This window comes from Rhinoderma darwinii, chromosome 1, assembly GCF_050947455.1.
Source record: "Rhinoderma darwinii isolate aRhiDar2 chromosome 1, aRhiDar2.hap1, whole genome shotgun sequence".
Classification (NCBI taxonomy): Eukaryota; Metazoa; Chordata; class Amphibia; order Anura; family Rhinodermatidae; genus Rhinoderma; species Rhinoderma darwinii.
Genome location: NC_134687.1, coordinates 527,908,346 through 528,196,703, shown reverse-complemented (window position 1 = coordinate 528,196,703; position 288,358 = coordinate 527,908,346). Strand labels below are relative to the sequence as shown.

Sequence of the window (288,358 nt, the reverse complement as noted above, 5' to 3'; positions counted from 1 at the left end):
TAGATACATGACCCATGTGTGATCCTGTCTATTGGACCCTGTATCTAAGCCTAGCTCGTGTTAGGCTTAAACACAGAATCCAACAGACGTGGGCCCTGTATCTAAGCCTACAATGTGTGTTACTAATGTTTTTTTTTGTTTGCTTGTGTTTTTTTGCAGGTTCGGTCATTGGACTACGTCGGATTCGAGGACTACTTCGAGGACAGCTTTTTTTATTTTGAATAAAATGGTTAATGAGGGTTGTGTGGGGGCGACAATTACGAAGGCGGTAGTAATAAAGTTTTAAAAAAATATAAATATGCAGAAAAAATATTTTATTGAAATTAAAAAAAACACAGAACCCTCATTAACTATTTTATTGAGAATAAAAAAACGGTGCCATCAAAGTAGTCCAACATCTGAAGTAGTCCAACATCCGAACCTGTAAAAAAACACAAACCCAAAAAGAATTTCTAACACATAAAAAAAGCAAAACAATTCTTATACTTACGTTTCCGGGGTCGAGCGCTGGAGCCGCAATGTCAGCGAATGGGCCCTGTATCTAAGCCTATCATGTGTGATACTGTCTGCTGAGCCAATGTATCTAATCCTATCAATATCAATAGGGTCATAGTGCTATAGATATGCTGTCTCATATATATATATATATATATATATATATTGCCCCTGATATTTTAAGACCTTAGTGACGCCCCTGGCTGCTAGTGTTGCATCATTAAGTCACTTAGGAGACCCATTGATGCAGCTGAAAGCTGCGGACCGCCGACCATGAGAAGAAATTTGGGGGGGGCCCAAGAAGAACTTTTGCACCAGGGCCCATGAGCCTTTAGCTACGCCCCTGAACACGTAAATTAACGGGCTGCAGCCACAAGGTCCAGTGCTGCAGGCCGTTAATTTACGTGGGGTGGTCAGGAAGCGGTTAAGGCCCTTTACACGGGCAATGATCGGGCAAACGAGCGTTAACCAAAGGCTCATTCCCGATCATTGACCTGTGTAAACAGGGCAATGATTAGCCGATGAACAAGCAAACACTCATTCATCGGCTGATCGTAATGTTTATGCTGCAAGAAATATTATCATTGTCGGCAGCACATCTCTTGTGTAAACAGGGAGATGTGTTGCCGACATGATAGAAATGTATAGGGAGAAATCGGAGTAACGTTTGCTCGTCCCCATGCAAAGCTCCATGTGAAAGGAGCAAACAAGCTCTGATTAATGGCATCTCGTTGATCAGCGCTTGTTTACACAGCCCATGTCAGCCTGTGTATAAGGGCCTAAGGGTGAGATGCCAGAGCCCACTCTTTTCTGCTATAAGAGATCTATTGCCCCACTTGGTACAGATGCTCTTCCATCCATTTATTAAGCTGCAGCAGTCTGTACTAGATGAAATCCAATGTAATCAGCCTGACAGGAAACCAGTCAACAGAGGAGTCTGACTAGACTTCAGCAGCAGAAAGGCCTAAACTGCCATGAGCGGGTCTAAGGGGGTGGCCTAGAAAGGGGATTCCACTGCGACTCACAGGTCAACATTAACCTTGAATAGAACCTTTCACCAGCTCATACATGTGCAGCTGAGTGCACCATGTGCACCAGGCACTGCTGCACAAACCTTGTGTCACTTTAACCCCTTCCCGACATCCGCCGTATATATACGGCGCCGCCGGGAAGGTGTTCCCGCAAAGCGCAGTACAGTTACGTCGCAGTGATGGTGCTGGCTCAGAAGCAGAGCCGGCACCATCACCGCGGGGTGACAGCTGTATTATACTGCTGGCACCCTCCTGTAACTGCCAGGACCGAAGCTATTCTCCGATCTAGCAGATTAACCCCTCAGATGCTGCGGCGTGTCCTCATAGGCTTGCTGTCAGTGAATAACGGACAGCGCTAATACATTGCACTACGTATGTAGTGCAATCTATTAGAGTAGCGATATGGGCATCAGGCCCTCAAGTCCCCTAGTGGGACAAGTCAAAAAAGTAAAAAAACGTTAATAAAAATGTGGTAAAACAATAAAAACACACACATTTCAAATAAAAATAAACCTAAACTGACTTTTTCCCATAGTAAGTCTTTTATTATGGGAAAAACCGTAAAAATTAAAAAAAGTATACATAATTGGTATCGCCGCGTCTGTAACGACACAAACTACAAAACTATTATGTAATTTATCCCGCACGGTGAACGCCATAAAAAAAAAACATGAAAAACAACGCCAGAATCTTTGTTTTTAGGTCACATCTCCTTCCAAAAAATGCTATAAAAAGTGATCAAAAAGTCACATTTACTCCAAAATAGTACTAATAAAAACGACAATCCGTCCCGCAAAAAATAATCCCCGACACCGCTTTGTGCACACAAAAATAAAAAAGTTATGGGTCTTAGAATATGGCGACACAGAAAACAAATGATTTTATAAAAAAAGTGATTTTATTGTGCAAAAGCTGCAATACATAAAAAAAACTATACATAATTGGTATCGCCGCGTACGAAACGACCCAAATTACAAAACAATTATGTAATTTATCCCGCACGGTGAACGCCGTAGAAAAAAACATGAAAAACAACGCCAGAATCTTTGTTTTCAGGTCAGATCTCCTTCCAAAAAATGCTATAAAAAGTGATCAAAAAGTCACATTTACTCCAAAATAGTACTAATAAAAAACGACAATCCGTCCCGGTGTGCTTTGTGCACGCAATAAAAAAAGAAGTTATGGGTCTTAGAATATGGCGACACAGAAAACAAATGATTTTATAAAAAAAGTGATTTTATTGTGCAAAAGCTGCAATACATAAAAAAAACTATATAAATTTGGTATCGCCGTAATCGTATCGACCCGCAGAATAAAGCTAACATGTAATTTAGGGCGCACTGTGGATGCCGAAAAAAAAACTATAAAAAACTATTCCAGAATTGCTTGTTTTTGGTAATTTCCTTTACCAAAAAATGAAATAAAAAGTGATCAAAAAGTCGTATGTGTTCTAAAATGGTACCAATAAAATCTACAGCTCGTCTCGCAAAAAACAAGCCCGCACACCGCTCAATCAACTGAAAAATAAAAAATTATGGCACTAGTAATGCGGTGATGAAAAAAATACCTAATGTGCAGGCCGGAGGGGAACATTCCTTCAGTTTCAGGGCCCTAGTATTTAGGAACTAGGAAAGGGAATGGACACAGCACATCCGCTGGAAGCGAGGGTGCCCGTATTATACTAGCGCAAAACTTTCCCAGTAATATTTCCGAAACTACGAAGGAGAAAAAGTCCCCAAAAGGTGCAGAGCGTTACAAAAGGGGGATAAGAAAGAAAACCACTTATCAGTGTGACACCGGCCTGTGCATAACGGATCGCTTCACAGCGTAACACACATCTATGGATAATTGTATTATTTACCCCATTATTATACCCTCTTATTATGCCCTGATGTACCCCGCACAGATTACATATACCCCTGATATACTCCGCACAGATTACATATGCCACCACATTATAAACTAAAAAATACCAGCAAAAACCCAAACAGAACTATTACCAAGCAAAATCCATGCTAAAAATGGCGGTCTTTCCCTTCTTAGCCCTACAGTGTGCCCAAACAGCAATTTATGGCCACAAGTAAGGCATTACCATACCCGGGAGAACCGGCTTAACAATTTATGGGGTAAGATTCTCCAGGGGCACAACATATTGTGCGGTGAATGGACAGATCAGTGGAGAAATTGCAATTTTCACTTTGCACCATCCACTGCGTATTCATTTCTGAAAAACACCTGTGGAGTCTAAATTCTCACTACACCCCTTGATAAATGCCTTTAGGGGTGTAGTTTCTAAAACTGGGTCACTTTTGTTTGGTACATCAGGGGTTTTGCAAATGCAACATGGCGTCCGCAAACCATTCCAGCAAAATCTACGCTCCAAAAGATAAATACCGCTCCTTTTCTTCTGAATGCTCCCATATATGTGAACAGCCGATTATAACCACATATGGGGTGTTACCGTACTCGGGAGAAATTTCTTTACAAATGTTGGGGTGCTTTTTGTTCTCTATTCCTTGTAAAAATGAAAAATGTTGATCTAAAACTACATCTTGTTGGAAAAAAAAATATTTTTCATTTTCATGGCTTAATTCTAATTAAGTCAACAAAAAACCTTTCGGATCAAAATTTTCACTATACCCCTAGATGATTCCTCAGGGGGTGCAGTTTCACAAATGGAGTCACTTTTGGGGTGTTTCCACTGTACTAGTACTACAGGGGCTCAGCAAATGTGACATGGCGCCCAGAAACCATTCCAAAATCCAAATGGTGCTAGTTCCATTCTGAGCCCTACCGTGTGTCCAAACAGATGTTTATGACCACATGTGGGGTATTGTTTTACTCGGGAGAAGTTACTTTACAAATGTTACAGTGCTTTTTCTCCTTCAGTCCTTGTGGAAATGAAACAAAAAATACCTAAAGATAAATTTTCTTTGAAAAAATGTAGATTTTCATTTTTACGGCCTACTTCCAATAAGTTCTGTAAAACACCTGTGAGGTCAAACTGCTCACTGTACCCCTAGATAATTTCTTCATGGGGTGTAGTTTCCAAAATGGGGTCACTTGTTGGGGGTTTCCACTGTTTTGTCCCCTCAGGGGCTTTGCAAATGCGACGTGGCCTCCGCAAACCATTCCTGCTAAATTTGAGCTCCAAGAGCAATGGCGCGCTTTCAATTCTAAGCCCTGCCGTGTGTCCAAACAACCGTTTATTACCACATGTGGGGTACTGTTTTACTCGCGAGAAATTTCTTTACAAATTTTATGGTGCTTTTTCTCCTTTAGTCCTTGTGGAAATGAAAAAAAATTAGCTAAACCTACATTTTATTTGAAAAAATGTAGATTTTCATTTTCATGGCCTAGTTCCAAAACTTTTTGCATAAAAACTGGCGGGCCTAAATAAATTCCTCGAGGGGTGTAGTTTCCCAAATGGGGTCACTTTTGGGGGGTTTCCACTGTTTTAGTTCCACAAGACCTGTTCAAAGCTGACATGCTGCCTAAAATATATTCTAATAAAAAGGAGGCCCAAAATCCTCTAGGTGGTACTTTGCTTCGGAGGCCGGTGCTTCAGTCCAGTAGCACACTAGAGCTACATGTGGGATATTTCCTAAAACTGCAGAAACTGGGCAATAAATATTGAGTTGCATTTCTTGGGTAAAACCTTCTGTGGTACAAAAAAAAATGGATTCAAAATGAATTTCTGGAAAAAAATAATGAACTTTGTAAATTTCACCTCTACTTTGCCATAATTCCTGCGCAATGTCTAATGGGTTAAGAAACTTTCTAAATGCTGTTTTGAATACTTTGAGGGGTGCCGTTTTTAAAATGGGATGACTTATTGGGGGTTTCTAATATCTAAGGACCTCAAAGCCACTTCACACCTGAACTGGCTCCTGTAAAAATAGCATTTTGAAATTTTCTTGAAAATGTGAGAAATTGCTGCTAAAGTTCTAAGCCTTGTAACGTCCTATAAAAATAAAATGATGTTCAAAAAACGATGCCAATCTAAAGTAGACATATGGGGGATATTAGTTAGCAACATTTTTGTGTGGTATAACTGCCTGTCTTACAAGCAGATACATTTAAATTGAGAAAAATTCTATTTTTTGCAATTTTTCGCTAAATTTTGGTGTTTTTCACAATTAAATACTGAATTTATCGGGCAAATTTTTCCAGTAACATAAAGTCCAATGTGTCACGAGAAAACAATCTCAGAATCGCTTGGATAGGTAAAAGCATTTCGGAGTTATTACCACACAAAGTGAAACATGTCAGATTTGAAAAATGGGGCTCTGTCAGGAAGGTCAAAAGTGGCCAAAGAGGGAAGGGGTTAAACTGTGTTTCTAGCCTCCTCCATTATTTAGATATCGGTGCCGTTATATTTGGCGCCCAATATGTAAATAACCCCCTGAACTGTCAATGGGGCGTTTCTTTTATTGTAAGGGGCAGGGGTGCATGAGACTTAGCGCTCTGACAATGACCAATCAGCTACGGACAGTATCAGAGCGGCTTGTGCTGTGTGATCTCTCTCGCGAGATCAAACAGTCTTGTCGTCCTTGTCTGCCGAGAGCTGAAGAGAGAATGAGAGCGCACGCCCGCACGCAAGGGGGGGGGGCTGTGTGGCACTATATACAAATGGGGGGCTGTGTGGCACTATCTACAAAGGAAGGGCTGTGTGGCAATATATACATGGGGAGCTGTGTGGCAATATATACAAGGGGGGCTGTGTGGCTATCTACTAAGGGGGAGCTATAGGGCACAATATACAAGGGGAAGGACTGTGTGGCGCTATCTACCAGGGGATTCTGTGGTGTTTTATACAGGGGCCATAAAGGGGGCACAATTACTGTGGGGGCACAAAGGGGGCATGGTTACTGAGGGGGCACTTTTATTGTGTCGAGCACTGAGGGATCATTATTACCATCTGGGGCACTGTGGATTACGAGTTTGTTTAGAGGATGGGGTATAGGTGTGGAGGATGCTGGAAAAGCGAGAAACTAAAATGTCTGTGTGTCAAATTCTGCACAGACGAGTTGTGGCTGGAATAACTCGTCACAGTGGTCTGGGCCGGATGGAGAAAAAAGCGAAAGTGAATGACTCTAATCAGAGAAAATAAATGTGCTGTAACATACTTATATGGTCTGCAGAGCTCCTGTGTATAACTGGCATCTACCGCTATATGGTCACTATATTGTGGTAATATTGGTCTTTTTATAGTGGTTTTTATTCAGTAACATTATGGGGGTATTATTCAGTCACTAGTCATGGTGTTGCGGTATTATTTATTCACAGTATGGGGGTATTATTCAGTCACTATGTGGTTAAGATGTGGCGACATTATTCAGTAACAGTATGGGGTATTCAGTCACTATGTGGTTATGGTATGGTGGTATTATTCAATAACAGTACATGGGTATTATTCAGTCACTATGTGGTTATGGTGTGGAGGTATTATTCAGTAACAGTATGGGGGTATTATTCAGTAACAGTATGTGGGTATTATTAAGTCATTATGTGGTTATGGTGTGGCGGTATTATTTAGTAACAGTATGGGGGTATTATTCAGTCACTATGTGGTTATGGTGTGGCGGTATTATTCAGTAACAGCATGGGGGTATTATTCAGTCACTGTGGTTATGGTGTGACTGTATTATTTAATAACAGTATGGGGTATTATTCAGTGACTACGTGGTTATGTTGTGGCAGTATTATTCAGTAACTGTACAGGGGTATTATTCAGTCACTGTGGTTATGGTGTAGAGGTATTATTCAGTCTGTGGTTATGGTGTGGCGGTATTATTCAGTAACAGTATTGGGGTATTATTCAGTCACTATGTGGTTAAGGTGTGGAGGTATTATTCAGTAACAGTATGGGGGTATTATTCAGTCACTATGTGCTTAAGGTGTGGAGATATTATTCAGTAACAGTACGGGGGTATTATTCAGTCACTATGTGGTTATGATGTGGCGGTATTATTCAGTAAAAGTATGGGGGTATAATTCAGTCACTATGAGGCGACCCCCTTAATCTGCCGCGCAGCCGTGATCTATTACTTAGGAAACTTATTAGGACGGGAGGGGCCTGGCGAGGTTTGCTCTCTCTGGTGGTCTTTGTCACCTAGTAACCAGCGTTACTGTGAGATGCAGTGCAACATCTGAGTGACGCTCACTAGGTGATCAAGACCACCAGGTAGAGTGCGCTGCACCTAGCAAGCAGCATCGCTATTTTCGGACCACATATCCACAGGATATACCATAAATGTCCACTAGATGCGGGTCCCACTTCTGAGAGCTGCGCCTGTCTCTAAACAATGGCCCCCTAAACCCTGTTCCGCCTTTCTCGGCTCCTGCTGCTTTTCGGCCACTTCCTGACTAGCTGTTCTGGAGTTACGAAAACAGCAAAGCTCGCTGAGCTACGCTGTTTCCATAACTCTAATAGAAGGTAATGGCAGTTACGGAAGCTGCGTAGCATGATAAAGTCATTATAAGTTAGTTACATGAGTGCTTTGCGTTATACTCATTTGTTAAATATGGAGATTATTTGCATTATATATGTTTGTTACTTGTGTTCTAAACTAATAATGAAATGTGCAATATAGATTTGTATAGTTTTATATGCACGCGGGCGGGGTTAGGATATGGGGGGCCAGACACATTCTTTGCACAGGGCACTCTGCGGTCTGTGTCCATCTCTGAGTAGTCGCATTGTAAATTTACAACCCCTTCATAGAAATAAACTAAGAAGAAATTTGATTCATATATGCTAAAATTTACTAAAGTACATTACCCTTGAAGAACCTCAAAAACATATTTTGTGACACATTTGAAGGTTTAACCCACAGTTGCAAATTTGTGTTAAATTAAACATAAACATTATGTCTTCCTTTTGTGGGTTGTCTATATGACAAAATGATCTTGACTTTACTAGGAAATATCTAAAAAAAAAAATAAAAAAAGGAAATACTTCCACCTAGTGGCTATTTGCATATCTGCACAAATATTGTGGATTTACTTTTGTGCAAAAATTACATTGTAACTTCTGCATATGTTATATGCACTTTGTTAATACCCCAGCTAATTTATGGATTAGACTATTCCTTCAAATTTCTGCCCTGTTAGGCCTTGTTCACACAGTGCGAATTTGCTGCAGCTTTTGCATGCATTTTGTAAGCCAAAAGCTGAATTGGATTTAGGCGAGCAGATTTATAAGGCCTTCCTTTTTATATTTCTTCTGTTTAGGTGCCACTAATGCTTTTGGCTTGAAAAATTCATCCAAAATCCTCAGCAAATCTGAGAGAATTGCGGCCCCATTCATTTCTATGGGCCCATGCACACGACCGTGCACATGGCTACGGTCATGTGCATGAGGCCATAGAGTTGCACCAATCAAGCTGTTATGATATGTTCACAAGTGGCAGAAATGTCTGTGACTGTTCCATTCATATTAACGTGGTTTGTACACATTCATGCACATAATGCAAAAATAACCCCATTCAGATGTATGGAAAGGCTTTTCAGTTATTAAAAAAAATATGCCACATGTGAACATACTCTTATTTTTAAAGTGGATATCTCAAGGAGCAGCAACAACCCTTTGCTATTGAGTCAGAACTCTTTGATTCTGGAAATCAGTGGTGGTGGTCTGCGAATTAAAAACATGTGATCTCCTCAGGTGTCTCTGACATATCAGAAGATCATTAAGGGCTTGTCCACATGTAACGGAATTGCTGCAGAAAATATTTTACGTCCGGAATGTGTGTCTTCGGAAAACAGCACGTAAAAAAAGTCCATACTTACCTGTAGCCATGGCGATGCATTCCTCTGTCCTGCAGCCTGGCATGGGATGATGTTTCATCCCATGTGACTACAGCAGCCTGTGATTGGCAGCAGCAGTCATATGGGATGAAACGTCATCCCTGGAGGCCGGGCTGGATTCAGGAACAGAGAAATCTGGGTAAGTATGATTTTTTTTTTCTTTTCTGAGTTGCGATCTTTGCAGGGGAATCACAGCTTTTCCTCCACAAAAATGCAACATCTGCTATTTGTTGCAGGTTTGACCTGCAAAAGAAAACCAGCGATTCCGCAACATAAATGCAATGCCGTTTTTTCAACGGCCGTCACACGGACGAGATAAACGCTCCTCTGACTTCAGCCTTAGGCCTGATTCAGACTATCGTGTCCATTTTGCGTTGGCAACTAACAGACATTATTTCATGCAGTTCAGATCCGTGTGGCATCAGTGTTCCTATTAGGTTCTATTTTAAATTTCTCATCATTTCTTCAGCAACTGATGTGTGAAAAACACGGACAGCACACAGATATCGCCTGTGTGCTGTCCGTGTTTTTCACGCACCCATTGACTTCAATGGGCGACATGGTCCACAAAAACGGACCAAAATAGGACATGCAGTGAGTTTGACGCAACGGACACACGCATACCTCCCAATTGTCCCAGATTCAGTGGGACAGTCCCGGATTCTGGGCGGTGTCCCGCTGTCCCGGGGTGGCTGGGGTTATGTCCCGCTGTCAACTGTATCTGCGTCCTCAGGATGCAGATCCCATTGAACCCAATACTGAAGCAGGGAACCATCAGCTCCCTGCTTCAGAATTAGTTCAGAGCGGAGGAGCAGAGGGAGCTTTTTCGCTCGCCGAGGTCTCCCCGGACACGGCGCTACTTTAAGCGCTGTGCTCGGGGAAGCCCTTGAGGTCACTGTCCATATATGGACATTGAAGTCAGGGGCTCCTGGAGCGGAATCCCCAGCAAGAGTCGGCAACGGGCAGGGGCGTAGCTAAAGGCTCATGGGCCCAGTTGCAAAAGTTCAGCTTGGGCCCCCCCCCGCCGCACGTATATTCTCTTTACAGATGCCGATTGCAACCCATTTTTAACTTTCAGCTGCATTGCTGTACCTCTAAAGTAACCAATCGATGCTGAAGCACTAGCAGCCAAAGATGTTGTTAGAGTCTTGGCGCAAGTTCCAACTCATATGTTTTTCCCCCCTCAAAACAAAAATATACAAAAGTATACTTTTATAACAAGGCAGGCTACGATAGAGCGGTGCAGCTCAATGTATGATAGTATACCTAAATAATGTATTCACCAAATAATGGGCATATACCCATTCTACACAGTGAAAAGTGAAAACACTATAACAGTTATATCCAGTGACTCACAGGTGACGTCTGCTCCTATTGTAGTCGTCCGCTTTCCCTTTTCTTCTCTATTCAGATCCAGACCCCCATGATGACTTCTTCCTGCCACGACTTGTCTCTGCACACAAACTGCGCATTAGGGCTTATTCAGACGAACGGGATATACGTCCGTGCAACGCGCGTGATTTTCACGCGCGTCGCACGGACCTATATTAGTCTATGGGGCAGTGCAGACATGTGCGTGATTTTTACGCAGCGTTAGTCCGCTGCGTAAAAGTGACGACATGTCCGTTCTTTGAGCGTTTTTCGCGCATCACGCACCCATTGAAGTCAATGGGTGCGTGAAAACCACGCATGCCCCACGGAAGCACTTCCGTGGGACAAGTGTGATTCGCGCAACAGCTGTGAAAAGGATGAATGAAAACAGAAAAGCACCACGTGCTTTTCTGTTTACAAACATCCAAATGCGAAAACCATGCAGCCGCGCATCATACGGGGCTGACACACGGAGCTGCTAAGTGCCTTTTGCGCAGGCAAAACGCCGCGTTTTTTGCGTGCGCAAAAAGCACATGCTTGTGTGAATCCAGCCTTATGCTGCTACCCCCAATGGCACTCTTAGTGCCCCTATACAGTAATAGTGGCTGTATTTGTTCCCCACACAGTAATAGTGCCCCCTTTGTTTCTCAGACAGTACTAGTGCCCCCTTTTGTGCCATACAAAGTAATATTGCCCCCACCACAAGTTTTCCCAGAATAATAAATGATCACTTCACAGGAATTATCCTTTCCACAGGATAGGTGATAATTTTCTGATCGCTGGGGTCCACACCGATCGTGAGAACAGGGTTCCCGAACCCCCAGATCCTCCTCACTGCAGTGTGAAGGAGCTTGAATGGATCAGCGGTTGAGCATGCGCCTCTATTCACTGTCTATGACCACGATGGAAGCAGCCAAGCGCTGTACTCGGCTGTATCTGTCTTTCCCATAGACGCTGAATGGAGCGGCATGCTCCACTGCCGCTTCATTCAATGTGCTGCTCACAGTGAGGAGGAATGGGGGGTTTGGGACAACCCTGTTCTCATGATCGGTGGGAGTTCCAGCGATCAGAAAATTATTATCTATTCTAAGAATAGCTGATAATTTAGGAAACTGGAAAGCAAAAATACCTTTAAGAAAATGCCTGTTACTATATATTGTCTAATAAACCTGTAGGAGCAGACTCTTTATAATCTATAGTTTATCAATGGACACTGGCATAGCAGAGCTGTGTGCTTCACATTACAGCACAGCTCCAGACCTCCAGTAATGTGAAATCATGACCCACAGTAACCTCTAGCCCCCTTATCAGTGTCTTCCCGATAACTGGAGGCTGGAGCTGTCCTGTGGTGAATTATGACACTCAGTAACCCTCCTGTCTGCGCTGCTTTTACAGCTGAATGCTCCTGTTATGTCCCTTATATACGAGTGACAGAACCAGGAGATAATTGTAGGATAGAATGTAAAGAGAGAAACAGCAAACGTTATGTAAAGAAAGTGAAAGAAAAAAAACAATGTCAGTGCATGAGAGGCCTGTCCTGTACTCACGTAGGTGTTGGTGGAAATAATCTGTGATAATGCAGAACCAGCTCCTTGCTTACTCGGCCTGCGTCAGCGAGTGTCTCCTCCAATCCAGTGCCTCAGAGCACAAGAGGGGAGGAGACGGGAGGATTCTCGATGCACACGCTGCTGCACATGCGCTGTGTAAGGAAGCTGTAATGTAAAAAATAATTATACGGTCAGTCTAAGCGTGGCGAGGGGGGTCTGAGGGCCCCTCTGGCTTAGGGGCCCGGTCGCAATTGCGACCGCTGCGACCCCTATAGCTACGCCACTGGCAACAGGGATTCCGCTCAAAGAGTAGCCACTGACGTTACAGTCCATATATGGACAGTGACATCAGGGCTTCCCTCTAGGAGCGGAATCCCTGCCCATGCTCTAGCTGCGGATTCCGCTCCTAGAGGAAGTCCCGATGGCGCTATCTACAGGGGGGTTGTGCTATCCACAGGGGGAGTGGCACTATCTTCAAGGGGGGTGTAGTCCTATCAACATGGACACTGTGGCACTATATAGGGGCACTATCTACATGGGCACTACCTACATGGAAACTGTGGAACTATCTACAAGGCCACAGGCACTTTATTTGTGGGCACTGGCACTAGGGGTAGCTAGGGGGCATTATACTGTATGGGGGCAGCTATGGGGGCATTATGCTGTAAGGGTGCATAACGCTGTATGGGGCATTATACTGTATGGGGCACTTGTAGGGCCATTATACTGTATGGGGTATCTGTGTAGGCATTATACTGTATGGGGGCACTATACTGTATGGGGCAGCTATGGGGGCATTATGCTGCATGGGAGCAGCTATGGGGCATTATGCTGTATGGGGGAATTGGTTTTGGTCATTATACTGTACGGTGGCATCTGTGTGAGCATTATACTGCATGGGAGAATCTGTGTGGGCAATATACTGCATGGGGCATCTGTTTTGGCTTTATACTGTATGGGTGGATCTATGGGGGCATTATAATTTATGGTGGCAGCTAGAGGGCATTATACTGTGTGGGGACAGCTATTTGGTATTATACTATGTGTGTGGGAGGCACTATGGGAGCATAATACTGTGTGGGCTGAACCGGGTGTGTATGGGCGGGGGTTGGGTGGGATTAGAGGTGTGGCTTAAAACGGAAAAAAATTGCACTGGTTGTCCCTCTTTGTGATACTTGAATGTTGGGAGGTATGGACACACCCTGCGTGAAAAATCACGGACGTGTGGATATCCCCATTGAATTGCATAGGTCCATATGCTGTGGAGAGGGGGACAGCTTCAAAATGTTCAGGGAAGGCAGATCACACAAGCTGTTAGTAACATAATGTAAATTGTTAACGCAATCATGGGCCAAAATATATTAGACTGAAATTTGTAATGGGTATGTCAACCGATACCCGCCCTCCAGTGATTTATCCAGTTTCCAAATCATAGGTAATAGATATATATATCTGAGAGAAAAAATGACACAAGAGACCATGCTTGTATGCTCAAAATCCTTCTCTGCGGTTTATTGATCCAAATAAGTATATATGTATAATGACAGGAAAGGTGTAGGCTTTGGTTTCAGCCAATCATCTACAATATGATAATGACTACACCCTCCAAGCCCCAGGTGGCCTGAACCTTGTCCCATGGAGAAGACACACATTTCAGATACACAAGTTAATGTGTCTACTTCTTATCTCACTAGAGAATGGAGACTGCAGATAAGTTGAAATCATTTAAACAGAGGGCTGAATCCCCTTCCCTCATGGTAAACAATGTCATTGTCCATTCGGCCAAGGCTATTTGATCTGCTCCTTACAAGAGTAATAAAACATTCAATTCAAGAACACATAACATAGAATTGCTTCAGGACATTTGCTGACATATTACTTTTTACTTATTAATCTCAAGATGGCTCCTTCAGGCCAAAAGATGGATTCCAATGATCCAAAATGGACGCCTACCATACAAGATGGAGTCCATGCAAAATGTTATCTTTTAAACATATTCTAATCACTTTCACATTTCCCACCTTTTGTTTATATGAGGACATTTTGCATCCACGCCAGGTACTTAAAGGAGGGCTGATCCCCAGTGGCGGATTAAGTAGACCATGGGCCCTGGGCTGTTACCCAAACTTGGGCCCCCCTTCCTCACCGTAACTATTTTTAACACTACCTTTTTGGGCAAGCATTAACAGTGTTACGATTCCCCTTGTCACAGCGCGGTGTCCCTACATACTGACAGGATCACACTGTGCAGGGACACAACCTTCTGACAAGGGGAATTGTCTATCAGTCCTGGACCGCAGAAAGACTTTTTGTGAAATACAAGGATTTCCTATAATAAACATGTCAGGAGAGGTGACAGATTCTCTATAAATCTAGTGACTCACAGGTGACGACGTCTCAGATTCTAGTAGTTTTTTTCCTCTTTTCTTCTCCATCCGGTCCAGCGCTCATGACGACTTCTCCCGGCCATGACTCATTTCTGCAGAATTTGCCACTTAGACGTCTCCTCACTTTTCCAACATTTCCACACCTATAAACGAAAATAAAGTTATCATGGTGCCACATAGTGTACCCCTAAATATAATAGCACCAAACACTGCGCGCCTGAATATAATACCACACACTGTAAAACACCATACACACAGCCCCCTGTACATAGTGCCACACACAGCCCCTGTAGATATTACACACCCCCATAGATATCGCCATACACAGCCTCCTCTATATATCACACATCCCCCTCGTAGAGAGCGTTACACACAGCCCCCTATAGATAGTGCCATACAGCCCCCCTGTAGAGAGCGCCACACAGCCCTCCCCCTCTTGTAAATAGCACCAAAAAGCCCCCCCTATAAAGAGCGCCACACACATACCACGGTGGATAGCACTACACAGCCCCCCCTTGCCTCACAGCGCTCCCCCTTGTATATAGTGCCTCACAGCGCTCCCCCTTGTATATAGTGCCTCACAGCGCTCCCCCTTGTATATAGTGCCTCACAGCGCTCCCCCTTGTATATAGTGCCTCACAGCGCTCCCCCTTGTATATAGTGCCTCACAGCGCTCCCCCTTGTATATAGTGCCTCACAGCGCTCACCCTTGTATATAGTGCCTCACAGCGCTCCCCCTTGTATATAGTGCCTCACAGCGCTCCCCCTTGTATATAGTGTCACACAGCGCTCCCCCTTGTATATAGTGCCACACAGAGCTCCCCCTTGTATATAGTGCCACACAGCGCTCCCCCTTGTATATAGTGCCAAGTGTATATTGGCGGGGGGGAACGTTTTTTTTGGGGTGGGTATTTTATGTGTATTTATTATTATTTATTTTTTTTGCACTTTACTATTTTTTATTACTATGTTCTGATCCTCAAAGGTCAAAAAAGACCTTTGGGGAACTTTATATCTACTTTCTCTTTGTTTTACACCATGTTTTTCCACTGTAACTGGAGCTGCACAGCAGCCCCAGTTACAGGGGAAATCAGCCCTCTCACAGTGACGATTGTCACTAATAGGGCTGTGCTGGGTCTAGTAAGACCCAGCAACAGTCTGCCACTAACGGCACCCGGCGATCATGTGACCTGTCACATGATCACCGGGAGGAATAGAGACAGCGCCGCTGCTGCTGTCTCTATTCCTGTCGGAGAAGACAGAAGCAGCGAAAGCTGCTTCTGTCTTCTCCTCAGGGTCCCCGGCAGTCACTGACAGCCGGAGACCCGACATTCAGCTGCCCGATCGCGCGGGCAGCAAGTTAAAACCCGAGCCGTAGAAAGTCTATGGCTCGGGTTTTAAGCACCCGTCCCTGACCGCTGGCCGTAAAAATACAGCCAGCGGTCGGGAACCAGTTGGGCAGGAGGATAATCCTGTACTGACCTCAGCGCCGGTGACCGCCCGCCGGCTCTTCTCTTGCTGCTTTGGAGTAACAGAACAGCCGTCCGTCGCTGTTCTGTTACTCAATGGCGGCGGCCCGCACTGTCAGGGAGGCGTGTCCTACCCCTGGATCCCGGCGAATTCCCTGCTCCTCCCCATCTTCGGCCGTTAGCAGCGCTAGCGCGCTGAATAGATTTACGAGATAATGTGCGTTTCGGGCTGCCATGGGCCCCCTGGAAGCCTCGGGCCCCGGGCGGCCGCCCGAAACGCCCATATGATAATCCGCCACTGCTGATCCCCCCTTGAGGACTTACCTAACCTTTTCACCTCATCCCCTGGGCATGTCAACAAAATTCCTTCCCATAATTGTTTCACTCATAGGGTACACTTAATCCAAAGATCCAGGATGGGGGGGTAATTATTTTAACCTTTGCTCCGAAGCATTGCCAAAGTTTTGTCAGGCCTCAAACTATGAGCCTCAGAAGCAAATATAATGCAATACATAATAAACCTGCAGGACACTTTAGAGCAGACCCATTACCCATCCCCTAACACCCTAAACCAGTTAGAGGGATTGAGCCACGACAACCAATACGGCCACTCCAGGTTCCAATCATCTTTAGAATTGGCTTTCCTGAACTCTTCCTTTATTTTCTCAGCTTTATTTACGGTCATACTTGTCCTGCATAATGCCAGTAAGGTCTATATAATGGCAACAGGCTGTATCAACTACTTGGCACATGCACATCCCCCCTTGGGCAGCATTCAAAACATCAAACACAATCTGTAACTGTGTCCAATCTGTCGGCCACTTTCTCTATATTATGAGCATTTTTCACTGTTAAACCTACTAATATTGGCAATAATCCAAACTTCTCCTCCACGGTACTTGTATTGGTCATAATTTTTGCACTGTCACTTACTGTCCTAATATGACTCTTACCCCTGCAGATATAACAGGTCATGGGCAGCATCTTCCTCAAACCTAAAGACACCCAGGTAACATAACCTCAGGGCTCTCATTGCTGCCATGTACTTCTTACTTATGAGTGACAACAACCAGTGACCTTCACCACACACCTCCACATATAACTCCTCAGATTGTAATTTACAGTACCGTGGCATATTTACACACATTATAATTATAAACCTCAGACAATATAAACAATAGGGCCTCAATTAATAATATAATGCTATCACCAATCTCATGCTATCACCCTCAGGTTTTGGGTCCGATCAGTTCATTGCAAGTCCTGTACATCATCGTCCTCTTCTTCTTCTGTCTTCTGCTACTGCTGACGGATTCACTCAGGTCTTTGCTTTACTTTGATCTTTGCTGATGTCATCAGGACTTGGTTTGGTCCTTCTCATCTGTCAGACACCGTCTCTTTTAGTATACGTCACCGGGCTGTACATAGCACCTCATGCTGTGAGCCTGGGGTGAGATCCCACGTAGACGGATTAGTGGAGTATTATTGTGACTACCACAAACCCTCCATATCTGTCTTCTTCCTCTGGCAAGTTACTTGTCTGGGCGGCTGCTTAGAATTGTGACACTGCCGTCAGTTCATGATAAACGCGTTGTACTGGCTCAGGCTGCGCCTGCCACATCTCAGTGATGGAGTTCATCATATTAAAAGTCTTCTAGTTCATGTTTACTGGCACTTGCCGGGGACCCAACCCTTGTCAATTGTTAAAATAAATGCTAATCTGGTGATAACCTCTTAAACGTTGTTCTAAGTACATACGATAACAATGACAGGCCCTTAAACTACATCAAACAAACACCTTTATGTAAGAAAAACTTCTCTGTTCCACTGGACAGTTACTGGATACATTTCATTTGCACTTGGTGTTTACACTTTTCAGCAGGATTTGTACCTTATTCTGAGCTGATTACCTTTTAACAGCTTCTACTCACAGAAATATTCACAGATACCATACGTTTTATCTGACAAGTGTCTCAAACCAATTTTTTCTTACTCTAATTTGTATTGCATGGGAAGGCCTCTCAAGGTCGGTTCTCTTTGTGGGAGGCGGGTATGATAAGGTTGGCACCGGTCTGCCAGGACTGTTCTGTAGGCAAATCAAACAGCTCTAACAGAATTTAGCAGCAACGGCTGTAAAGCCTGGGACATACCAATTAGATCTTACCAAATCGATCCCTGCAGTCTTGGGGCATATGTGAGGTCATGCCCCATCAATACAAGTGCCATCAAGAGTGCCTTGGGTGCTACCGGTTTACCTTTCTTTATCCGTCCACATTCTGTTAGAATCTGGTTTTCACGCCTTCCGCTCCCAGTTGGAGACTTCCCGTGGAGAACAATCTTTTTCATCGGATAATCATTAATTGATCTTAATCAGATAATTCAATTGAAGAAAAACATTAACAATTACATATTTATGTTAAATGTTCACACTGGGCAGTAACTAAAACTGATACATAGAAACTGATTCTTCTTCTTTTTATTTATATATCTGTATACTGCACAGAATTATCTGCTCTAAAATTTTCCTTTCACAACAAAAATATTTTCAAATGGGAATCTCCTTGCACTGAGAAGTTATCATCTACACAAATATAATACTGACACATACATCCAATAGTCCAATGCTAAGGCTGATCCAGAACTTTCCATAAAACTTAACCTCAGTTTTTAATATTCCCACAACACTTCTTGAATACAGTTATTAAACAAAAACACCGAAAAAGGCCATACTTACAAATGGACACAGCCAGGTCAGAAACGCTGATGAAGGCGAGTGAGCAAGTGCTTTAAATAATAGTAGCCACTCCCACTAGTCTTGAGGGGAGTGGTATGTGGTGCATGGGATGTGTAGTAAGAAATAATAAATGAATAGTGTATGTGCAAGTGTAATAATGTAAGTGAAATATAGGGGGCAGTAATGAGTAAAGTGCCTAAAAAATAAATGAATAATGGGATGCAAGTGTGTGAAACATGGAGGGACAGTGTGTAAGTCATGAGGCGCAACGTGTGTAGCCAGGTAGAAGCCTATTTGTGACGCCTTGATAATTCATAGAGCGGGCTACCCTTTTGGCCAAAATGATCACTAATACCCCAGGTATTTTTCATTATTACTTATATTCGCTTCTTTTGGACACAGCCGGGTCTTTGATGCTGGGAGAGCATGGTGTGTTGTTGTTTGGCCTAGCAAGCAGGGTAGCCCGCTCTATGAATTATCAAGGCGTCACAAATAGGCTTCTACCTGGCTACACACGCCAAGTTGGGTGATGATGCGAGGGTGTCAGTCTCAGAAATGGCAGCCCTAGTGGATACTGATCTCCCTAACAGCCGGAAGAACAGCCCAGCTAGTAGTCGGCGGGATGGTAATGCAGGTAAGCCAAGACAATTGATAGTCGTAGGGGATTCTATAATCAGGAAGACGGATAGAATAATTTGTCGCCAAGACCACCTCTACCGAATGGTTTGCTGTCTCCCTGGTGCCAGGGTTCAGCATGTGGTGGAACGGGTGGACAAATTGCTGGGAGGGGCTGGTGATGATCCAGCTGTCGTGGTCTATGTCGGTACCAACGACAGAATAAATGGTAGGTGGAGGAGCCTTAAGAATAATTTTAAAGAACTAGGCTACAAGCTGAAGGGAAGGACCTCCAAAGTAGTATTCTCAGGAATACTGCCTGTGCCATGCGCATCACAGGAAAGACAGCGGGAGCTCAGGGAGTTAAATGCATGGCTGAAGTCTTGGTGTAGAGGAGAAGGATTTGGGTTCCTAGAGCACTGGGCTGACTTTTCATTGGGGTACAAACTGTATTCTGCAGATGATTTGCACCTAAATGGAAGGGGGTCCGCTGTGCTGGGGGAGAGAATTCTAGCTGGGGTGGCGGAGTATTTAAACTAGTGCTGAGGAGGGAGGTCAATGTAGAAAAAAAAGGGGTAGCCAGGTTAGAGAGGGGTCAGACTATATTGGTGGGGGGAGAAACAGAATGTGGGGAGAGGACTAGACAACAAGATAAGGAGATCCTTTCGTTACAAAACATCAGTGTAAATAAAAAGGCCCGATTAATGTCAAATCACATTTCTGATAATAAAAGTGAAAAACTGACAGGCAAGTTAAAGTGTATGTTCACAAATGCCAGAAGTCTAGCAAGCAAAATGGGGGAGCTGGAGGCCTTGATACTGGAAGAAAATATAGATATAGTTGGTGTTGCTGAAACATGGCTGGACTCTTCACATGACTGGGCTGTAAATCTACAGGGTTTTACACTTTTTCGGAAAGACAGGACAAATAGGAAAGGTGGTGGTGTATGTCTGTATGTGAGAAATGATATGAAGGCGAGTGTGAAAGAGACAATAGTGGGTGAAGACTGTGAGGAGGTTGAAACCTTGTGGGTGGAACTAGAAAGGGAGGTAAACACTGAAAAAATTACTTTTGGTGTAATCTATAGACCCCCCAATATAACTGAGGAGATGGATGTTCAGCTATATAAACAGATGGAGTGGGCTGCACAGGCAGGTACTGTAGTGATAATGGGAGATTTTAATTTCCGGGATATTAATTGGTGTCATGGTTCAGCTTCAACTGCAAAGGGGAGACATTTCCTCAACCTGTTGCAGGAAAATTTTATGGGCCAGTTTGTGGAAGACCCGACTAGAGGTGAAGCTCTGTTGGATCTGGTCATTTCTAATAATGCAGATCTTGTTGGGAATGTCAATGTTCGTGAAAACCTCGGTAACAGTGATCATAATATAGTTACATTTTACCTATACTGTAAAAAACAAACGCAGGCTGGGAGGGCAAAAACATTTAATTTTAAGAAAGCCAATTTCCCCAGGATGAGGGCTGCAATTCAGGATATGGACTGGGAAGAACTAATGTCAAATAATGGAACAAATGATAAATGGGAGATTTTCAAATCTACTTTGAGTTATTATAGTGCAAAATTTATTCCTATAGGTAACAAGTATAAACGACTCAAATTAAACCCCACATGGCTTACACCTTCTGTGAAAGGGGCAATACATGACAAAAAAAGGGCATTTAAAAAATACAAATCTGAGGGTACAGCTGTAGCCTTTGTAAAATATAAAGAGCTTAATAAAATCTGTAAAAATGTAATAAAATTAGCAAAAATACAAAATGAAAGGCAGGTGGCCAGGGATAGTAAAACAAATCCCAAAAAATTCTTCAAGTATATAAATGCTAAAAAGCCAAGGTCTGAACATGTAGGACCCCTAGATAATGGTAATGGGGAGTTGATCACAGGGGATCAAGAGAAGGCAGAGTTACTAAATGGGTTCTTTAGCTCTGTATATACAACTGAAGAAAGAGCAGCTGATGTAGCCGCTGCCAGTGCTGTTAATATATCAGGTGATATACTGAATTGGATGAATGTAGAGATGGTCCAAGCTAAATTAAATAAAATAAATGTGCACAAGGCCCCGGGACCAGATGGGTTACACCCTAGAATTCTTAAAGAGCTTAGTTCAGTTATTTCTGTCCCCCTTTTCATAATATTCAGAGAATCTCTAGTGACTGGTATAGTGCCAAGGGACTGGCGCAGCGCAAATGTGGTGCCTATTTTCAAAAAGGGCTCTAGGTCTTCCCCAGGTAATTATAGACCAGTAAGCTTAACATCCATCGTGGGGAAAATGTTTGAGGGGCTATTGAGGGACTATATACAGGATTATGTGACAAAAAATTGCATTATAAGTGACAGCCAGCACGGTTTTACTAAGGACAGAAGAGGGGCCGCTGTGGATTTCGTGTTTTTGGACTTTGCAAAGGCATTTGACACTGTCCCCCATAGACGCCTAATGGGTAAATTAAGGACTATAGGTTTAGAAAATATAGTTTGTAATTGGATTGAGAATTGGCTCAAGGACCGTATCCAGAGAGTTGTGGTCAATGATTCCTACTCTGAATGGTCCCCAGTTATAAGTGGTGTACCCCAGGGTTCAGTGCTGGGACCACTATTATTCAACTTATTTATTAATGATATAGAGGATGGGATTAATAGCACTATTTCTATTTTTGCAGATGACACCAAGCTATGTAATATAGTTCAGTCTATGGAAGATGTTCATGAATTGCAGGCAGATTTAAACAAACTAAGTGTTTGGGCGTCCACTTGGCAGATGAAGTTTAATGTAGATAAATGTAAAGTTATGCATCTGGGTACCAACAACCTGCATGCATCATATGTCCTAGGGGAGCTACACTGGCGGATTCACTTGTTGAGAAGGATCTGGGTGTACTTGTAAATCATAAACTCAATAACAGCATGCAGTGTCAATCAGCTGCTTCAAAGGCCAGCAGGATATTGTCGTGTATTAAAAGAGGCATGGACTCGCGGGACAGGGATGTAATATTACCACTTTACAAAGCATTAGTGAGGCCTCATCTAGAATATGCAGTTTAGTTCTGGGCTCCAGTTCATAGAAAGGATGCCCTGGAGTTGGAAAAAATACAAAGAAGAGCAACGAAGCTAATTAGGGGCATGGAGAATTTAAGTTATGAGGAAAGATTGAAAGAATTAAACCTATTTAGCCTTGAAAAAAGACGACTAAGGGGGGACATGATTAACTTATATAAATATATTAATGGCACATACAAAAAATATGGTGAAATCCTGTTCCTTGTAAAACCCCCTCAAAAAACAAGGGGGCACTCCCTCCGTCTGGAGAAAAAAAGGTTCAAGCTGCAGAGGCGACAAGGCTTCTTTACAGTGAGAACTGTGAATCTATGGAATAGCCTACCGCAGGAGCTGGTCACAGCAGGGACAGTAGATGGCTTTAAAAAAGGGTTAGATAATTTCCTAGAACAAAAAAATATTAGCTCCTATGTGTAGAAATTTTTCCTTCCCTTTTCCCTTCCCTTGGTTGAACTTGATGGACATGTGTCTTTTTTCAGCCGTACTAACTATGTAACTATGTAACCACATACCACTCCCCTCAAGACTAGTGGGAGCGGCTATTATTATTTAAAGCACTTGCTCACTCGCCTTCATCAGCGTTTCTGACCTGGCTGTGTCCATTTGTAAGTATGGCCTTTTTCGGTGTTTTTGTATAAATGTCCTTGTTTTTATCTGTTTTGTCTGTACATCAGGAGCTTTTCGCTCCAGTTAGGGAGTTAGGGACTCGCAAGTCTGGGGATCCTTGTCGTGGATTGCGAGCTTGCGTCCTTTTGGCCAAAATGATCACTAATACCCCAGGTATTTTTCATTATTACTTATATTCGCTTCTTTTGGACACAGCCGGGTCTTTGATGCTGGGAGAGCATGGTGTGTTGTTGTTTGGCCTAGCAAGCAGGGTAGCCCGCTCTATGAATTATCAAGGCGTCACAAATAGGCTTCTACCTGGCTACACACGTTGCGCCTCATGACTTACACACTATCCCTCCATGTTTCACACACTTGCATCCCATTATTCATTTATTTTTTAGGCACTTTACTCATTACTGCCCCCTATATTTCACTTACATTATTACACTTGCACATACACTATTCATTTATTATTTCTTACTACACATCCCATGCACCACATACCACTCCCCTCAAGACTAGTGGGAGTGGCTATTATTATTTAAAGCACTTGCTCACTTGCCTTCATCAGCGTTTCTGACCTGGCTGTGTCCATTTGTAAGTATGGCCTTTTTCGGTGTTTTTGTATAAATGTCCTTGTTTTTATCTGTTTTGTCAGTTATTAAACAAACTAACTTTGGGATATCATCTGGAGAACTGCTGACATCTTATCAATTGTACAAATACCAGCTCAATACTTGGGATAAGCACTGTTCCCCTGTCACTACACACAACTTCTGCAGTGGGGAAGATACTGGCCGGGCTTCAGGGCCCCCTGAGAACAGGTCTACACATACGAGCACATTGTCATACACTTCTACTTCGGGTAGTTGTATGTTCTGCAGTCGCTGGGACGGGTAATCTGTCCGGGCTGCTCTTTTCACAGGTACCTTTGCTGTTTTACCTATGTCACGCCGTGCGCACATCATGCGGGCTGCTACAAACTTAGTGGTGGCATTATTGTATCCAGGGACAAGCCAATTTACTGACACCTGGCTGCACATACTTTTGTTGTCAGGTCTGTCTTCTCTTACGCTCTCAATTGGTTTACCCGATGATCCAATAAAGGTCCTACTACCAATGGGCCCATAATTGTGGGTGATTACAAAAGTGTACCTAGAGTCAGTGTAAATGTCGGCCGTCTTACCTCCTGCCAGGTTACAAGCCTCAGCGAGCACCTCCAGCTCTGCTCCTTGAAATGAACAAGAAGGTGAGAGTGGTTTCTGGGTAATTTACCTTGTGCCTCGTATCCTGTCTTGTACATACTGTATGGTATTTCTACATTACAAATTTACATTAAAAACCCATGGCACATATAGATAGAACATTTCAAAGGGGTGGCGTCTTCATTCTCAAAAATAAAAACAAATGCTATACACTTCTCCACACTCATCTGGAAATCCAGAACACTTTGAGAATCCCACCTCCATCAGATCCTATAGATACCTGATTAATACCACAATAAAAAATTATTTTTACTAAAAATCTCGCATAAAATTAACAATATTCAGATAATTTTCACCTCCTTCCCAACTAAATCTGTAAAGATTCATGGTCTCTTACACAATACCTCATATTGAGTGGAGACTACAGCACAGCATACCCAGTGCCATATTCACTGTTCTGGAAGGATCTACACGGAAAAAACTAAAAATGTAGGTGTCACGAAGCGGGTTAGTGGACCCACTAGGCCGTACCGCCGCAGCGGGGAGGCAGCTGGCCAAACAACAGGACACCCCATAAATCCAATGTCCCGCACAAGGGTACCTGAATAGTCCAGATGGTGGCCGCAGCTCTGGCACAGATGAGATGGGTGCAGCAGATGGCGCCAAACGTGGCGGATGACACAGGAGCCGCAAGTTGCGCCAGACGTGGCGGATTCCTCCGGATGTGGCAGATAACAGAGGACGTGGTGGATTCCTCCAGACGTGGCAGATGACACAGAAAGTAGCGGATTCCTCCGGATGTGGCAGGTGACACAGGACGTGGCAGATTCCTCTGGACGTGGAAGATGACACAGGACGTGGCACGACTAGATACTAGGGCAAAGCACGGGAAACAGGAACGGGGAACAAGGTATGGGTAACAACAGGAATGGGAAACACTAAGGGACCATTTGCAAGACAGACTGGGAAAACTAACAACGCTCAGGCATCGAACTAGGGGGCTGGACCCCTCTTATAGCCCAGGGTACTCACGGGTCAAAGGTCGTTCAAGATGTCCGGTGCGCGCGCTGCCCCTTTAAGAGCGGGGACGAGCGTGCGCGTGCACCCTGCGGGCTCCGGCGGAGGTGAGTGGATGCAAGCCCTGGCGTCTCCTGAGGAGGAGGCTGGGGCCAGCGCTTGCCGACTCGTGGCTGCGGCTGTCAGTGGGAGGCTGGAGCTGACAGCCCGCAGCCACGGACATTACAGTATCCCCCCTCTTACGCCCCCTCTTCTTGGGACTGGAGCGAGAGAGAAACTTCTATAGAAGAGTAGGGGCATTGAGGTTCTTCTCTGGCTCCCAGGACCTCTCTTCGGGACCAAACCCCCTCCAATCCACCAAATACAAGGTCTTTCCTCTCACTCTCTTGGTGTCCAAGATCTCCTTTACCTCAAAGATGTCCGAGGAGCCGCTGGGAGCAACCGCAGGGCTGGGAGTCTTGGAATAGCGGTTTAGGATCACAGGCTTCAGGAGGGAGACGTGGAAGGAGTTGGGAATCCTGAGGGTAGGAGGCAGCAGAAGCTTGTAGGCGACAGGGTTGATCTGCTGCAGGACCTCGAATGGTCCAAGGAACCTGGGAGCGAACTTGTATGAGGGCATCTTCAAGCGAATGTTCCGAGAGGACAGCCAGACTTTAGTCCCCGGAAGATACTGAGGCGGCTCTCTTCTCTTAGTATCTGCCTTTCGCTTCATGCGATCTACTGCCAGCAAAATAGAGGACCGGGTCTGTTGCCAGATTTGCAGGAAGTCCCCATATGCAGAGTCAGCAGCGGGAACCTGGGATGAAGTCGACACAGGAAGAGGGATTCTGGGATGTTGACTGTAGACGATGTGAAACGGAGAGGAAGTGGTGGACTCACTTGTGTGGTTGTTGTAAGAAAATTCGGCCCATGGTAGAAGCTGTACCCAGTTATCGTGCTGTGAAGAGATGAAATGGCGGAGATAATTTTCCATGATCTGGTTGATCCTCTCAACTTGCCCCTTGGACTGGGGGTGATAGGCAGAGGAAAAGTCCAATCTCACATCCAGGAGTTTACAGAGGGCTCTCCAGAACTTAGAGGTAAACTGAACCCCCCGGTCGGACACAATGTGAAGAGGCAAGCCATGCAAGCGGAAGATGTGCTGGATGAAGAGACTTGCCAGACGAGGAGCAGAAGGTAGGCCGGTCAGCGGGATAAAATGAGCCATCTTAGAGAACCGGTCCACCACCACCCAGACAGTGTTACATCCTGCTGAGGGGGGAAGGGCAGTTACGAAGTCCATTGCAATGTGCTGCCAGGGGGCATTGGGTACAGGCAGAGGTTGGAGCAGGCCGGCAGGCTTGCTGTGAGTCACTTTGTTAGAGGCACACACCGTGCAAGAAGAGACAAAGTCCAGAACATCCTTAGGTAGCGTGGGCCACCAGAAGTGACGAGCGATCAGGTCTCGGGTTTTACGGACACCAGCGTGCCCAGCAAGTTTAGAACTATGTCCCCAGCGGAGAATTCTTCTCCTGTCCGCCAACCGAACAAAAGTCTTCCCAGGAGGGATGTCTCTAACCTGCAGAGGATTAGCAGTGACGATGCAGGACGGGTCTATGATGGTCTGGAGGGACTCCACCGTGTCTTCCGTCTCAAACGATCTGGACAGGGCATCTGCCCTCACATTCTTGTCCGCGGGACGGTAGTGGAGCGCAAACAGAAAACGGGTGAAGAACAGCGACCACCTGGCTTGACGAGGATTAAGTCTTTGAGCGGACTGAAGGTAAGTGAGGTTCTTGTGGTCGGTAAAGATCAGGATGGGGTGAGCAGCGCCCTCCAGAAGATGTCTCCACTCCTCCAGAGCCAATTTGATGGCCAGCAGCTCCCGATCTCCAATGGAGTAATTGCGCTCAGTAGAGGAAAACAGTCTAGAGTAGTAGCCACATACTACAGCCTTTCCTTTGGAGCTCCTCTGGAACAGAAGTGCACCTGCACCGACAGAGGAAGCGTCCACTTCCAGTGAGAACTGCCGAGATACGTCAGGGTGATGGAGGATCAAGGCTGAAGTGAAGGCACTCTTCAGGCTATTAAATGCAGACTCTGCCTCTGGAGTCCACACTTTGGCGTTCACACCCTTCTTGGTAAGGGTCGAGATGGGAGACGTCAGAGAAGAGAAGTTAGGAATAAACTGCCGGTAGAAATTGGCGAATCCCAGGAACCGCTGTATGGCCCTTAAGCCTTGGGGACGTGGCCACTCCAGGACAGCCTTCACTTTCTCAGGATCCATCTTGAGGCCTTGATCCGAGATGATGTAGCCCAGGAATGGCAGAGAACTCTTCTCAAAGACGCACTTCTCCAGCTTGGCGTATAAATGATTCTCCCTCAATCGTAGTAGAACCTGACGAACATGCCTCCGATGAGTCGTCTGATCTGGGGAGAAAATCAAAATATCATCGAGATAAACAACAACACAGACATAGAGTAGATCTCGGAAGATGTCGTTAACGAACTCCTGAAACACTGCGGGAGCGTTACACAGTCCGAAGGGCATCACCAGGTATTCATAGTGCCCGTCCCGGGTGTTAAATGCCGTCTTCCATTCGTCACCCCAGCGAATCCGGACTAGATTGTAAGCCCCACGCAGGTCTAGCTTAGAAAAAATTTTGGCCCCACGTATGCGATCAAATAGCTCAGAAATGAGTGGCAACGGGTATTTGTTCTTGACTGTGATCAGGTTGAGGCCTCTGTAGTCAATGCAGGGACGAAGGGATCCATACTTCTTTTTAACGAAGAAGAATCCAGCCCCGGCCGGGGAGGAAGATTTTCGTATAAAAACCCCTCTCCAGATTCTCCTTTATATAGGCCGACATGCATAGAGACTCAGGCAAGGAGAGAGGATATACCCGTCCACGGGGAAGAGAGGCATTAGGAACCAGTTCAATGGGGCAGTCACAGGTACGATGTGGAGGCAGCGTCTCAGCCTCCTTTTTGCTGAAAACATCTGCATACTGAGCAAAATGGGGAGGCAGTCCTGACAGCGACTGAGGCAGAGAAGGCTTGACAGGATGGATCTGCAACAGACAACGACCATGGCACTTGGAGCCCCATTGGAGAACCTCTCCAGAATTCCAGTCCAGGACTGGGGCATGTAGTCGAAGCCAAGGCAGGCCCAGCAGAACAGGATTGATAGCCTTGGGCAAAACAAGGAACGAAATAAATTCAAAGTGAAGTACTCCAACCTGGAGCTTCAACGGCTTGGTTTTAGAGATAATGGGATCAGGCAGAGGCAGTCCATTAACTGAGGCCACAGCCAAAGATGTCACAAGGGGAACTGTAGGCAGCTGAAGATGATCCACAAGCTCTTTCTGGATGAAATTTCAGCAGAGCCAGAGTCAAGATAGGCAGAGACTTGATGCGTCCTGTCGCCGGATACAAGGGTCACAGGAATAGTCAGTTTGGAAGCGAATCCTCTTTTAGATTCTGTTCCACCTAGTGTTGTCTCTCCAACCAATCCTAGGCAATGGGGTCTCTCCGGCCTCTGGGGGCACAGACGCACAATATGGCCTCCATGGCCGCAATACAAACAAAGTCCAGATGTAATGGCAGGGGGTAGGGAGACGGACAAGTGAGCCCTAATCTACCCGCCACTCTGACCCTGCCTACTTGCAACGTCCCGCCCTAGTCGACGGGGTACAACTGGGCGGCGGTCCCTGCGCTCAGTAAGTGCACGACAAACACGACAAACATACAAAGGAACACAAGCAAGGAAAAGGGGCCGTTGCCCACGGCAACACCGTGAGCAACCAGAGTGGTGAACGAGCCGAGTCAAGCCAGGAGTGTGCGAGGTACAAAACGAAAAGCAGAAGAGTAGTCGGTAAGCCAGGGTCTGTATGGAGCAGGATCAAAAATAGCAGGAGCTGTAGCTGGGCCAGGAAACCACAAGGAGGGAAACACAAGCAATAACAAGCACCGAGGGACAGGAAGTGCAGGCTTAAATAGACCGAGGGCGGGAGCTAGCTGAGTCTGGCCAGGTTACGATAGGCTCTCCCACTCCTAAGCCTGCCAGCCTGAATGGTGGAAGCAGGAGTCAGTCTCAGGGATGTATTCTCAGGTGCTGACTGATTAGTTCTGGGAGTTAACCCCGAAGCTGTGCCTGGCAGATCCTTTACAGTACTCCCCCTTTTATGAGGGGCCACCGGACCCTTTCTAAGTGGACCTGGCTTACTGGGGAAACGCAGGTGGAACCTCCTGACCAATACCCCAGCGTGAACATCCCGGGCGGGTACCCAAGTCCTCTCCTCGGGCCCGTATCCTCTCCAATGGACCAGGTACTGGAGGGAGCCTTGGACCATCTTGCTGTCCACAATCCTGGCCACCTCGAATTCCACCCCCTCCGGGGTGAGGATGGGAACAGGAGGTCTCCTCGAGGGAGCCAAGGACGGGGAGCAGCGTTTGAGGAGGGAGGCATGAAACACGTCGTGTATCCGAAAATACGGGGGTAACTCCAGCCAGAAGGAGACAGGATTGAGGACCTCAATGACCTTATATGGCCCAATAAACCGGGGAGCAAACTTCTTGGACGGAACCTTGAGACGCAAGTTCCTAGACGACAACCACACCAGATCCCCGACCATAAACAGGGGGTTAGCAGAACGTTTTTTATCAGCCTGAGTTTTTTGTACGCTCTGGGACACCTCTAGGTTTTTCTGAACCTGGGCCCAGACTGTGCACAGTTCCCGATGAACGACCTCTACCTCGGGATTGTTGGAACTACCAGGTGAAACGGAGGAGAACCGTGGATTAAACCCAAAATTACAAAAAAAAGGAGAGACCCCTGACAAGTTACTGTCCCGGTTATTAAGGGAAAATTCGGCGAGGGGAATGAAAGAGACCCAATCAAATTGACAGTCAGAGACAAAACACCTTAAGTATTGTTCTAGAGATTGATTAGTCCTCTCCGTTTGGCCATTGGTTTCAGGATGGAAGGCAGAGGAGAAGGACAGATCAATCCCCAACTTCATACAGAAGGCTCTCCAAAACAATGAAACAAATTGTACCCCTCTGTCCGAAACAATATTGACAGGGACCCCATGGAGACGCAGGATGTGTTTGACAAACAAGGTAGCCAACGTTTTGGCGTTGGGTAGTTTCTTGAGGGGCACAAAGTGGCACATCTTACTGAAGCGGTCCACCACCACCCACACCACCGACTTGCCTTGGGATGGAGGCAAATCGGTGATAAAATCCATGGAGATATGTGTCCAAGGTCTCTGGGGAATGGGCAACGAATGCAGTAAGCCCGCTGGTCGGGACCTGGGAGTCTTGGACCTGGCACAAACCTCACAAGCGGCGACGTAGGCCTTAACGTCTTTAGGCAACCCAGGCCACCAATAATTTCTGGTAATGAGGTGTTTGGTACCCAGGGTGCCTGGATGGCCAGATAGTGCGGAGTCATGATTTTCCCTAAGTACCCTTAGCCGGAATTGCAGGGGAACATACAGCTTGTTCTCAGGAAGGTTCCCGGGAGCTGCACCTTGATCAGCAGCAATATCAGAGACTAAATCAGAATCGATCGAGGAAATGATTATACCTGGAGGCAAAATACAAGCAGGATCTTCCTCCGAAGGAGGGCTGGCCATGAAGCTACGCGACAGTGCATCAGCCTTAATATTTTTAGACCCAGCCCTATAGGTAACCAAAAAATTGAATCTGGTAAAAAATAACGCCCATCGAGCTTGTCTCGGGTATAGCCTCCGGGCAGATTCTAGGAAAACCAGATTCTTGTGGTCGGTAAGGACCGTTACCTGGTGCCTAGCCCCCTCCAGGAAGTGGCGCCACTCTTCAAATGCCCATTTAATGGCTAAGAGTTCGCGGTTGCCAATATCATAGTTACTTTCAGTTGGCGAAAACTTCCTGGAGAAGTAGGCACAGGGGCGGAGATGGGTGAGGGACCTGGTACCCTGGGACAAGACAGCCCCCACTCCCACCTCAGATGCGTCAACTTCCACGATAAATGGCTCCATTTGGTTGGGCTGAACCAGCACCGGGGCCGAGACAAAGCACTTCTTAAGGACCTCAAAAGCCTGGACAGCCTCAGGAGGCCAGTGGAGGAGATCAGCACCTTTGCGAGTGAGGTCCGTAAGGGGCTTAGCGATGACCGAGAAGTTAGCAATAAATCTCCTGTAATAATTAGCGAACCCCAAAAAACACTGTAACGCCTTCAGGGAGGCAGGTTGGACCCATTCCGCCACAGCCTGAACCTTGGTGGGGTCCATGCGAAATTCATGAGGAGTGAGGATTTGACCCAAAAATGGAATCTCCTGTACCCCAAACACACATTTTTCGGTTTTGGCAAACAGTTTATTTTCCCGAAGGACCTGGAGCACCTTCCTGACATGCTCAATGTGGGAGGACCAGTCCTTGGAAAACACCAGTATGTCATCAAGGTACACTACCAGAAAAATCCCCATGTAATTTCTCAAAATCTCATTTATGAAATTCTGGAAGACCGCAGGGGCATTACACAACCCAAAGGGCATGACGAGGTATTCGAAATGGCCTTCGGGCGTGTTAAACGCAGTCTTCCACTCATCCCCCTCTTTGATGCGAATAAGGTTATACGCCCCCCGTAGATCCAATTTAGAAAACCATTGGGCCCCCTGAACCTGATTAAAGAGATCAGGAATCAAAGGAAGGGGATACTGGTTCCTTACCGTGACCTTATTCAGGCTAGGGTAGTCAATGCATGGCCTAAGACCACCATCCTTCTTCCCCACGAAGAAGAAGCCAGCACCTACCGGAGAAGAAGAGGGACGAATGTAACCCTTGGCCAGGGATTCCTGGATATACACTCTCATAGCTTCACGTTCGGGACAAGAAAGATTAAATATCCTACCCTTAGGAAGCTTAGCTCCTGGTACCAATTCGATAGCGCAATCGTATTCTCTATGAGGAGGTAACACTTCGGAGGCCTCCCTAGAGAAAACATCAGCGAAGTCCTGAACGAACTCTGGTAGCGTATTCGCCTCCTTAGGGGGAGAAATAGAATTAACAGAAAAACATGACGTACAACATTCATTACCCCATTTGGTTAGCTCCCCAGTATTCCAGTCAAACGTAGGATTATGCAACTGCAACCAGGGAAGACCTAGAACCAAATCGTACGATAATCCCTGCATCAACGGTACAGAGCATTGCTCCAAATGCATGGAGCCAACAAGGAGTTCAAAAACAGGGGTATGCTGTGTAAAATAACCATTAGCAAGAGGAGTGGAGTCGATACCCACTACCGGGACAGGTTTAGGCAAATCAATCAGAGGCATAGCAAGGGACATAGCAAATTCCACAGACATGATATTAGTAGAGGACCCTGAATCCACGAAGGCACTGCCGGTAGCAGACCTACCACCAAAAGAGACCTGAAAGAGAAGCAAGATCTTAGTACGTTTCATATTTACGGGAAATACCTGTGCGCCCAAGTGACCTCCCCGATGATCACTTAGACGCGGAAGTTCTCTGGCTGCAATCTTACGCTTAGGACAGTTGTTCACTTGATGCTTGTCGTCCCCACAGTAGAAGCAGAGACCATTCTTCCTCCCGAATTCTCTACGTTGTTGGGGGGACACGGAGGCCCCGAGTTGCATAGGTATCTCTGAATCTTTCGGGGAGGAACGAAGCAATGGAGCTTCGGGAGGCATCATGGGGGAGTCGGAGGAGAAAACACATAAACGTTCACGTTGTCGTTCCCTGAGACGTCAGTCAAGTCGTATCGCTAAAGCCATAACCTGGTCTAGGGAGTCAGAAGAGGGATAGCTAACTAGCAGGTCTTTCAGGGCATTCGACAGACCCAACCTAAACTGGCACCTTAAGGCAGGGTCATTCCACCGAGAAGCTACGCACCATTTCCGAAAGTCAGAGCAATACTCCTCAACAGGTCTCTTACCCTGACAGAAGGTATATAGAGAAGAAGTCCTCCAGCTCACCTGACACTTGCTGTATGTGTCGCGGTCATCGCACGGGCTCTCGTGTCGGCACACGATGGGTATAGACAGGCAGAGGCAAAAAGGTTGAGTCCAGCGCTGAAGAGGATAAAAAGGAAACTAGTTCCAAGTTTACTAGATATTCGATTAAAAAGGTCCAATAGGTTGGAGTCCTGGTGTGCAAACGGGAGTAAATAACGATCCAGTCCTGAAGCCTACGCGTTTCAGACGTTAGGCACGTCCTTAATCATGGCTGTTAAAGTTTTGAATACTAGGGCCCCGGTTTTTATATGCATGAGTTCCGGTTTGTGCAGCTGATTGGACTTAATTGCGTGTCAGCTTACGATAAGTCATTGAAACGCAAGCCAGAGCGTTTTGAAGATTCTACATGTGAAATTGCTAAAAAATAGAACATAATTGTGAACTATACTTATGGAAGGATGAGGGGCACAGCCTGGGGAAACAGAGAACGAGTATTTCTAACTGCAGGTTTTTTAATTGCAATCAAGAAGTGTTAGGACATCGCTTCTGTGAGTTACGTAACATTGACTTCTTTGTTTACATGCTAGATCTTGTGTGTGTTATTGGCTGGCCGGATGAGCCAATAGGAAGCAAGGAAACCTGACGGGCCTCCTGGAATCAGCTGATGCTCCAAGTGCGATCTTATTCAAGGTAAGTAAGTATATCGGGCTGTCTACAATGATACTTGTTGAATTATTTCGGTTTTACGAAGACTAAATATGAAAAGAGAAAGTTTAGATTAGTTTTTTACTATGGAGCAACGTGGTATATGGATGTATATCGAAAACGACATGTAATTATAACGGGCGGCATCTTATTGAAAAATTGCATTATAGTTTCTCAGAATTTTTGGAGCATGCAATTTATTTGGTTTGCGTTACTAGGGGCCGGCATGAACTAGTGTGAACTAAGGATGAATAATATAGTGGGTAATGCAGAAGGTGCTACTGTTGGATGTCCCAGGCTGAAAAACCAATTGTATATTAAACGGGTTGGGTATATATGATGTTTTAGTTTGTGCAAGATACAAATAGTCTTGTAGTCAACTAATGAGGGAACTATGAATGTATTGCAGTTAATTAAATGGAAAAATAAATCAATAGGGGGGGGGGCCCTTGGTATCTATGCGCTGAATCGAAGTAAAGGTGTAGAGTGCAGGGAGTGTAGGGAAAAAAGAAAAATTGGCAAAAATTAAGAAAATAGGGTGAGCGTGAATGACTGGCTAAAAAAAGTCAAAATATTGTATCGATTGCATTACAAAAAGCACATGTTATGTATGCAAAAAATATTGATTGACTTTGGGACAGACGGAGAGAGATCATTGGCTTGAGACTGTTGCTCATAAAGTATTAGTTACTGTACAAATAATAGGATGTATCCTTTGGAATACAGACTAAAGTATTAATACTGGAACATAAGTTCTTTCTTGAGGTTGAGTCCCTGTGGGAACCTCGTTTTTAGTCTGTATATCCAAAAAGCCTCTCGGAGATGAGTTTTATGTTTTAAGTCGCCTCCTCTTTTGGGGAGATGGATTTTTTCTATGGCGAAACATCGGAACAATTTTACTGATCGATTATGGTGATGGATAAAATGTTTAGAGGCACTAGAAATGTTTAAGATATTTGCATTTCTTATATAGCTGAGGTGTTCAAGGATCCTAATTTTAAATTTGCGGTTTGTGCAGCCTATATATTTTAGTTGGCATTCTATGCATTCGATGATGTAGATAACGGATTCGGAATTGCAATTAATGTAATTTTGGATAGTATAGGTGTCTAATTGTGTAGAGTCACTGAAAGTTTTGGTAGGGTGAGCATATTGGCATACCTTACAAGGGTGCTGTCCACATTTGTAGAACCCTTTGGTTTCCAACCACGTTGATTTGGTCTCCTGTGATGTAAATAGGGATGGTGATAATGTGCTGCCTATTGATGGAGCTTTTCTTGCTATTATTCTACACCCTTCCTTCAGGATGGACCTCAAGTCGACGTCCTCCATGAGAACAGGTAAGTACCTATCCACTAGATTTTTTATTTCCTCAAACTGGTTGCTTTGCTGTAGAACCAAGGTTGGTTGATTGGATTCTGGTTTGGTCGTTTTGTGCTGTTCTAAAAGTAGGGTTCTTGGTTTTTTGGTAATAATGTTTCGGGCTCTGTTGAGGGACCACTGTGGATAGCCTCTCTTTCTCAATCTGGTTGTAATACATTCTTGTTCTATATTGAACTGGTTAGTTGATGTGCAATTTCTTTTAGCACGATGAAGTTCTCCTACTGGAATGGCTTTGATTGTGTGTCTAGAATGATTACTTGTAGCATGCAAAATTGAGTTGGCTGAGGTGGGTTTCCGGTGCGTTTGAGTTGTGATAATTTGACCTATTTTTCCCTCTAGTTCTAGGTCTAAAAAGACTATTGACGTTTTATCATGGTTGTGGGTGAACTTGAGATTGTAGGGGTTCTGGTTAAGATAGTCGACAAAGTTTGAAATATGATCAATGGGTCCCTTCCATATTAGCAAGAGGTCGTCGATATAACGTCCATACCACTCAATGTTTGTACCATGAGGGTTGTTGCTAGAAAAGATGTATAATTCCTCCCACCACGCCATTACCAGGTTTGCAATTGATGGGGAGAATTTGGCTCCCATAGAGACGCCTTTCAGTTGGAGAAAAAATTTTCCATCAAATTGGAAGAAATTGTGCTTCATTAGAAACATAAGTACATTTAGGATATAAGTTTGAAAATTTCTATCGTAAGTACTGTGTGTCTGAAGGTGATTTTCTAAAGCAGTGTATGCTACATGATGAGGAATTGATGTATAGAGTGAGACAACATCACAGGTTAACCAGGTATAGTTCTCGTTCCAAATTTTGTCTTTTAACGAGATAAGGACATTTTTGGTATCTTTTAGAAAACCTGGAGTTTGCTGAGCCAAAGGTAGTAATAAGGTGTCGAGCCATTCTGATAATTTTTCTAATATGGATCCTATCCCTGAGACTATAGGTCTCATTGGTGGGGGATTAATTAGTTTATGGGTTTTAGGTAAAGCGTGAATTATGGGAGTAATGGGTTGTTCAACATATAGATAATTAAATTGTTTCTGATTAATGAAACCCCCTTGGAGACCTTCATTTAGTAAACTTTTCATTAAGAACTTTATTTTCTCTGTTGGATTTGAGTCAAGTTTTTTATAGGTGTTGACATCAGATAGCATGTCGAGTATTGATTTTTGATAATCTGATTTATTCATGATGGCAATTCCTCCACCTTTGTCTGCCATTTTAATCGTAAGTTCTTTGTTGTCTTTCAAGGTTTTCATTGCTTTTTTCAGGCGGTTGGGCATGTTGGGTTTTGGATGGTTAGTTTTGAGTCTATCTGCTATACTTTGTAATTCTTGTTCAATGATAAATTGAAATCGGTCCATAGATTCGGTTCGTGCATTCACGGGATAGAATTTGGAATTGGAAGTTGTAAAGTTTGAAGCCATCATAACAGTTTGGTCCGTTCTCTCCGGTTGCAGACTTTCCAGGCATGCTAGGGTTCTGAGTTCTTGGAAAGAGAATTCGGACGTGAGTTGGTGTTTATGGTTCTTGGAATCCCTATTGGGTTGGCTTGTGAGAGTCGTGGTGGTATTGGGGTCTTCTGTTGTGATGGAATCTTTGAGGAAGTATTTTTTAACAGTTAAATTGCGAATAAATTTGTTTATATCTAGCAATGTATTGAATAGATTGAAGTTATTGTTGGGGGCGAAATTAAGGCCCAGAGTGAGGACTTCTTCTTGGTCTGCCGAGAGAGGGAAGGATGATAGATTCGTTATGTTGGAATTTAATAGTGCTGGAACTTTCGCGACCGGAGGTGACGGGTTTGTTCTTGATAGGGTCGATTTGTGCTTCCTCCCGCCCCTCCTGCCTCGTTTTTTGACATTTGTGCGGTAGCTTCTTGTCTATGGTGAGGACGGGAAGAAGTTCCAACAAGTTCTTCTTCTGATAGGCCTTCTGCAGAGTCGGGTTCCGTGGAACTGAAGCTTACCCTGCTCGGTATATCTCTATAACGTTTGTATTGTTGGTTGCGTTGTTTTAGAATGGGTCTGGGTCTAGAAAAATTGCGTTCCTTTCGATTCCAGTTATATACTTCATTGTTCATATAGTCTCATGCATATAAAAACCGGGGCCCTAGTATTCAAAACTTTAACAGCCATGATTAAGGACGTGCCTAACGTCTGAAACGCGTAGGCTTCAGGACTGGATCGTTATTTACTCCCGTTTGCACACCAGGACTCCAACCTATTGGACCTTTTTAATCGAATATCTAGTAAACTTGGAACTAGTTTCCTTTTTATCCTCTTCAGCGCTGGACTCAACCTTTTTGCCTCTGCCTCTCTTACCCTGACTTAAGGTCACCAGCTGACTCTCGGCAAAGGCAGTCCTGTAAGTCTCGTCATAAATAAGTCTGAGAGCAGAAAAGAAACAATCAACGGAGGAAAGTTCAGGGGCGTCAGGAGCCAAGGAGAAGGCCCACTCTTGGGGCCCTTCCTGGAGCCGGGACATAATTATACCCACCCGCTGGCTCTCAGAACCTGAGGAATGAGGCTTTAAACGAAAGTAAAGCCTACAACTCTCCCGAAAGGAGAGAAAAGCCCTCCGGTCCCCTGAGAACCGGTCGGGCAACTTGAGGTGGGGTTCAAGAGGTGCGGTGAGGGGAACTACCAGGGTAGCATCAGGCTGGTTGACCCTCTGAGCCAGGGCCTGGACCTGTAGGGAGAGACCCTGCATTTGCTGAGCCAGGGTCTCACGGGGATCCATAGTGGTGTCAGGGACCAGGGGTAGACTAGGTATGGGCTTGTTATTATGTAATGGTAGGGGGTAGGGAGACGGACAAGTGAGCCCTAATCTACCCGCCACTCTGACCCTGCCTACTTGCAACGACCCACCCTAGGCGACGGGGTACAACTGGGCGGCGGTCCCTGCGCTCAGTAAGTGCACGACAAACACGACAAACATACAAAGGAACACAAGCAAGGAAAAGGGGCCGTTGCCCACGGCAACACCGTGAGCAACCAGAGTGGTGAACGAGCCGAGTCAAGCCAGGAGTGTGCGAGGTACAAAACGAAAAGCAGAAGAGTAGTCGGTAAGCCAGGGTCTGTATGGAGCAGGATCAAAAATAGCAGGAGCTGTAGCTGGGCCAGGAAACCACAAGGAGGGAAACACAAGCAATAACAAGCACCGAGGGACAGGAAGTGCAGGCTTAAATAGACCGAGGGCGGGAGCTAACTGAGTCTGGCCAGGTTACGATAGGCTCTCCCACTCCTAAGCCTGCCAGCCTGAATGGTGGAAGCAGGAGTCAGTCTCAGGGATGTATTCTCAGGTGCTGACTGATTAGTTCTGGGAGTTAACCCCGAAGCTGTGCCTGGCAGATCCTTTACACCAGAAGTGCGTCTGTGTTGTTTCTCCTGGGTAGACAATTTAACATAATTACTCTGCATCGGGTACTCTGGTGGGACGACTGAGGAGGATTGCGGGACAGCAGAATCCAGCCTAGGAAGTTCTCTCTCCCGGAGAACCTCTTGGGAACGTTCCCGGATCCTCATGTCGACGCGGGAGGCGAGTAGGATAAGATCGTCCAGGGTAGATGGCAGATCGCGAGCAGCCAGCTCGTCCTTGATCCCTGAAGACAGTCCCTGCCAGAATGTAGCCACCAAAGCCTCGTTGTTCCAGGTCAATTCAGCAGCCAGGATACGGAACTGAATGGCATACTCGCCCACGGAGAGGTCTCCCTGGTGTAGGGTTAGCAGGGATGCAGCAGCCGAAGAAACTCTTCCGGGTTCCTCAAAGATCGAGCGGAAGGTCCGTAAGAAGCACTGCAAGTCCCGGGTCTCAGGTCCCTGATGTTCCCACAGAGGATTGGCCCATGCCAGGGCTTTGCCGGTAAGGAGAGAGATGATAAAGGCGATCTGGACGTCATCCGAGCAGAAGGACCTGGCATGTAGTCTGAAATGGATCAGGCACTGATTCAAGAATCCCCTGCAGGACCTCGGATCTCTGTCATAGCGTGGAGGTAGCGGCAAGAAACACAGGGGGTTGGTACCGGTACAGACAGGAGGTGTAGAAGGCGGAACCGCAGGAACGGGTGCGGTGATGACTGTGCACGGAGCAAGCAGCCGATGGGCTATGGCATTCACCGACAGGATGAGCTGGTCTTGTCGTGACTGGAGATCCTCCATCTCAGCCAGCATGGCTTGTGTAGTCAACGTCTCAGGTTGACCAGCGGGGTCCATGGCCTGAGCGTACTGTCATGAAGCGGGTTAGTGGACCCACTAGGCCGTACCGCAGCAGCGGGGAGGCAGCTGGCCAAACAACAGGACACCCCAGAAATCCAATGTCCCGCACAAGGGTACCTGAATAGTCCAGATGGTGGCCGCAGCTCTGGCACAGATGAGATGGGTGCAGCAGATGGCGCCAAACGTGGCGGATGACACAGGAGCCGCAAGTTGCGCCAGACATGGCGGATTCCTCCGGATGTGGCAGATAACACAGGACGTGGTGGATTCCTCCGGACGTGGCGGATTCCTCCGGACGTGGCAGATGAGACAGGACGTGGCGGATTCCTCCGGACGTGGCAGATGACACAGAAAGTAGCGGATTCCTCCGGACGTGGCAGGTGACACGGGACGTGGCAGATTCCTCTGGACGTGGCAGATGACACAAGACGTGGCACGACTAGATACTAGGGCAAAGCATGGGAAACAGGAACGGGGAACAAGGTACGGGTAACAACAGGAACGGGAAACACTAAGGGACCATTTGCAAGACAGACTGGGAAAACTAACAACGCTCAGGCATTGAACTAGGGGGCTGGACCCCTCTTATAGCCCAGGGTACTCACGGGTCAAAGGTCGTTCAAGATGTCCGGTGCGCGCGCTGCCCCTTTAAGAGCGGGGACGAGCGTGCGCGCGCACCCTGCGGGCTCCGGCGGAGGTGAGTGGATGCAAGCGCTGGCGTCTCCTGAGGAGGAGGCTGGGGCCAGCGCTTGCCGACCCGTGGCTGCGGCTGTCAGCGGGAGGCTGGAGCTGACAGCACGCAGCCACGGACATTACAGTAGGTTACTCTCATACACATTTAATGTGGATTACTCATTGGGGTCTCATACACATTTTGTAGATCTCCTGGAACCAAATTCATTAATTCCAAACAAAATAAAATTGTACCTGATCAGTCCCCTCACTACTCCCCCTTTTTGGACTCTGCTAAAGTAATGTAGTAGGGTTCAAAACTACATATCTCAACATAATAAGGTCGGGCACTCTATCTGTGCGGCACTCGTTTGGCCCCCTATAATACACCATAGCCTAAAACAAAAGTGACTTTCTCCTGGCAAAACAGCATGTTCTTTTAGATACCTTGCAACCATTTACTTTTAAAACCTCATACATTTTCAAAAATGACATTTAGTCAGTACTATAGCACTTCCTATGCATATGTAAAAACAAAAATAACAACTATAATTCTTTATCCAATAAAACAGAAAATAATATATCTGCTAATATTAATTACTGCAAACCAATAAACTATATGTGGGAGTAGGGAACAGTAGGGGTACATACATCTTCAAGAACCCGTGTCTCACAATATCTGTATTTTAATTCATTTGAATTAAGTTCAAAACATCCCAACGTTAAATCTTATCACATCGTAACATAAATATGCAGCGTAACTTTTATCTTTTATGCAGACAAATTCTGACATAATATTTTACACACTCGGTACTTACGGACAACAGCGCATGCGCAAAGATAAGAAACATTCCTAACCACTGCAACCAGCGAGCGGCCTTTTCCTGTCTCACACATATAACCCCCCTTTTCTTCAGGCCAATGCTTTTCTAAAATGACTCCAATTTAACCCTATACACAAAACACAAAAAATTTGACACAGTACTGCTATTAAAAATGAGAACATACAATATAGATCTAAAATCAGTGCAATATTGTAATCACTTGTCTCATCAGTCCATGCTCTATATATAAGCTTATATCAGTCTGCTTCTCAGACTTCACACTGCACACGTTATATCACACACATGTTATATCACACAGCCCCTCCCCGTCACAATCTATATTCGTCATCATCATCATCATCAATTCCTTATATGCAGCACTCCAGATTCATTTTCTGTCCCTATCTATTCACAAGCAGCCATTTATTAACATCCACCTATATTTTTGAACAATCAACTAATTTGATCACATTTCTCATCCTCCCCACTCAGCCATTCACTCTGTGGGCTGTAGTCTGGGGATTTGCTATGTATGTTGGTGATTATTTCTTTAAGGGCCTCGGGTGTGCGCCAATACCAATGTCTTTCACTGTAATTGTGTAGGTAGTTATACTACTACGACACATGTGGGTCATTCTTTGCTTTGAACACAGATTGTTATGTTACAACGATATTCATTTCCAGCGGTCTCATAATAATAGACTGACTGACTTGGATGTTATGCTACATCAAAAGTCCATGCCAGATTATCAAATGTGTGCTAGAAATCAGTCTGTACTGATTCCCACCTTATGCCAGTCTAACAATGCATACAACTGGTTGTTAAGGACCCTTACACATAATATTACAAGCTGGCAGTGTGTGCTAAAAGTGTATCAATGATTATTCAAAACAACATTCAAAGTTTTCCCTATTGCACTGGGTAATGGTACATACACCCTTATCACACATCTCACATGCACTTTCATATATATTCATTTGACTACTACAATCCTGACAAAGAACCTGATTATTACAGAACCCCTTTTAGTTATAGCGTTTTCATCCCCTGTTTGTCACAATAATCTTTGGCTGTACGTCATACTATGGAGCTTCCCCTGTTGCTCTGCTCTCCAAGTTCTCCATTATCAGGACTTAACCACAGAAGTCCTAATGATACTACTGGATATCACCTCTGAATATCCAACTTTTCTGTCCCAGACTCTCTGCTATAAACGCGCAGTCTGTCTATCCGCGACTCTCTGCTATACTCGTGCAGTCTGTCGATGTTTGCAACTCTCTGCTATACTCGCGCAGTCTGTCTATTCGGACAGTTGCCAAGTCAGGCGTCCCTGATACTCAGCTCCTTCAGAACAACCAGGCAACAGGAAAACATTCCCCTTTGATCCTTAACAGTTTCTACACAACAGCCAAATAATAAATACAATTTTCAACAGACCTATAACAATACACATTTCATTGCAGGTTCACTACACGGCATTCAGCTTCCTCATTTTACACAGACGTACGCCATGGATTCACACTACTTCTACACAAGTTTCTCTCTTTTTTTCTTTTTCTTCCATGTCATCACATTTCACAGGAGGGGGTCACACACTCACTCCTCACAGCTTCTGTTCTCAATCTTAACAATTTCAATGTTCAATGCCGGCAAAAATTCTCTCATAGATTCACACATCTGTACAACTCAAGATAACATACATATCTGCAATCATTCATCACGCTAAAAGCTTTCAACATACCTGCTGGATAAACACTGCGTATCAGGAGATGTGACGTCATGACCGCTAATTCCGGCCTCGGCAATGAATGAGTGAACCATGTTTGTAAGAATAAGCTTCTTACGTACCGGCCGGTTTTTGATATTCACTGATGCAAATGCCGTCAGGCCTCCAGCGACAGCGTGTCAGACGAGCAATCTCCCGGGTTTCGGCATCAAAAACTGTTAACGCAATCATGGGCCAAAATATATTAGACTGAAATTTGTAATGGGTATGTCAACCGATACCCGCCCTCTAGTGATTTATCCAGTTTCCAAATCATAGGTAATAGATATATATATATATATCTGAGAGAAAAGATGACACAAGAGACCATGCTTGTATGCTCAAAATCCTTCTCTGCGGTTTATTGATCCAAACAAGTATATAAGTATAATGACAGGAAAGGTGTAGCCTTTGGTTTCAGCCAATCATCTACAATATGATAATGACTCTGATTTAGCCAATGAGAATATTTCAATGCATTATAATAATTCTTCACCCTCCAAGCCCCAGGTGGCCTGAACCTTGTCCCATGGAGAAGACACACATTTCAGATACACAAGTTAATGTGTCTACTTCTTATCTCACTAGAGAATAGAGACTGCAGATAAGTTTAAATCATTTAAACAGAGGGCTGAATCCCCTTCCCTCATGGTAAACAATGTCATTGTCCATTAAAAGAGTAATAAAACATTCAATTCAAGAACACATAACATAGAATTGCTTCAGGACATCTGCTGATATATTACTTTTTACTTATTAATCTCAAGATGGCTCCTTCAGGCCAAAAGATGGATTCCAATGATCCAAAATGGACGCCTACCATACTAGATGGAGTCCATGCAAAATGTTATCTTTTAAACATATTCTAATCACTTTCACATAAATAGAGAGGAAAGCACACATGCTATCAAGATTCTATATACTCTGACCTGCTGTTTACAACCTCCCACTCCCTCCATGCTGCTATCTCTAAGGCCTTCTCCAAACAAACGTGTCCGTTTTGCGTCCGCAGCATTTTTCCTGCTTTGCAGTTCCGTGTGCCATCAATGTTTGTTCCTTGTGCCATCAGTTTTTGATGTCAGTGCTGGTGCACATTTTTTTTATAAAAAATGTTTCTTTGCCTTTCTTTATCAACTGGTGCGTGAGTCATGGACAGCACATAAAAGACGTCCGTGTGCTGTCCCTGATTTTCACCCACCCATTGACTTCAATAGGTGCGTGATCCACAAAAACGCACCAGAATAGTTCATGCAGTGAGTTTCACGCAACGGAAACACACTGCGTGAAAAATCACGCATGTCTGAATAGCCCCAGTGAGTTTCATAGTGAAAACAACGGACAGCACACGGACCTGACATCACATGGACATATACAACGTTCTTGTGAATAAGTCGTAACACTGAGATAAGAGGGGAGATAGCAGTGGAGTCAGCCATCACAAGCAGTGGACTGATGGATTGGAGTTAGGGTATGTTTCCACCCACAGGATACCCTGTAGATTTTCTGCAACAGAAAATATGCAGCAGAATTTCTAGAAAAATGTTGGTAAATCTTTCACAGAAATCTACACCAAATAGAGCTTTTTTCCTGCTCATATTGCTGAAGAAACGCTGCATATTTTACCTGCAAATTTAGGGTATGTTCACACACAGTGACCAAAAACGTCTGAAAATACGGAGCTGATTTCAGACGAAAACAGCTCCTGATTTTCAGACGTTTTTGTAGCAACTCGCGTTTTTCGCAGCGTATTTTACGAACGTTATTGGAGCTGTTTTTCAATGGAGTCAATTAAAAACGGCTCCAAAAACGTCCCAAGAAGTGACATGCACTTATTTTTCGCGGGCGTCTTTTTACACGCCGTATTTTGACAGCGACGCGTAAAATTACACCTCGTGAACAGAACACCGTAAAACCCATTGCAAGCAATGGGCAGATGTTTGTAGGCGTATTAGGGGCGTTTTTTCAGGTGTAATTCGAGGCGTAAAACGCCCAAATTACATCTGAAAACAGTGCATGTGAACATACCCCTAGCGTTAAACATTCGTTCTAGCAAAGTATACGTGCCCTTGCGGATTTCCAGCGGTTTTGTAAATGCTGTAAAAACTGGAACTTAAATCTGTTGCAGAATTTCTGCTCCCCATTGAAGTCTATCGGCAAAACACGCAGTATCTCCGCACAGGACACAAAGCATAAATTGACATGCTGCGGAATTGAAAAACTCACCGCAGTCCTAGAATCGCACTGGGCCACTACAGTTACCCACTGGGCAGGGTGGACTGACCCTCCCAAATTTATACCTCTACTTCCTTGCCAGCCAATTGGTGTATGTTTGGTGGTGGTTTACCCATAGTCATTTTAATCCCTGTACTGAGCTGGAAGATTCACTTCTCGGTTCCAATAAAGCACTGGTGAACTCTATATATAAACAGCCCCCCCCCCCTCTCTGGGACACGCACTCACAATCCCAATGAAAACCACTCTGAAGGTCGGGTAGAGATCTTCATTGCACTTTGATTCAGAAAACGAGTCCTGGTCACCTAGGACACCCCTTTGGTATAACCCGCTTCTGCCGCAGTTGAGGGGCCTCCCTAACCCTAGTGAATGGGCAACTCCGGGTATATTGACCATGGAAGATGTAGTAGTGGATGATAAAGTAGCTACTTTTGCACAACGTCGGTCCAACACCAGATCCCGACTCATCTCAGGTTCCGCTATTTCCAGCTTAGATTTGCCCTTTGGTTGCAGTTTGCAGGATATTGTGTTAGACTCTGTACGTCCCTGGTGGAGGATTGGGTGACGCGGGAGACGTTGGCTAAGCCATTATCCACACATTATCGGCAATTGTTTACTGTATCTTCTAAAAATCTTGATAGAGCCTTGGGTCGTTGGTCTCAAACTCTTTCCTCTATGTCTACAGATCATAAAGAAATGCTATCTGCTTTAACAGGTCCCTGGATATCTAGAAGGGACCGAGTTATTCAATTGAAATTTTTCCACCAAATTTACTACACTCCTTCCAAATTATTTAGAATGGAACATATACCTACTCCTGTCTGTCCACAGTGCCACGGAGCTGAGGACTCCTTCCTACACATGTTCTGGGAATTCTGAGGTATTGGAGTTCCTTGAGCTTAACCCCTTTAGGACACAGCCTGTTTTGGCCTTGTGGACACAGATGATTTTTTCAAATCTGACATGTGTCACTTTATGTGGTAATAACTCCGGAACGCTTTTACCTATCCAAGCGATTCTGAGATTGTTTTCTCGTGACATATTGTACTTTAGGTTAGTGAAAAAATTTGGTCGATAAATTCAATATTTATTTGTGAAAAACTTCACATTTTAGCAAAAATTTGCAAAAATTTGCATTTTTCTAAATTTAAATGTATTTGCTTGTAAAACAGATAGTAATACCACACAAAATAGTTACTAGTTAACATCCCCCATATGTCTTCTTTATGTTTGCATCATTTTTTTTCACGTACTTTTATTTTTCTAGGACGTTACGAGGCTTAGAACTTTAGCAGCAATTTCTCATATTTTCAATAAAATTTCAATAGGCCATTTTTACAAGGACCAGTTCAGTTCTGAAGTGGCTTTGAGGGCCTTATCTTTTAGAAAGTCCCCATAAATCACCCAATTTTGAAAACTGCACCCCTCAAGGTATTCAAAACCACATTCAGAAAGTATTTTAACCCTTTAGGCGTTTCACAGGAATTAAGGCAATGTAGAGGTGAAATTTACACATTTATTTTTTTTTGACAAAATTTATTTGTAATAAAAACAAATCTGTAACACAGAAGGTTTTACCAGGGAAACGCAACTCAATATTTATTGCCCAGATTCTGCAGATTTTAGAAATATACAACATGTGGCCCTAGTGTCCTAATGGACTGAAACACAGGCCGCAGAAGCAAAGGAGCACCTAGAGGATTTTGGGGCCTCCTTTTTTTAGGAATATATTTTTGGCACCATGTCAGGTTTGAGGAGGTCTTGTGGTATCTAAACAGTCGAAACCCCCAAAAAGTGACCCCATTTAGAAAACTACACCCCTCAAGGCATTTTTCTAGGGGTATACTTAGCATTTTGACCCCACAGTTTTTTTGCAGAATTTAGTGGAATTAGTCTGTGAAGATGAAAATCACCTATTTTTCTGTGGAAACATAGAATTTTTTCATTTTTTCAAGTAATAAAGGAGTAAAAGCCACCCAACATTTGTAAAGCAATTTCTCCCGATTACGGCAATACCCCATATGTGGTCGTAAACTGATGTTTGGACCCACAGCAGGGCTCAGGAGGGAACGAGGGCCTTTTGGATTTTGGAGCGCAGATTTTGCTGGATTGGTTTTCAGCGCCATGTCGGGTTTGCAACGCCCCGGAGGGACCAAAACAGTGGAAACCCCCCAAAAGTGACCCTATTTTGGAATCTACACCCCTCAAGGAATTTTTCTAGGGGTATAGTGAGCATTTTGGCCCCTCAGGATCTTTTTTAGAGCTAAGGTGACCAAAAAACAGCGATTTTGGCACTTTAAATTCTTTATTTATTACAGCGTTCACCGTGCACAATAAATGACGTTTTAATTTATTCTGCCAGTCGGTACGATTACGCCGATACCATATGTGTATAGTTTTTTTCAAGTTTTGCAGCGTTTGCACAATAAAATTAAGTTTCTATAAAATTATTTATTTTCTGAGACACGCTATTCTGAGCCGTACCTTTTTAATTTTTTCGTCAAAAAAGCTGTGGGAGGTCGTGTTTTTTGCGGAACGGGTTGTGGTTTTTATTGGTACCATTTTGGGGTAAATGCGACTTTTTGATCACTTTTTATTCTATATCTTGGGAGGGGTGGTGACCAAAAAATAGCGACGCTGACAGTTTTCCGTTTATTTTGTTTGCGGCGTTCACCATGCTGAAAAATTAACATTATAGTTTCATAGTTTGGGTCGTTACGAACACGGTGATACCAAATATGTGTACTTTTTTTTTAACGTTTTCATTTTTTCCCTATAATAAATGACTTATTATAGGAAAACAAAACCTTTTATTTTTACACTTTTATAAAACATATTTATTAACTTTTTTTTTACTTTTTACACTTTATATTTTTGTTTTTTAACTTTTCTTTTACTTTTTACACTTTCATTTTTTGACCTGCAGCTCTGATCGCTGCTAGAATACATTACACTACCTAGGTAGTGTAATGTATTCCAACTGTCAGTGTGACGCCACAGTCACTCTGACAGTTGGTCTACGAGGATCAGCAGAGGCTGATCCTCATAGGCTGATATACATGGCAGACCTGGGGACCGTTGTCTGGCCCCAGGGTGCCATCACAAGCATCAGAAGCCCCCACGATTGTATGGGGGCTGCTGATGCGCTACAAACCCGCTACATGCGGAGATAGCAATCGAGCCCCGCATGTAACTGGTTAATTGCTGAAATCAGCGGCGGTGAGCCACTGATCGGCAACACTGGGGTGTCAGCTGTCGGGGACAGCTGATCTCCAAGTTCCCGATGCACACTGTCGCCGACAGTGTGCCATCGGGAACGACACAGTGACTTCCTGTTACTCTGACAGGAAGCCTATCAGGACCATCCGAAGGTTGGTCCTGATGGGCTACCGTCCATGGCAGACCCGGAAGCCATTGTTTGGCTTCCGTTTGCCATAGTAACTATCGGCAAAAACCGCGATTTCGGACCGGGGTCTGCCGATATGTTAGAAACCCCCAAAATTCGGCGATTGCACCCGATCGCCGAATTTAAGTGGTTAATTCGCCGAAATCAGCGGCAAATGACCGCTGGCCGGCAAGAGGGGAGTGTCAGCTGTTAGTGACAGCTGACCTCCCGGTTCCCGGTGCACACTGTCGCCGACAGTGTGCACCGGGAAAAACTCAGTAACTATACGTCCTCGTGCGGGAAGTAACCTCCCGCAACGACGGACAGTTACGTCCTGGTGCGGGTAGGGGTTAAAGTAGGACACCCTCATATACTTAAACCCAGAACATGTATTTTATTATTGCTAGAAGAAATGATACCTACTGTTGCTGTTAGATCTCTCATGACACTCCTCCTGTTCTATGCTAAAAAAAAACTATACTCCTGAATTTGAAGCACCCAAAGTGTCATGCCCATGGCCGCGGGCCGTCATGCTCACTCACCTCCTGACGGCCGCAGCCATGGATCTGTGAGTGCTGCCCCCCATCTTCTACTCAGGAGACGCCAGCTCTCACTTCTGCTTCTCTCGGCCGAGTCCCATAGGGTGCGCGCGCACACTCGTTCCCGCTCTTAAAGGGCCAGCTCGCGCACCTGAGTTAAAGTACCAAATTAGCCCATGTGCACCCTGGACAATAAGAAGGGCACTGCCCCTTCCTGCATTGCCTGAGCTTTGTTGTCGTTACCCCAGTCTGTCTTTGCAAATGGTATCCTAATTGTTTTCCAGTTCCCAGTGTTTCCCATTCCTGTAACCTGTAACCTGTATTCCGTGCTATCCTAGTCAAGTGCCATATTGAGTTGGAGTCATGCTGTGCTAAGTGCCATGCCTGTCCTGCTACACCACGCCTGGTGCCTGCCTGCTGCCTAGTCCCAGTCGAGCTTGTCTCGCTACTGTCTGACCTACCACAGGTACACCTATACGAACTATAGACTGTGACCTGTGTCCTGTTGGCCAGCTGCCATACCGTCAAGGCAGTACGGCCCAGTATGTCCACGTACCCAACGTGACAGTAAGCTCAGGCCATGGATCCCACTGGTGAATCCAAGACCATGATGATGTCACAGGAGATGCGGGCGGATATGTTAGACCTCCGGTATCGACAGGGCCAACTCCTCCAGGAATTGAACATTATTGCACATCGGCTGGATGTGCAAGCTGCTGTTCCTCCTACTACACCTCCTGGCAGCACAGATCCTCCGACTATACCTCCTGGCAGTGCTGATCCCCGATTTTCTTTGCCGCTACCTCACTGCTATGATGGAGACATGAGGACCTGCCGTGGATTTTGGAACCAATGCCAGATCCACTTTAACCTGTATGCAAGTGCATTTTTGACTGATGGCGCACGGGTCGCTTTCATCGTCTCCTCACTGGCAGGGCCCTTGCATGGGCGAACCCTATCTGGGAAAGACAAGGACTAGAAACCTGTGACTTCCAGGGGTTTCTACGGACATTTCGCACAGTGTTTTAGGAGACTGGGCGAGTCTCGTCTGCAGCCACCCCCTTGCTGAACCTACGCCAGGGAGACACCTCCGTGGGCGAGTACGCCATCCACTTCCGCACCCTGGTGGGAGAATTGTTGTGAAACAATGAGGCCCTGGTGGCTACATTCTGGCAGAGACTGTCTCCTAAGATTAAGGACGAGCTTGCCGCCCGAGATCTACCATCTACCCTGGATGACCTCATCGTTCTGGCTGCCCAGATTGATATAAGGATTCGAGAACGGTTCCAAGAAGGTTCCAGCCTCTTCTGCCTCAGTCCTTGGCAGGATTGCCTTGTCATTATTCTGCATTCTTGGATGTCTTCAGCAAGAAATAGGTGGAGATGCTGCCCCCACAATGGGCGTATGACTGTCCTATCGAGCTGGTTCCAGATGCATCCCTCCTTTGTGGTAGGGTATATCCTCTCTCCTTGCCAGATACTCTGTCCATGTACGCCTATGTTAAGGAGAACTTGGAGAGGGGAGTCTTCCTCCCCGGCAGGAGCTGGGTTCTTCTTCGTCAAGAAAAAGGGTGGGTCTCTGCGTCCTTGCATCGACTACCGGGGTCTCAACCAGATCACGGTAAAAAATAGATATCCGTTGCCGTTGATTTCTGGACTGTTTGATCGTTTACAAGGAGCCAAGATTTTTTCGAAGCTAGACCTGCGTGGAGCTTACAAGCTAATCCGGATTCACCGGGTGACGAATGGAAGACGAAATTTAACACCCGTGACGGACACTGTGAATATCTAGTAATACCCTTTGGCCTATGTAATGCTCCCGTGGTCTTCCAAGAATTCGTTAATGACATCTTCTGTGACCTCCTCTATGTTTGTGTTGTGGTCTATCTTGATGACATCTTGATTTTTTCTTGAGATCCAATGACTCATCAGAGCCATGTCCATCAAGTTTTGCTGCGGTTAAGGGAGAATCGCCTGTTCGCCAAGTTGGAGAAGTGCATGTTTGAGAGAAATGCTCTACCCTTCCTGGGCTACATCATCTCGGATCAACGCCACAAGATGGATACTGAGAAGGTAAAGGCCGTCCTGGAATGGCCACGCCCTCACGGCTTGAGGTCCATACAGCGCTTCCTGGGTGTAGCATCCATGGCCGCGGGCCGTCGGGTCTACTCACCTCGTGACGCCCGCAGCCATGGATCTGTCAGCGCTGGTCCCCATCTCCTTCCCAGGAGACGCCAGCGCTCACTTCCGCTCCAGTTCGCTGTGTCCCATAGGGTGCGCGTGCACGCTCGTGCCCGCTCTTAAAGGGCCAGCGCGCACATGAAGAAAATCATCATCATCATCATCAACACACATGATTTCCTGGACTATAAGAAGGCCCCAGCCCTTCTGATCTTTGCCTGAGCGTTATTAGTAATTCCCAAGTCTGTCTTGCAAATAGTTCCTTAGTGTTTCCCGTTCCAGTTGTTACCCGTGCTCTGTTACCTGTTCCTGTATCCCGTGCTGTGTTCTTGTTAATGTGCCTACTAGTTGGAGTCGTGTCTACTGCACCTGTGTCATCCGCCATGTCCTGTGTCATCTGCCACGTCCAGAGGGATTCACCACGCCTGGCACAACCTGCTGCACCTGTTGTCATCCGCCACGTCTGGCATTACCTGCTGCACCCATCTCCATCCGTGCCAGAGCTGCGCCCACTGTCTGGACTATCCAGGTACCCTTGTGCGGGACTTTGTATTGCTGGGGTTCCCTGCTGTTTGGCCAGCTGCCTCCCTGCTACGGCGGTGTGGCCTAGTGGGTCCACATACCCACACATTCGTGACACTGGGATTCGCTAATTTCTACAGACTCCAGAGGCGAAATCCGCATTTAATAGCTTGAAGAGTGCCTTCACGTCAGCCTCTATCCTCCATCATGCAGATGTATCTCAACAGTTCTCGTTGGCGATGGACGCCTCCTCTGTCGGTGCTGGTGCACTCATTTTTCATAGAGGTTCCAAGGGCAAGACTATAGTATGTGGCTATTATTCTAAACTCTTCTCTTCTGCAGAACGCAACTACTCGATTGGGGATCGGGAGTTACTGGCCATCAAATTGGCTCTGGAGCAGTGGAGACATCTACTAGAGGGCACAGTTCATCCCATCTTGATATTCACGGACCACAAGAACCTCACCTATCTCCAAACGGCCCATCGACTGAATCCTCATCAGGCCAGGTGGTCTCTGTTCTTTGTCCGGTTCCAGTTTGAGCTCCACTACCGTCTGGCCAACAAGAATGTGAGGGCCAATGCCTTGTCCAGGTCGTTCGAGACAGAGGACACTATGGAGTCTCCACAGAATATCATTGATCCATCCTGCATCATTGTCACGATCACAGGGTATGTGGACCCACTAGGCCACTCTGCCGTAGTGGGGAGGCAGCTGACCAGGTCACAGTCTACACGAAAGTCAATAGCAGATAGCAACACTTGGGTACCTGAACTTGTCCAGACGGTGGCTGTGGCTTCAGCACGAATGGAGGCCGGTGCTGCAGGTAGCGCCAGATGTGGCGGGCAGTATCCGATGTGGCAGAAGACACTGGACGTGGCAGAAGGCATGGGACGTGGCAGAAGACACTGGACTTGGCAGAAGACACTGGACGTGGCAAACGACACTGGACGTGGCAAACGACAGCAGGTGCAGTAGACACGACTCCAACTAAGGGACCATTTGCAAGACAGACTGGAATAGACTAACATGCTCAGGCAAGGATCAGAAGGCCTGGGGCCTTCTTATAGACCAGGAAATCATGGCAGTTGATGATGATGATGACGATTTCCTTTGTTCTTATTAAAAAGTTCCTCTCTCGCTCTGGCCCCAAGAAGAGGGGGCGTAAGAGGGGGGATACTGTAGCGTCCATGGCCGCGGGCCATCAGGTTTACTCACCTGACTTCCACTCCGTTCTGCTGTGTCCCGTAGGGTGCGCGCGCACGCTCGTGCACCACCTTAAAGGGCCATCGCGCGCACCCTACGGGACACAGCAGAATGGAGAGGAACTAAGCGTCTCCTAGGAAAGAGATGGGGACCAGCGCTCACGGATCCATTGATGCGGGCATTGGGAGGTGAGTAAACCCGACGCTACAGTATCCCCCCTCTTACGCCCCCTCTTCTTGGGGCCAGAGCGAGAGAGGAACTTTTTAATAAGAGCAGGAGCACTGAGGTTCTCTTCTGGCTCCCAGGACCTCTCCTCAGGACCAAACCCTCTCCAATCCACTAAATAGAAATTCCTTCCTCCTACCCTTTTGCACTCTAGGATCTCCTTTACCTCGAATATATCAGAAGGACCGCTGGGAGCAACTGTGGAACTAAAAGTCTTGCTGTAGCAGTTCAGGACCACTGGTTTCAGGAGGGACACATGGAAGGAGTTGGGGATTCTGAGGGTAGGAGGGAGTCGCAGCTTATAGGAGACAGGGTTCATTTGTTGCAGAATCTCGAAAGTACCAAGGAACCTGGGAGAAAACTTGTATGAGGGTACCTTCAAGCGAATGTTCCGAGAGGACAGCTAGACTTTAGTCCCCGGAAGATACTGAGGCGACTTTCTTCTCCTAGTATCTGCCTTTCGCTTCATGCGATCTATTGCCAGAAAAATAGAGGACCGGGTCTGTTGCCAGATTTGCAGGAAGTCCCCATATACAGAGTCAACAGCGGGTACCTGAGATGAAGTCGACACAGGAAGAGGGACTCTAGGATGTTGACTGTATACAATGTGAAATGGAGTGGAATTGGTGGACTCACTTGTGTGGTTGTTGTATGAGAACTCGGCCCATGGAAGAAGCTGTACCCAGTTATCGTGCTGTGAAGAGATGAAGTGGCGGAGATAATTCTCCATTATCTGGTTGATCCTCTCAACTTGCCCATTGGACTGGGGGTGATAGGCTGAAGAAAAGTCCAAACTCACATCCAGGAGTTTACAGAGGGCTCTCCAGAACTTAGAGTTAAACTGAACCCCCCGGTCGGACACAATGTGAAGAGGGAAGCCATGCAAGCGAAAGATGTGTTGAATGAAGAGACTCGCCATTCGGGGAGCAGAAGGTAGGCATGTCAGCGGGATAAAATGTGCCATCTTAGAGAACCGGTCCACCACCACCCAGATGGTGATGCATCCTGCTGAGGGAGGAAGGTCTGTTACGAAGTCCATTGCAATGTGCTGCCAAGGGGCATTGGGTAGAGGCAGAGGTTGAAGACAGGCCAGCAGGCTTGGAGTGAGTAACTTTGTTAGAGGCACACACCGTGCAAGAAGAGACAAAGTCCAGAACATCTTTAGGTGGCGTGGGCCACCAGAAGTGACGAGCAATCAGGTCTTGGGTTTTAAGGACACCAGCATGCCCAGCCAGTTTAGAACTGTGTCCCCAGCGGAGAATTCTTCTCCTGCCTGCCAACCAAACAAAAGTTCTCCCTGGAGGGATGTCTCTAATATGCAGAGGATTAACGGTGACAACGCAGGACGGGTCTATGATAGTCTGAAGGGACTCCACCGTGTCTTCCGCCTCAAACGCTCTGGACAGGGCATCGGCCCTCACATTCTTGTCAGCGGGACGGTAGTGGAGCAGAAACTGGAAACGGATGAAGAACAGTGACCACCTGGCTTGACGAGGATTCAGTCTTTGAAAGGACTGAAGGTAGGTAAGATTCTTGTGGTCGGTGTAGATCAAGATGGGGTGAGCTGCGCCTTCTACAAGATGTCTCCACTCCTCCAGAGCCAATTTGATGGCCAGTAGCTCCCGATCTCCAATGGAGTAATTGCGCTCACCAGAAGAAAAAAGTCTTGAGTAGTAGCCACAAACTACTGCCTTTCCTTTGGAGCTCCTCTGGAACAGAAGTGCACCTGCACCAACAGAGGAAGCGTCCACTTCCAGCGAGAACTGCCGATATACGTCAGGGTGATGGAGGATCAAAGGCTTTCTTGAAGCTAATGAATGCAGACTCTGCCTCTGGAGTCCACACCTTGGCGTTCACACCCTTCTTGGTAAGGGTAGACATGGGAGCCGTCCGAGATGAAAAGTTCGAAATAAACTGCCGGTAGAAATTGGCGAATCCCAGGAACCGTTGTATGGCCCTTAGGCCTTGAGGACGTGGCCATTCCAGGACAGACTTTAGTTTCTCAGGGTCCATCTTAAGACCTTGATCCTAGATGATGTAGCCCAGGAAGACTTCTTTTCAAAGACGCACTTCTCTAACTTGGCATATAAGTAATTCTCTCTTAGTCGCAGAAGAACTTGACGGACATGTCTCCGATGGGTCATCAGATCTGGGGAGAAAATCAAAATATCATCGAGATAAACTACAACACACATATAGAGGAGATCTCGGAAAATATCTGTAATGACGGGGTGAGGAGACAGAGAGGTGAGCTCTAATCTACCCGCCACACAGTCCCTGCCTACTTGCATGACCCGTCCTAGGCGACGGCGTACAACTGGGCGACGGTCCCTATGCTCAGTACGTGCACGAGAGACAAACAGACAAGGGTACACAGAAGCTAAGGGAAATGGGGCAGTTGCCCACGGCAACACCGTGAGCAACAAGAGTAGTGAACAAGCCGAGTCAAACCAGGAGTGTACGAGGTACCAAACGCAGAGCAGGAGCGTAGTCCGTAAAGCCAGGGTCAAAATTAAGCTGAGGTCAATAGTAATAGCTGGAACAGCAGAGCCAGGAAACAAGAGAATTACAGGCAAAGACAAGAAGCAAATGAAGGTATATAAATGAAGCTGAGGTCAATAGTAATAGCTGGAACAGCAGAGCCAGGAAACAAGAGAGAATCACAGGCAAAGACAAGAAGCAAATGAAGGTATACATAGACCGAGGGCGGGAGCTAGAACCATCTGGCCAGGCTGTGATAGGTTCTCCCACTCCTCAGCCTACCAGCCTGAGTGGTAGCAGATCGAGTCACTCTAACAGACCTAGGAGCAGATGCAGACAGATTAACCACGGGCGTCGACACAGAAGCTGTGTCTGGCAGATCCTTTACAATATCATTGACGAATTCCTGAAACACTGCGGGAGCGTTACACAGTCCGAAGGGCATCACTAGGTACTCGTATTGCCCATCGCGGGTGTTAAATGCCATCTTCCATTCGTCACCCCTGGAATCCGGATTAGATTATAAGACCCCCACAGATCTAGCTTAGAAAAAATTTTGGCTCCTCGTATGCGATCAAACAGTTCGGATATAAGTGGCAACGGGTGTTTGTTCTTGACCGTGTTCTGGTTGAGATCACGGTAGTCAATGCAGGGTCGAAGAGATCCATCTCTCTTCTTAACGAAGAAGAAGCCGGCCCCAGCCGGGGAGGAAGATTTTCGAATAAAACCGATCTCCAAGTTCTCCTTGATATAGGCTGACATAGATAAAGTCTCTGGCAAGGAGAGAGGATATACTTGTCCACTGGGAAGAGAAGCATTAGGAACCAGTTCAATGGGACAGTCATAATTCCGATGTGGAGGCAACGTCTCAGCCTCTCGTTTGCAGAAGACATCCGCAAAACTGGCATACTGAGATGGTAGACCGGAGAGTGATTGAGGCAGAGGGGGCATAACAGGACTGACTTGTGACAGGCAATGGCTATGGCATCTGGAACCCCATTGAAGAACCTCTCCGGAATTCCAGTCATGGCAGACCCAGCAGGATAGGATTGATAGCCTTAGGTAGTACCAGGAAGGTGATCTGTTCTGAGTGAAGAGCTCCGACCCGTAGTGTCAACGGCTCCGTGATGAGCATGATCGGATCGGGCAATGGTAGACCCTTACATAGAGGCAACAGCCAGGGGTCTCTCCAGACGGACTGTGGGTAGACGTAAACGATCCACTAGATCCTGTTGGATGAAATTAGCAGCCGCTCGAGAGTCAAGATAGGCGGAGAAAGGATGTGACGTTTCTCCGGAGACGATGGCCACAAGAATCGATAATCTGGAAGAGGTTTTAACATTTGGAGACGTTCCACCTAGAGTTGTCTCTCCAATCAACCCTAGGTACTGGAGTTTCCCGGTTTCTGTGGGCATTGGCGCACAAAATGACCCTTAAGGCCACAATACATACATAGTCCAGAGGAGCGTCTGCGCTGCTTCTCCTGTTCAGATAACCGGACATTGTCTACCTGCATGGGTTCTTCAGGTAGCGCACTAGGGGAAGACAATAGTGGTCTCTGGACCGAGAGTGCTGGTCTGTGGGCCCGGCTCTCCTGTCGAACCTCTTTAGTGCGCACCCGGATTCTCATATCAACCCGGGTGGCTAACAGGATGAGGGCATCCTAGGTAGAAGGAAGGTCGCGGGCCGCCAGTTCGTCCTTGATGTGAGAGGACAGTCCCTGCCAGAAGGTCGCCACCAGTGCCTCATTGTTCCATTATTGCTCGGCTGCTAGGGTACGGAAGGAGATAGCATACTCCCCTACTGCGGAGCCCTCTTGCTTGAGGGTCAACAGAGTGGCTGCGGCAGAGGATGTTCGACCCGGCTCCTCGAACACGGCACGAAAGGACTGCAGGAACAAGGCTAGGTCCGTGAATACAGGTCCTTGTTGCTCCAAGATTGGGTTCGCCCATGCGAGGGCCTTGCCAGCGAGGATGGAGATAATAAACGCCACTTTGGCCTCCTCGGACGGGAAGAGATGAGGCCGTAGCCTAAAATGAGCCGTGCATTGATTAAGAAATCCTGTACATGCTCTGGGATCACGTCGTAGCGAGGAGGAAGAGGCAGAGGAACTGTGGATCCGAAACAAACAGGAGGAGCAATGGGCAGTGGTACAGCAACAGCCTCAGGAGGAAGAACCGGGGGTGGAAAAGCAAGTAGATCCAGGCGGACCAGGATAGAATTCACAGCCTCAAGGAGTTAATCCTGACGTATGCGTAGGTCATGCATCTCCGTCTGAATCTTCTGGACTGCGGTCTTGAGCTGGCCAGCGGCTTCCATGGCCTGAGCGTACTATCACGATCAAAGGGTATGTGGACCCACTAGGCCGCTCTGCCATAGCTGGGAGGCAGCTGACCAGGTCACAGTCTACACGAAAGTCAATAGCAGATAGCAACGCTTGGGTACCTGAACTAGTCCAGACGGTGGCTGTGGCTTCAGCACAGATGGAGGCTGGTGCGGCAGGTAGCGCCAGACGTGGCAGGCAATAGCCGATGTGGCAGAAGACACTGGACGTGGCAGAAGGCACGGGACGTGGCAGAAGACACTGGACATGGCAGAAGACACTGGACGTGGCAATCGACACTGGACGTGGCAAACGACACTGGACGTGGCAAACGACAGCAGGTGCAGTAGACACGACTCCAACACCGGTTGGCACAGGAACAAGAACAATACGGGATACAGGAACAAGTAACAGGGCATGGGTAACAACTGGAACGGGCAAACACTAAGGGACCATTTGAAAGACAGACTGGGATAGACTAACAACGCTCAGGCAAGGATCGGAAGGCCTGGGGCCTTCTTATAGACCAGGAAATCATGGCAGTTGATGATGATGACGATTTCCTCTGTGCGCGCGCTGGCCCTTTACGGGACACATCAGAACGGAGCGGAAGTGAGCGCTGGCGTCTCCTAGGAAGGAGATGGGGACCAGCGCTCACGGATCCATGGCTGCAGGCGTCGGGAGGTAAGTAAACACGACGGCCCGCGGCCATGGATGCTACAATCATCCATGTCAACCCTCTGCAAGTTAGAGACATTTTCCTGGAGAGGACTTTTGTGTGTCTGGCAGACAGATGAAGAATCCTCCGCTGGGGTCACAGTTCCAAACTGGCAGGTCACGCGGGTGCCCGTAAGAACCGAGACCTGATTGCTCGTCAGTTCTGGTGGCCCAAGCTGCCCAAAGACATCACGGACTTTGTTTCCTCCTGCACGGTGTTCGCAGTAAATAAATTTGCCCACTCCAAACTGGCGGGCCTGCTCCAGCCGCTGCCTATGCCCGATGCCCCCTGGCAACATGTTGCTATGGACTCTGCTGGATGCAGTACGGTCTGCGTGGTGGTGGACTGATTCTCCAAGATGGCTCATTTTGTTCCTCTGACCGGCCTACCTTCTGCTTCCCGACTGGCCAATCTCTTCATCCAACACATTTTCCGTCTGCACGGCTTGCCTCTGCATATTGTGTCAGATCGGGGGGTTCATTTCACCTCAAAGTTCTGAAGAACCCTCTGCGGACTCCTTGGTGTGAAGTTGGACTTTTCCTCAGCCTACCATCCCCAGTCCAATGGTCAAGTCGAGAGAATAAATCAGATTATGGAGAACTATCTACGACACTTTATCTCTAGGCAGCATGATGACTGGGTGCAGCTGCTTCCTTGGGCTTAGTTCTCCTACAACAACCACACTAGTGAGTCCACCGCTTCCAGCCTATTCTTCATTGTCTATGGCCAACACTTACGAATACCTCTCCCTCTTTCCACTACGTCCCAGGTACCTGCAGCTGACTCTACATTCAGAGACTTTCTACAAATCTGGCAGCAGACCCTATCTTCTATTCTGCTGGAGGTCGACCACATGAAAAGAAAGGCAGACACAAGAATACGAGAGCCTCCCCAGTTTCTGCCAGGCACTTAGGTCTGGGTGTCCTCTAAGAATATCCGGCTGAGGGTGCCATCGTACAAGTTTGCTCCCAGGTTCCACGGATCCTTCGAGCTTTTGCAACAAATCAACCCGGTCTCCTACAAGCTTCGGCTGCCTCCTACCCTCAAGATCCTCAACTCCTTCCATGTCTCCCTTCTGAATACTGTGGTCCTGAACCGTTACTCAAAGATTCCTAGTCTTACAGTGGCTCCCAGCGGTTCATCAGATAATTTTGAAGTGAAGGAGATCCTGGACACCAAGAGAGTGGGTGGAAGAACCTTTTATTTGGTGCATTGGAGGGGGTTTGGTCAAGAGGAGAGGTCTTGGGAGCCAGAGGAGAACCTCAATGCTCCTACCCTTCTGAAGAAGTTTCTCTCTCGCTCTGGCCCCCAGTGGAGGTTGTTTAAGAGGTGGGATACTGTTATGCCCATGGCCGCGGGCCGTCAGGCTCACTCATCTCCTGACAGCCACAGCCATGGATCTGTGAGCGCTGGCCCCCATCTCCTACTCAGGAGACGCCAACGCTCACTTCCGCTTCTCTCAGCCGGTTCCCGTAGGGTGCGTACGTACGCTCGTGCCCGCTCTTAAAGGGACAGCGCGCGCACCTGAGTTAAAGTACCAAATTAGCCCATGAGCACCCTGGACTATAATATGGGCTCTGCCCCTTCCGGCATTGCCTGAGCTTTTTTGTCATTACCCTAGGCTGTCTCTGCAAATTGTCTCCTAAGTGTTTTCCAGTTCCCAGTGTTTCCCATTCCTGTTACCTGTAACCTGTATCTCGTGCTATCCTGGTCAAGTGCCGTATTGAGTTGGAGTCATGCTATGGTGAGTGCCTTGCCTGTCCTGCTACACCACGCCTTGTGCCTGCCTGCTGCCTAGTCCCAGCCGAGCCTGTCTCGCTACTGTCTGAGCTACCACAGGTACACCTATACGATCTATACACTGTGACCTGTGTCCTGTTGGCCAGCTGCCATACCGTCAAGGCGGTACGGCCCAGTGGGTCTACGTACACAACGTGACACAAAGGTTCCTACATTGTCATGGATTGCGTTGATTAATTCTACCTTGCCACCCTTTCAGCTTGTAATGGCCGCGGTCTTCTTGCCAGCATCTCCCTCCCCGGAGATGCCAGCACACGTGGCCACACTGCTCGGCAGTGTCCAATAGGGTGCGCGAGTGCGTGACCCCGGCCTTAAAGGGCAAGCGCGCACACATGCAAAAAGTTATGTAATCATCCTCAGATCACACTAGACCATAAAAAGGGCCCTGCCCTTTCAATCCTTGCTTGAGCATTGTTGCTGCATTCCCATGTTAGTCTTAGAAAATGGTCCCTTAGTTGTATCCTGTTCCTAGTGTTCCCGTATCCCGCTTCCTGTATCCTGTGTCCAGTGCTGTGTTTGTTTCTGTGCCTTATCTAGTGTTGGAGTCGTGTTGTGTCATCTGCCACGCCTGCTGTCATATACCATGTCTGGCATCATCCGCCATGTCTGGTGGTATCTGCCACATCAAGTTCCATCCGTGCCAAAGCCTCTGCTACTGTCTGGACTCTTACAGGTACTCTAGTGCTAAGGGCATTGCATAGACTTTATAGACTGTTGTTTGGCCAGCTGCTACTCCACAATGGTGGTACGGCCTAGTGGGTCCACATACCCCAAAATCGTGGCAGTATGCTCAGGCCGGAGACCCCGCTGGTCAACCCAAGACCATAATGGCTTCTCAAGTAATGCAGGCAGACATGCGAGACCTACGGTCACGGCAGGACCAACTCCTACAGGCGGTGAACGATTTTTAAAATAATGCCAGATCCATTTCAAGCGGCACGTGAGGTCATTTACTTCTGACGACGCGAGGATCGCCTTCATAATCTACCTTCTTACTGGCCAAACCCTGGTATGGACGAAATTCATTTGAGTTCGGGAGGGTCCATAGACCTCTAATCTATAGATTTTCCTACAGACTTTTCTGTACGGTATTTGAGGAACCTGGGAGAACATCTTCTGCAGCTGCATCTCTGCTGACCCTTCGCCAAGGAGACACGTCCGTGGGAGAGTATGCAATCCGGTTCCGTACCCTGGCCACAAACTGGCCTGAAACAATGAGGCCTTTGTGGCTACCTTCTGGCAGGGACTGTCCTCTTGCATTAAAGATGAGCTCGCCGCTCGAGATCTACCACCTAGCCTAAATGCTCTCATCCTTCTGGCCACTTGGATTGACATGAGGATCCAGGAACGGGCCCAAGAGGCTCACCGGGACAGAAGATTCCCTCGGCTAGCTCCTACATTCCAGCGACCTCTGCTGCCCTCATCAGTTGTTCCGCCAGATGAACCTATGCAGGTGGACGACTCAAGTTGTCAGTCCCGGAGGAACAATGCAGACGCATTTTAGGACTCTGAATGTTTGTATTACGGCCTCGGAGGCCATTTTGTGCATTTGTGTCCCCAGAAGCCGGAAAACTCCAGTGCCTAGGATTGGTTGGAGAGACAACCCTAGGTGGAACGGCGCTAAATAATAAATCCTCTCCCAAACTGTCCATTCTAGTGACCATACTGTCCGGCGAGAAAACGTAGCAGGTCTCTGCCTACCTGGACTCCGGATCCGCGGCAAACTTTATCCAACAGAACCTAGTGGATCGTCTCGTTGCCAACGGTTCCTCTGGAGACGCTCCTGACTGTTGCCTCGGTGAATGGACTTCCTCTGTCCGATCCTATCATGTCTGAGACTAAGTCACCGACATTCCAAGTTGGAGCCCTTCACACTGAACAGATTGCATTCTTTGTCTTGCCTAAAGCCATCAATCCTGTTTTGCTGGGTCTGCCTTGGCGCCGGCTGCATGCCCAGTCCTTGATTGGAATTCCGGAGAAGTTCTCCAATGGAGCTCCAAATGTCTCCACCGCTGCCTATCACAGATCCGTCCTGTCCAGCCTCCTCTATCCCAGTCATTAGTGGGACTACCCACTCACTATGCACAGTTTGCACACAGTTCAGCAAGAAGGAGACTGAGATGCTTGACTGTCCAATTGAACTAGTCCCAGAAGGCTCACCTCCCCGTGGACGGATATATCCTCTCTCCGTGCCAAAGACCCAGGCCATGTCAGCCTAAGTCAAGGAGAATCCTGAAAGGGGGTTTATACGAAAGTCCTCCTTCCCGGCCGGAGCTCGGTTCTTCTTCATTAAAAAAAAAGGATGGATCTCGTTGACCTTGGACTACCATGGTCTCAACCAGATCATGGTCAAGAATAAATATCCATTGATCCCTGAGTTATTTGACCATATATGAGAAGCCAAGATTTTTTCTAAGCTGGACTTGCGAGGGGCTTAAAACTTGATCCGAATCCGTTGGGTTGACGGGTCGAAGACGGCATTCAACACTCAAATACCTGGTGATGCCCTTCGGTCTGTGTAACTCACCCACGGTCTTCCAAGAATTCGTGAACTATATCTTCCGAGATGTCCTTCTGCATGGTGGTCTATCTGGATGATATCTTGATCTTCTCCCAAGACACGACACATCGGAGGCATGTCCATCAAGTCCTGGAGAAATGTATTTTTGAGAGAAGTTCTCTGCCCTTCCTGGGCTACATGATCTCTGATCAAGGCCTCAAGATGGATCCTAAGAAAGTGAAGTTCATCTTGGAATGGCCACGTCCTCAGGGCCTGCGGTCCATTGCCGATGGTACCGGAAGCCTTTTAGGCACCGAGCAGGGCATAGGAGGCTTCCGTTGCTGGCAGACTGGGAGGCTAGTATTAGGCCTCCGGTTGCCATTGTAGCCACCGGCAACCCAGCGATTACATTGCTGTGGTGCCGGTGGCTAAAAACCTCAGATGCTGTGATTTCTATTGAACGCAGCATCTGAGGGGTTAATCAGCCGGATCGGAGACTAGCTCCGGTCCTGGCCGTTACATCAGGGCATCAGCTGTAATATACAGCTGACACTCGATGGTGATGGTGCGGACCCAGCTCCTGAGCCCGCACTATCACCGCAACGTAATGGTACTGCACTTTGCGGGAAGCCCTGCCCGACAGCGTCGTACCTAACCTTCAGTTTGCATCACCATTGATATCAATGGTGACGGAAACGTTGCTAAAGGTTTCTGTTTCTCGACGTTGTAATAGGGTTCCGTTGTTCTTACGGAATCAATAGCGCAGTCAACCTATGATTTACAGTTGTGTCAGTCAGGGTTCCGTTCCGAAGGAAATCTCCGATGGAACGTCGGAACAGAGCCCTGACGCAGATGTGAACAAAGCCTGATATGTTCCGTAATATATCCGTATGTTTTTGTTAAAAATCTGACTTTGTACACTTGGTACAGATATGCTATGTGCTGTTTACAACGTTGTTTTATACTTCTTCATTTTGTATCGTTGTTTGATATGAGGTATATTATTCACTTTGCTGCTACTGTAAATGCTGCAGAATTTTCCGCACAAAATTCTGTTGTGGCAATTCCGCAGCGTTTGCGCAACGTAGGAACCCGACCTTACACTATCTGGGAACTCAGCCTTAGTATTTGCAGGACACCAGCTGTCTACAGGAGTTACAGGCTCTACAGCAGCCATATGGCAGGACAGTTTTAATGACGAATATTTAGAAAGTTGCTTAATTTTGCATTAAGAAAGCAAAAAGTTTCAGTTCAAAGGTGTACATAGTCTTTGACCCAATCATTTCAAAACCACTATTTTTTATAATAGAAGACTCATTGCAAACAGGTGTAATGACAGGGTAGGGAGACAGACAGGTGAGTCCTAATCTACCCGCCACTCAGTCCCTGCCTACTTGCAACGGCCCGTCCTAGGCGACAGCGTACAACTGAGCGGCGGTCCCTACGCTCAATAAGTGCACAACAGACAAACAGACAAGGGTACACAGAAGCTAAGGGAAATGGGGCAGTTGCCCATGGCAACACAGTGAGCAACAAGAGTAGTGAACGAGCCGAGTCAAACCAGGAATGCGCGAGGTACAAATCGTAGAGCAGGAGCGTAGTCAGTAAAGCCAGGGTCAAAAATGAAGCAAGGTCAATAATCATAGCAGGAGCAGCAGAGCCAGGAAACAGAAAAGAATCACAGGCAAAGGAGGAGCAAGAAATGCAGGTATAAATAGACAGAGGGCGGGAGCTAGCTCCGTCTGGCCAGGCTGTGATAGGCTCTCCCACTCCTCAGCCTCCAAGCCTGACTGGTAGAAGATCGTGTCACTCTCTCAGACTTAGGAGCAGGTGCAGACTGATTACCCACGGGCGTCGACACAGAAGCTGTGTCTGGCAGATCCTTTACAACAGGTATGTTACTAATGGCCTGACAAAAACCATGAGGGCAATAAAAACTTTTCAATGTATCACAGTTAACAAATGTCTGCTGAATTTTTTTTGCATTATAAATTCAGTTTTACCTTATGGTGGTCTGCAGTCAGAAACTATCCACCTTTAAAACACCATGTAGTTTTTCATAATATATTTTATAACAATTGTAGCTCTGTATTTCCAAATCACTGGTATAGCCATAGAGTTAAAGAAGCACTCCAATGTATTTTTTCCCACCACCCCATCCCATTTTAACCCCTTAGTAACCACCAATACGCCTTTCAGTCACTAAGGGGCCTTTTCACGGCGGCCCAGGCTAAGCCCTGCACGGGTGTCCCGTGCAGGCTGGAGCAGGGGCTCGGCTGTCTAATAACAGCCGAACTCCTGCTCCAACGACCGCGATCGAAGTTTACTTCGATTGCGGCCGTATAACCTGCTAAATGCCACGATCAATAGCGACAGTGGCATTTAACTTGTTTACAGAGGGAGGGAGCTCCCTCTGTCACCCATCAGCGGCCCACAAATGCAATCGCGGGCCTCTGATGGGGTGTCATGGCAGCTGGGGGCCTAAAAAAAGCCCCCAGGTCTGCCCTGGACATATGCCTATCAGGACGTGCCGGAGGCCGTATTTCACGGGACGCAGCTCTGTTCCTGGTCGCTTCTAGGGTCACATGATCCTCACTCTGGCTCTCTAAATCCCACAGCATCTGCTGTAGGGATCGGAAGTCAGTTTCTCAATGAAAATCGATGAGACTTTCATTGAGGCTCCCATAGACATCCCTACAGCAGACTATGTTGGATTCAGATACTCAGAGTGAGGATCGTGTGAGCCAGACGCGGCCCGGAATGGAGCGGCGTCCCATGATCCACAGGTATCCCAGAGATCAGACTCCATTGATAATGAAGTGATGGCATATCCCAGCTAAGATGGGAATAGTCTAAATATTTATGAAACAGTATGCAGAGTGAAATTTCATGGATATAAAATAAATCCAAGAAACATTGTTAGCAGGTAAACTTTATTTAAAATACATTTTTAAAACATTAATTGATATCAGTTATTAACATCTACTAATCCTCATTCAAGCTGAACTCCCAATATTTCAGTTTTGACAATGGGAAATATACAATTTAAATATAACTATTCTTATCTCTGAATGCATATACTAAACTTTATGGAATATAGAGAGATCCAGTGCTTAAAGGGTAACTAAACTTTTAAAAAACTTTTGACATGTCAGACACATCAGAAGTTTTGATCAGTGGGGGTCTAAGCACTGAGACCCCCACCCATCACTATAACGAAGCAGCAGTAGCGCTCGGGTGAGCGCTGTAAAGCTTAGTTTCTGATCTGTTTTCCTTGGAAAGCCGAGGGAGCGGTGTATGGGCCCCAAGATTTTCAGAGGAAAGCCGATCAGAAACTAAGGGGCACAGTGCTCACCCGAACTATTTTGCCATATTGTTTTAGCGATCGGTGGGGGTCTCAGTGCTTTGACCCCCACCGATCAAAACTTCTGACATGTCAGAGGAAAAGAAAGGAAGAAGCCTTGGATCCAGTGAGAAGGTATCTTAAAAGGAAACAGTGTTCCAAGTTTATTCCAAACAAGATTAAAATACCGATGTGCACAGGGGTGGTTTGCAGTATAGATTGGCCTACGCGTTTCGGACAACGCTCTTGTTCTTATTCATGGCTTGTGTCGATACAAGCCATGAATAAGGACAAGAGCGTTGTTTGAAACGCGTAGGCCAATTTATACTGCAAACCACCACTGTGCAAATTATTAGTTATTAGATATTGTTTATTAGTTATAAAGTACTTCAAATCAAACAGATGTTTGTTGAGCTTTACTCGAATCTGGGTTTTGGCTTTAAAAGGTTGGAAGCTATGCCTCTACTCTCCACCCTAAGGCCTCATGCACATGACCGTAGTGGTGTGCACAACTGTAATTTTCGGCTTGGACGGCTGCGGAGTGTCACCTGCGGGCCGCCCGGAAATCACGTGCATTCATTTCTATGAGCCTGCACTGCAAAACACAGCCGTAAAAAGACATGTCGTATCTTTTTGCGGTCCTGGCTGCTGGGCAATGAACAGACAGTGGAAACCATGATCGTGTGCATGGGCCCATAGAAATTAATGGGACCGCAAATCCCTCGCAGATTTGCAGGTGAATTGCAGCCGCAAAAACCTGTTCGTGTGCATGGGACCTAAGGGTAAGTTCACACGTTGCAAATTTGTTTTATTAATTTCTGCAACTGTTCCTTTCATCTGAGCGGGGTTAGGAGAAATTCATGTTCATGTTGCAGAAACAATCCAATTCTGTTGTATGGAACTGATTTTCAGGCGCAGAAATGTTTTCAATAAATCTGCTGCGTGTGAATATGCCCTAATGTCAGCATCACACACACAGTTTTAATGCAATTCTTAGTGCAGTTTTTGGCTCTGTATTTTTGAGGTGCAGTTCATGAGCCAAAGCCAAGAGTGGATACAAAAGGAATAGGAATTATAAAGGAATGACTTATACGTTTCCTTCCTGTTGGATCCACTTCTGGCTTTGGCTCAAAAACTTCACCTCAAACTGCATATGTAATTCCAGGCTAGGGACAGGATCACAGACACAGTTTTGATGCAGTTTTTGTGGCAATTTTGGGATCAGTTTTTTTGAGCCAAACAAAGAAGTGGACACAAAAGAAAGTAGATGCATCAGTCTTTTCTTTCCTTCATTTTGAAAGCACTTCTGACTATTCTAGATAATAGAAGGATTACTCTGATCATAGAGCTGATTCACAGGGTAATGGAAAAAAAATCCTTGCAGCCTTTGTGAGTTTATCATTGGACTGCACATACTTGTAATTGGACCAATTGTGATAATAAGTTAATATTTTTGCTGTTCTCTAGTATATTAATGTAGGGTCACCAAAGATAAATATACAGTACACATTAAAGCTGTCCATACACATTCAATAGCTGGTGAATGATCACTCAGGCAAAGGCTATTTTCCCCGGGTTCCGTTCGACCTTTTCGTCGGAGGAATCGATGAACGGAAAGCCAAATCGAAACCATAGCTTCAGTTTGCATCACCATTGATTTCAATGGTATTCTTCCGATGCAATTGGCTTCCGTCTGTTTCCCTTCCGTAAGGTTTGCGTTGTTTTATAGCGGAAACAATAGCGTAGTCGACTACGCTATTGTTTCCGCTATAAAAAGGGACCCCTTATGGACCGGAAACACACAGAAACCAACTGCAACGGAAGCATTACCATTGAAATAAATGGTAATGCAAACGGAAGCTACGGTTTCTGTCTGGCTTTCTTTTTATCAGTTCCTCTGACGGAAAGGTTGAATGGAACCCATGAATGAAAGCCCAACGCTGATGTGAACAGGCCCAAACACTTGAATATTGTGTACTCGTTTTTTCCCTGGAAATAAAGGATAAGACAGGTTAAAATCCAGCTTGTCCATTCCTTTTCCCTTCTGGATCGACAGAGAAAAATCTAATGTGTATGGCCATCTTAAGATCTGGGAGAAGGTTTCTTATCGCTACTACCACATCACACATATTATAACTATTACCAGTTGATCATGCTTTTACTTTAGTCAGCCTTTTTTAACAAGGAAAAAGTAGACAGTTAATTCTGCATATGTCATTGATCATGATCATCATCCTATTTGCAGAAATCCACCCAGGTGATTTTTTATCAATGCTCTCTATACGGATATCAGTATCCCTTTCGGACGCTGTTTAAACACTAAATGGAAAAGAGATGTTCTGTGCCTGGGTTTAGACATCTGTTATGTCTATATGGGGCCTAATGACCATCAGGGAGATTAGGGAGTTAAAGGGGGTCTCTTAGATGCCTTAAATTATACTGTAGGCGTTTGTTTTGGTGACATTTATTTTTCCTTTTAGAAAAGTTGTGCGTTCAAAGGGTACTACCTATGGGCACCATTTAACGTTTTATATATATATATATATATATATATATATATATATATATATTAAACAGCAAAACAGGGGATAGGAGCAGCACTGCGTAAATATCCAAGAAAACGGTTGGTGCTAGCTTCAAAGATAAGGAGTGACGTGCTCCTCATGCATATTTCCAAGAAACGAGACTAGAAGCAGCACTCATCAAAAATGTGAATTTATTCAACCAACACAGCAACGTTTCACTTCCACCATGGAAGCATTTTCAAGCTTTAAAATGCTTCCATGGAGGAAGTGAAACGTTGCTGTGTTGGGAGAATAAATTCACATTTTTGCTGAGTGCTGCTTCTAGTCTCGTTTCTTGGATATATATATATATTAAAATGTAAGTAACTTTGTAAAAGCTTTGCTTTACTTATCGTGTACCGATTTCTAAATTGCAGCCTGCTTATGGGCATGTTCAGACATGGTGGAGATTTTCCGCTGCAGATTTTGCAGCACGAATTATCAACTAAATTTGCATACTAGACAGTTTATACAGACATGGCGGATTTCTCAGTGGACTTGCCACAGATTTAAGCCTGTGCATGCCTCGGAGTGTAAAATCCACACCGCAACTTAACTAAAAAGCTATAGAAACCAAAGGTAAAAGAGTCTGCTGCGGATTTCCACTGAGTCCTGTTCGCAGTAGAATTCTGCAACAAATCTGATACATCTGAACGAGCCTTATAGTTCAGAGCTGTATGCACATAGAAAACAATCTACAAGATTGGAACCGGACACATTTGGAAAGGCGTTGTGTTAGTGAGACAACCCATTGAGCTCATATAGTTTTTTCTGAATTAGACTGCTGTACAGTGCCTGGGATATACAGTGATACACAGACAGGAAATGCTTGAAGATTTCAGCTCTGAAGCCAAATACAGGCTGCAACTCAGGATCAGTACTAGATAACTATGTAATGTATTTACAATGTCACTCAACTTTTTATATAGATTAATTCCATATGTCAACTCTGAAATAGTGTTCAAAGGTAGATATATGCTTTACGTTCAAGCAAAGTGAGGCTGGATAAATTACACCTAATATACCGCCATCAGCCAAACTGAAAAGGTTAATATAACCTTCCAATAAATCTTCTAAAGAAGATATATAAAAACAACAACAAATTCAGCTTTGTTCAGTCCTCAATTCTTCACCTTATATAAATGTCCTATGGGAAAGTATTAGCTTCCACAGTAATTGACTCCATTTATTAATTTGGCCTTGTTTCAATTATTAGAGGATGAACAATGTGAGAACTATAGATAAGGTAATATTACACAAAATTCATGATGTACATCAGTATGTCTATTGCTGTCTTCTTAAAGTGCCTCTGAAGAGATGATCTTTTCATTATCCTGTGAAGAGTCAGGTTTGCTTGGTGGAGGTTTATATATAAAATATGCAATAAAAAGGAAAATTATTGTGATGACTTTGCTTGCTGCACCTAAAAGAGAAGAAAATAAATCAGTATTTTTACATTGTCTTTATAAAGATCACATAAATCAAAGTGGACTATGCAAAAAAAAAAAAAAAAACAACTTCTAAGGAATGACAGCAGAGGCCAATCACCGCTAGCCACGTGACCTCGTCATCCATGGTGATGTCACTGCAGCAGGCCGCCATGCTCATATGAAGTGATGTCCCTATTCATTATGCAGGCCAATAAAGCAAGAAGAATCCAAAACGTAAGTATATGTAGAAGTTTATTGTATTTATATTCTAAACTGAGTTTATTAATTTTCGGAAAACCCCTTTAAGGAGTGAAACCAGCAACAGGGATGATTTTTCTTTTTATAGCACTAGTATTCTATTAATGGAGTGAGGAAAGGGAACATCATAAAACCCTTTTCCTCTATCCATTGGTACAATCCAGGCATTAATTGCTGCCTTGCACCAGGACACAGTAGCCGTTCAAGTTACAATTGATTTGTTCTGGGACGGCCATTGTAACTTGGGACTATAACTCCTTCCCCTACTTACCCGCAATGTGTTACCATTAAAATACACACTTATTAGGCCAATTTTCCAGCTAATTGCATGGTCAGCAGATCAGCATGGTCTGTGGCATTATAAGCTGAATAAGGTTTCAAGTTTAGATGGAAGAGGAGAATAATGTAACTTGAGGCACCACAGTATTCACTTCTTCTATATAATACCTCTATGAAAAGGTGTTTATTTGTCCCAAAACCTTCAAAAAGTTATCTAAAAGACCAAATTAAAATATAAAAGGGAGGATAAAACATAGTACAGTACATTATCTGAGACAGTAGGTACATGAAAATTATGCCTATGCAATACAGGGTCACTGTACAAATCTCCAACTTTATTGTACACAGTGGAGAGGCCCTTATTTTCTGCCGTATACGGTCATACAATACAAATGATCCACTTTACACTGTATGTAAATATTCCTTAGGCCTGATGCACGCGGCCATGCCCGTAATCGCTGTCCGTGCCTACGGGTACGGCCTCTGACAGCCACCCGCATTTGCGGGCCATGCTCCCATTAAAAGCATGGGAGCACTGTCCATAAAATGAAAAAAATAGGACATGTCCTATCTTTTGCGGAGGCTTTCTCCGGCATGGACACCTTCTCATAAATATACGGGAAGGTGTCCATGGGCAATAGAAGTAAATGGGTCCATAAATTATGGACCGTTATTCATACCCCACCAACCGTCCAGGATTCAGTGGGACAGTCCCAGATTCAGAATTAGTTCAGAGCGGAGGCACAGCGCTGTGCTCGGGGAAGCCCTTGACACCCCTATCCATATATGGACAGTGACGTCAGTGGCTACTCCTTGAGCGGAATCCCAGTGGCCGATGATCTGGCTGTGGATTCCACTCCTAGAGTAAACCCCTGATGTCACTGTCCATATATGGGCAATGACGTCAGGGGATCCTCCTGGAGTGGAATCCCCGGCCAGAGTCGGCAATGGGGATTCCACTCAAGGAGTATCCTCTGACGTCACTGTCCATATATGGACAGTGACATCAGGGCTTCCCTCTAGGAGTGGAATCCCCGGCCTATGCTTCTATTATACTGTATGGGGCAGCTTTGTGGGCATTATGCTGCATGGGGCAGCTATGGGGAATTATGCTGTATGGGGGAATTTCATTGGCCATTATACTGCATGGGGACATCTGTGTGGGGATTATACTGTATGGGGGAATCTGTGTGGGCATTATACTGTATGGGGGAACTTGTGTGGGCATTATACTGTATGGGGCATCTGTGTTGACATTATACTGTATGGGTGCATCTATGGTGCATTATACTGAACGGGTGCATCTATGGGGCATTATACTGCATGGGTGCATCTATGGGGCATTATACTGCATGGGTGCATCTATGGGGCATTATACTGTATGGTGGCAGCTATGAGGGCATTATACAGTGTGGGAGGCACTATGGGAGCGTGATACTGTGTGGACTCAACTGGGTGTGTATGGGCGCGGATTCGGTGGGATTAGAGACGTGGCTTAAAAGAAAAAATTTGCCGCGCTGCGTGCACCGCATCGGTTGTCCCTCTTTGCGATACTTGAAGGTTGGGAGGTATGCATAATTAGGGACGAATTCTATGGTCATGTGTATGGGCCCTTACTATTTCCTCTGACTCATATTTAAGAATTTCTGATACACCACTGCTGAAGTGTTTCGGAGCTGGGGTAACAGAGTACATTGGTGATTGGCTGTGTGCTCCAGCCAAATACATTCTCCTTAGTTATTGAGTTTTAAAGTTAGTACATTCCTCCTTTACAATAGTCAAGGAAGGGTCCTAAGGGTGTAAGGTGAAATTATTGAAACGCAAGGCTATTGTAAAGCTGTAGTCGATTTATATTTAGGAAATACTATAGATTATCTCTGTAATATACAGGGGCATTGCTAGGGTCTTAAAAGATCAGCGGCACAAGCCCCAAGACATATGTTTACCCTCCCAAAAAAAATATAGATATCTCTGAGATATATACGGATGTAGTCATCTTTATTTTGACTCTGGTAACTTGCTGCAGCGTGATATCACACAACAAAAGCCATTGAAAAGTCATTGAATAAGTCAAGATACGGGATCTAGCCACTGTTAATTTAATGCGTTAAAAGTCAAGGTAAAGACGGCTACATCTGTATAAGTCTATGGCCCCTATAGTTACCCCCCTGTAGATAGTGCTGTGCACACACATACACCCTGTAGATAGTGCTACACACTGCCCTTGTAGATGGTGCCACACAATTCCCCCTTTGTAGATGGTGCCACACGCCGAAACGGGACCCATGCATAGGCCGGCGTGATCCAGTGATGCCATCACGCTGGCCTGCACAGGGATCTTATCTCAGTGTCTTTTGGGCTGCAGGCAGGGACTGACTGGCAAATTTTAGCCTGGGGCAAGCATACTGCACTGGCCCATAAGTAGCGGCCTATCCTTAATCAGTTTACCTCCACCTGCCGTATAAAGGTGGCAGGGGTAACTTGGCTTTGAATACAATAGTCATCAAAAGACGACGGCGGCGGGTGGTGATGTTCATATTAACAGAGCATGAAAACATAAGAAACATTGTCAGCCATTCACTAACGTTGCGGATTCTTGGCTGTTCCACCACTGATGGTTTCTGGTCCCCTGATGCTTTTTTCTTTTATAACCTAGTGCCATTGAGTATCGTCCATAACAATCCCACATTACCACAGCATGATGCGACATTGTTATAGATGACAGACATGACCCCGGATTATAAATAAAAGTGGATCAGGGGACCCAGAAAACCACCAGTGGTGGAACAGCCAAGAAACAGCAACGTAAGTGTATCATATGGCAAGATTTATCAAGAAGAAATACAGAAACCTCTTCAACTATTGCACATCTCTAGGGTACTTATACACGGCCTGACAAAGGCCATGAAAATGAGCTAGTCGACCTGCGCTCCTTTGCTCCTTTAACAAAGAGCTACGATTGGTTATGTATTAGGGTATGTTCACAAAACCTATTTTCGTCCGTTTTTCGGGTCTTAAACGCCCAAAAAATGGCCGAAAAATCGGAAGCAGAACGTTCATGAACTTAGATGTGATCGATATTAGCTGGATCCCTGTCAGAAACACTCAGGACCAGCGTTCATTTAAAGGGGTTTTCTTGCCAGTAATAATTGATGGCCTATCCTCTGTATAGGTAATCAATAGCTGATGGGTTGGGGTCCGACTCCCGGGACCCCCGCTCTTGGCCGCCATCAGGACAATCCTGCTGGTACTCAAGTCAGGGGCCCGGCAACAAGGATGAAAAGAAGGGGCCCGTCCGCTACTTAAAACATTTCATTGAGGGCCCCAGCGTTAGTTAAAAAGGAGAAAGGAACGGACCCTGCAACGTAAAAGGCCGTTCTTTACTCTGAAGTAATTTACGCTGGGGCCCTGGGAGGAAGATGCTGCATTAGCAGGAAACAGAAGCTCTGTGTCATGTGTGGAGGGAGCCACCCACAAGACAGGTCCAGGAGAGGGAGGACAGAGGAAGAAGAGCCGGAGAGGAGCAGTGCCACGCAGCCCCCCCCCCCCTGCTGAATTCAACTAGTAACTGCTGAGGAAGATTCCTCCAAGACAGGTAAGAGGGAACTGTAATTTTATTTGTGGGGGATTCTTTACAAATCGTTTTTGTGGGGGAGGGGGAACTTAACTGTAAACTCTATATGTGGGGGAGGGTGGGACTTGGCTGTGAATGCTATATGTGGAGGGGATTGGGGGGATTTTATATAAAACATTTTTGTGGGGAGGGGGACCTAACTGTAAATGCTATATGTGGGGGAGGGGATTTTGTGTAAAACGTTTTTGTGGGGAGGGTGGGACTTGGCTGTGAATGCTATATGTGGGGGAGGGGATTTTTTGTAAAACCTTTTTGTGGAGGAGGGTGGGACTTGGCTGTGAATGCTATGTGTGGGGGAGGGGATTTTTTTGTCATATGCTATATGTGGGGGTGGGTGGGACTTGGCTGCGAATGCTATGTGTGGGGGAAGGGATTCTTTATTATTTTTTTCTTGGGGAGGGGGAACTTAACTCTTAGGCTGAGTTCACACTGGGTCCATACGCTGTGTAAAAGCATGTAGCGCATCCGCCCTGTGCGCCGCAAGGAATTCCGGCCGAAAACTGCAGCATTTAACCGGCCCGCTAGCACACATGGATGAAACGTCATCCAAGGAGGCCCGCGCTGGAGGAGGAAGAAACCCAGACTCCTGTGTAACTATAAGATTTTATTTTTTTTATGAGTTGCATTTTTTTTAATTCAATGGAGAAAACCCACAACAAATAAGCAGCGATTCCGCAAATACAATTGACATGCTGCGGAATAAAATTACGCACCGCAAGTCATTTTCTGAGCGTTTTTACCGCTCTGTATTTACACAGCGTGTGGATGACATTTGTTCTATTTCATCCACTCTGCTGCTACTGTATTTGCTGCAGATTTTTTGCAATGAATTCCATTGCGGAAAAACTGCAGTATTTACGCTACGTGTGAACTAACCCTAAGGCTTAATTCACATGACCGTATTCGGTTCGTGATATACGGACCGCATGCCGGCCGTATTTCCTGGACCGAACACAGTGCATGGAGCCGGGCTCCTAGTATCATAGTTATGTACGATGCCAGGTGTCCCTGCCTCCCCTGTCCCGTACTGAAAACATGATTACAGTACAGGACAGTTTTCCTGCAGAGAGGCAGGGACTCCTGGCATCGTACATAACTATGATGCTAGGAGCCCGGCTCCCTGCACTGTGTTCGGTCCGGGAAATGCGGCCGATTTGCGGTTCGACATATGAAGGGATTCTATTTAAAGGCTATGTAAACCTTTGAAAACTTTTTTTTTTTTTTAAATAAAAATGTCTATCAGTGTGTTTGGTGCAACTGGGCAATTACATTCTTTTCAAAATATTTTTTGCTTTTTGAGATACAGCTGCTTTATATCATGTATACAGAGAAGTTGTATCTAGTTCTGAGACCTGAATCCATCAGGTCAGTGGGACTGACATGTGCAGTGACAGCGGTCGGATCAAGATGTTATCGATCACATCTTTGTTTATAATTTAGATGTGATCGGTAAGATCGGGTTCCCACGTAGCTAAACGCTGCAGAATTTCCACAACGGAATTCTGTGCGGAAATTCCGCAGCGTTTACAGTAGCAGCAAAGAGGATGAGATTTTGTAAATCTCATGCCCACGCTGCAGAAAAAAAAGTAGCATAAACGTTAATAAATGTAACTCCGGTGTGGAATTTAAATCATGTCCGGCCTCCCATGTGATGTTGCATCCAATGTGACAGCTGCATCCAATCACAGGCTGCAGCATCACATGGCCTGCAACATCGTCCAGGGAGGCCGGAGCGGACATCAGAGGAAGGGGTAAGTATGAGCGCTTTTTTGCGCAGAGGAAATTCCGTCCGAAAAACCGCACCACCTTGTGGTGAAATTTTTCGGACGGAATGTCCTGCGTGATTTTTATGCAGCGTATTCGACCTGTGGGAACCCGGCCTAACAGCTCGATCCTGCGTGCCACAGACACGCAGGACCCGCTGACACTGAACCTGTCAGTCCCGCTGACCTGAAGTATATAGCCATATAAGGTGTTTTTTGCGAACAAGTTGTAGTTTTTCATGGCACCATTTATTGTAACGCATAATGTACTGGGAATCTGAAAAAAAAATTGTGGGGTGATATGGGCAAAAAACAGCGATAACAAATTATTTTGGGGGTGTTTTGTTTTTACGGCATCCATCAGGCAGTAAAAACTACATATTCACCTTGTTTTACAGGTTGATACGCTTACTGTAATACCAAATTTATATATTTTGTTTTATGTTTTACCACTTTTAAAAAAATAAAACTATCTGCTAAAAAAAAAAATACATTAAAACAGCGCAGTCAACTGAGCTATTGATTCCGTCAAGACAACGGAAACCTTATAGAACGGAGACAAACGGAAACCATTTGCAACTGATCCGTTACCATTGAAATCAATGGTAATGCAAATGGTTTCTGTTTGTTTCAGTTTGGTTTCCATTCATGGGTTCCCATGACGGAAAAGTCAGACGAAACCCATGAACGGAGTCCCGACGCAGATGTGAACGAAGCCTAACTTATATGGACATAAGGAACAGCCCTAGAGTCCCTGGGCAGAGAGCTAGTAGAAGATCTTCCCGGGAACTCCAGCCCTGGGAAAGCTCCACTCCCCAGGCCACGTATCCCATTATATGCCATACATTTTGGCTAAATTGAACAAAATCCAGGGCATTAACCGGTGACTGCCTGCTCCATGGTTTCGTTCACTGTAATTTACATCAGCACCAAAATCAGTTAACACGTATAATGTACAAACATGAGCGCCACACTTTCCGTTGTCTACCCCTGGTAATGGAGGGGGGCCCAGAGATCTTGGCTGTATGGGGCCCAGAAATTCCGGATGGCGACCCTGTCCCCGCTAATCAGCGGTTTTGAAAGGGGTGCTGCTTCCCCTTCATTTCTTCTTGCTCACTGTGAATCGTCAACACGCATTTAACGGATATTCTCAGGTGCTGCAGCCTGTTCTACAATTCACTTTAATTGGAGAAAAGGCGTCAATACCTGTGAATCACCGCTAAATGCGTGTTGACGATTCACAGTGAGCAAGAAGAAATTAAGGAGAAGCAGCACTCGTACGAGCGCTTAAGCTCCTTCAAAACAGCTGATCGGTGGGGGTCCCGGGAGTCTGACCCCGAACCATCAGCTATTGAGGATAGGCCGTCAATTTTTACAGGCTGGAAAACCCCTTTAAGCTGTCAGTCCTGCAGACCTGACGGATTTCGATTTGACGGCAAGATACAGCTTCTATGTATACAGACAACACAGAAGCTTTATCTGAAAAAAAGGTTTTTTTTAAATAAAAAAAACAATTAAAACAGATTTCCCTCACCCCACACATTACATTGACACCTCTTTCACACGACAGAGTTTGGGCCGTAAAAAAATGGTCTGAGTGTGCGCCGCATTTCCCGGTACAGGTTAATGGGACTCCTGGCATCCTAGACATTTTATGGTGCTAGGAGCCCCTGCCTCCCCCCCCCCCAGAACTGCTGTTCAGTACTGAACAAAATGATACAGTACGGAACAGCAGGAGGCAGAGGCTCCTAGCATCATAAAATGTCTATGATGTCAGGAGTCCCGTTCACATGTGCCATGGTCGTGTGCAAAAGGTGTAAATGTAAAGTGTGGGAAATCTGTTTTAATTTTTTTTTTTTATTTAAAAAAAACACCTTATTTTTTAGATATAGCTCCTTTGCAACTCGGTGGTGTGCAACTGCACTTCAAGTTCCCCCTCCCCCACACAACATTCACAGCCAAGTCACCCCTCCCCCACAAAAACATTTTAGGCCCCATGCACACGACTGTGCCCGCAATCACGGCCTGCGATTGCGGGCACGGCCGTCTGATGACAGAGTAGGGGAGCACGGCCTGTAAAACACGAAAAAACTGTTTTTTTCCATAATCCCTGCTACAGTTCTACAGCACGAACAACCTTTCCTAGCTATACGGAAAGGTGTCCGCAGCCAATAGAACTGAATAGGTCTGTAAAACCGCGGACTATATTACGGTCCGCGGTTTTACGGGCGTGTGCATGGGGCCTTACACAGAATCCCCTCTCCCACACATAACATTACTGTTCCCTTTCACCTGTCCTGAGGTCGACGGAGGAATCTTCATCAGCTGCCTGGTAGAAGTTGCAGGCAGGAGGGGAGGAGAGCTGTGTGTCACTGCCCCTCTCCAGCTCTTTCTTCTTCCTCCGTCCTCCCTGCCTGCTTGGAAACTAGATGGGGCTGTGCAGTGCAGCAAACTGCAGGGTCCCATATTTTATTGCAGCCTGGTGGGAGAGAGGAGCTGTGATTCTCCTGCACAGAGTGTGACCCAGGGCAGCTGCATTATGCATGAGAAGTGACGTCCTATAATGCAGCCACCCGGGCGGTGGTCACATGTTCTGTGCAGGAGAGTCATAGCAGGGATTCTCTCCAATGCTCCCCTGCAGTACTCTTATCTCCCCACAGCCCTAAACTAATATAGAACCAGCCCGGGGGCACATGCTTCCCTGCCCCTAGTGAATCGCAGAGCAGGGGGCCCACCTGATAGCTCCCTGCTCCGCCATAGAAATTAATTGTATCTGCGTCCTGATAATGCATATACATTTACATGCGGCAGTCCCTGGGGATTCGGGGCACTGGGCTAAAAATCCAGGGCTTGGGCCCCGGATGCCCGGTGCTAGCGACGCCACTGGTAATATATATGAGAAGTGGCTCCAAAGGAGAAGCCTTACTTAACTATATTGTCTTCACTAGAGATAAACAAATGTTTGAAAACGTGCTGTCTCGCTGACAAGCAAATTTTCTTTTGTGCTGTGGTTTCCCCCCAATGGAGGCTGAAGTCTTTGAATAAAGATAAGTATTTCTGCCTCCTATATTCACCCATCGGTGAAACAGCGACAAGTCGAATTCTCTCCCTTAGCAATATTATTCATTGTTTTTCCCACTTTGAAGTTGTGCAGCCAATGTACTGTACACTATTCTTCTTGAAACACTTCCCACTGTAGGGTGTAAGGGGCTTGCACAGAGGATGAAATCAATCCTTACAGCTGAACACCATTTTTTTATTTATTTTTTATTCTACCAGGCAAATTGTAATAAAACAGTTAGAAACCTGATCAAAATATCAACCAGGTCTGCTGAGCAAAGAAAATTATTATGTGTGTCTCTTTAAAAATAAAAGTGATTTTACTGGATGTCTTAAGAACACCAAAACAAAAGACTATGACATTTTCCCAAGTTACAACCAAAAGTAATCATTCATAGATCTCCAATATCCTTTGTAATAAAGTAGGTTTCTAACACACTTCAGTTATGTGAAAACATATTAGTACTTACTGATGCCGACCAGTTTGTAAGATATGCTTGAATTATTGTACGTCCAGCATGCTCCCTGTGTCCCACATTCATTTAAGTTCCATAAAATACAACTGCTATCTATGACAACTCCAAATACTATTGGTCCTGGAATGGAGCCTAGAAGCATAGTAAAGAAGTACAATCATATCAAACTAAGGATGGATCTTTCAATCAAATAAAACATTTTTTTTAAATATTAAAGGGGTTGTCAATCTATTTCAAATGACAAATATTACAATACGCTTCGGTATGATTCTTTGACCTATAATAAATATAGGCCTCTCAACATGCATTTGAATTCATCTTAGAGTAGGAAAGTCTTCCATGGCGTAAAGTTAAGCTTCTGGTTTCTAATATAAAATCTGTAACAGGGCCCCTAAATTTTGTCTCCTTGTATGGAACAGAGGATAATTTGAGCTCCATCAGGCTGTAACTGTAATACCTGGGTGCAACACAACCTTTGTAACCAATATAATTAAATCCCTGGATGTCTTTTTATGAGACACACAAGGTAGACAGTCTACTTCCCTGGATGTCTTCTTATGAGACACACAAGGTAGACAGTCTACATCCCTGGATGTCTTCTTATGAGACACACAAGGTAGACAGTCTACATCCCTGGATGTCTTCTTATGAGACACACAAGGTAGACAGTCTACATCCCTGGATGTCTTCTTATGAGACACACAAGGTAGACAGTCTACATCCCTGGATGCCTTCTTATGAGACAGACAAGGTAGACAGTCTACATCCCTGGATGTCTTCTTATGAGACACACAAGGTAGACACTCTACATCCCTGGATGCCTTCTTATGAGACACACAAGGTAGACAGTCTACATCCCTGGATGTCTTCTTATGAGACACACAAGGTAGACTCAGTCTGTAGTACAATGCAATACTGCCGATATATGCAGCTGGCTGGATTACCCTATAGGAGGATTTGGGGAAAGGGCATCTGTTACAGGGTCACTTATATAACTACGCAGAACAGGGTGTATACATATGTAAAAGATGCATAGTTATTTGTTTATTGGGGACTCACAGTGCTATAGGAATAAGAGGAGGACACCTAGGGAGAGGCAAGGAGAAGACTGCAGAGAATGCTCGATATTATGAGAAGCGCATTGCAATGTACTGCTTCACTTTGTAAAAACAGAAATATTTACAGCCCTACATGACTTAAAGGAACACTAAACATAGAAAGAAAAAAAATGAAAATATATTTTAAAAAAAATCCAGTAAATCTTCTGCTCATTGTCCTGTGTCTGTCTGTAAGACAATTGGCTGAATTAGGAGACTTCCCCGTCTGCCCTATGTGCAGTAGGAAAAAAAAAATTGGAAGCTTAACCCCATGACAAACCCCTCCCCTCAGCTGTTCCCGAGCCGAAAATGGAACAGGTCAAAAGGGGATTAACCCCTGTGTTCTTTGCAGGGTTTCTATAAAACTGTTTGTTTCCTACAGACTGACAAACAAGGGGGGCAAATATATCTCCTGTCTGCTTATATTATTAATTACTGGGTTAAAGGAACACTCCAGTCAAAAATGAAAAATCAGCCAGCACATGGTGTTTATATATTCCTTACTTTTACGTTGTATAGACTTTGTACTTCCTGTTATCACATATTTTCTACATTGCAGCATCAAGTGGATGCTATGTCCATGACTCACCCAAATGTTAATTTTCAGTTTTTAAACAGAGTGACCCTTTAAGTGTTTATTTACGGCGTGGCCTACTTGATGAGTGGAGTCTAAAGGGCCAGACAATCTGTGCCTACAGTCTGCTGAGATATAAATCCAGTACTGAATTTCAAACAGATATTTATTACCTGCATAAAGATCGATTGCCTTGGTTATGCAGATATAAAATATACAATAATACCAGAATTCTCCAAATCTGCTTATAAATCTGCTTATAAATTGTGTTTACCTAATAACCGGATAAATGACCACTGCACGCCAAGAGCAAACGACCTCTGCTTGTCTGGCACACACCTGAAAGAATGAATTTTTATTGAGCAATAGATTGCAAAATTGAACGTATTTAAGAAAATGTTTGTAAATGTTGCCAAAAACAACAATTTCAACACATTTTTGTAACTTGTAATCCGTAGACCACACTGGCCGTGATCTGTCAAAACACACGTCCTAAGGGTATGTGCACACTATGAGTGGCTTTTACGTCTGAAAAGACAGACTGTTTTCAGGAGAAAATAGCTGCGTCGTTTCAGACGTAAAAGCTCCTCCTCGTAATATGCGAGGCGTCTTTGAAGCTCGTAATCTTGAGCTGCTCTTCATTGAATGCAATGAAGAACGGCTCAAATTACGTTGCAAAGAAGTGCCCTGCACTTCTTTGCCGAGGCAGTCATTATACGCGTCGTCGTTTGACAGCTGTCAAACGACGACGCGTAAATGACAGGTCGTCGGCACAGTACGTCGGCAAACCCATTCAAATGAATGGGCAGATGTTTGCCGACGTATTGTATCCGTATTTTCAGACGTAAAACGAGGCATAATACGCCTCGTTTACGTCTGAAAATAGGTCGTGAGGACCCAGCCTAACACCTATCCAATTCTATGCCCACTAAGTTTTTCCATTTTGAAATTCAACTCCCTTGCCCGCCAGACTTCAAACTCTTGAGTATTGAGTGTGGAATGGAAAGGTGTTTAAGGGTGGATTCACACACGGCAGATTTTATTGCAGAAATTTTTGCGACCTAAAATCATTTTCATTCATCTGACTGGAGATTTGTCAACCCCATTCAGATGTATGGAACAGATTTTCAGTCGCAGAAATTTCTTCAACAAAATCTGCCATGTGTGAATCCACCAGTAGATACTGAGGTTTACCAGTAATTGCTACTACACTAAATGCGTTGGGTCAGATTTATCAATGTATTAATGCATGGATGCATTATGAAGCCCCATTGTTTCCGGCATATACAAATAATCTGTTGAAAAAAGTGCACCGTGCTTCATTTATAAAGTTTTTTTTATTGGTTTTCTCAGTATTAGGGTATGTTCACACGGCAGCGTCCGTAACGGCTGAAATTACGGGGCTGTTTTCAGGTGAAAACAGCTCTGTAATTTCAGCCGTAAGGGCATGTTGAGGCGCAATTTCGCTGCGTCCATTACGGACATAAATGGAGCTGGTTTTCCATAGAGTCAATGGAAAACGGCTCCATTTACGTCTGAAGAAGTGACAGGCACTTCTTTGACGTGGGCGTCTTTTTTACGCCCCGCCTTTTGACAGCGGTGGCGTAAAAAAAAAGACCGTCTGAACAGAACATCGTAAGACCCATTCAAAAGAATGGGCAGATGTTTGCCGACGCTAACAAGCCGCATTTTTCGGACGTAATTCGGGGGTTAAAACGCCCGCATTACGTCCGTAAATAGGCCGTGTGAACAAACCCTAAAAGTGGTGGAAAATGTAGCCATATTCAACTTGGCGTTGTTTTTAGCCTATTCCACATTCAACAACACGACGTGCGCCCTCTGTTGATTAATCTGGAGCATCCTTTTTATTGCTTTAACCCCTTAATGACCAAGGACGAAAATGAACGTCATGGTCGGCTGCTAGTTCCCGCACCATGACGTTCATTTTCGTCCGCATTTCAAACTGTCACTCTGTGTAAGCACAGAGTGACAGACCCGCGCTGACAGTTGTCCCCGACAGCTGAGACATCAGTCTTGCCGGACAGCGGACCATCGCCGCTGATTTCGGCAGTTAACCCCTTAAGTGCGGCGACGGATTGCCGTCGCCGCATTTAAGTGGTTTGAAGCACATCAGCAGCCCCCACTAAGTGATCGTGGGGGCTACCGATGCTTGTCACGGCAATCGGAGGTCAGATAATGACCTCCGGGTTGCCATGCACGGAAGCCTCGGAGGAACAGCCTCCGGCCGTTCCTCCTCTGCTTCCTGTCAGTGTGACAGTCACGTCACAATGACAGTTAGAGTACATCACACTACGTGTGTAGTGTAATGTACTCTAGCAGCGATCAAAGCTGCAAGACTAAGTGTCCCCTAGTGGGACAAGTTAAAAAAGTAAAAAAAAGTAATAAAAATGTTTTAAAAAAAGTGTAAAAATAAAAGTTATAAGTTCTATAAACAATAAATGCTTTTTTTCCTATAATAAGACTTTTATTATATAAAAAAAATTAACACGTTAAAAAAGTACACATATCTGGTATCACCGCGTTCGTAACGACCCCAACTATAAAAGTATAATGTTATTTTTCCCGCACGATGAACACCCCAAAAAAAATCAATAAAAAACTACGACAGAATCGCAATTTTTTGGGTCACCACCGCTCCCTAAATAAAGAATAAAAAGTGATCAAAAAGTCGCATGTACCCGAAAATAGTACCAATAAAAACTTCTATCCGTCCCGCAAAAAACAAGCCCTTACACAGCTTTTTTGACAAAAAAATTATGGCTCTCAGAATATGGTGACACAGAATTATTTTTTTTTATAAATAAGTCATTTTATTGCGCAAACGCTAAAAAAAAGGACCAAACCTATATACATATGGTATCGCAGTAATCGTACCAACCCGCAGAATAAAGTAAAAATGTCATTTATAGCGTACGGTGAGCGCCGCAAAAAAAAAACCTAAAAAACGGTGTCAGAATTCCTGTTTTTTGCTCAGGATTGCAAAACAATTGAATAAAAAGTGATCAAAAAAAAATCGCATGTACCCCAAAATGGTACCAATGAAAACTACAGATTGTCCCGCAACAAATAAGCCTTCACACCACTCTATTGATGGAAAAATAAAAAAGTTATGGCTCTTGGAAAGCGGGGAGTGAAAATCTAAAATATGAAAGCAAAAAATGGATCAGTCCTGAAAGGGTTAATTCATTTCTAATGAAAAAACGTATGACAACATGTTGGGTATTTCCGTACTCGGGAGAAATTGCTTTATAAAAAAATGGTTGTTTTTTTCCTCCTTTATCCCTTGTGAAAATGAGAAAATGCAACATTTTAGTGGAAAAAATGTTGATATTAATTTTCGCTCCCTAATTCTAATAAACTCTGCAAAAGACCCGTGGGGTCTAAATGCTCACTATACCCCTAGAAAAATTCCTTGAAGGTTTTTCCAAAATGGGGTCACTTTTGGTGGGTTTCCACTGTTTTGGTCCCTCCAGTGCATTGCAAATGCGACATGGCACCGAAAACCATTCCAGCAAAATCATAAATCCAAATGGCGCTCCTTCCCTTCTGAGCCCTGCTGTGGGTCCAAACAGCAGTTTATTACCACATAGGGGGTATTGTCGTAATCGGGAGACATTGCTTTACAAATGTTGGGGTGCATTTTCTTCGTTATTCCTTGTAAATAATAACAATTTCTATGTTGTTTCAGAAAAAAAGTACATTTTAATTCTTACAGACTAATTTCAATATATTTAGTGAAAAACCTGTGTGGTCAAAATGCTAACTATACCCCTAAATAAATACCTTAAGGGGTCTAGTTTTCGAAATGGGGTCGTTTATGGGGAGTTTCTATCATTCTGGCAGCTCAAAGCTTCTCCAAATGTACATTGGGGCCTAAAACATTTTCAAGCAAAATATGAGTCCTGAAAGCCTCCGGGTGTTCCCTTCCTTTGGGGCCCTGCCGTGTGTCCAAACAACGCATTAGGGCCACAATGTGGGTATTTTTGAAAACAGGAGAAAGAGGGTGATAGATTTTGGGGTGTGTTTCTTCATTTTCATGGTCGCTTTACAAAGAAATCGGTCTTCAAACAAATACTTTTATGGAAAAAGTGAAATTATTTTTTTTTTCACCTGATATGCATTAAATTTAGCAAAGAACTGTGGGGTCAAAATAATTACTATACCCCTAAATAAATACCTTATGGGGTCTAGTTTTCTAAATGGGGTCGTTTATGGGGAGTTTCTATCGTTCTGGCAGCTCAAAGCCTCTCCAAATGTACAGTGGGGCCTAAAACATTTTCAAGCAAAATATGAGTCCTGAAAGCCTCCGGGTGCTCCCTTCCTTTTGGGTCCTGCCGTGTGTCCAGGCAGCGCATTAGGGCCACAATGTTGGTATTTTTGAAAACAGGAGAAACAGGGTGATAGATTTTGTGGTGTGTTTCTTCATTCTCATGGTCGCTTTACAAAGAAATTGGTCTTCAAACTGATACTTTTATGAAAAAAAGTGATTTTTTTTTTTTTTCACCTGCTATGTATTAAATTTAGCAAAAAACTGTGGGGTCAAAATACTTACTATACCCTTAGGTAAATACCTTAAGGGGTCTAGTTTTCTAAATGGGGTCATTTGTGGGGGTTTCCACCATTCTGACACCTATGAGCCTCTGAAAACCTGGCTTGGTGCAGGAAAACAAAATGTACTTCAAAATTTATAAAATTATTATTCAATTTGTAAGTCCTCTAAATTGCTGAAAATTTATTTTATTTTTTCAAAAGTGCTGCCAAAATGGAGTAAAGAGATAGAAATATATATTTAATTAAAAAAATTGTATAGTATGTGTGTACATATGTGACATATTGCAGTTAAAAATAGGGGAAAATGGTAATTTTTACAAAATTTCTTCCATTTTTCTATTTTTTAATTAATTTCCGCAAATCGTATCAGTCTACTTTTACCACTAAAATAAAGTACAACATGTGACGAAAAAACAATGTCAGAATTACTTGGATATTCAAAACTTTCACAGAGTTAGGGCGGGTTCACACGTGGCGGAATTTCACTTAAATTCCGCTGCGGACACTCCGCAGCGTTAATCCGCAGCGGTGCCGTTTGTCCATTGACTTACACTTTAATTTAGCAGTGTTCGTTTAGACGAGGCGTAAAATTCCGCTGCGGAGCATAGGCTGTGGAGCGGAATTTGGTGTCCGCAGCATGCTCTGTCTGTTGCGGAGCAGTGGCGGACTCATGGCGGAATTTCTCCATTGACTTCAATGGAGAGTCAAAATTCCGCAATGAAGTCCGCAGATCTTATGTGTGCTGCGGAGCGTATTGTTTTTACTACCATGACATTTCTTCATTCTGGCTGGACCTATGTATTTCTAGGTCTACAGCCAGACTGAGGAAGTCAATGGGGCTCCCGTAATGACGGGAGCGTTGCTAGGAGACGTCTGTAAATAGTCACTGTCCAGGGTGCTGAAAGAGTTAAGCGATCGGCAGTAACTGTTTCTGCACCCGGGACAGTGACTACCGATCTCAATATACATGTATCTGTAAAAAACATATAAGTTCATACTTACCGAGAACTCCCTGCGTCTGTCTCCAGTCCGGCCTCCCAGGATGACGTTTCAGTCTAAGTGACGGCTGCAGCCAATCACAGGCCAAGCACAGGCTGCAGCGGTCACATGGACTGGTGCGTCATCCAGGGAGGTCGGGCTGGATGCCGAAAGAGGGACGCGTCACCAAGACAACGGCCGGTAAGTATGAAATTCTTTTACTTTCCCTAGGGAAAGTGCTGTCCCTTCTCTCTATCCTGCACTGATAGGGAGAAGGGAAGCACTTTTCCCGCAGTCCGCAGCAGCTAGTCCGCATCAATTTTCTGCACATTTTGTGCAGATCCGCAGCAGAATCTGCAACGCAGATTCTGTGCGGCATTGATGCGGACAGTTGCGGAGGAAATCCGCCACGTGTGGTCATGCCCTTATTCTCTGATAAAGTCAGACATACCAGATTTGACAAATCTGGCTTGGTCATTAAGGTACAAACATGCCCGGTCATTAAGGGGTTAATGAATCTAAAATAAAAAAAATAATCCGTTTTGGAAATAGACTTGATTAAAAATTGTCTACTGTTTTGCCTATACAGCACTTATTCAGACCTATGTGTCTCTATGGGTATGGATTACAAACAAACCCTGTAGTCTGATGCATCAGTCATGTGTTTCTTTCTTCTCTCTGAACCTTTTCTATGGTCTCTAGGAGGGAGTGGACTAATACAGGATTTGTAGTATGTAACTATAATGACGCCTATAATTTAATTTAGACGTTAAGATATTCCATAGGGATGGTTTCAAAAAGACAAAAGGCAAAACAGAGACAGATTTACTCAACAGAAAAGGTAATTAAATGTGGGAGTTTGTACAATGCATAGACATTCACACCGCAAAGACATTTCAAGTTTGCTATATGTTACTAACCTCAGAATGGCCATTGTTATTGGTGTGGCCGTCATGAAGGTGGTTACAACAACGAAAAAGAAAAACACCATGAATAGTATCAAGTTACTACATGAGGTTTCACATTTTCCAGGTGCAGCATCTGAAATATTTAATCTTAATGATCGTTGTGCTATTTCACGGACTGGTTTCCCAACACATTCACAATTAGTATAAATCTGTAAGACAAAAATAATATCTATGTAAAAAAAATAATAATACAAACTACACTTAAAGAGGATCAATCCACTCTCCTGACATGTCTATTTTTAGTAAATACTTATATTCCCAGTGAAATAACAATGCTGGACCCTATCTTATTAAAACTATGCGTTGTGGCATTTCTCTGTTATTCCGCCTAGAAATGTATGAATAAATTGACAGCAGGGTGTTACCACTGCCTTGTCAAAGGGGTGTGTCCCTACAAGTATTACTCTGTCAGCACTGATTGGACATTGTCAGTCTGTGTAGAGACACACCCACAACTGGTTACACCCACTTGTCAATTTATTCATAAATCTCTAGGAGGATTAACAAAGAAACAGCACAATGTACAGTTAGGGTATGTTCACACGGCCTATTTTCAGACGGAATTTGGGCGTTTCACACCTCGAATTACACCTGAAAAGACGGCTCAATTACGTCTGCAAACATCTGCCCATTGCTTGCAATGGGTTTTATGATGTTCTGTTCAGACGAGGTGTAATTTTACGCGTCGCTGTCAAAAGACGGCGGGTAAAAATACGCCCACGTCAAAGAAATGCATGTCACTTCTTGGGACGTTTTTGGAGCCGTTTTTCATTGACTCCATTGACAAACAGCTCCAATAACGTCCGTAAAAGGCGCTGCGAAAAATGCGAGTACTTGCAACAACGTCTGAAATTCAGGAGCTGTTTTCGCCTTAAAACAGCTCCGTAATTTCAGACGGATTTTGCTACTGCGTGTGAACATACCCTTATAAGAAATGATGCTCCTGAATTGCTATTTTATAAGTATTAGGGTATGTTCACACGGCAGCCTCCGTTACGGCTGAAATTACGGTGCTGTTTTCAGGAGAAAACAGCTCCGCAATTTTAGACGTAATGGCATGTGCAGGCGTTTTTCGCTGCGTCCATTATAGACGTAATTGGAGGTGTTTTTCCATGGAGTCAATGGAAAACGGCCCCATTTATGTCTGAAGAAGTGACATGCACTTCTTTGACGCGGGCGTCTTTTTTAGGCGCCGCCTTTTGACAGCGGCGCGTAAAAAAAATGACCGTCGCTTTGGAGCCGAATTTTCGGACATAATTCGAGGCTAAAATGCCCGAATTACGTCCATAAATAGGGTGTGTGAACCCAGCCTTACAATTATTTACTAAAACAGACATGTCAGGAAAGGTGACAGGTCTTCTTTAAGGCTAGATACACACGAACAAGTGCAAACTCGGACGTGAAAGACAGCCGTTTTTCACGTTCTCACGGATCCCCATAGACTCAAGGGATCTGTGAAAATGGAAGAAAATAGGACATGTTCTATATTTCAATGGACCCTTCACACGGTCCGTTGAAACAACGGCCGTGTGAATGGCCCCATTGAAATACATGCGTTTGTGTGACGGCCGTCACAGAGACGTATACTACGGTCGTCTGAATTCGGCCTAAGGCCGGATTCACATGAGTGTGTTCAGTCTGTAATATACGGTCCGCAGGTCGGTCGCATTTCCCGGACTGAGCACACTGCAGGGAGCTGGACGCCTAGCATCATCGTTATCTATGACGCTAGAAGTCGCTGCCTCTCTGCGGGAAAACTGTCACGTACTGAAAACAGTAGTTCCGCGGAGAGGCAGGGGCTCAGTCCGGGAAATGCGGCCAAAATGCGGATCGTATGTCAAGGACTGAACACGCTCGTGTGAATCTGGCCTAAGGCTGTGTTCATATCACCGTCTGTGTTCCGTTGAGGGGTTCCGTCGGAGGTTTTCCATCGGGTTAACCCCTCAGCGGAAAGCAAACGGAAACCTCAGCTTCCGTTTCCCTAACCATTGAACTCAATGGTGACAGAAACCTACCTAATCTTTGCCGTCTTTCACCGTTGTGACAGGGTTCCGTTGTTTTGATGGAATCAATAGCGCAGACGACTGCGCTATTGGTTCCGGCAAGAACAACGGAACCCTGTCACAACGGTAACAGACGGAAACCATTAGCTAGGTTTCCGTCACCATTGATATCAATGGTGAGGGAATCGGAAGCTTAGGTTTCCGTTTGCCTTTCAGTTGAGGGTTTAACCTGACGTAAACCTCCGACTAAACCCCTCAACGGTGGGGCAACGGTTATGTGAATAGGCCCTTAGTGTGAGTAATATGGAACAAAGGTATTTAATTCATGGTACATGTACCCTAGCGATAAGTGCCGTGTCTCTAGTGGGTATGCACAGTGCCCCAAAGCTGCCTTCTACGCTGATAGGAGTAAGAAGTCCGGCAGACCGATACAAATTGCTTCTGTGTGTGCAGTGTGGATGAAGTAGGTCTGAGGGTATGTTCACATGGCAGCGTCCATTACGGCTGAAATTACGGAGCTGTTTTCAAGCGAAAACAGCTCCTGAATTTCAGACGTAATGGCATGTGCAGGCGTTTTTCGCAGCGTCCATTACGGACGTAATTGGAGCTGTTTTTCTATGGGGTCAATGGAAAACGGCTCCAATTACGTCTCAAGAAGAGACATGCACTTCTTTGACGTGGGCGTCTTTTTTACGCGCCGTCTTTTGACAGCGGTGCGTAAAAATAAAGCCCGTCTGCACAGTACATCGTAAAACTGATTCAAATGAATGGGCAGATGTTTGCCGACGCTTTGGAGCCGTATTTTCGGGTGTAATTCGAGGCTAAAACGCCCGAATTACGTCCGTAAATAGGGCGTGTGAACCCAGCCTAATACTGAAGGTAGCTTCATTTTAGAGGCACTGTGACTTGGACTGTAATAAGCTCACTATAGCTGGCACTGTAATAGGGATGCTGTGAATGTTATTGGGGAATGCTGATTGCCAATGTTATTCAAATACTACAGTTGGCCATTTTATGGGGGTACTGGGGCTCGCCAATGAAGTTGTAACCATTTTATACCTGTCCTCCTGACAAAAGTTGAAAATGTCTCTTTTGCACCAATGTTGACTACTTTCACGCTTTGCCCTATGGGCAGGAATATTGAAACAAATGGGCAAGAGAATTTTCATACCTAAATGGATTTGCACCAAAGAAAAAATATAAATTAAAAAAAAACCACCGCAATATTAGCGAATATACCTTATTAACATCATCACTGGATACAGCTTGGGAACTACATCCTGCATAACATGCTGAAAAATACTGAACTCCATCTGCACCACAAACCGGGTCATAAAATGACCGAGCACAAGAACAGTTGCTGTTACATGGAGCCGCCAAATCACCAGTAATTCCAGTCCTAATGATACATAAGAAAAAAAAGATGAGTATTTAATGGATGTATAATCCTTTACAGAAATTGGAATCAACTTCACTTGAGTAGAATCCCAAGTTTTAATATGCCAACATTTCCTTGCTCTACTAGGGGGATAAACCACCCTTAAATGGCATTTGTCACACCTGTTTGATTTTTAAAATAAATATTAATAAATAAAAAATAAACCAATGTTATAGAGCAATACATTTCAATAAGAATATTTACTTAAATGAGGTATCTAAGGCCCTGTTCACACAGAACTTTTGCATGCAGGAAAAAATCTGCCTCAGAATTATTTCAGGAATTTTGAGGCAGGTTTTGAAATGCCTGAACTTTTTTACAGCATTTTTTGCTGCGTTTTACGCCCACGGCCATTGAGCTAATTCAAAAAACACCATGAAAAACACTCGAAAATGAGCGTCGGGTTTTTTTTCTGCCTCCTATTGATTCAATGGGAGGTCAGAGGTGGTAAGAGAGGACAAGCCACCATTTTTTCCTGTGAGCGGCCAAAAGCCACCAGGGAAAATAAACGCCCCTGCCTCCCATTAAAATCAACAAGGTTCGATTTCGGGCCTTTTCTTGGCGCTGATTCCAACGCGGCTTCCGCATCAAAATCAGCGCCAAAAAACTCAGTCTGCCGTTTTTCAGGAAAATGTACTTAGATAAGAATTGGTCTAAGGCCTCATGCACACGACCGTAGTGTACACACAAAATCAAAAACGTCTGGAAATACGGAGCTGTTTACAAGGGAAAACAGCTCCTGATTTTCAGCCGTTTCTTTAGCAAATCGCGTTTTTCACGGCCGTTTATGGAGCTGTTTTTCTATAGAGTCAATGAAAAACGGCTCCAAAAAAGGCTCGAGAAGTGACATGCACTTCTTTTTCGCAGGCGTTTTTTTGTCGGAACAGAATGCCATTTTTCCCATTGAAATCAAAGGCGTTCTGCTTCTGATTTTTCGGCCGTTTATGGCCCGAGAAACGTCCAAAAATAAGCCGTGTGAACATACCATTACACGAAAGTTAGGGGTGTGAGGCCAGGCAGTTACTGATATTTATGGGTAAGTTGTTATGATGCATTATGCAATACATATACCCTTGGATTCATGCTATTGGACAATAGTGCTTTTGTGAATTGCGGTTTTTACCGCCATTACCCTTAAGGCTAGATTCACACGAGCGTTGCACATCTTGGACGTGAAAAACTTCAGTTTTTCACTTCCGAGGTGCATTCGTGCTCTGCACTGCGGGACGCGATATCACGCATCCCCCAGTCTATGGAGGAGTTGCGTGAAGCGTGAAAAAATAGGACATGTTCTATTTTCTCACGGACCCTTCACACGGTCCTTTGAAATAACAGCCATGTGAATGGCCCCCATGAATTACATAGGTCCGTGTGATGGCCGTTGTTTTGATGGTCGTGCGGCGGTTGAGGAGTGTATTTCATGGACTCCATTTCTTTAGGTTATTTTTATTAGTGAGTTTACACTGTTTATACCATGTTTACATTGGGCTTACATGCCCTCCCCCCATATATGATGTATGTTATATATATGACATTATCTTGATGATGTGGAGGGGGGACTTTGGTTTTCTCTGTATTGGTACAGTGTTACACAAAAGTTAATGGGAGGTCTCACTACAGGCCAATTTGCTGTCAGCTTATAGAAGGCGGCGCTAAATTATGTGTTCTACAAAGGCGCAATCCCTAATGGATACTAATGAGCAGCCATCTTAAGAAAGGTGTATTTCCACAAGCAAATTGGTGCGATGTCTTCTTTAAAAGTGATGGTTTCTAATAAACAATTTAGGATCCACTCCACTCTGGTATTGCAATGCCTCACATTGTAAATACTTTATTGGCACTTCCCATTTAAATTACATGTAATGCTTTAAGTAGCAGAAATATAATTTAAATGCTCAGAACATTTAGTTTGGATCAGTGGAAGAAATATGTAGAGCTAACAGATTTGACATTTGCAGACCAGACCATAGGCATAATATAAGAGACAGACTCACCCATTATAAGCCACCGAGACACCTGCAAATGGGTCATTCCCACATTTAGCAAATATAAACACCGTTGTCAAAGCCACCGATATAAATGATAATATAATGGAGTACCGCATGATAGTTTTACAGCCAAACTTGAATTTTGAGACAATTATGCCACCTATAATTTGTCCGATGGCTGCTGCTGGAATCAGTACACCTCCTGGAATTTACGGAGAAGGACAACAGGTGTTATATTCGGTAAGATATCATAATACTTATCTGACTTTTCAAATGTTACATACAAATTACCTCTGATTTTAACCCTTTTCAAATGACTAATTATGAGGTTGGTATTATTGATATACAGGATAAATTCTCATGCACACGAGTGTATTATAGCTTTGTGCGTGAGTATATTTTAGCCAAGAACTAAATCAGCAGGGTTGGATTAAGATTAGTGGAAGCCCCTGGGAAAAAAAATGTGGTGGGGGCCCATCCCACTTCTGGAACCCAGACCCATCTGACCTCTTATCACAGCACATATAGAAGAGGTGGCCGGCATTCGTGTGGCTCTCTCCACTGAAGTCTATGGGAGTTATGTAGACAGCAGAGTCAGCGACTCCCTTAGACTTCAACTGGAGCCACACACATGTCTGGCCACCTCTCCACCTCTGCTCAGCTGGAAAGCAATAACAAACACCCATCAGGGAGGGTGGACGATGGAGGCCTCCTAGGTCCCAAATATGGTGGAGGGCCCAGGGCACATGCTCCTTCTGCCTTCTCTATAATCCAGCTCAGCATATCGGATCCACTCATGAGATCAAAAAAGCCTTTCTAAAAGCTTTTTTTGGAAAATGCTTTCTTGACCTTACAGGATGGGACCCGATCTCATACTTGGCTCATGCATGGAGTCGTAATACAGTCATGGGAATGAGTCCCAACTTTAGAATGTAGCTGATGGTTTGCAGGTACAAACTTTTAATGTTACTGAATTTGGGGATTAAAGTTTGGAACTATTTCCAAAAGTAGTAATATTGTTTTGAGAAATACTGCAAGTGTTGTTTTGGCATACATAAGCCTGGCTGTCTGCTGGCATATTGCTGATGAGGAAAGAGGAGGCAACTAGGGCTAACTCTTTTGTTTGCCGATTTCATTCGCTGACATGTTTACAAGAGCCAATGATCAGGAACGAGCATTTAGACATACTCTTGTTCAACCGATAATTGGTCAGTGTAAATGGGCCTTTACAGGGCTACATATTTAGGTGAAAGAACAATAATCCCAGTTAGAAACCTATGAGATGATCATGATGTACTGTGGACCACTGGGTCATTGTTCAGATACTTAAACCCTACTCTAATAATTATCTTTAATAGCTGATTTATCAAAGATTATAAATCTTACTGTAAACAGTGCCAGCATGCTTTGCAGTACATTTTATTGTCGCTTTTTTGTTGACCATATAACCAACATGTTGTAAACCCTATCGCATATCAGTTTATGTTCTTTCCAAATTTACTAGCCTGGACAAACAACTGTAAAATGAGAAGTAGCTGCAAATTTGTTTTTCGTAATCACAGAGCAGAGAAGAAAGTAGAAAAGAGGGTAGTTTGAAATGGACACTAACTTTTTAAACGATTTATGTTAATCTAATATTATACCTGATATATATCAACTTTGTAACTAAAGGCCCTTTTACACGGTCCAATTATCGGGCAAAAGATAGTTCATAGAATGCTCGTTGCAAATAGGGCAGCGGTCAGCAGATGAACGAGCAAATGCTCGTTCATCTGCTGATCATATCATTTTAAAAAAGTAAAATATTATCGTTGTCAGCAGCACCTCTCCCTGTGTAAACATGATAATAAAGTATGGGGAGGAGCGATCATCCCCATACTAGCTCCTTGTGAAAGAAGCAAATGTGCGCCGATCAACGAGCTGTCTTGTTGATCGGCGCTTGTTTACACGTCCCAGGACCGGCCGTGTAAGAGGACATTTACTATTAAAATTGTCTCCCTTCCTGTAATCTGCTGTCCACTCCTGGTTCTCAAGTAAAATCTATCTCTAGTTATAGAGCAGAGGAGATGAACTACAGGAAGTGGGGTGGAGGAGAAGAGAGAGAGGAGACACAGACGTGTTGCCCAAAGAAGTCTATGGGAAGGGGAGGGGGAGCAGGAGGAGGGAGCAGGAGCAGCGTCAGAGACACACCGACAGACGCTCTGCCCATACAAGTCTATGGAGAAGGGCAACAGAAGGAGGGAACAGTAGCAGAGAAAGAGACAGACACGCTACCAATATAGGTCATTGAGTGGGAAGGGGGAGTAGGAGGAGGATGCAGAGGGAGAAAGACATCGACGCGCTGCCAATAAAAGTATATGAAGATGGAAGAGGGAGCAGCAGAAAAGTGAAAGAGACACATATACACTGCCCATAAAAGTTTATGGGGGGGGAGCAGGACTAGTGAGCAGGGGCATAGAGCGAGACACAGACACGCTGTCCACAGAAGTCTATAGAGAGGGGATGGGGCAGGAGGAGGGAGAAGGAGCAGAGTAAGAGACACAGGCACACTGCCCAAAAAGTCTATGGAGACTGGAGGGAAAGCAGGAAGAGAAAGCAGAGTTAGAGAGAGACAAAGACTCTTCTGCCCATAGAAGTCCATGTAGAGAGAAAGGGGGAGCAGGGGTAAAGAGTAGGAGCAGAGCGAGAGACACAGATTCAGCTGCACATATAAATCTTTGGAGAGGGGAGGGAAGAGCAAGGATAGAGAGGAGAAACAAGCTTTTGGTAAGAGTTATGTGTCACCGCAGTCCTGGATTCCCTAGCTACACTGCTCAGTATTGCTGTATAATCTTCTCCTTGCTGCAGCTCAATGGTGAATCACCATTGAGGCTTCCATGGGGCCTATGGGAGTCGGCCGGTTCGCCCCGGTTCTTCCAAACCGATTACAGCTGGTTCAGAGAATCTGGTAGAAGCAGGACCCAGAACTGGTGCCCTGCACTCCTTAGGACGCGGAATTCATTTATTAGTGTAGCACTAGTAAGGCACGGCAACTCTCAATTCCCTACCTCGTCATCCGGTACTTTAGCAATGATGCAGGCGGCGTGATGATGTCATACCGCCGCCTACATCATTCCCCTGGATGAGGCTTGGTCTCTGTCCAGGCCTGCATCGCTGAAGAACGGCACGGGAATGGGGAAAGGTGAGCATGTAATGTTTTTGTTTTTTTGAGTAGGCAGTGTTAGGGTCCAGAGTCTCCATGGGGGCACTATCTGTAGGGGGCTCTATGAGGAGCACTATCTACATCAGGCATTGTTAGAGACACGACCTACAGGGGGAACTATGTAAATGGTGCTTTACTTTACAGTGTTTGACACAATTTTATTCAGGGGTACAATGTATGTAACTATTATATTCAGAGGCGCAGTGCATGGTGCTATTATATTCAGGGGCACAGTGTATGGTGCTATTATATTTAGGTGTACAGTGTATGGGGCTATCATATTCAGGGGCACAGTGTATGGTACTATTATATTTAAGGGTGCAGTGTGTGGTACTATTATATTCAGGGGTGCAGTGTATGGTGCTATTTTGTTCAGGGGCTCAGTGAAAGGTGCTATTATATTCAGGTGCACAGTGTATTGAACTACTATATTCAGAGGCGCTAGTATATGGTACTATTATATTTAGGGGTGCAGTGTACAGACGTAGCCATCTTTAATTTAATTCTGATAACTTGCTGCAGCGTGATATCACATTACAAAAGCCATTGAAAAGTCATTGAAAAAGTCTAATAGATTGCCTGTCGGTTACAAAGTACACCAAAGCATTATATCTGCAATCTAAAGATCGCAAAATGAAGTCCCCTAGTGGGACAAAAACAAAAAAAAGTTAAATGGTTAAATAAAGTTTATGAGAAAAAAAAAAGATTACAGTAAAAATAAAACCACTTTTTTTCCCCAAAAAGCGGTTTTATTTTGTAAAAGTGTCAAAACAAATAATACATAAACATATATAATGTCGTCGCGATCGTAATGGCACCAACAATAAACTTCACACATTAATTAAACTGCTGGATGAACGGCGTCCAAAAAAAATGCAAAAACAAAGCAAAATTATTACTTTTTCTCCCATTCCCCACATAAAAAATAAAATAAGAGTTAATCAATAAGTCCCATGTACCCCAAAATAGTACTAAAGAAACTTACACCTTTCCCCGCAAAAATCAAGCCCTCATACGGCCACATCGACGGAAAAAAAAAAAAGTTACGGCTCTTGGAATGCGGCGATGCAAAGGGTTTTTACTGTGAAAACGTAGGAAAACATATAAAACGTTTATATATTTGGTATCCCCGTAATCGTGCCGACCCATAGAATAAAGGTAACATGTTATTTACACTGCTAAGTAAACGGCGTAAATTTATAATGTGAAAATCAATGCTGGAATAGCAGCTTATTTTCTAAAATAAAGTTAATAACAGTTAATCGATATATTATAAGCATCCAAAAATGGTACAATTGAAAAACACTACTCGTCTCGCAAAAAATAAGCCCTTATACGGCTATGTCGACGGAATAAAAAAAAAGTTACGACTCTTAGGGTATGTTCACACGCAAACGTAAAATACGTCTGAAATTACGGAGCTGTTTTCAGGTGAAAACAGCTCCTGAATTTCAGACGTTTTTGCGAGTACTCGCGTTTTTCGCGGCATCCATTACGAACGTAATTGGAGCTGTTTTTCAATGGAGTCAATGAAAAATGGCTCCAATTACGTCCCAAGAAGTGACATGCACTTCTTTGACGCGGCCGTCTTTTTACGTGCCGTCTTTTGACAGCGGCGAGTAAAAAAAAAGCCCGTCTGCACAGAACACCGTAAGACCCATTGAATTAAATTGGCAGATGTTTGCCGACGGTTTGGAGCCATTTTTTCGGCCGTAATTCCAGGCGAAAAACGCCTGAATTACGTCCGTAAATAGGGTGTGTGAACATACCCTTAGAATGCGATCGTGAAGAAACAAAAAATAATCCTTGGTCATTAACATGCAAAATGGCCTGGTCATTAACCCCTTAACGCACCAGGACGCACCGGTACGTCCTGCATTGAAGTGATTTAAGGCACCGGGACGTACCGGTGCGTCCTGGCTAAAAACTGTCACCCTGTCAAAGGACAGGGGGACAGAACTGTGCCGTCAACTGTTTATGACAGTTGATCGGCACAGTAAGACGGCAGGGGACCATTCACAGCGGTCTCCTGCCGGCGATCGCTGTGATTGGTCAAAGCAGACTGACCAATCAAAGCTCCATGACGTAGTGTATGTGATGGCGCTGGCTCAGAAGCTGAGCCAGCGCTATCACCGCCGGGTATCGGCTGTGCAACAAGCCGTTGTAACGGCCAGGATCGGAGCTAGGCTCCGATCCGGCCGATTAACCCTTCTATGCATTGATTCACGCGATCGATGCATCGAAGTGTCTTGTAGCCTGTCGGCAACCACGATGGTTGCCACGGGCGCGGGTGTCAGTTGTTTGTCACAGCTGACATCGTGCCCTAACGGCCAGGACCGGAGCTAGGCTCCGATCCGGCCGATTAACCCCTTAGATGCAGCTTTGGCTGCATCTAAGTGATTAAATCGTACCCTATGGTTGCCATAGCAACCGCGGGTGTTCCGATGGTTGCTATGGCAACCGTAGCCTAACAATCGCTTCCTAGTACAGAAGCCTATTAGGCCCCGCCGGGAGGCGAAGCCTAATAGGCTTGCTGTCAGTGAACAGCTGACAGCTCTAATACACTGCACTATGTAGGTAGTGCAGTGTATTAGAATAGCGATCAGGGCTTCAGGCCTTCAACTTCCCTAGTGGGACAAAAGAAAAAGTTAAAACAAGTTAATAAAAATGTTGTAAAAAAGTAAAGTTTCATGCTACAAAACACTATAACAGCCTTTTTTCCTATAATAAGTCTTTTATTATAGGAAAAACAAAAAACCATAAAAAAAAGTACACCTATGTGGTATCCGTAATGACCCAAACTATAAAAATATCACGCTATTTTACCCGTACGGTGAACACCGTAAAAAAATTAAATAAAAAACTATTCCGGAATCGCTGTTTGTTAGTCGCTACCCCTCGCAAAACAGAATAAAAAAAGGGATCTAAAATTTGCATGTACCCCAAAATTATACCATTAAAAACTGCAGCCCGTCCCGCAAAAAACAAGCCCTCCCACCACTTTTTTGACGGGAAAAATAAAAAAGTTATCGCTCTCAGATTATGGTGACACAAAAAATAAATTATTTGAAACAAAAGTGATTTTATCATGCAGACGCTGCAAAGCATAAGAAAAACTATATACATATGGTATCACCGTAATCGTACCGACCCGCAGAATAAATTAAAATTGTCATTAATAGCGCATGGCGAATGGCGTAAAGAAAAATTTTTCAAAAATCGGAATTGCAGGTTTTTGGTCACCTTGCTTGCCAAAAAAATTAAATACAGAGTGATCAAAAAATCGCATGTACCCCAAAATGGTACCAATGAAATCTACAGATTGTACCACAACAAATAAGCCCTCACCCAGCTCCGGTGGAGAAAAAATAAAGAAGTTTTGGCTCTCAGAATATGGCGATGCAAAATGTGCAGAGTGTCCAAAAGCTGATAAGATTGGGCGCCATTATCAGTGTGACAGCGACCACATGTCTGCGGATTATTATTATTAACCCAATTATTATACCCTCTTATTATACCCTGATGTTCTACGCACAGATTACATATACCCCCACATTATAAACTGAAATACCAGTAATACCCCAAAGAGAACAACTAGCGAACAAAACCCACGCTCCAAAAGCCAAATGGCGCTCCCTCCCTTCTGAGCCCTGCAGTGTGCCCAAGCAGCAGTGTACGTCCACATATATGGCATTGCCATACCCGGGAGAACCCACTTAACAGTTTGAGGTATTTGTCTTCAGTGGCACAAACTGGGCACAAAATATTGTGCACTAAAATGGCACATACCTGTGGAAATGTGCAATTTTCACTTTGCACCATCCACTGAGCATTCATTTCTAATAGAAAAAAAAACCTGTGTGGTCAAAATGCCTTCAGGGGTGCAGTTTCCAAAATGGGGGTCACTACTTGGGGGTTTGTTTTACTATTTGACCCCAGAGCTCTGCCAATGTGGGCCAATGCTGCGAAAATCACCAAAATAGGCCTCACATGCGCCTTTCACTCCTAAACCATGTCATATATCCAGGCAAATGATAAATGCCTTGAGGGGTGTAGTTTAGCAAATGGGGTCACTTCTCATGGTTTTACACTCTACTCTGGTACCTAAGGGAGCTCTGCAAATGCGACATGGCGCCGTACACCAGTCCAGCAAAATCTGCGCTCTAAAAGCCAAATGGCACTCCTCCTATTTTGAGCTCTGCCATGTGCCCAAACAGCAGTTTAGGGCCACACATGGGGTATTGCTGTACTCGGGAGAAATTGGGTAACAAATTATGTGTTGTTTTTTCTCCTATTACCCCTTGTGGGAAAAAAAATGGGTGCAAAACGACATATTTTTGGGAAAAAAAATAATTTTTCATTTTCACTGCCTCATTCTAATACAATCTATGAAACACCTGTGGGATCAAAATGCTCAGTACACCCCTAGATGATTACCCTGAGGGGTAAAGTTTCAAAATGGAGTCACTTCTCAGGGGTTTCTACTGTACGGGTAATTCAGGGGCTCTGAAAATGCCACATGGCGCCCAAAAAACAATCAACCAAAATCGACATGCCAAGTAGCACTCCTGCCATTCTGAGCCCTGCGGTGTATCCAAGCAGCAGTTTATGACCACATATGGGGTATTGCCAGACTCGGGAGAAATTTCTTTACAATTGTTGGGGCGCTTTTTCTCCTTTATTCCTTGTGAAAATGACAACAATTCAACATTTTAGTGGAAAGAATGTAGTTTTTCATTTTCACTGCATAATCCCAATAATTCAGCAAAAAAACTGTGGGGTCAAAATGCTCACTATACCGCTAGATAAAATCCACGAGGGGTATAGTTTCCCAAATGGGGTCACTTTTGCCAGGTTTACACTATTTTGGCCCCTCAGTGGCTTTGCAAATGTGACATGGGGCCGCAAACCATTCCAGCAAAACTTGAGCTCCAAAAGTCAAATGGCGCTCCGTCCTTTCTAACTTTCGCCATATGTCCAAACAGCAGTTTATTACCACATATGGGGTATTGCCATAATCGGGAGACATTGCTTTAAAAATGTTGGGGTGCTTTTCTCCTTTATCCCTTGTAAAAACTAAAACATTGTATGTTTTTTCAGGAAAAAAAGTAGATTTTCATTTTCACAGACCAGTTCCAATAAATTTAGCAAAAAACCTGTGGGCTAAAAATGCTAACTATACCTCTTGAAAAATTCCTTGAGGGGTGTAGTTTCCAAAATGGGGTCACTTTTGGGGGGTTTCCACTGTTTTGGCACCACAAGACCTCCTCAAACCTGACATGGTGCCTAAAATATATTCCTAAAAAAAGGAGGCCCCAAAATCCACCAGTTGCTCCTTTGCTTCTGAGGCCGGTGCTTCAGTCCATTACCACACTAGGGCCACATGTGGGATATTTCTAAAAATTGCAGAATCTGGGCAATAAATATTGAGTTGCATTTCTCTGGTAAAACCTTCTGTGTTACAGAAAAAACTGTATTACAAATGAATTTCGTAAACAAAAATTTAAATTTGTAAATTTCACCTCTACATTGCTTTATTTCCTGTGAAATGCCTAAAGGGCTAAAATAATTTCTGAATGCTGTTTTGAATACTTTGAGGGGTGCAGTTTTTAAAATGGGGTGTTTTATTGGGGGTTTCTAATATATAAGGCCCTCAAAGCCACTTCAGAACTGAACTGGTCCCTGAAAAAATAGCCTTTTGAAATTTTCTTGAAAATGCGAGAAATTGCAGCTAAACTTATAAGCCTTGTAACGTCCTAGAAAAATAAAAGCACGTTCAAAAAACGATGCAAACATAAAGTAGACATATATGAAAAGTTAACTAGTAAATATTTTCTGTGGTATTACGATCTGTTTTACAAGCAGATACATTACAATTTTCTCAAAATTTTGGTGTTTTTGACAAATAAATATTGAATTTAACGACAAAATGTTTTCAGTATCATAAAGTACAACATGTCACGAGAAAACAATCTCAGAATCGCTTGGATAGGCAAAAGCATTCTGGAGTTATTACCACATAAAGTGACACATGTCAGATTTGCAAAAATCGGCTGTGTCCACAAGGCCAAAACAGGCTTAGACACTAAGGGGTTAAAGAGGCTCTGTCACCAGATTTTGCAACCCCTATCTGCTATTGCAGCAGATAGGCGCTGCAATGTAGATTACAGTAACGTTTTTATTTTTAAAAAACGAGCATTTTTGGCCAAGTTATGACCATTTTTGTAGTTATGCAAATGAGGCTTGCAAAAGTCCAAGTGGGTGTGTTTAAAAGTAAAAGTCCAAGTGGGCGTGTATTATGTGCGTACATCGGGACGTTTTTAATACTTTTACTAGCTGGGCGCTCAGACGAGAAGTATCATCCACTTCTCTTCAGAACGCCCAGCTTCTGGCAGTGCAGACACAGTCGTGTTCTCGAGAGATCACGCTGTGACGTCACTCACAGGTCCTGCATCGTGTCAGACGAGCGAGGACACATCGGCACCAGAGGCTTCAGTTGATTCTGCAGCAGTATTGGCGTTAGCAGGTAAGTCGATGTAGCTACTTACCTGCAAACGCTGATGCTGCTGCAGAATCAACTGTAGCCTTTGGTGCCGATGTGTCCGACACGATGCAGGACCTGTGAGTGACGTCACAGCGTGATCTGGCAGAAGCTGGGCGTTCTGAAGAGAAGTGGATGATACTTCTCATCAGAACGCCCAGCTAGTAAAAGTATTAAAAACGCCCCGATGTACGCACATAATACACGCCCACTTGGACTTTTACTTTTAAACACACCCACTTGGACTTTTGCAAGCCTCATTTGCATAACTACAAAATAGTCATAACTTGGCCAAAAATGCTCGTTTTTTAAAAATAAAAACGTTACTGTAATCTACATTGCAGCGCCTATCTGCTGCAATAGCAGATAGGGGTTGCAAAATCTGGTGACAGAGCCTCTTTATGGGGTTAAAGACTGTCAGTATGTAGGGACACAGCCCTTTGACAAGAAGAATCGTAACACCTATTTGTCAATGCTCGCACAGAAAGGTGGTAATAACTAGACAAGGCGCGGCAGAGCGGAGGTGGAGAAGGGGTCTCAAGTTTGGTGGACAGCCCAGGGCCTATGGTCTACTTAATCCACCACTGCTGCAGCTTCCATATGTCAGAGGCGTAGCTAGGTTCTCCTGCACCCGGGGTAAAGATTCAGATTGGCGCCCCCCCCCCCCAACTTATTTCCCGACATCTCCTTCCCCCTCGCCATGTTTTCTTTCCCTGCCAATCAATGAGATGTAATTTTTTGTTCACAATTTTTTTAATGCAACTTGAGTATAAAAGCATTTCTACATTTTACAAGCGATATAGTTCTATAATGTAATTAACATAAAAATAAATTAAAAGAAAATAAATTAAAGAGGCCACACACAGCCCCCTGTAGATAGCGCCACACAGCCCCTCTCTTGTAGATAGTGCCACACACAGCCCCCAGTAGATAGTGCCACACACATCCCCCCTTGTAAATAGTGCCACACAGCCCCCCTTGTAGATAGTGCCACACACAGCCCGCTGCCCCTTTGTAAATAGCGTTACACTCCCCCCCTTTTAAATAGCGCCACACTCCCACCCCTTTTAAATAGCGCCACACTCCCATCCCTTGTACTTAGCGCCACACTGTGAACAGAGCGGTGAGCGGTACCCTACCGCTACCACTCTCCGCTCTGCCTGGTGTGACTTACCGGAGGAGCCGAGGAGGTAATTCGGCGCAGGCAGCGGCGGAGTTCCTTCTGACTAGGGTTGGTGACAGCCAGGGCCTGCCTTAGGTTGGATGTCGCCCTGTGCGGGACTCTCTATTGCCGCCCCCTACACAAACCAAAAATGAACCACATATATGGACACGCTGGAACATATATACTGTACATACATAAAGACAGATATTTAGACATACAGGCAAATATACATACACACATCTGGAATACATACAGGTAAATATATAGACGTACAGACACATATACGCACACACACCGGCAGATAAATACAGAGACAGGAACATATACAAATACATAAAAGGCACAAATATACAAGCACAAAGACACATTCACAAACAGACCCATATATTCCCACACAGGCACATATGTACACAGCACAGATAATGTAGTAGATGTTACCTGCAGTCCTATGTAACAGATAACACAGCGATAACTCTCTAAATACAGATAGTAGTGTTACCTGCAGTCCTATGTAACACCTCAGATAACACAGCGATATCTCTCTAAATACAGATAGTAGTGTTACTTGCAGTCCTATGTAACACCACAGATAATACATTGTGCTAAATTACAATCTCAGCTCTGCTACAATGTGTTATCTGTGGTGTTACATAGGACTGCAGGTAACACTACTATCTGTATTTAGAGAGATATCGCTGTGTTATCTGTGGTGTTACATAGGACTGCAGGTAACACTACTACATTATCTGTACTCAGAGATATCACTGTGTTATCTGTGGTGTTACATAGGACTGCAGATAACATCTACTACATTATCTGTACTCAGAGCGTTATCACTGTGTTATCTGTGGTGTTACATAGGACTGCAGGTAACACTACTACATTATCTGTACTCAGAGAGATATCACTGTGTTATCTGTGGTGTTACATAGGACTGCAGGTAACATCTACTACATTATCTGTACTGTGTAACAGAGCTGAGATTGTAATTTAGCACACAGTACAGATAATGTAGTAGATGTTCCCTTCAGTCCTATGTAACACCACAGATAACACAGTCATATCTCTCTGAGTACAGATAATGTAGTAGTGTTATCTGCAGTCCTATGTAACACCACAGATAACACAGTGACAACTCTCTGAGTACAGATAATGTAGTAGATGTAAGAGACAAACACATGCAGAGACACAGACACACACACACACACACACACACACACACACACACACACACACACACTGTAACATACACACATACAAACACAGAGACACACATTACACACTACACACACAGACACTCACCATGTCTCCTTGCTGACAGGTCAGGATGGGCTGTGGGCGGAGCTTCCTCTCTGCTTCTCGACAGAGCATAGAGTAGAGGCAGATGCAGGGAGGCTGCAGCATGGGAGTGGACCTGTCCCCTGACTTGAGTCATCTGACCTCATGTCGCTGACGTGAGGTCAGGTGACTGGACTGGTCCACTCCCTGGCCGTCACAGACCCCAGTCAGAACGCCGTAATGTCCTGGCTCTTCCTAAGCTGCTACATGTGTCCCACATACGGGGCGCCTGTCAGCAGCGATCAGCTGCTCTTCGGCGCCCCCCCCTTCCCTATCCTCCGGGTTGCGCCCGGGGCACATGCCCCGCCTGCCCCCCCCTAGCTACGCCCCTGCATATGTGATAGAGATAAGAGAGCATGAGGTATGAGAGCAGGCTTCTCCTCTTCTCTCTCTGTGCTGTGTACAGAAGACATAATAGCAGTTAGGCTGGATTCACACGAGCACATTACGTCCGTAATGGACGGAACGTATTTCGGCCGCAAGTCCCGGACTGAACACACTGCAGGGAGCCGGGCTCCTTGCATCATAGTTATGTATGATGCTAGCAGTCCCTGCCTCTCCATGGAACTACTGTCCCGTACTGAAAACATGATTACAGTACGGGACAGTTGTCCGGCAGCGAGGCAGGGACTACTAGCATCGTACATAACCAGGGGCGTAGCTAAAGGCTCATGAGCCCAGATGCAAAAGTTCTTATTGCCCCCCCCCCGCAAACTTCTCATGGCCGACGGTCCGCAGCTTTCAGCTGCATTGCTGGGTCTCCTAAGTGACCCAACAATACAGCACTAGCAGACGGGGGCGTCACTAAGGACTTAAAATGGCAGAGGAAATAGCCCCAATAAATATGTGCCCCCCCCCTCGAAAAAAATTATGTGTGTATATGAGACAGCATAGCATATCTATAGCACTACGACCCTATCAACTATGGATAGGATTAGATACAGTGGCTCAGCAGACAGTATCACACATGATAGGATTAGATACAGTGGCTCAGCAGACAGTATCACACATGATAGGATTAGATACAGTGGCTCAGCAGACAGCATCACACATGATAGGATTAGATACAGTGGCTCAGCAGACAGTATCACACATGATAGGATTAGATACAGTGGTTCAGCAGACAGTATCACACATGATTGGATTAGATACAGTGGCTCAGCAGACAGTATCACACATGATTGGATTAGATATATGGCCCAGCAGACAGTATCACACATGATCGGATTAGATACAGGACTCAGCTCGCTGACATTGCGGCTCCAGCGCTGGACCCAGGAAAGGTAAGAATAATAATTTCGCTTCTTTATGTGTTACTAATTCTTTTTGTGTGTTTTATTTTTTTTACAGGTTCGGTTGTAGGACTACTTCGGATACGAGGACTACTTCAATGTCAGCGTTGTTTTATTCTCAATAAAATGGTTAATGGGGGTTGTGTTTTTTTAATTCAATAACATATATTTTTTCTATGTGCTTGTATATTTTTAAACTTTATTATCACCGCCTTAGTAATGGCCGCTGGCTGATTGACAACCTCCATTACTAAGGCGGGGCTTAATTAATGTTAGCCGGTGCAGAGGCTAACACTAACCCCCATTATTATCCCGGTACCCACCGCCACCAGGGGTACTGGGAAGAGCCGGGTACGAACCAGTACCCGACCATCTGTAGTGATGGTCAGGCACCGGGGCGGCCGCAGGCTAGTAGTCTTAGGCTGGGGAAGGCCAAAAACAGTGGCCCATACCCACCCCGGTAATGCTAGGCTGCTGCTGCTGTGTTGTTTCTGGCTGGTTAGGAAAATTCGTTCTTTCCAATTATTTTTTATTTTATTTTTTTTTTTTTAAATGACATGGGGTCCCCCCCATTTTTCATAACCAGCAGATACAATAAAGCAGCAGCAGCAGCCTAGCATCACCAGGGTGGGAAGGGCCACTGTTTCTGGCCTGTCCCTGCCTGATAACACCAGCCTGCGGCCACCCCAGTGGCCGACCATCACTACAGATGGTCAGGTACTGGATCGTACCCGGCTCTTCCCAGCACCCCTGGTGGCGGTGGGTACCGGGGTAATAATGGGGGTTAGTATTAGCCTCTGCACCGGCTAACATTAAGCCCCGCCTTAGCAATGGATGCTGTCAATCAGCCGGCGGCCATTACTAAGGCGGTAGTAATATAGTTTAAAAAAAAACACAAAGACTGAGAAAAAAATATTTTATTGAAATAAAAAAATACACACACACAACCCTCATTAACCATTTTATTGATAATAAAAAAAAGCCGTCATTGAAGTAGTCCTGGAATCCGACGTAGTCCTGGAATCCGACGTAGTCCAACGGCCGAATCTGTAAGAAAACACACAAAAAACGGGGCCCATGTGTGATACTGTCTATGGGACCCTGTATCTAAGCCTACCACAAGGTAGGCTTAGATACAGAGTCCAGCAGACAGTAACCTTATACAGTATAAGATTACTGTGTGCTGGGGCCCTGTATCTAAACCTACAGTGTGGTAGGCTTATATACAGAGCCCATCAGACAGGATCACACATGGGCCATGTATCTAAGCCTACCATGTGATTGGCTTAGATATAGGGCCCAGCAGACAGCATCAAACAATCTGTGATCCTGTCTCATGGGCCCTCTAAGCCTGCTACATCATAGGCTTAAAGGGATTATCCAGTCCCTAAACATTGATGGCCTATCCTCAGGATAGGCCATCAATAGCTGATGTGTCCGGGGTCCGACTCCCGGGAGCCGGCCAATCAGCTGTTTTGAAGGGGCCGCAGCACTCGTACGAGAGCTGCTTCCCCTTCATTTCACCACTCGCTCACACTGTGAATCGCCGACACTGATTCACAGTGTGACCGGAATGAAGGGGAAGCAGCTCTTGTACGAGTGCTGCGGCCCCTTCAAAACAGCTGATTGGCCGGCTCCCGGGAGTTGGACCCCGCCAATCAGCTTTAGCAGTCAGGGATACTAACCTTACCGTCCTCTTCAGCCGCGGCGGAAGTTCTGTCCTCTCGATGTTGTGTGCGGCGCATAGCACAAAAAAAGGATAGTACAACGAAGGAAAAAACAATCATGTTTATGAGCCCTTACGAATGTCTGCACATTACCTATAGTACAAAAACAGAACTCATACAATCACATTTACAACCATATTCAAGCAGAGCTCGGGCTGTGACCCTCTGCTTAGCAAAGTACTTTGGCGGCTGTAATCAGAAATACGTATAATAAGGTTTAAAGAGGTGAGGCAGGATTAGGGAAACTGGTATGTTCTATAAACCTGAAAAGAACAGAGGCTGGTGAGCTTTGCTGCTGGAATTTACTAATCTAATCACATATAAAGTCATTGTGTGTGTCCCTTGCTGAGTTTATCGTCCAGCATTTCATCTTACTTTTCTTTTAAAGAGGTTCTGTCACCAGATTATAAATGCCCTATCTCCTACATAATCTGATCTGTAGTGTAGATAACAACAGTGGTTTTTATTTTTAAAAACCATCATTTTTCAGCAAGTTATGAGTAATTTTAGATTTATGCTAATTAGTTTCTTAATGACCAACTGGGCGTGTTTTTACTTTTTACCAACTGGGCGTTGTGAAGAGAAGTGTATGACACTAACCAATCAGTAACCAATCAGTGACCAATAAGTGTCATACACTTCTCATTGTTACAGTGTGATTGTGCAGTGAAAGAAGCTGGTCTGGAACAATGAGAAGTGTATGACGCTGATTGGTCACTGATTGGTACGCATCATACACTTCTCTGTACGACGCCCAGTTGGTAAAAAAGTAAAAACACGCCCAGTTGGTCATTAAGAAACTAATTAGCATAAATCGAAAATTGCTCATAACTTGCTAAAAAATGATTGTTTTTCAAAATAAAAACCACTGTTGTTATCTACATAACGGCGCAGATCACATTATGTAGGAGATGGGGCACTTATAATCTGGTGACAGAGCATCTTTAAAGGAGTAGTTTTAGAAATACAACCCCCTTTTATATTGGAGCTGACGTGGTAATCTGACTTTAAAAAAACCCCAGCAAAACAACCGATACCATGGTGGAACATGACGGAGCCCATTGCAGCTGCAGGGGAAATGTAGTATCACATTCCGGCCATTCAAATGAATGGAGGACCATGTAACACATGTATGGGCTCATTCGAACTGAATGTTAGCTGCTCTTTGTGAACAGCTCTCCTATCTATAATGTTCATATGCCAAAAATCAGGTAACCAATACGATAGGAAATACCGTACAGTGATCAAACATTCTAATGCTAAGGTTCCAAACTTAAAGGGTTATTCCAGCTTACAGAAATTTTCACCTATTCACTGGATAGGTGGTAAATGCTAGAATGGTGAAGGTCAGAGCACTGATGCACCCACCGAAAGCCAGAATAGGATACCCCGGACTCCCACCCCCCCCCCCCCCCCCAGCTGCAAGAGGGCAGTTAGGAGGAGTTTGAATGGAGCGGAGGCCAGCAACATACGGTGCCGCTTCATTCAAAGTCTATGGGGCTGACAGAAATAGGTGTGCACAGCGCACAGGCCCCCATCGATCTAGCATTTATCACCTATCAAGTGGATAAGAGAAGAATGCTGTAGGCTGGAAAACTCCTTTAATTCTGAACCCGGTATCACTTTGGAGTCTGTAATTTTGTAAGAGAAAACAGCGGCAGGAATGGTGAGGTAGTGAGTGGTCTAGCAGAGCTGAGTGAGGACGTGTACTTTCTATGATATTTTTTATTATTTTAGAAACAATGTACTATTACTAAATTAAGCATTTTTGAAATATACTTTATGCAAATACATGAAGCGCTCAACTTGCATGAAGTACAATGTATAGTTCTTATAACATTTGACATAATTAGCTATAACTTGCTGGACCCAGGTAAAGATTTTACACTAGGGCCCAGTATTTTTCAACTATACTTCAGTTTTGCAAAAATTCACTACGTCACCATGAGGGTGGGCCTAGAGACTCCAAGTGACACCGCAAATACAAGACGTGGTGAACACCAGTAGCAGCCATATACAGAGCTGAAGATACTGAATCTGATTGATTGCTACAGGCGACTGCTCCACTTATCTTTTTCACAATGTTCAGATAAATTTGCCCAGATTCGTTACTTGGAGCTGCTGGAGCCCAATGCAAAGTCTGTAACAGGGCCCCCAACTACCATGTGGAATTTATAATACTGGTGTCTTATGTGTCAGAAGGGCCTTTGGGCCCCCTCAGACACCAAGGCCTGGGTGTCCGACTGCTGCTTCTGCACCACCTATAGCTACATCCCTGAATCTGCCCCATTATGTCTATATTTTTTATTTTATATTGAAGAGATTTGCAGGTTTATATGCATAAAAAAGAAATCATTGTAGAATGAAAAGTTATGACATTTTCTGATATACTTTGCGTTTCAACTCCTGAACATTTACAAAATCTCTGTTTGCTGTGATTGGATGAAAATATTCTTGGAGCTGAAAACCCTACAGACCTTCTCCTGCTCACAGCGAATAGGTGAATACAACTGTGTCCAGTCTAAAAACTGGTGAGGAACTGAAACACAGATACTTAGAAACTTCCTTAACCTTCCATTAGACGATTAACATTTTTACAAATAAAAAAAAGAATCTACTTTAAAAATGTATGTGGTATAATCCATTCCTTACTATGATGAAAATAATGTTACTTTGAAAAGCTTATTTGCGGAACCAGTGTAGTAGTAAGGCCGGATTGACACGAGCGTGTGCGTTTTGCGCACGCAAAAAACGCAGCGTTTTGCGTGCGCAAAAGGCACTTAACAGCTCCGTGTGGCATCAGAATATGATGCGCGGCTGCGTGCTTTTCGCGCAGCCGCCATCATTATAACACTCCGTTTGGATGTTTGTAAACAGAAAAGCACGTGGTGCTTTTCTGTTTTCATTCATCCTTTTCACAGCTGTTGCGCGAATCACGCTTGTCCCACAGAAGTGCTTCACGCACCCATTGACTTCAATGGGTGCGTGATGCGCGAAATATGCTCAAAGAACGGACATGTCGTGACTTTTTCGCTGCGGACTCACGCAGCGTAAAAATCACGCACCTGTCTGCACGGCCCCATAGACTAATATAGGTCCGTGCGACGCGCATGAAAATCATGCGCGTTGCACGGACGTATATCCCGTTCGTCTGAATAAGCCCTAAGTGTAACGTCTATGGCCACGGCCCGTCGTTCTGACTTACCCCTCGACGGCCGTTGCCGTGGACATGTGTGTTCCCTGCAGCGTCGTCCCCCTGTGAGGTGCCGGCACTCACTTCCTGCTATTGAGACGATCTCCGGAGAGCGCGTGCACTGTCTTAAAGGGCCAGTGCGCGCATAATTGCAGGAAGTCTGCAATCAAGCCCAGAATGCTACTGGACTATAAAAAGGGCTCTGCCCTCTTGTTCTTTACCTGAGCGTTGTTTGTTACTCAAAGTTTGTCTTGCTACTGGTCTCCTAGTGTCTTCCAGTTCCCAAGTGTTCCCTGTTCCTCTATCCTGTATCCTGTATCCGATGCTGTCCTGGTCTAGTGTCATGCTGAAGCTGTTGTCATGTTCTGCTACTCCACGCCTGATGTCTACCTGCTTCCTGGTCCCAACCTAGCCTGCCTTGCTACTGTCCGAGTTGCCACAGGTACCCTTTCTGGACTATAGACTCTGTACTATACCTGTTTGGCCAGCTACCACCCCGCTACGCGGTACGGCCCAGTGGGTCCACGCCCCGCATCGTGACAGTAAGTAGACTATTTTGGTCCTTAGGAACAAAGCAATATTTAAAGTTTTCCATCACCGTGATTTCTCCATCAATATAGCTTGTTTTTTTAGGGATGAGTTTTATTTTTTAACCCCTTAAGGACACAGCCTGTTTTAGCCTTCAGGACACAGCCAATTTTTTCAAATCTGACATGTTTCACTTTATGTGGTAATAACTTCGGAATGCTTTTACCTATCCAAGCGATTCTGAGATTGTTTTCTCGTGACACATTGGACTTTATGTTACTGGTAAAATTTGCTAGATATATTAAGTATTTAATTGTGAAAAATACAAAAAAAATTGAGCGAAAAATTTCAAAAATTAGCATTTTTCTAAATTTATATGTATCTGGTTGATAATACCACACAAAATTGTTGCTAATTAACATCACCCATATGTCTACTTTAGATTGGCATTGTTTTTAGAACATCCTTTTATTTTCTATGACATCATAAGGCTTAGAACTTTAGCAGCAATTTCTCACATTTTCAAGAAAATTTCAAAAGGCTATTTTTACAGGGACCAGTTCAGTTGTGAAGTGGATTTCAGGGCCTTATATATTAGAAACCCTCAATAAGTCACCCTATTTTAAAAACTTCACCCCTCAAAGTATTCAAAACAGCATTTAGAAAGTTTTTTAACCCTTTAGATGTTTCACAGGAATTAAGGCAAAGTAGATGTGACATTTTCAAATTTCTTTTTTTTTTGCAGAAATTCGTTTTTCATCTATTTGTTTTGTAACACAGAAAGTTTTACCAGAGAAACGCAACTCAATATCTATTGCCCAGATTCTGCAGTTTTTAGAAATATCCCACATGTGGACCTAGTGCACTTATTGACTGAAGCACAGGCCTCAGAAACAAAGGAACACCTAGAGGATTTTGGGGCCTCCTTTTTATTAGAAAATATTTTAGGCACCATGTCGGGTCTGAAAGGCTCTTGCGGCGCCAAAACAGTGGAAATCCTCCAAAAGTGACCCCATTTTGGAATCTATACCCCTTGAGGAAATTATCTATGGGTATAGTGAACATTTTTACCCCGCAGTTTTTTTGCAGAAATTATTGGAAGTAGGCTGTGAAAATTAAAATCTACATTCTTTCAAAGAAAATGTAGGTTTAGCTAATTTTTTCTAATTTCCACAAGAACTAAAAGGAGAAAATGAACCACTACTTTTGTAAAGCAATTTCTCCCGAGTAAAACAATACCCCGCATGTGGTCATAAAAGGCTGTTTGAACACACGGCAGGGCTTAGAAAGGAAAGAGCGCCATTTGGCTTTTGGAGCTCAAATTTAGCAGGAATGGTTTGCGGAGACCACGTCACATTTGCAAAGCCCCTAAGGGACCAAAACAGTGAATTCACCAAAAAAGTGACTCCATTTAAGAAACAACACGCCTTGAAGAATCCATCTAGGGGTGTAGTGAGCATTTTGAACCAATAGGGGTTTCATAGATTTTATTAGAATTAGGCAGTGAAGATAAAAAAAAACATTTTTTTCCGATTAAAACGTAGCTTTAGCTCAACATTTTTCATTTTCTCAACAAATAAAGGAATAAAAGAACCCCAACATTTGTAAAGCAACTTCTCTGGAGTACGGCAATACCCCATTTGTGGTCATAAACTGCTGTTTCGGCACACGGCAAGGATCAGAAGAGAAGGAGCGCCATTTGGCTTTTGGAGCACAGATTTTGCTGGATTGGTTTCTTGACACCATGTCACATTTGCAAAGCTCCTAAGGTACCAGTACAGTGGAAACTCCCCAAAAGTGGCTTGATTCACGAAACTACACCCCTTGAGGAATTCATCTAGGGGTGTAGTGAGCATTCTGACCCCACAGATGTTTCATAGATTTTATTAAAATTGGGCAGTGAAAATAAAAAAAATCCTTTTTCTTCAATAAGACGTAGTTTTAGCTGAAACTCTTTCATTTTCTCAACAAATAAATGAACAAAAGCACCCCAACACTAGTAAAGCAACTTCTCCTGTGTACGGCAATACCACATATGTGGTCATAAACTGCTGTTTGGGCACAGAGTAGGGCTCAGAAGGGAAGGAGCGCCATTTGGCTTTTGGAGTACAGATTTTGCTGGATTGGTTTTTGGACGCTGTCGCATTTGCAAAGTCCCTGTGGGACCAAAACAGTGGATCCCCCCAGAAGTGACCCCATTTTGGAAACTAAACCCCTCAAGGTATTCACCTAGGGGTGTAGTGTGCATCTTAACCCCACAGGTGATTGTCAGAAAATTGTGTGCACTCGATGTTGCAGAGTGAAAATGGGATATTTTTTCCATAGATATGCCAATATGTGGCGCCCAGCTTGTACCACTGGAGACACACACCCCAAAAATTGTTAAAAGGGTTCTCCTGGGTATGCCGATGCCATATATGTGGAAGTAAACTGCTGTTTGGCACACTGTAGGGTTCAGAAGGGTGGTAGCCCCATTTGGCTTTTGGAGCGTGGATTTTGCTTGTAGTAGTTTTGTTTGGAGTCTTACTGGTGTTTCCGTTTATAATATGGGGGTACATGTAAGCCGGGCGGAGTATATAGGGGGCATAGTCAGGTGGTATAATAATGGGGTAAAAAATAAAAAATAAAATATTCCATAGATGTGTGTTACGCTGTGACACAATCCTTTCTGCACAGGCCGGTATCGCACTGATAAATGGTCTTTACTTATTCCCCTTTTGGTCCACACTCGGGATCTTTGCAGTTTGAGGAATTTTGCTGGGAAGTGTTGTCCTGGTATAATACGGGCACCCTTCCAGCAGATATGTTTGGGCCCTCCCCTTCCTGGTTCCCTAATTTTAGGGGCCTTGATAATTCGCCACTTGAAACAGAAGAAACGTTCCCCTCGGGCCGGCACAACTGCATATTTTTATTTCCTGGCTTATTGGAGCCTTAACTAATTTTATTTTTTCATAGACGTAGTGGTATGACGGCTGTTTTTTGATCACTTGTTATCCTTTTTTTTTTGGGAGGCAGCGTGACCAAAAAACAGCAATTCTGGCATATTTTTTTAATTATTTTTATACAGCGTTCACCATGCGTTATAAATTACATGTTACCTTTATTCTGCGGGTCAGTCAGATTCCAGTGATACCTAATTTATAGCACTTTTTATGTTTTACAACTTTTTGCACAATAAAATAACTTTTGTAAAGAGAATGGATTTTTTCTGTCGCCAAGTTGTGAGAGCCATAACGGTTTTAATTTTTTCGTCGACGGAACTTTATGAGGGCTTGTTTTTAGCGAGACCAGTTATAGTTTTTATAGACACCATTTTTGGGTACATGCGACTTTTTGATCACTTTTTATTTACATTTTTGGAAGACAAATTGACCAAAAAATAGCAATTATGTCAGTATTTTTTCGTTTTTTTTTACGGCGTTCACTGTGCGGGATAAATAACATAACATTTTTATAGATAAGGTTGTTATGGTCGCAGCGATACCAAATATGTTTATTATTTTTTTCAATAATAAATGACTTGATAAGGGAAAAAGGGCGATTGTGATTTGTGTTATTATTTGAAACTTTTATTGTATTTTTTTTACACTTTTTTTTACACTTTTCTTTAGTCCCATTAGGGGACTTGAATGTCTAACTGTTTGTTTGATGTTCTAATACCTATGTAGTGCAATGTATTAGAACTGTCAGTTGTTCACTGACAGCAAGCCGATCAGGCTCCGCCTACGGGCGGGGCCTAATCGGCTTTCGTAATGGCAGATAGGAAGCCATTGTTAGGCATCCTGTTGCCATAGTAACAGTCGCCAGCCTTGCCATCGCATGGCAGGGCTGCCGATTTCATACAAACCACTTTGATGCAGCGATTGCATTGAATCGCTGCATTGAAGGGGTTAATGGCAGGAATCGGAGCTAGCTCAGGTTCCTGCCGATAGATCGGGGTGTCCGCTGTAACATACAGCGGACACCCACTGCTGATGACACCGGCTCAGCTTCTGAGCCGGAAGCTGAGCCGGCGCCATCTTGCCGATGGTACCGGAAGCCTCCTGGGCCCCGCCGCCGACGGGACATAGGAGGATTCTGTTACTGGCAGACTGGGAGGTAAGTATTAGCCCTCCGATCGCCTTTGCAGCCACCGGCAACCCAGCGATCACGTTGCTGGGGTGCCGGTGGCTATAAACTCATCACATGCTGCGATCTCTATTGAACACAACATGTGAGGGGTTAATCGGTCGGATCGGAGGCTAGCTCCAGTCCTGGCCGATACCTCAGGGTGCCAGCTGTAACATACAGCTGTCACCCGGCGGTGATGTCGCTGGCTCAGCTCCTGAGCCAGCTCCATCTGTTTCACATACAGTTACGTGGAGTTGCGTTAAAACACCATCTCCTATTACGTAACTGTACGTGAAATGGCAGGAAGGGGTTAAAGGCACCATTTTGGTTACATATAATGTATTTAACCCCTCAGGACACAGCCTGTTTTGGCCTTGTGGATACAGCCCATTTTATCAAATCTAACATGTGTTACTTTATGTGGTAATAACTTTGGAATACTTGTACCTATGCAAGCGATTCTGAGACTGTTTTCTCGTGACATATTGTACTTTGTGATAGTGGAAAAAATGTGGTCAATAAATGCAGTATTTATTTGTGAAAAACACCAACATTTTGCAAAAAATTGCATTTTTCTAAATTTAAACGTATCTGCTTGTAAAACAAAGTAATACTACAGAGTAATACCAAACAATATAGTTACTAGTTAAAATTTCCCATATGTCTACTTTATTTTGGTTTCGTTTTTTGAACATCCCTTTATTTTTCCAGTACGTTACAAGGCTTAAAACTTTAGCAGCAATTTCTCATATTTTCAAGAAAATTTCCAACACCTATTTTTTTAGGGACCATTTCAGTTCTGAAGTGGCTTTGAGGGCCTTATATATTAGAAACGCTTTAGGTGTTTCACAGGAATTAAAGCAATGTACGGGTGAAATTTATACATTTCCTTTTTTTTTTTTTAGAAAATCTATTTTAATCTATTTTGTTCTGTAACACAGAAGGTTTTATCAGAGAAACGCAACACAATATATTGCAAAAATTCCACAATTATCAGTGTAAAGGTATACGTTTAATTATCTAATGTACAATTGTTCTGCCTGTGTAAACGTTTAAAATATATTTTTATTAACAAAATCTATTATTAAAAGATAGTAGGGCACTGAATGCCAAAAGATCCAGGTACAGGCGTTGGCTACCAGATCATAAATGCACTATGGAGCCTACGTGATATGGACAATCAGAGTGCACCCATTAACAAGTGCCTGAAATGTCAGATGCTTATATCACATTGCCTAACTCCATGTGCTGGCAAATATTGGTTAGTCTGATTGCCACAGATTCACAGACACACTTCCCAAATTATGCACAGCGGATGGTCCAATTTTCCACTGATATGCTATTTTAGTGCACAATATGTTATGCCCAGTTTGTGCCACGGAAGACAAGTACATCAAACTGTTAAGTGGGTTCTCCCAGGTATGACGATGCCACATATGTGGACGTAAACTTCTGTTTGTGCACATTGTTGGGTTCAGAAGGGAGGGAGCGCCATTTGGCTTTTGGAGCGCAGATTTTGCTTGGTAGTTGTTCTATTTGGGGTTTTACTGGTATTTCAGTTTATAGTGTGGGGGCATATGTAAGCTAGGCAGAGTATATCAGGGCATAATAAGAGGGTTTGAAAATGGGGTAAATAAATAATAATTCATAGATATGTGGCCAGTGTCGTACACTGATAAATGGTTCCCAATCAATTTTCTGCTTTTGGAACACTCTGCACATTTTGCATCGCCATATTCTGAGAGACAGAACTTTTTTATTTTTTCTCCACCGGAGCTGTGTGAGGGCTTGTTTGTTGCGGGACAATCTGTAATTATCATTGGTGCCATTTTGGGATACATGCGATTACTTGATCACTTTTTATTCCGTTTTTTGGCAAGCAAGTTGACCAAAAACAAGCAATTTTGACAATCTTTTTTTTACAGTGTTACCTGTGGGCTATAAGTGACAATTTGACTTTATTCTGCGTGTCGATTCAATTACAGCGATACCACATATATATTGTTTTTTTTATTTTGTGGAGCTATTGCACAATAAAATCCCTTTTTTTTTTTAAAAACTATTTCTTTTTTGTATCACCATATTCTGACATCTATAACTTTTTTTATTTTTCAGTCAAAAAAACTGTGTATGGGCTTGTATTTTGCAGGACAGTATTTAGTTTATATTGGTATTATTTTGGGGTACATGCAACTTTTTGATCACTTTTTATTCTATATTTGGAAGGGGTGATGACCAAAAATAGCGATTCCGGCATTATTTTTTATTTTTTTATTTTTTGCAGTGTTCACCATGCGGGAAAAATAATATTATAGTTTTATAGTTTGGGTCGTTACAAACGCAGTGATATCAAATATGTGTAGTTTTTTTAATGGTTTAAATTTTTTCCTATAATACAACACTTATTATAGGAAAAAAGCGGTTTTTGTTTTATTAACTTATATCTTTTAAACTATTTTACAACATTTTTATGAACTGTTTTTAACTTTTTTTTCTGGTCCCACTGGGGGACTTGAAGACGTGTAGCACTGATCGCTGATATAATACATTACACTACCTATGTAGTATAATGCATTATAGCTGTCAGTGTGACACTGACAGGAAGCCTATCAGGACCAACCGGAGGCGATAGTCTGGTCTCCAGGTGCTATGCCAACCATCGGCACCCCCTGCGATCGAGGTCGTGGGGGGTGCCGATCTACTATAAACCCCTTAAATACGGTTATCGATCTCAGCATTTAAGGGGTTAATTGCCAAAATCAGCGGTGATGGACCGCTGGCCGGCAACAGTGGAGTGTCAACTCTTGGGGACAGCTGACCTCCCGGTTGCCGGACACTGCCCGTTAGGACAATGTGCACTGGGGACCGCTCAGTAAGGGCAAAGGCCCACGTGGCGGAATTGCTCTGGAATTCCGCTGCGGACACTCCGCAGCATTAATCCGCAGCGGACACGTAGGCTTCGTTTAGACGAGGTGGAAAATTCCGCAGCGGAGCATAGGCTACGGTGCGGAATTTGGTGTCCGCAGCATACAATGGATGTTGCGGAAATGTGGCGGACTGGTTGCGGACTCATTGCGGAAGTTCTCCATTGATTTCAATGGAGATTCTAAATTCCGCAATGAAGTCTGCAGATGTCATGTACATGTTATGTATGCTGCGGATGCCTATTGTTTTTTTAACATGACATTTCTGCATTCTGGCTGGACCTATGTATTTCTAGTCAATGGGGCTCCCGTAAATACGGGTGACTACGTGTGTGCACCCGTAATTATGGGAGCGTTGCTAGGCGACGTCAGTAAATAGTCACTGTCCAGGGTGTTGAAAGAGTTAAGCGATCGTCAGTAACTGTTTCAGCACCCTGGACAGTGACTACCGATCACAATATACATCAACCTGTAAAAAAAAAAGAAGTTCATACTTACCGAGAACTCCCTGCTTCTTTCTCCAGTCCGGCTTCCCAGGATGACGTTTCAGTCTAAGTGACGGCTGCAGCCAATCACAGGCTGCAGCGGTCACATGGACTGCCGCGTCATCCAGGGAGGTTGGGCTGGATGCCGAAAGAGGGACGCGTCACCAAGACAACGGCCGGTAAGTATGAAATTCTTTTACTTTCACTAGGGAAAGTGCTGTCCCTTCTCTCTATCCTGCACTGACAGAGAGAAGGGAAGTACTTTCACCTCAATACGCAACGGCCAGTCCGCATCAATTTACTGCACATTTTGGGCAGATCCGCCACAGAATCTGCAACGCAGATTCTGTGCGGCATTGATGCGGACAGTTGCGGAAGAAAACCGCCACGTGGGGCCATGCCCTAACTGTACGTCCTGGTGCGGAAAGTAACTTCCCGCGAGAACGTACATTTGCGTCAAGTGGATATGGGTTAATGCCATTTAAACATTTTCTAATTTTCTGGTAGGTGGAAAACAAAACAGCAATTCCGTCTTTGTTTTTTGGAATTTGTTTTATGCTGTTCAAAATGAGGCATAAATGACATGTTAACTTTATTCTACAGGTCATTATGATTACAGTGATACCAAATATATATACACACACACATATACACAGACGAGTCACATGAAGGAAGTGATGTGTCGTGGGCTGGCTTGGGGATATATAAGGTGTGCGATAGGCTGCCTGAACACATATCACTCGTTGTTGCCATGGGTAAAAGGGGCGATTTATTAGAGTTGCAAAAAGGCATGATTATTGGCTTTCGGGCCTAGGGTGGCAGTATTTCTCAAACAGCGCAGTGTGTGAGCTGTTCACATGCTGCTATGGTAAAAGTGTATCGTGAGTGGACAAATGGCACCATTGGGAATAACCAACGTGGAAATTGCAGAGAACCAAGTGCCATTGATGTGAGAGGTGAACACCGGCTACGGAGGTGTGCGAGGGCCGAACGACACGCTACACTGGAGCAGTTCACCGTGAAAATCAACCAGGGGGCTACCAAACGTGTGTCTAAAACAAAAGTTCAGCATACCCTTCTGCGTATAGGGTTCCGAAGCAGACGGATGGTCACTGGAAGAAGATAAGCTGGCGGCAGCAGCGTTATGATGTGGGGAATTTTTTCATGCCATTCTCTGGGCCCACTCATTCATGTGGAAGCCACTCTGAACCGACTTGGGTATGAATCAATCGTTGCAGATCACGTCCACCCATACATGGTGTTTGTCTTCACTGGGGCAGATGGAATCTACCAAGAGGACAATGCGACATGTCACATGGCTAGAAATCTGCGACAGTGGTTGGAAGAGCACGACCAAGACTTGCAAGTACTTCCCTGGCCCCCTAATTCACCAGACTTGAACCCAATTGAGCATCTGTGGCACCACCTCGATCGTCCTGTTCACTCCATGGATTCCCCCACGCAGCCTCCAGTAAATGTGGGATGCACTGCAGTCAGCATGGCTCCAGATACCTGAGAAAACCTACCAGTACCTTATTCAGTAACTCCCAGCCCGTCTAGCTGCTGTCCGTGCTGCACAAGGCGGTTACTCTGGATATTAGCAGGTGGTCATAATAATGGAACTCGACTGTGTATATATTTATATTTTATTAGATGTGCACAACAAAAACACTTTTTTGTGAAAATAATTTGTTTTTATTTTGCCACATTCTGAGAACCATAACTATGGGGGCTCTTTTTTGTGTGGGATGAATTATATTTTTCATTGGCACCATTGTGAATGTATTGATTAGTTTTTGTTGATTTATTTATTTATTTTGGGAAGGGGTGGAAAAAAACAGCAATTCTGCCATTTATTTATTTATTTCTAAAACATTCACCATGCGGTATGAATGTATTAATTTTATTTTAGGGGTCATAACATTAGCAATACCATATACTGCATATGTATTACACTTGAGTCTAATAAAAGGTAGGTGGACTGTAAAGAGGGGCACTCTGAAACTGTGTGGGGCACTCTGAAACTGTGTGGGGCACAAAGGAGCACTATTGCGGTTTGTTATACAAAGGAGGGAACTCTCACTGTTTGGGGGCACAAAGGGGACTTGACCTGTATGGACAGAAATAGGGCGGGGTTAGAGGTATGGTGTAACATTTAAAAAAAGGTGATATTAGCACCGTATCACTTGTCCCTCTTTACAGTCTTTGAAACTTGGAAGTTATGGAGATATCTCTGATCCGTTCCAGCGATCTGTATAATCATGGCACTGTGCAGGAAGTGCTTTCTGCCTGCGACGAAAATGTATTAGGGCTTGTCCACACGTAACGCAATTGCTGCAGAATATTTCTGAAGTTTTTCCGATAAAACTAGCAGACATTCCGCTGTGGAAAAACCGCACCATTTCCTGCGTTTTTTACTGAAGAAAATGGTGCGGATTTTGCTGCTTTTTTCTCAATGTTGGGAGATGGTAGCAATTCTGTCCACTTTCCACAGCAGGAATTGACTTGACTCATGAAAAATACGCACCGCATGTCAATTTCTGCTCGGGAATTTTCCGCAGCGTGTGGATGAGATTTGTTGAATCTCACCCAATTTGCTGCTACTATATTCTGCTGCGTATTTTCCGTCCGCAATTCCGGACAGAAAATATGCAGCAATTCCGCTACGTGTGGACATGCCCTTATGCAGTGCAGGATGGGCGGTTAATAGTAATGATAATAGGTGAGTGATGTATTACCTAATGAAACATGTTAAGGATTTGTTAAACAAAATTGCCACATACATTTGTGTTCTCACAGGAGGAAACATGAAGAAACTATTTTTGAGAAATAATTATTGCTTGCAGGAGAAGTGCAATTTACCACAGTGTACTGTTGTCTGGTGAAACAATGCGTATAGTGAAGGGGGGGGGGGGGCTTTAAAGGTTCAAAACTCCCCCTTTAGTATCAACAGCTATGGGCACTTGGGGCTTGTGCCAAAATTACAGGCTGCATACCCCAAACAAAGAAAGCACTTCAATGACACTCTCCTGACTGTCATTAACCCCTTCCCTCAGCAGCCATTTTTCATTTTTTAATTTTCGCTTTTTTTCTCCCCTCCTTTTAAAATCTATAACTATTTTATTTTTTCGTCAATATAGCCATTTGAGGGCTTGTTTTTTGGCGGGATGAGTTGAAGTTTTTTATGGCACCATTTATTGCACCATATAAGGTACTGGGAAGATGACATTTTTTTATTTGTGGGATGGAATGGGAAAAAAAACCAGTGATTCCTCCATTCTTTTTTGGGTTCGGTTTTTATGGCGTTCACCGTGCGGTAAAAATGACATGTTATACGATTACGGTGATACAAAATTTATAGTGTTTTTTTTGTTTTACTACGTTTACAAGGAAAAAAAATAATTAAAAAATAATTGAGTTTTGTGTCGCCGTATTCTGAGAGCCATAACCATTTTTATTTTGTCCGTCGATTGAGCGGTATGAGGGCTTGTTTTTTGTGGGACGAGCTGTAGATTTTATTGGTACCGTTTTGGGGTACATAAGACTTTTTGATCACGTTTTCTATAAAAAAAATTTGCGTGTGATGAGGCGACCAAAAAACAGCGATTCTGGCGTTTACTTTTTTTCTGCATTTTTTTTATTACGTGCGGGCTAAAAAGATTTATAATGTAATAGTTCAGCCTTTTACGGATGCGGCGATACTAGCTCATTTTGTTTTTACATAGCTTTTGGGGGGGAAATGGGAAAAGGGGAGGGGGTTTATGAACTTTTATCATTATTGATTTGTATATATTTAAAAAACTTTATTTAACTTTTCTCTCCCCTGGGGACTTAAACAAGCGAACATTAGATCGCTTGCCCGATATAGTGCAAGAATACTGGATTTGTGTCGTGAGGGGAGCGATGGGACATCGGAAGGGGTCTGCTCTCCTCTCTCTTATGGCTTAGATGCCGCGGTTACTATGGGCAGCGGCATCCATGGGGTTAAATGAGTGGGATACCGCTCGTTGCAGTGAAGTGTCGGCTATAACATACAGCCGACATGCTCAACTTGCCGTGAGCCCACTTTATACTTTCCCTCCCAACCTCGGCCGTATATATACGGCGGATGTCGGGAAGAGTTTAGAGTTAAGGCAGCTGCCTGTGATCTTTGACTTGCGCATAAAGAGGAACAGTTCGTTGGACCCCAGTGTCTATGGTGTACAAGGTGTTGTTGTGTTTATTTATTTATTTATTTTTGCAAAGGTGAACGAGCCTATCACAGGTGACACTGTAGCCTGCTGCGGACAGAATAAGGGCTCGTGCAGGTGGCTCTATTACGGCTCCGTACAACCTCTCTATAAATCTGACAGAAAAATAAATTATATCACACTGTATCAGATGATGATTTAAGGAGCTGTTTTCCGCTAGAAGTATTGTTTCTGGGGAAAATAACTTTGAAAAACGTTTCATCTCCATAGGTTTTTTTGCTGTACTATAATTGATGCAACAACTTTACTTACCTCCAAGAATTGCTGAAAAGCTTGATGAAAGTGAAAACTGGTTTTCAATAAATTTTGGAAGAAATGTTGCAAAGCCAGTGGTGATTAATGCATCTGCACAACTGGCAAATGTCAAAGTCATGAGAACGGGATTTTTCACCAGAAGCTAGAATAAATGCAGGTTTGACTTGTTAGTAAAAGGAAGCACAGCATATTAAAAAAATTTGGAAATAAAATGTGTAATTATTTTACAACTGATTTGTGGCTTCTGTTTATAATGGAAGCCACGACACAATGCTGGATCCTTCATATAATAGACACCACCGGTGCCCAACAACTTACAATGGGGTCTGTTGGGGTTCTGTCATGGTGTGTGATTTTGATGGGAAAAATAGCGCTGCATGCAATGCTACTCTTCCCGTCAAATCTGGCAGAATTTGTGATGGGGCGTCCAACATAAGTTTTGAACAGTGCCTAAGTAATAAATCAACATCATAAGGCCTTATTAACACTGTGTTTTGCGCGCGCAAAAGGTCCGTGTGTCATCAGCATATGGTGCGTGGCTGTGTAATTTTCGCGCAGCCGGCATCATAATGACACTCTGTTTTTATGTTTGCAAATAGAAAAGCACGAGGTGCTTTTCTGTTTTCATTCATTCATTTTACTACTGTTGCGCGAATCACGCGCGGCACCCGGAAGTGCTTCCGTGTGCCGAGCGTGATTTGCACGCACCCATTGACTTCAATGGGTGCGTGCTGCGCGAAACACGGCCAAATATAGGACATGTCGTGAGTTTTACTCAGCGCACATACGCGGCGTGAAATTCACTGACAGTCTGAACGGCCCTATTCATTAACATAGGTCCGTGCGACGCACGTGAAAATCACGCACGTAGCACGGATGTATAACACGTTCGTGTGAATAAGGCCCAACACCCTGGTGTCATCACAAGATTGAAAGGAGTAGAAAGCTATATTACCCATGAAGGTCCCATTGTGGTTAAACTGAACATATAGGTCCTAACTGGGAAATCTCTGGTATTGTTTCCATTTTAGCTGATCCAAACATATATAGCATGCATATAGACAGGTAATAACAGTATAGTATTGCTGGGGTATAGCTATAGGGAATGCAGAGGTAACAGACGCTGCCAGGCCCTAGTGCCTTGGGAGGCCCAACACTTCTCTGCCACATGAGTATACACCAGTATTATAAATGGTACATGGTAGGCGGGGGGCCCTGTCAAAGATTTTTCATTGGGGCATAATATCTTCCTGCTACACCATAGAATAAAAGAAGCAAACAAAAGCTAAAAGTTTTACATTGAGAAATGCTCATGTCGTCCAATCACTGTACTGTGTGTGTGTGTGTGTGTGTGTGTGTGTGTGTGTGTGTGTATGTTTTATATATATATATATATATATATATATATATATATATATATATATACACTACCGTTCAAAAGTTTGGGGTCACCAAGACAATTTTGTGTTTTCCATGAAAACTCACACTTATATTTATCAAATGAGTTTCAAAATGACTAGAAAATATAGTCAAGACATTGACAAGGTTAGAAATAATGATTTTTATTTGAAATAATAATTTTCTCCTTCAAACTTTGCTTTCGGCAAAGAATGCTCCATTTGCAGCAATTACAGCATTGCAGACCTTTGGCATTCTAGCTGTTCATTTGCTGAGGTAATTGGGAGAAATTTCACCCCATGCTTCCAGAAGCCCCTCCCAAAAAGTTGGATTGGCTTGATGGGCACTTCTTGCGTACCATACGGTCAAGCTGCTCCCACAACAGCTCTATGGGGTTGAGATCTGGTGACTGCGCTGGCGACTCCATTACAGATAGAATACCAGCTTCCTTCTTCTTCCCTAAATAGTGCTTGCATAATTTGGAGGTGTGCTTTGGGTCATTGTACTGTTGTAGGAGGAAATTGGCTCCAATCAAGCGCTGTCCACAAGGTATGGCATGGCGTGCAAAATGGAGTGATAGCCTTCCTTATTCAAAATCCCTTTTACCTTGTACAAATCCCCCACTTTACCAGCACCAAAGCAACCCCAGACCATCACATTACCTCCACCATGCTTGACAGATGGCGTCAGGCACTCTTCCAGCATCTTTTCAGTTGTTCTGCGTCTCACAAATGTTCTTCTGTGTGATCCAAACACCTCAAACTTCGATTCGTCTGTCCATAACACTTTTTTCCAATCTTCCTCTGTCCAATGTCTGTGTGCTTTTGCCCATATTAATCTTTTCCTTTTATTAGCCAGTCTCAGATATGGCTTTTTCTTTGCCACTCTGCCCTGAAGGCCAGCATCCCGGAGTCGCCTCTTCACTGTAGACGTTGACACTGGCGTTTTGCGGGTACTATTTAATGAAGCTGCCAGTTGAGGACCTGTGAGGCGTCCATTTCTCAAACTACAGACTCTAATGTACTTGTCTTGTTGCTCAGTTGTGCAGCGGGGCCTCCCACTTCTCTTTCTACTCTGGTTAGACCCTGTTTGTGCTGTCCTCTGAAGAGCGTAGTACACACCGTTGTAGGAAATCTTCAGTTTCTTGGCAATTTCTCGCATGGAATAGCCTTCATTTCTAAGAACAAGAATAGACTGTCGAGTTTCACATGAAAGCTCTCTTTTTCTAGCCATTTTGAGAGATTAATCGAACCCACAAATGTAATGCTCCAGATTCTGAACTAGCTCAAAGGAAGGTCAGTTTTATAGCTCCTCTAAACAGCAAAACTGTTTACAGCGGTGCTAACATAATTGCACAAGGGTTTTCAAGTGTTTTCTAATCATCCATTAGCCTTCTAACACAGTTAGCAAACACAATGTACCATTAGAACACTGGAGTGATGGTTGCTGGAAATGGGCCTCTATACACCTATGTAGATATTGCATTAAAAACCAGACGTTTGCAGCTAGAATAGTCATTTACCACATGAACAATGTATAGAGTGTATTTCTGATTAATTTAATGTTATCTTCATTGAAAAAAACTGTGCTTTTCTTTCAAAAATAAGGAAATTTCTAAGTGACCCTAAACTTTTGAACGGTAGTGTATATATATATATATATATATATATATATATATATATATATATATATGTATATGTATGTATGTATATATATATATATATATACATATATAAATACAGCATACAGACAGGAGTGCTGATGCCGTTTTGAAATCTATTGTACAGATCCTTAATATGCAGCCCATAATATCCTCTCTGACCCTGCTGGACCTTTAGGGTAAGCCACACGGTGCGTTTATGTTGCGTTTTTAAACCGCAGCAAGTCATTTTTCAATAGAAGTCAATGGTGATATTTGTGTTATGGACAGACTGCTGCTATTATATTATAATGTGTTTTTTTTGTGCAGTTAACTGTATCTTCATAATGTCATAATGTCATGATTACAGTACGGGACATTTGTCCTGCAGCGAGGCAGGGACTCCTAGCATCGTACATAACTATGATGCTAGGAGCCCGGCTCCCTGCACTGTGTTCGGTCCGGGTCTTCCGGCCGAAATACGTTCCGTACATTACGGACGTAACATGGTCGTGTGAACCCAGCTTAAGGGTATGTTCACACGCTGAGAGGCATTTACGTGTGAAAAGACAGACTGTTAACAGCTGCCTCATTTCACACGTAAATGCTCCTCCTCGTAATTTACGAGGCGTCTGTGACGCTCGTAAATCTTGAGCTGTGCTTCATTGAGTTCAATGAAGAACAGCTCAAATTACGTGGCAAAGAAGTGCCCTGCACTTCTTTGCCGAGGCAGTCATTTTACGCGTCGTCGTTTGACAGCTGTCAAACGACGACGCGTAAATTACAGGTCGTCTGCACAATACGTCGGCAAACCCATTCAAATAAATGGGCAGATGTTTGCCGACGTATTGTAGCACTATTTTCAGGCGTAAAACGAGGCATAATACGCCTCGTTTACGCCTGAAAATAGGTTGTGTGAACCCAGCCTAAGGCTGGGTTCACACGTGGCGGAATTTCACTTAAATTCCGCTGCGGACACTCCGCAGCGTTAATCCGCAGCGGTGCCGTTTGTCCATTGACTTACACTTTAATTTAGCAGTGTTCGTTTAGACGAGGCGTAAAATTCCGCTGCGGAGCATAGGCTGCGGAGCGGAATTTGGTGTCCGCAGCATGCTCTGTCTGTTGCGGAGCAGTGGCGGACTCATGGCGGAATTTCTCCATTGACTTCAATGGAGAGTCAAAATTCCGCAATGAAGTCCGCAGATCTTATGTGTGCTGCGGAGCGTATTGGTTTTACTACCATGACATTTCTTCATTCTGGCTGGACCTATGTATTTCTAGGTCTACAGCCAGACTGAGGAAGTCAATGGGGCTCCCGTAATGACGGGAGCGTTGCTAGGAGACGTCTGTAAATAGTCACTGTCCAGGGTGCTGAAAGAGTTAAGCGATCGGCAGTAACTGTTTCTGCACCCGGGACAGTGACTACCGATCTCAATATACATGTATCTGTAAAAAAACATATAAGTTCATACTTACCGAGAACTCCCTGCGTCTGTCTCCAGTCCGGCCTCCCAGGATGACGTTTCAGTGTAAGTGACGGCTGCAGCCAATCACAGGCCAAGCACAGGCTGCAGCGGTCACATGGACTGGCGCGTCATCCAGGGAGGTCGGGCTGGATGCCGAAAGAGGGACGCGTCACCAGACAACGGCCGGTAAGTATGAAATTCTTTTACTTTCACTAGGGAAAGTGCTGTCCCTTCTCTCTATCCTGCACTGATAGGGAGAAGGGAAGCACTTTTCCCGCAGTCCGCAGCAGCTAGTCCGCATCAATTTTCTGCACATTTTGTGCAGATCCGCAGCAGAATCTGCGACGCAGATTCTGTGCGGCATTGATGCGGACAGTTGCGGAGGAAATCCGCCACGTGTGGTCATGCCCTAAGAGTGAAATACGCAGCTATTCCATGGCAAAACTGCATCCAAATCTGCAACAAAATCTGCATGCAAACATGCAAATTTTGTGTTGGGTTAGTTGCGGTCAAATCCATGGCGTTAATCCCCTTGCATATTGAACTGAAATGCTGCGGAATTTCAAGCAAGATACATTGACATACAGCAGATTGAGAATCTGCACCGCAAGTAAATTTCCGCACATGTTTTCTGCGGATATTTTCTCCAACAGGTGATGAAATTTGTTCAAATTTCATTTACTTTGCTAATACTGTAATACAATGCAGAATTTCTGCACGGAAATTCCAGAAGAAAATTCTGCAGTATTTCTGTCCTGTATGCAGGAGGCCTAAAAGTATGCCACATGTGAATCCAGCCTTAAAAGAGGCTCTGTCACCAGTTTATAACAGCCCAATCTTCTACCTAATCTCATAGGCAATTTAATGTAGATAAGTAATGTGTTGTTTTTTTTTAGAAAAACATTATTTTGTTTTACAAAGTTATGAGAATTTTAAGTGTTATGCAAATTTGTTCTTAATGCCCAAGTGGGCGTTTTTTTTTACTTTTCACCAAGTGGGTGTTGTAAAGAGAAGTGTATGACGCTGACCAACCCGCGTCATACACTTCTCTTCATTCATTTTCATCTGTACTCACAGCACAACGTGATCTCGCGAGATCACGCTGTGCTATCACTTACTCCCACATTAACTTAACCGAAGTGTCGGGAGAATGAAAATACATCGCCTCCTGGCTGGAGGCGATGTCTTTTCATTCTCCCGTCACTACGGTAAAGTGATTGTGAGAATGACAGCATAGCGTGATCTCGTGATACTCCAACATAACTTTCTCAAAAATAAACGTTTTAAAAAAAAAACAAAACAGATTACTTATCTACATTAAAGAGCCTAATAGACTAGGTAGAAGATTGGGCGGTTATAAACTGGTGACAGAGCTTCTTTAAAGAGTAACTGCATTTTTCTCAAACTTTTGATATGTCACAGAAACATATCAAAGGTTAAGATCGGTGGGGGTTCAGGTGCTGAGACCCCTACCATTACTGAAACTAAGGTGTAGAAGTGAGCAGCTGAGCGCCCTGCACCTTCGGCTGAGATTGGTGCTCTTTGCCAGGCTGCAGACGGCTCTCATAGAACGTTTATGAGAGCCATCTTCAGCCTAACAGAGAGCGCCTATCACAGCCAAAAGTGCAGGGTGCTCAGCTGAGCGCTTCTCAAACTTTGTTACATATGAATATTCTGCGGTACTGTATATATTATTATTATTATTATTATTTTTAGTAGTAGTATTGTTGTTGTTGTTGTTATTACCCAAAAAGCCAATGGAAAATCTTTAAAATTTTTGCCAAGATTTTTGGACTCAACAATGCCTTCACTTCCATTGTTATGTGCTTGTGAAATCCGTTCAGCTTGTATTGCTGCTGTACCTGTAATATAACAAAGATATTCTATGTTATGAAATGACGAAATAAAGAGAAATATTCTATAAAAAGAGGTGGATTAGAAATGTAACATTATACAATGCTATGCTAGAATTCCAAATCAAAAATAGCGGGCAGGACTAAAGAGCTGCATTTACATTTATCAAGAAACCATGGTAGGTCTGACCTGGCATTGCTCTATCCCTAAAGAAAATTAATCAAAAGGACATGTACCATGTTGATAAATCTGGTGCATGCTGCACTAGGTAGAGACTGGAGCGAGGCACCAGTCTCACAGGGGTTTCCGGGGCTTCCAAAAATGCGCAATGAACATGAAAGTGAATAAAATAAATAAATCAATATCTACCTGTAAAATCTCCCGCCACACCGTTTGCTTCCCTGCACTGATGAAGTGCCGTTCTTGTATATAACCCATGAAAGGTTCTTCTTGGGCCCCCCCCCCCCAAACTTCTCATGGCCAACGGCCTGCAGTTTTCAGCTGCATCGCTGGGTCTCCTAAGTGACCCAACAATGCAGCACTAACAGTCAGGTGCGTCACTATTGTCTTGAAACGTCAGAGGAAATTGCCCCAAAATAATGTGTGTATTTATATGTGTATATAGGAGACAGCATATGTATAGCACTACGACCCTATAGCTATGGATAGGATTAGATACAGTGGCTTAGCAGGCTTTATCACACATGGTAGTATTAGATACAGTGGCTCAGCAGACAGTATCACACATGATAGGATTAAATACAGTGGCTCAGCAGACAGTTTCAAATATAATAGGATTAGATATAAGGCCCAGCAGATAGTATCACACATGATGGGATTAGATACACTAGCTCAGCAGACAGTATCACACATGATGGAATTAGATACAGTGGCTCAGCAGACAGTATCACACATGATAGGATTAGATACAGTGGCTCAGCAGACATGATAGGATTAGATATAGGTCCCAGCTCGCTGACATTGTGGCTCCAGCGCTGGACCCAGGAAAGGTAAGAATAATAATGGTTTTGCTTTTTCATGTGTTACTAATTATTTTTGTGTGTTTGTGTTTTTTTTATAGGTTCGATCGTTGGACTACTTCAGATTCGAGGACTACTTCGATAACGGTGTTTCTTTTATTCTCAATAAAATGGATAACGTGAGTTGTGTGGGATTTTTATTTCAATAAAATATTTTTTCTATGGCTCTGTAATTTTCTAAACTTTATTGCTACAACCTTAGTATTGATAGCTGGCTGATTGACAACATCCATTACTAAGGCAAGGCTTAATGTTAGACATGAAGAGGCTAACACTAACCCCCATTATTACCCCGGTACCCACCGCCACCAGGGGTACCGGGAAAAGCCTGGTACGATCCAGTACCCGACCATCTGTAGTGATGGAGGGGTACTGGCGCGGCCGCAGGCTGTTATTATGAGGCTGGGAAAGCCCAAAAACAGTGGCCTTTCCCACCCTGGTAATGCTAGACTGCTGCTGCTATGTTGTATTTGGCTGGTTATAATAATGGGGAACCCCACATTGTTCTTTCCAATTATTTATTTTAAAAATTACGTGGGGTCCCCCACGTTTTTCATAACCCGCCAGATACAACACAGCAGCCGCAGCCTAGCATTACCTGGGTGAAAAGGGCCTCTGTGTTTGGCCTTTCACGGGATAATAATACTAGCCTGCAGCCGCCCCAGTACACGACCATCGCTAGAGATGGTCGCGGTGAATACCGTGGTAATAATGGCGTTTAGTGCCTCTTCAGCGGCTAACACTAAGCCCCGCCTTAGTACTGGTCGCTGTCAATCAGTCAGTGACCATTACTAATGCGGTCGTAATAAAGTTTAAAAAAAATACAAAAACATAGAAAAAATAGGTTTATTGAAATAAAAAAACACCACACAACCCTCATTAACCATTTTATTGATAATAAAAAAAATCCGTCATCGAAGTAGTCCAACGACCAAACCTGTAAAAAAACACAAACACAAAAAAAAAATGAATTGGGGGGGCCTGTTCACATCCCCACTGCCCTTCCGTTAAGGGGTTCCGCCTGAGGAAACCTCAGCTTCCGTTTCCCTTACCGTTGATCTCAATGGTGGAAAGGTTGCTAAAGGTTTCCGTTTGTCACCGTTGTGACAAGGTTCCATTTCTTCCAAGTCGACTGCGCTATTGGTTGCGTCAAGAACAACGGAACCCTGTCACAACGGTGACAAATGGAAACCTTTAGCAAACATTGAGATCAATGGTGAGGGAAACTGCAGCTGAGGTTTCAGTTTGCATTTCCGTTGAGGGGTTACCCGACGGAAACCTCAGACGGAACCCCTCAATGGAAGGGCAATGGTGATGTGAACACAGCCTAACAAATATGGTAGGCTTAGATGCAGGGTCCAGCACACAGTAATCTTATACAGTATGGATTAAAGGGGTTGTCCAGCCCCTAAACATTGATGGCCTATCCTCAGTATAGCTGATGATCAATAGCTGATGGGTCAGGGTCCAACTCCCGGGACCCCCACCAATCAGCTGTTTTGAAGGGGGTGCAGCGCTCGTACAAGCGCTGATTCCCCTTCATTTCCCTTACTTGATCACACTGTGAATCATTGACACGTCTGTGTCGGCGATTCACAGTGTGAGAAAGTGACCGGAATGAAGGGGAAGTAGCGCTCGTACGAGTACTGCACCCACTTCAAAACCGCTCCCGAGAGTCGGACCCCGACCTATCAGCTCCAGCAGGCAGTGGCATTAAACTTACCCTCCTCTTCGGCCCTGACTCTATCCAGGGTCGGGATATTGTGCACTGTGATGTCAGGACCTCCGCTGCGCTCCGGAACATTTTGTGTAACACTATTTGATAACCTTATGCACTGCACTTAGTAAATACTTTAGGGAAATCTAGGGAATGTGAATATTTCTAATATCAGTCGATTGTAGTTATTGGATATAAAGTAAACACAGTAAAGTTTGAAAATATTGCAAGGGAACTGAGCGCATGTTCTCAGAGGTTTTTTTACCAAGCAGAAAAAATAAAAATTCCTTCAGGACTTTTGAGGCAGATTTTGAAAAACAAGCACTTTTTATGCTTTATTTTTTACACTTTTTTTTAGCTAATTTTTTTAGGCATTTGTTTTTAAGCAAATGCAAAACAACGTGTCAAAAAAATGCTACAAACGAAGGGCGTATTTTTTCATTTTTTTTTGCCTCCCATTAATTTCAATGGAGGTTTAGAGGTGGATACTGCTTCAACATAGGACATTATGTTTTTTTTCCGTGAGCGGTCGAAATCCACACAGGAACTATAACCCCTCTCATTGAAATAAATGGAGGGAGATTTGGGGCGGTTTTCGCTTCAAAAGCAGCACCAAAAAAATGCTGTGTGAACTGGGCCTTAGAGAGTGGGGATCATTTTTATAATATTTTTATTTCTGCACTGTATAGTATTGCATTTTACTTTATATTTAAATCCCCTTGAATATTGATACTGGAATCTAAATAGTATGTTTTATTGTGATATAAACAGTTGATATACACTATATGGACAAAAGTATTAGGACACCTACACATTACACGTACAGAAGCTTTTATGACTTTCCGTTCTTAATCCATATGCATTAATATGGAGTTGAAAAGGGCCTTCCCCAAACTGTTCCACAAAGTTGGAAGCATACAATTGTCCAAAATGTCTTAGTATGCTGAAGCATTAAGATTTCACTTCACTTGAACTAAAGGCCCAGGCCAACCCCTGGAAAACGACCCCATAATTTTATCCCTCATCCACCAAACTTTACAGTTGGCACAATGCAGTTCGGCAGGTAACGTTTTCCTGGCAGTCGCCAAACCAAGACACCCATCAGACTGCCAGATAGAGAAGGGTGATTCATCACTCCACAGAACACGTTTCCACTGCTCCATAGTCCAGTGGTGGCGTGCTTTACACCACTCCATCCGACACTTGGCATTGTGCTTGGTTATGTAAGGCTTGCCTGCAGCTGCTCGGTCATGGAAACCCATGCCCTGAATCTCCCGACACAGTTTTGTGCGAATGTTAAAGCTAGAGAAGGTTTGGAGCTCTGCAGTTATTAAGTAAGCAGAGCGTTGGCGACTTTTATCATTATGTGCCTCAGCAATCAGCGACGCCACTCTGTAACTTTACGTGGTTGCCACTTTGAGTCCGAGTTGCTTTGGTTCCTAAACGCTTCCACTTTAAAATAATAACACTCACAGTTGATTGTGGAATATCTAGAAGGGAAGACATTTAAAGAATTGACTTGTTGTACCGGTGGCATCCTATTACAGTATCACACTGGACTTCAGTGAGCTCTTTAGAACGACCCATTCTTTCACAAATGTTTGTAGAGGCGACTGCATGACTAGGTGTGGGTTTTATTCACCTGTGGCAATAGGACTGAAAAAAACATCTGAATTCAATGATTAAGAGGTGTATCCCAATACTTTTGTCCATATAGTGTATGTGACCATAGTGTAATTCTTTTTCTCACATTTAAATGAATGAGAAATTGTATTTCATTGTATATTTATTGCATCTCTATATATTACCATACATTTTACTAAATATTGTAAGGAAATATAGAAATTGTTTGATGGATAATTGAATAGCCGATTATTTTGGTGGTTGAATAGAACCATTGCACTTTGCTGTCCCCATTGTTTGTATCACCGATGAGCCACTCAGGTCGACTATCGTATTAATATAACTTTGCTGAAAAGAAAAGCCTTTGAACACAGTGTAACATACCAGGTAAGTGTTTGGGGAAGCAGGAGAAAGGTACAATCAGCATCCAGGTTACTAGACCCACGATAACAAAGGCAATCCACCATGATCCAAGCCATCGGGGGTCATTGGAAGACAGAGGCACACTTCATTGGAAAAAAAAAAGGAAATGTGATCAATTCTAGGCATACAGTTTACTAATTGCTACAGTTAATAAAGCAATTCCGTAAATTTTGACAATTACACAACTCAACATGATGACTAATATACATTATTCCTCAATTATTAGCAATGGTAAATGTCAAGGATACATCAAGTGTGTGCTAAAAATGAACTCTCCAAGTCTAATCATTGGTATGGAAAGGGATTTTTCAGGCAGGACAGTAAAACTATGCGACTCTGAAAGTAGTAATGGCAAATGGTTTAAATGAATATAAAAGGTAGTGACATGTTTAGACAACTACCTCACCAATGTAATAAGCCTGATTCTGAAATACTGAGAAAAAGAGCATTACTGGACCGCACGTTTCACCTAGAGCACCAACTTTTCCATCAACTTTGCTTAGGGCCTTGGTACCCTGTTGGCCCAAGGGCTTCTGCACATGTTGGTTTTTCCAGAAGTTAATTTTCTGAGTAAGGTAATGTAAAGAAACTAGTATGGGGAATGTTACAGGAGCAGATGACTGCCAGTGGCAACAGAGAGCCTCGTAATGAACTAGCAGGATAAGAACGGAACTGATAGATACAGTAGAAAAGGGAAAAGCAGATATGTGGTCTGAAGGCTAACTGAGGTCAAACAAGGGTGGTAGAAGTTAAGGCATAGTGAAAAAAAGCACAACACATAGTAGAAAAAAAGGTGAAAGACAACAATCCACACCAGGTACAGAGGCGCTCAGTTGAGGAGTAAAATCGGTTATACAGTGTCAAACACAAGAAGAAACACAGTAGCAGGTAATCCCACTAGAACTGGCAATAGCGAAGCAACTGAAAGCAGTTTAGATAGAGCACCATGTAATGTTATTGGCTGAGTGGCAAGGCTGTGGTGTTGGATAAAAGGACTTCACTGGAGCCCAGCAAGTTAAGGTTTTAGTTCCACCTCTAGATGTACACAATGAAAAATTAACAAAGGAATTGCTTGATGGAAATCTTTAGAGAAAATGCCATCTACACAGACGAGTCTTGTCTGTTCAAGGCCAAGATCACACACACAGTTTTGGTACAGTTTTTGGCTCCATTTTTTTAAACAAAGACAGGAGTGGAAACGAAAGAAAGGAAATGCAACAGTCTTTTCTTTATAGCTTTGCATCGTTTTGAATCCACCTCTGGTTTTGGCCAAAACTATCCAAATTGCGTGTGTGATCCTGGCTTTATGGAAGAATTGATCACAAACACACTTGTAAGAACTTTGAAGATGGAAGTAAATCACGTGTTGCAATACTGTTATCTTATGTCTGTGGGCAATGAGCAGTTACTGGTTATTTCTTCGAACCTAAACAATTATCAGATCAATGGGAACTGTAGAACATTGCGTGGCTATGAGACATAAGGACCTTCCTCTATTTCCCCTTAATATGTCACTGAATCATTTGCCCAGAAATTCTGTTTCAGATCTACTCCTCCTCCAAATTCTAAACCACAGAGGTATGTTTTGTGATGTGATATTGCGGGTGTAATACTTACCTCTCTACTTTTTCAAAATCAATATAAATATTCAGCAACTGCCCTCCTATTAAATATCCAACAGCAGGGCCCACTACAGACATCCCATATGCAATGCCTGAAACAAGGGAGAATATATACCTAAATTGTCATGTTTATACATCAACAGGAAGGTATATGCATCTAAAAAACAAATACCATGTAAACTAAAAGAGGCCATACACTTTAGGTAGCTGTTGACTGACCCATCGTTCAGCTTGTACCGTCGAGGTGGGGGGTGAGGCCCCCCTTTGATGGCACGGATAAATGGCAGGCCACACAGTTGAAATACAGCAACTTAAACTTTTAACATTTATACACAGTTTAACAAGGTTACGATTACAATATCTCACACAGAGGGCACAAACTTGAAAGTTACAGACTTATATACAATGCACGTTTCGGTTGGCAGATTGGTGGTGTTTTTTCACTTAGGCACCATATGCTTGCTGGTTGCACAATAGGTACAACTCTTAGTTACAAACTCTTGTAAACAACTATGTACAGTGGTTCGCTGTAGTGGATTCCCCTTTAAATGCTTTTTTATAGACTAGTCAGCACAGTGCGCACAGACAGCCTAAGTGGGATAGAATGGATTTCTTACGATGGGCGGTACCTCCACAGGTTTCTGTCACTCTCTTACATGTGGTGGCCCTCTGCAGCCAATCAGTCCTAGCTTACGAATCGCAATCCCCTCTCAGGATTGTCGCATTCAACCTCCATCAGTCTCTTTCTCCGGTCACATGGGACTCCTTACGCTACCATAGCCTCAGACACTCAGACTCCATTCATGTCAAAATCTCTTTGGCCTCTCTTGGCCTGCTCCTCTCCGACGGCATCAAAACTTGCGACCCGGTCACTGACAGGTATCTCTTCCACTATCCATTTTCCACAAACTAAAGAGTTATACTTCAAGGGATCTGCCACATTAGTAATGGGTGTCTGAGGCCACACCTCCCCACCACGCTAACGGAGCTCTACTACAGCATCCTCAGTATGTCACGGATTTGAGGACCTGCACATCCTGGTAATGTGATCACAGGTCCTATCTACATAACACACAACAGCACAATATCAAATACTGATGTAGTTTGGCCACTAGGTGGCAACAATACACTAAAATTACATAGAACTGCTGCTAAGACCAAAATTTACTGACACCTGCTTGGCCTATAAGAAATTACATAAATAAAAATACAGTCACAATTACATTTGGTACACCGGGCACACCTTACAAGCTGAGAGCTATCTGTTCTGACTCTCCCAAAGACTTGAAACAGACGCACTTGGAAAACCAGTGTGTTGGAATCGTGAAACATAATACAGCTGCATAAAAGCATATAAGTCCCATGTATAAAATGTCAAAGGAAACGTGTTAAACATAAAAAGCATGGAAACCAGCAATCTGAACAATGGATGGAATGCACTCCGGTATTGTGAAATCCCACCCTGTTCTCAAGTGTATGTATAGTTTATATTCTATATTTTTTGAGTCTCTCTCATTGTTATAAGTAAAAACCTTTTATCATTATGTGATTTTAGGTTCTAAATTTATATGATGATTAATTTCTCAATAGATCTTTAAAACTGTGTTCACATGTTGCGAAGGCGATGCAGTCGATACCGCATCAACATGCAAGTCGGCGCAGTTTTCAAATTAAGCTAAAAATTATTTGATTATTTATGGTTGCACAGTATTGCAGCTAATACCCCCAATACCGCACATCCATTAACACCCAACCTACTTCTAGCTGCACTCAATTTAAAAACCAATGCCGCAACATGTGAACACAGCCCTAGGTCCTGTTCACATCTCGTTTTTTCCTTCTGCCTGAGGCATACGTCGGGAGGAGTAGCCATGGCAACACGTCCCTCTGTTTTCCGTCCAGGCCGGCCTCCTGGGATGATACTTTATCCCATGTAACTGCTGCAGCCAATAACAGGCTTCATCGGTCACATGGACTGCAGGGTCATCCCAGGAGGCCAAGCTGCACAGACAAAAAAGGGATGCATCGCCATGACTACAGAGAATGGGGTAACTATAAGTTTTTTTTTTAACTGCTGTTTTCCGCCGCAAAATATTCTGCCCAAAAAACGATAACACAATTTGGTGAGATTATTTTTCCAGAATTCCTTGCAGGTTGCAGGTCATATACACTGGGTACTATTATGCAGCATATCCACCTTGTGTGAACATGGCCTAATGGAAAACGATAGATCGTGATATCACAGTTAGTTGGCAAATTATGAACTGAACTTTGCTACATCTGACAAACACCCATGTACTACATTGTATCTAATGTTTTCCTTATCTGTTTAATGCAGCACAGATAATGATTTTAGATTGTTTCGGTAATGTGTGCTTACCTATGTATAATGAGGATTTATGAGTTGGAAGACTGTCATCGAAAAAAGCTGTTCCCAAAGTATATAAGGGAGTTCCTCCTATTCCCATTAGCAGCTGACCCAAAATAAATACATAGAGGTAGTTGGATAAGGTAGAACCAGTTTTCCCACTGCAGTCCTCCAAACTGGTGCTATTTCCCGATGTTTCACAAAAATCTAGAAAAGAAAATGCAGAGTGCACCTTAAATGTGACATACAAGATATATGAGTATATTTTACAGCCTACTGACACCCCAAAAGAAACCACCCACTCTTTCCCTGATGCCCCAATCACATGGGTGCAATAAAGTGAGATATAGAGAATGGATTGGTAAAGTCCTTAGACTGGATGGTTGTATTTTTTTTTTTTTAAATTACACAATTGTTGTCTACTTTATAGAAGTTGTCTCTACAAGAAAACTGACACAATATGCTGATAACAGAGAGAAGTTACAACACATTTTCCCGACTGTGCCAATATAGGGGAAATGTAGTATTACATGAAACCCATTCAAATGAATGGGCAACCACATAATACATAGCTGGAGGGAACCTATGAGAGTGGTCTTGTTGACACAATCCCTTTCAGAATAGCAGCTAGATTCAGTATCAGGCCATAGACCTGAATATAAATAGGCTGGGCAAGGCAGAGCGTCTCTTTGTCGCCCATTATATGCCCCCGCCAGCCTCCTCTCTAGCATACCCCTTTGACCCCATTAACTCTACAATGCCACTATTGTGTTAGTCAGAAAATACTGATACTGACTGATTAACGCCAGCTTTACAGTGAGGACACTTGGACCTCCGTGAGCATAGCCTGAGATGGGTGGTTAGGCTATTGGGGTTAACTGCAGTCACATTGAATACAGCAGACTCAAAGCTATTAGTGCAGCTGACCTGTTCCCATAATATGCTGCCCTTAAGCAGGGCAGCATATTATGACAAATTCGCTTTAAATATAATGCATAGAAAATAAATGTACATAGAATTTGTGCCTATTGCACCATATATCAATAAGCGGATGTATAAAGACAGTGCCCTTCCTGCAGCCTCATACCCCAAATCAGTGCATTATTTTTAACACAGACAACCATGCATGTGTAATATAATCTATGTTGTATTTCCATAGACACACAGAAAAATTACTGATCATAGCTCTTTGTGAAAGGAGCAAACGAGTGCCGATCAACTAGTTGTCTCATTGATCAGCGCTCGTGGTTACGACCAAAATGGCTGGTGTAAAAGGACCCTTATTGCATGTTTTCATCTACTGTTAACTTACCATTATATCTATTTCCATATTGATATCTTCCACTGGTAAAATGAGGCAAGGAAAAAACAATTGAACCTATCCCAATCATCAGAGCAGAAAAGGCAAGCCATCTTGGTTTGTGGCCTCTCTGACCATAAAATGAAACAAAAAGTGAGAGTAGACAGAATGCAATGTCGTAGCTGGCTGAAATCAAGCCTGTGAGGGAACTGTTTAAGTCATAACGCTTCTCAATAGTTGAAATGACCACATTCACCAAACCATTTACTGCAGTGCCTGAAAAAGAAAAAGAGTTACATTTTAACCGATTCTAAAAGGATCAAATATTTAAAAATATATATCTCATATGTTATACAACAAACAAATGTTTTGTTACATTAACTATTAGATTTAAAGGAGAGGTTCACTCTTATTAGTAAACTGCCAAAATTTGACACTGAAGATTAAATCTAATGGATCATTATCTAGACATAAAGATATAGGCATCTATAGATATCCATTCACATATATTTAATAAACTGCGACAAAATAAACATACAGTAGCAAAACAAAAAAAACAAAAAAAAGATGAAAAGACAAGTGTTTTCTTGTTTTATCCTAGTTGCTAATAAAACATCAACATATTCCACAGCATTGGGGCTCACACAGACACAAACACTCTTTGGTCATCAGTACCCACACCAACATGTCCATACTATCAGGAGTTACAGGGATCTGATATCTGCTGTCAGGGCCGCCATCAGGAATTTCAGGGCCCCCTACAGCTAAATTTTCTGGGCCCCCCTACCGTGGCACCGCCTGTTAACGGTACTCCGTCCAGCACTATATCATGGTACCCAGGGCCGCCATCAGGGGGGGTATTAGGGGTACTGATGTGAGAGGCCCGGCCAAACCTAATTGAAAGGGGGGCCCGGCAAACTGCCGCGACTTGCCTTTGTTAGAAAAAAAACAGGCCCCTGCAATGGGGCCTGTTTTTTTCACCAAAAGAATGTCATGAGCTGCGGGACCCCCTTTCAATTAGGTTTGGCCGGGCCTCTCACATCAGTACCCCTAATACCCCCCCTGATGGCGGCCTTGGGTAGCATGGGGGTCGTCATGGGGACCGTCAAACACCGCCGCCCGTGCGACCGATCGCGCGCACCCGAAAACTCCCGCGCATGCGCACCGGCGACCGCCTTGAACCGCGCACCGAATTTTGAGGCAGATTTTGACCTGCCCACACTATCTTGCCGCGTTTTTTTGCCCGCGGCGATTGAGGACAGCAGACAAAAAACACAGCGAAAAATGCATTTTCTGCCTCCCATTGATTTAGATGGGAGGTCAGAGGCAGAACCGCGGCAAGAAAGGACGTGCTGCTTTTTCTTTTTTCCGCAACTGGCTCCCATTGATTTCAGATTAAATCAATGGGAGGCGGTTTTGGAAAATTTTTGGTGCTGATTCTGACGCAGTGTCCGAGTCAATATCAAGGCCCAAAAACTCTGTGAACTGGGCCTTATTGTTAGGGCTTATTCAGACGAACGTGTAATACATCCGTGCAACGCGCGTGATTTTCACGCGCCTCGCACGGACCTATGTTACTCTATGGGGCCGTGCAGACTGCCCGTCATTTTCACGCAGAGTGAGTCCGCTGCGTAAAACTCACGACATGTCCGATATTTGTGCATTGTTCGCGCATCACGCACCCATTGAAGTCAATGGGTGCGTGAAAATCACGCCCAGCACTTCCGCAGCAGTATAAACTATGAATGAAAACAGAAAAGCACCACGTGCTACAAACATACAAACAGAGTGTCATAATGATGGCGGCTGCGCGAAAATCACGCAGTCACGCATTAAACGCTGCTGACACACAGAGCTGTTATGGACCTTTTGCATGCGCAAAACGCCACTTTTTTGCGCGCGCAAAAAGCACACGCTCGTGTAAATCCGGCCTTAGGGTAGGAAGACACTAGGCATGAACACTGCAGATTTTATGCAACACATTTTATTGTGGAAAATCCGCAGCGTATTACAGTCGCAGCCGAGTGGGTGAGATTTGAACAAATCTCATCCACACGCTGCAAAAAAAATTGACCTGCAGTGTGGCTTTTTAAGCTGCAGCACGTCAATTTATTCTGCAGAACCGCTGCTCCTCTGTTGCGGAAATGCTGCGGTTCTGCTGCAAAAATCACACATGAGAAAAAAAAAAAAGGCACTTTTTTACATTTATAAAAAAGTTTAGACTTGCCCCGGCCGTAGTTTAGGTGACGCGATCCTCTATTCTTAGCGCAGCTCGGCCTCCTGTCATGACGTTTCATCCCATGTGACTGCTGCAGCAGTCACATGGTCTACAACGTCATCCCAGTAGGCGGGGCTACGTTCAGAAGAGAGAGATGCGTCACTTAAACTACGGCCGGGGCAAGTCTAAACTTTTTTTTCGCTGCAGGATTCCCGCAGCGGACATGCCTCACGAAACCTGCGCCACTATTTGGTGCGGTTTTGCTGGCGGAATTCCCTGCGGCTACCGGGGCGGATAAGCTGTGGAGTTTTACTCAGCATATCCGCCTAGTGTGTCCCTTATGATGTCGCTCCTGGAGCTGCTGCCGGTCTCTAAATAGGCAATTGGTCCAGTAGAATTTGGAATTATTTTTTTTTGTGAACCAGCTTAAAAAAATACAAAACTTTTGTGTTAGGGCCTGTTCACATCACCGTTCGCTTCCGCTCCGGGGTTCCGTCGGAGGTTTCCGTCAGGTGAACCCCGCAACGGAAAGTGAAAGTGACAGCACAGCTTCCGTTTCCGTCACCATTAGCGCAGTCGACTGCGCTATTGATTGCGTCCGAAAGCCAGCCGGAATGGTGACGAACGGAAACCATTAGCGATGTTTCCGTCACCATTGAGATCAATGGTGACTGAAACGGAAGCTGTGCTGTCACTTTCACTTTCCGTTGCGGGGTTCACCCGACAGAAACCTCAGATGGAACCACAGAGCGGAGGCGAACGGTGATGTGAACAGGCCCTAACATAAAAGTTTTGTATATTTTTAAGCTGGTTCACAAAAAAAAATAATTCCAAATTCTACTGGACCAACTGCCTATTTAGAGACCGGCAGCAGCTCCAGGAGCGACATCATAAGGGACACACTAGGCGGATATGCTGAGTAAAACTCCACAGCTTATCCGCCCCGGTAGCCGCAGGGAATTCTGCCAGCAAAACCGCACCAAATAGTGGCGCAGGTTTCGTGAGGCGTGTCCGCTGCGGGAATCCTGCAGGGAAAAAAAAGTTTAGACTTACCCCGGCCGTAGTCCTGGTGACGTGTCTCTGTGACGCTGTAGACCATGTGACCGCTGCAGCAGTCACATGGGATGAAACGTCATGACAGGAGGCCGGGCTGCGCTAAGAATAGAGGATCGCGTCACCAGCACTGGCGTAGCTATAGGGGTCGCAGCGGTCGCAATTGCGACCGGGCCCCGAAGCCAGGGGGGCCCACAGCCCCCCGCACCACATCAATAAAAAGTTACTATAGTAACTCGGGCCGCGGGCCCCTGTTACTATAGTAACATACTTTACTTACCTTCCTGGTTCCGGATGGCAGCGGAGGTCCTGACGTCAGGCACTGTGCACAGCGCATGACGTCACAGCGCTATGCGCCGCGCACAGCATAGAGACGACAGAACTCCCGCCGCGGCCGAAGAGGAAGGTAAGGTTAGCCCTGACTGGCGGGGACCATCTCCCGGGACCCGCCAATCAGCTGTTTTGAAGGGGCCGCAGCACTCGTACGAGAGCTGCTCCCCTTCATTCCTGTCACTTCATTCCGGTCACACTGTGAATCCGTGTCGGCGATTCACAGTGTGAGCGAGTAGTGAAATGAAGGGGAAGCAGCTCTCGTACGAGTGCTGCGGCCCCTTCAAAACAGCTGATTTGCGGGTCCCGGGCGACACATCAGCTATTGATGGCCTATCCTGTGGATAGGCCATCAATGTTTAGGGACTGCACAACCCCTAAGCCTACGATGTAGCAGGCTTAGGGGGCCCATGAGACAGGATCACAGATTGTGTGATCCTGTCTGCTGGGCCCTGTAGCTAAGCCAATCACATGGTAGGCTTAGATACATGGCCCATGCGTGATCCTGTCTGGTGGGCCCTATATATAAGCCTACCACACTGTAGGCTTAGATACATGGCCCATGCGTGATCCTGTCTGTGGGGCCCTGTATCTAAGCCAATCACATGGTAGGCTTAGATACATGGCCCATGTGTGATCCTGTCTGCTGGGCCCTGTATCTAAGCCTACCACACTGTAGGTTTAGATACAGGGCCCCAGCACACAGTAATCTTATACTGTATAAGATTACTGTCTGCTGGACCCTGTATCTAAGCCTACGTTGTGGTAGGCTTAGATACAGGGTCCCACAGACAGTATCACACATGGGCCCTGTATCTAAGCCTAACACATGTGTTACTAATCATTTTTTGTGTGTTTTCTTACAGGTTCGGTCGTTGGACTACGTCGGATTCCAGGACTACTTCGATGACAGCTTTTTTTTTTATTATCAATAAAATGGTTAATGAGGGTTGTGTGGGTTTTTTTTTTATTTCAATAAAATATTTTTTCTATGTCTTTGTGTTTTTTTTAAAACTATATTACTACCGCCTTAGTAATGGCCGCCGGCTGATTGACGACGTCCATTGCTAAGGCGGGGCTTAGTGTTAGCCGGTGCAGCGGCTAACACTAACCCCCTTTATTACCCCGGTACCCACCGCCACCAGGGGTGCTGGGAAGAGCCGGGTACGATCCAGTACCTGACCATCTGTAGTGATGGTCGGCCACTGGGGTGGCCGCAGGCTGGTATTATCAGGAGGGGAAATGCCAAAAACAGTGGCCCTTCCTACCCTGGTGATGCTAGGCTGCTGCTGCTTTATTGTATCTGGCTGGTTATGAAAAATGACCCCACGTCATTTAAAAAAAAAAAAATTGGAAAGAACGATGTGGGGTCCCCCCCAATTTTCATAACCAGCCAGATGCAACACAGCAGCAGCAGGCAGCATTACCAGGGTGGGATGGGCCACTGTTTTTGGCCTTCCCCAGCCTAATACTACCAGCCTGCGGCCACCCCGGTGCCTGCCCGTCACTACAGATGGTCGGGTACTGGTTCGTTCCCGGCTCTTCCCAGTACCCCTGGTGGCGGTGGGTACCGGGGTAATAATGGGGGTTAGTGTAGCCTCTGCACTGGCTAACATTAAGCCCCGCCTTAGTAATGGAGGCTGTCAATCAGCCAGCGGCCATTACTAAGGCGGTGATAATAAAGTTTAAAAAGATACAAGCACATAGAAAAAATATTTTATTGAAATAAAAAAACACAACCCTCATTAACCATTTTATTGAGAATAAAAAAAAACGCCGTCATAGAAGTCCTCGTATCCGAAGTCCAACAACCGAACCTGTAAAAAAACACAAACACACAAAAATAATCAGTAACACATAAAGAAGCAAAATTATTATTCTTACCTGTCCTGGGTCCAGCGCTGGAGCCGCAATGTCAGCGAGCTGGGCCCTGTATCTAATCCAATCATGTGTGATACTGTCTGCTGAGCTGTGTATCTAATTCAATCATGTGTGATACTGTCTGCTGGGCCCTGTATCTAATCATATCTTGTGTGATACTGTCTGCTGAGCTGTGTATCTAATCCTATCATGTGTGATACTGTCTGCTGAGCCACTGTATCTAATCCTATCATGTGTGATACTGCCTTCTGAGCCACTGTATCTAATCCTATCATGTGTGGTACTGTCTGCTGAGCCACTGTATCTAATCCTATCATGTGTGATACTGTCTGCTGAGCTGTGTATCTAATCCTATCATGTGTGATACTGTCTGCTCAGCCACTGTATCTAATCCTATCATGTGTGATACTGTCTGCTGGGCCACTGTATCTAATCCTATCATGTGTGATACTGCCTTCTGAGCCACTGTGTCTAATCCTATCATGTGTGATACTGTCTGCTGGGCCCTATATCTAATCCTATCCTGTGTGATACTGTCTGCTGAGCCACTGTATCTAATCCTATCCATAGTTTATAGGGTCGTAGTGCTATAGATATGCTATGCTTATACACACACTTTTTTTGGGGCGGACACATATGTATTGGGGCTATTTCCCTGACATTCTAAGCCCTGAGGGTATGTTCACACGGCAGCGTCCGTTACGGCTGAAATTACAGTGCTGTTTTCAGGAGAAAACAGCACCGTAATTTCAGCCGTAAAGGCATGTGCAGTCGTCTTTCGCTGCGTCCATTACGGACGTAATTGGAGCTGTTTTTCTATGGAGTCCATGGAAAACGGCTCCATTTACGTCTGAAGAAGTGACAGGCACTTCTTTGACGCGGGCGTCTTTTTTACACGCTGCCTTTTGACAGCGGCGCGTAAAAAAAATGACCGTCGGCACAGAACATCGTAAGACCCATTCAAATGAATGGGTAGATGTTTGCCAACGCTTTTGAGCCGCATTTTCGGATGTAATTCAATGTTAAAACGCCCGAATTACGTCTGTAATGTGTGAACCCAGCCATAGTGACGCCCCGGCTGCTAGTGCTGCATTGTTGGGTCACTTAGGAGACCCAGCGATGCAGCTGAAAGCTGCGGACTGTCGGCCATGAGAAGTTTGGGGGGGGCCCAGTAAGAATTCTTGCATCGGGGTCCATGAGCCTTTAGCTACGCCCCTGGTCACCAGGACTTCGGCCGGGGTATGTCTAAACTTTATCAATTTAAAAAAGTACCTTTTTTTTCTCATTTGTGATTTTTGCGGCAGAACCGCAGCATTTCCGCAACAGAGGAGCAGCGATTCCACAGAATAAATTAAAAAGCCACACTGCAGGTCCATTTTTTTTGCAGCGTGTGGATGAGATTTGTTTACATCTCATCCACTCGGCTGCGACTGTAATACGCTGCGGATTTTCCACAATAAAATGTGTTGCATAAAATCCGCAGTGTTCATGCCTAGTGTGTTCCTACCCTAAGGACGGATTTACACAAGCGTGTGCTTTTTGCGCGCGGAAAAAAAAACGTGGCGTTTTGTGCATGCAAAAGGTCCATAACAGCTCCGTGTGTCGCGCAGCCGCCATCATTATGACACTCTGTTTGTAGCATGTGGTGCTTTTCTGTTTTCATTCATAGTTTATACTGCTGCGGAAGTGCTGGGCGTGATTTTCACGCACCCATTGACTTCAATGGGTGCGTGATGCGCGAACAATGCACAAATATCGGACATGTCGTGAGTTTTACGCAGCAGACACACGCTGCATGAAAATCACTGACAGTCTCCACGGCCCCATAGAGTAACATAGGTCCGTGCGAGGCGCGTGAAAATCACGCGCGTTGCACGGATGTATTACACGTTCGTCTGAATAAGCCCTAACAATAAGGCCCAGTTCACAGAGTTTTTGGGCCTTGATATTGACTCGGACACTGCGTCAGAATCAGCACCAAACAACTTCCAAAACCGCCTCCCATTGATTTAATCTGAAATCAATGGGAGCCAGTCGCGGAAAAAAGAAAAAGCAGCACGTCCTTTCTTGCCGCGGTTCCGCCTCTGACCTCCCATCGAAATCAATGGGAGGCAGAAAATGCATTTTTCGCTGCGTTTTTTTGTCTGCTGTCCTCAATCGCCGTGGGCAAAAAATGCAGCAAAAAAACGCGGCAAGATAGTGTGGGCAGGTCAAAATCTGCCTCAAAATTCTGTAAGGAATTTTGAGTCAGATTTTTTTTCTGCCTGCAAAATACTCTGTGTGAACAGGGCCATACATAAACAGCACTTTCAGACACTTTACTCACTGTGTCTGAAGGGCTGCTGGCTCCCACTCCAGTCCTCTTCAGGCGATGTCTTCGGTCCAGACCTTCACCTCCAGCGAGGCTCCAGGTAAGTTGTGTCCGCGGCTGCGCGCGCTTCGTTCGCGGGTGCACGCGCTGGCGATCGCGGGTGCGCGCGCGGGCGGTCTCGAGTGCGGGCTTTCGTCGGTGCGTGCTCGCGGACGCTCGCGAGTGCGCACGCGCGGGAGGTTCCTTGTGCGCGCGCGGGAGGTTCCTTGTGCGCGCGGGAGGTTCCTTGTGCGCGCGCGGGAGGTTCATTGTGCGCGTGGGCGGTTCGACGGCCCCCATGACGAGAGGGGGGCCCACAGCTCACGACATTCTGTGGTGAAAAAAACGGGCCCCATTGCAGGGGCCCGTTTTTTTCTACCAATGGCAAGTCGCGGCAGTTGCCGGGCCCCCCTTTCAATTAGGTTTGGCCGGGCCCCTCACACCAGTACCCCTAATACCCCCCTGATGGCGGCCCTGTCTGGTGTTCTCTTCTACAAAGCTCCTATACGGAAGAGCTGCGGCAGCTGTCTATGAGCCTGCAGAACCTACATGGAGGGAACAAGATGGTCAACATTGAATTTCAATGCAGTGATGGCCCATAACCACTAAATTAATAAAATTCTAGTGACCACTTTATTATCTTTATTGTATTTGTGGCAACAAAAAAACAGCTAAATCAGGTCTACATAGTGAGGACCGCACAGAGGAGTATTTCATGTCTACACTTCCTGAATTCCTATAAATATGACGGCAAACCTCAATCTATTTTTGGTTTTCTCAACCAGTTCACTTGAAAAAATACTTAACTTCTTCCTACACTGGTAGCTACAGAGACATACAAATGAACCATAGGGACTAGGTGTGCCACCATACAGATTTGGTGCACATATATTTGACGTGTATATGAGGCTTAAGAAAACTAAAATGAGATTTAATTTAGACACATGGACTCCCTGCTGCCCATCAGCAGACAATAGACTGATTTATGACAGTATCTGACACATTTTCACAGTACAGGATGCCATATGGGGCAGTCAATAGCCTGCTGGAGATCTTGCTGTCCTATTAATTGGTTCCATAGCTAATGAGAGTTATTCCATTATAACATCATAATAATATTTAAAGGGGTTGTCCGAGGCTTTAAAGGGAGTTTGTCATCACTTTTGTTGTCGACCCCTCCCCCCCCCCAAAAAAAAAAGCCTGCTGACACCACTTGTTAAGTCTAGAGGAATGCAGTGGAAACATATCTGCTAGATAACTTAGTACTTGCATTAGTTTAAAAAAGGACTTTTATTGGTCCACGCGCTATATGCGAATTAGGTTCCAAACGTCCGGCATGTTAGGGATCATGAGCTCTAACCCCTCTCTTTCCGTTTGCAGTTGACGGACGCCTCAACTGGTCTTTAGCGTCATATGCCGTTCCATCCAGAGCCACAGAGGGAAGTTAATGGGATTGGTTAGAGCTCAGGATGCCATACATGCTGTACACTTGGAATCGTATTCGCATACGCCGTGAGGGACAATAAAAGTCTTCTTTTACACTGATACAAGAACTATGTTGCCAGTGCTTTCCCTTGGACCTAACTGGCAGTTGAACTTTTTTTATTGGGGTGGGACCATGACACAAAAATGAGTCCTTTTAATAAATTAAGCTAACTGCAGGATCTCGGACAAGCCCTTTAAGTAAATACTGTATATTTAAAATAATTTGATATGTATTTAAGCTGACATCTACAAACAAATTTTGGTCCTCCACCCAGGAATGCCCCCAAAACAGTCTGGAAATGTCTCTCCTTATGTAAATTTGAATAAAACACCTTCCTTTTGAGGTACAGCCCCACAAAAAAACAGGACTATTAGTAGATATGAACATACACATGTTACATGCTAACACATTGTAAGCTGTACATCATTGGTTAGAATTACATCATTGTATAAAAATACATCTTAATCTCCTTCCCATCTATGATTCATCCTTGCTATTGAAGTTCAATATATAAAATATATAATATAAACCTTCCTCTAGCATTGTTCCTCTATTTTTATATTTTTTTCTCTTTAGTAATATCCTTTTTCATTTTGACACCTTCCTCTGCAAGTAAGAGGTGAATTCTGTTAGCGTTCAGCATTCCTTTGTCTTTCCCTGTGATATAATATGCACTAACATCCCCTGAGAAATGAGCCATGGTAACACTTTACTGACAAAATAACATACAAGAAGATGCTCTCATCTCAAAACACACAGTAGTTTAGCAATACAGTCAAGGCATTTGTAATGACTTTAGTAAAGTGCAACTCCACATTCGTGTCACTTACAGAAGAGAATTTGAGCCACTTATAATAGTGAATTTCATAAATAATAATATCCTTAAACAGGGTCTCAAGCCTTGTAAAAAAAAAATTAACAATCTGTATATGCATTAACCCCTTCCCGATGAAGGCACGTTTGACCTTCCTGACAGAGCCTCTTCTTTCATATCTGACGTGTTACTTTAGATGGTAATAACTTTGGAATGCTTTTACCTATCCAAGCAATACTGAGATTATTTTCTCGTAACACATTGGACTTTATGTTACTGGTAAAATTTGGTCGATAGATTCAGTATTTAATTGTGAAAAACACGAAAATTTTGCGAAAAAATTGGCAGCACTAGCATTTTTATCAATTTAGATGTGTCTGCTTGTAAGACAGACAGTTATACCACACAAAATAGTAGCTAATTAACATTTCCCATGTGTCTACTTTAGATTGGCATTGTTTTTTGGACGTTACAAGGCTTAGAACTTTAGCAGAAATTTCTCAAATTTTCAAGAATATTTCAAAAGGCTATTTTTTTTAGGGATCAGTTCAGTTGTGAAGCGGCTTTTAGGGCATTATATATTAGAACCCCCCAATAAGTCACCCTATTTTAAAAACTTCACCCCTCAAAGTATTCAAAACAGCATTTAGAAAGTTTCTTAACTTTAGGCATTTCACAAGAATTAAAGAAAAGTAAAGGTGACATTTACAAATTTCATTTTGCTTTTTGCAGAAATTCCTTTTTAATCAATTTTTTCTGTAATACATAAGATTTTACCAGAGAAACGCAACTCCCACATTCTGCAGTTTTTAGAAATATCCCACATGTGGCCCTAGTGTGGTAATAGACTGAAGCACAGGCTTCAGAAGCAAAGAAGCACCTAGTGGATTTTGGGACCTTCTTTTTATTAGATTATATTTTAGGCACCATGTCAGATTTGAAGAAGTCTAGTGGTACCAAAACAAAGGAAACACCCCAAAAATGCCCCCATTTTTCAATCTGCACACCTCAAGAAATTACTCTAGATGTGTAGTGATCATTTTGACCCCACAGGTGTTTCATAGATTTTATTAAAATTGGGCCATGAAAATTAAAAATAATTTTTTTTCCACTGAAACGCAGAATTTTTTCGTTTCACAAGGACTAAAGGAGAAAAAGCACCCCAACATTTGTAAAGCAATTTCTTCTGAGTACAATAATATCCCATATGTGGTCATAATCGGCCCTTTGGACACACGGCAGAGCTCAAAAGGGTAGGTGTAAAGGATCTGCCAGACACAGCTTCTGTGTCAACGCCCATAGGTAATCAGTCTGCACCTGCTTCTATGTCTGTGAGACTGACTCCATCTTACCCCGGTAGTGCCCCTCACCTCACCTCTTGAACCCCACCTCAAGTTGCCTGACCAGTTCTCAGGGGACCGGAAGACTTTTTTCTCCTTTCGGGAGAGTTGTAGGCTGTATTTTCGCTTAAAGCCCCACTCCTCTGGTTCTGAGAGCCAGCGGGTGGGTATAATTATGTCCCGGCTCCAGGACGGGCCCCAAGAATGGGCCTTCTCCTTGGCTCCTGACGCCCCTGAACTTTCCTCCGTTGATTTTTTCTTTTCTGCTCTCGGGCTCATTTATGACGAGACTGACAAGACTGCCTTTGCCGAGAGTCAGCTGGTGACCTTACGTCAGGGTAAGAGACCTGTTGAGGAGTATTGTTCTGACTTTAGGAAGTGGTGTGTAGCTTCTCGGTGGAATGGCCCTGCCTTGAGGTGCCAGTTTAGATTGGATCTGTCGAACGCTAGTTAGCTATCCCTCTTCTGACTCCCTAGATCAGGTTATGGCTTTAGTGGTACGACTTGAACGACGTCTCAGGGAACGACGACTTGAAAGTTTTTGTGTTTTCTCCTCTGACTCCCCCATGATGCCTACCGAGGTTCCGTTGCTTCGTTCTTCCACGGAAGACTCGGAGGTACCTATGCAACTCGGGGCCTCCGTGTCCCCCCAACAACGTAGAGAGTTCTGCAGGAAGAATTGTCTCTGCTTCTACTGTGGGGATGACAAGCATCAAGTGAACAACTGTCCTAGGCGTAAGAATAAGCAGTCGGAGGAACTTCCGCGCCTAAGTGACCATCGGGGAGGTCACTTGGGCGCACAGGTATTTCCCGTAAATATGAAACGTAATAAAATCTTGCTTCCCTTTCAGGTCTCTTTTGGTGGTAGGTCTGCTACCGGCAGTGCCTTCGTGGATTCAGGGTCTTCTGCTAAGGCTGGGTTCACACGACCTATTTTCAGACGTAAACGAGGCGTATTATGCCTTGTTTTACGTCTGAAAATATGGCTCCAATACGTCGGCAAACATCTGCCCATTCATTTGAATGGGTTTGCCGACGTACTGTGCAGACGACCTGTAATTTACAGCTGTCAAAAGACGACGCGTAAAATTACAGCCTCGTCAAAAGAAGTGCAGGACACTTCTTGGGAAGTTTTTGGAGGTGTTTTCTCATAGACTCTATTGAAAACAGCTCTAAAAACGGGCGAAAAAACGCCGCGAAAACGGCGCGAAAAACGTGAGTTGCTCAAAAAAACGTCTGAAAATCAGGTCCTGTTTTCCCTTGAAAACAGCTCCGTATGTTCAGACGTTTTTGGCTCAGCGTGTGAACATACCCTAATATTATGTCTGTGGAATTTGCTATGTCTCTAGCTATGCCATTGATTGATTTGCCTAAACCTGTCCCGGTAGTGGTTATCGACTCCACTCCTCTTGCTAATGGTTATTTTACACAGCATACCCCTTGTTGGCTCCATGCATTTGGAGCAGTGCTCTGTACTGGTGATGCAGGGATTATCATCCGATTTGGTTTTAGGCCTTCCCTGGTTGCAGTTGCATAATGCCACGTTTGACTGGAATACTGGGGATCTTACCAAATGGGGTAATGAATGCATGACGTCATGTTTTTCTGTTAATTCTATTTCTCCCCCTGAGGAGGTGAACACTCTACCTGAGTTTGTTCAGGACTTCGCTGATGTTTTCTCTAAAGAGGCCTCCGAAGTGTTACCTCCTCATAGAGAATACGATTGCGCAATTGATTTGGTACCAGGAGCTAAGCTCCCTAAGGGTAGGATATTTAATCTCTCTTGTCCCGAACGTGAAGCCATGAGAGAGTATATCCAGGAATGCCTGGCCAAGGGTTACAATCGCCCCTCTACTTCTCCGGTAGGCGCTGGCTTCTTCTTCGTAGGGAAGAAGGATGGTGGTCTTAGGCCATGCATTGACTACCGAAACTTGAATAAGGTCACTGTAAGGAACCAGTATCCCCTTCCTTTGATTCCTGATCTCTTCAATCAGGTTCAGGGGGCCCAATGATTCTCTAAGTTTGATCTACGGGGGGCTTATAACCTTATCCGCATCAAAGAGGGGGATGAGTGGAAGACTGCGTTTAACACGCCCGAAGGTCATTTCGAATACCTCGTCATGCCCTGTGGGTTGTGTAATGCTCCCGCGGTCTTCCAGAATTTCATAAATGAGATTTTAAGAGACTACCTGGGGGTATTTCTTGTAGTGTACCTTGATGACATACTTGTGTTTTCCAAGGACTGGTCCTCCCACATTGAGCATGTCAGGAAGGTACTCCAGGCCCTTCGGGAAAACAAACTGTTTGATAAGACCGAAAAATGTGTGTTTGGGGTGCAGGAGATACAATTTTTGGGTCAAATTCTCACTCCTCTTGAATTCCGCATGGACCCCGCCAAGGTCCAGGCTGTGGCGGAATGGGTCCAACCTGCCTCCCTGAAGGTGTTACAGTGCTTCCTGGGGTTCGCTAATTATTACAGGAGATTTATTGCTAACTTCTCGGTCATCGCTAAGCCTCTTACGGATCTCACTCGCAAAGGTGCTGATCTCCTCCACTGGCCTCCTGAGGCTGTCCAGGCTTTTGAGGTCCTTAAGAAGTGCTTTATCTCGGCCCCTGTGCTGGTTCAGCCCAACCAAATGGAGCCATTTATCGTGGAGGTTGACGCGTCCGAGGTGGGAGTGGGGGCTGTCTTGTCCCAGGGTACCAGGTCCCTCACCCATCTCCGTCCCTGTGCCTACTTCTCCAGGAAGTTTTCGTCCACTGAGAGTAACTATGATATTGGCAACTGCAAACTCTTAGCCATTAAATGGGCATTTGAAGAGTGCCGCCACTTCCTGGAGGCGGCTAGGCACCAGGTAACGGTCCTTACCAACCACAAGAATCTGGTTTTACTAGAATCTGCCCGGAGGCTAAACCCGAGACAAGCTCGATGGGCGTTATTTTTTACCAGATTCAACTTTTTGGTCACCTATAGGGCTGGGTCTAAAAATATTAAGGCTGATGCACTGTCGCGTAGCTTCATGGCCAGCCCTCCTTCGGAGGAAGATACTGCTTGTGTTTTGCCTCCAGGTATAATCATTTCCTCTATTGATTCGGATTTAGTCTCTGAAATTGCGGCTGATCAAGGTTCAGCTCCCGGGAACCTTCCTGAGAACAAGCTGTTTGTTCCCCTGCAATTCCGGCTAAGGGTACTTAGGGAAAATTATGACTCCGCACTATCTGGCCATTCAGGCATCCTGGGTACCAAGCACCTCATTACCAGAAACTATTGGTGGCCTGGGTTGCCTAAAGACGTTAAGGCCTACGTCGCCGCTTGTGACGTTTTTGCTAGGTCCAAGACTCCCAGGTCCCGACCAGCGGGCTTACTATGTTCTTTGCCCATTCCCCAGAGACCTTGGACCCATATCTCCATGGATTTTATCACCGATTTGCTTCCATCTCAAGGCAAGTCGGTGGTGTGGGTTGTAGTAGACCGCTTCAGTAAGATGTGCCACTTTGTGCCCCTCAAGAAACTACCCAATGCTAAGACGTTAGCTACCTTGTTTGTCAAACACATCCTGCGTCTCCATGGGGTCCCTGTCAATATTGTTTCTGACAGAGGGGTACAATTTGTTTAATTGTTTTGGAGAGCCTTCTGTAAAAAGTTGGAGATTGATCTGTCCTTCTCCTCTGCCTTCCATCCTGAAACTAATGGCCAAACTGAGAGGACTAATCAGTCTCTAGAACAATATTTAAGGTGTTTTATCTCTGAATGTCAATATGACTGGGTCTCATTCATTCCCCTCGCCAAATTTTCCCTTAATAACCGGGTTAGTAACTCGTCAGGGGTCTCCCCCTTTTCTGTAATTTTGGGTTTAATCCACGGTTCTCCTCCATTTCACCTGGTAGTTCCAACAATCCCGAGGTAGAGGTCGTTCATCGGGAACTGTGCACAGTCTGGGCCCAGGTTCAGAAGAACCTAGAGGCATCCCAGAGCATACAAAAGACTCAGGCAGACAGAAGACGTTCTGCTAACCCCTTGTTTGTGGTCGGGGATCTGGTGTGGCTATCGTCAAAAAATTTGCGCCTTAAAGTCCCGTCCAAGAAGTTTGCTCCCCGGTTTATAGGGCCGTACAAGGTCATTGAAGTCCTCAACCCTGTCTTCTTCCGACTGGAGTTGCCCCCGTCTTTTCGAGTACACGACGTGTTTCATGCCTCCCTCCTTAAACGCTGCTCCCCGTCCTTGGCTCCCTCGAGGAAACCTCCGGTCCCTGTTCTCACCCCTGAGGGGGTAGATTTCGAGGTGGCCAAGATTGTGGACAGCAGGATGGTCCAAGGCTCCCTCCAGTACCTGGTCCATTGGAGAGGGTACGGGCCTGAGGAGAGGACTTGGGTACCCGCCCGGGATGTTCAAGCTGGGGTATTGGTCAGGAGGTTCCACCTTCGTTTCCCCAATAAACCAGGTCCACCTAGAAAGGGTCCGGTGGCCCTCATAAAAGGGGGGTACTGTAAAGGATCTGCCAGACACAACTTCTGTGTCAACGCCCATAGGTAATCAGTCTGCACCTGCTTCTATGTCTGTGAGACTGACTCCATCTTCCACCACCCAGGATGGCAGGCTTAGGAGTGGGAGAGCCTATCACAGCCTGGCCAGACGGAGCTAGCTCCCGTCCTCTGTCTATTTATACCTGCCTTTCCTGTTCCTCCTTTGCTTGTGATTCTTCTCTGCTGGTTTCCTGGCCCTGCTGCAGCTTCTTGAACTACTGACCCTCTGCTTCTTTTTGACCTTGGCTTTACTGACCACTCTTCTGCTCTGCGTTTTTGTACTTCGCTCATCTCCTGCTTTGACTCGGCTCGTTCACCTCGCTTGTTGCTCACGGTGTTCAGGTGGGCAACTTCCCCATTTCCCTGGCTTCTTTGTGTGCTTGTCTGTTTGTCTGTCATTTACCTATTGAGTGTATGGACCGTCGCCCAGTTGTACCCCATCGCCTAGGGCGGGTCGTTGCAAGTAGGCAGGGACTGAGTGGTGGGTAGATTAGGGCTAACCTGTCTGTCTCCCTACCCCGACATTACAGTAGGAGTACCATTTTGCTTTTGGAGCTCAAAATTAGCAGGAATGATTTGCCAAGGCCATGTCGCATTTGCAAAGCCTCTGAAGGGACAAAATAGTGGAAACTCCCCAAATCTGACCCCATTGGGGAAACTACACCCCTCAAGGAATTTATCTAGGGGTATAGTGAGCATTTTGACCCCACAGGTTTTTTACAGGAAAGTAGGCCATGAAAATGAAAATCTAAATTTTTTCCAATAAAATGTAGGTTTAGCAAATTTTTTTCATTTCCACAAGAACTAAAGGAGAAAAAGCACCACAACATTTGTAGAGCAGTTTCTCCCGAGTAAAACAATACCCAACATGTGGTCATAAACGGCTGTTTGGACACACTGCAGGGCTCAGAAGGGAAGGAGTGCCATTTGGAGTTCAAATTTAGCTGGAATGGTTTGTGAAGGCCATGTCGCATTTGCAAAGCCCCTGAGGAGACAAAATACAGGAAACCCCCAAAAGTGAGCCCATTTGGGAAACTACACCCCTTAAGGAAATTATTTAGGGGTATAGTGGGTATTTAAATAAATTATTCAGTTAATAATACATGGATGTGTGATATATTTTGAAGCACTTCTTTATGCACGAGCCAAGTTTTTCGGGGCAGGTTTCGCCCTGATAAGTTGTGTCTTGTTTTCTCCCTCTTTTGTAACACACTTTTCACCTTTTTTGGGTTCTTCCCTTTTTACCAGTGATGGGGATTTCGCTGGGAAAGTGTTGCCCTGCTACAATACCTGGACCATCGCTTTTAGAAGTACTGGGGCCCTCCCCTTCCTGGTTCCCAAATACAAGAGCCTTGATAACCGCCTCTTGAAACTGAAGGAATGTCCCTGTCCGGCCTGCACATTGGGATAGCACATATGCATTATACAATGCCATATGTACCATCTGCACGGCCAATACACGCCTTTTTTGTTTCCCACATGGAACTGCACAGCTTCAGTACTTGATCAGAGAGAACAACCCCTACCATGTACTTATTATAGCCTAGGATGCAATCTGGCTTAGGAGTCATTGTAGTGCTACCTCGGACAGGGGTGCTGCCGCTACCGTGTATTGTCGTCAACATAAGGACATCTCTCTTGTTCTTATATTTGACCAGCAACATGTTCTCGCTGTTTAGTGCCCTACTTTCTTCCTTTCTTAGTGGTTGCCCAATCAGTGTTTTAGGGAGGTCTCTCTAGTTTTTGCGCACGGTGCCGCATGCTCCAGTATTTCTGGTGGAGAGGCAGTTAAATAGTGGGATGCTGGTATAGAAGTTATCCACGTAAAGGTGGTAACCTTGGTCCAACAGTGGGTTTTATCACAGAAAGAATTGTGGATTGGAAAATAAAAAATAACTTTTAATAGGTATGTATTAAGATAATTTTAAAATTGTGACTGATATTAAATCACCGTCAGCTTTAATATCCTAAGCTACCACAGAGTTCCAAACTAATGGATATGTGATAGGGGCATAAATAATAAGGGTACAGTCTAGTGCCAATCTAGCCTTGGAATGTAACTGGAGCCCTTCTACTGAATTGGCTGATGCACTAGAACAATACACTGCAATTGATTAGGCATTCATTCTCTACGTGTATCCCTGTCCCTGTTAGTGAGAGGGATCATCAGGAGATACAATGGACAGATAGAACATTAGAGTAGTTAGAACTGCTGTTTGACTACTAGATGGAAAGGATGGAAAAGCAGATAAAACTACTGAGCTAGAGCCCTGATGGTGGACTCTTGCTGCTGCTCGATGTTAAGCTGCGCATAGAAGCAAAGAAGCCCAATGGACATTTAGGCTTCAATGCATTAAACAGATGGGACTTAATGACTTCATTTCATATGCTCCCTTTATTGTGTAGGGAGGTAGATCCTCCTACACTTCTTGTACCTTGTTTCATTGTTCTATGCTTTGTTAAAACCTTTCTCTCACTCCACACCCCCCCCATTGTATTTTGGGAGAGTGTGGGTTGAGGTCGCAGTATTTCCGTTGAATGGTTCGATATCGATAAATGAGCATTCACTCTCTGCACCAATAATGCACTGGACTTAATGCAAAATGGTGGACTGTATATATGGGTCCGCTGTAAGTGTCACCATAATTTTTTGCGGTCATCATAGGTAGATTGGATCTGCAGTGTTATATGAAAGAAGAAGGACACTATACATCTGGAGCTAATTCCACCTCAGATGACTAAGGCTATGTTCACATGGAGTATTTTGGGGAGGAATATCTGCCTCAAAATTCCGTTTGGAACTTTGAGGCAGATATTCCTCTCCCTGCACGCCGATTTTCGCGGCGATTATCGCGCCGTTTTTCGCCCGCGGCCATTGAGCGCCGCGGGCATAAAACAGCGAGAAATACGCTTTCTCCTGCCTCCCATTGAAGTCAATGGGAAGTCAGAGGCGGAAGCGCCCGAAGATAGGGCATGTCGCTTCTTTTTCCCGCGAGGCAGTTTTACTCGGGCCATTTTTGCCGAGTTTTGCGACGCGGTTTCCGCGTCAAAAAACTCGGCAAAATACCCCGTGTGAACATAGCCTAACAGGATGAGTTATCTGCTAGGTGCCTGACATAGTCTGTAACATCGCTGCTGTTTGTTTTGGTTCAGTGTGTTGAGCATGGCAGCGTCATCACTGCTATAGCAACCAGCACACACTTCCGGCCACGTCATCATCATACACACACCCAGGGCCGGCTCCAGGTTTATGTGGGCCCTTGGGCAATACAGACTTAATGGGCCCCATTGCGGGGGAACTTGCGGCAGCAGTACAATGGCAGAAAACGTTGTGCCCCCATATAGAAGTTAGGCCCTGTTAATGCCCCCATATAGAAGTTAGGTCCCCATTTTGCACCCCCACATATTTAGTGCCCTCTGTAGATAGTGCCACAGTGCCCCCTGTAGATTGTGCCACACAGCCCCCCACCTAGGTAGTGCCACACAGCCTCCCCCACAGGAAGTACCACACAGCCCCCCCCTAATGCCACAAAGCCCCACTCCCAGATAATGCTACACAGCCCCCCTCCCTGGTAGTGCCACACAGCTCCTCTCCCTGGTGGTGCCACACCACGCCCCATACTTGTAGATAGTGACATTGGGGCTCCCTCTAGGAGTGGAATGCCCAGCCAGAGCATTGCTGATGCTCTAGCTGGGGATTCCTCTCCAGGAGGAGCCTGACGTCACTGCCCATGTATGCGTAGTGACGTCAGGGGCTTCGCGGAATCCCCGGACAGGGCGTCGACAAAGCTCTGGCTGGGAATTCAGCTCCAGGAGGTGCCACTGACTTCACTATATAGGAATGCATAGTTTTGTGTTTTTTCTATACAGTTGGCCACTGCGTATACTGCACAGTGTACATTTCTTTAAACATGTGGACCTGTAGATGATACCACCGTATGGATCGGGAGATTTTCCTGGCATACATGGCAAACGTAGACACTAAACATGATGTGTACATATATATATATATATATATATATATATATATATATATACACACATGTGTGCGTGTTAGTGAGTGCATATATATATATATGTATGTATATATATATATATATATATTTAAAAAGATAGAAAATAAATATGTTTATAGATATTAGATAGATGATAGATAGATAGATAGATAGATAGATAGATAGATAGATAGATAGATAGATAGATAGATAGATAGATAGATGGATGGATGGATGGATGGACGGACAGACAGACAGACAGACAGACAGACAGACAGACAGACAGACAGACAGACAGACAGATAGATAGATAGATAGATAGATAGATAGATAGATAGATAGATAGATAGATAGATAGATAGATAGATAGATAGAAATGAGATAGATAGATAGATAGATAGATAGATAGATAGATAGATAGATAGATAGATAGATAGATAGATAGATAGATAGATAGATAGATAGATAGATAGATATTAGATAGATAGATAGATAGATAGATAGATATTAGATAGATAGATAGATAGATAGATATTAGATAGATAGATAGATAGATAGATAGATAGATAGATAGATAGATAGATAGATAGATAGATAGATAGATAGATAGATAGATAGGACTGCTTGAGAAAGGTCCAGACTAGGACTGAAACGTAGCAATCTTACATATGGGTGAATAAAAAGTTTTCACTTTTTTGAATATTACGATGTGGAGTGCTGCCTATTTTTTGAATTCCTAAATTTTGGACTATTGGTATATTTGTGGTGCGGTTCTTCTTTGTATTTCCTAGATAGATAGATAGAATAGATAGATTAGATAGATAGATAGATAGATAGATAGATAGATAGATAGATAGATAGATAGATAGATAGATAGATAGATAGATAGATAGATAGATAGATAGATATACTTTTTCTGTTATGCTAAACAGACAGCTCTTACATACATCTGGAGTAGGGGTCAGTAAAATTCCTGAGCTCTGTAACCGTGGGACACTGCGGCTCGTACTGCGGGGGAGGAGCAGACATGCACACGGGTGCTGACGCCGGCCCTGCACACACCCACACGTTTGTTGGGCCTATGACATGGGGTTTGGAGGTGTGCGGGAGAGTGTGGCTTTATCTTCAAATAGATGGCATTCTGGCCGCCGTTCGCGTCTTAACATCGAGCTGCAAGAGTCCATCATCAGGACTCTAGCTCAGTAGTTTTAACTGCTTTTCCATCTTTTCCATCTAGCAGTCAAACAGCAATTCTAACTGCTCTAATGCTCTATCTGTGCACCGGTCACTGCGGCAGTCAGTGATCAGCACTCAGTAGCTGCAGGGTGCACACAGGGAGACGGTGCAGAAAACAGAAAAAAAAAAGTCCTGTGCCAAAAATTGAGCAGAGAGGCCGATCAGTGATGGCGATCACTGATCAGCACTGAGCGGCCACAGGACATAAAAAGGGGGAGGGGGCCAGGGGTGTAATGGCAATAAACCCCCTTTTGTATGTGTCCGGCGCAAGGACACAGGCTGGCAGTAGCGGTGTCATCACCATGACAATGACATTGATGTCTTTCGCCATGACGCGCACGCTCCTACACAGAGCGATGGAGTGAAGTCTCCGTCGCCTCTGCAAAGTAGGATGATGAGCGTAGCGACGGGGGATGTCGTGACGTCACTAGGGGGAAGGAGGGATGGGGGTAGGAGAAAAGGGGGGGGGACAGAAGAGAGCGAACGGTAGGAAGCCAGGGTGAGTGAAGGAACAGCGTGAGGGAGAGTAGTGAGAATAAAGTGGACACAGAAACTTAGGAAGACAGAGACAGCACTAGGGAAAGTTAGGAAGACCGAGAGATAACATTGGAGAAAGTTGGGAAGACAGAAAGACAACAGCAGCAAGGAAGGAAAGGATAACAAGGACAGCAAGAGAAGAAACAAGGGGAAGATCGGCCATATTGAGAGTGTGTTACCTCATCACTCAGAGAATGAAGACAGAGCTGAGTACTGTTCAATTGGGTCTATGCTTGATGTTTTCTCCACCTCATATCCTCCACCATTACCTGGCAGAAGCCTGGCCAAGAGAAGTAAGAATATTAATTACAATTAAAAATCATTGTAAAGCACGTTATGAACTGTTTAAATAGAGGAAGAGTTGATGGTCTTGTAGAAGGCAGTTAAAATAGAGGCAGAAGTATTGAAATTGCATTGGACTTATGCATGGACAAATAGAACAATTTTTACTCATCACATGCTGCCGCAATTGGTTGTGTTCTAGGTGTGCCTGACTAATTGAGCCACCGACTGAGGGCGGGACAGGGGGTATTGTGAAAGGTAGCGGTTAGCGCCACAAGGACCCACAGTGGTGCCAGAAGGAAGTGGTTAGTCCACTGACTTCCACGACGCAGTCCGGGGCCGGAAGCTTGGCTTTTACCCTTGGGTTATTCTGGAGGCAGTGGGTTGCTCCCACCGTGACTGCCGGAGGTGTGTCATACCCTACTGCTTGGGTGACGTGGGGTTAGGCACAACCTCTCTCAGGGGAACTCCAGCGGGATCGACGTCCCCAACCTCAGTTATTCCTGCCTTCTCCCACAAAGGGAAAAGTTCAATTGTTCATTGTAATTTAGGAAAAAATTTAAACCAGAAGCTGCGTTCCTTTGTCTACGTTCACTAGTGACCCTACTCTGCTTACAGGGGTCAGGAACAGGGGCTGGGAAATTTGGGACAGAACTAGTGCTGCTGCTAAAAAAAAATAAACTAAAATCAGCAGCGGCACAGTTGATGATGATAATCACTCAGTGAGTGATTAAAAACAGCAGGATGCAGAAGAGGATCGCAAAACCAGAAGGCCTCAGAAACAATAAATATGGCTCACAGACGGTAATGCACCAGCTCTGCTCACCGTTCCTAGCAGGAATGAGGCGGACAGTGCTACTGCAGGGTATGTGAAACACCCGCCATGGCTGCGAGTGGTCGGTCTATGCAGCAGCACTGACTGACCGACCAATCGTAGCGATCGGGGGGTTGCACCACTGCCACCTCCTCATGAATACATTGTAGGAATTGGTGCTGTCCTTGTCCTGTTGCCCCTTGTGCTGACTTTACCCTATCCTAATCCCCACTGCCCCTTTCCCACAGTCGCACAATGACAACTAGCATTTATCGCAAACTGTAGGCAAATACGGATACACATCCGTAGCCATTTGCAATTGCGGAAGCACCCATAAACTTTTGTGGGCGAGTCCGTGCTGCAATGCAGACAAGAATAGGACATGCTCTATACTTTGCGGATCATTTCTACAGCCCCACACATATCCGTAAATATACAGAAAGGTGTCCATTGCCTAAAGTAATGAATGGGTCCGCAATTTCATCTGTAATTACCTGATCCGTAATTACGGATGAAAACTACGGTCGTGTGCATGAGGCCTTATGGATTTTGGGTGGTGGTCAAAACAGGATGCAACTTGCATGGAAATAATTGTCACACGAAGTCTCTATGGTTCTGTATCATTGAGCTACAGACATACTGTGTGCCGCCATATGGTTACAGTGTTTCTAGGGGAGAATACCTCTGTAATATGGCAAGTGATGGACAGCTGTGATTTTTTTTTTGTAATTTTGACTCTAGGATCAGCCAGATACTTTAAGTCAGTGTTATGTAATGTGTATTTTAGAGATTGGCACTGCTATAATTTATTATAAAATACATTTGTATTTGCTTGCACACTGGGAAAATATTGACATTATATGCCTTACTGCAACAAGCATCTCAATTATCACCCGTTTTATTTTTTTGCTACTAATTCCAAACTCCTTTATCCCTCTGGCAGCATCCTCACATTACAACTGGGCAGAGATTGTTGGTAGACTGGTTTTGCTGGCAATGAACACAGTTTAGTAAGTTAGTAGATTCTTGATACAAAAGTCTGACTGGAGCTATGAAGCCTTGTGGTCACATTAAAAAACAAAAAAACATTAAAAAGTAGGATAATACATAAAAGCATGGGTCAAATTGCTTATAAAAAAAAAAAGTCTTCACCCCCTTGGACTATTTTACATTGAATCACAGTAGATTTGTTTAGGGTTTTTTTTTACACTGATGAACCTAAAAAGGATCTTTAGGCCTGATGCTCATGAAGTCTTCACTACATAGCTATATGTTTATACATATTCAGTGATAACACCCCAAATACGGAAATGTCCTTCCTGCAATGCTAAACAGCTCCCATTTTGGGTACTGGTGTTTAGCACTTTTTGTGACAGGGAACAAATTTAAACTCCCAGTCACCTCAGAAAGATCAGACTGATACTTTAGGGGAAATCTATAAAATCTTATCACTGACTTTCTTGTGGATATGATTCTATAAGACTTCACTTTTATTACGTGTACATTAAAAAGATAAATTATTACGCTTGGCATAAAAAATCTTTCCACTTAAAACAATTAGTTTGTAACTGGAACAGGGATTGCTGAATGAAAACAGACAGATTATCAGTGTACCCTGGTGTGAGACCAGGGGCGTAGCTAAAGGCTCATGGACCCTGGTGTAAGAATACAGCTTGTGTCCGCCAGCCCCGCCTATGCCCACCACCTTGCCCAACTGCCCCCATGGATGCCTCTACAGTATAATGCCCCCCATACCTGCCTCCACAGTATAATTTCCCCACACAGTGTAATGCTTCCCATAGCTGTCCCATACAGTATAATGCTCCCCATAGCTTCCCCATACAGTATAATGTTCCCCATAGCTGCCCCATACAGTATAATGTTCTCCATAGCTGCCCCATAAAGTATTATGCTCCCCAAAGCTGCCCCCACATGGTATAATGCCCCCAGCTCTGCCCCCACACAGTATAATGCCCCATAGATGCCCAATATTGTATAATACTCCCCCTAGCTGTCCCCACGGTATAATGTCCCCATAACTGCCCCAATCAGTATAATGTCCCCATAGCTGCCCCCACACAGTATAATGTTCCCATAGCTGCCCCCACACAGTATAATGCCCCCATAGCTGCCCCTACAGCATAATGCCCCCATAGCTGCCCCCATAGTATATTGCCACCCATAGCTGCCCCCATACAGTATAATGCCCCCATAGCTGCCCCATACAGTATAATGCTACCCATAGCTGGCCCCCACACAGTATAATGCCCCCATAGCTTCCCCATACAGTATAATGTTCCCCATAGCTGCCCCATACAGTATAATGTTCTCCATAGCTGCCCCATAAAGTATTATGCTCCCCAAAGCTGCCCCCACATGGTATAATGCCCCCAGCGCTGCCCCCACACAGTATAATGCCCCATAGATGCCCAATATTGTATAATACTCCCCAAGCTGTCCCCACGGTATAATGCCCCCATAACTGCCCCAATCAGTATAATGTCCCCATAGCTGCCCCCACACAGTATAATGTCCCCCATAGCTGTCCAAACAGTATAATGCTCCTCATAGCTGCCCCCACACAGTATAATGCCCCCCATAGCTGCCCCCACACAGTATAATGCCCCCATAGCTGCCTCTACAGCATAATGCCCCCATAGCTGCCCCATACAGTATAATGCTACCCATAGCTGCCCCCCACACAGTATAATGCCCGCATAGCTGCCCGATACAGTATAATGCCCCCTTACAGTATAATGTCCCCCATAACTGCCCCCACACAGTATAATGCCTCCCATAGCTGCCCCTACAGTATAATGCTACCCATAGCTGCCCCCCACACAGTATAATGCCCGCATAGCTGCCCCATACAGTATAATGCCCCCTTACAGTATAATGTCCCCCATAACTGCCCCCACACAGTATAATGCCTCCCATAGCTGCCCCTACAGTATAATTATCCCCATAGCTGCTCCCCCACATTATATTGCCCCCATAGCTGTAGGCTAAATATCTCAACGCGTTTAGCCTAGAGTAGTCTGCAGGCACCTCAGGAGACTGATTTCAATATTAGAACAATAAAACAAACTGAATCACCGGAGTTCTGATATTCAAACTCCGGGATACTCCAGTTGTGAAACATATTTTGTACACCATGAAGGGAATCCTAAATGTTTAAGATTTCAGGGCATTGAAAGAGTACGCGCTAATATTCGTAGGGGGGATTTTGACAACCGACTCCTTCGTAAGGAATCTCAGTGGATCTTTAGGTTGAAAACTATAAGGGTATGTGCACACACACTAATTGCGTCCGTAATTGACGGACGTATTTCGGCCGCAAGTAGTGGACCGAACTCAGTGCAGGGAGCCGGGCTCCTAGCATCATACATATGTACGATGCTAGGAGTCCCTGCTACTCCGTGGAACTGCTGTCCCGTACTGAAAACATGATTACAGTACGGGACATTTGTCCTGCAGAGAGGCAGGGACTCCTAGCATCGTACATAACTATGATGCTAGGAGCCCGGCTCCCTGCACTGAGTTCGGTCCGGTACTTGCGGCCGAAATACGTCCGTCAATTACGGACGTAATTAGTGTGTGTGCACATACCCTTAAACCTAGGGGCCTGAATGATTCAATTTCTTTTGTGCCATTTATTTAACCCTGGCCCACATTGGGTATCGTTTCCAGTGGGTGGGAGGAGGGTAAATTAGTTCTTTATAGGTTGTGAGGAATTTACAATATCAGAAATTTTTGCTATCGTATCTGTTGTTTCTGGTGGTTACCGGGGCAATAGCCAAGCCCCCTATGATGTGTGCAGTGACGCGCCCCGGTCTGTGATCTCATTGGTTCAGATTGGTGGGAGCAAAGGTGGAGCTTAGCTCTTGTAAGCTTGGAATTCGTGCCACCGCATGCGGCTCTCATCGTGGCCGCCGGAGTTTGAATATCGGAACTCCGGCGCTCCAGTTTATTTTATTCTAATATTGAAATCAGTATCCTGTAGTGCCTTCAGACAAAACTGTAGGCAAAACACAGTGAGAAGTTTATACCACGCTCATGTCATCTTGGGTGTAGGGAGTAGAGGGATAATTAATGTAATTAATTTATGTTTTTAATATATTCTTAAAAAATTTAAGTCTAATAGAATCGTATCCACAAGAGAGTCAGTGATAAGATATAAAGTGGTAGGTGGATAGCAATATCAGGATTGTACAGTGAAGTGAAATCTATAAAATGTTCTACACCAGTTTCCAGGCGTAGAAAATTCACAAATGCTGCATAAGTCGTAGTTTATGCCGCTCATTTACCAAACAGTGGGTGTGGCTCAGTGGACGGGTCAGGCCGCCTGCGGCCCAAGAAATTTGCTATAATATATGCCAGAAATTGTCATAAATTATAGCACAAGTCTACGCCAGACCTGATGGAGATTTGACTTCTTGGCGCACAAACAGCCAGAGATGCGCTTAATTTAATATCTTACTCCAGCGCTCTTTAAATTAAGACTGGCGCCTGAAATGCTATTCTTAATAAATTCTCCCCTATGTATATACAGCTCGATCTGCCATTAAAGAAGCACTCTGGTAAAAACGTTTTTCTTCTACTCCGTTTCTAAAGTATGATAGGTAAAAGGTAGTAAAAGTAATTCTCTTACTGGTGGCTTTATTGTAAAGCTATCTGCTCCGTTCTGGTCTGCACACTGAGTAGCTAAATCCTGCAGTGGCTGCTGTGGGGACCAGAAGTTAGTCTCTCTATGCAAGTCTTTGAGAGCCTCAATGTTTTTTATATGTAACATGCCTTTTGTTTATGGCGTTTTTACATTACATTTGGTGTTGTTTTTTATTTACTGTCATTTTTCTGCCTTTATTTGAAGTCCTATAGACTAATATAGCAAAAAAACGGCAACAAAAAGAAAAACAATACCAATGGCATGCTGCATTTTAGAAAAAAAAAAGGGCCATTGCCAGCAAACACGCCACAGACCAAAACGCAGTGCATGTTGTGTATTTTATATTTTACTTAAAGAGGCTCTGTCACCAGATTTTGCAACCCCTATCTGCTATTGCAGCAGATAGGCGCTGCAATGTAGATTACAGTAACGTTTTTATTTTTAAAAAACGAGCATTTTTGGCCAAGTTATGACCATTTTCGTATTTATGCAAATGAGGCTTGCAAAAGTACAACTGGGCGTGTTGAAAAGTAAAAGTACAACTGGGCGTGTATTATGTGCGTACATCGGGGCGTTTTTACTACTTTTACTAGCTGGGCGTTCTGACGAGAAGTATCATCCACTTCTCTTCAGAACGCCCAGCTTCTGCCTGATCACTGCTGTGACGTCACTCACAGGTCCTGCATCGTGTCAGACGAGCGAGGACACATCGGCACCAGAGGCTACAGATGATTCTGCAGCAGCATCGGCGTTTGCAGGTAAGTCGATGTAGCTACTTACCTGCAAATGCTGATGCTGCTGCAGAATCAACTGTAGCCTCTGGTGCCGATGTGGCCGACACGATGCAGGACCTGTGAGTGACGTCACAGATCTGCACTGCCAGAAGCTGGGCGTTCTGAAGAGAAGTGGATGATACTTCTATACACAACGCCCATCTAGTAAAAGTAGTAAACACGCCCAGATGTACACACATAATACACGCCCAGTTGTACTTTTACTTTTCAACACGCCCAGTTGTACTTTTGCAAGCCTCATTTGCATAAATACGAAAATGGTCATAACTTGGCCAAAAATGCTCGTTTTTTAAAAAATAAAAACTTTACTGTAATCTACATTGCAGCGCCTATCTGCTGCAATAGCAGATAGGGGTTGCAAAATCTGGTGACAGAGCCTCTTTAAGACTTTGTTGTAACCTAAAGGAAGTAATTAAATGGCTCTTTCCTGTTGACTGCTGACTTTGGCTCAAAAAAATTGCATCAAAAACTGCATTGGTGTTTTTTTAAAAAATAAAAACAAAAACGCTGTGTCCACCCTAAAAAATACAGTTTTGATGCAATTTTTGTCTCAGTTTTTTTTTTTTAGTTAAAGCCAGAAGTAGATACAAAAGGAAGAAAAAGGTATAAAGAAAATAATAGTGCATTTTCAACAGCAGCACATCATCTTTGCCCAATGCCCAGGGGGGTGTCTACCCCCCCCCCCTGCATAGGCGATCGATGCAATTGAGACCGGCCAATTGCGACTATTTGCAAATTTACCCAATCACTGTGCCGCAGGGCAGAGTAATATGGTGGTGATTGGTGCTGTCTAGGACATAGAGATAGTAGGTCAGACAAGGGCAGTATATAAGTTTGCGATAATCACTAGTTGTCATTGTGCGACTGTGACAAAGGGGCAGTGGGGATTAGGGTAGGGTAGAGTCAGCACAAGGGGCAAGAGGACAAACTGGGATATAAGTATATGGCAGAGATAAGAAAGCACAGTGTGTCAAAGACGTGAAAACATATTAAGTAAAAAACCTATAGTCTTGGGTGGAAACAAACCAATTCCTAAATATAGTGAGATGAGAGGATGCTCTAGAGTCCACTACTAATTCCTCCATTATTTGGAGGTGGATGATTTCTTTAAACCATTACGTAATGCTGAGGGTGGGGTCAATAATTCTTCCAGAGCAGTGGTATAAGGGTATGTTCACATGCTTAACAAAAAACGGCTGAAAATAGTCCATGTGAACATACCCTCAACGTACTCGAGGCTGAGGAGAAACATGGGCAGACTATGAGCCACATTGGTGCATTGAGAGTAGAAGTACAGATGGGTCATTAGAAACAGTGGCGTTACTACCGCCGTAGCAGCCGTAGCGACTGCTATGGGGCCCGCGCCATGAGGGGGCCCGTGTCGCCCGCTGGCACGGGCCCCCACCATGGCCGCAGGCTCCGCTAGCAGCCGCTATGGCTACTACAGCGGGACGCCACTGAACACTACGGCAGAGCAGGGAGGTATCTCCACGCTCTGCCATTAAACAAAAGACAAGTATCCCCTATCCACAGGATAGGGGATACATGTGTGATCGCTGGCAGCGATAGGGAGAACGGGCTGAAAGTCCCCTGAAGTTCTCCATCACAAACCTCGGACTTCCGGGGTCTGTGTCGGCAGCTCCGTAGAAATGAATGGAGTGCCGGTCGCGCTTGTGCGCATGCGTGACCAGCGCTCCTTTCATTTTTATTGAGCTGCCGACACAGACACCGGAAGTCAGAGTTTAGTCATGGAGAACTTCAGGGGACTTTCAGTCCCCCGTTCTCCCTATCAGTGCCAGCGATCACACATGTATCCCCTATCCTGTGGATAGGGGATGCATGTTATTTGTAGGACACACTGTAGGTCGCATTTTTTTGGGGGGGGCCTGTATGGTGTTCCCTACAGGGGGGGCGCTGTATGGCGTTCCCTGCAGGGGGGGGCGCTGTATGGCGTTCCCTGCAGGGGGGGGCGCTGTATGGCGTTCCCTGCAGGGGGGGGCGCTGTATGGCGTTCCCTGCAGGGGGGGGCGCTGTATAACGTTCCCTGCAGGGGGGGGCGCTGTATGGCGTTCCCTGCAGGGGGGCGCTGTATGGCGTTCCCTGCAGGGGGAGGCGCTGTATGGCGTTCCCTGCAGGGAGGCGCTGTATGGCGTTCCCTGCAGGGGGGGCGCTGTATGGCATTCCCTACAGGGGGGGCGCTGTATGGCGTTCCCTACAGGGGGGGCTGTATGGCGTTCTCTACAGTGGGGGCTGTATGGCGTTAGCGCCATACAGCCCCCTCTGTAGAGAACGCCATACAGTCCCCCTGTAGATAACGCCATACAGCCCCCCCTGTAGGGAACGCCATACAGCCCCCCTGTAGGGAACGCCATACAGCCCCCCCCCTGTAGGGAATGCCATACAGCCCCCCCCTGTAGGGAACGCCATACAGCACCCCCCCTGTAGATAACGCCATACAGTCCCCCTGTAGATAACGCCATACAGTCCCCCCTGTAGGTAACGCCACACAGTCCCCCCTGTAGATAACGCCACACAGTCCCCCCTGTAGATAACGCCACACAGTCCCCCCTGTAGATAACGCCACACAGTCCCCCCTGTAGATAACGCCACACAGTCCCCCTCTGTAGATAACGCCACACAGTCCCCCCTGTAGATAACGCCACACAGTCCCCCCTGTAGATAACGCCACACAGTCCCCCTGTAGATAACGCCACACAGTCCCCCCTGTAGATAACGCCACACAGTCCCCCCTGTAGATAACGCCACACAGTCCCCTCTGTAGATAACGCCACACAGTCCCCTCTGTAGATAACGCCATACAGTCCCCCCTGTAGATAACGCCATACAGTCCCCCTCTGTAGATAACGCCATACAGTCCCCCCTGCAGATAACGCTATACAGTCTACAGGGGGGGCTGTATGGCGTTATCTACAGGGGGGGCTGTATGACGTTATCTACATGGGGGGCGCTGTATGGCGTTATCTACAGGGGGGACTGTATGGAGTTATCTACAGGGGGGCGCTGTATGGCGTTATCTACAGGGGGGACTGTATGGCGTTATCTACAGGGTGGGCTGTAAAAAAGGCACTATCTACAAGGGGGGGGGGTTGTGTGACACCCAGGGGAGGGGGGGCCCCAGTCAAAAGTTTGCTATGGGGCCCAGTCTTTTCTAGTTACGCCCCTGATTAGAAACATTGTTTTATATAAATGTAAGGAGGCGACTCACCACTTGGTTTTTCTCTGAAAACATTTGACACATTTTTGTGAAGTTAGGAATATAATGTACACATTTTTTAGTGACATCCCGGTAGACAGGTCCAAACCTCAACCAGTGAAACTGTCTGTAATATCTCGCATAAGATTTCTTACAGTTCATTAAGAGTGAATAGAAAAAGATTCAAAGCCCCAAGCTTGTAGATCAACAATAACCAGAATATCAGGTTGTATTAAAGCCTTACATTTTAAACAAGTCTCGGTTACAGCAAATGAGCAGAAAAGAGTATGGGGGGGGGGGGGCAGGGGGCCTACAGGTAACTGATCCAAATTTTGTGTTAGGAACTCAATTGTTGAACTGCATGAAAAAGACCTTGTTGCTTTACGGAGGAATAACCAGTCTCCTCTCCCACCTCTTACCGCTGTTTATTTTTATGGACAAATCCACATAGAGCTAATTTTTTAGTAGGACATAAGCAGGTAGCTTCTCCTGCTACTTGTTACTAGGGTGCGGACTTTTAAAAATTCACAAATGTTTTCTAGGTTTGTGTTGTACATAATAAAACCTTCAATTAAATAGCTTGATGTAGCGTGACACTTTCAGATACACCCCATTAAGCAAGGTAGCTACCATACATTAAAAGTAAAACTCAGACAGAGACAACATATTTCCCGATGTTTCTCATTGTCCCCACTTCTAAAATATGTTTCTAAATGAAATATTTATATAAAAATACAATCTTGACTTATATGTCAGCTTATATATTCAGTAGTGGAGACTGGTTGCTATTTTTAGGAAATATTCTGTGTAAGAAATACTGCTTGTGGGGCATCAGTACAGCCACCAGAGCTTCTGCAGACTGGGGGGTGACTATACTAGTCTCCACATAAGTAAGTCACAATATAAAACATATATGGATGCTACCTAATAAAAAACAATGCATGAAAGAGTTCTGCTTTATAGTTCATTCTTCACTTCAGAGCATGTAAAAAATTCTATCATGTGCATGAGTTAAGGTGCCCAAACACGTAGCGGATTTGTTGCACCCTTCTACATTGAAAAGGGTGAGTTCCACAGTGAACATCCAGAACAGAATGAGAATGCTGCAGATTTTCCATGCTCTGATTTCTGGGCGGAAAATGTTCAGCAGTATGTGAACGAAATTTTTTAATTAAAAATCCGGAACAAATCTGCACCGTGTGGGTACCCCAATATATCCACCATTTAATTGTACAAAGTAGCCCCTTGCGCTCTTCTGAGTGAAGTGCACCCTTGGGCTTTATCTTTCGAGATCTCTGAGCTATTGTTGATAGGGGCTCCTATATACTTCAGTGGAATAGCAATGTTCCTGCATTACAGACCACCAATATTAGCTCAGAGATATGAAAAGTTACAGTACAGTTTCCGGAAGAGCATCAGTGCCTATTTGAGCTCATGTTCATACAAAATTCATCATAATTAATTGTGATTGTGTAGAAAATTTGCAAAAATGTTGTATTTTTTACATTACACCCCAAAAAATTATTTCGTTATTTAATAGATTTTAGGTACCCCAAAATGGGGCCACTACCACAAAAACTACAACTCATCCCACAACAAACAAGCCCTTTATGGCTAAGTTGATGGAAAAATTTTAAGAAGCTATTGTTTTCGGAATGTATTGATGAAAAAATATAAAAAAAATTAAAAACATCGCTGCATCCTTAAGGCCCAAACTTCGATGGAAACATTAAGGGTATGTGCACACACACTAATTACGTCCGTAATTGACGGACGTATTTCGGCCGCAAGTCCCGGACCGAACACAGTGCAGGGAGCCGGGCTCCTAGCATCATAGTTATGTACGATGCTAGAAGTCTCTGCCTCGCTGCAGGACAACTGTCCCGTACTGTAATCATGTTTTCAGTACGTGACATTGGTCCTGCAGCGAGGCAGGGACTCCTAGCATCGTACATAAGTATGATGCTAGGAGCCCGGCTCCCTGCACTGTGTTCGGTCCGGGACTTGCGGCCGAAATACGTCCGTCAATTACGGACGTAATTAGTGTGTGTGCACATACCCTAAGAAGTTGTGGTTCTCTGAATGCAGTAATGAAAAAATTATAACATTGCTGTGTCCTCAAGGCCTATAATATCTACGTCCTCAAGGGGTTAAGGTATAACTGGTTTTATAAAATTTCTGACGTGTCATGGAGATGTTTACATCACAGCAGATTCATGGACTGAGACAGTCATAGGGTTAAAAAAAAAAAAAAGCATTTTGTGTTATTGTACTGGTGCAAAAATTTCACTTCACTTTAGTCACTTTGCTGATAATTCAGTCCATACTCTAATAATTTTCAGTTAACTAAGTTCAGCATATACGTTTCACAAAAAAATAAGCAGACATATGCAACTGTATGCGTATATATTTAAACCATTACCTTCCATTATAAATAACATAAAGCTTAAAGGATTTGTACGAGATGTAGAAAACATGGCTGCTTTCTTCTAAAAACAGCGCCACACCTGTCCATGGATTGCTTCTGGTATTGCAGTTTAGCCCCAGTCACTTCAATGGAGCTGAGCTGCAATGCCAGACACAACTCATGGACAGGTGTGTAATAATAATCTTGTACTACCCCTTTAAGGTTCTATGAACAGCAGTTAGCATCTGATGTGCCTGGTTTGGAGCTTTCTCGGATCCCGGCCATTACCACAGAGAGTGCGCAGTATTTTGCTGTACTGAAAACCTTAGTTAACCACGCTTTTCGGAACATTTAAAAGAAAGTTATCCAGACATAAACATGGGCACTCTTTTATCATAATTCTGGTTCACAGAAGTCTTTGGGGACCTTACAGTATATGTCCTGATACATGATGTGAACACAGCCGTAGGCCTGATTCAGACGTCAGTATTTTGCTACAGTTTCTGTAAGCCAAAACTAGGAGTGGGTCCAATACACAGAAGAGGTAAAAATCTGTATATTACTCTTTTTTTCTACAGTAGGTTCAACTCCTGGTTTTGGCTTACGAATATTAAGCAAAATACTGACCCAAATACTGCCGTGTGAAAGAGGCCTAACCCATGTAAATTAATACAACGAAACCTCAATTGTTGCACCCGATTTGACATTTCAGCATAAACTAATCCAATCAGGGAAATCCTCCAATCAATTTCCGCATTTTCTATTTCTGGTTTCCATTTTCTTCATAGAAGCTAATGAAGCCTCAAAAAAAGAATCGTAAATACAGCTCTGTATTTTACATTTGTAAGATGTAGATGAAAAAAACACTGAGGGTATGTTCACACGCACTAATTATGGACGTAATTCGGGCGTTTTTGCCCCGAATTACGTCCGAAAATAGCGCCTCAATAGCGCTGACAAACATCTGCCCATTGAAAGCAATGGGCAGACGTTTGTCTGTTCACACGAGGCGTAATTTACGCGCCGCTGTCAAATGACGGCGCGTAAATAGACGCCCGCGTCAAAGAAGTGACCTGTCACTTCTTTGGCCGTAAATTAAGCCGTTATTCATTGACTCCAATGAATAGCAGCGCCAATTACGTCCGTAATGGACGCGGCGTTCAAGCGCCTGCATATGCCGTAACGGCTGAAATTACGGGGATGTTTTCAGGCGGAAACATCCCCGTAATTTCAGCCATTACGGACGCCCTCGTGTGAACATACCCTGAAATAGCATGCATCTATGGCTATGTTCACACGCTAAACAAAAAACGGCTGTAAAATACGGAGCTGTTTTCAAGGGAAAACAGTCTCTGATTTTCAGCCATTTTTTAAGCATCAAGCGATTTTTTTATACGTTTTTGTTTTTGGAGCTGTTTTTCTATTGACCCAATGAAAAATGGCTCCAAAAACAGCTCAAGGAGCGACATGCACTTCTTTTTTATGGGTTTTTTTTACTCGGCGTTTTTAAAAACGGCCGCATAAAAAACGCCCCATGGGAATAGAACGCCGTTTTCCCCATTGAAATCAATGGCCAGATGTTTGGAGACGTTCAGCCCCTGTATTTTGAGTAGTTTTTCGGGGCGTTTACGGCCCGAAAAACGGCTGAAAATATTCCGTGTGAACTTACACTCAAAGAACAAAATACTGATACAATTATTATAGAAATTTGGAACAAGAACTAGGAATCTGCTAAATTATATTTAGGAAAAGGCTTTCTTGATATCACACGACATGATCCAATCCCGTTCTTTGCTCTACAAGCACGGTTCATGCATGGAGATGTAATAAAACCGTGTGCATGAGCCCTAAATGTAGACAAAATGATTTGTATGTTGTATCAATATTTATCTCTGTATACAGAAGTGTGTGTGTCCTTAAAGTCAAGCTCCACAATCTGCATAAATATATAGCAATCCATGTTGAAAGATTGGTATATGGGTATAAGTGGTCAGACCCCAACCAAATTAACATCCATGACATATCAAATATTGGAGCTGTTTTTCTATAGACACAATGAAAAATGGCTCAAGAAGTGACATGCACTTTTTTTTACGGGGCATTTTTTTATACGCCGTTTTTTCAAACGGCCGCGTAAAAATTGCCCCGTCTGAACGAAACGCTATTTTTCCCATTGAAATCAATGGGCAGATGTATGGAGGCGTTCAGCTTCCGATTCTTCAGCCATTTTTCGAGGCGTTTACGTCCGAAAAATGGCTAAAAACACAGTGTGTGAACATACCGTTAAGATCAGAATTTGACATCTTTGCACAGAGATTTTCCTGGTATATAAGGCCTCACACACCAAACCAAAAGGGTTTTTACTGCCAGAAGATAAGGATCCGACGGCTACAGATACACATCCGTAGCCGTCTGCAATTGCAGAAGCGTCTACAGACTTCTATGGTCGAGTCCGTGCCGCAATTGCGGACAAGAATAGGACATGTTCTATATTTTGCGGATGGTTTCTACGTCCCGGAAACACAGCCGGAAATATAGAGAAAGGTGTCCATGGCCAATAGAAATGTATGGGTCCGCAATTTCATCTGTAATTACAGATTCTGTAATTATGGATGAAAGCTACGGTCATGTGCATGGGGCCTAATGCGGTGAATTTAAATTTTCAATTATTTTGGTGAATCCTCTTTGTTTTCCCACCATTGCATGGGCACCATCAGTAGTGATTGCAAAGATTTTTTGAATTTCAACGGCAACGCTTTAAATGTTCAACAAAGGTCTTAGCCAAATCTTCCTCTTTTGTGGTGCCTTATATTGGTTTTAAACAGAACAGTTCCTCTCGTACTTCAAGAGAATCTCAAAATCTAGCCACAACTGACAAACGAGACAAATCGTTAATGTCCACGCTTTCATCCAGCGTAATTCTAAACACAGCGCCATCTTTCAGTCAGGTTACTTGCCATATCAGTGATATTTGCTCAACAGTTCTTGCTAAATCGGGACATGTCTTAACGCCTACCCGCACCACTCAGTAACTATACGTCGTCGCGGGAGGTTACTTCACGCACGAGGACATATAGTTACTGAGTCGTTCCCAGTGCACACTGTCGGCGACCAGTCCTGGTCTCATGCCGGCCAGCGGTCCTTTGCCGCTGATTTTGGCAATTAGCCCCTTAGGGCTGCGATCGCCGCATTTTAGTGGTTTCTAGCACATCGGCAGACCCCGCTCTGAATCGCGGGTTTTGCCGATGGTTGGCAATGCAACTGAAGGCCAAACAATGGCCTCCGTGTCTGCCATGGATGGAAGCCTATCAGGACCAGCCTCTGGCTGGTCCTGATAGGCTTCCCGTCAGAGTGACAGGAAGTCACTGTGTCATTCGCACACTGTCAATGACAGTGTGCATCGGGAACCCGGAGTTCAGCTGTCCCCCACAGCTGACACTCGAGTGAGGCCGATCCAGTGTAGCCACTCATCGCCGCTGATTTGGACAATTAAACCCTTAAATGCGGCGATCGATTGCGATCACCGCATTTAGGGGGTTTGTAGCACATTGGCAGCCCCCATGCAATCGTGGGGGTTGCCATGGCAACTGGAGGCCAGACTCTGGCTGGTCCTCATAGGCTTGCTGTCAAGAGTTACTGTGATGTCACACTGACAATTAGAATACATTACACTACTAGGTAGTGTAATGTATTCTAACAGCGATCAGAGCTGCAAGTAAAAAAACAAAGTGTAAAAAGTTTAAAAAAAAGGTAAAAAAAAATTAAGAAAAATGTTTTATAAATGTGTAAAAATGAAAGTGTTTTTTTCCCTATAGTCTTTTATTATAGGACAATGAAAAAATTAAAAACAGTACACATATTTGGTATCTCCGCATTTGTAATGACCCAAACTATAAAACTATAATGTTATTTTTCCCGCACGGTGAACACCGCAAAAAAAATAAACGAAAAACAATGCCAGCATCACTATTTTTTGGTCGCCACCCCTCGCAAGATATAGAATAAAAAGTGATTGAAAAGTCGCATGTACCCCAAAATAGTACCAATAAAAACTAACAAGCCCTTACATAGCTTTTTTGACTGAAAAATAAAAAAGTTATGGCTCTCAGAATATGGCAACACAAAAAATTAATAACTTTATAAAAATGTGATTTTATTGTGCAAACGCTGCAAAACATAACAAAACTATATACATATTGTATTGCCGTAAATGTACCGACTTGCAGAATAAAGTAAAATTTAATTTATTGCGCACGGTCAAAGCCGTAAGTAATAAAGAATTAAAAATACCAAAATCGCTGTTTTTTGGTCAACATAGCTCTAAAAAAAATTTAATAAAAAGAGATCAAGAAGTTGTATGTACCATTAATATGGTACTAAAAAAAGCTACAGCTCGTCCCGCCAAAAATAAGCCCTCACACCGCTCAATAAACAAAAAAAACAAAAAGGTTATGGCTCACAGAATATGGTGATACAAAGCAATTTTTTTATTTCAATTAATAGTCTTTTCTTTGTAAAAGTAGTAAAATATAACAACCTATATAAATTTGGTATCACCGTAATTGTATTGAGACGCAGAAATAAAGTTAAGTTGTCATCTTTACCGTAAGGTGAAAGACGTAAAAACAAAACCCAAAAAACAATGGAGGAATCACCGTTTTTTCCAATTTCAGCCCGCAAAGATTTTTTTTCAGTTTCCCAGTACATTATATGGTACTTTAAATGGTGTCAATAGAAACACTCTCACAAAAAATAAGCCCTCACAGCACTCTATTGAGAAAAATAAAAAAGGTATGGTCCTTGGAAGGCAGGGAGTGAAAAACGAAAATGAAAAAGCAGAAAAGGATCAGTCCTGAAAGGGTTAATTAATTTCTAATAAAAAAAACATTTATGACCACATGTGGGTATTGCCGTAATTGGGAGAAATTGCGTTACAAATGTTGGGGTGCTTTTTCTCTTTTATCCCTTATGAAAACAAAAAAAATTCAACATTTTACTGGACAAAACTGTTGATATTAATTTCCATGACCTAATTCCACTAAATTCTACAAAAAACCTGTGGGGTCAAAAAGCTAACGATACCCCTAGAAAAATTAATTGAGGGGTGTAGTTTCCAAAATGAGGGTCACTTTTGGAGGGTTTCCACTGTTTTCGTCCCTCCAGTGCGTTGCAAACGAGACATGGCACCGAAAACCATTCCAGCAAAATCTGCGCTCGAAAATCCAAAAGGCGCTCCTTCCTTTCTGAGCACTGCTGTGGGTCCAAACATCAATTTATGACCACATATGGGGTATTCGAGAGAAATTGCTTTACAAATGTTGGGGTGCTTTTTCTCCTTTATTCCTTGTAAAAAATCTATGTTTTACCAGACTAATTCCACTAAATTCTGCAAAAAATCTGTTTCGTCAAAATGCTAGTTTCCAAAATGGGGTCACCTTTGGGGGTTTCGACTGTTTAGGCACCACAAGACCTCTTTAAACCTGACATGGTCCCTAAAATATATTTCTAAAAAAAGGAGGCCCCAAAATCCTATAGGTGCTTCTTTGCTTCTGAGGCCTGTATTTCAGACCCTAAGCACACTAGGGCCACATGTGGGATATTTTTAAAAACTGCACAATCTGGGCAATAAATATTGAGTTGTGTTTCTCTGGTAAAACTTTCTGTGTTACAAAAAAAATTGATTAAAATTGAATTTCTTCAAAAAAAAATTATATTTGTACACTTCACCTCTACTTTGCTTTAATTCCTGTGAAACGTCTAAAAGGTTAGGAAACTTTCTAAATGCTGTTTTGAATACTTTGAGAGGTGACGTTTTTAAAATGGAGTGACTTATTGGGGGTTTCTAATATATAAGGCCCTAAAAGCCTCGTCACAACTGAACCCTGAAAAAATAGCCTTTTGAAAGTTTCTTGTAGCCCAGGCTACATATGCCCACACATTTTAAACTGAAATACCAGTAAAACCCCAAACAGAACTACCACCAAGCAAAATCTGCGCTCCAAAAGCCAAATGGCGCTCCCTCCCTTCTGAACCCTATAGCGTGCTCAAACAGCAGTTTGCGCCCACATATATGGCATCACCATACCCGGGAGAACCAGCTTAGCAGTTTACGAGGTGTGTGTCTTCCGTGGCACAAACTGGGCCCTAAAATGGCATATCAGCGGAAAATTGCAATTTTCACCATCTGCTGCGCATTAATTAATAATGAAAAAACACATGTGGGGGGCAAAATGCTCACTACACCTCTTAAAATGCCTTTTGGGGTGTATTTTCCAAAATAAGTGTCACGTCTAAGGGGTTTGTTTTACTATTTGAACTCAGAGCCCTGCAATTGTGGGCCAATGCTGTGAAAATCACCAAAATATACCTCAAATGCGCATGTTGCTCTTCACTTCTGAGGCCTGTCATATGTCCAGGCAAATGATAAATGCCTTTATGGGTGTAGTTTCCCAAATGGGGTCACTTTTGGGGGGTTTCTACTGTTTTGGCCTCGCAGGGACTTTGCAAATGTTACATGGCATCCGAAAACCATTCCAGCTAAATCTGCGCTCGAAAATCCAAAAGGCGCTCCTTCCTTTCTGAGCACTGCTGTGGGTCCAAACATCAATTTATGACCACATATGGGGTATTCGAGAGAAATTGCTTTACAAATGTTGGGGTGCTTTTTCTCCTTTATTCCTTGTAAAAAATCTATGTTTTACCAGACTAATTCCACTAAATTCTGCAAAAAATCTGTTTGGTCAAAATGCTAGTTTCCAAAATGGGGTCACCTTTGGGGGGTTTCGACTGTTTAGGCACCACAAGACCTCTTTAAACCTGACATGGTCCCTAAAATATATTTCTAAAAAAAGGAGGCCCCAAAATCCTATCGGTGCTTCTTTGCTTCTGAGGCCTGTATTTCAGACCCTAAGCACACTAGGGCCACATGTGGGATATTTTTAAAAACTGCACAATCTGGGCAATAAATATTGAGTTGCGTTTCTCTGTTAAAACTTTCTGTGTTACAAAAAAAATTGATTAAAATTGAATTTCTGCAAAAAAAAATTATATTTGTACATTTCACCTCTACTTTGCTTTAATTCCTGTGAAACGTCTAAAGGGTTAGGAAACTTTCTAAATGCTGTTTTGAATACTTTGAGAGGTGACGTTTTTAAAATGGAGTGACTTATTGGGGGTTTCTAATATATAAGGCCCTAAAAGCCTCGTCACAACTGAACCCTGAAAAAATAGCCTTTTGAAAGTTTCTTGTAGCCCAGGCTACATATGCCCCCACATTTTAAACTGAAATACCAGTAAAACCCCAAACAGGACTACCACCAAGCAAAATCTGCGCTCCAAAAGCCAAATGGCGCTCCCTTCCTTCTGAACCCTATAGCGTGCTCAAACAGCAGTTTGCGCCCACATATATGGCATCACCATACCCGGGAGAACCAGCTTAGCAGTTTACGAGGTGTGTGTCTTCCGTGGCACAAACTGGGCCCTAAAATGGCATATCAGCGGAAAATTGCAATTTTCACCATCTGCTGCGCATTAATTAATAATGAAAAAACACATGTGGGGGGCAAAATGCTCACTACACCTCTTAAAATGCCTTTTGGGGTGTATTTTCCAAAATAAGTGTCACGTTTGTTTTACTATTTGAACTCAGAGCCCTGCAATTGTGGGCCAATGCTGTGAAAATCACCAAAATATACCTCAAATGCGCATGTTGCTCTTCACTTCTGAGGCCTGTCATATGTCCAGGCAAATGATAAATGCCTTTATGGGTGTAGTTTCCCAAATGGGGTCACTTTTGGGGGGTTTCTACTGTTTTGGCCTCGCAGGGACTTTGCAAATGTTACATGGCATCCGAAAACCATTCCAGCTAAATTTGAGCTCCAAATGGTGCTCCTACCCTTTTGAGCCCTGCTGTGTGTCCAAACAGTAGTTTATGACCACTTATGGGGTATTGCCGTAATCGGGAGAAATTGCTTTTCAAATTTTGGGGTGCTTTTTCTCCTTTATTCCTTGTAAAAATTTAAAATGTCCAATTTAGTTTTTCTATTTCATGGCCCAATTCCACTAAATTCAGCAAAAAACCTGTGGGGTCAAAATGCTCACTATACCCCTCGATAAATTCCTTCAGGGGTGTAGTTTCCCAAATGGGGTCACTTTAGGGGGGTTTCCACTGATTTGATCCTGCAGGGTCTTTGCAAATGTGACAAGGAGCCACAAACCATTCCAGCAAATCTTGAGCTCCAAAAGTTAAATAGCGCTTCTTTCCTTCTAAGCCGTGCATGGTTCCAAACAGCCGTTTCTTACCAAATATGGGGTATTGCCGTAATCGGGAGAAATTGCTTTTCAAATGTTGCATTGTTTTTTGTCCATATGCCCTGTAAAAATTGAAAATGTCTAAGTTTTGTTGGAAAGAATTTAGATTTCCATTTTCACTGCCTCATTCCGCTAAATTCAGCAAAAAAAACTGTGGGGTCAAAATGCCCACTATACCCCTTGATAAATTCCTTGAGGGGTGTAGTTTGCCAAATGGTGTCTTTTTGGGGGTGTTTCCTCTGTTTTTGCCCCACAAGACCTCTTCAAACCTAACATGGTGCCTAAAATATATTGTTATAAAAAGAAGGCCCCAATATCCTCTATGTAGGATATTTCTATAAACTGCAGAATCTGGGCAATAAATATTGAGTTGCGGTTCTTGGTAAAACCTTCTATGTTACAGAAAAAAAAAGATTAAATAGGAATTTCTGCAAAAGCTACTTCACAACTGAACTGGTCCCTGTAAAAATGTTCTTTTGAAATTTTCTTGAAAATATGAGAAATTTCTGCTAAAGTTCTAAGCCTTGTAACGTCCTAGGAAAATAAACGGATTTTCAAAAAACTATGCAAAGCTAAAATAGACATATGGGAAATGTTAATTAGCAACTATTTTGTGTGGTATAACTGCCTATCTTATAAGCACATACATTAAAGTTTAGAAAAATGCTAATTTTTGCAATTTTTCGCTAAATTTTGGTATTTTTCACAATTAAATACTGAATGTATCAACCAAATTTTACCAGTAACATAAAGTGAAATGTGTCATGAGAAAATAACATCAGAATCGCTTGGATAGGTAAAGGCATTCCAAAGTTATTACCACAAGTGACAAATTTCAGATTTGAAAAATGGAGCTGCGTCCAGAACCTGCCAACTAGTCCACATCCTTAAGGGGTTAACAAACACAGTAAGCAAATAAAAGATATTCAATGCTGCAAATAGTTCATTCTGTTGAAATAATTGGACGTAGGTCTGACTTCGTCTCTATATTTACATGCATCTTGGTCACCATGGAGCCAGGACCACTATAGAATGGAGGGCGGAGGGAGCAACGATGGATGACGAGACCCACGTCAGGGATGTAGCGCTCCATGGCATATTGGTGTAAATTTATGAAGAATTAGTGTAGCAAAAGCTCTATTTCCCAACACAGTGTGCCAGTTGTTCACCACTACTTTTGTACACCGAAATGAGTCAGTAAAGTTCTGAAAAGCAGTTCCTTTTTACCACACAAACGAATAAAAAAATTTGTGTCAGAAAAAATGGTTTTCGTGTTAAATCTAATTTTGGGGCACGTATATGAAGACTGGCATGCTGGCCGAGGACACAGTATAGTGTGCAATTCAGTCTATGTAAGGCCAAAAGCACACGGATTTTCCACGCATACCAGGAAAGTAAATGAGCTTTCAAGAAATCTCATCTAACACGTAAATTGACCTGCAGTGCGTATTTTAAGATCCGCAGCATGTTAATTAATCTTGTGTTTCCACTTGCGAATTGTATCTGATTCGTATATTAAAAAAAACAAAAAAACACCAAAATCTGCAGCATAAAAACGCACCTATTTCAGCATCAAAATGTAAAAACCACACCTAAAAACGCATTGAAAAATGCACCATTAGATCCCACCTACCCGGCTACATGTTGGAAATGTGGAAGTGACAAGGGTACTTTTATTCATATGTGGTGGGCCTGCTCTATTGTCACTCCATTCTGGCAAGAAATAATGAGTATAGTTAACAATGTCTGTAAAACTAATCTTCAGTTTAATAAAGAAATCATCCTTTTAGGCATCATTTACACGAGCGTAATATACGCGCGTGCGACGCGCGTGCTTTTCACGCGTGTCGTACGCACCTATATTAGGCTATGGGGCAGTGCAGACAGTCCGTGAGTTTTGCGCAGCGTGAGTCCGTTGCGTAAAACTCACGACATGTCCTATCTTTGTGCGCTGTTCACGCATCACGCACCCATTGAAGTCAATGGGTGCGTGAAAACCACGCATGCCGCACGGAAGCACTTCCGTGCGAACTGCGTGAATCGCACAACAGCTGTCAAACTCTGAATGTAAACAGAAAAGCACCACGTGCTTTTCTGTTTACAAACATCCAAACGGAGTGTCATAATGATGGCGGCTGCGTGATTTTCGCATCATACACTGATGACACACGGAGCTGTCAAGTGCCTTTTGCGCACGCAAAATGCTGCGTTTTTTGCGTGCGCAAAACGCACACGCTCATGTAAATCAGGCCTTACATTTATTTCCCCAGCATAATAGGGAGGGAAACTTTAGATTGGCCAGACATTTATCATCAGCTGCCCGACTACTCTTGTCAAAATTTTGGAAAACATCCCATCCCCCCTCACTTTCTGAATGGAAGTTGAAGGTTGATAGCATCTGCCGTCTTGAGGAACTTGCACACTGGGAGACTAAAAATCATATTACACTTAAGTCCATTTGGAGTGACTGGAGTGTTTATAGAGGAATTTCTCTTACTTGATCAATGTACTTTAAAATCTGCAAGGACAATTCTCACCATTTTTTCTCGTTTTTGGGTACATATTTCCCCCCCCCCCCTCTGTCCATCGGTTTTTCATCCTCAACCTATCCCCCCTACATAGGTGTTTCTATGTTCATCCTCTAATTTCTTAGAGATTGCGTACTTGTATTGTATTTTGAAATAACCAGATTTTCTTGTATACACATTTATTGTAGTATTACAGCATGGTTGCAATTCATGTTTATATTCTGGAGATTTTTTATTCTTTGATTGCTTGGCATGCAAAATATTCTATCATTTGTTTGTCATTTTCGGGTAAACGGTTTTTATGCATCTCTGTGATTATGAAAAGTATTCAATATTGTTTATGTAACCTTGTTTGAAAAACAATAAAAACAGTTTATAAAAAAAAAGAAAAACGCACCATTAGGTGCGGATTTTACCTGCGAAACTACCTGCGTTTACCTGCAGTTTTGATGCAGATTTTTGCCACCAAATTTCCGCAACGTGTGCATACAGTATAGCTCAAGCATTCCTGGTCTGAGGATGTGCTACATGTAAACAAACAGTACAAGATCTGCATTCCGATACCAAGCACAACAGAAGATATTTTATTAACTAAAGGAATATATATATATTGCTTGACAAACGTCCTGCTGAGAGGACTGAAACGTAGCTATTTCTGTACATGGGTGAATAAACCACTATCTTTGTAACTACTTTTGGAGTGCTGCGTCTATTTCCTCGTTTGTGTATCCAATTCAGGACCGTGAGGATGACGGTCAAGGACGCATAGCACCGTGATATATACATACAGTGCACTCTGGAATCAACTTTATTTAAGATGTTCTGGCGGAAAGTTTAACTCATAGTACCACTATCCTATCTCTCGAAATTTACATATTTCTGATGGTCAAAGAATGAGACAAGGGTCATTGTGCTAAAGATGCACTTTTCATTCAGGTTCATATTTAGGCCTCATGCACACGAATGTATTTTTTCCCTCCCGTAAATATTGGCGTAAATACGGGTCCTTGGTCACACGTATTCGACCCGTATTGCACCAGTATTTACGGACCCGTGCCGGTAAACACGGTTCCGGTGTAACCAGTATTCCACCCGTATTTACGGGCACGTTTTCGATGCAAAATTGCACTGCACTAATCGGCAGCCCCTTCTCTCTATCAGTGCAGGATAGAGAGAAGGGGCAGCCCTTTCCGAGGTAAAAGTAAAAGAAATTCATAATTACCCGGCGTTGCCTTGGTGACGCGTCCCTCTCTTGACATCCAGCCTGACCTCCCTGTATGACGCGGCAGTCCATGTGACCGCTGCAGCCTGTGATTGGCCTGTGATTGGCTGCAGCGGTCACATGGGCTGAAACGTCATCCCGGGAGGCCGGACTGGAGGAAGAAGCAGGGAGTTCTGGGTAAGTATAAACGTCTTTTTTATTTTACAGGTTGATCTATATTGTGATCAGTAGTTTCTGTCCAGGGTGCTGAAACAGTTACTGCCGATCGTTTAACTTTTTCAGCACCCTGGACAGTGACTATTTACTGACGTCGCCTAGCAACGCTCCCGTAATTACGGGAGCCCCATAGACTTCTATGGGCTGCCCGTGCCGTAATTACTGCCTGAAATAGGACATGTTCTATATTTTTCAACGGCACGGGCACCTTCCCGTAAGCATATGGGGAGGTACCCGTGGCCAATAGAAGTCCATGGGCCCGTAAAAACATGCCGTAATTATGGGCATTTTTACGTTCGTGTGCATGGGGCCTTACTGTGTGTGTGTGTGTGTGTGTGTGTGTGTGTGTATATATATATATATATATATATATATATATATATATGTGTGTGTATTGTATACCATATTGCAATAGATAATGAAATAATAAATATGGAGGCTATGTAGATCTATACTGTGGGTCAATTTAAAATGTCTTAGGGCATGACCACACATGGCGGAATTCCTCCGCAACTGTCCGCATCAATGCCGCACAGAATCTGCGTTGCAGATTCTGCAGCGGATCTGCACAAAATGTGCAGAAAATTGATGCGGACTGGCCGCTGCGGACTGCAGGAAAAGTGCTTCTCTTCTCCCTATTCAGTGCAGGATAGAGAGAAGGGACAGCACTTTCCCTAGTGAAAGTCAAAGAAATTCATACTTACCGCCCGTTGTCTTGGTGACGCGTCCCTCTTTCGGCATCCGGCCCGACCTCCCTGGATGACGCTCCAGTCCATGTGACCGCTGCAGCCTGTGCTTGGCCTGTGATTGGCTGCAGCCGTCACTTACACTGAAACGTCATCCTGGGAGGCCGGACTGGAGACAGACGCAGGGAGTTCTCGGTAAGTATGAACTTATATTTTTTTTTACAGATACATGTATATTGAGATCGGTAGTCACTGTCCCGGGTGCAGAAACAGTTACTGCCGATCGCGTAACTCTTTCAGCACCCTGGACAGTGACTATTTACAGACGTCTCCTAGCAACGCTCCCGTCATTACGGGAGCCCCATTGACTTCCTCAGTCTGGCTGTAGACCTAGAAATACATAGGTCCAGCCAGAATGAAGAAATGTCATGGTAGTAAAAACAATACGCTCCGCAGCACACATAAGATCTGCGGACTTCATTGCGGAATTTTGACTCTCCATTGAAGTCAATGGAGAAATTCCGCCATGAGTCCGCAACCAGTCCGCCACTGCTCCGCAACAGACAGAGCATGCTGCGGACACCAAATTCCGCTCCGCAGCCTATGCTCCGCAGCGGAATTGTACGCATCGTGTAAACGAACACTGCTAAATTAAAGTGAAAGTCAATGGAGAAACGGCTCCGCTGCGGATTAACGCTGCGGAGTGTCCGCAGCGGAATTTAAGTGAAATTCCGCCATGTGTGAACCCGCCCTTACATTTCTTTGGCAGAGTCATCTGGGTCATAGCTAGGGACAAACTTGTCAGGCATGCACTAATGCACCACTACTATTTCTCTGTAGTAATAGTTCCAGGAAACGTTACTAGAAATGTGTTTCTACATGTAAAAAAATGTGCTTGGGTTTTGTATATAAATTCTATTTTATTTGGCCTCCCTCCCCCTAAACGACGGAAAAAGGGGACTAAAAAAAAAAACTGATAAGAGAAAACAGGTTACACTAAAAATGCCCAATAAGGCCTAATTCACACGAGCGTGTTTCACATCCGTGTTATGCGCGTAAAAATAACGCACGTCACACGGACCTATGCAAGTCAATGGGGCCATTCAGAAATTCTGTATTTTTCACTCAGCCTGTGTCCGCTACTTGAAACTCACTGCATGTCCTATACTTTTTGCGGTTTTTTTTGCGCATCACGCACCCATTGAAGTCAATGGGTGCGTGAAAATCACGGGCAGCACACGGTCGCACATCCGTGTGCTCTGCGTGATTCACGCAACAGTTGCTAAAGATATGATGAGAAAAAGAAAACCACCTCCTTCAGTTTATTTTGCTGACGTAAAAAACGCATGACTTAAGGGTGACATACGAGCGTAAAAAACGCTGACAAGCACCATATAGTGATGACACACGGAACTGCAATGCAGGAAAAACGCTGCGTTTTTTACGCGCGCAAAATGGACACGTTCGTGTGAATAAGGCCTAACACACACAAAACAAAATCATATTTCAAGCATACAGGCGATGCACCTTTTTATGCACTTAGGTGATGCACTTTTTTATGCACTTAGGTGATGCACTTTTTTCTGCACTTAGGTGATGCACTTTTTTCTAACACAAAAGTTCAGGATAATAATGCCCCGACCTCTACCAAAAAAATGTAAACACAGTCTAACAAGTCAATGGATTTTAAACGCTCAGAAGGGCATCGTGAACTCTTATTCTAGTGATTGGTGGGGATCCCAGCTCATATATCTTATGATGAACCTTCATGTTGGTACAATACGTGTATGGATCCTCAATAACTGTTGTGTAGCCTGAGATAATATTTACTGACAGTTCCTTAGTATAATATCTACCAAGAGCTCCAAAAACACAACCAAGCAGATGTACGGTGTACGTATTGTGAACTTATATGAGCTGTTACTACCAATAAAGACGTAGCAATGATACACTTTATTTACCTCTACAGTAAAACAGAAAGTGGCTGACATGTGTAAAACATATATACGGTATACAGGAAATTATTAACTGGACTACTCTGTCACTTTTCACTATTATGTTTGCAAAGTCATGAATAGTTGTGAAAAGGAATGTGCTCACCTTGCAAAATAGCCAGCAGACTGAACATCACTAGATAACCCTTGGGATTGTTACAGCACTGCAGAAAGCTTGGGGTGAATTTGCCCCATCCACATGGACCCTCTTTGAACTCATTGTCTATATGGCTGGATTCTGAGTCCTCCTTCACCTTACTGATTTCTTTATCAATGGATTGTATGCCCACCTCACCCAAGGAGGTAAATACAGGGTTATCTATGCCTTCTTCCATGACATACACTTGACAGTCCAGCCAGGGGTAAGTGGATAAGAACAGCTTCTTGAAGGATACTTGGAATGGCAGCAGTGCTCCTGAGAAGTTATCTGTACATAGTGTAGATGTCCGTCTGCAGCTTGGCAAGTGAAGCGAAACCAGATAATCCTGGTCAGACATGTGTTGAGTCACAAGAAAGGTGGAGACACCTCTTGATTTTTTTTTCTTGCCTGTAGATTGGGGTGAACTCATCTGCCAGGGAGAAAACACCCCTCCCACCCCTTTATCTCACCTGTGTCCCTGTCTCCCGACCTGAGGGCAGGGATCACATGAGCAGACAACGCCTACTGTACCTGTCCTCCACCTCCTCCTCTTCCTCCTCCTCCAGTGCACATCTCCTGTATTCATAGACTGTATATTCACATGCTGGTTCTCTGTGCAACGCCCTGGGTTTGGCAGAGAAAGCAGAAGTTCCTTAGCTCTTCTCATTTAAACATCTATTTAGATGAAAGAATTGAATAATCCACATGCAGATGACTTCCACCTACTAATTATTTACTTATAGGTATGTTCTGGAAGCAAAGATCATAGCAGATTACTTCAACTGTGTCACTACAAGTATAGGGAGGTATGAAAACCTCTTTCATATCACTCTTGGAACTAGATGTCCTGCTGGCTATTCTGTAACTTCTTGTTCTACCTTATCTAAACATTCACATGTTCAATAATGTTATTTGGATAATAACTATTTGTGTTAAATTAATTAAATCCATTTAATTTGTAGAAAAAAATGTTTTTTAAATTGTAAAATGTACATTTTTAGGGAATACTGTATAAATCATCAGAAAATTTAATAAATGGAAACTTCTATACAGAGTTTTTTATTTTTATTATTTATTAGGGTTGCATGCTTAACAACAAAGGATACTGACCCAGAGTGACAATGCCCAAACGAAATTCTCATGTTCAGATCCCGTAGTATCACGCTTTAAAATGTACTTGCCCTGTCGCGATCCAGTGTGTCTCCTGACTGCCATCGCAGTGAGCGTCTCGGCGGGCTGGCAAGGACATTGGGTGGCACATGCATAGAACGCATGGCCATCAGACCAGTCAGAATGCTAGGCGCTCTATTTGAAGCAACAGGGCGCTGGCATCAGTGTGAGTTATTGTTGTTAGTTTCCCTCCCTGGTTTAGATATTACCATAGCTAGTATCTTCCTATGCCTCACTCTTGTGACCTGATTTTTGTCCCTGACTCTTCTTTCAGATTATCCTCTTTACCGCGTGCCCAAACCTGCTACATCACCGTTGCCAAACCCTGGATTGACTGACTATCCTCCTGAACTCTAGAGCTGTACTACGTACCAAACTCTGCTATATCCCCATTGTTAATGCCTTATTACGTGAATTCTTGCTTTTGTTTCCGGGAGCATGTTATTGGAGTGTTGACTGTTACCCTTTGCAACTGTATCTAACCTCACTATTAGTAATCTTGTTCCCCTTCCACTGACATTATCCAGAATCAATCACTGGTTTAGCCAAGGCAACAAAGACCTGGGACCAGCTGAGTATGTTGACCCTAACTGAAGCCGCAGAAAAGCAGGGTGGTATAGGCGAATTGTGCCACCTGGTTGGTTCATTCTCTAGGTGTAGAGTTTGTACAGTATTTATACTGTTGCAGTCAACACGTGACGAGCTCATCACTGTCAATCAGTATACAATGATGCACAAGTATACTTGTGCATCAGAGTTTAATAGTCATATGCACCTCCAGTAATTCTGGTCCTGTGTTCCTTTTTATAGGAAATCCAACCAAAAAATATTGTGGCATGCAGCATTACAAGCCATATTAGTGCCCACACACATTAGACAAAACTCAGCTGAACCCGCCGATTTTTGGTAGTATCGGACTATGATCAGTGGCGTAACTACCGCCGTAGCAGCCGTAGCGGATGCTACCGGGCCCGCGGCATGAGGGGGCCCGTGACGCCCGCCGGCACGGGCCCCCACCATGGTCGGAGGCTCCGCTAGCAGCCGCTATGGCTGCTACAGCGGGACGCCACTAAACACTACGGCAGAGCAGGGAGGTATCTCCCTGCTCTGCCATTAAACAAAAGACATGTATCCCCTATCCACAGGATAGGGGATTCATGTGTGATCGCTGGCATTGATAGGGAGAACGGGGGACCGAAAGTTCCCTGAAGTTCTCCATCACAAACCTCGGACTTCCGGGGTCTGTGTCGGCAGCTCCGTAGAAATGAATGGAGCGCCAGTCGCGCTTGTGCGCATGCGTGAGAAGTGCTCCTTTCATTTTTATTGAGCTGGCAGACGCCGGAAGTCAGAGGTTAGTCAGCGATCACACATGTATGTGTGGATAGGGGATACATGTCTTTTGTAGGACACACTGTAGGTCAGATTTTTTTTGGTGAGTTGGGGCTGCATGGCGTTACCTACAGGGGGGGCTGTATAGCATTACCTACAGGGGGGTGCTGTATAGCGTTACCTACAGGGGGGCTGTATAGCGTTACCTACAGGGGGGGCTGTATAGCGTTACCTACAGGGGGGGCTGTATAGCATTACCTACAGGGGGGCTGTATAGCGTTACCTACAGGGGGGGCTGTATAGCGTTACCTACAGGGGGGCTGTATAGCATTACCTACAGGGGGGGCTGTATAGCGTTACCTACAGGGGGGGCTGTATAGCGTTACCTACAGGGGGGGCTGTATAGCGTTACCTACAGGGGGGCTGTATAGTGTTACCTACAGGGGGGCTTTATGGCGTTAGCACCATACAACCCCCTCTGTAGATAATGCCATACAGGCCCCACTGTAGAGAACGCCATACAGAGTCCCCCCTGTAAATAACGCTATACAGCCCCCCCTGTAGGTAACGCTATACAGCCCCCCCTGTAGGTAACGCTATACAGCCCCCCCTGTAGGTAACGCTATACAGCTCCCCCCTGTAGGTAACGCCATACAGCCCCCCCTGTAGACAGCGCCATACATCCCCCTGTAGATAATGCCATACAGCCCCCTCTGTAGATAACGGCATACAGCCCCCCTGTAGATAACGCCATACAGCCCCCTCTGTAGATAACGCCATACAGCCCCCTGTAGATAACGCCATACAGCCCCCCTGTAGATAACACCATACAGCCCCCTGTAGATAACTCCATACAGCCCCCTCTGTAGATAACGCCATACAGCCCCCCTGTAGATAACGCCATACAGACCCCCTGTGGATAACGCCATACAGCCCCTTTTGTAGATAACGCCATACAGCCCCCTCTGTAGATATCTACAAAGGGGGCTGTATGGCGTTATCTAAAGGGGGGACTCTGTATGGCGTTATCTACAGGGGGTCTGTATGGCGTTATCTACAGAGGGGGCTGTATGGAGTTCTCTACAGAGGGGGCTGTATGGCGTTATCTACAGGGGGGCTGTATGGCGCTATCTACAGAGGGGGCTGTATGCCGTTATCTACAGGGGGGGCTGTATGGCGTTATCTACAGGGGGGCTGTTAAAAAGGCACTATATACAAGGGGGGGTTGTGTGACACCCAGGGGAGGGGGGGCCCCAGTCAAAAGTTTGCTATGGGGCCCAGTCCTTCCTAGTTACGCCCCTGACTATGATCTAATGTACATGGAGGCCTTCTGACTCACCGTCAACAGCAAAGTAGGATCAGGGATGTTGGATTTGTTCCCCTCTCCCTATTAAAAGAAACATGCATGCTGGGCCAAGCTGAGCGTCCATGTTTATGGTGGAGTCGGAAGCGTTTAGCTAACAGTTATTTCCCATACATGGCCACCTCTACAGGTCTGTATACTTATATACAGGTATTGCTGTGTGCATGAGCCCTCAGAGCACTGATTATGTTATGGGATCGTTTAGTAATAATACATATATACTATGAAAAAAATAGGAAAATTGTGTAGAAAGAGTATGTTCACCAAAAGTTTTTTTTTTTTTTTTTTTGCTGAAGGTTGATCACCAATCTACAAAGGTTTGCTTACTAGATTTAATTGATAAAAATCTAAATTTAGCAGCCTGAGATGAGGAATAGCGTAGACTGACTATCACTTTTCTCCTTCCCTGCTGTCAGCTCAGTGCATTTCCATCTATAAAATGATCAGCAAATTCAGTAAAGGGGGTTTTACACTGGGCGATTATCGGGCAGACAAGCGTTCATAGAACAACCTTCACAAACCAACAGTGAGAAATAAGTCATTCAGAAAACAGCCGTCTAAAAATCCCTAAAGTATAGATGGCTTTAGTCTTTGTAGGTTTCAACCCATCTGATTCTATTATTTCATAGAACGCTTGTTGCCGATAATTGCCCTGTGTAAACAGTGCAGCGATCAGCAGATGAACAAGCAAACGCTCGATCATCTGCTGGTCGTATCGTTTTAAAAAAGTGAAATATTATCATTGTCGGCAGAACATCTCCTTGCGTAAACAGGGAAGTGCGCTGCCAACATGATAATAACATATGGGGACGAGCAATCGGAGTAACGACCACCCGTCCCCATCTATAGCTCCGTGTGACAGGAGCAAACGAGCCTCCGATCAACGATGTCTCGATGATTGGTGCTCGCTGCACTGGCCGATTATCGTCCGGTGTAAAAGGCCGTTAAGTTCTCTAGCTCTTCGTATTAGCCATACACATATCTGGAGGCAGAACCGTCATTCAGCTTTCAGCTATCTTCCCCTACTTTCCCATTAACATGTCTCTTTAGCTCTGCCATACCAGCTTGCTATTTCTATGACAGAATGAAGATAAGTGGCTGCCAGACACATCCAGTGTTTCTTAGATGGGGGGAAGTAATAGAATCAGATGGGTTTAAACCTACAAAGACTAAAGCCAGCTATACTTTAAGGATTTTTAGACGGCTCTTTTCTGAACGACTTATTGTTCACTGTTGGTTTGTGAAGGTTGTTATTCTGGACGTCAACACTGTAACTTAAAACGACAAATCTCAGATCAATCTGTGCCTTGATCTGTGGCCTGATCTGGATTTCTATTAATGGGATGCAGATTAGTCATTTGGCATGAACAACGTTACAAGAACTGCACCGCACAACGAACAAAATAATCCAACATGGCAGACCAACATTCCCACTGATATCTGTCTTCTGTCATTGTGTATCTCGCGCATTGATGTCACGAAAAGGCGCTGACAGTCGGCAGAAAATGGCCTAAATAGGCATTTTTGGCCATCCAAAGTCTCCAGTGCTTGCCCCTAAAACATTATAAGTTTGTCAAGCTGTAGAGGAAGCAGGTGAGGTGCAAATATCACATTTCTCTTTATGGGACTCAATTTGGGTATTGGAAGGTTGGGTTTTACTCAGCTGAATACATTTTATGACAGCCTACAGTGTGGAGTTTATAAACAGGAACCTTTCCGTCTGTTGACGTGACTGCAGGACAATTGTTGGGAATCTGAAAACAAAAGGTTATACCAGTCACATAGTAACATTTTGTAAGGCTGAAAAAAGGATATGAATCTACACAGTTCAGCCTGTTCTCAGCTTGGGAAAGCATATCTCCTAGGTCAGACAAAAGACAAACCAAGACTGTGAGGTTCAGACCCCACAATGCCATATTTATTCATGATTGAGTCATTTTAAAAATTTCCGCCGTGGTAATGTTGTGCCATCCAGTGCACTACAGCTGGCACTCACAATCTAACTACCTTATTACAAAGATGGCAAATGTTTTACCTGCAGTTTGCAGCGTCCCTCATATATGACAATTAATGCATGGAAATGGGCGAAGGTGTTATAGCATCCAATCCAATTACAATTTCCATTTTGATAGCGCACATGACAAAATGAAAGCTGTAGCCTGATTTATTAAAATCCTTCGTTTTTCCTTTGCATTAGTGAGGCTCCAAAGACGTTCGGAAACAGATGTCACAAAAGACATCCAACGCAGCCCCCAGTAAAAGCTCATGCTAGAATAGTTATGGGCTTTGATACTTTCATACATTTCATATCTGATCAGTGAGTGGTACACAGGATCACTTATTCCTACACACTAGCAGTGGCACATCTTCTCTTTTTACTAGACTATACTAGTCATTCCAAATGAGTTAGAATATCATCATTTATTTATTTCAGTAATTCAATTCAAAAAGTGAAATTCATATATTATATAGATTCATTACACACAGAGTGATCTATTTCCAGCATTTTTTTCTCTTAATGTTGATGATTATGGCTAACAGTTAATGAAAACCCAAAATTTAGTGCCTCAGAAAATTGGAATATTGGGTAAAAGTTAAAGATTGTAAACTCCTGGTGTCCCACTCTAATCAGCTAATCAATGCAAAACACCTGCAAAGGTTTCCTAAGCCTTTAAATGATCCAACAGTCTGGTTGAGTAGGCTACACAATCATGGGGAAGACTGCTGACTTGCATTCCTTGAGACAATGTCAGAAGCATCTTACCTGGGCTAAGGAGAAATAGGACTAGTCTGTTGCGCAGTGGTCCAAAGTCCTGTTTTAAGATGAAAGTAAATTTTGCAATTCATTTGGAAATCAAGGTCCCAGAGTCTGGAGGAAGAGTGGAGAGGCATCAATCTAAGTTGCTTTCAGTCCAGTATGAAGTTTCCATAGACAGTGGTGGTTTGGGAAGCCTTATCTGCTGGTGTTGGTTCACTGTGTTATATCAAGTCCAGAGTCAACGCAGCCGTCCACCAGGAAATTTTCGAGCACTTCATGCTTCCCTCTGCTGACAAGCTTTATGCAGATGCTGATTTCATTTTCCAGCAGGACTTGGCACCTGCCCACACTGCCAAAAGTACCAATACCTGGTGTAATAACCACAGTATCACTGCGCTTGATTGGCCAGCAAACTCGCTTGACCTAAACCCTATAAAGAATCTATGGGGTATTGTCAAGAGGAAGATGAGACACCAGACCCAACAATGCAGACGACATGAAGGCCACTATCAAAGCAACCTGGGCTTCCATAACAACTCAGCAGTGCCACAGGCTGATCGCCTCCATGCCACGCCGTATTATGTAGTAGTTCATGCAAAAGGAGCCCTGACCATGTATTAAGTGCATATACTGTACATACTTTTCACTAGGCCAACAATTAGGAACACCTTAGTCTTTACATGGAGTGGAGTGAATGAGATTGGTTGCGCCTGTGACATATTTGGTAAAATATGATTTAGAGTCACATAATAGAAAAGATTTCTCAAAACTGATGCAAAGAAAACGTTGAAGAGTTACCCATAGCAGCAATTAGATTGCTTCTTTAATTTCTGAAAGGGGCTCTAAAAAATGAAAGCGAGAATCTGATTGGTTGCTATGAGCAGCTGCTCCATTTTCTTCTGCAACAATTTTGATAAATCTCCGACAAGGTGTTTTTGCCTAAAACATGTGTCAGATTTATTGCAGGTAATATGTGGAGATGAATTTTTTTGCAAGAATGTTTTCATCAAATGATAGCAAGTAGAGATCTTGTAAATGTGAGAAAAATGAAACACATATGGGCAAATTTAGGAATTCTGTTGTACTGCAAATCAGTTGACCAGTATATATTTACATTGTACTTGAAGGGGTTGTCCACTATCGGACAAAAGATGACCTATGCACTGGATAGGTCACCAGTATATAATCGGTGTGGGTCCGACACCCGGATCCCGCACCGATCAGCTGTTCCGGCTGCCTGCGGGCACCGGAAGTTATTGCACAGTATGCAATGTACGGAGCAGGTAGCAGTTGGCGCCATACATTGCATAGCAGCCGTGCTGCAGAACTGCAGCTCTGCTCCTATTCACTTGAATAAGAGCAGAGCTGCAATATAGCCAACTGCTTCCAGCATGGACGTCCAGTGCCTGGAGGCAGCCGGAGAAGCTGATAGGTCCGGGTGTCAGACCCTCACCGATCATATACTGATGACTTATCCCATGGATAGGTCATCAGTTGTCCAGTAGTGGACAATCCCTTTAACAGAAAAGTAGTGAAAACTTTTTGTACATTAGTTGTTCGGAGTGTCAAGCCCCTCTTTTTTCCTTATACCGAAAGCCATTCCCAAAAATCAGCTGCACAACGTTTCGTTACAGAATGAATATGCTTTATTAACATAAAGTCGGAATAACCCTTGAGTCCGGATTCCCAGATAGCATAAACGCTGCAGAATTTCCGCAATGGAATTCTGTGGAAATGCCTCCCCCTTGTACTTTGTGCCAATCTGCTACCATTCTCCGCTCTGCCTGACGTCACTTACCATTAGGAGAAGGCAGGAGGTCTTGCAGTGGCTTTCTGACTGGGGTTGAATGTGACAGCGTCAGGTGACAGGTCAGATGACTGGACTGGTCTACTCCCGGGCCTGCATCGACCCCTGTCAGAACGCCGCTGCAAGACCTCCTGCCTTCTTCTAATGGTGAGTGACGTCAAGCAGAGCGGAGAGTGGTAGCAGTAGGCTACCACTGAAAACACCTCATGATTTTCAGACGTTTTTTAACAACTCGCGTTTTTCGCTGCGTATTTTACGGACGTTATTGGCGTCTTTTTACGCGCCGTCTTTTGACAGGAATGCTTAAAATTACACCTCGTGGGAACAGAACATCGTAAAACCCATTGAAAGCAATGGGCAGATGTTTGTAGGCGTAATGGAGCAGTTTTTTCAGGCATAATTCGAGGCGTAAGTTAGGAAAAGTAAGACATAACCTGAACCATAAAATTGGTGATATCCATAGTTGTTTTTTTTTTGTAAATCTAGAGATCCACAGTGAGAATATGTTCTTGTTATTTGAAGAAGGATCTGGCCGTGATTTGATGTGCTTATGCGGGATATTGGGCGTGGTTAGTGGGCGTGGCTTAAAAATGTCCCTCTTTTCCGAATTTGGGAATTTGGGAGGTATGCCTTTGGTAACACCTCTTGTAATCGTTAATCATGCACACAGACAACCAGTGTGTGCCTAAATGAGCAGTTATGTCTAAGAAGGTTGGTTATATATATATATATGTCTTCTTCTTAGGCCTCATGCCCACTTCAGTTTTTTCCTTCAGGGTGCTATCCCGTTTTTGTCACAGATAGCACCCTAAACCCATTCATTTCAATCGGGCCATGCACACTTCCGTTGTTTTAACGGAACCGTGCGGCCTTTCCATCAAAAGTAGTGCAGGTCCTACTCCTGCCCGTTTTTGACGGAACCGTCTCGGCCTTTGCATTGAATTAGGTCCGTGTGCAGCCCATGTGTGACGGGACCATCATTAACGGCCGTACAACGGCTGACAGAAGTGTGCATGAGGCCTTAGGGACTAGAAAAAAATAATCTTGTATTGTTTTGAAGAGACATTTATCAGTTTGACAAGTGTATATACAGTATACACTGTTATCTTTATGACATGTTATGCCTTCACTTTTCTTAATAATCACAATCATACTGATAAAGTACAAATTCTTAGATTAGTAGCTATCAAATTAAAGCGGCATCATTCTAAAGTTAAATAATATACTAAAAACGAGGATAACTAAACACATTTCAGAGACCTGAATGCACTGTTAGTTGAGATACAATTTTCTATGTAATAACTGACAAGAAATTCCTTCCTCTCTGTTTTCCTGTATGCGGTCATAAGACAGGTTAAGTATGAACCATGCCAGTTACAGTATGTGGAGGAAATTGGTCAAGAAACAGGTTAAGTATAGCCTCTAAAAGTTATAAAGAGGAAATTGGTTAAGAGCACTGCAGCCTAACACAATGCTCCTTATATCTCAAAGTGATAAGAAAGTAGAACTATTAAGGCCCTTTTACACCGGCCGATAAGCGGCCGGTGCTGCGAGCGCCGATCAACGAGACATCGTTGATCGGTACTCGTTTGCTCCTGTCACACGGAGGTACGTATGGGGATGGGAGGTCGTTACTCCGATCGCTCGTCCCCCATATGTTATCATCAAGTCTGCAGCACGTCTCCCTGTTTACATGTGGAGATGTGCTCCCGACAACGATAACATTTAACTTTTGAAAACAATACAACCAGCAGATGATGGAGCGTTTGCTCGTTCATCTGCTAATCGTTCCCCTGTTTACACAGGGCATTATCGGCAATGAGCATTATATAAGAACGATTGTCTGCCCGATAATCGGCATGTGTAAAACCCCCTTAAGGCTATGTTCACACAGGGCAGATACGCTGCCTAAAATCACAAAGTGTATCCGCCCTCGATGCTGCAGGTAATTCCGGCTGAAAAACTGCACCAAATTGTGGTGCAGTTTTTCGTCCGGAATGTCCGCTGCAGAAAACTGCACGCAAAAAAAAGAACGTTTCATACTTACCCATAGCCATGGCGACACGCCCCTCTGCCGTCCTGCAGCCTAGCCTCCTGGGATGACGTTTCATCCCATGTGACCGCTGTAGTCCGTGATCGGCTGCAGCAGCCACATGGGATGAAACGTCATCCCAGGAGGCCGGCCTAGATGAAGAAGAACAGAATTCTAGGTAAACATAAGATTTATTTTCATCCGAGTTGCGATTTTTGCCATGAAGCAAAATCCCAGAGGAATTTTATGGGGAGTTACAGTGGCGCTATCTACAGGGGGGTGCTATCTACAAGGGGGGGTGCAAACTACAGGGGGTGCTATCTACAGGGAGGTCGTGCTATATATATGGGCACTGTGGCACTATTTGGGAGGTGTGGCACTATCTACAGGGGACACTGGCGCTATCTACATGTTCACTGTAGCACTATGTGGGCTCTGCCACTTTGTATGTGGGCAATATGTCACTATATGTGGGCGCTGTGGTACTATGTGGGCACTGTGGCACTATCTACAATGGGCACTGTGGCACTATGTGAGCACTGACACTTTATATGTGGGCACTATGTCACTTTATATGTGAGCACTGTGGTACTGTGTGGGCACTGTGGCACTATCTATAGTGGGCACTGTGGCACTATCTATAGTGGGCACTGTGGCACTATGTGGGCACTGGCCCAATGTGGGCATTATCCAAAGTGGGCACTGTGGCACTATCTACAGTGACATTGCAGCACTATATACATGGGCACTGTGGTGTTTTCAGGGGGTTGGAACAAAAAAAACCCTGACAAATAAAATCCATCCTTTTTTTTAACGGCCATGAAAAACGGATGTCAAACGGATGACAATCGGACTTTAAAAACGCACAGACGGACTGGAAATGGATGAAAATTTGGAGACACACAGATGCAAAATGGCCATGAAAAACTGTTTTTAATGGCCATTTTTGTTCACTGTCGTGTGAATGTAGCCTTGGCTGAATCATAAAACTGGAAAAAATAAATAAATTGCAAATGCATGGGAGCAACCTAAGCTACAAATTTTTGTTTTTAGATAGTCCCTTCAAATGACCATTGTTGTATTACTGATATAGGATCTTGACTTGCAAACGGTTGTGTGTCGAAGTTCTAAAGAATCAACGATAATATAATGTTAGATATATGTAACTATTAAGTTTATATCATATTTCAAAAAAAATGTGCAACATAAAAAAACAAATATGCCATATACCTTCATCTTTTGATATTATCACCATCGGTCTTCTTGGAAAAGTAACATGCAGTATCAAGCAGTGGGAGATATGGAAACATCTGAATGAGTGCAGCTAGCTGTTTCCGTATCTCCCATTCATTTAAAAGTAAGTGACTTCACGAGCATGACCACTTCTCTTTTGGGGACAGGAATATAGGGACCTATATTTTTGGGATTAGTGAGGTCCCAGAGGTCAGACGCACTATTTAGACTCCTTTTTTAAGCACATGCAGTTAATATGCCATACATAACTACAGTAGGAAAAACCCTTATGTACTCATGCACACAGAGCCTGTACAGCAGTACAAGCACTGCTCTAGAGGAGAATAGATCCGTACATACAGGGTCCTATGATACTATTTTTTTCTGTCAGACTCATAAGGAATCCAAAAGAAAAAAGTCCCATGTGCCTCTTTGGAAACATTATTGCGGCTTTGTAGAAACCTGAGCCATAATACAGCCATGTGCATGAGCCCTAAGGCCTCGTGCACACTTGGGCTGGATTCACACGAGCGTGCCGTTTTTGCGCAGGCAAAAAACGCTGTATTTTGCCTGCGCAAAAGGCACTTAACAGCTCCGTGTGGTTGCAGCGTATGATGCGCGGCTGCGTGCTTTTCGCGCAGCCGCCATCATTATGACACTCCATTTGGATGTTTTCAATCATACCTTTGACTGCTGTTGCGCGAATCACGGGCGTCCCACGGAAGTGCTTCCGTGCGGCTTGCGTGATTTTCACGCACCCATTGACTTCAATGGGTGCGTGATGCTCGAAAAACGCCCAAAGAACGCACATGTCGTGACTTTTTTTCAGCGGACTCACGCTGAGTAAAAATCACGCACATGTCTGCACGGCCCCATAGACTAATATAGGTCCGTGCGACGCACGTGAAAATCACGCGCGTTGCACGGACGTATTTCCCGTTCGTCTGAATAAGGACTTACATCACCATTTTCACGGCCGCTTTTGACGGGTCCGTGAACCCGTTTTAGCGGCCGTGTGATTTCCGTGTGCACTCCGTGTTTCAGTTTCCGTGCGCCGAGCATGGTACTGTCCAGGGTGCTGAAAGAGTTAATGGGCTGCATTGATCGGCGGTAACTCTTTCAGCAACCTTGACAGTACATGCTCGGCGCGCAGAAAATAAAATTTTAATGTAATAATAAAAATAAAAAAATAAGTTCATACTTACATTCCTCCTGTCCGGCCTCTAGCGATGAAGTTCAATCCATGTCGCCGCTGCAGCCAATCACAGGCTGTAGTGGCGGTCACGCACGTTAGGATGACGTCAGAAGGCCGGCCTCCAGGGATGAAGCTTCATCCCACATGACCGCCTCTGCAGCCAATCACAGGCTTCAGCAGGCTGCCACGTCACAAAAGAAGGTCGGACTGGAGGAAGAAGAGGGACTTGTCACCAAGACAACAACCGGGTACGTATGAAATGCTTTTTATTTTATTTTTAATCAGCAGCCTCTTTTCTCTATCAGTGATTGATAGAGACAAGTTGCTGCCGATTAGTGTAATATTTTTCTAATGTTTTTCTGCCCGCCCGGCGGTTGCTAGGCAACGGCTCCGTCACACACGGACGGCACACGGATGCCTTCCGTGTGCCTTCAGTTTTTTTGACGGCCCCATTGACTTGCATGGGCCTCAGGGTAACAGATTCTCGGACCAAAGTAGGACATGCTCTACTTTGGAACGGAACGGAGCAACGGACCATCAAAAAAACTGAAGTGTGCATGGTCCCATTGAAATAAATGGGTTCAGGGTGCTATCAGTGACAAAAATGAATAGCACCCTGAAGGAAAAAACTGAAGTGGGCATGGGGCCTAAGGGCTTACATGCAGTGGCGTAACTACCGCCGTAGCAGCCGTAGAGACTGCTACGGGGCCCGCGGCATGAGGGGGCCCGTGTCGCCCGCCGGCACAGGCCCCCACCATGGCCGCAGGCTCCGCTAGCAGCCGCTATGGCTGCTACAGCGGGACGCCACTGAACACTACGGCAGAGCAGGGAGGTATCTCCCCGTTCTGCCATTAAACAAAAGACATGTATCCCCTATCCACAGGATAGGGGATACATGTGTGATCGCTGGCAGCGATAGGGAGAACGGGGGACTGAAAGTCCCCTGAAGTTCTTCATCACAAACCTCGGACTTCCGGCGTCTGTGTCGGCAGCTCCGTAGAAATGAATGGAGCGCCGGTCGCGCTTGTGCGCATGCGTGACCAGCGCTCCATTCATTTCTACAGAGCTGCCGACACAGACGCCGGAAGTCAGAGGTTAGTGATGGAGAACTTCAGGGGACTTTCAGTCTCCCGTTCTCCCTATCGCTGCCAGCGATCACACATGTATCCCCTATCCACAGGATAGGGGATGCATGTTATCTGTAGGACACACTATAGGTCGCATTTTTTTTTGGGGGGGGGCTGTATGGCGTTCCCTGCAGGGGGGGGCGCTGTATGGCGTTCCCTGCAGGGAACGCCATACAGCGCCCCCCCTGCAGGGAACGCCATACCGCGCCCCCCCTGCAGGGAACGCCATACAGCCCCCCCCCCCCAAAAAAATGCGCTGTATGGCATTCCCTGCAGGGGGGGGGTGCTGTATGGCGTTCCCTGCAAGGGGGGTGCTCTATGGCGTTCCCTGCAAGGGGGAGGCGCTGTATGGCGTTCCCTGCAAGGGGGGCGCTGTATGGCGTTCCCTGCAAGGGGGGCGCTGTATGGCGTTCCCTACAGGGGGGGCGCTGTATGGCGTTCCCTGCAGGGGGGCGCTGTATGGTGTTCCCTACAGGGGGCGCTGTATGGCGTTCCCTACAGGGGGGCGCTGTATGGCGTTCCCTACAGGGGGGGGCTGTATGGCATTCTCTACAGGGGGGCGGTATGGCGTTCTCTACAGTGGGGGCTGTATGGCGTTAGCGCCATACAGTCCCCCTCTGTAGATAACGCCATACAGTCCCCCTCTGTAGATAACGCCATACAGTACCACTCTGTAGATAACGCCATACAGTCCCCCTCTGTAGATAACGCCATACAGTCCCACTCCGTAGATAACGCCATACAGTCCCCCTCTGTAGATAACGCGATACAGTCCCCCTCTGTAGATAACGCATTACAGTCCCACTCTGTAGATAACGCCATACAGTCCCCCCTGTAGATAACGCCATACAGTCTACAGGGGGGGCTGTATGGCGTTATCTACAGGGGGACTGTATGGCGTTATCTACAGGGGGGCGCTGTATGGCGTGATCTATAGGGGGGACTGTATGGCGTTATCTACAGGGGGGGGCTGTAAAAAAGGCACTATCTACAAGGGGGGGGGGTTGTGTGACACCCAGGGGAGGGGGGTGCCCCAGTCAAAAGTTTGCTATGGGGCCCAGTCTTTCCTAGTTACGCCCCTACTTACATGCTCCATTTATAAACTATTGAGTCATTGCCACTGTCATTTCTGTTTTCTGTGATCTTGACTCATCCCATTCTCTTTACTGTCCAGAGGAAAAGAGCACCTCAGAGTTGCCAACCTGACGGACTGAAAGATATTCACATGATTGAACCAAAGGACTTTAACCAGCATTTAGCTGACAGTACTGGTGAATGATGAACAATTCACACGGGAAGGGCATTGTACCATTTCCTATGTATTATATTATTCAATCACAGCACTAAGTGGCTGCTGAGAGTCCTCAAGGAACTAGTAAATTATTGCACAAGTATCTCAGTCATATTATTCCTTGAAGTCAATGGTCATTTGCTTCTTATTAGGTTCCTCCATTTCTCCACCACCCACTTCTGTTCCCCTTTTAGACTACTGTTCTTAAAGCAAACTTGCCTCTAATGCTATACTAGTAGCGGTATATTAAAATGAAGCAAATATGGAGATGATGCATAGACCTTGTGACTACAAACATCTGGTATTCAATTATAGTAAGAAAACAAATCTTGCTGCAGATTTTACCCTATGCATTGCAAAGGGTAAATTCGGTGAGAAAATGCGCAGCTTTTCTGCACAAATGAGCATTTATTTTTTAGATGTCACAGTAATTTATTTTTATGCTGTAGCTATTTATTTATTTTTCAAAGCACTTCCTGGGGTGGCCATATTGGAGACACACGCTTCCTGTATTGTCTGTACAGACAGTGCATCAGGGTTTGTGCTTTATGGCAGCTCCTATGAATAGGAGTTAATTGACAAAAGATGTGATGGAATACAGCACCCTCGCCCAGAGACCAGGAGTGACAAGGGAAAAGCATATAGAGCCTTATCTGTGTGTACAAAAAAGTTTTCATTAACCCACCCACTCTCTGATGATAATGAGATGACTCTACTCATCTCTGCCAATCTAAACAGAAAAGTTGAGAAGGGTCAGCCTATTGTGACTGCTCTAGTGGTCAGTCTGAAAACTGGAACACTGCAGATTTTTTTTATCATGTGGATAGTTCAAATAATATTTTTTTTTAAATATGTTTCTAATAAAAACCCGTTATAGCTATCTCCAGCCCATAAATATTAATGCTGATCTCAGCCAAGGCGCGAAGGGGAGAAGACACTGCCAAAAACTTCTGACCAAGGCTTATTCATTTTTTATTTATTTATTAATGAGAAGAACCACTGCCTGGGACACAGGAGGTTCTGGTTTTGAATTCTGACAGTGACTGTTTTCAATGCACACAAGCAGAAGAGTGTAGAGTTGAAGCTAGAACACCCTGGGCTCTAAAGTAAAGCTTCTACTCCAGCAAAAGAGATCTGAAGTCTGTATTGCCCTGCTACACCTTGCAGCCATAATAAAGGAAAGCACCAGTGAAAAATAGAGTTTCCCAATGTAATTATTCATTATTGAGTCTATCTATCAGAAACAGACTAGGCTTCCTTTGGCCTGAGAGCCTCCCTCCATCTATACGTCAGGTCGTTTTTATAATGCCTTAAATCAATGCACTGATGCTAAAGAAGATAAACACACCCAGACTACTCCCAAATTAAAAATATATCATAATTATATATTTATAAGTATTGTATGCCAGGCAGATATAAAGATCTAGTATTGTATTTTAAATATTAATATATTATGGTTAATAGAAGAAAGTGAAACTCCACCTTGAAGCAACACGCTAAACTGTATATTAGAGATTGTGTTATCAGGTTAAATTCCAAAAATTCAGTGTAAATAGTAAACGTTAATTAATAAATGTATAGTCCTGCCTAGAAAAACTTTAAAAGTAGTTTTATTATTTGTATTGTGTCATCAGCAATAAACTAATATATATTACATGGATCACTCCATGGATCACTGGGAGTGATTTGGGTATTAGTGTGGGACTCTCTGTACCATCAGCAGAATGTATGTCAGTACAATGTAATAGACCTGGACTCTCTCTATTAATAGACTACAACCAATGTAAATAGCCGCTTTATTCTGCTGAATGAATCTACAGTATAATAGGCAAGTGGGGAGTTTGAATTCCCTCCAGTGGCCCAGCTCTATAAGGGCATGGCCAGACGTGGCTCATTTCTTCCGCCACTGTCCGCATCAATGCTGCACATAATCTGCGTTGCAGATTCTGTTGTGGCTTTGCCTAAAATGTGCATTAAATTGATGCGAATTAGCCGTTGCGTATCCAGGTGAAGAGTACTTTCCTTCTCTCTATCAGTGCAGGATAGAGAGAAGGGGCAGCCCTTTCCGCAGTAAAAGTAAAAGAAATTCATACTTACCCGGCCGTTGTCTTGGTGACGCATCCCTCTTTCGACATCCAGCTCGACCTGCCTGGATGACGCGGCAGTCCATGTGACCGCTGCAGCCTGTGATTGGCCTGTGATTGGCTGCAGCCGTCACATGGACTGAAACGTCATCCCGGGAGGTCGGGCTGGAGGATGAAGCAGGGAGTTCTCGGTAAATAGGAACTTCTATTTTTTTTACACGTTGATCTATATTGTGATCGGAAGTCACTGTCCAGGGTGCTGAAACAGTTACTTCCGATCGTTTAACTCTTTCAGCACCCTGGACAGTGACTATCTCCTGAAGTCACCTAGCAACGCTCCCGTAATTACGGGTGCACAGAATTCTATGGGCCTGTACGTGCCGTAGTAACGGCCCGTGATTACTGACGTTTTTACGTTCGTGTCCACGGGGCCTCAGTCTGGCTGTAGACCTAGAAATACATAGGTCCAGCCAGAATGAAGAAATATCATGTTCGTAAAACCAATACGCTACGCAACACACATAACATCTGCAGATTTCATTGCGGAAATTTAGAATCTCCATTGAAGTCAATGGAGAAATTCCGCAATGAGTACCCAACAAGTCCACTACACGTCCGCAACAGCCAGTATATGCTGCGGACACCAGATTCCGCACCGCAGCCTATGGTCCGCAGCAGAGTTTTCCGCAACGTGTGCACGAACATAACTAAAAAGCTGTGGAAAGCAATGGAGAAATGTGTACGCTGTGGATTACCGCAGCGGACTGGCCGGAGCGTAATTCCAGAGCAATTCCGCCACGTCTGGCCAAGCCCTTAGGGCTTGTCCACACATAACGGAATTGCTGAAGCATTTTCGTTGAAAGTAGCAGACATTCCGCTGTGGAAAAAACGCACCATTTCCTGTGTTTTTTACAGCAGAAAATTGTGTGTATTTTGCTGCATTTTTCTCAATGCTGGGAGATGGTGACATCTCCTCTGACAAAGAGGAGTTACAGTGTCTGATATAATAATGGGACCCAAGGGTCCAGCAGAACACAACCTCATTTGGAGCTGACTTTAGAGCCATCCATTTGCCACAAGGGCATTTTTATTATGAGTTGATCCACAAATAACCTATTAGACTTTATTGATGATATGTCCATGTGTGTGCATATTTGATAAATTTGATAAATTTGGTGGGCCCAAGGGACCCTAATCCGACACTGATAGAGCATGTTTGGATCTCTGATGAAAGAGTAACCAATAAACACAGATGTTATTGGGATGTACTGATTAATCTATTATATGTATATACAGTCTATGAACTGTATTAATTGTATCATGTTTCTAACTTGGTATTTTATTTTATTGTACTGAGCACTTTATATTCTTTAAAAGGAGATGTGTTTGATATCTGAAATGTTGGACTATATGCTTATTTCATACTGTGGTTTTAATTGATTGGAATTATTAGATTGAACGATATGCTCTATTCAAACTGTGTTGTGCATACCATTAAACTGCTTGAGAAAGGCCGATGATGGGGGCTGAAACGTTGTATTATCATGGGTGAATAAAGCGTTACTTTTTCACTTGATAATCCCAGTGGGTGCTGCCTATTCCTTGGATTATCACATATCGATTATAGGCTCTAAGGTCCTAAGGCTTGCACCTGCCGCATTAGTTTCACTCACGCAGAATCATTACTTGTATAATAGGGAATTGCATACACAGTATATTCCTATTATACAAATTGCACTTTTTACAAGCAATTGGGGAAAGTAACTGCAGTGAATGCAAGTTCCACATGTCTGCTGTCCCCCATACTGTCAGGGGAATACAGACACCATTTATGGCTTCTATATTCTGTCAGTGGGGAGATGCTGATGTGTATAGCAACATATAGAATAGCATGTATTCTATTCAGACTTGTTCCTGGGCCCAGTGACGAATCTATTTCCTAGACCCAATGAAAAATCTGTAACAAGAACCCACCTACGAGATGCCATTTATAATTATTGTGTTATTGTGTCTTCTTGTGTGGCAGAGGGACTTTTGTGCCCATTCAGTCACCTGGGCCCATGTACAACTACTACCCAATAGCGGATCCCTATAGGGCTGTTTACGGTGGCCAGACGGGGCCCGAGGCTCACGGGAAACCCATGGCCGGCCAAAGAATAGAACCACAATAGGACTCAATTGTATCCACATCCTTTGTCGGCACCTTTTTGTGATTCAGGAAGTGCGATGACATCATCACATGTTAGATGGAATTTTGGCCAACTCCTCTTTGCAGATCATCTGTAAATCATTAAGATTTCGAGGCTGTCGCTTGGCAACTCGGATCTTCAGCTCCCTCCATAAGTTTTCGATGGGATTAAGGTCTAGAGACTGGCTAGGCCACTCCATGACCTTAATGTGCTTCTTTTTGAGCGACTCCTTTGTTGCCTTGGCAGTATGTTTCGTGTCATTGTCGCGCTGGAAGACCCAGCCACGAGCCATTTTTAATGTCCTGGTGGAGGGAAGAAGATCCAGATGTTCATTTGCAAACTTCAGACGGGCCTGTACATGTGCCTTCTTGAGCAGGGGGACCTTGCGGGCACTGCAGGATTTTAATCCATTACGGCGTAATGTGTTACCAATGGTTTTCTTGGTGACTGTGGTCCCAGCTGCCTTGAGATCATTAACAAGTTCCCCCCGTGTAGTTTTCGACTGAGCTCTCACCTTCCTCAGGATCAAGGATACCCCACGAGGTGAGATTTTGCATGGAGCCCCAGATCGATGTCGATTGACAGTCATTTTGTATGTCTTCCATTTTCTTACTATTGCACCAACAGTTGTCTCCTTCTCACCCAGCGTCTTACTTATGGCTTTGTAGCCCATTCCAGCCTTGTGCAGGTCTATGATCTTGTCCCTGACATCCTTAGAAAGCTCTTTGGTCTTGCCCATGTTGTAGAGGTTAGAGTCAGACTGATTAATTGAGTCTGTGGACAGGAGTCTTTTATACAGGTGACCATGTAAGACAGCTATCTTTAATGCAGGCACCAAGTTGATTTGGAGCGTGTAACTGGTCTGGAGGAGGCTGAACTTTTAGTGGTTGGTAGGGGATCAAATACTTATTTCTCTGTGCACAATGCAAATAAATATATATAATTTTGACAATGTGATTTTCTTTTTTTTTTTTTTATATAATCTATCTCTCACTGGTAAAATTAACCTAGCCTAAAAATTCTAGACTGTTCATGTCTTTGACAGTGGGCAAACTTACAAAATCAGCAAGGGATCAAATACTTATTTCCTTCACTGTATGTGAAATAAAATATCACTTATTGCATAATACCTTGGAGTGCTGAGTTCCCATTTTGTATACGTTTGCGTGGAAGACTACTCACGCGTCTACCTCTGCACCACCTACAGCTACACCTCTTAATTCTGACAACACAGTTTAGAGCAGCTGAGGGAATTTTATCCCAGGGTAATGAGAATAATAGCACATTTTTGTATAAGCAATCCCTTAATATAAAATCATAGAATTTGTTTAACTAGTTGCCGACACAGGACGAGAATGCTTGTCCTGAGCGGCGAGTACTTCGTGCATTAGGACAAGCATTCTGGTCCTGTGTGACAGCCGTGTCCACGCGCGATTGAGAACGGGGCAACGGCTGTAATACACAGCCACAGCCCCACTCTAATGGCGGAGAGAAGAGAAACCTCTTCTCTCCCCCGTTTACCCCTTGAATGCCACGATGAAAGCTGATCGGGGCATTCAAAGTAAGTAAGAGGGGGGATTGCTCTTTGATCGCGTCACAGAAAATCCTTTTGACGCGATTAAAGCCCATAACTTGTATGGCCAGACAGTCCAGGCTTCATTGAAGGACTTCAGGGTTGTCTAAACATATTTCCTGTTGTTAGGGCATACTGACAACTGCCTGTGTACAATCAGTACACATGCTAATGTACTGGCATATAGATATATGCCAGTACATTAGTTAAAAAATCAAAATCAAAATGAAAAATCCGTTTATGGGATTAAAAAAAAAAGTTAAATTAATGTAAAAAAAAAGAATGCTAAATAAAATCAAAAAAAGTTAAAAAAACACACAGAAATACACATATTTTACAATAAATAAACTTTTTTTTTTTTAAAAAGTCCCAAAACATGCAATAATATAGACATATTTGGTATCGCCATGACCGTATCAACACATGTATAACATTATTTATTATGATCGGTGCATGGTGTAAAAATAAATAGTAAAACTGCAGCGAAACTGCTTTTTTCAGCATTTTCCCCAAAATAAAAATGTATAGAAATTAAACGATAATTAAAAGCCACTGGTATAAACAAGCTGCTTCAATCAAAGTCTGTATACACAACCGGTCCATAGACATCTTTATGGATATGTGTGTGTATACAAAAATGGGCCTCATCTAATCAATTGATTAAAAATGTAAAACCCTTTTAGGCCAGGTTCACACAGGGCAGTTTGGTGCAGTTTTTTATTTTGAGTTAATCCTAGAACTTACATTTCTGGGGTTTTTTTATTTTTGTTTTTTGCATCTACTCCATGTTTTAGCCTAAAAAAAAAAATCTAAAAACTGTATTATGTGAACAAGGCCTAAAGAATATAATAGAGGATGACTACATAAAAGTATGCTTCATATTTTCCAAAGAAATCACATGCCCTGGTGAATAAACACCAAACTTTTTTGAGATGTAGTGCTGCTGTTTTTCCCACCATTTTTCGCTAATGGGAATGCCCACTGTCTGGCTATGCTCCCTGAATGGACTACTGTGGTTGTGCTGCTGACTTCTACTCTAGTTCCATAGACATCAGGCAGGAGAAGGTTTTCATTGAAATACAATGCCATAGATTTGCCTTGTTTAACTCCTGAGAGGACATGTTTATTTCAGAAAGTAATGGTCAAAGTCTGTGGCACATAGCTCAAGGCTTCCTGAGATAATCAGTTGCATAACCTCTTCAAAATCAAAGATTTATAGAGGAGATTATCTGCATGATAATACCGCTGTTGTAGTTGTACATTTACAGTGACAGGCGGATCTGTCTTAAAGGGACAAAGTTACCAATATGCATGTACGGTATATCAAGTTACAAGCAATAATTACAATAGGACTAGGGGGTTTGCAAATGATAAGAAATATTAAGTTAAGTTTTACCTTTGGACTGGTGAATCCGCAATTACGGACGTAAAATTAATTTTCCTGAGTTTTTATGATTAGCAATTGCGGGCCGCACCAATACGTGTGAATCATGGTCATGTGCATGGGGCCGTAGAAATGAATGGGTCCGCAATTCATCTGCATCCGAATTCGGCCTTAGGATAAATGGCACCCTGTGCGAAATTATCTATCGGCGCCCCACCCTTATCATAAAAAAATGACCCATAACAAAGTATAATGCCATTTATAGTGCCCCTACACAGTATAGTGCCTCCACACAGTATAATGCCCCTTTAGTGCCCCCCATACAGTATAATGCCCCCATAGCTGCCCCATACAGTATAATAATAATATTTAATAATATAACATATTATAACCCCTTCAAGGACACAGTATTATGCCCCCTGTAGTGCCCCTACACAGTATAATGTCCGCTTAGTGGCCCCCACACAGCATAAAGCATAATGCCCCCCTTGTAGATAGTGCTCTCCTGTTGATTGTGCCATACAGCCCCCTGTAGATTGTGCCATACAGCTTTCCTGTACATACTGCCATAATCAGCTACCTCCTCCTTGTAGACAGTGCCATAATCCCCCACCTCCCCCTTGTAGACAGTGCAATACAGCCCCCACCTCCAACCTTGTAGACAGTGCCATACAGCCCCCCACCTTCTCCTTTTAGACAGTGCCATAATCCCCCCACCTCCCCCTTATAGATAGTGCCATACAGCCACCACCTCCAGCTTGTAGACAGTGTCATACAGTCCCCACCTCCCCCTTGTAGACAGTGCCATACAGCCCCGCATCTTCCCTTTGTAAACAGTGCCATACAGCCCCCCACCTCCCCCTTGTAGATAGTGAAATACAGCCCCCCCACCTCCCCCTTGTCGACAGTGCAATAAATCCCCCCACCTTCTCCTTGTAGACAGTGCCATAATCCCCCACCTCCCCCTTGTAGATAGTGCCATACAGCCCCTCACTTCCCCCTTGTAGACAGTGCCATACAGCCCCCCGCCTCCAGCTTGTAGACAGCGCCATACAGCCCCCACCTCTCCTTGTAGACATTGCAATACAGCCCCCACCTCCCCCTTGTAGACAGTGCAATACAGCCCCCCACCTCCCCCTTGTAGACAATGCCACACAGCCCTCCACCTTCTCCTTGTAGACAGTGCCATAATCCCCCACCTCCCCCTTGTAGATAGTGCCATACAGCCCCTCACTTCCCCCTTGTAGACAATGCCATACAGCCCCCACCTCCCTCTTGTAGACAGTGTGATACAGCCCAGTATCTTCCCCTTGTAAAAAGTGCCATACAGTCCCCCACCTACCTCTTGTAGACAGTGCCATACAGCCCCCCACCTCCCCCTTGTAGACAGTGCTATACAGCCTCCCCACCTCTCCTTGTAGACAGTGCCATACAGCCCCCCACCTACCCATTGTAGACAGTGCCATACAGCCCCCACCTCCCCCTTGTAGACGGTGCCATACAGCCCCCCACCTCCCCCTTGAAGACAGTGCCCCCCCAAACAAAAAAATTATACTCACCTAGGCCCTGTTCCCAAGATGAACGGAGCTTCTCCACAACACCAACGATGGGATCCTTGTGTAGGCCGGCGTGATCCGGTGATGTCATCACACCGGCCTGTAGCCTAGTAGATAGCAGAGCAGGGAGATACCTCCCTGATCTGTCATAGTGTTCAATAGTATCTGCGTCCACCATAGAGACGCGCCCGTGCAGAAAGACAGCTGCAGAGTCGGCTGGCCCGGCTGCTTCTGAAACACAAGCAGGGGAAGAGAGCCAGTGCAGCGCCCCCTTCTACCTGCTGCAGTGATGCGCCCTGTGCGAAGGCACAGGTTGCACACCCCAAAGTCCGGCACGGCATGAGGCCTAACAGAAAGAGAGAGGAATGAAGCAAGGTAAGACAATTCAGAAGTTGGTTATGGAAGTCAGGCAGACACAGAATTGGTACCAGGGGTGACACGTAACATAGTCAGGAAGCCGAATCAGTAACGGAGATGTAGCCCAGCCAGTTATGTGGTACAGTAGTGGTAGTCAGGAGAGTAGCCAGAATTTAGTACTGGTGATGTAGCAGGACTGGTATGTAGTAATGGTGATGCAGCAGAGCTGAGTATGTAGTACAATGGGAAAAGGCAAAGAAGAGTCAAGTAAGCAGAATAAAACACTATACAGGAATATACATGAGAAAAGAGGCCAGTGTCATGAAGGTTTAAATCTCCTACCCCCAATCTCTATTGGCATCTATCAGCATCCCTGCCAGCTACACCACAAGGCTTACTGTTAGGGCAGCTTCTGGATGAGAGAAGAGATGGTACTGGAGCAGGCCGAGTAAGTACTGTACACGATTACTTCTTGGTGGGCTCATGTTTATAAACAGCAGCTAAATTGAATAAGTAGAGCTGCAGTGTAAACCATGTGGGGTGGACAGAACAACATCCTAGGGCTCTGAGGAGAAAGGAGATGGACTACCTGAGACTCACTTCAGACAATGGTGCTCTGCTGCACCATTAATAAATAATTTAAAGATTTGATAAACAATTCGAATGGGCAGGTAGAGGTAGGTGGGAAGTGTAAATTTGGGGAGAGGAGTTAAGAGGATAGTATGGCCATGGCTACACAGTGTAGTGCCGGCGGACGCTGACCGCTGGCATCTATCTCCTCCGAGCCATTGCGGCCGTCGGTCTGTTCATGCACACCAGTGTCTCCCCTCCCTCCTGATCTGTGCACGTAGGGTGCGCACGCGTGCTTTAGCTGCTTCTTAAAGGACCAGCACGCGCTCCAGTAAAAGTGTCCCCAGCCTATCCCTGCACACCCAGAGCTTTATAAATGAGCCTTCCCTCTGGCCCAGTGCCCAAGCAAAGTTGGACAAACCTTGTGTTATCCTGTGAAGATTTCGTATCCTGCATTCTGTATCCCTTACCTGTTGGTATTCTGTATCCTGAGTCCGTTACTTGTTTGTATCCTGAGTCCGTTACCTGCTGGTATCTTGTATTCTGAGTCTGTTACCTGTCGGTATCCTGTACCCTGTGGGTGCTTCCAGTAATCTGGCACCAGCCTGCTTCCAGTAATCCGGCACCAGCCTGCTTCCTGTAATCTGGCAACAGCCTGTATTTTGCTACCAACAAGGTACCATCTGCCTGTGTCTGCCTAGTTTCTGTTTGGCCAGCAGCTAATCCGCCGGGACCACCTCAAGAGGTAGCAACCTGCCAGTCTCCCCGCAGCAAAGACCAGATCCTTGTAGAGGGGTTAAAGGGTGAAGACCGGGGAGGCTGCTTAGGCAACACTCTTGGAGGTAGCCCTATGTCAATCTAGCAGAGTAGCCCAGTGGGTCCACAAACCTGCTGATTGTTAAACACAGCAACAGAGATGGTCTTCCATAGAAGCAATGGAGCATGCCACAGATATGGAATACAACAGAAAAAAACCTCTAAATGCCTTAGGTACTGTAGGGGGCTCTATATAAAATGGAGCCGTAATACGGTTGTGTGCTCCTTGGACGTCGTTTTTATACACGTATGTTACATTTAAATTGTCACACTATCATTTTCATTTTTCTAATAAGATAATAGGCTCATGTTAACCGTAAGGTGTCTCCACCTATCTCACGCAAGCAAAGCAGGGAATATCTTATCAAATATGTTGTATCAGAATGCAGATAAGAATAATGATTAGAATCCATAATACTTATAGCGTTAAGATCACATAGATTAATGGACAAAGTTCATTAACAAATGTTTTAAATAGTGCTTTGTGACTAGCTACTTATGAATCTTCATTAAATCATGCTTACAAATAGCTTGAAGCGCACCTATTGTTTAACTTGTTTACTCTACACAGGTCCAAGCTGATTCGTTTCATGATATATAACATGTCCACCCCTCATTACCATTTTACAGCTTACACATTGAATTATTTTACATAAACAGTTGAGTTTTTGCTGGGTCAGTGTCTGCACTGAGATTGTTCAGGTGATTTGCATTCTGGGACATGCAGTCTTTATATCAGGCATTATACAGTAATGAGATATAGGGAAATCAGATACAACAATATTCACACCATGCTTGTAGTATATTTATAGCATGTATGATGGGAAAATCTCCCAACATAAAGCAATGCAGAGGATTAAAGGGAAGGTGTCACGAAAAAAAAATTTTTTATATGTTTTTGCTTTTAGTATGTTATTAAAATACATTTTATTTATTTGTGCTTTTGTGTTTTACTTTTTTCTTTTTTCTTTCTTTTACTTCTCTATGGGGGCTGCCATTTTTTTTTCATCTCTGTATGTGTCGATTAACGACACATACAGAGATGGAATACGGCACATACATCCACATAGTGAATGCGAACGGGAGCAGTTCCATTCAATATAGCGTACGCCGTCTGTGTGGGAACGGCGCATGCGTCGCTCCCACACATTCCAAATGGAAGGTCTTCGGCAGTGCGACATCCGGCGTCATTTTCATGTGGACCGGAAGCCGCGGCCGGACAGTAAGATGACTACTTCCGGTCTCGGCTTCTGTCCATATGTTCAAAAACAAGCACTAGGAGCGGAGGGAGCAGCGGGAGTGGAGGCAGCGGCGGCGGCAGGAGCAGGAAAGTTATGTTTGTGTGTGTTCGTGTTATAACCACTGTATCTAATCCTCCTACACTGTGCATTCGCTCAAAAAACGGCGGCACACAGTGTAGGAGGTTTGAACATTCGACCCCCTCCTTTCTCCTGGCACTAGCCAGGATAAAGGAGGGGGGATTGTTTGAGCACACTAGAGCGAGTGTGTCTTCTCCAATTTTACAGCATAAAGCAATGAGGTTGCTTTACCACCTGCCAATGCTACAATTTTGGGAATTGCTCCCTCTAGTGACCAGCACATGGAAATGTTATAAATTAGAATCTATTTTATAATATTTCCTGACTTGTGAAAAAATTCCAAAAATTAGAACAATGTGTAATCATTTATATGCTAAGTGTTTAACTAAAAGAAAAATAAAAAAAAAAATTCTAGCGACACATTCCCTTTAAAGGCTATGTATACCTTTAAAAGAGATTTTTTAAATGTTTTTTTTTTATAAAAAGGTCAGTCAGTGTGATTTTCAAAACTTTATAAATAGATTTTATTAAAAATAGATTTTATTTTTGAAATACAGTGGCTCTTTATTCTGTATACAGAGCTGCTGTATCTATCGCTAAGACCTGAATCCGAGTCTCGCATACCTGACTTTTTCAGTGTCAGCGGGTCCTGCTTGTCTCTGACACGCAGGATCCACCTGTCATCTATCACATCTAAGTTCATAACTTAGATCTGATAGATGACAGGTGGATTCTGCGAGTCAGGGGCACGTAGGATCTGCTGACATTGAACCCTGTCAGGCAGGGGCGTAACTAGTAAAGACTGGGCCCCATAGCAAACTTTTGACTGGGGCCCCCCCTCCCCTGGGTGTCACACAACCCCCCCCCCTTTGTAGATAGTGCCTTTTTTACAGCCCCTCTGTAGATAATGCCATACAGACCCCCTGTAGATAACGCCATACAGCCCCCTTTGTAGATAGCGCCATACATCCCCCTGTAGATAATGCCATACAGCCCCCCTGTAGAGAACGCCGTACAGCCCCCTCCGTAGATAACGCCATACAGCCCCCCTTGTAGATAACGCCATACAGACCCCCCTGTAGATAGCGCCATACAGCCCCCCTGTAGAGAACGCCGTACAGCCCCCTCCGTAGATAACGCCATACAGCCCCCCTTGTAGATAACGCGATACAGCCCCCCCTGTAGATAACGCCATACAGACCCCCCCTGTAGATATTGCCATACAGACCTCTTTGTAAATAGCGCCATACAGCCCCCTGTAGATAATGTCATATAGCCCCCCTGTAGATAACACCATACAGCCCCCACTGTAGATAGTGCCATACAGCCCCCCCTGTAGATAACGCCATACAGCACCGCCCCGTAGATAGCACCATACAGCCCCCCTGTAGGTAGCGCCATACAGCCCCCCCCTGTAGGTAGCGCCATACAGCCCCCCCTGTAGGTAGTCCCATACAGCCCCCGCTGTAGGTAATGCTATACAGCCCCCACTGTAGGTAATGCTATACAGCCCCCCTGTAGATAGCGCCATACAACCCCCCCTGTAGGTACCGCCATACAGCCCCCTGTAGGTAACGCCATAAAGCCCCCCCTGTAGGTAACGCTATACAGCCCTCCCTATAGGTAACGCTATACAGCCCCCTGTAGGTAAAGCCATACAGCCCCCCTGTAGGTAACGCTATACAGCCCTCCATGTAGGTAACGCTATACAGACCCCACCTGTAGGTAACGCTATACAGGCCCCCTGTAGGTAACGCTATACAGCCCCCCTGTAGGTAACGCCATGCAGCCCCAACCCCCAAAAAAAATCTGACCTATAGTGTGTCCTACAAAAGACATGTATCCCCTATCCACAGGATAGGGGATACATGTTTGATCGCTGGGACGCCCAGCGATAGGGAGAACGGGGGACCGAAAGTCCCCACAAGTTCTCCATGACTAACCTCTGACTTCCGGAGTCTGCGCAGCTCAATAAAAATGAAAGGAGCGCTGGTCACGCATGCGCACAAGCGCGACCGGCGCTCCGTTCATTTCTATGGAGCTGCCGACACAGACCCCGGAAGTCCTAGGTTTGTGATGGAGAACTTCAGGGGACTTTCGGTCCCCTGTTCTCCCTGTCGCTGCCAGCGATCACACATGTATCCCCTATCCTGTGGATAGGGGATACATGTCTTTTGTAGGAACAACCCCTTCAATGGCAGAGCGGGGAGATACCTCCCTGCTCTGCCGTAGTGTTCAGTGGCGTCGCGCTGTAGCAGCCATAGCCTCATGCCGCGGGCCCCGTAGCAGCCGCTACGGCTGCTACAGTGGTAGTTACGCTACTGCCGTCAGGTTTGCGGGACTCGAATTCAGGTATTAGTGAAAGATACAGCTGCACTGTATACAGAATAAAGAGCCGCTGTATTTCAAAAAGTAAAACAAATTTTTCATTTAAAAAAACCTAATTAGAACATTGCAACAATCACATTGACTGACCTTTTTTATAAAAAAATAAATGAATCCCTTTCAAAGGTGTACATAGCCTTTAATGTGTGCTCGGCTTTGAATCGTTGATACTGAGTAATGTAAGACTTGCAGACACTGAAGCGCCTAGGGAGAGTGTCAGGGACTGCAAGGGGTTAAGGAAGGATGGAACGTTTTAAATAATGCCCAGGACCAGGATTGGTGAACAAGGGGTGAGAGGGGCGTGGTTAAGAAGATATAAGGCAGGGGTTTGGGGAAGAAAGCCCTCTTACCTTCAAGCTGCAGTGGAAGAAACACCTTAATTGCTGCTGGAAGATTCGGAGCGTGATCCTTCAGGACTGATGGCGGAAGATCTCTTGCGGCAGGTCGCACAGCGGGTGGCGTTGGAAGGGCCTGCCTGGCTGGAATCCCTGCTAGCGGATGGAGGAAGAAGTGGATCAGAGCGTGTCATGGAACAGCCGGGAGCGGCTACCCGAGGTAGGCCGCAACGCGTTATCCGCCCCCCGGTTCGTTTAAGCCCTAGCCCCGTTTCTGTTCGGGGCGCAGTGACTGCTGCAAAGTTGTGCGCTGGTCCCAGCATGTCCCCTAGGCCTATTTCGCCTGGCGCTTCGTCGGTCGACATAGTGCCGCCCTCCCCCCGTCCACTCGTCGCGCTGGCGTCCCTCCCCATGGCGGTAAGAGGGCTGCAGTTAAACCGGCACAGGCACGGTACAACCCACCTCGTGCTGCAGTTGCGGGCACGGATGCGGCGGCCGATTTCCGGGACAGTGGGGTGAGTATGGCGGGCCCAGGTAACTGGTCCGCCATGGTCGCGTACCACGAGGCATGTTCGCGGGAGCTGGGACTTACTTCCGGTTCCTGTGAGCCGCCGGGGCCGACGCCATCGCTCCCCGTTCTCTTCTCTGTGCAGCCGGAAATGGCTGTGGGGAGAACAGAGGCGGGACTTCCTGGCAGGCGCAGGTCGGCCAGGAAACAAGATGGCGGCGCCCATGGAGAGAAGATGGCGGCGAGTACAAGGAAGCGAGCGGCGAATACGCGGCCTAGCCCTGGGGCTGGGGCTTCTACTGTGCCTGCTGCTTCTCAATTTCGGTCTCCCCCGGTCCCCTGTCAGCAGGGGTCGAGGCCGGGAGGAGAGCGAGCTAGTGAGGATAGGGTCAGGGGAGCGGTGGACCCGTTTTGCCCTTCTCCTGCCTTGTCTAAATTTTCTCCTGCAGGTCCGGTGAGGGAGCGTTCCAGGCGAGGGAGGAAACGCCGAGCTGGAAGACATCGCCGTCACGGCCATCACAGACGTCGCAGATCAGGTGGCGTGAAGAGGCATGGTCGGCGGTCTTCCTCGTCTTCCAGTGAAGGATTCTCCTCCTCGTCAGCGACATCGGCATCTGCTTCATCATGGTCGTGGAGGAAGTCGTCGCGGAGATCGTCACGGCCGCAGAGACACAGTCGACGCCGGGAGGTGCGGCGCTTGTCGGTGGATCGTGAGCAGCTGTCCCAGGTTGTCCCTCCCGCCGGGCCGGTGGAGGAGGTTCAGGCCGTGGTTCCAGTGCCGCGGCAAGTGGCTGAAGGACCCTCTGGAGTCGGTGGGACCTCTGGGAGCGGTGAGTCGGCCTGCGGTGACGCATGGCTTAAAAAATCTAATGCATCGGGTGCTGATCTGATTTCTGTTTTAAAAGCCGTGGTGGCTGGTTTGAATGTGAACGAGGGAACGTCGGTTCCCTCTGTGCCACCAGGGGGGGCTAAGCTCCCGTCTGAGAGAGAAAATACTTTAGCTAGTCTGACGTTTCGAGATTCTTTGTTTTGTGGGGTCGCTCCTCTCGGGACTCATTTGTCAGCTGAGACCAAGGACAAGATTTGGAGGAATTAATTTGTGGATATTTGGTCCTTGGTCTCAGTGGAGCAGGTGACGGTCGATAAGGAGCGGGTTTTTGAGAGAGGTTCGGATAAAAAAGTTAGTCGCAAAAACGTTTGGCAACTGGGTACAGTGTTATGCTACACTGGCTCACGTTATTTGCCAGCGGTACCCCGGGAAAGGGGCCGAGTTGTTTGTTTATTTTGACACAATTTTCAGCGCCCACAGGCTGCACGGTGGTGCGGCCTGGTGGCGTTATGATGAAGAATTTCGGCGTCGTTTGGCTTTGTCGCCCGATATTAGTTGGGCGACGAAGGCAACGGACGTGTGGTTGCAGCTCATCTTAGCGCAAGGGAGCAGACAGCAACGACCCTTTCCCGGTGCGGCCGCAGCGCCAGGTCCCGCCCCTGGAGCTGCGGCCGCTAGGCCCACGGGGGCCTGTTGGCTCTACAACGAGGGCCACTGTCTGTTCTTTGCCACGTGCAAATTCCGACATGAATGCTCCATCTGTGGGGGCGCTCATTCGGCGCTCCGGTGTTTCCGGAGAGGTAAGCAGCAGGTCAAGGCACCTCCTTCCGGCGCAGCGGAGAACGCCGGTGAACGTTCTCGAGATGGTCCCATGGTTAGAGCGATACCACAGGAGGCGGGAAGCAGAGGTGCTCACTAGCGGGTTTTCGTTTGGTTTTGAGATTCCTTTTGAATATTCTGCAACATTGTCATTGGCTGACAATTTGAAGTCGATCAATGAGAATGTTGGCATTGCGCGTCTAAAATTGGAAAAAAGAAGTGGAATTAGGGAGAATGGCAGGTCCATTCTGCGAGCCGCCGTATCCGAATCTGCGAGTTTCCCCCCTTGGCTTAGTTCCAAAGAAGGAACGGGGGAAGTTTAGGCTGATTCATCACCTTTCCTTTCCTCGCGGCGGTTCTGTTAATGATGGGATTTCCAGGGCAGATGTGGCGGTTTCGTATACGTCTTTCGATGTTGCAGTGAGGCTGGTACAGGCGGCAGGACAGGGCGCGTTGTTAGCTAAGTCTGATATTGAAGCGGCTTTTCGTTTGCTGCCGGTTCATCCGGACTGTTTTCACCTGCTGGGTTGTTGTTTAGATAATGCTTTTTATGTTGATATGTGCCTTCCCATGGGTTGTTCGATATCGTGTAGTTACTTTGAAATGTTTGCGTCATTTCTAGAATGGGTAGTTCGTTTGGAGTCTGGTTTTGCTTCGGTCATTCATTATTTGGATGATTTTCTTTTTGGGGGCTCTGGGTTGTGCAGCACGTTGCTACGGGTGTTTCGACAGGTAATGTCGCGTTTTGGTGTACCTATTTCGGAAGACAAGACTGAAGGCCCGGTAACTGTTTTGTCATTTTTGGGCATCGAGATTGATACCGTGCAGATGATTTTTCGCTTGCCTGATGACAAATTGACAAGTCTGGTGTCGCAAGTTGACCAGGTCATGGGGTCTAAAAAAGTGACGTTAAAACAGTTACAGTCGTTATTGGGACTGCTGGTTTTTGCCTCTCGGATAATTCCAATGGGTCGTGTTTTTTCTAGGCGTTTGTCCTTAGCCACTAAGGGGTATATTGAAACCGAATCATTTCATCCGGGTAACTTCCTGGATGAAAAAGGATTTGTTTGTCTGGCATTCCTTTTTGAGTTCATTTAATGGTAGGTCGGTGTGTCAGGACGCTGAGTTGTCTAATATAGATTTGGAATTGTTTACGGATGCAGCTGGAAGTGATGGTTTTGGAGCAATTTTGGGCCGAAGTTGGTGTAGGTCCCCTTGGCCCTCGCATTGGGGGGAGTTAGGTCTAGTGCGGAATATGACGTTATTGGAATTGTTTCCTATTATAGTTGCGGTAGAGTTGTGGGGTAGCGTGATGGTGAATAAGCGGATTGTATTTTGGACAGACATGGCGGTGGTGCATGCGGTGAACGGGTTGTCGTCTAGTTCATTGCCGGTATTAGCTTTATTACGATGGTTGGTTTTGAAGTGTTTAAGGTTGAATGTGTGGTTCCGTGCAAAACATGTTCCGGGAGTCCGTAATGTGATGGCCGATGCTTTGTCTCGTTCACAGATGTCTTGGTTTCGGGAATTGCACCCGGCAGCTTTGGCAGAAGGGGAGTCCCCCCCCCATCACTTATGGGCCCTGGTCGAGGACAACTTATGAGACTGTTGAGGGGTTCTGTGGTGCCGGCGACTTGGAAGAGTCATTGCAGAGCGTGGTATCGGTGGTTGGAGATTGCGGGGAGTAACTTCCCATCGCAGGATGGGTGTCACCTGGATATCACCCTTGCAAGTTTGGTACAATTACGTCAAGAGGGTTGCAGTGCGGCCACTGCAGGAAAGCATTTAGCAGGTGTGGCCTTTATGTTAAAATTGTGGGGATGTAGAGACGTTACAAAAGAATTTGTCGTTAGGCAGTCTTTGAAAGGGTGGAGGAAAGAGGCGTTTTCCAGGGACACGAGGCGTCCGGTATCTTTTTCGCTCCTTGGTCGGCTTCTAGCCGTTTTATGTTTTGTGTGCCGGGATGAATATGAGGTTTGGTTGTTTGGCGCGGCGTTTTCTTTGGCTTTCTTTGCCGCATTACGGGTCAGTGAGCTGGTTCCGCCCAGCGTGAGCACAAGCGGTGGGCTTCTCGGATCTGATGTAGTGGTGTTGGGAGATTCCCTCCGGGTCTGCGTTCGGAGGTCAAAGACAGATACGGCAGGGAGGGGAGCTTGGTTGTCGATTGGGAGGATTGGGGGTCAGGATTGTCCGGTGAGGTTGGTTCAAGAATTTGTGTTGGTCCGAGTGTCCGGGGCTCAATTCTTGATACATCAGGATGGTTCAGCAATGTCGCGTTTTCAATTTGAAGCGGTTTTTAAGGCCGGGCTGAAATACCTGGGGTTGCCACCGGGCGAGTTTGGTACACATTCGTTTAGGATTGGCGCTGCAACAGAGGCAGATGCCTTGGGCTTGGATTCAGCGGCTATCATGCGTCTGGGCAGATGGGGTTCTAATAGCTATAAGTCGTATGTGCGACCTGATTTGGTTTTAAAGTGTGATTAATTTGGAGGTTCCCCTGTTGGTCCCCCCCCCTCCCCCCCCCTTTTTTCCTTCCTCGTTTTTCTTTGGGTATCGTGTGATGCTACTCCTGCCTGTTTCTTCATTTGACCGGAATTTAGCTTGATTTTTCTTTTGTTAGGGTCTCGGCGCCCCCAGGTGTGGATTCTGGGGCATTCATATGTGCATTGGGCGGCGGTTCGAGCAGTACGGAGGCCGTTGGGTCCGAATTTGGGCCTCTCACAGGCCGACGTCCACTGGAGAGGTGTCCGGGGATTACGGTGGGTGCAGTTACTGCCAGAGGTAGTGGCAGTTACGAGGCACACGGACGGACCTGTTGTCCTGATCATCCACGCTGGGGGGAATGATATCGGCCAAGTTAAAATGGCCGAGTTGTTATCGTTTATACGGGCTGATTTGGCACGCTTTCAGGACCTTTTCACTCGATGTGTGGTGGTTTGGTCTGAGATAGTGGCGCGCACGGTGTGGGGGGGAGCGAGGAACATGGCAGCATTGGAGAGAGTGCGCAGGTTGATTAATGTGCGGGTGTCAGGGTTCATTCGCTCAGTAGGTGGAATTGGGTTGCGGCACCAATCCCTGGAGGGGGATAATGCGGATTTGCTGGCGCCGGATGGAGTGCACCTCAATAATATCGGGCTCGATATCTTTTTATTGGATCTGTTGGATGGTGCCGAGAGAGGGCTGGCGTTGCTTGGTGGGGGTGGTCGGGGGACTGAGTAGGTTTCTCAGTTCCCCTTCTTGGCGGAAATTACGGCAGAAGAAGACAGAGTTAGCACCCTACATGCCTGATGGAGACAGGGAGCATCGGCATTTCAGGAGAAGGAGAGAAAGAAATATATATATATGTCTTCATGCCGATGGTTGTAAATATAATAATAAAGCTGTGGTCACTTCCACATTTCCATAAAGAAGGTGTTGGTGTGTTATTTAATGAAGGATGGTATAAGGTCCTGGGCAGGTAAGGTGGACAATGGGTCCTTGCAGTCTTGCAGACACTGAAGCGCCTAGGGAGAGTGTCAGGGACTGCAAGGGGTTAAGGAAGGATGGAACGTTTTAAATAATGCCCAGGACCAGGATTGGTGAACAAGGGGTGAGAGGGGCGTGGTTAAGAAGATATAAGGCAGGGGTTTGGGGCAGAAAGCCCTCTTACCTTGAAGCTGCAGTGGAAGAAACACCCGCCCTCCCTCCCCTGGTGGTGTTGGTTTTGTTTTTGCAAATTTTTCTACGGTTATATTCTTGTTCTGGCGTTTTTTCTGGTTTTTTCGTAGATGTCACAGCTGGCGGAAAGTACGGCAGAAGAAGACAGAGTTAGCACCCTACATGCCTGATGGAGACAGGGAGCATCGGCATTTCAGGAGAAGGAGAGAAAGAAATATATATATATGTCTTCATGCCGATGGTTGTAAATATAATAATAAAGCTGTGGCCACTTCCACATTTCCATAAAGAAGGTGTTGGTGTGTTATTTAATGAAGGATGGTATAAGGTCCTGGGCAGGTAAGGTGGACAATGGGTCCTTGCAGTCTCGAATTGGAATTGATATAATTCTTCTTTGTACTTGTCTGCTTCTACTGTAAGGAATACTAATACTGCCTAAGATTTATCACAGTGGTGCATGCTGTATGATAAATTTGTCACATCTTGCTAGACAAGTTTCTCTTGCTTATACCACCTATTTGTTACCATAGTTGATGGCAGCTTTTTGCTCCAAAATGTCACATTATAAGCCACATCCTTTTTTCACAGACCACACCCACTCACACTACGCCTCCTTGTTAGGCATGTAGAACGAAGTGTCTGAAACAGTTAATAAGCATGGCGAGCAGCATGTACGCCACAATTCTGGTTCAATTCTGCAGTTCTACTGAACCGGACTTAGACCACCATAGGATCCTTTGGTGATCTAAAGCCAATACAATAGAAACATGGGAGGTCTGGGCATTGCATTGCGGCTTTAATATACACACTAATATGTATTACGGTCATCTCATAAGTGGTCGAATGCTAGTTATAGCATAGACTCAATCTCTGCACTAGGTCTGATCTGTTGGACGTGTGTTACATTTTTGGAAAGATTAAACATTGATGACGCCCCACCAGGTCATGCTCTTTGAAAAGGCAAAATTCAAACGTTTTACTTGAAATGTGTCAGTTTATAAAATCCTTTTCATACAATGTGGACAATAAAGTCTTCGTTTTGTCTTGGATTTGCCACGATGTCCTGCATGCTCACTTTATGCTACATACTGTTGCTCACAGGCATAATCCTTTAGTCAGTTTAGCCAGTTCTCTGAACTACTTGAAACTGCTTTTAATTTGATTGAGGGAGCAGACAGTTTCCATTAATTATAGTAATATATTATTATATGGTTAGACACGAAGGAAAGGAAGTTTTCCTGTTCCGCTGTAAGCAATGTTGCAACACTGAGGACATTACTTCCTGGAGGTTTGCATCACTGCACTTGCAAGGCTTCTCAATTGACCTAGAAAGGCTCTATTCACACGATAGTGTCCGAGTGTCAGCCGATAAAAACGGCAGTTTTGGTCCGTTTTTCTCGGCTGTTTTGCATCCGTTCCATTTCCGTTCCGTGCCATGTTTCCGTTTTGAATGTCCGATTTTGACCCGATTTGCATCCGTTTTTTTCCCTGTCCATTTTAAAAATGGATGAATTTCATTTGTACATTTTCTGCCACACACTTGCCTCTGTGGATTATGCCACACCCTGCCCTCTGTAGATAATGCCACACTGTGCCCTCTGTACATACTGCCACAGCTCCCCTGTAGGTAATGCCACACAGCCCCCTTGTAGGTAGTGCCACACAGACCCCCTTGTAGGTAGTGCCACACAGACCCTCCTGTAAGTAGTGCCACACAGCCCCCCTGTAGGTAATGCCACACAGCCACCCAGTAGGTAATGCCACACAGCCCCCCTGTAGGTAGTGCTACACAGCACCTTTTTACATAGCCATCCCCCATAGACTTAACCTGGAGCGCAATCACCGGCCACAATGCCAGGGATTCCGCTTCAGAAGTCCCTGATGTCACTGTTCATATATGTACAGTGAAGTCAGGGACTTCTCCTGGAGTGGAATCACCGGCCACAGCTTCAGGAGTTCACAGGGATTTCGCTTCAAGAGTAGGGGACCACTCCAGGAGAAGTCCCTGACGTTCCTGTCCATATATGGACAGGGACGTCAGGGACTTCTCCTGGAGCGGAATCCCCGGCCACAGCTTCGGCAGAATTAGGGATTCAGCTCCAACAGGGAGCAACAAAATACCCTCCTTCTTTTCACATGAACTTCACACTGTGAGGAGGAGAAGAGAGCGAGCGAGCGGCAGAATGCACGGCTGGTCACTCGGATCAGATCCAAGTGACATCCGTGTTTTACACGGCCCCATAGACTTCTATGAGAGCCGTGCGGCCGGGAGAACGGCCCAAAATAGGGCATGTCTAATTTTTTGACGGCCCGGTTTACCGGGCCGTCAAAAAAAACGGCCGTGTGAATAGCCCCATTTGTAGTCTATTGTTCCAACTGCGGCCCTGTGATGGCTATTCGAAGAACGGCCGTCACACTGCCGAGAATCCCTGTCATGTGAATAGAGCCTAAGATAATAGTGATAAAAATTTTACAGAATGTGAAAACCCTTTTTCTTTTTGAAAATATTTTTTTCTATCTAGAATTGAAATCTTAATTTTTTGCAACAAGAAAGTTTTCTACATTTATTCATCTTTGTTTTTTTCTCCCCGCCTTCCAAAAGCCATAACTTTTTTTTTTTTGTCAACATAGCCGCTATGAAGCTTGTTTTTTGCGGGAGAAGTTGTAGTTTTTTATGGCACCATTTATTGTACCGCATAATACACTGGGAAACTAAAAAAAAAAATATGTGTGGGGGAAATGGGCAAAATACAGTGATTTACGACATTTTTTGGGAGGATTGGTTTTTACAGCGACCCATCAGGTGGTAAAGACTTCATGTTCACCTTATTCTACCAGTTGATATGATTACGGCCATACCAAATTTATACGTTATTTTTTTTACAGTTTAACATTTTTATAAAAAAAAATTAACTATTTGCTAAAAAAAATAATTGTTTGTGTCTCCATATTCTGAGAGCCATAACTTTTTTATTTTTCTGTCAATTGAGCGATGTGAAGGCTTATTTTTTGCGGCGCGAGTTTACATTTGACTCTTTGATCACTTTTTATTCCATTTTATTGGAGAGCTAAGGTGACCAAAAAACAGTAGTTTGGGGGTTTTATATATTTTTTTACGGCGTTCACTGAGCGGGTTATTTAAAAAAATGTAAACTTTGCTTTAGGGAAAAAATGGAAAAAGGGGTATTTTGAAACTTTGAATACTTTATTTAACAGTTTTTTTTACTTTTTTTATTAGTCCCCCTAGGGGATTTGAAACAGTGATCATTGGATCGCTTGCATGATATATTGCAATACTAATGTATTGCAGTATAACGCTATACTGACAGTCCCCTCTGTAGCCCTGCCTTCATTAAGCCCCCAGGCTGACCATCGGTACACCCTGATCACGTCACGGGGGAGGGACACGATGGCACATCAGAGGGGGCCACCCCTTGTTTCTAACGATTTAAATGCCACGGCCACAATTGACCACAGCATTTAAGGGGTTAAACGGGCTGAATCAAAGTGATCTTTGATTCCACCCATTGCAGTGAGTTGTCTGCTGTATTACACAGCGGTCATCCGCTAATTAAGGAACAAGCTCAGCCCGTGAGCCCATTCCATACTTCCTCTTAACGGCTGCCATGTACATGTCGTTAAGGGGTTAATTTGATTTGAAAACTCCTTTGGATATTACTGTTGTATATTTTTTTCTCTTTGTGCTGTCATCTGGTACCTTTATACGGTGACGTATTATGAAGTTATTCCCCCTAATCGATCCTTTTTGAGGAGGGTAACTCCAAAATACTGCATTTAATGAAACATGGTCGAATTCATACAGAATCTGTTAAAAAAAATACCTCTGTATGAAATTTGGAGATATATGGAGGTACAGTAGGGCCCCATAGAATTCGATGGGCACTGTATCATGGCTTCATACAACTCAAAGGTTGTAGGGAGCCTTAGAATAGTAGTGGGCATAAGGCCTTTAACCCCATCCGCATCCACATGTTTATGAACGTGATGTGACCGAGCTGGGCATAGAAACTGTGCCAGCGCAATCACCTACTTGAGAGCAGCCACCCTCCAGCACTAACGACTGGGATCGGAGAAAACTCATAGGCCCCAGACTGCATGTACTAATGTTATCCCCATATTAAGTGTCGCTGATGCATCATTACCCAATTTAATAAACTAATAAAGCAACGAAACCTGTTTCTTGGAGAATGTGGGAATGGCCACAGCTTTATTTAACACAACCAACATTTTTGTATCACATGGCCCTGAAGTAACCACTTAATTTATTAACATCTCCTGTGATGCCACCCACTGTGAAGCGGCGCGCATGTAGGTTCTTCTCCCGATTTAACTCTTCAGAGCCTATCTCCGCCAAGGAGGATACCGCGAACACCTACACGCGGTACTCCGACCACCCCCACCACACAATGCCAAACCAGCCTCCACTCCATCTTGCAGACCCGACAGCATGATGTCGATCCCAATGTCATTTAAGTGAACGCCGTCAGATAACAATAAGTCCCCATTGTCGCCTTCCAACATCAAATGACGAATTGCTACCCCCCCAATGGAACGAACAAACCTGGAAATATGAACATTCAACAGCCGTCTTGACCGCTCGATGGCCAAAGCACTTCTAGCTCCTCGCCAATGAGTTTGTGCAATCACCTCGGACCAAACAATCACACAATCAGAAAAAAGCTGTTTGAAATTACCCAAATCAGCCTTGATAAGGGACAACAACTCCGACAATTTCACATTCCATAAAATCATTTCCCCCAACATGTATAACGAGCACAATTGGACCGCGGCATTCCCGACTAACTTCAACTATTAACGGCAAAAGATGAACCCACCTCAGCCCTCTGATCCCTTTCCAATGCACCTCGGCCGATGACACCCTAACACTGAGGCCTAAAGGCCGATACTCAGCCTGACGAGCTGCCCAGAAAATAAAAGAATGGCCAATTATCCACACTTGCGGCCGATGTTCTGAGATGACAAGGAAAGAATCAAAACAACACAAGATCCGGACGCACATAGGACCTATAACAAGTTGAACTCCACCTACCCAGACGTTTAATATCTTCCTCCCCCATACCTAAAGCGTTAGCCTCCGTGGCTGCCCCTATTCTAAACGAATGAGTCCCAAACTCAGAAGGATCGACGCCCAAATGCTCCAAACAAGACTTAAGAACGGCTCCAAATTGAAATCGAGTAAGTGGCAAAGAATTAGAATGTACTAAGAATGGAACCCCAGCAACTCGAAACGACAAAAACTCACGCACCAAATGAACTGGACAGAATTCACCACCCAATGAATTCACACACAACCAAACACCAACGCCCATCTGATCAGTCTTGGACCTTCTCACACATTCCCGAACCACTTTTACCTCCAATAAAACATCCGCAAACATAAGACCCCCAAACCGCTTTGCACTCGGTGACACCAATTCGCTCACCCGCAAAGCTGCGAAAAAAGCCAAAGAAAAAGCAGTACGCAGCAAAACAGACTCATAAGGATCAAAGCAAACTGCCGGAACAACCGTCAAAATCCTTAGTAATAAAGCATACGTGATGGGCCTCCTAGCATCCTTCACAACATGCTCCCTCTTCCACCCCTTCATTGCCTGTCTACTCACAAACATTTTAGTCACATCGGTACAATCCCACAACTTCAACATAAACGCAATACCAGTCAAACCTTTTGCAACCGCGTACACCGAAGAACCATTAGTACGCATCCGAGACAAATACTCCAACGTAACCTCATAATGCTGCTCATCATTCGTAGGAAAAACCCCGCCAGATAATTCCAACCACTCCGCCCAAGACTTATTATGGCTCCGCCATGTTCCTGGTACAACAGAACCTTGAACTAGAGGGGGAAAGTTCACCTCAACCAGGGCCCATAAGTGATCCGGGCAATGCTCCCCTTCCAGCCGTGCTCTTGGGTGAAGCTCCCGAAAGACCCCCATCTGCAAACGAGATAAGGCATCTGAGATTTTATTCTCAACACCCGGCACATGTGTGGCCTGAAACCAAATGTTCAATTGCATGCAACGCAGAACTAGATGCCTAAGTAGCGCCAAAACCGGCAATGATCCAGAAGACAAATTGTTAACAGCCTGCACTACTGCCATATTGTCCGTCCAAAAACGTATGCGACTATTCAACATCTTCAAACCCCACAATTCTACTGCAACCACAATGGGAAAGAGTTCTAAAAGTGTCAAATTCAATGTCAGACCCCTACTGCTCCAGCCCACAGGCCAACGTGCAAAACACCACTCTGCTCCAAAAACCGCTCCGAAACCGACACTGCCGCAGCATCTGTGAACAACTGTAAATCAAAACTGGAAACCTCCTCAGACTGACAAATCGCCCTACCATTAAAAGATCGCAAAAAAGTCTGCCACACACGCAAATCATCTTTCATTTATCTAGTGACACGACTGAAATAGTGTGACCGCGAAATACCCCTAGACGCCAAAGAAAGGCGTCTAGAGAAAACGCGACCCATGGGAGCGATCCTGCAAGCAAAAACCAGCAACCCTAACAGTGACTGAAGATGCTTCAGGGTAACCTTTTTTGACAAAACAAATTCGTCAATGGTAGAAAGCAAACGCGCAAGCTTGTCGTCAGGTAATTTGAAAACCATCTCTTGCGTATCAATTTCAATACCCAGAAACGACAAATTCGTGACAGGACCAACCGTCTTATCCTCTGCTATCGGGACACCAAATTCAGACATTAAAACTCGAAAGGTTTTCAACAAATAATCACATATTCCCGAATCACTTGGACCTACAAATAAAAAGTTGTCTAAATAATGAATGGCTGAAGAAATACCTGTCTTGAAACAAACTGTCCATTCCAGAAAGGAACCAAAAACTTCAAAATAGTAACATGAGATGGCACAACCCATAGGCAAGCACATGTCAACAAAAAACTGCTCATCCAAACGACATCCCAACAAATGGAAACAGGCAGGATCCACAGGCAACAAACGAAAAGCCGACTCTATGTCCGATTTAGCAAGCAAGGCCCCTACGCCTGCAACCCATACCAACCGCACAGCCACATCAAAAGACGTGTAAGACACTGCAGCCTCATCTCTGGAGATCCCATGGTTAACCGAATCCCCACGAGGGAAGGAAAGGTGATGAATCAACCTAAACTTCCCCGGTTCCTTTTTGGGGACCAAGCCGAGAGGGGAAACCCGTAAATTCGTATAAGGTGGCTCCCCAAAGGGGCCCGCCATCCTGCCTAAAGACACTTCATTCAGCACTTTTTCCCGTGCCAAACCCATGTTTTCTTTCACCGATTTAAAATTATCTGACAACAACAAAACCGAAGAAAAAACATGCGGAATGAAAAAACCTTCACTGAAGCCCCGACCTAACAGGTCTGCTTCCTGTCTCTTGGGATACCTGGCGAGCCACGGCTCCATCGCGAGAGTGCTCACCGGAGTTCTCCGCTGCACCGGCCGGACCCACCTTGGAAGGTTGTTTTGCCCGTCGGAAACAGCGAAGCGTGGAATGGGCACCCCCGAAGATGGAGCACTCATGACGAAACTTGCAGGAAGAGTAGAACCTGCAAAGTCCCTCATTGTAGAGCCAAAATGCTCCCGTTGGGCGCTGCGCCGCAATACCGGGTGCTGAACCCGAAACTGCAGCTCCTGCCTGAAAGGGCCGAGCCTGCTTTTGAGCCAAAATTAGCTGTAACCACATGTCCATCGCCTTTGACGCCCAACCAATGTCAGGCGTCAAAGCCAACCGACGGCGAAATTCCTCGTCATATCTCCACCAAGCTGCACCTCCATGCAATTTGTGGGCACTGAATATAGTGTCTACATACACAAACAGTTCGGCCCCTTTTTCCGGAAAACGTTGACAAATGACATGAGCCAAGGTAGAAAAACCTTGGAGCCAATTGCCAAAAGTTTTCGCAACTTTTACCTTTTTCTCCGAACCTCTTTCGAAAACATGCTCCTTATCTATCGTCACATGATCGACCGACACCAAGGACCAAACATCTACAAATTCATGCGCCCATATCTTGTCCTTGATCTCGGCCGACAGGTGAGTACCTAAAGGAGCAACACCACAAAACAGCGAATCATGAAATGTCAAGCCAGATATACTAGCCGCCCGCTCAGGCGGAGGCTGAGCCCCCCCCAGGCGAAATCAACGGAACCGAAGCTCCGCCTTTTGTAACCATCCAACAAGCTTTTTAATGCAGAAACTAAATCAATAGCAGATAAATCACCCTTAGGTAGCCATGCGTTCCCACATGGAGACTCACCGGAGAAGGGCGTCCTCGTCACTTCCGAGGGTGTATCAACTCTCCCGGACACAGGAACCACGGACAGATCCCCACCAGGTGGACAGGGGGAGGCGACTTCTGGAACTGGAACCAGCGAAGACGAATGCCGATCCCTGTGCTCCCGACGGCTCCTTCTCGTGTATCTCCTTCCCGTGCGGCTGGGTGTACTGGCTCCAGACGACGACTGGGACGGCGAAGAAGATGCTGTACTGGAAGACACACTCCTACTCCGGGAACGGCAACGTCTCTCAACCTGATGGCATGGATGCCCGTGACCACCACGACGATGTCCTCTCCAATGCCGTCTCCTTCGCCGTCTGCGTCTCGCTGACACCGCACCTGGAAGAGAAAACTCCAAAAGGCAAACTGGCAAATCACGTTGATCCGCAGACTGCCCGCACGGCAACAGATCACTGCTACCGCACGACAATCCACCCAGCGAATTCCTCTCATTCACAGCGCCTGTGCCTGGTAACCACAGGCCGCTCACCAGCTCTCTCCCCAGCTCTGTGTCATTTTCAGAACCACCAGCAGGTGGCAGCAACTGCACGCATAACCTGTTGGCTGAGGCCTGCATCACTGCTCTCCTGAGACCGCCCCCTCCAGCTCCCCTCTCAACCACGGCCTGCTGTGAGAGGGAGAAAGCTGTCAGGCCGGGAAGAAGCACCAGCGGTGCACTAATAACGGCCCCGACTTCTGCGGCCGCCTGCGGCCTTGCACTGTTTGCAGCCCGGATGGGGAGAACTGCAGACGCTCCCCCAACCAGGGGAGTGGGCGGCACGACGTCGGGACCGGGTGAAGGGGAGAGCAGGCGACGGCGCCTCCGTCCCGCTCCTGAAGAGCGAACGGTGCCGGCCCGCCTATGGGTGGCTGAAGGTGGGCTGGGGCTCAAACGGGGGGGAGGCCGAGAAACCCGACGACACCTGACACCGACGACCGCCGCAGGTAACACCTCCTGCCTATGATCCCCTGCCAGGAACACCTCCAGCCAGCTTGTACCCTCCGTGGCAACCCGCTGTGCCACCTGCCTCATCAGCTCATCCGCCATCTGCCCTCTGGAAAACGCCCTGGACCGCAGAGGAAGATCTCTCACAGGACCAGACGTCTGACGTTTGCAGCTCCAGCAGGTAAGATGGCGAACTGCCCTTGACCTCCACTATATATCTGCTCCTAACCCCTCCTCTATCCCCTTGTCTCACCAATCCCTGCTCCTGATTTTTCCCGCACTTATCCCCCCCTTCTTTCCCCCTATCACATACAGTCCCAGGCACTTTCTCTATTTGATTTAGTGCCTCAATACCTTCCAAAATAGCTACCCATGGCTGCAGCTTCGTGAACTCAGTCCAAAAATAAGAGAAACTCTGGAGCCTAAACTGCTTCTCTAACAAGTGACATTCTGGGCTGACTAAGATTATAAAAACATATAATTTGTTTTGCTTTGGACAGAGATCACCTGGCTTGTGCAAGGGATCTTCTATTATGCCTGGTCTTGTGATTATATGCATATATATATATATATATATATATATATATATATATATATCAGCTTTAGTATAGATTTAGTAATACATTGTATATGTTTTATGTTGTAGCCCTACTTCCCAACTCTTGTTTTACCTGTTTCACGAGTGCTATGGTTAGAGGAGCAGCAATGTAAAGTATATGAATATTAATCATACAACATTAGGATTACACATTTCCCATTGTATTATTTGGGTGTGATACTCCCATACAAAGGTGAAGAAATATCTGGGCAAACATCGTTCCATATTTTAATTTATGACTACTTATCTAATCTCAGGATATATAAATGTTTTTTGTTATTCTGTCACTTTATAATCTTGAGAGATTTATGTTTAGAAGTTACATATATAAAGCCGGAAGCTTTCATAATGAAAAATGACAGTAAATATACAATGTATGTGGCTGTATATTGTTACTGCAGCTAATTTCGGAAGTGCATGTACGAGTATTTTCTATCCTTATCTTAAATGCCAAATGTTGGTGGATTTCATTATTGCAACTAATTGAACAGCTCTTGGTCCAAACAAACAGAGTTTTGGGAATTCAAATTGCGTTTTCCCATCAGGGACATTTATGACATATCCACAGGATATGCCATAAATGTCAGATAGAAGCGGGTCGCACCGCTGGGACCGCACCTATCTATAAAACATGGTGCAGATGTGTAATACATGTCCCTGATAGTAAAACCCCTTTAAGCTAATTTAAGGCCCATCAACAGACAACAGACCAACAGAAGCCACAAAATGGTTCTGGAGCCACGTGCAGCTTGCTTACCTTTGTCGTGTGATTTTCAATCCCTTGCCCACTCAAGAAGACAAAGAGGGGAATTTATCAACCTTTCGACAACAGCTTTTTTCTTAGAAATGTGACAAAAAGGCTTTTTGCCTTTTACTCCGCACTTGACACTATTGTGAAAAGGGGGACGTGATTTCACAAAAGGGACGGGCCACATTGGCCAGACAAATTTATTATAATTTACGACAGAAAACTGGCATAAATTATCAGGCGTAGATTTCACTCTGTGAAGCATAGCAAGGTAGAGGCCTATACTTGGCCCCGTACATTGCCGCTCCCCAGTTTGGACTTATAACTTATATATATATATGTATGTATGTGTATTCATCACCTGACCACTCCTCTTCTCCCCTCTGTGTTCCGTCAGCATCATGCGGCTCATATAACGTAATGATGCCTGGCATTGTCAGGGTGTTTATCATGACGCAGCACTAATTACTTTGAGTACTGCATCGCATTTAAGGCCCTGACGCTGCTTTGGTATCAAGTTCTTGTATGAGCTACAGCAGGGGTCTCAAACTCGGCCGGGTAAGTGGGCCGCATATAGAAAAAATGGGAAGTTGACGGGCCGCATTACTTTCACATTTGATACAATACAAAATTATTGTTAATAAATTACTTATTTGAACTACTATAACACTATATTACTATAATAATAATAATAATAATAATACATTACTATTAAATTAATACTACATTACTATACATTACTATAATAATACCGCTAGGTTTAAAATTTTAGATATTTCTCCACGTGCTTATTTCAACAATCCAGTTTTCCAGTTTAAGTGTCGCTAAATGCAGTCCGGCGGCTCAGTTGGCAGCGTTTGGCAGACACACATGTCAAGATTGGGCAGCCCCTTTTTAGATAGTGCCACAGTGCCCTCTGTAGATGCTGCCACAGTGCCCTCTGTAGATGCTGCCACAGTGCCCTCTGTAGATACTGCCGCAGTGCCCTCTGTGGATGCTGCTGCAGTGCCCTCTGTGGATGCTGCCGCAGTGCCCTCTGTAAATGCTGCCGCAGTGCCCTCTGTGGATGCTGCCGCAGTGCTCTCTGTGGATGCTGCCGCATTGCCCTCTGTGGATGCTGCCGCAGTGCCCCCTGTAGATGCTGCCACAGAGTCCTCTGTAGATGCTGCCACAGTGTCCTCTGTAGATGCTGCCACAGTGTCCTCTGTAGATAATGTCACAATGCCCTCTGTAGATAATGCAACACACACCTAGATAATGCCACAGTGCTCTCTGTAGATAATGCCACAGAGCCCTCTGTAGATAATGCAACACACCCCTAGATAATGCCATAGTACCCTCTGTAGATAATGCCACAGTGCCCTCTGTAGATAATGCAACACACCCCTAGATATTGCCACAGTGTCCTCTGTACATACTGCCACAGTGCCCTCTGTAGATGCTGCCACAGTGCCCTCTGTAGATGCTGCCATAGTGCCCTCTGTAGATGCTGCCACAGTTCCCTCTGCAGATGCTGCCACAGTGATGTCAGGGGCTTGCCCAGAGCTGGAGTCCCGGAGCCGCTTCTAGCACTCTGCCTGGGATTCCAGTTCTGCTCCTGACATCACTGTCCATATATGGACAGAGATGTCAGGGGAAACCCCAGAGCTGGAGTCCCGGGCAGAGCGCTAGTAGGCTCTTCCTGGGACTCCAGCTGTGGTCCTGACATCACTGGGACTCCTGCTCTGGGGAAGCGCCTGAAATCATCGTCGATGTATGGACAGTGATGTCAGGGAATTCCGCAGAGTCCCGGAGCAGAGCCTGTACTAGCGCTCTGCTCTGGACTCTGCTCTGGGGAAGACCCTGACACACTGTCCATATATGGACAGCGATGTCAGGGAATTCTACAGAGTCCCGGAGCAGAGCCTGTACTAGCGCTCTGCTCGGGACTCCTCTCTGGGGAAGACCCTGACACTGTCCATATATGGACAGCGATATCAGGGAATTCCACAGAGTCACTGAGCAGAGCCGATACTAGCGCTCTGCACGGGACTCCGGCTCTGGAGTACGGGACTCCGGAACCCCCAGACATCGCTCTTTATATGTGGACAGCGATGTCAGGGAATTCCAGAGTCTCGGAGCAGAGCTGAAACTAGCGGCTCTGTATCCCACGGACCGCAGATGACAGCCCCAGGGGCCGCATGCGTCCTTCAGGCCGCATGCTTGAGACCCCTGAGCTACAGCATGCTGAGGGGACCCGGAGGGGAGAAGAGGAGAGGTGAGTTTACTTTTTTTTATTTTATGTTTGATGATCCCATGGATAGGTCATCAGTTGTCCAGTAGTGGACAACCCCTTTAACAGTCACCACTAGGAGGAACTATGGAGCTTTTCGGATACGGAATGTGGCTAGGCAGAGGCAATGTTTTCCTCTCCTAAGGTGGGTGAACTGTAAATCCTCCATTTGCAGTCTTTGAACTACGCATGTATCCTTTACTTAGAAACATATACCTTTTTTATTAATTTTTCTTTGTTCTTATTTTTCATTTATTTTTCACTATATTCATTATTTATTTATTACTATATTTATCTTGTGCAATAACACACTGAATAGTTTCTGACTATTGTACCCTCAATGTTTGTTAATATAACATCGCTATGTTTAGTAGGAAAGGATGGTTGGATCCAGCGCTGACAGAAGTTAAAAGGAACCTTTTTCCAAGTTTTAATGGTTCTTAGTTAAAAGAAGATTTTCATTAGCGTATGTAGTATATCTTGCAATGATAGGTTAAGAGGTAGGTAGCCTACGCGTTTCGGATGGTGTCTCCGTCCTTATTCATTCTAAGCTTGAGGAAGCGGACATCTGCGAAACGCGCGTCGGGGCGCACACAGTGACCACCAGGACCCAGCCTAAGGACTCTTTATGGGTAAGACCATCCTAGTAATTCTTTACACAGGGTCTTGTTCAGACCCATTACCTTCACTCTTTGATGTCTGTTTTCGGGACCATTTATGCCCTTTAAACAGCATCAAAATATGTAAACAGATCTAACTAGTTTTATGCTACACTAGTGTTAGTCTTACCCCAAACCCATACTTCAAAGGTTTATTATACATACCTTGGCTTTCCTGACTTGTCTCTATGTCATTTTGTGATTGAGTTCTCCTACTGTTATACTTCTTTTAAATGTTTGTTCATTATGTGTATTTAAATAAAGTTTTGTATTGACATTTTTCTAATATATATTGGCTATAGACTCTGTTCTTCTCATGTTTATTCCTGAATCTAGTATGTCTTATCCCTGTAGTTTGCTTTAGCACCTTTCTGTGTACTATTACCTCACCTTTATCTGTTGTTCATATGGACTTCATAATTTATTTTATTACCACATTATACTAAATGCGTCTATTCATTACATTACTATAAATATGTGGTTTCTAACATAGTCCATAGGTGAGCACATTGATAGGTGTGCCATTGGCACAATTTTTGCATTATTTGCTTACTAGTGAGTTGCATGGCAAATTGTCCTCTTTTAACCTGTTGGTCTATGGATTCTTTTATTTACTGTATGTCATTATGTTATTTCAATAAAGTATTTTTCTATTTTTTTCATACTTTCAAGTTTCTCAGTATCTTCTTTTTCTAGGTTATATATCATCCATATGCTGTCCATGATTCACGCACTAGTTGCTAGAGAAATGCAAAGACAAAAATAAATAAAGAAAAAAATGTGCACCAAAACTGACATCAAAAACTGATGACACACAGAGCAAGCACTGATGGCACACAGAACTGCAACACATGAAAAACGGTGCGTTCTCTGTGTATGCAAAACGGACATGTTCGTGTGAATCAAGCTTATGATTATGTTCACACGCTGTGTTTTCACGCATATTTCGGGGCAATTATGCCTCGAAAAAAGCCTGAAAAAACGGAAGCTGAATGCCTACAAACATCTGCCCATTGAAATAAAAACCTAAGGGTATGTTCACACGTTTAACAAAAAAAGTCTGAAAATACGCAGCTGTTTTCAGAGAAAACAGCCTTTGATTTTCAGGTGTTTTTGAAGCTGAAAATAAAGCTTCTTTTAATTTGGAGCGTCTTTTGAGGCTTCTTTCGAGGCATTTTTTGAGTTGTTTTTCATCAGCTCCAAAAAACGCCTCGAGAAGTGACATGCATTTCTTTTTACGGAGCGTTTTTTACGCTCCATTTTTTAAAACAGCAGCGTAATATTTTTCCCATTGATTTTAATGGGCAGATGTTTGTAGACGTTCAGCTTCCGTTTTTTAAGGTGTAAATAAATGCCCCAAAATACGCCTGAAAACACTGCGTGTGAACATGGCCTTAAGCTAAAGAATGCTTGTCGTCCCTTGTCTTTTGAGGGGATTTTACATGGAACAGCTTTTCACCATATTTTTTGCATGGGCCATTTATATACGTATACAAGTTAATCATGTCCCTCCTTAGTTGTCACTTTTCAAGACTAAATAAATTGAATTCTATTCCTCTTTCCCTATAACTAAGATTCTCTATGTCCCTTATTAGTTTAGTTGCTCTTTGTATTTTTTTAACTCTAGGGCATCCTTTTTAGGAACTGGTGCCCAGAACTGAACTGAATATGATGGGGATGCACTAATGCTATGTAAAGTGGTAATATTATGTCCCTATCCCAGAAGTCTATGCCACTTTTAATACACGACGATATCCTGCTGGCCTTATAAGCAGCTGATTGACATTGCATGCTGTTATTTAGTTTATGCTCTTCGAGTATACCCAGATATTCCTCAGCAAGTGGCTCTCCCAGTTTAACGCCCCCTTCTCTATAATATTAATAAATAAATTGGATAATAGCAGTCCCTCACCAAATCTTGAGGTACACTGCTCATGGCTGCCATCATGAATTTCTAGGCCCCATACAGCCAAGGAGTCAGGCGCCCCCTCCATTACCGAGGGTTGTGCAACAGAAAGTGGTGCGCTCACATTTGTACTTTATGCACGTAACTGATTTTGGTACTGATGTCAATTACAGTGAACAAAACCATGGGTCAGGCACATGACCGGTTAATGCCCTGGATTTTGTTAAATTCAGCCAAAACGTATCCCACTGTATAGCATACAGTGGGATACGTCGCTCGGGGAATGCCCCCATAAATGTACAGTGACGTTAGTAGCTTTCCCAGGGCCAGAGTCCCCGGAGCTTCTACTAGCGCTCTGCCCAGGGACTCTATTCCTGATGTCCATATATGGACAGCGATGTCAGGAGCTTCCCCAGGGCCAAAGTCCAAGGGCAGAATGATTGTGATGCTCTGCCTGGGGACTCCAGCATTGGGAAGCTTGTTGTCAGGAGCGGTATACAGTTTTTTTTGCGGGGTCGCTCAGGATCGAATAGCATAGTCTACTACACTATTCCATTCTTCAAAAGAAGGTAAGCCCCATCACAAGTTATTTTGCAATTTGTAGTGACTTTTAGCCATGTGCTAATTTAAAAGCAAATTGTTCTTCTATTAGGCCCTTAGATATCGCAACTTACAGATGTAGCTGTCTTTATCTTGACTTTTAACGCATTAAATACAAAGTGACAATATCCTTTATCTGACTTTTTTAATGACTTTACAATGGCTTTTGTTATGTGAAATCACGCTGCATCGAGTTATCAGAGTCAAGATAAAGATGGCTACATCTGTAAATAGATATATAAAGATATAATTATCCATCTATCTATCTATCATCATATTTATCTATCTTTCTCATGTCTATCTATATAATATCTATTATAGTTCTAGGCTGCAGCTACACGACGACTTTGGCTACGACAAAAAATTGCTGTGTCCAGTAGCTTACATCGCAAGTAAAATTACAGCGACTCCATTCACTGTCATTACTTGCCATGTAGGCTACGGAGAACATAGTAATCTTTGGCTGTGCGACCTGTGTCACAGCCAAAGTCGTCATGTAGCCTCTGCCGAAAACTATACTATATATCGATAGATAGATAGATAGATAGATAGATAGATAGATAGATAGATAGATAGATAGATAGATAGATAGATAGATAGATAGATAGATAGATGATAGATAGATAGCTAGATAGATAGATAGATAGATAGATAGATAGATAGATAGATAGATAGATAGATAGATAGATAGATAGATAGATAGATAGATTATCAATTTACAACTCCATTTGGCAACACTAGGAGAATATTACAAGGTAAAAAGGATCCCTAGAGGGATGCGGTCAAACATGATTTCAAATAAATATGCCATGGATATCTTGTTACTTAATATAGAATACCTACAGAACGAAATATCTGCTTTGATTGTCTGCACACATGACACTGACACTAAATTAAAAGCCCTATGCACTACTGCTGAATTTGACACAATGAATGAAGGGATTCAGACTTTTTTGTCCAAACTTAAATTGGAATTGGAGGTTACTAAATGAAAGTGGTACAGGGATGCGGAAGATTATAGTCGTGGACGCATATATAATTGGCAAAGTGATGATCAGAAAAAGATTGGATACGTACGTGATAATAGAAAGAACATAGTTCAAAATGACATGAAAAAAAGCCAGGAAGGAGCAGCATCTTCCTCATAATTTTTAGGGGACACTCTGGAAATGTCTCTAACGACATGAACGCACTAGGAGGGGCGGCAGGAGGCACCATCGGAGAAACACAACCAATACTCAACAAGGCTCGCAATCCCGTGACTCGAGGGACAACCATAAGGAAGAGGACATAGTGGTAAATATTTCCACGAAAACACTGTCTGATGTCCAATTAAAAGTATTGTGTAAAGGCCTATCCTACTCTCCGGTTAATAAGGTGGACTGGTTTCGTATTGAAACGGATCTCTATAAATTTTTTAGAAATGTCAAACTTAAAGCTTGGTTTTCCAACAATACTATGAGGCCTAAACCTAGATATACGGAGCTACAACTGAAGGATTTTGGCTTGTCCAATAAGAGCTCATTTGTACCCCCGTCTAATGCACCGGTCATTGATGCTTTTGTTAACGCAGTAAAAAATGATATTGGTAAATTGCGAACTGTGAATAAGGATGTTCAAATTAAACATGCTAACATGTCTGGTGATGAAATTTCAGCTCTGAATGAGCTTATCCATGACGACAGTTTAACAATCAAACCTGCAGACAAGGGTGGGGCAACTGTCATCATGGATATGGTTATGTATATACGTGAGATTAATAGACAACTTTGTGATACTGATGTCTATATAAAAATTCCTCGTGACCCTAAATTTGGTATTTCTAAACAAATTATGAAAATTCTTGATGAAGCCCATAATGGTGGTCTAATTGAGGATGATTTAAAAAGGTCCCTGTGGGTGGAGTATCCTATTACTCCGGTTTTGTACGTATTACCGAAAATTCACAAAACACTATCTAACCCACCAGGACGACCAATAGTCTCTGGTACAGACTGCATTTTCTCCAACATTGCTATATTTTTAGATAGATCCCTTAGATGTTTCTCTATTGAAGCTCAATCTTACATTCAGGATACTACCGACTTTTTGGTCAAACAACAGGGCTTAGAATTGGAAGGGAACCATGATATTATTCTGGCCTCCTTTGATGTAGTATCGTTACACACATCACTCCAACATGACCATGGCCTGAGAGCAGTCAAGATGATGCTGACCAAGTCGGAATACACGACTGACTGTAATTCACTATTGCTATCATTACTGAAAGTTCTACTGACTAATAACAACTTCTTAATTCATGATCAATTTTATGTCCAGTGTCAGGGGACCGCAATGGGCTCACATATGGCACCAACGTATGCAAACATTTACATGCATTCTCTTAAGGAGAGCCTTATCTATGTATCCCACCACTTCAAGCATATACTGAGGTGGTTGTGCTACATAGATGATGTCTTCCTCATCTGGACTGGGGGGTCATCAGAACTGACTAATTTTCATAATTTTCTAAATACTATAGCTATTTGTTATTTACATACTCCAATGTCCCTGTCACCTGTTATATGTGGGGGAAACATCACTGGATGTTAAAACCCGTTTAAATCAACACAGGTACACAATACGTAAAAAGAGACTGGATCTCCCGGTATCAAAGCATTTCAATGAATTGAGACACAATGAACGAGACCTTGAATTTTGCATTATAGATCACATCCCCCCGCTTAGACGGCGTGGTAATCGTATTAAATTATTGAAGACGCGAGCATTACAGTGGATACATAGATTAAAGACCCTAAGACCATTTGGGTTGAATATTGATTTCCCTCTGGGTAATGCTGTATAATTTGCCTCTTCCTTTTATGTCCCTCTGAAACCGTACTGATGTCAGCCTCTTTGGAGGTATTTTGATTTTATAGTGTTTGTCTGATTTTAATACATTTCACCTTTCTATCTATTCACAGATCATGCTTTTTGTGGAATGGAAGAACACACCAGAAGTGTAACCGGCTAATTATTAGCTATTAATTAAAATTGTTGTATTGACAATAAAAATTACTATTCATTGTATCATACTCCTGTTTATATGTTAGTATTGTATGCACCAAGCATTATTAGTACTATGTCTATCTCAGGGTTGTGTGGGTGGAGCTCATAAATTTACAGCAGGAGGACATAGTGTCCCTTATTTACCTGTAATTACTTTGTGACTATTTGTGTCCAATATTAAGTGTAGAGTGACAACCACTTCCTAGAACAATCTCTATTTATATGGGACTGAATAATTAGTCTTTATGAGATAGCCTATACAGGATTGAGTGGGGATGTCTATAGGCACCTATTCTCACTACAAATGCGGTTAGTGTGCGTTTTCCATACCCGTGCATTTATTGATCTTTCCGTCTTAAATGATAGTCGAGCTTTGAGTGCGCTCCTGTGGGTGATCCTATTTTCCCTCTTTTTACCTCTTTTCCCAAGAGGTACAACCTTGGTTGCGTGAATGCACAATTAAAGGATAGGTTGTCTTCCTACATGATATAATTGTATATATATATATATATATATATATATATATATATATATGTATTGAACATTGAGGGTAGTGGCACTACTAACTTGTTCTAATTAGTGGACTTTTTCACTTAAGGGGTTGTATGCACTATATGAATATACTTTATGCCACACTCTTGCCTGCTATATCTTTGGGGCTCTTTTCCGTCTAAATATGGATATCTCCTTTTCCCACACCTAATAAGGCGATCCTGACATAGTCAGTACGACCGCACATTCGCGGACATGCGCAATGGAATGACACACTCCTGACATACTTTACTTCCCGGACATGCCCAGTAGCGCACGAGGGGTGCCCCGATTAGCGCGGCAGCATTTGAAACATTATGGCCGGTTACATCATGGTGAGTGCTTTCCTTATATTATCATGTATTGTTTTCACAGGTGATGTCTGTAACTAATTATGTATAATCACGAAGATTCACAGAATATCATTGTGCTACCTATGAATGCATATAGGCAGGTCATAACATACATGTGTCTTTGTAAACTCTTTTTTATGATTGCTTATTTGCTATTTATTATATTTGTGTTTTTTATGGTAAATTACCATGTAATGCAAGTACCTCCCCCTTAATTGTATTTTCCCTATATATATATATATATATATATATATATATATATATGCTGTTGGAGTATGTGTTCACTAGCTTGAAAAAGGCTCTATTGAAGAGCTGAAACTTTGCTATCTTGGATTGATGGAATAAAGCACTTTTTCTAATTTTGCTACAACTTTCTGAGTGCTGCCTGTTTTTTTTAAAGAATAGATTAGATAGATAGATAGATAGATAGATAGATAGATAGATAGATAGATAGATAGATAGATAGATAGATAGATAGATAGAATCCAAAAATCAGGCAGCACTCCAAGGTATAAGCAAAGTAGAAAAAGGTGCTTTATTGGTCCATATATACACGACGTTTCAGCTCAATACAGGAGCCTTTTTCAAGTGAACAGATTCATGTCATGACCACACATTTATAGGAGAACCAATATTATAAAAAAGTAGTGGCAATAAAATGCAACAACACATATAAGGTTGCCAAAAAGGTACAAAGTGAATACATATATGCAACATTAGATGAGTAAGAAATGTGTTATAAAGATACTATCCCAACAGAGCTGTAATACATTAAATACACTCTATACATTGTTAATGTGCTAAATGACTATTCTAGCTGCAAACATCTGGTTTTTAATGCAATATCTACATAGGAGTATAGAGGCCCATTTTCAGTAACCAACACTCCAGTGTTCTAATGGTACATTGTGTTTGCTAACTGTGTTAGAAGGCTAATGGATGATTAGAAAACACTTGAAAACTCTTGTGCAATTATGTTCGTACCGCTGTAAACAGTGTTGCTGTTTAGAGGAGCTATAAAACTGACCTTCCTTTGAGCTAGTTGAGAATCTGGAGCATTACATTTGTGGGTTCGATTAAACTCTCAAAATGGCTAGAAAAAGAGAGCTTTCATGTGAAACTCGACAGTCTATTCTTGTTCTTAGAAATGAAGGCTATTCCATGCGAGAAATTGCCAAGAAACTGAAGATTTCCTACAACGGTGTGTACTACTCCCTTCAGAGGACAGCACACACAGGCTCTAACCAGAGTAGAAAGAGAAGTGGGAGGCCCCGCTGCACAACTGAGCAACAAGACAAGTACATCAGAGTCTCAAGTTTGAGAAATAGACGCCTCACAGGTCCTCAACTGGCAGCTTCATTAAATAGTACCCGAAAAACGCCAGTGTCAACGTCTACAGTGAAGAGGCGACTCCAGGAAGCTGGCCTTCAGAGCAGAGTGGCAAAGAAAAAGCCATATCTGAGACTGGCTAATAAAAGGAAATGATTAATATGGGCAAAAGCACACAGACATTGGACAGAGGAAGATTGGAAAAAAGTGTTATGGACAGACGAATCAAAGTTTGAGGTGTTTGGATCACACAGAAGAACATTTGTGAGACGCAGAACAACTGAAAAGATGCTGGAAGAGTGCCTGACACCATCTGTCAAGCATGGTGGAGGTAATGTGATGGTCTGGGTTTGCTTTGGTGCTGGTAAAGTGGGAGATTTGTACAAGGTAAAAGGGATTTTGAATAGGGAAGGCTATCACTTCATTTTGCAACGCCATGCCATACCCTGTGGCAGCGCTTGATTGGAGCCAATTTCATCCTACAACAGGACAATGACCCAAAGCACACCTCCAAATTATGCAAGAACTATTTAGGGAAGAAGCATGCAGCTGTTATTCTATCTGTAATGGAGTGGCCAGTGCAGTCACCAGATCTCAACCCCATAGAGCTGTTGTGGGAGCAGCTTGACCGTAGTGTACGCAAGAAGTGCCCATCAAGCCAATACAACTTGGGCCTTCTGGAAGCATGGTTTGAAATTTCTCCCAATTACCTCAGCAAATTAACAGCTAGAATGCCAAAGGTATGCAATGCTGTAGTTGTTGCAAATGGATTTTGGGGCCACCTTTTTAAAAAATATATATTTTAGGCACGATGTCAGGTTAGAAAAGGTCTTGTGGGGCCAAAACAATAAAAAACAAACAAAAGTGACCCCATTTTGGAAACTACACCCCTCAAGGAATTTATCTAGGGGTATAGTTAGAATTTTGACCCCATCCTTTTTTTTTGCTAAATGTATTTGAATTAGTCTGTGAAGATGAAAATCTACTTTTTTCTGAAAAAACATAGACATTTTTAATTTTTAATTTTTACAAGGAATAAAGGAGAAAAAAACACCCCAGAATTTGTAAAGCAATTTCTTCCGATTACGGAAATACCCCTTATGTGGTAATAAACTGCTGTTTGGACACATGGCAGGGCTTAGAAGGGAAGGAGCGCTATTTGGCTTTTGGAGCTCAAATTTAACTGAAATGGTTTTCTGGTGTCATGTCGCATTTGCAAAGCCCCTGAGGGACCAAAACAGTGGAAACCCCCTAAAACTGTCCCTATTTGGGAAACTACACCACTTAAGGGATCTATCTAGGGGTATAGTGAGCATTTTGACCCCACAGCTCTTTTTCAGAATTTATTAGAATTAGGTCATGAAAATGAATATCAATATTATTTCAAATATAATGTTGAATTTTTTAATTTTTACAAGGGATAAAGGAGAAAAAGCACCCCAACATTTGTAAAGCAATATCTCCTGAGTACGGCTGTACCCCACTTGTGGTCATAAATGTTTTTTTTATTAGAAATTAATTAACCCTTTCATGACTGATCCATTTTTTGCTTTTTTTATTTTTGTTTTTTACTCCCCGCCTTCCAAGAGCCATAACTGTTTTATTTTTCTGTCAATAGAGGACTTATTTTTTGCGGGAGGAGTTGTAGTTTCTAGTGACACCATTTAAAGTACCATTTAATGTACTGGAAAACTGAAATAAAATTCTTTGCGGGCTAAAACTGGAAAAAACTGTGTGTCCTCCGTTGTTTTTTTTGGAATTTGTTCTTACTGCTTTCACCGTGCAGTAAAAACTTTTTTTTATAATTTAACAACTTTTACGAAGTAAAAATGTTTTATTAAAAAAATGTATTGTTTTGTTACACCACGTTCCGATTTTTAGTCGATTAAGAGGTGTGAGGGCTTATTTTTTGCGGAACGAGCTGTAGTTTTTATTGGTACCATTTTTTGGTACATACAACTTTTTGAGCACTTTCTATTAACAATTTTTTTTAGTGCTAAGGTGACCAAAACACAGTGATTTTGGCGTTTTAAATTTTTTATTATTTACGGTCTTTACCGTGCGACTTAAATAATGGTATATTGTAATAGTTCCGACTTTTATGGACGCAGTGATACCAATTTTGTGTATTTTCTACATTGCTTTAGCGAAAAAATGGGAAAAGGGTTTTCTTTTGGACTTTAAATATTTATTCTAATTTTTTCACTAATAACTTTATTTACTTTTTTTCTTTACACATTTTATTGGCCCCCCTAGGGGACTTGAACCCGCGATCATTAGATAGCTGGTACAATACACTGCAATACTATTGTATTGCAGTATAATGTCATTTTTACAGGCTCCTGTAACAGCACGATCGCTGTTCCTGTCCGTTAGTCCCGTGTGTCAGCTGTAATACACAGCTGAGACCCACAATGTATGGCATGGGCTCAGCGCATGAGCTCGCTACCCCCCCCCCTCACACCACAACATGTTATTAAGTCGTGGTGAACAAAGGGGTTAATGCGCAACGGATGGTGCGGAGTGAAAATTTACATTTTCCACTTATATGCCATTTTAGTGCACAATATGTTGTGCCCAGTTTGTGCCACTGAAGACAAATACCTCATAAAATGTTAATCGGGTTCTCCCGGGTATGGCGATGCCATATCTGTGGACGTAAACTGCTGTTTGGGCACACTGTAGGGCTCAGAAGGGAGGGAGTGGCATTTGGCTTTTGGAGCATAGATTTTGCTTGGTAGTAGTTCTGTTTGGCATTTTGCTGGTATTTCAGTTTGTAATTTGGGGACATATGTAGGCTGTGCGGAGAACATCAGGACATAACAAGAGGGTATAATAATGGGGTAAATAAATAATAATCCGCAGATATGTGGCCAGCGTCGCACTGATAAATGGTGCCCGATCTTATCCGTATTTGGAACACTGCACATTTTGCATCGCAATATTCTGGCAGCCATAACTTTTTTATTTTTTCTCCAACGGAGCTGTATGGGGACTTATTTTTTGCGGGACAATCTGTAGTATTCATTGGTATGACTTTGGAGTACATGCATTTTTTTTATCACTTATTATTCCATTTTTTGCCAAGCAAGGTGACCAAAAACCATCAATTCTGACAATGTTTTTTATTCTTTTTTTTACGCCATTCACCCTGGGCTATAAATGACAATTTTACTTTATTCTGCAGGTACGGTTACGGCGATACTATATGTATATATTCTTTTTTTGTTTTGCAGTGTTTGCGCAATAAAATCACTTTTTTTTAATAAAATAATTCTGAGAGCCATATTCTGAGAGCCATAACTTTTTTATTTTTCAGTCAAAAAAACTGTATAAGGGCTTGTTTATTGCGGGGCGGGTTGTAGTTTTTGTTGGTACTATTTTCGGGTACATGCAACTTTTTTATCACTTTTTATTGTATATTTTGGGAGGGGTGGTGACTAAAAAATGGTGATTCTGGCATTGTTTTTTACTTTTTTTTTTAGGTTTGCACTGTGCAGACAAAATAACATTTCGTTTTATAGTTCGGGTCGTTATGAACGTGGTGATACCAAATATGTGTACTTTTATAAACGTGTAAAAGACTTATAGGAAAAAAAGCATTTTTTGTTTATGTAACATAACTTTTATTTTTAAACTTTTATAAAACATTTTTATTAGCTTGTTTTTTACTTGTCCCACTAGGGGACTACGAGACTTGCAGCTTTGATCGTTGTTACAATACATTACACTACCTACATAGTGTAATGTATTCTGTCATTGTGACGTGACAGTCACACTGACAGGAAGCCATGGCAACCATCACGAGCCCCTGTGATTTCATGCGGGGGCTGCTGATCTGCTCTAAACGCCTTAAATGCGGCGATCGCAATCGACTGACGCATCTAAGGTGTTAACTGCCGAAATCAGCGGCGATGGACCGCTGATCGGCAACAGGGAATGCAGGGCAAACACCCTGCACAGTAAACCGTCGTTGCGATGTAGTGCCGCGCGGCGGTTAACTGTCAAACTACAGACGTAACTGTACGTCAAGGTGCACAAAGTTACTGCTCACCTTGACGTGCAGTTACGTCAAGGTGCGGGAAGAGGTTAAAGGAGTTGTCTACTACCGGACAACTGATGACCTATCCACCGGATAAATCATCAATATTTTATCTGTGGGGGTCCAACACCCGGACCCTGTACCGATCAGTGAATAGGAGCAGAGATGCAGTTCTGCAGCACGGCTGCTATGCAATGTACAGAACCAACTGCTTTTGGCTCTGTACATTGTATACTGATAGGTGTCAGAACCCCACAGATCATATACTGATGGACAACCCTTTTAAGAACTCCTGGGTGTGACCCATCTGATCTCAGAGCCTTGTTCACATTTATTTAACTTAGCTTGGTCCATAGCTACATTCTGCCAATTCAGTATATTATTTGATGTATTAACAGCACTTGCACCGGCTACACCAGCTGCTCTTTCTTCTGTTGTATATACAGAGCTAAAGAACCTAATTTAGTAGCTCTGCCTTTTCTTGATCTCCCTTGACGAATTCCCCATTACCACTTTTTGGGGGTTCTAAATGTTCTGACATGTTGTGGGGATTTGTGTTGCTGTAATGACGGGGGTAGGGAAACGGACAAGTGAGCCCTAATCTACCCGCCACTCTGTCCCTGCCTACTTGCAACGACCCGCCCTAGGCGACGGGGTACAAATGGGCGGTGGTCCCTACGCTCAGTAAGTGCAAGACACAAACAGACAAGAGAACACAAAGCAAAGGGAAATGGGGCAGTTGCCCACGGCAACACCGTGAGCAACAAGAGTGGTCAAACCAGGAGTGCACGAGGTACCAAACGCAGAGCAGGAGAGTAGTCAGAAAGCCAGGGTCAGTATGGAGCAGGATCAAATAGTCAGAAGCTGTAGCTGGGCCAGGAAACCACACGAGAAGAATCACAAGCAAAGGAGGAACAGGAAAGACAGGTATAAATAGACAGAGGGCGGGAGCTAGCTTCGTCTGGCCAGGCTGCGATAGGCTCTCCCACTCCTTAGCCTGCCATCCTGAGTGGTGGAAGCTGGAGTCAGTCTCAGAGACATAGACTCAGGTGCAGACTGATTACCTATGGGCGTATACACAGAAGTTGTGCCTGGCAGATCCTTTACAGTACCCCCCCTTTTATGAGGGGCCACCGGACCCTTTCTAAGTGGACCTGGTTTATTGGGGAAACGAAGGTGGAACCTCCTGACCAATACCCCAGCGTGAACATCCCGGGCGGGTACCCAAGTCCACTCCTCAGGCCCGTATCCTCTCCAATGGACCAGGTACTGGAGGGAGCCTTGGACCATCTTGCTGTCCACAATCTTGGCCACCTCGAATTCCACCCCCTCAGGGGTGAGAACGGGAACAGGAGGTTTCCTCGAGGGAGCCAAGGACGTGGAGCAGCGTTTAAGGAGGGAGGCATGAAACACGTCGTGTATTCGAAAAGATGGGGGCAACTCCAGTCGGAAGAAGACAGGATTGAGGACTTCAATGACCTTATACAGCCCAATAAACCGGGGAGCAAACTTCTTGGACGGGACCTCAAGGCGCAAGTTCATAGACGATAACCACACCAGATCCCCGACCATAAACAAGGGGTTAGAAGAACGTCTTCTATCAGCCTGAGTTTTTTGTACGCTCTGGGACGCCTCTAGGTTCTTCTGAACCTGGGCCCAGACTGTGCACAGTTCCCGATGAGCGACCTCTACCTCGGGATTGTTGGAACTACCAGGTGAAACGGAGGAGAACCGTGGATTAAACCCCAAATTACAGAAAAAGGGGGAGACCCCTGACGAGTTACTGACCCGGTTATTAAGGGAAAATTCGGCGAGGGGAATGAATGAAACCCAATCATATTGACAGTCAGAGATAAAACACCTTAAATATTGTTCTAGAGATTGATTAGTCCTCTCAGTTTGACCATTAGTTTCAGGATGGAAGGCAGAGGAGAAGGACAGATCAATCTCCAACTTTTTACAGAAGGCTCTCCAAAACAATGAAACAAATTGTACCCCTCTGTCCGAAACAATATTGACAGGGACCCCATGGAGACGCAGGTTGTGTTTGACAAACAAGGTAGCTAACGTCTTGGCATTAGGTAGTTTCTTGAGGGGCACAAAGTGGCACATCTTACTGAAGCGGTCTACTACCACCCACACCACCGACTTGCCTTGAGATGGAGGCAAATCGGTGATAAAATGCATGGAGATATGGGTCCAAGGTCTCTGGGGAATGGGCAAAGAATGTAGTAAGCCCGATATTCGGGACCTGGGAGTCTTGGACCTAGCACAAACCTCACAAGCAGCGACGTAGGCCTTAACGTCTTTAGGCAACCCAGGCCACCAATAGTTTCTGGCAATGAGGTGTTTGGTACCCAGGACGCCTGGATGACCAGATAGTGCGGAGTCATGATTTTCCCTAAGTACCCTTAGCCGGTATTGCAGGGGAACAAACAGCTTGTCCTCAGGAAGGTTCCCGGGAGCTGAACCTTGATCAGCCGCAATTTCAGAAACTAAATCAGAATCAATAGAAGAAATGATTATACCAGGAGGCAGAATACAAGCAGGATCTTCCTCCGAAGGAGGGCTGGCAATGAAGCTACGCGACAGTGCATCGGCCTTAATATTTTTAGACCCAGCCCTATAGGTAACCAAAAAGTTGAATCTGGTAAAAAATAGCGCCCATCGAGCTTGTCTCGGGTTTAGCCTACAGGCAGATTCTAGGAAAACCAGATTCTTGTGGTCGGTAAGGACCGTTACCTGGTGCCTAGCCCCCTCCAGGAAGTGGCGCCACTCTTCAAATGCCCATTTAATGGCTAAGAGTTCGCGGTTGCCAATATCATAGTTACTCTCAGTGGGCGAAAACTTCCTGGAGAAGTAGGCACAGGGACGGAGATGGGTGAGGGACCTGGTACCCTGGGACAAGACAGCCCCCACTCCCACCTCGGATGCGTCAACTTCCACGATAAATGGCTCCATTTGGTTGGGCTGAACCAGCACCGGGGCCGAGATAAAGCACTTCTTAAGGACCTCAAAAGCCTGGACAGCCTCAGGGGGCCAGTGGAGGAGATCAGCACCTTTGCGAGTGAGGTCCGTAAGAGGCTTAGCGATGACCGAGAAGTTAGCAATAAATCTCCTGTAATAATTAGCGAACCCCAAGAAACACTGTAACGCCTTCAGGGAGGCAGGTTGGACCCATTCCGCCACAGCCTGGACCTTGGCGGGGTCCATGCGAAATTCATGAGGAGTGAGGATTTGACCCAAAAATGGTATCTCCTGTACCCCAAACACACATTTTTCGGTTTTCGCAAACAGTTTGTTTTCCCGAAGGACCTGGAGCACCTTCCTGACATGCTCAATGTGGGAGGACCAGTCCTTGGAAAACACCAGTATGTCATCAAGGTACACTACAAGAAATACCCCCAGGTAATCTCTTAAAATCTCATTTATGAAATTCTGGAAGACCGCAGGAGCATTACACACCCAAAGGGCATGACGAGGTATTCGAAATGACCTTCGGGTGTGTTAAACGCAGTCTTCCACTCATCCCCCTCTTTGATGCGGATAAGGTTATACGCCCCCCGTAGATCAAACTCAGAGAACCATTGGGCCCCCTGAACCTGATTAAAGAGATCAGGAATCAAAGGAAGGGGATACTGGTTCCTAACAGTGACCTTATTCAAGTTACGGTAGTCAATGCATGGCCTAAGACCACCATCCTTCTTCCCTACGAAGAAGAAGCCAGCATCTACCGTAGAAGTAAACGGGCGAATGTAACCCTCGGCCAGGCATCCCTGGATATACTCTCTCATGGCTTCACGTTCGGGACAAGAAAGATTAAATACCCTACCCTTAGGGAGCTTAGCTCCTGGTACCAATTCGATAGCGCAATCATATTCTCTATGAGGAGGTAACACTTCGGAGGCCTCCTTAGAGAAAACATCAGCGAAGTCCTGAACAAACTCAGGTAGTGTGTTCACCTCCTCAGGGGGAGAAATAGAATTAACAGAAAAACATGACGTCAAGCATTCATTACCCCATTTGGTAAGATCCCCAGTATTCCAGTCAAACGTGGGATTATGCAACTGCAACCAGGGAAGGCCTAAAACCAAATCGGACGATAATCCCTGCATCAACAGTACAGAGCACTGCTCCAAATGCATGGAGCCAACAAGGAGTTCAAAAACAGGGGTATGCTGTGTAAAATAACCATTAGCAAGAGGAGTGGAGTCGATACCCACTACCGGGACAGGTTTAGGCAAATCAATTAAAGGCATAGCTAGAGACATGGCAAATTCCACAGACATGATATTAGTAGAAGAGCCTGAATCCACGAAGGCACTGCCGGTAGCAGACCTACCCCCAAAAGAGACCTGAAAGGGAAGCAAGATTTTATTACGTTTCATATTTACGGGAAATACCTGTGCGCCCAAGTGACCTCCCCGATGATCACTTAGGCACGGAAGTTTTCCGGCTGCTTATTCTTACACCTAGGGCAGGTGTTCACTTGATGCTTGTCATCCCCACAATAGAAGCAGAGACCATTCTTCCTGCGGAACTCTCTACGTTGTCGGGGGGACACGGAGGCCCCGAATTGCATAGGTACCTCCGAGTATTCCGTGGAAGAGTGAAGCAACGGGACCTCGGGAGGCATCATGGGGGAGTCAGAGGGGAAAACACAAAAACTTTCAAGTTGTCGTTCCCTGAGACGTCGGTCAAGTCGTACCGCTAAAGCCATAACCTGGTCAAGGGAGTCAGAAGAGGGATAGCTAACTAGCAGGTCTTTCAGGGCGTTCGACAGACCCAACCTAAACTGGCACCTTAAGGCAGGGTCATTCCACCGAGAAGCTACGCACCACTTCCTAAAGTCAGAACAATACTCCTCAACAGGTCTCCTACCCTGATGTAAGGTCACCAGCTGACTCTCAGCAAAGGCAGTCCTGTCAGTCTCGTCATAAATGAGTCCGAGAGCAGAAAAGAAACGATCAACGGAGGAAAGTTCAGGGGCGTCAGGAGCCAAGGAGAAGGCCCACTCTTGGGGCCCTTCCTGGAGCCAGGACATAATAATACCCACCCTCTGGCTCTCAGAACCTGAGGAGTGAGGCTTTAAACGAAAGTAGAGCCTACAACTCTCCCGAAAGGAGAGAAAAGTCCTCTGGTCCCCTGAGAACCGGTCAGGCAACTTGAGGTGGGGTTCAAGAGGTGAGGTGAGGGGCACTACCATGGTAGCGTCAGGCTGGTTGACCCTCTGAGCCAGGGCCTGGACCTGTAGGGAGAGACCCTGCATTTGCTGGGCCAGGGTCTCAAGGGGGTCCATAGTAGTGTCAGGGACCAGGGTAGACTAGGTATATGGGCTTGTGATTATGTAATGACGGGGGTAGGGAAACGGACAAGTGAGCCCTAATCTACCCGCCACGCTGTCCCTGCCTACTTGCAACGACCCACCCTAGGCGACGGGGTACAACTGGGCGACGGTCCCTACGCTCAGTAAGTGCAAGAGACAAACAGACAAGGGAACACAAAGCAAAGGGAAATGCGGCAGTTGCCCATGGCAACACCGTGAGCAACAAGAGTGGTGAACGAGACGAGTCAAACCAGGAGTGCACGTGGTACCAAACGCAGAGCAGGAGAGTAGTCAGAAAGCCAGGGTCAGTATGGAACAGGATCAAATAGTCAGAAGCTGTAGCTGGGCCAGGAAACCACACGAGAAGAATCACAAGCAAAGGAGGAACAGGAAAGGCAGGTATAAATAGACAGAGGGTGGGAGCTAGCTCCGTCTGGCCAGGCTGCGATAGGCTCTCCCACTCCTAAGCCTGCCATCCTGAGTGGTGGAAGCTGGAGTCAGTCTCAGAGACATAGACTCAGGTGCAGACTGATTACCTATGGGCGTATACACAGAAGTTGTGCCTGGCAGATCCTTTACAGTTGCTTTCTTTGGCCATCGCCCTTCCATTTTGGATTTTTGCTTATTTTATTTTATTTATTTATCTTTTTGCAGATTTTATTAAGTTATTTGTCATATTCAAAGGCTAAACCTGAACCATCAGATTTGTATTTTTTTTAACCTCTTCCCGCTCCACGATGTACTATTGTGTTGTGGTGTGGGAGGTAATGTTCGGAGCGGGCTCTCCCGTACGCAGCGGTTGTCAGCTGTATTTTGCAGCTGACCTCCCGGGAATAACAGCCAGGAACAGCGATCGGCCTGTTCCTGGCTGTTTAACCCATTATATGCTGTAATCAAGCACGTTCACAGTATCTAAGACGTTTTAGGGCTTCTGAAAGGTGGGGAGGAAAAATAAAAATAAATATCCCAAAAATGGCTGGGTCCTGAAGGGGTTACAGGCCCTTTTTTTGTCATTTATTGCCTTTTTTACAGTAGGTGTAAGGCATAATGGGTTTAATTTTAGTTGTTTGTACTTGTTACCTATAGGAAAAAACATTGCAGTATAATTACCCAAGGTAGATTTTAAGCACTCTTATTTAGCACTCCCGCTTAGCATTTGTAGTGTTATTTGACATTTGTTGTTCCTATAACACCTAACTGATATAATTGGGCCAATATGCACGCATGTATAATGGTGATCCCCCCCCCCCCCCCCATTGATCTGGTCTGTATGCCTCAGCCTCACTCAATTTGACTTGGTTTTTGACCATTATTTTCTGCTCACTATTGTGGAATGTATTATCCACTACTTATGTGTATTTACATGGCTTACCAGTCTGTTATTGCACTACTTGCACTTATTATATGGGGTTTTAGGGCCAGGTCAATGAGGGGATACATTTTTCGTGGGTAATGTGTATCATTTATTGTATGTTTTTTTAATATGTATAGATTTCTAATAAAGAATTGTTATATTTGGTAGCAAGGTTCCAGTGTGGTTCTTTATAGGTGGTCATTAGTTGTTCCCAGTCTACGTCTTGAAGTGCAGCACTTTCTTAAAATTAAATGCTTTTGCCCCCCCAGTCTGTGCTTTTTTTTACAGTTTAGGTAAAATTTAATTATATTGGGATCACTGTTACCGAGGTTTTCACCAACAAGCTCTGCATTATTAGAAATGACCAGATCCTACAGAGCTTCACCTCTAGTCGGGTATTCCATAAACTGGCCCATAAAATTTTCCTGCAACAAGTTGAGAATGTTTCTCCTCTTTGCTTTTGAAGCAGAACCATGACCCTAATCAATATCTGTGTAGAATCTCCCATTATCACTACAGTACCAGCATGTGCAGCTGGCTCCATTAATTTATACAGTTGAACTTCCATCTCCTCTGTGATTTTGGGGTGGTCTATAGACTACACCAAAAATTTATTTTTCAGTGTTAACCTGTAGTTTTAATTTCACCCATAAGATTTCAACAGCTTTACAATCTTCACTTGCTATTGTCTCTTTTACACTCACCTTCATATCACTTCTAACATAGACACACACTATGAGTTTTCCCATTTGCCTTGTCTTTCTGAAAGTGTAAAACCCTGTAGATTTACAGCCCAGTCATGTGAAGAGTCTAGCCATGTTTCAGCAACACCAACTTTATCTATATGTTCCCCCAGTACCTAGACCTCAAGCTACGTTGTCTAATTCTCCCCCTATAGTCAATTTCTCCACCCCCCAATACAGTCTGACCCCACTTTAACTTATCCCTTTATTTTCTGCCTTGACATTTATCCTGTTTCTTTGACTGGACTCATTGAGTTATCCGAGAGACTGCTCAGTATTTTGTTTGTTTTGGCCTTGTACATTTGTATTTATGAGACCGTGTATATTGTATATATGTTGCCTTTTCGCCTTTGCTTTACAGGTTGTCTGGACAGCAGGTTGCGCAAGAAGAGAAGGATCCTGTAGAGACTGGAAGTACAGGAGTATACCTAGGACAGGGTCTGAAGGTCTTGCGGTGGAAGAGCATGTGAGGCATGATTCGTATAGAAACTTTGGGAAACAGTGCCCTTAAACTGTTCCTGCACCACGACATAATAGCACGTCGTGGTGTGGGGGGTGATGTTTGGAGTGGGCTTACTCGCTGAGCCTGCTCCGTATGCAGCAGGTGTCAACTGTCTATTACAGCTGACACCCGGGACTAACAACCAGGAACAGAGATCGCGCTGTTCCTGGCTGTTTAACCTTTTAAATGCTGTGATCAATCACGATCGCATCATCTGAGGCATTAGAAAGAGGGGGGCGCTAATCGGCCCCCCCACGACACGATCAGGGGATGCCGATGGATGCCTCTGACAGGGCTTAACAGGAGCCTGTAAAAATGACGATACACTGCAATACACTAGTATTGCAGTGCATTGTACTAGCAATCTAACAAGTGCTGGTTCAGGTCCCCTAGGAGGATTAATGAAATGTGTAAAAATAAGTTAAATAAACTTTTTAGTAGTGTAAAATATATATATATTAAAATTTTAAAAAAAAAACCTTTTCCCATTTTTCCTCTTAAGTAATGTAAAAAATAAAAAATAAGCAAAATTTGTATCGCTATGTCCATTAAAGTCTGAACTATTACAACATACCATTATTTAACCCGCACGGTGAACGCCATAAAAAAAATCAAAAATGAAAACGCCAGAATCTTGTTTTTTTGGTCCCTCCATATCCTACAAAAAAATTAAATAAAAAGCGATCAAAATATCTCATGTAGCCCAAAATGGTACCAATGGAAACTACAGCTCGCCCCGCAAAAAATAAGCTTAATCGACGGAAAAATAGAAAAGTTATGGCTCTCAGAATATTTTGACAAAACGCTAATTTTATTTTTAACAATTAGTTTAGTTAAACATTAAAAAAACTATATAAATTTGGTATCACCGTAATCGTATTGACTGTAGAATAAAGTTAACATGCCATTTTTACAGTATGGTGAAAGCAGTGAAAACAAAACTCCTCAAAAGATTGAGAAATTGCCGTTTTTTTCCTATTCCACACCACAAGGATTTTTTTCCCAGTTTTCCAATATATTATATAGTACAATAAATGGTGCTGTGAAAGACAAACTCGTCCCGCAAAAAAACAAGGCCTCATATGGCTTTAGCGGTGAAAAAATAAAAAAGTTATGGCTTTTGGAAGGTGGGGAGGAAAAATGTAAACTAAAATGGCTGTGACGTGAAAGGGTTAATATATTTAACCCTTGATAGAGCATTTTAGGAACCACCAGGATTATGCTTATTGTTTATCTTAACCCCTTCCCGACATTTGACGTATCCATACGCCATAGTCGGGTAGGGGAAGTATGGAGCGGGCTCACGGAGTGAACCCGCTCCATACGATGCCGGTGTCAGCTGTTTTTTACAGCCGACACTTCAGAGTAACGAGTGGCATCGCACTCGAGCACGATCCCGCTCGTTTAACACGTTAAATGCTGCGGTCAATAGCGACCGCAGCATTTAAATCATTAGAAAGAGGGGGTGACCCCCTCTAACAGCTCATCGCGCCCCCGGCAACGCAATCGCAGAGGGCGATGGTTGCTATGGCTGCCTGGGGGCCTAATGAAGGCCCCCAGGTCTGCCATCTTTGTGCATCTATTAAGCCCTGTTAAGAATCTCGATATACTGCAATACATTAGTATTGCAGTATATCGTGCAAGCGATCTAACGATGCTGGTTGAAGTCCCCTAGGGGGACTAATTAAAAAAGTAAAAATTAGTTAAATAAAGTTGTTTTTTTATGTAAACAAAAAAATGAAAAAATTTAAAGTTAAAAAAAAAAACCTTTTCCCATTTCCCCCCTAGAGCATAGTAAAAAAACATAATTGGTATTGCCACATCCATAAAAGTCTGAACTAGCACAATATATCATTATATAACCTGCACGGTGAATGCCGTTAAAAAAAAAAATTGTAAATGCCAGAATCTCTATTTTTTGGTCACCTAATCTCCCACAAAAAATGAAATAAAAAGTGATCAAAACGTTGCATGTACCCAAAATGGTATTATTAAAAACTACAGCTTATCCCGCAAAAAATAAGCCTTCATACCACTTAATCGACGGAAAAATAAAAAACTTATAGCTCTCGGAATTTGGCGACACAAAATAAATTTTCTTTTTTACACTTAGGTTTTTACTTGTAAAATTAGTAAAATATTGAAAAAATCATACATATTTGGTATCACCGTAATCATATTGACCCACAAAATAAAGTTAACATGTTGTTTTAATTGCACAATGAATTCCGTAAAAACGGTGCGCAACAAAACATGGAGGAATCGCTGTTTTTTTTTTCATTTTCTACCCCACAAATAATTTGCTTCCCATTTCCTAGTACATTATATGGCACAATAAATGGTGCTACGAAAAACTACAACTCGTCCCGCAAAAATTAAGCCCTCATAGGAGTATATCGACGGAAAAATAAAGAAGTTATGGCTTTTGGAAGGTGGGGAGGAAAAAACGAAAATGAAAATCTGCGGTGGGAAGGGGTTAAAGAGATATAACCAAAACCCTTTGTATACCAGCGCACGTGCAGTTATATCCAGTAAAGTTGAATTGTTCAAACCTGACATTGTATGCAGTTGTCTTGTTTTAAGAAGGAACCACTCCAGCAATGCCACGTTACATGGCCTTATTCACACAAACGTGTGCGTTTTGCACGCGCAAAAAATGCATCATGCAGTTGCGTGTGTCATCAGTATGTGCTGTGTGGCTGTGTGATTTTCACGCATATGCCATGCTTATGACACGCGGTTTTGAAGTTTAGAAAAAGAAATGAAGGAAGTGCTTTTATTTTTTCCTTAATTTCTTTATCGACTGTTGCACGAATCACGTGCGTCACACGGAAGTGATTCCATGTGCCGTGCGCGATTTTCACGCACCCATTGACTTCAATGGGTGCGTGATGCACGAAAAACGGCCAAGTATAGGACATGTAGTGAGTTTTACGCAGCGGACATATGCTGCGTGAAAATCACGGACTGTCTCAACGGCCCCATTCACTAACATAGGTCCGTGCGACGCGCGTGATTTTCACGCGCGTATCACGGACGTAATACACGTTCGTGTGAATAAGGCCTAAAGCAGCACCAAGAGGTCAGGAACAGCTGTGTGGCATCATTACACGCCACAAGACATGTGTGTGCACAAAGTTGTATCTGTGCAGTAATTATGTGTATATATGTGTGACTCTATTTATTGAGTGTGCATGCCTGTATTGAGTCAGCAAGTGTATACGTACGTACGTACGTACGTACGTACGTACGTACGTACGTACGAGCATGTACTGTATGTAGTATGTGATAATAAAATAATGTCTGTCTGTCTGACCTAATGTCAGCAATCACAACTAGCATGCTACCTTTCACCAATGTAAGGGTTAACTTGCTCAATACATGACACTTAAAAAAACATTTTAACAATAATACACAGACACCTGATTGTGGTATAAATTTGGCCAAGGCTATTTATTAAATTGTAAACCAATTGTACCTGCGTACAAAAAACGTTAGCCAGCCATATCACTCGTATAAAATTTGTTAACATAAATAACATGTAAAATTAAACAACATACCGGAAGGGGTTCGTCATCATGCCCCACCCAGTTTTACCAACTGAGTGAGCATGCGCTCAGACTCCCCCCATTTCCAAGCTTAAAACCACCACCCAGGCTGACTAACCCCGCCAAGAGCCAGACGTATGACACCTCATGCCGTCTGTGCTCCCCCACAAATAGCCAAGGCCTCTTCCAGGCCGTCCTGCAGCCCCACGTTAAAGATATCCAAACCAATTTCCATCAGCTGAACCCCATTTGGACGGAACAAACCTGTCGCCAACCCTTCCAATAGGCGGTGACGCACCACCACACCCTCGAGGAGCCGAATACACTCGAAATGAATGGGTGCTGAACTCCTTTGCCTCCCCTCCTATCAGACCAATGGCCTTCCGAAGAACAGCCAAAAACTGAAAACGAGATAGAAAGGACCCATCAGAATGAACAAAAACAGGGCCCAAACTGACAGGAATCCTAATGCTATGAAAAAATTTAAACAGAGAAACCGGACAGATTTGTTTATCCTCGATGGCAGAAAACGAAACTGCCACTCCCTTCCCCTTTTGATCCGTCTTGGAAAACCTGAGCCAAATGCGCACAGAATCGGAATCACAATTCACATCCTCGAACAACACCCCATCTTACTCACACTCACCAACTCCCCCACCCGAAAAGCCCCAAAGAATACCCAAGAAAAGACCAAAGAAAACATCAACGATTCATAACTGAACGAGCAGACTTTGCCCAACACTCCTAAGAACTTCTTAAGCAGCACCACTGTAATCAACTGTCTTAAATCCACTGCCTTCTTCTGGCGGTTCCATCCTTTCAGGGCCTTCCGTATCCTAAAGTCCTTGGACACATCCGGTCTTCCGGAGAGCTTAAAATAAAAAGCCAAAGCAGCCAGCCACTTTCCCAAGGCTGATGCCGACACTCCCATGTCCACCACATAGGCCTCAAGCAGTCTGACCAACGACTCAGGCCGGAAAGAAGCCGGCCTCCCTCCAGCAGACATGGCTTCAAACTCCCACCACGTCTTCTCATAGCACCTCAAAGTAGACGAAGCCAACGACTTCTGAACCAATTCACCCATCACGGCTTGACAATGGTCCAAATATGAGCTGGGCAGGCATCCCCCGTCTCCATGGCTTCCGGAGCCTCCATCCGAAACCGCGCCCACTGAAATTGGGAGAGAGCGTCAGCCGCAACATTTGATACCCAGGGCACATGTGCCGCCCGGAACAATAGATTCAAGTGAAGACATTGCAACACCAACACCCTGAAGAGCCGAACTACCGGTTCCGACCCAGCAGATAGCTTGTTCACTGCATGCACCACTCCCATATTATCCGACAGAAAAACTACCCTCCGATTGCAAAACTCATCACCCCAAATGTGAACTGCCACCAAGATGGGGAACAACTCCAGAAACGTCAAATTCCTCAATAACGGGGAACCCTCCCACGCCGCCGGCCACCTGCCAAGTAACGCTCCAAAACCCACACTAGCAGCCGAATCAGTTTGTAGCCCTAACTCCACAGTATCCATCAAGCCCAACTGAAAAACCGAAACCCCATTTAAAGACACTAGGAACGAGCCCCATACCTCCAGGTCCTCCCAATGCTCCCTTGTCACTCTGATGAAATGGTGCGGTTCGGAAACACCAGCCGTTGCACTACATAAGCGTCTGCTAAAGATCCTACCCATTTACTTCCCGATTGTAATTCCCGAAGTCTGACTTTTTTCAAACTACCGAGACGCCTGATCACCGCCCTCAGGTCTTCCAACTTGTCCGCTGGAAGACGATAGATCCCCTTACGCGAGTCAATCTCCAAACCTAGGAATGTCAGGCAGGGTATGGGTCCCACTGTTTTGTCACTTGCCATAGGGATACCAAACTCCCGTGCTACATTCAACAATGTATCCTGTAATGACAGGGATAGGGAAACAGACAAATGAGCCCTAATCTACCCGCCACTCAGTCCCTCCCTACTTGCAACGACCCGCCCTAGGCGACGGGGTACAACTGGGCGACGGTCCCTACACTCAGTAAGTGCACGACAGACAACCAGACAAGGAAACACAGAACAAAGGGAAACGGGGCAGTTGCCCACGGCAACACCGTGAGCAACAAGAGTAGTAAACGAGCCGAGTCAAACCAGGAGAGTACGAGGTGCCAAACGCAGAGCAGGAGAGTAGTGAACAAGCCGAGTCAAACCAGGAGTGTACGAGGTACCAAACGCAGAGTAGAAGAGTAGTCAGTAAGCCAGGGTCCATACGAAGCAGGGACAAGTAGTTCAGGAAGCTGCAGTAGGGCCAGGAAACCAACAGAAAAAAATCACAAGCAAGGAGGAACAGGAAAGGCAGGTATAAATAGACAGAGGGCGGGAGCTAGCTCCGTCTGGCTAGGCTGTGATAAGCTCTCCCACTCCTAAGCCTGCCATCCTGAGTGGTGGAAGATGGAGTCAGTCTCACAGACATAGAAGCAGGTGCAGACTGATTACCTATGGGCGTGGATACAGAAGCTGTGCCTGGCAGATCCTTAACATATCCAGTATGTGCCGGCAAATTTGAGACCCTGCCGGGCCCACGCACAGAAGTCGTCTAGGTAGTGGATGATGCTACCAAAACCAGACGACTCCCTAACCACCTATTCCACAAAACCACTACTGTAAAGACCTCAAAGTAAGAGCATGACAGAGACAAACCCATGGGCAAACAAAGGTCCACAAAATAACTACCGTCAAAAAAGCAGCCAGGGAGATGATAACTATCCAGGTGAATCGGAAGCAGCCGGAAAGCTGCCTTTATATCCGCTTTCGCCAATAGGGCCCCCGGACCCGTCTCTCTCACTAGATCAACTGCCCTATCAAAAGAAGCAGAAACACAGCCCGCTAATGAAACCGCAATGTGCAATGTATTAGATCTGTCAGACATACACTGACAGCAAGTCGACTAGGCTTCACCTCCCGACGGGGCCTGATCGGCTTCCGTAATGGCAGAGCAGGAGGCCATTGTTAGGCTTCCTGTTGCCATAGCAGCATCGGCAGCCCTGATTGCATGCCAGGGCTACCGATCTGCTAGCAACCTTTAAGATGCAGCGATCGCTTCCAATCGCTGATTCTAAGGTGTTAATGGCAGGAATCGGAGCTAGCTCCGGTTCCTGCCATTACAGGTGGATCTCAGCTGTAACATACAGCTGACATCCACTGCTGTTGACGCCGACTCAGTTCCTGGGCCGACGCCATCTTGCCGTCGGCTACGGAAGCCTTTCAGGCTCTGCATTTGGGTGGGGCCTGGAAAACTTCCATGCTAGGCAGACCCGGAGGCCAGTATTAGGCATCCGATTGCCATTGCAGCCACCGGAACCCCTACAATTTCATTGCTGGGGTTCCAATGAGCTGCAAACAATTTAAATGTAGCGATCGCTTTTGACCGCTGCATTTAAAGTGTTAATGGCGGGGATCTAAGCTAATTTCGGTCCCCGGCATTACAGTCGGATGTCAGTTGTAATACACCGCTGACATCCGGCGATGATGGCACCAACTCAGCTTCTGAGCCGGTGCCATGCATTTGTCATATGGATACGCCAAAATGCGAGAAGCACTGGCTTTCCATGACGTATCTATACGGCAAATGTCAGGAAGAGGTTAAACCCATATAACCAGATCTTAAACATGGAAAAATCCTTGCTCCCGACTCAAGCAGGAAACACAAAAATAGGCAACATAGACTTGTATTATCATCATATATTCACTTTATCGGTATGTTCACACGGAAAACAAAAAACGGCGGTAAAATACAGAGCTATTTTCAAGGGAAAACAGCTTCTGATTTTCAGCGTTTTTTAAGCATCAGGCGTTTTTTGTTGCATTTTTTATGGCCGTTTTTGGAGCTGTTTTTCCATTGAGACAATGAAAAACGGCTTCAAAAACGGCTCAAGAATTGACATGCACTTCTTTTTTACGGGGCGTTTTTTTAAATGCAGTTTTTCCCATTAGAATCAATAAGCAGATGTTTGCAGGCGTTCAGCCCCCCGTATTTTCAGCCATTTTTCAGGGGGTTTACGGCCCGAAAAACGTCTGAAAATAAGCGGTGTGAACATACCCTAAAGGAAAACTCCACCTTTGGAGCAACTAATATTTGAGGAATTGTATTGTGAGCAAATTCCTTGTATACATCTAGTAACTAAACACTGTACAAATGGAAACAATCACTGTACAAGCAAGAACTATTAGGCCGGATTCACACGACCGTGTGCGTTTTACGCGCGCAAAAGGTCCACAAAAGGTTTGTGCGTCATCAGCATATGATGCATGACTGCGTGATTTCCACGCAGCCGGCATCATTATGACACTGTTTTTATGTTTGTAAACAGAAAAGCACGTGGTGCTATTCTGTTTTCATTCATAGTTTTGACGACTGTAGCGCGCATCACGCGTGGCATGAGTGATGGGTGCGTGATGCGCGAAAAACTGGCAAATATAGGACATGTCATGCGCTTCACGCAGCGGACATACGCTGCGTGAAAATCAGTGCTGGGTCCAGAGGTGCTTCTCAAAATATCCTATTCATCTTGTATTGTGCCCCTGTGTAAAATAACCTGTAAGGCCAGTTTCACCCATGGCCAATTGTGATGAGCATTATCACAACCAAATAGTTTGTATTTTAAAGAAACATGCTTGATGCAATGGTGATGCATTCTTTTTTCTCTCTCCAGTGACTTCAGAAATAACAGGAATTCATCAAAAATAACTTGCAGGCTCTTGAAACTGCACAGCGCACTACTGCAGATCATAAATAGGAATACACGTATTTTCACTCATAGGGTTGCTGTTTTTTGTGTGTGTGTGTGTGTGTGTGTGTTTTTGTGGAGTGGGGACAAAAATAACACAAAAACTAGTATGCTTTGTGTGAATACCACCTATATTGGCCTAAGAAGTGACAGTGCGTCAGAGTGCAGTATCTCTAAAATACCACAAGATGGCACCGTCCTGTTACAGTTTAACATTTGACCCGTTCCTTCCTCCCAAATAATTTCCACAACAAAATAAGTTAACGGATAAAATTGAGACACATTAAGCATTTAGCAAAAGCCAAGGCAGACATGCTTACACCCAGAGCTCTGGTACCAAGTTTTTATTTGCAAAAAAGTTTATATAGAGCAATAAATTTATTCCACTTTAAGGAATTATGAGGAATATATAGCACACAATGTACAGCTAATTGCCACTGGGTATTCTTGCTGTCAATGGTGAAAAACAAGATAGCGGAGACTCATCCTTAGGCCCCAGGGGCGTAGCTAAAGGCTCATGGGCCATGGTGCAAGAATTCAGCTTGGTCCCCCCTACCACCAGACACCTGCGCAAGCCTATGCCCAGCTGACTTGGCCAACAGCCCCCATGGATGCCCTGCACAGTATAATGCCCCCCATAGCTCCCTCCACAGTATAATGCTCCCCATAACTTCCCCCACACAGTATAATGCCCCCCATAGCTGCCCTCACACAGTATAATGCCCCCACATAGCTGACCACCACAGTATAATAATCAAAATATGCACTCCAATACGCATTAGTACTAAAGGCTAGGTCAGGATCAGGGTCCGACCTCCCATATATAATCAGATAGGCAACTCTATTTAAATATTGAAGCCACAGAGAAACAAGAGCTTATAGCCAAGACATTTTGTTTAAACATTACAAAATTTTTATTATTTAACATATACAAAAATACATATGTATAAAATACAATATAAAAAAGGACGAGACTCTAGAAAGAAGTTTCAAGGAGCAAACATCGAAGATATCAATATGCACAAATTGGTTTGGCTATATTATCCATAAACACAGAATCTATCGAAAATAGAAAAATCCCTCTTGTGGGGCAAGATCACGTTACAAACAGCCCAATGTACAAAGAGGTATTGTATGGGGATCTATATACCAAGTATCAAGAAACTACCCAAAGTTTGTTACTATGAGATAAAGAGTGTTGGATAAGGCTTACCCATATTGTAATAGCAGTATTAGTAGGATGTGTGCTCCAGCACAACAGCCCCAACGCGCGTTTCGCTATGGTATTGCTTCCTCAGGGGGAGATGTGTAACAGTACATCTGTACTCCTCTGTCAGAAACAATATTGACAGGAACCCCATGGAGACACAGGATGTGTTTGACAAACAAGGTAGCTAACGTCTTGGCATTGGGTAGTTTCTTGAGGGGCACAAAGTGGGACATCTTGCTGAAGCGGTCTACTACAACCCATACCACCGACTTGCCTTGGGATGGAGGCAGATTGGAGATAAAATCCATGGAGCTATAGGTCCAAGGTCTTTGGGGAATGGGCAAAGAACATAGTAAACCCGCTGGTCGGGACCTGGGAGTCTTGGACCTAGCACAAGTTTCACAATCGGCGACGTAGGCCTTAACGTCTTTAAGCAACCCAGGCCAGCAATAGGTTCTAGAAATGAGGTGTTTGGTACCCAGGATGCCTGGATGGCCAGATAGTGCAGAGTCATGATTTTCCCTGAGTACCCTTAGCCGGAATTGCAGGGGAACAAACAGCTTGTTCTCAGGAAGGTTCTCGGGAACCTTGATCAGCCGCAATTTCGGAGGCTAAGTCAGAATCAACAGAGGATATGATTATACCTGGGGACAAAACACAAGCAGGATCCTCCTCAGGAGGAGGGCTGGCCATGAAGCTACGCAACAGTGCATCAGCTTTAAGATTTTTAGACCCAGCCCTATAGGTGACCACAAAAGTTGAATCTAGTAAAAAAACAACGCCCATCGAGCTTGTTTCGGGTTTAGCCTCCGGGCAGATTCTAGGAAAACCAGATTCTTGTGGTCGGTAAGGACCGTTACCTGGTGCCTAGCCCCCTCCAGGAAATGGCACCACTCTTCAAATGCCCATTTAATGGCTAAGAGTTCGCGGTTGCCAATGTCATAGATACTCTCAGTGGGGGAGAACTTCCTGGAGAAGTAGGCACAGGGACGGAGATGGGTAAGACCCCTGGTACCCTGGGACAAGACAGCACCCACTCCCACCTCGGAGGTGTCAACCTCCACGATGAATGGCTCCATTTGGTTAGGCTGAATCAGCACTGGGGCAGAGACAAAGCACCTCTTAAGGACCTCAAAAGCCTGAACCGCCTCCGGAGGCCAGTGGAGGAGATCAGCACCCTTGCGAGTAAGGTCCGTAAGAGGCTTAGCGATGACCGAGAAGTTATCAATAAATCTCCTGTAATAATTAGCGAACCCCAGGAAGCACTGTAAAGCCTTCAGGGAGGCAGGTTGGACCCATTCCGCCACAGCCTGAACCTTGGCAGGGTCCATGCAGAATTCGTTAGAAGTGAGGATTTGACCCAAAAATGGTATCTCCTGCACCCCAAACACACAATTTTCAGTTTTAGCAAAGAGTTTGTTTTCCCTAAGGGCCTGGAGCACCTTCCTGACATGCTCAATGTGGGAGGACCAGTCCTTGGAAAACACAAGTATATCATCAAGGTACACTACAAGAAATACCCCCAGGTAGTCTCTTAAAACCTCATTTATGAAATTCTGGAAGACCGCGGGAGCATTACACAACCAAAAGGGCATGACGAGGTATTCGAAATGACCTTCGGGCGTAATAAACGCAGTCTTCCACTCATCCCCTTCCCTGATTCGGATAAGGTTATAAGCCCCCCGAAGATCAAACTTAGAGAACCATTGGGCCCCCTGAACCTGATTGAAGAGATCAGGAATCAAAGGAAGGGGATACTGGTTCCTTACAAAGACCTTATTCAAGTTCCGGTAATCGATGCATGGCCTAAGACCACCATCCTTCTTCCCTACGAAGAAGAAGCCAGCACCTACCGGAGAAGTAGAGGGGCGGATGTAACCCTTGGCCAGACTTTCCTGGATATATTCTCTCATGGCTTCACGTTCAGGACAAGAGAGATTAAATATCCTACCTTTAGGGAGCTTAGCTCCTGGTACCAAATCGATTGCGCAATCGTACTCTCTATGAGGAGGTAACTCTTCGGAGGCTTTTTTAGAAAAAACATCAGCGAAGTCCTGAATAAACTCAGGTAGAGTGTTCACCTCCTCAGCAAGAGAAACCAAATTAATAGAAAAACAGGAATTCATGCATTCATTACCCCATTTAGTAAGATCCCCAGTACTCCAGTTAAACATGGGCTTATGCATCTGCAACCAAGGAAGGCCTAAAACCAAATCGGACGATAATCTCTACATCACCAACACAGAACACTGCTCCAAATGCATGGAGCCAACAATGAGTTCAAAAACAGGGGTATACTGCGTAAAATAACCATTAGCAAGTGGAGTGGAGTCGACACCCACTACCGGGACAGGTTTAGGCAAATCAATTAAAGGCATAGCTAGAGACATAGCAAATTCCACAGACATAATATTAGCAGAAGACCCTGAGTCCACGAAGGCACTGCCGGTGGCAGACCTACCACCAAAAGAGACCTGAAAGGGAAGCAAGATTTAATTATGCTTCATATTTACGGGAAATACCTGTGCGCCCAAGTGACCTCCCCGATGGTCACTTAGGCGCGGACGTTTTCCGGCTGCTTATTCTTACGCCTAGGACAGTCGTTCACTTGATGCTTGTCATCCCCACAGTAAAAGCAGAGACCATTCTTCCTGCAGAACTCTCTACGTTGTTGGGGAGACATGGAGGCCCCAAGTTGCATAGGTTCATCTGAGTTTTCCGTGGAAGAACGTAGCAACGGAACCTCTGGAGTCATCATAGGGGAGTCAGAGGAAAAGGCACAAAAATGTTTGAGTCGTCGTTCCCTGAGACGTCGGTCAAGACGTACCGCTAAAGCCATAACCTGATCTAGAGAGTCCGAAGAGGGATAACTAACTAACAGGTCTTTCAGGGCGTTCGACAGACCCAATCTAAACTGACACCTCAGGGCAGGATCATTCCACGAGAAGCTACACACCACTTCCTAAAGTCAGAACAGTACTCCTCAACGGGTCTCTTACCCTGACGTAAGGTCACCAGCTGACTCTCGGCAAAGGCAGTCTAGTCAGTCTCATCATAGATGAGCCCGAGAGCAGAAAAAAAAAATCAACAGACAAAAGTTCAGGGGCGTCAGGAGGCAAGGAGAAGGCCCATTCCTTGGGGCCGTCCTGGAGCCGGGACATAATTATACCCACTCGCTGGTTCTCAGAACCTGAGGAGTGGGGCCTTAAACGGAAATAGAGCCTACAACTCTCCCGCTCTAATCTACCCGCCACTCAGTCCCTGCCTACCTGCACGGCCCATCCTAGTTGACGGCGTACAGCTGGGCGACAGTCCCTATGCTCAATAAGTGCACGACAGACCAACAGACAAGGGTACACAGAAGCTAAGGGAAATGGGGCAGTTGCCCACGGCAACACCATGAGCAACAAGAGTAGTGAACGAGCCGAGTCAAAACAGGAGTGTACGAGGTACCAAACGCAGAGCAGTAGAGTAGTCAGTAAAGCCAGAGTCAATTTGAAGCAGAGGTCAATAGTACTAGCAGGAGCAGCAGAGCCAGGAAACCAGACAGAATCACAGGCAAAGGAGGAGCAGGAAATGAAGGTATAAATAGACAGAGGGCGAGAGCTAACTCCGTCTGGCCAGGCTGTGATAGGTTCTCCCATTCCTCAGCCTCCCACCCTGAGTGGTAGCAGATTGAGTCACTCTAACAGACCTAGGCACAGATGCAGGCTGATTAACCACAGGCGTCAACAAAGAAGCTGTGTCAGGCAAATCCATTACATGGTCACTGTATGATCTGCAGCAAGATGATGCGTGGTTTGATTATGATTTGATTGTTTTTTTGTGAAACAGCATCTCCCGGCATATCCTTACCATTGTTCGGGCCATGCTGGGAGCTGTAGTTTTACACCGTAAAAATCTATACGGCAGGTATTGCACTAAATTTAGCTGTATTGGTGCTGTATATATGTACTGAGCTTGGTTCTGCGGCTGTATTTATGTACTGAGCTTGGTTCTGGGGATGTAAACTTGTATTGAGCTTGGTTCTGATACTGTATATATGTATGAGCTTTGTTCTGGTGCTGTATATATGTAATGAGCTTTGTTCTGGTGTTGTATATATATGTAATGAGCTTGGTTCTGGCGCTGTATATGTCAGAGCTTGGTTCTGATGCTGTAATTTATATAGGATATATTTATAAACACACAAAATTGCAGGGCAGATGGAGTTGTTTTCAATTCATTGTATGTTTGATGGGAACCTGTCAGGTAGTTTTAACCCCTTGAACCGCAACCATGTGGTAATTCATGACCTGACAGTATTTCCAAATTTATGTTTTTGTCAGATGCAGCAAAATATATAAAATCAGCTTTTAAAACGGCGCATGCTATATGCTAATTACTCATTAACAGGTTCCCGACCGCTGGCCGTAAATATACGGCCAGCGGTCAGGGTCTCTAAAGTCCGGCGTATAGTATATATACGGCCGCACTTCAGAGACTGTGCACGCGCGATCGCGTGCACACAGCTCTGTGCCCTGGCTGTTACTAACAGCCATGGGCACTGGGCAGAATGTCAGGGGTCAATCTTTTGGCCCCTGAACATGTGATCGCTGTGACAACCAATCACAGCGATCACATGCATTTCTGCATAGAAAACAGTGTGCACGCGATCGCGTGCACACAGCCCTGTGCCCTCGCTGTTACCAACAGCTCTGGGCACTGGGCAGAGTATCAGGGACCAATCTGATGGTCCCTGATCATGTGGTCGCTGTGAAAACCTATCACAGCGACCACATTTGTTTTATTTTGACTTTTCTGGCAGTAAATCTCCTGCCTCTTTTCTTCTCCTCAAACATTGTTTCAGTTTGAGGAGAAGAAGAGACTCGGGAGAATTGCTGCCAGAAGATTACAGTGAAAAAAAATACAGTTACACTAAAACATTCTCTGTATAGATAGATTTCTATCTATCTATACAATCTATCTATCCATCTATCTTTTTTTCTATCTATCTACCTTTCTTTCTTTTATTCTATTAGAATAGGCAGGTAGGGAGTATATAATTATATATATATCCACATATATATAATATATATAGCAATAGCGGTTTATTTTTTTGTTAGCGGTAGTGTAGATATATATAGCAGTTAGTTTGTGTGTTTTATAAAAAAAAAAAAAAAAAATTTGTTTAGTTAGTGTTAGTGTTAGTTACGTTATGGCGAGGAAGTTGTTTAGCGCCGAGGAGGCATACGCCATGCTGTGGTCTGAGTCGGAGACCGCATCAGAGATGGCGTCCGAGATGGAACCTGTTTTAGGTAGTGACGATGACAGCGTCACTTCAGGTTCATCTTCAGGGGACGTTGTCCCTGATGCAGTTGAAACTGCAGAACTTGAAAGCGCAGGGCCAAGTAGCGCTGTAGCACGGGACAGCCTGGTCCCTCCAGTCCAGGCTCTTGTATGGGCACCTGCCCCATCTTTTGGGCCTAGAATCCACGGATTTACGGCCACTCCTGGCATAACCGTGGACAATACAAATTTTGTCCAAATGGATTACTTCCATTTATTTATAACGGACGACATCCTAAATCAGATTGTCCACGAAACAAATTTATATGCCACGCAATATATAAGGCAGAAACCTTCATCCACCCATGCCAGAGATTGGACGCCCACCAATTTGCAGGAATTAAAAATTTTTTTGGGGCTCACCCTAAATATGGGTATTGTCAAAAAGCCCTCCATTAGGTCTTACTGGTCAACAAGACCCGCCCAAGCCACCCCAGTATATTCTGCAGTAATGCCCAGGTCTTGTTATGAGACAATAATGAGGTTCCTCCACTTCAATGACAACGCACAGGCCCCCCCAAGTATCGATGCAAACCGGGATCGGTTGTTCAAAATAAGACCGCTAATAAATTCCCTGAATAATTTATTTCTGCAACTCTACACCCCTGAGCAGAATGTAAGTGTGGACGAATCCCTCCTCAACTTTCATGGCAGACTTAGCTTTCGCCAATATCTACCTTCCAAAAGGGCAAGATATGGCGTTAAGCTCTACAAATTGTGTGAAAGCGGGTCAGGATATACCACCGCCTTCAGGATTTATGAAGGGCGGGACCGCACAATAAATGTTCCTGGATGCCCCCCTGATCTTTCCACCAGCAGTAAGATCGTGTGGGAGATAATGCAGCCTCTGCTTCACAAGGGGTACCACCTGTACTGTGATAATTTTTATTCTAGTGTGCCCCTGTTTAGGCATTTGCATGCTGCAAGGACTGGGGCATGTGGTACCATGCGCAAAAACCGAATTGGTTTTCCACAGCAATTAGTGGGGAAGCGCATGGTAAAGGGGGACTCCTGTGCTTATGCATCTGAAGAATTGCTGGCGGTCAAGTTCAGGGATCGCAAAGATGTGTATGTGCTAAGCACGATTCATACCGCAGGAACAGTGGCAGTGAGGGAAAGAGGGGCAACATCGGACAAGCACAAACCAGTGAGCGTGTCCGAATATAACAAGTACATGGGGGGGGTGGATTTAAGCGACCAGGTTTTACAGCCCTATTTAGTAAAACGCAAAACTAAAACCTGGTACAAAAAGGTGGCCATTTATTTGTTACAGGTGGCCATCCACAACTCATTTGTGCTCTACAAAAAAAACAGAGGCAGAGACACATACCTGGATTTCCAGGAGAAAATTATTGAAGGCCTCATTTTTGATGTTCAGGACACCCGAGAATGCCCCCAGTCTGAGGATGTCACGCGACTGACTGAAAGACACTTCATCAGTCGGATTCCCCCAACAGCAACCAGAAGCAACCCCCAGAAAAAGTGCCGCGTCTGCAGAAAAGACGGGCACCGCAAAGATTCCCGATATTTCTGTCCCTCATGTCCCTCGCAACCAGGCCTGTGCATTGAGCCATGTTTTAAAAAATACCACACTGTTCTGAATTATTAGATTTTAGTTAATTTGTTGAAAATATATTTGCCCTACATTACGTTTTTATTTTTCCCCTGATTTTACTCCAAGGGTGAGGGAGGGAATGGGTGGGGGGTGGATGTCATGTTTGATGTTTTCTAAAGTTCATCTGCTGGAGAGCTCCATTTGCATTAACCTGAAATTTCTTATTTTAGAAAACCCCAAAAAATAAATTCCCATTATACCCCTAGATGAATATTTTGGGATTTCTGCTTCAAGAGCAGATATTTTGGAAGTGTTATAGAAACTCTGTTGAGTTTTGTAAAACCAGCTTTGAAAAAAAGCGATTTGTGAAATAATCTTCTTCTATCCTCCGCCCTCCTACATCTCTATGTGATAAATAAGACCACATATTTGGTATCCCCGTGCACGGGAGAAGTGGCAGAATGTGAACGGAGATTAATTTTGACCGTGGTCTAAGCCGTGTGTGAAAAATGCTGGTATAAACTGACGCATTTGCTAAAAAATTGCTAATTTTATTTTGATCCATCTTATTCAAGAAACTTTCAGAAGAAAACTGGACTGTCTAAAAATATGATAAACCCCTTGAAGGAAACCTTGTGGGGTCTACTTGTGTGAATGAAGTCATTTATGGGGTGTTTCTAATGTTTCAGCAGCATTAGGCCCCCCAGAAAACAGTATGCGGCTATAAAATCAAGTGCAGAATTCCTGGACCGAAAAGGCCAAAAAGCCTCCTTTTATGCCAAGCCCTGGCACATGCCCGCACAGTGAATAAGGCTCACATATTTGGTATCCCCATGCACGGGAGAAGTGGAAGAATGTGAAAGGAGATTAATTTTGGCCGTGGTTCATACCGTGTGTGAAAAATGCTAGCATAAACCGACGCAATTGTTAAATTCATGCATTTTTTTCCAATTTTGCCCACTTTAGTGAAAAAAAAAAAAATGATATATACTGACAAATGCCACTAAAACAAAGCCCTATCTGTCCTTTAAAAAGAGTGTAAAATTCAAAGATGAACTTTATTCACCTGCTGAGTTATAGTCATGTAAAGAAGCGCATAGCAAAATTGTGAAATTTGCTCTGGTCATTTAGCTGTAAAACAGCCTAGTCCTTAACCGGTTAAAGGGTCATGGGGCGGTGCCGCTATCCTGAATAGTCACATAGTCCTGCCTCCAAACCCACATTTCCATGTTTGATTGACATCCACCTGCCTGATACAGCTTTCTTGGATGTGCCCTTGCCTTGCACTACTTTGGCATGCACGGCGCAGTGAGGTCTACTCTGCCTGGCTTCATCGCTTCACCGCACATACCGTGCATCCGCAAGAGTTTGACGAGGCTGGTAGTGATGTAGAACAGCCAAGGGGATGTCAATCAAAATCTGAGGGGCGCCAGTTCAATTTTCGCCTCAGGCAGCAGAAAAGCTAGAATCGGCCCTGATGCCTCCCATAGCTGCCCCATACAGTATAATGCCCCACAGCTGCCCCATACAGTATAATGGCCCTCATAGCTGCCCCCACAGTATAATGCCCCCCATAGTTGCCCCCACGGTATAATGCCACCACACAGTATAATGCCTCCCTAGCTGCCCCATACAGTATAATGCTCTCCATAGCTGCCCCCACACAGTATAATGCCCCCATAGCTGACCACCACTGTATAATGCTCCTCATAGCTGACCACCAAGGTACAATTAGGTCCAGAATTATTTGGACATTGACACAAGTTTTGGCATTTTAGCTGTTTACCAAAACATATTGAATATACAGTTATATAATCAATATGGACTTAACCCCTTAATGACCAGCCTATTTTGGACCTTAATGACCAAGCTATTTTTTAAGTTTTTCAATCATCGCATTCCAAGAGCTATAACCTTCTTATTTTTGCGTCGACATAGCTGTATAAGGTCTTGTTTTTTGCGGGACAAGTTGTATTTTTTAATAGCCCCATTTTTAGGTACATATTATTTATTGATTAACTTTTATTAACTTTTTTGGGGGGGGGGAATAGAAAAAAATCAGAAATTTCGCCACTCTTTTTTGCGTCCTAAATCTACGCCGTTTACCGTGTGGTATAAATAACACAATAACTTTATTCAGCGGGTTGTTACGATTGCAACGATACCAAATTTGTATCGTTTTTCTATGTTTTACTACTTTTACACAGTAAAAACGCTTTTTTTTCAAAATGATTTGTTTTTGTGTCTCCATATTTGAAGAGCCGTAACGTTTTTATTTTTTCTTCGATGCGGTTGTATGAGGGCTTTTTTTTTTCGGGGCGACTTGTAGTTTTTATTGGTACCATTTTGGAGTAGATGCGACTTTTTGATCACTTTTTATTACATTTTTTTAAAGTCAGTATTCACAGAAAACAGCAATTTTTCCATAGTTTTTTATTAATTTTTTTACGTCGTTCACCGTGCGGGTTAAATAATGTAATAGATTTATAGTCGGGGTCGTTACGGACGCGGCGATACCAAATATGTGTAACTTTTTAACTTTATTTTGTTTTTTTAATAGTAAAGCAATTTGTAAGGGGAAAAGCTGGGTTTTTCATTTTTTTTCATATTTTTTTTTAAATTAACTTTATTAAACTTTTTTTTCACTTTTTAACTAGGCCCACTAGGGGACTATAATATGCGATTCTGCGATCGCATTTATAATACACTGCAATACTTTTGTATTGCAGTGTATTACTGCCTGGCCGTTTAACACGGACAGGCATCTGCTAGCTCATGCCTGCGGCATGATCTAGCAGGCATTCACTCTAGGCAGCCTGGGGTCCTTTATTAGACCCCCGGCTGCCATTAGAGACACAGACACTCAGCGATCGTATCGCCGGGTGTCGGTGGGGGAGAGAGGGAGCTTCCTCCCTCTCTCCAAAACCACTCAGATGCGGTGCTCGCTATTGAGCACCGCATCTGAGGGGTTAAACGTGTGAGATCGATACTAATATCGATCTCACACGGCAGAGCAGGGACGCTCCCAGCCCTCAGCTGCCCCTAGCAGCTGAGAACAGGGAGATCTGACAGTTCCCTGCTCTGTTTACTTATTCCGATGCCACGACGTAAAAAGTCTATGGCATCGGAATAAGGCCCGTTAGTGACCGACGTAGAAACACGATGGGCCGGTCACTAACAGGATAAAGTGCAGACTCTCAGCTTTAATTTGAGGGTATTCACATCCTAATTTGAGGAAGGGTTTAGGAATTACAGCTCTTTAACCCCTTCAAGACTGAGCCTGTTTGGGCCTTAATGACAAACGCGATTTTTTTAAATCTGACATGTGTCACTTTATGTGGTAATAACTTGGGAATGCTTTTACCTATCCAAGTGATTCTGAGATCGTTTTCTCATGACATATTGTACTTTATGTTAGTGAAAGAATTTGGTCAATAAATTCAATATTTATTTGTGAAAAACTAGTTACTAGTCTACATTTCCCAAATGTCTACTTTATGTTTACATTGTTTTTTGAACATTTTTTATTTTTCTAGGATGTTACAAGGCTTAGAACTTTAGCAGCAATTTCTCATATTTTCTAGAAAATTTCAAAAGGCAATTTTTTCAGGGACCAGTTCAGTTTTGAAGTGGCTTTGAGGGCGTTATACATTAGAAAGGCCACATAAATCACCCCATTTTGAAAACTGCATCCCCCAAAGTATTTAAAACAGCATTCAGAAAGTGATTTAACACTTTAGGTGTTTAGAAATTAAAGCAAGGTAGAGGTGAAATTTACAAATTTCATTTTTTTTCCCAAATTCATTTGTAATAAAAACAATTCTGTACCACTGAAGGTTTTACACAAGAAGTGCAACTCAATATTTATTGCCCAGATTCTGTAGTTTTTAGAATTATCCCACATGTGGCCCTAGTATGCTACTGGACTGAAACACAGGCCTCGGAAGCAAAGGAGCACCTAGTGGATTTCAGGGCCTCCTTTTTTTAGCATATATTTTAGGCACCATGTCAGGTTTGAAGAGGTTTTGTGGTACCAAAACAGCGGAAACTCCCCAAAAGTGACCCCCATTTTGCAAACTACACCCCTCAAGGAATTTATCTAGGTGTATAGTTAGCATTTTAACCCCACAGTTTTTTTGCTAAATTTATTTGAATTAGTATGTGAAGATGAAAATCTACTTTTTTTCTGAAAAAACGTAAAATGTTTTCATTTTTACAAGGAATAAAGGAGAAAATACAACCCAACATATGTAAAGCAATTTCTCCTGATTATAGTAATACCTCATATATGGTAAGAAACTGCTGTTTTGAGTCACAGCAGGGCTCAAAAGAGAAGGAGCACCATTTGGATTTTGGATTTCTGATTTTGCCAAAATAGTTTTCAGTGCCGTGTCATGTTTGCAATGTACTTGAGGGACCAAAACAGTGGAAACCCCCCAAAAGTGACCCCATTTTGGAAACTATACCCCTCAAGGAATTTTTCTAGGGGGAAAGTTAGCATTTTGACCCCACAGTTGTTTTGCTGAATTCATTGGAATTAGTCTTATAAAGGTAAAAATCTACTTTTTTTTCTGAAAAAACGTAGACATTTTTAATTTTTACAAGAACTAAAGAAGAAAAAGCACCCCAACATATGTAAAACAATTTCTCCCGATTACGTAAATATGCCATATGTGGTAATAAACTGCTGTTTGGACCCACAGCGGGGCTAAGAAGGGAAGGAGCGCTATTTGGCTTTTGGAGCTCAAATTTAGCTGAAATGGTTTTCGGGTGCCATGTAGAATTTGCAAAGCCCCTGAGAGACCAAAACAGTGGAAACCACATAAAAGTGACACTATTTGGGAAACTACACCACTTAAGGAATCTATCTAGGGGTATAATGAACATTTATACCCCACAGGTCTTTTGCAGAATTTATTAGAATTAGTCCGTGAAAATGAATATCAACATTCCACTAAAATGTTGAATTTTTTCAATTTCACAAAGGATAAAGGAAGAAAAACCTGCCCAACATTTGTTAAGCAATTTCTCCCGAGTACGGCAATAACCCACATGTGGTCATAAATGTTTTTTCATTAGAAAGTAATTAGCCCTTTCCAGACATTTTTTCTTTTTCTTTTTAGTTTTTCCCTCCCCGCTTTCCAAGAGCCAATTTTTATTGGTACCATTTCTTGGCACATACAACGTTTTGAGCCCTATTTCTAAATTTTTTGGTAGAGACAAGGTGACCAAAAAACTTTGATTTTGCCGTTTTGCGATAACAATTTTGTGTATTTTTTTATTTTTTTTAGATTACTTAAGAGAAAAAAATGTGAAAAGGGTTTTTTTTTGGACTTGAAATATTTATTTAATTTTTTTCATTAATAATAATTTACTTTTTTCTTACACATTTTATCAGTCCCCCAAGGGGACTTGAACCAGCGATCATTAGATCACTGGTACAATACACTGCAATACTAATGTATTGCAGTATATTGTAATTTTTACAGGCTCCTGTAACAGCGCGATCGCTGTTCCTGTCCGTTAGTCCCGGGTGTCAGCTGTAATACACAGCTGACACCCGCAGCGGATGGCTCGGGCTCAGCGCGTGAGCCTGCTCCATACATCACCCCCCACACTACGACATGCTATTAAGTCGTGGTGCGTGAAAGGGTTAATGCGCAACGGATGGGGTGGAGTGAAAATTAAAATTGTCTGCCGATATGCAATTTAGTGCACTATATGCTATGCCCAGTTTGTGCCACTGAAGACAAATACCTCATAAAATATTAACCGGGATCTCCCGGGTATGGTGATGCCATATCTGTGGACGTAAACTGCTGTTTGGGCACAGAAGGGAGGGAGTAGCATTTGGAGCGCAAATTTAGCTTGGTAGTAGTTCTGTTTGGCGTATTGCTGCTATTTCAGTTTATAATTTGGGGGCATATGTAGGCTGTGCGGAGAACATCAGGACATAATAAGAGGGTAGAATAATGGGGTAAATAAATAATAATCTGCAGATATGTGGCCAGCATCGCACTGATAAATGGTGCCGGATGTTATCCGCTTTTGGAACACTGCACATTTTGCATCGCTATATTCTGAGAGCCAGAACTTTTTTATTTTTTGTAAATGTCTTCCATTTTCTTACTATTGCACCAACAGTTGTCTCCTTCTCACCCAGCGTCTTACTTATGGTTTTGTAGCCCATTCCAGCCTTGTGCAGGTCTATGATCTTGTCCCTGACATCCTTAGAAAGCTCTTTGGTCTTGCCCATGTTGTAGAGGTTAGAGTCAGACTGAATAATTGAGTCTGTGGACAGGAGTCTTTTATACAGGTGACCATTTAAGACAGCTGTCTTTAATGCAGGCACCAAGTTGATTTGGAGCGTGTAACTGGTCTGGAGGAGGCTGAACTCTTAATGGTTGGTAGGGGATCAAATACTTATTTCTCTGTGCACAATGCAAATAAATATATATCATTTTGACAATGTGATTTTCTGTTTTTTTTTTTTATATAATCTATCTCTCACTGGTAAAATTAACCTAGCCTAAAAATTCTAGACTGTTCATGTCTTTGACAGTGGGCAAACTTACAAAATCAGCAAGGGATCAAATACTTATTTCCTTCACTGTATAGGCCCAAGAAAGGTACTCCGCCCTAATCAACAGACAAATCTATATGATGATCAAATCCAGATTCAGACCAGAGGCATTGCCTAGCAACGCTCAAACACAAAGATAAGAGAATCATTGATTAGAAGCAGTCATGCTGCTAATCGTAACAATGCCTAACTAATATTGCTATATGTGCCAAACTACTAGTGCCATACAATTAACACGTAACAGTTTCATACAGTGGCTAAATAATGCCTCTACGATGTGTCTAAACAATATAGTCATATGGTGCCCAAATAATAGTGTAATAGAAAGCTCATATAATAGTGCTATATAGATCCTAAATACTATCATCATGCAATGCATAAATAATAGTTACTATGCACTGAGCTCTAATATGACATATAACAATACAATCACCTCATATATACACACATGCAAGTAAATATGCGATAACCAAGGTTTCTATTAAAACACATGTGACTGCTAATGACGTTTAGTAGTGAATGAAAGAGTATGCAGGGTTCATAAACAGGACACTCTTGGCAAAACCAAGAATCTTGGTAACTATTTAAAGGCTATGTACACCTTTGAAATTGGTTTATTTGTTTTATTTATTTTTTTAATAAAAATGTCTGTCAGTGCTGTTACTGATCACATCTAAGTTCATAACTTAGATGTTATAGATGACAAGCAGGACCCGCTGACACTGAACAAGGCAGTGCCGCTGACCTGCCGCATTCAGGTCTCAGTGCAAAATACAGCTGCTCTGTATACAGGATACAAAGCAGCTGTATCTCAAAACGTTAAAATCATTTTGAATAAAAAGTATTTAGAAAGTTGCACCAAACACACTGATACACATTTTTATTTTTTTAAAAACAACACGATTTCAAAGGTGTACATAGCCTTTAAGCTTTATTCTTCTCACTTTTTTATGTTTTATACATGTGCTGCCTGTTAAACAACGCTGCTTTTTACTATCGTGCCTAGGTAGACAGTAGAGTTTTGACCAGTTAAAGGGGTTGGAGTGTCGGATTTTTGCGAGGTCTGGGTGTCGGACATGTACCGATAATATACTGATGACCTATCCGGTGGATAGGTCATCAGTTTTCCACTTCTGCACCGATCCGGCACTACTGCTGCCTCTGCGCGCCGGACGATTTTGCCGGCAGATGGCTCCGGTTAAAGAATAGCGGCCAAGCTGCAGTATTTCAGCTCTGCTCCTATATGAGCGGAGCTGCAGTTCCGCCAAACGGCCGCTATGCAGTGGTTGGAGCCATCTGCTTCCGGCTCCAACTACTGCATACCGTTCCAAACATCCAGTGCACTGAGGCAGCCGGAGTTACGGATCGGTACGGGGTCCGGATGACAGACACGCACTGGTGGATAGGTCATCAGTTTTCAGAAAGTGGACAACCCATTTAATAAAATAAAGAGAAAAAGAGCGATTATGGGTGTAAGTTCCATAGAGGGCAGCACTGAGCCCCCCACAGATTATCTTACATAATGTAGAAAGTTTACTCTTTACGATGTTTACTCTTTTTGTGCCATGTTTTAAAGGCATTATATGTTATTTACAACATATTTTATTAAATTTAGTCATCTTCAATTATTAGGTTTCAGTCTTAAGCCTTAAAAACATGAGCGTGTATGATATATACAAAAAAACTGAACGTTTTACATTTATATGAATGTCCGTGTTGCATCCGTGTGGTTTCCGTGTGTCATCCGTTTTTCTCGTCCGTCCTTTCTTCTATGCAAACAGTATAATTTAATGTTTCCTTTTTTTCTGTATTTCTTTAGCAACTGATCCGAAAAAAACGGACAGCACACGGATGTCGTCCGTGTGCTGTCTGTTTTTTTCACGCATCAATAGACTTTAAAGGGCGAGTCTAGTCCGCATAAATAAAACAGAATAGGGCATCCTGTGAGCTTCTTGGAACGGACTCATGCGCCATGAAAAAAAAACAATGTGTGAATAGTTTAAAGGAGAACTCCCACAATTTTTTTTATTCTCTGGCCCATTAGAGAGGTACCTTATGTAAATTGTAGTGTGGTAAGTTTTCCGGCAAAATGGCGGAATCCAATAAAGTAAATAGATTCCATTGGACTCCTTAGTTTCTGTCATGCAAAGTATCCAGCGCTTCCGGTATTCTCATTTCCTGCTACTATGATGGCGCAGAACAACAGAACCCGGGACGCAGATGTGAACACAGGCTAACTATAGGTGAAAAAGCACACGTGCGTGCAAGCACAAGTGCCATTCAAAAACATGTACAACATAACAATTGTAACATTTAACGAATACAGGAATCAAATACTGTTGGAAAATAATGGCCGCAGCATTTAATAAGGGGTTACATACCATAAATATGAACTTGCAATACTGAATTTTATTAATCCTCTGCCCACATTTGACGTAGGGTTACGTCATAGACAGCAAGCGGAAATATGGAGCGGGTTCACAGGCTGAGCCCACTCCATACTAGACGGGTGTCGACTGTATGTTATATCTGACACTTCACTGCAACGGCGGGGATTGAAGATAACTCTGATCCCAGCCGTTTAATTGATCAATAGCGACCGCGGCCCCCGCCAAAAGCCCATCACTCCCTTACTCCGCGCGCGATGCGATCATGGAGTGCCGATGGTTGTCATGACAGCCTAATGAAGGTCTGCCATCTTTCTGCCAGAGGCAGGGTTTGATAGTAGTCAGTAAAAAAATGCACACAATAAAGTATTGCAGTATATTGTATAAAAGTAAAAAAAAACTGTTAAAGAGGCTCTGTCACCAGATTTTCAAACCCCTATCTCGTATTGCAGCAGATAGGCGCTGCAATGTAGATTACAGTAAAGTTTTTTTTTTTTTTCAAAAACTAGCATTTTTGGCCAAGTTATGAGCATTTTTATATTTATGCAAATGAGCCTTTCTTAAGTACAACTGGGCGTGTTTAAAGTTAAGTACAAGTGGGTGTGTATTGTGTGTGTACATCTGGGCGTTTTTACTTGTTTTACTATCTGGGCGTTGTGAATGGAAGTGTATGATGCTGACGAATCACCATCATCCACTTCTCTTTGTTAACACCCAGCTTCTGGCAGTGCACAGACACACAGAGATCACGAGAGATCACGAGAGATCACGAGAGATCACGCTGTGACGTCACTTCCTGCCCCAGGTCCTGCATCGTGTCGGACGAGCGAGGACACATCGGCACCAGGCGACAGAGGCTACAGTTGATTCTGCAGCAGCATCGGCGTTTGCAGGTACACACACAATACACGCCCACTTGGACTTAACTTTAAACACGCCCAGTTGTACTTAAGAAAGGCTCATTTGCATAAACATAAAAATGCTCATAACTTGGCCAAAAATGCTCGTTTTTGAAAAAAAAAACGTTACTGTTATCTACATTGCAGCGCCAATCTGCTGCAATACGAGATAGGGGTTTGAAAATCTGGTGACAGAGCCTCTTTAAATAAAGGTTTTATCTATATACAAGAAAAATGAAAAGTTAAAAAAAGTTTTCCAATTTTTCCCTAAAAGTAATGTAAAAACATAATATAAACATAAATGGTATTGCCGTGTCCGAAATTCCAAACTATTACAATATAACACTATTTAAATGTACTGAGCCTGTTTTGGCATGGAGGACGAAGCCGATTTTTTAAAATCTGACGTGTCACTTTATGTTGTAATAGCTTCGGAATGCTTTTACCTATCCAAGTGATTCTGAGACTGTTTTCTCGTGACATATTGGGCTTTATTTTAGTGAAAAAATTTGGTCTATAACTTCAATATTTATTTGTGATAAACAACAACATTTTGAGAAAGTTAGCAAAAATGTGTAAATTAGCAAAATGTATCTGCTTGTAAAACAAATAGTAATACCACACAAAATCGTAGCTATTTCACATATCCCATATGTCTACTTTATGTTTGCATCTTTTTTTGAACGTTCTTTTATTTTTCTACGACATTACAAGGCTTAGAACTTTAGCTGCAATTTCTCAAATTTTCAAGAAAATTTCAAAGGCTATTTTTTCAGGGACCAGTTCAGTTCTGAAGTGGCTTTGAGGGCCCTATATATTAGAAAGTCCCCATAAGTCACCCCATTTTGAAAACTGTACCCCTCAAAGTATTCAAAACAGCATTCAGAAAGTGTTTTAATCTTTGAGGCGTTTCACAGGAATTAAAGCAATGTGGAGGTAAAATTTACAAATGTCATTTTTTTGCCAAAATTTATTTGCAATACATTTTTTGCTGTAACACAGAAGGTTTTACCCGAGAAATGCCGCTCAATATTTATTGCCCAGATTCTGTAGTTTTTAGAAATATCCCACATGTGGCCCTAGTTTGCTACTGAACTGATACACAGGCCTCAGAAGCAAAGGAGTACCTAGTGGATTTTGGGGCCTCCTTTTTTAGAATATATTTTAGGCACTATGTCAGGTTTGAAGAGGTCTTGTGGTGCCAAAACAGTGGAAACCCCCCAAAAGTGACCCCATTTTGAAAACTACACCCCTCAAGGAATTTATCTAGGGGTATAGTTAGCATTTATTTTTTAATTTCTTTTTTTAAACATTACATTTTTATTTTTATTGAAAAAAGGTATAACAAATTTTCCTTATAAATGTACACATACATATAAATATATATTGGAATACATACAAATAAAAGGAGAAAAATTGCGATATAAGTCCCAAAAGTTCGATATTTCACATCTATATTGCATGTATTATAGGTAGTACATTTGCTTAGAAAGAACAAAAAACAAAAAAAACTTGGTTTCCATGGTATAATATAAGAAAACTTGAATTCCAAATGTATTGATTATCAGTAAGGTCTCAAGAGCATTAGATCTTAGGAGAGATGGTGGAATAGTTGTACTTGCTCCTGAGCCATGTATCCCATCTTTTCTGAAATATGTCTGTTTTCTGAGCTACAGATGCAGACATACATTCGAGCCAGCAGTTATCGTTCATAGCCTTTATAATATCCCCTATCTTTATATGTGACTTTTCCTTCCAAGTGGAGACAATTGAACGCCTAGTGGATATTAATAAGTGTTGAAGGATGGTTTGAAAAGAGATTGGGAATAGATTCAAACCTATTGAAAGAAGTGCTAATTCAGGCTTTGGGGAGATGTTAGAACCATATAGCTCAGAAAGCAATTTGAAAACTTTGGTCCACACTGTATTGGCTTTATGACAATCCCACCACATATGAAGAAAGGTACCCCTATGTATATCAAGTTCGGGAATATTTTAGACAATCTATTTGGAGTATAATGCCACCTATAAAATAATTTTCTTGCATTTTCTACATGGTTGATGCACCTGGAATTTTTGGCAGTAGCAGTGTGAGCTAATTCCCATTGATCTTTTGTAAATGATTCTATAATCAGGAAGACGGATAGAATAATTTGTCGCCAAGACCACCTCAACCGAATGGTTTGCTGTCTCCCTGGTGCCAGGGTTCGGCATGTGGTGGAACGGGTGGACAAATTGCTGGGAGGGGCTGGTGATGATCCAGCTGTCGTGGTCCATGTCGGTACCAACGACAGAATAAATGGTAGGTGGAGGAGCCTTAAGAATAATTTTAAAGAACTAGGCTACAAGCTGAAGGGAAGGACCTCCAAAGTAGTATTCTCAGGAATACTGCCTGTGCCATGCGCATCACAGGAAAGACAGCGGGAGCTCAGGGAGTTAAATGCATGGCTGAAGTCTTGGTGTAGAGGAGAAGGATTTGGGTTCCTAGAGCACTGGGCTGACTTTTCATTGGGGTACAAACTGTATTCTGCAGATGATTTGCACCTAAATGGAAGGGGGTCCGCTGTGCTGGGGGAGAGAATTCTAGCTGGGGTGGCGGAGTATTTAAAGAGGCTCTGTCACCAGATTTTGCAACCCCTATCTGCTATTGCAGCAGATAGGCGCTGCAATGTAGATTACAGTAACGTTTTTATTTTTAAAAAACGAGCATTTTTGGCCAAGTTATGACCATTTTTGTAATTATGCAAATGAGGCTTGCAAAAGTCCAAGTGGGTGTGTTTAAAAGTACAAGTCCAAGTGGGTGTGTATTATGTGCGTACATCGGGGCGTTTTTAATACTTTCACTAGCTGGGCGCTCTGATGAGAAGTAACATCCTCTTCTCTTCAGAACGCCCAGCTTGTGACAGTGCAGATCTGTGACGTCACTCACAGGTCCTGCATCGTGACGGCCACATCGGCAGCAGAGGCTACAGTTGATTCTGCAGCAGCATCAGCGTTTGCAGGTAAGATCGACTTACCTGCAAACGCTGATGCTGCTGCAGAATCAACTGTAGCCTCTGGTGCCGATGTGGCCGTCACGATGCAGGACCTGTGAGTGACGTCACAGATCTGCACTGTCACAAGCTGGGCGTTCTGAAGAGAAGAGGATGTTACTTCTCATCAGAGCGCCCAGCTAGTG

General features: G+C 44.3%; 1 protein-coding gene across 1 annotated transcript; it reads right to left on the bottom strand.

Annotated features, from left to right (window-relative positions):
* Positions 1–69,255: 69,255 nt before the first annotated feature.
* Positions 69,256–190,446, bottom strand: SLCO4C1 (solute carrier organic anion transporter family member 4C1). Its single transcript, XM_075854840.1, has 13 exons — positions 189,878–190,446; positions 140,887–141,150; positions 139,587–139,781; positions 137,202–137,298; positions 135,546–135,667; positions 130,674–130,789; positions 124,422–124,566; positions 93,421–93,616; positions 91,228–91,387; positions 87,938–88,134; positions 81,742–81,806; positions 79,791–79,928; positions 69,256–70,319 (listed from the first exon to the last, which is right to left on the bottom strand). Exons 1-13 carry the CDS (start codon positions 190,338–190,340, stop codon positions 70,195–70,197), a joined length of 2,283 nt encoding a protein of 760 aa, XP_075710955.1. The 5' UTR covers positions 190,341–190,446; the 3' UTR covers positions 69,256–70,194.
* Between the last annotated feature and the right edge of the window lie 97,912 nt (positions 190,447–288,358).

Bases quoted from the DNA above. Each gene is read 5' to 3' on its own strand.
- SLCO4C1 (XM_075854840.1), bottom strand. From the start codon at position 190,340: ATGAGTTCACCCCAATCTACAGGCAAGAAAAAAAAATCAAGAGGTGTC. The intron at 130,790-135,545 runs GTATGTTACACT...GTTATATTACAG, and splicing joins CTTCCCCAAACACTTACCTG to GTACAGCAGCAATACAAGCT. The intron at 81,807-87,937 runs GTTAGTAACATA...TCATTCTTTCAG, and splicing joins ATAACAATGGCCATTCTGAG to GTGTGTGCCAGACAAGCAGA.